At 39.3% G+C, this 288,358-nt stretch overlaps 9 protein-coding genes across 19 annotated transcripts; 4 read left to right on the top strand and 5 right to left on the bottom strand.

Annotated features, from left to right (window-relative positions):
• The first annotated feature begins 23,931 nt into the window (after nucleotides 1-23,931).
• pex11a (peroxisomal biogenesis factor 11 alpha) lies at nucleotides 23,932-31,363 on the top strand. The gene is made up of 3 exons (XM_037765986.1): nucleotides 23,932-24,285; nucleotides 24,448-24,563; nucleotides 29,028-31,363. The coding sequence occupies exons 1-3, from the start codon at nucleotides 24,230-24,232 to the stop codon at nucleotides 29,594-29,596; spliced, it is 741 nt and encodes a 246-aa protein (XP_037621914.1). The 5' UTR covers nucleotides 23,932-24,229; the 3' UTR covers nucleotides 29,597-31,363.
• A 142-nt stretch (nucleotides 31,364-31,505) lies between these two features.
• On the bottom strand, nucleotides 31,506-62,318 carry LOC119486112 (RNA polymerase II elongation factor ELL). Its single transcript, XM_037765983.1, has 12 exons — nucleotides 61,501-62,318; nucleotides 58,107-58,154; nucleotides 44,814-44,941; nucleotides 44,151-44,305; nucleotides 41,519-41,760; nucleotides 40,757-40,881; nucleotides 39,068-39,182; nucleotides 37,810-38,266; nucleotides 37,242-37,305; nucleotides 36,603-36,774; nucleotides 36,444-36,488; nucleotides 31,506-34,893 (listed from the first exon to the last, which is right to left on the bottom strand). The coding sequence occupies exons 1-12, from the start codon at nucleotides 61,636-61,638 to the stop codon at nucleotides 34,783-34,785; spliced, it is 1,800 nt and encodes a 599-aa protein (XP_037621911.1). The 5' UTR covers nucleotides 61,639-62,318; the 3' UTR covers nucleotides 31,506-34,782.
• A 3,519-nt stretch (nucleotides 62,319-65,837) lies between these two features.
• fkbp16 (FKBP prolyl isomerase 16) lies at nucleotides 65,838-97,543 on the top strand. The gene is made up of 8 exons (XM_037765985.1): nucleotides 65,838-66,697; nucleotides 66,965-67,134; nucleotides 68,198-68,286; nucleotides 90,577-90,794; nucleotides 93,364-93,545; nucleotides 93,781-93,858; nucleotides 96,603-96,740; nucleotides 96,829-97,543. The coding sequence occupies exons 1-8, from the start codon at nucleotides 66,256-66,258 to the stop codon at nucleotides 96,913-96,915; spliced, it is 1,404 nt and encodes a 467-aa protein (XP_037621913.1). The 5' UTR covers nucleotides 65,838-66,255; the 3' UTR covers nucleotides 96,916-97,543.
• A 206-nt stretch (nucleotides 97,544-97,749) lies between these two features.
• zgc:162879 (ras and EF-hand domain-containing protein) lies at nucleotides 97,750-114,256 on the bottom strand. Of its 6 annotated transcripts, none has more exons than XM_037765979.1 (18): nucleotides 114,118-114,256; nucleotides 113,704-114,000; nucleotides 108,714-108,866; nucleotides 106,983-107,073; nucleotides 106,541-106,636; nucleotides 102,463-102,540; nucleotides 102,257-102,372; nucleotides 102,083-102,151; nucleotides 100,568-100,649; nucleotides 100,360-100,430; nucleotides 100,076-100,259; nucleotides 99,875-99,976; nucleotides 99,202-99,346; nucleotides 99,028-99,109; nucleotides 98,455-98,569; nucleotides 98,237-98,350; nucleotides 98,050-98,126; nucleotides 97,750-97,970 (listed from the first exon to the last, which is right to left on the bottom strand). In XM_037765979.1, exons 2-18 carry the CDS (start codon nucleotides 113,895-113,897, stop codon nucleotides 97,868-97,870), a joined length of 1,872 nt encoding a protein of 623 aa, XP_037621907.1. In that variant the 5' UTR covers nucleotides 113,898-114,000; nucleotides 114,118-114,256; the 3' UTR covers nucleotides 97,750-97,867. The 6 variants fall into 6 exon arrangements, with proteins under 6 accessions (XP_037621907.1, XP_037621910.1, XP_037621906.1 ...); XM_037765982.1 differs by lacking the exon at nucleotides 114,118-114,256 and having other exon boundaries at nucleotides 113,704-113,819; nucleotides 113,960-113,981; XM_037765978.1 differs by lacking the exon at nucleotides 114,118-114,256 and having other exon boundaries at nucleotides 100,076-100,202; nucleotides 113,704-114,107.
• Nucleotides 114,257-115,735: 1,479 nt separating this feature from the next.
• Nucleotides 115,736-176,599, bottom strand: sema4ba (sema domain, immunoglobulin domain (Ig), transmembrane domain (TM) and short cytoplasmic domain, (semaphorin) 4Ba). 4 transcript variants are annotated; one of them, XM_037765973.1, is made up of 15 exons: nucleotides 176,458-176,599; nucleotides 142,889-143,322; nucleotides 128,631-128,791; nucleotides 128,385-128,447; nucleotides 127,568-127,666; nucleotides 126,916-127,027; nucleotides 125,658-125,774; nucleotides 125,222-125,379; nucleotides 122,282-122,463; nucleotides 121,832-121,982; nucleotides 120,315-120,525; nucleotides 120,093-120,208; nucleotides 119,487-119,644; nucleotides 119,293-119,384; nucleotides 115,736-119,074 (listed from the first exon to the last, which is right to left on the bottom strand). In XM_037765973.1, exons 2-15 carry the CDS (start codon nucleotides 143,004-143,006, stop codon nucleotides 118,302-118,304), a joined length of 2,511 nt encoding a protein of 836 aa, XP_037621901.1. In that variant the 5' UTR covers nucleotides 143,007-143,322; nucleotides 176,458-176,599; the 3' UTR covers nucleotides 115,736-118,301. The 4 variants fall into 4 exon arrangements, with proteins under 4 accessions (XP_037621901.1, XP_037621903.1, XP_037621900.1 ...); XM_037765975.1 differs by lacking the exon at nucleotides 176,458-176,599 and adding an exon at nucleotides 165,308-165,498; XM_037765972.1 differs by lacking the exon at nucleotides 176,458-176,599 and adding an exon at nucleotides 165,304-165,498.
• Nucleotides 176,600-225,332: 48,733 nt separating this feature from the next.
• Nucleotides 225,333-232,219, top strand: znf710a (zinc finger protein 710a). The gene is made up of 5 exons (XM_037766274.1): nucleotides 225,333-225,456; nucleotides 227,416-228,903; nucleotides 229,599-229,790; nucleotides 229,882-230,056; nucleotides 230,467-232,219. The coding sequence occupies exons 1-5, from the start codon at nucleotides 225,412-225,414 to the stop codon at nucleotides 230,634-230,636; spliced, it is 2,070 nt and encodes a 689-aa protein (XP_037622202.1). The 5' UTR covers nucleotides 225,333-225,411; the 3' UTR covers nucleotides 230,637-232,219.
• Nucleotides 232,220-232,265: 46 nt separating this feature from the next.
• idh2 (isocitrate dehydrogenase (NADP(+)) 2) lies at nucleotides 232,266-247,129 on the bottom strand. 2 transcript variants are annotated; one of them, XM_037766276.1, is made up of 11 exons: nucleotides 246,978-247,129; nucleotides 240,811-240,902; nucleotides 240,147-240,312; nucleotides 238,759-238,919; nucleotides 238,471-238,614; nucleotides 236,852-236,988; nucleotides 236,473-236,624; nucleotides 236,226-236,338; nucleotides 235,862-235,959; nucleotides 235,684-235,776; nucleotides 232,266-232,680 (listed from the first exon to the last, which is right to left on the bottom strand). In XM_037766276.1, exons 1-11 carry the CDS (start codon nucleotides 247,096-247,098, stop codon nucleotides 232,596-232,598), a joined length of 1,362 nt encoding a protein of 453 aa, XP_037622204.1. In that variant the 5' UTR covers nucleotides 247,099-247,129; the 3' UTR covers nucleotides 232,266-232,595. The 2 variants fall into 2 exon arrangements, with proteins under 2 accessions (XP_037622204.1, XP_037622205.1); XM_037766277.1 differs by lacking the exon at nucleotides 246,978-247,129 and adding an exon at nucleotides 246,629-246,647.
• Nucleotides 247,130-247,173: 44 nt separating this feature from the next.
• LOC119486274 (retinol dehydrogenase 13-like) lies at nucleotides 247,174-257,066 on the top strand. Of its 2 annotated transcripts, none has more exons than XM_037766279.1 (7): nucleotides 247,174-247,310; nucleotides 253,706-253,846; nucleotides 253,932-254,123; nucleotides 254,203-254,364; nucleotides 254,497-254,613; nucleotides 254,705-254,909; nucleotides 256,511-257,066. In XM_037766279.1, the coding sequence occupies exons 2-7, from the start codon at nucleotides 253,735-253,737 to the stop codon at nucleotides 256,605-256,607; spliced, it is 885 nt and encodes a 294-aa protein (XP_037622207.1). In that variant the 5' UTR covers nucleotides 247,174-247,310; nucleotides 253,706-253,734; the 3' UTR covers nucleotides 256,608-257,066. The 2 variants fall into 2 exon arrangements, with proteins under 2 accessions (XP_037622207.1, XP_037622206.1); XM_037766278.1 differs by lacking the exon at nucleotides 247,174-247,310 and adding an exon at nucleotides 252,347-252,618.
• A 338-nt stretch (nucleotides 257,067-257,404) lies between these two features.
• ankrd34c (ankyrin repeat domain 34C) lies at nucleotides 257,405-260,574 on the bottom strand. Its single transcript, XM_037766275.1, has 2 exons — nucleotides 260,298-260,574; nucleotides 257,405-259,390 (listed from the first exon to the last, which is right to left on the bottom strand). The coding sequence occupies exon 2, from the start codon at nucleotides 259,338-259,340 to the stop codon at nucleotides 257,751-257,753; it is 1,590 nt and encodes a 529-aa protein (XP_037622203.1). The 5' UTR covers nucleotides 259,341-259,390; nucleotides 260,298-260,574; the 3' UTR covers nucleotides 257,405-257,750.
• Nucleotides 260,575-288,358: the final 27,784 nt, after the last annotated feature.

Consider the following 288,358-nt stretch of genomic DNA (forward strand, 5'->3'; position numbering starts at 1 on the left):
GTTATACTTTACAATCAACACTGCTCCCAGTAGACCACACATACCAAAACTGACAGTTCACTCATCTGCAATATCAATATTTCCTATAGTGCAATAATGTGAATTCAACCCTTTGGTCCGTCTACTTATTATATTTTGCTTCTTTACTGTTCAGTTATTTATTATAGGCCTATCTTGCTTTTTTTAACTGATGTTATTGCAACTGTAACACTGAAATGTCCCTGCTGTGGGACTAATAAAGGACTCTTATCTTAAATGTGAACAACCTGGTGAAAAATATTACCTCATTGCCAAGGTTTGAACTGAAATATAAAAAAAAGGAATAGAGTCTACCAGTCACAAAAATATATTGAGATAATTGTTTGAGTTATGGAGACCGGTTAGGACCATATAGGTCAATTTTATTTATAGAGTCCAATATCACAAATTTGTCTCAAGGGCTTTACAATCTGTACAGCACACGGCACTCTCTGTCCCTACCCTCACAGCGGATAAGGAAAAACTTAACCAAGTTCGGTTATACTACTCCTTTTCGACATGTAAAATGCATAAACGCAACTTGCTATTTATCGGTTTAAGTGAGTGAAAATTCTGGCATCTTATGAAACTAGAAAAAACTAAGGAATCCATTGGTACCAACCATGTTGGCTGAATGACGCTACAAACTTACGTTAAATTTTGGCGAGGAAAAACTGTCATGGTTATTTTCAAAAAGGTCCCTTGACCTTTGACCTCAAGATGTGTGAATGAAAATGGGTTCTCTGGGTACCCACGAGTTACCCCTTTACAGACATGCCCGCTTTATGATAATCACATACAGTTTAGGGCAAGTCATAGTCAAGTCAGCGCACTGACACACTGACAGCTGTTGTTGCCTGTTGGGCTTGAGACATGTTATGATTTGAGCATATTTTTTTAATGCTAAATGCAGTACCTGTGAGGGTTTCTGGATAATATTTGCCATTGTTTTGTGTTGTTATCTGATTTCCAATAAATGTTAAAGTAGATAATGAGGAAGCATTGAAGCACCTTTCCTTAGCATTTAGAGAATTCGACCAGCTCTTATCATAGCTGCCACTTAGATACTTCCGGGTCGTTTCACTCAGTTAGAAACCTTCCTAAGCAAAATAGACTTTTCGACCGCAGCCTGTTTTGAGTTACAAACTACAACAAACATGCAACTAGATAAAAGAGAACAATAGAATCACTTAATACCAATAAAAAAGAAAACAGTAAAGACGCATGATCAATTATAGGATAAATGGGTTGAAGAGATCCTGAGCAGCACAATAAATTGACCCACATGTACTATTTAAAATCCAGGCTGACATCATCTGCCTCACTCAGATTATCGAGCTGTTCGTCCTCCTGAATCTGTTCATTATTGTTGTTGACAGAGATCTCTTGCTGTGTGCACGACAAAGTGACAGGACAGTGAACGGAAAAGCACGAGCCACTCAGAGTTCAACATTGCCCAAACTCATTAACCTACAGATTGACCCCTCTGATCCCAAATCCCCGCAGAGCGCTGAGCTTTGATTGGTGTTAGATTAATTGAGGATGAGGAAGTTTCAGCCGATACTGCTGTGTTTCTGGTTTTCTTTTCCATTTATTTCAGTCTTTTCATTTTCTTCCCTGCTGAGAAGGCTTGCTGTTTTATACATTTTGATTAAAAAAAAAAAAAAAAATAACTGGATTTTTCAGTTGAAACTGATTTTCAACCAACTTTTATATCCCCAAGCATACAAAAGTTGCGTTCCCTGTTGCAGAAAGATAACCGCACTGAAATAAACAAGGTCCTCTTATGACAAACTCAGAAAATGCTTCCAGTCATAGATAATAGATGTTTAAACTTCAGAGTGTTTTTGCATTGTCTTCATACATATACTGTATCTTCTTATGACCTCTTACAGTACACTTTGGTCCAAAAAGAGAAGTACATTGTCAGTCTGTCAGAGGTGATATCTCAGACCAGCCTTTTCTCATTCCCAGGGGATCAAATACCGATGCTTTGTCCTGACCGTCGGCATTTGATACCGCTGCACAAGGCACCCTTGCACTTTGCCTAGTCACATTTTCATTGTAAAATGTTACTAATTTTAAGCTCAACCATGTTGTTAGTCCTAAACCTAACTAAGTGGTTTGTTGCTTAATCGTAAAAAAGTGTTTATGTTCAATTCACAACATTAAGCACGTGTTTACAGCGACTGTAAAGTGACGCCAAGGGGTCTGACAAAAGCACCAGTATTTGACGAGCTGGGATGAGAATGTGTTGCTCAGACACGGCTCGCCTCATTTTCACTAAAAGTAGGAGAATAATATATCATTGCATGCTGTCATTTCCAAATTAGACTTGTCAACGCACGGGCAACTTTATACATTAATTTGTCAGTGTGTCACACACAATATCAGACACTACTGATTGGATTTTGATGAAACTTGGGGAAGTATTTCTGAGCACATCTCAGAACTGCATTTCAACATTTCCAGAATTACACTAACTGGCTCTACATGGGCCATTACACCAGGACGTCTTAATTATTTGTGCAGGGAGATGTAGTTATTATTACCATCATTTGAGGAGGAAATGAAAACACTGAAATAAAGTAATCAAAGAAAACCTAAAAGCAGTGAGAAACAAACAAGCAAAAACGCTGCTGTGCCAATATCGTCACCTAAAAGCCCAACGTGAGACTCATGTGATGATTATACAATTTGCAATTTATTCTTATTACTTGGTGTATTACCAGAGGAGATGAGTCCTTCAGAAACAGTTAGCCTTTCTATTCTGTTGTTCGCTTTCCCACTTTCACAATTTATGGACAATGACCACTGATGGTTGGGAATGGATTGAGAGATAAGCAGCACTGATTACATTGTTGCTGTCAGTGGATTCAAATAAATAAGGCCATTTAATAACAGCAACAGGTTCTAACAGCATATCGTTTCTTTATCCTCACAAATCACATCCTTTTTCCATTTTGAAAAGTAAGCAATCAAAAAGTATAAAGTGAAAATCCAGGGGCGTGAAGCAAGGCTGGATGTGAAATGAAACTTTGCGTCTACAGGGAAGTGAGTGTCATGAGACAAGCTGGTTTATAGCTGTAATATCAGCTCCAGAAAGAAAAAAATAGACAAAAATAGACGGAGAAGAATAAATTGTTTATATATTAAAAACTGAGACTTCCATCATGCCTTACCATTGTAACATTGCATTACTTTGTCTTCAAAATCCAATCTGTGGGGTCTGAAACATTAAGTGAGACAAACAGACAAATGAATTCATAAAGGAGACTGACCCAGTGGGAAGTTATAATGATTAGAGGGATAGATCTGTCTCTATGAGTTTGCATCAAAGCTCTACAAAGTTTACCTGACCCCGCCAGATGGTTTGTTACACCAGAAACATCTGAGAAGCCGTCATTGGAAACTGTTTGGAAAAGTGCGGGAACTTTCAAAAAAATACATGGCAGGTGATTGGATGAACCATCTGTCAATCAAACTCTCTGTTTGAGTCCTACAAAGTTGCTGTGCTCCAGAAGTTTAACACTCTTTAGTATCTTTAGCCAAAATCTTTCATGAGCTTCGTCCAACTTTAAAAAACTCCATATGTGTTAAGCAAATGTTTGTTTAAAGTTGCTGTAGCTAAAATAGCAGGCTATGCAGCAGGAATGAATTCCGTCACAAAAATTGCAGTGATGACTTATGGGTAAGCTGTAGGTAAACTCAGGAGTTATTGCCACTATGTCTTCCCATGACAGATTATGATTCATGACTGTTAGACCTCTCCTCCACCCTTACTGCACCGGCTCCCCACAAGGCTGTGTGTTGAGCCTCATCCACTACACCCTCTACACTCATTCCACCAATCATCAAGTTTGTGGACAACACGACTGTGGTTGGACTTATCTCAGGAGGAGACGAGACAGCCTACAGGGATGAAGTCCTAAGACTGACAGTGTGGTGTTCAGAGAGCAAACTCGTCATGAACGCCTCAAAAACAAAACAACTCATAATAGACTTTCGAAAGAACAGTGCAGACCCTGACCCGCTTTACATCAACAGGGACTGTGTGGACAGGGTCCCTGCTTTCAGGTTCCTGGGCACGCACATCGCTGATGATCTCTCCTGCTCTACCGCCACCACCACAGTAGTCAAAAAGACACCGCAGCGACTCCACTTCTCCTGAGGATCCTCAGGAAAACCCACCTGCACGAGAAGCTGCTGGTGTCCTTCCACCGCTGCTCCATCGAGAGTGTGCTGGCGTACTGTATCTCAGCGCGGTATATGCCAGCTGCTCAGCAACAGACACGAGAGCCCTTCAGAGGGTCATCAACGCGGCCTAGAAGATCTTCGGCTGCTCACTGCCCTCTCTGGAGGATTTATTCAGACCCTCAGTAGAGCAGCCAACATAATAAATGACCCATCCCAAACCTGGACACCATCTGTTTGATCCGCTGCACTCTGGTAGACGCTTCAGGTCCATCAAATCAAGGACAGACTCAAAAACAGCTTCTAACCCAGAGCTACACGAGACCAGTTAAACACTGACGCCGACTGTGCCCTCTTATCCATGTGCCAAATTACCATTAGCAGTTGCGTGGCCTGATTTTTTTCCCCACCTGCATTCCGCAAAGACCCCCCCTACTCTGCCTCTAATTGGCTGCTCGTTGCCTTTATTGCTGATGAACAAGATTGGTGGAAGGTCAGTAGGGTTAATGATTTCCACACCGTGTGAATGTTTTCATAAAGATGGCAGCCTGCTTGTACAGTGCTCTCATATATAATTATAATGTCCTGCTTATGGGAGAAAAATGTTTTTTATGCATGTTGCCTATATGGATGGAATACAATTAGGCTACAGATACGTTGGAGATTTAAATATTGATGTGGTGATATAATTATACTTAATGTTGATATGGCACACTGATTAACAAGAACATTTAAAAATAGCACTTCATATCAAAAAGGTTGCTGACCCCTGGTCACACTGACTATCAGCACTACAATAGTTAGTTACAGCTACATTACAACTGCATCACAACCTTTGTATGTATATATTGTACACTGCACAGATGTTTGCTGTCCAACTGCACCTTAATATATTCCTTTGTACATATGTATTCCCGTATTCATTACTTGTAGAGAGGGCTACATACAACTCAGCAAATATGCAATATCTCAATTATTTTGCAGTTTTTTTTCATAGGTCACAGCAATATTACTTTATATTGAAATATATATTTTTGGTTTCTTCTTTATTTTCATTACCGTTTGATATGTGTGAATGCACCGTCAGGATTGCTACTTAAAGGGGACATATCATGAAAAACTCACCTTTTCAGTGCTTGTTCACATACATTTGCCTACCAACACACAAACTGTGAAATAAGACAACCCAGTCAGTTTTTTGTGGGCTGCCTAGATCAGAAAAAATTTGATTTAACAAGCCATTCAGATTTGGCTCCCCTTCCTATGTCACATGCAGGATCATTAGAATATATCGCCCACAGCTTGAGAATGACCTTTGCAAAGGTGCACCATATTTTTCGGGAGGGATGGCTTAAAGAGACAGGCGCTATATTATGTAGCGTTTCAGACAAACAGTATGAGAAAAACAATGTGTTTTTTTTTTTTTACATTAAAGCATATAAACGTGTTCCAGTAGAAACCCAAAATACATGTATGAACCTGGAAATAAGCATGATATGTCCCCTTTAAATTCCATTGAACTTTGTGCAATGACAATATAAGACTTATATTATATTTACAATTAAATTCACAGTGAATTTTGGAGAAATAAAGAACAACAACAAAGTATGATATTAACACATCCACATAGAGTTATAAACCACACCATGATGAGTCTGTATACATCATCATACAAATGAGGCTAACCTGTTATAGTACAAGGAGAGAAGCTCTGTTAGGTTGAGGCTAAACAACCACAGATAGTACTTATATTCACAGCAGCATCGGGAATGTAGTGAGAGAATATGTGGCTCAAAACGCCACAAAATGTGTCGTCCTACAAGCTACTACTCACTGTACAATAACAATGATATATTAGGTTCATTGCTTGTCACACTGAGCCAGCTGAGTTGAGTGAAATCTTGGTCGCAATCTGTGCCAGACTGTACGATATCAGTGTTGAAGCATGTCAGACTTCTACAACAGACTGTGTGATGAATGTCTACTCTAATCCTATCTCATGTTTAGAAAATGAAGAAAAACGGGAGAGAAGCTTTGGCCAGCTTTGTATTCTGTGTCATTTCATGCCATATTGGTTTGTAGAAGCAGCAGTCACATCTCTGGCGCTGTCAGAATCTGATGCAGACAGTCTTTAGCATTGGTGGACATTGGTCTTATTATGTGTTTTGGGATCACCACGTTGGACTGAGGACCAAACCTTTCTCCATGTTTCTTTCATCATTGTGAGCTATCATCTGGTGGTCAGCTGTAAATAGTGCAGTGATGAACCCACCCTGATCACTCAGGACATGTTTTAAGGTTGTCTGTTGTGGTTCAGATTAAATGCAAATGTGTCACTGGCTGCATTAAAGGATTGGATGACAGCCCAGTAAATTCTTCAGTATCTATGTAACACGACACAGCCTTTCCTCAGCAATAGCCTCTATTATCTTCTCTCTGTCTGTCTCTCAGACCTTTCCCACCGCAAATTTTTGAGAAAGTCAGGAACTTAACCTGCATTTCCACTGGAGAAACCAGTGTCTAAATTTAGTTCCTGGCCTACAAACAGTGAACCTGACCCGACAGATGGTTTGCTACACAAAACCATCTGAGAAGTAATCACTGGAAACTGTTTGAAAAAAGGGAAGGCACTTTCAAAAAAAATACTTGGCAGGTGATTGGATGAACCATCTGTCAATCAAACTCTTGCCAAAGTCAGGGGAAGAACGAAAACATATTTTCCATCGAGAAAAGCTTTGTTCTCCTTTCAATGAAGTAATACTCTCCTGTTCTGATATAACTGATGTAGGGCTGACCCGAATGCTTCGAGGCTTCAAAGCTCCAACTGTCGCCATGGTAATCAATATTAGAATGCTTCATTTTTTGTTTGTTTTTTATATATAAGTATGTAATAATAATGTATAAATCCCCAAATAGCTCAAGAAATAAGGAATAATCCCACAACATTATTCATTATTCATATTGTTATGCCCAGCTCGTTCAAGAGCATAACAAAAAGGGAAGTCCACACAGTAACAGTTTAAATATGCAAGTAAGTTTATTAAAGATAATTTAACTGAAGGAAAATTAAGTAAATAATGGTGTAAAGTCGGTAATCAGTAGTGAGGTGATGGGTGCTGTGAAACTATAGTGCTAACCTTTAACATGAGGGATAACTAAATATAAGCAAAACCAAATAAACCAAACTGGGAGCCTGCAAAATCTGGTATTCAGGACAGCCCTAAATTGATGCTATTGCAGCATCTACGCTAACCTCTTCAGGATCCGACATTGTTGTTTGGAACCAACAGAACGCTTCTCTGTGTCGTCACACACACCTAAGCCACGCCCGTAGCTGCCAGTAGCTCCTCACCGGACGCTGATTGGCTTGCCAGACACAAACATTATTTGACAAGATGGATTTTCCTGGGACATTTGAAGGGCTGTCCCAATGCCATTTTTTGGGCTTCGAAGCTTCAATGAGAAATATTCTAAGATGTTCTAAGCTTTGTTGAGCAGCGCGGCGCCGCAGGCTGACATGTTCTTCTGTCTGTCTATCTCCAATCTCCCCCGTTTAAGTGTCCACGACAGTGCCACTGCCACACTACTGTACACACACGTACCTCTACTCACAACAAACAGCAATATCCATCTGAGAACAACTAATAATAATTCATGTTGAATATGAGTATTGAATAATGTTGTGGGATTAATCCTTATTTCATGGGATATTTGGGATTTCTACATTATTATTAGATACTTTTTTTTATTATAACATTGCGAGAATCCAGCAAGGCAATACAAAAAGTGTGTCTGTGTGGAATTTGCTGTTTCATTCAAAATGTAAGCAAGCACAGGTTGCCACTAGTATCAACATTAGGACTATCTGGTGAACATTTCTTGTAAACATTTTGAGATTAATAACAAAGTGATGTAATTTCCTTACTGATCTTATCTAAAAGAGAGTGTGAACAGGACAGAGGTAGTCAGGGAGTGACAGTGAGAAAAAGCAATTGCGTACCGAAGCAATTGATAAAGAAGTGATTTAAGAAATGATGAACCATGAAACCATGAAACACTCAGCTGATTGTCGCTGCATTGGAGACAGTAACCCTGATGTTTGCAGTCTACCAACTCTCAGTCTCTCTCCTACTTTGCATATCTGCTTTGCAACAGTCATTCAAATATCACACAACAGTAAACCACAAAGAATAACACAATGACTGTTTAGTGTTGTGTATGAAGAGCTGTGCTTTGTGAATCTGTTATAAGTCTAATATTCAAGCTTCTTTAAATGTGGTGGAAACACAAACAGGAATGCTCCTCAGTTACTGTGATTATTAAAAAAGGAGCTTCTCTCTCTCTCTCTCTCTTTCCCTCATTCTATGTGCCATGTTATTTGGTATGTAAATCACCTTTATGATATTCCTATCTGGCTGTATGACTGAGCACAAATTTGTATTTCAATTTATTTTTTAATCTATTGAGTTTTTTTTTTTTTTTTTTTGTTTATTTGGAAGAAGTCACACTTTCCCCATAGATAATATCAAATGCAATAACTAAGAAAAGTAAAATTTGACCTACAGTGGTGAGTCATTTGAGAGGCTCGCCGTTGAGTCACTGGTGAAGCGGTGAAGTGAAGACTGCAGTCGGTCTCAGCGGGAAGCACACACACAATCTGAATATATCAGGTGAAGATGGTCTGAGAGCACATCTTGTGCCCAGTGCACAAATAACTTTGAACTTTTTGAATAACCTTTTCAAAGAGTTCATTCCTGTTCAATCATTAACTTTGGAATGATAGACACTGGCAGTTTTTTTTCGCCATCTTTTCTGTGCCCATTGTGGACTTTTTTTTTTTTTACCTCAATTTCCATGTAGAAATGCATGCAATGACAAATACCAAGTTAAAGGTGCTAAACGCGAGATTGGGAGCTTCTCTATTGCCTCCACACGGTTCTCAACATGGCATCCGCTGAGCCAGCGGTTCGTCGCTACCGATGCTAACAGCGCTAACAGTGAAAACAACGGCAAAACTGCTGACGAGCCAACACTGTTTACCTGAGGGAGAACCGGAGGGTGTGTGTTATGCTTCCGCATGCCGTCGTGGGGTACAGTGCTATCTGCTGCAGTGCAGAGCAGCGGCCGTGAGCTAACCAGTGGGGCATGCTCACATGTAGGCTACTAACATGCACTAAAAGCATGCACGGCCGGCCCGGCTGTGTCAACAAAGCACAGAGAAGCTCGGATTACAACACACACAGAGGGAGACCGACTTCATTCTCTGTTCAGGTAGACATCACTCGTCTATATCTTTACGTAGCAAATAGTTGTTTGATGCTATATTGATGCTCTGAATATCATATAGAGCACCTTTAACTATGTCATTCTTTGTATTATTTCCCACAAAGTTCAACCTTACACCTCATGTTCTGGTCTTTTTCAAAGACTTTAAAGCAGTAAGACAAATACAGAATTCAAGGATGAAAGCAAACAAGAATAAAAAAAAATAGTGTGTGCTTTACTTCTTTCGCTATGTTTGTTTTTACAACATTTATAACTATTTGTATACGTTAATTCATATGCGAAGCACCTTATCACAATAGGTAGGTATATAGAGTCTGAAACCTGACAGCATCTTCCAGTAATATTATACATTTCTGTAAAACAAAATGCAGATTTAAAAGTTTTTTGTCATAGTGTTATACCTCAGATACTTCTAATAAATTCCCACCTGAATAAAGGCTCTGCACTCCCGATGTGCAATCAATACCAAATGCAGACATTTGCCTATACATGTATGCAAATTATGCTGCTAAGCGTGGATACAGCCACACACACTTCATGGCTTTCTAACCTTGAGTTACTTTCTCTGCGTGTGGATCGTCAACATATTTCAAATATTTGTGACGGCCCTGTCGATCCTGTGCTCATCAATACAGACGTATTCACCTGGGTCATGATTATATACATAGACTGCAACATGACAAGAAATATCTGTTGTTGCTGATAAATTAGACACAGTTCAAAAATGTATTAAAAGTGAGAAACCTATAAATGTGATGGTTCATTTGCTTCTGCTCTATTTGAAATGTCTGTATGTGGCATCCCTGAGCCTTGCCATTTTTGTCAGATAAAGCCTGAGGCTGAATCCCCCTGGTAGTCAGATCGTATGTACAGGGTGTGAGCAGGAAAAAGTGAAAATCAAAAAGTGTGGATGAGAAATATATCTGTCGAGTAAATTTTACTTGAAATTGTATTTAAGGCTTTGTCTTTAAAATTAATTTCCTGGCATATGCAGCACAAAGAAGGATGTTGAGAACAAGCATTTCGCAAACAGAAAATCTCCATCCAATTAAGAGATGAAATAAAAATAGATTCCTGAGAGGCAAAACGGTGAGTGAGTCATAGTCGCTTTTGTTTACAGGAAAAGTTCAAGAACCTTGGGTGACTATAACTGCATACAATAACTTTGAATTCACATAATGTGGTTTCAGATGAACATTTTAATACTTGTAATAATGCTGCACTGTGCATTCAATAGTTTGCTATTAAATATAGCCTTTTACTGTATTCAAAGCCAGTTAGTCATCAGTAAACGTCACAAACACTTGTCGTGAGAGGTGTATATCGGGAAACCTTCAATAAAAGTAAAAGAAAATGCTTTTAAAGGGGTTGGATGAAAATGTGTTGCTTGATGCTAAGTTTAGCTGTTTAATTAGCACCTGGACAGTCTTTTTTTTTTCCATTATGTTCTCCAGTCTGTTAATTGTTTTGCCAACTGTGCGTGCCATAGCAACAGCATGTGTCTTTATTCTCCTAACCCTTCTTTTACTGTTAAATGCGCTGCATTTTCAGGCAGTTACTCTGAGGAAAGCGTGGGATTAAAAAAGCTTTTCATAATAGTGTTTATCACCCCTTGCCTGAAAATAGCTATAGGTCTAAAAGTATGTGGACTTCAAGCAGTGCTCCTATAATATACAATGTGCTCAGTTTAGTACTCAAGAATAGAAATGTTTCCCATGTTAGTATCGCTGAGGAGCTCTGTTTTATCTCACTGAGAAAGAAAACCATTTTCTTAACCTGTTTCTGTCATTTTCATGTGATGATACTATTGGTTAATGATTATTCATTAAAGTCATATCATTAGAGTAAAAATAATAAAAAAACATCACTGAACACCATCACATCAAATTGGTCTTCATTGATGTGTTCATTTGGAAACACTGAAAAATTCACTTTCGTGCAATTTATCCAGAAGACATCAGCTGACTTTCATATATAGCTTGCAGAAATAATAGGCTACAATTATTGAGTTGCAACTGTCAAGAAAAAAATCATTCTCATTAGTCTTTGTTTTGATTGCCTCTCTGCTTTAAGACACACGTTCCTCCCGGCAACTGATGGATGTAATGGCCTAAAGATTGACAGCTCACATAATGGAGGTTCTTCTGGTGTGGCCATGTTTGTTATAACGGCAAAACAAAAAAAGGACTTAAGGTTTAAGAAAACACAGCAATGTGAAGATTAATTGAAGACCCAAAAGCCCTTTGTCTTTAGTCGATAAAGTCCTGCGGCAGCAGCCCTTTGTTGTTTTCCCCTCTGACTCAATAAAGAAATATTCACTGTGTTTGGAGGCTTACATGTTAGATATTTGAAAGGACATGCTGTATCAGAAGAGTCATCCCCAGCTGAAATATTTATAAGAAAAAGTGGATACATCTCAAAGTACAACCTCACGATTGTTCCTGAGATCAGAATTAAAAGGGACGGAGAGGCAGCCTTTCTTAAAGGTTAAAAATGCAGTTTGTAGGATCTGGCAGCGTCTAGTGATGAGGCTGCAAATTGCAACTAACTGAAACTTCTCCCGTGTGCCAAACGTGTGGGAGAACTACGGTGGCCGACTCAAAAATGTGAAAACGCAAATGGCCCCATCTACAGCCAGAGTTTGGTTTGTCCTTACTGGGCTACTGTAGAAACATGGTGGCCAACTCTGTGAAGAGGACCAAGGCCTATTGAAAGAGACTGGGTCACGCGTCATCAACGTGTCATATCTTTGGGGTATAACATAACATGCGCAGTAAAATCTGGTCTGCACTCGCCAAAATTGAGCCAATCGCAACACACGACCGCAGCTTCAGTTACACTGCGCATGTGTTGTACCTAGGGAATGAAATTAGCATCTGCCACCTGCCAAATACAGGATAAATGTTGGCTGTGGCAGGTAGAAATTTCAGGTCACCTGCCAATATGGCAGATAAGTATTCCTCATATTAAGAAATATTATTTATTAAATATTATTAACAAATAATAATATTAAAGGGATTGTTTGTAACTTTTTAAGCGTATAAATGTACTGGGTTGGGACACATGCGCTCACTCTACACTGTAGGAAAGTTAGTTTAGCTCTGAGAATATCTAGTGAATGTACAGTGGAAGTTTGTGCAGAAATAAATGCTGCAGCTCCTCCAGACCAACAGAGGTTTTCTGTGTCTTGTGAAGTGACAGGGCTCCGCAGCGAGAAACGTTATCACCTCCCTCCTGCGCCCGCAGGGAGACATCGGGTGCCGGTGTCACGGATCACGTTTCTCTCGGCGGAGCCCCGTCACTTCACAAGACACGGAAAACCTCTGTGCGCTGTGTCAGTAAAGGCAAGCAGGCAGCGGAGGAGAGGCTCCGATTGCCGGTGTCTCCCTGCGGGCGCAGGATGGTGAGGCAGGAAAAGCCAACACTAGGATCAGATGTAAATCATGTTCATGGAGAGACCTTCATCTGGTCAGCTAACATTACTGCCAAGCAGGTGAAATATAGAGTGATATTGTGGTTTTAGCTGACGTGTGTCGCCTCACTGTTTTGAGCGATGCTCGTTCATGTCCATTTAGAGCGAGTAAGCGCGAGCCCGACGCTGACTTTCGTTGACTTAACGGCCACAGGTGTCGCTGTTAAGCAGCAATTCTGAAAGTTACAAATAGTCCCTTTAAATATTATTATTAAATATTTTTTTATTATAAGTTAAAGGTCCAAAATGCGAAATTGAGAGCAAATCTATTGCCTCTCAGGCAGTGCACTGTGGCGGCCATACACCAAAAGGTATTTATGGAGTGCAATGAGTGGGATTTGAATGACTTTAAATGATGGGTAAGAGGATAGATTGATAGATTAAGTGCAGTACTCAGCTGAAAAGTGCCAAGGACGTGATTAACTGCATTCAGTCAAATATCTTTTTCATGCTGAAGTGTTCCCTCATTCCCCTCGACAACTTTAAAGCTTTCTTGTCTTTCTTGATCTCAGGTCTCTCTTGAAAAAAAAAAAAAATCTCTATCTCAACGAGACGACCTGATTAAATAAAAAATATCTAAATGCCACAGGTGCTTTTGTAAGCTTTTGTAAATGATCGCACCACTTTAAAAGTGTTTAGAAATAAAGGCATTGTTGACCTTGACGAAGACAGTTTGAATTCACTCTGTAATTCATAAATAACGATAAGCTTCCATTGATTCCCAGAGGGGGAATGCAGGTGATGCAGCAGCACAAGACAGAAATAAGTACAGATAAAAAGATAAAGTAGATAATAAATTATTTGAAGTATATCAAATAAAATAAGAATATATTAAAAATAGAAACTATAAAGGCCCAGACACACCAAGCCGACATCAAAGAACAAGTGGGGATGAAAGCTGACTGTTGCGTCATCTCACGTCACCTGTGTCTTGGCCAACAAGTTGCACTTGAACACATCGCAAAGACTACAGCTGATGGCCAGTTAGCACGTATGTTCTGCGCCTGCGTGAGATGAAATAACTCTCCACACCAGCAGGTGGCGGTAGTCTGTATTCTTCATTCAAAAAGGGAAACCGGAAGACCGAGGATTGCGGATGTACAAGCCGTTGTTTTGATACGTACATGAAAAAACTCTCACTCAGCACTTAGCTTTACTCCAGATGGCCATGTCGTTGTGAAAATAAACTAACTGTTGGAATGATTAGATGAGATGAAGATGAAAAATGAAAAGAGTCTTCTGTGTGTGCCCTCTTGACTTTACTCGTTAGCTTGCTTTCCTCACTTCCGTTTCTCTTCTCGTGTACTGATTTGCTGAAGCTGAGCAGCCAATCACAGTGATTTCTCTCACCGACGGCCTCCACCGCCGATTAGATATGCTGAATTGGCCAAAAAGCCTCCAATACAGGCAGACTAGAGCCGACGGAGTGGCACACACCGCAAAAACTAGACGCTCACCGACGGCCCAAACTGGCCGACAGCCGACCGTGAGCTAGGTCTCTCAGGGCCTTAAGAGCAATTGAGATTACAATGCATGAGTGGCATAGATATGTAATTAGTAGCAGCAAAGTCAGAAAGGCATAGAGTATGTTAAAGGTCCAGAGTATAAGATCTGTTGCAGATTACAACCTCTCCCGTGTGCCAAGCATGTAGAACAACTACGATGGCTGACGTGAAAACACAAATGGTCCTTTCTAGAGCCAGCCGATGTCAGTGTGATGTGAGTGTGTGTGTGTACGTGGGAAGTGAGCGGTGAAGCAAGAGAGAGAGGTTTCCCGTGTCTTGTTTCCCGGCGGCTGAGTAGAGTGACGGCGAGGGTTAACTCTGGAGCAAGTAACGTTATTGACTCCAGCCAAAGCACGAAAAGTTAACACAGGAGTTTGTCCATTCAGGGCTACTGTAGAAACATGGCGGCCGGCTCTGTGAAGAGAGGGCACGCTCCCTATGTAGATATAAACAGCTCATTCTAAGGTTACGAAAACACAATGATTTTTATTTTCAGGTGATTATACATTTAAGAAAACATACTTATTAATATTATATTCCATTCCATTTTCCAATAGATCCCCCTAGTGTTACACAATAGTCCTTTAACAGTGTAAACCAGAATGAAGTAATGATCTTTAGTGTTTGTCTGTGGTAATATATAAATGTAATATAGTATAGTACAGCAACAAAAGCATAGAATATAAGATATAGTATAGTATAGTATATAATGAATTCTAAATATAGCTAAACATTGCAGTGTATGGTAGCTTTTCTCAGTGAATATAGTTGCTCTGAACCTCGGTACCCCAGGTGTGGAGATGGACATCATTACCACATATGGCCTTACATCACATAAAATGAATCACAATGAACCTCTTTGACGTCAATGTCATTTTCCATGAAAGATGGCTTTTGTTCCAGCTGTAGCTTCAGCTTATTGAAAAAAAAAACAATGCATGTGAAATACATTTATATTGACGCATCACTTCAGCATACACAGCATGTATCCACATACATGCTGTGCAAAATGCATAACAACACTCACACAGTGGTATTAGTGCTTGCACAGCATCCACAATGCAAGTGGCTCCCATAAGAACCATTCAGAAAGAACTGGAGTCACTTAATCTCTCTCTGTGTGTCTCAAAAATTTAAAGATTATAACGTTGCACATTTTGGCAAAAACTTACAGAAAGCTGCTGTTAGGCTTTTTGGCCAACTACAGAGCATATCAGCTCAGTTCACGCTCGCTTTCACTGAATTCTTTGCTTGGTATCGACTTTAAGTTTCCGTTGCTTGTGTGGAAGGCTTTGAATGGGCTGTCTCCGTCTTACATTTCTGTGCTCCTACGCTCACACACGAACCCTCAGGTCCTTGAAAGAGACCTCTTTGCTGCTCTACGGTCGAGGCTGAAGCTTGTGGGAAATCAAGTGTTTGAGGTCATAGTCCCCAGATTATGGAACAGCCTCCCACACTCTATCACATCTGCACTTTTAAAAATGTTCTCGCATCCTTTTTTCCCCTTTGGCCCTTAAGACTGCATGACAGGCCTGTAAATGTATTGTGGTGTGTGTGTGTGTTTTGTTGTTGGTCTATCGATCTGCTCTATATCTGTCTACATCTACTCTTACTTTTGTTCTTACACATCAATCAACTTCTAGTGTTTTGAAACGTACCTCAGAAATAAACTTGGACTCACATATGAACATATGCTAATAGCTATGAGTCAATAGCTGTTTCTCATTTCCCGATTTTGTGCCCCCTCGTCTCCTCGTCTCCTCTTCTCCTTGTCTCCTCTCTCCTCGCTCCTTCGGTCTGTGACCCAGAAATCGATTTCAGCGCTCCATCTTGAAGGACATCCCAGTTCCTAAAATGCATCTCGTCGAGCGAGGAGGCTTGCCGGAGGAGCTATAAGCGAGGATACACTGGTGTATCCTTTGCGGAAGTGTTTTTCGGCACCCGCAACGTAAAAGAGGCGTGACGCACAGCTGGAATAATCTCAAACCATGGCAGGACTCTTTGAATGTTACAGTTTATTTTGTTTTTATTAGTTATTTAAAATGAGAAAACTTTCTGCCCTTCACCGTTTGTGTAGCGCCTCGTAAGACGCCGTTCTGACCGCATTCCTTAACGAGATTTCACCCTGATATTACATGTGTTTATTATTGAAAATCCGTTCATTCTTGTCACATTATGCCATGTTGAATCAAATTAGTAGAAGTAAATATAGCCTATAAGTTGTCATGAGCACTGTTTTGCTCTCTTCTCATCTGACAGAGATTGCCTCCTCTGCTCGCATCTCCCGTGGGAGGGAATAAGACGCGAGGTGAGGAGTCGAGGAAAGGAATCAAGGATGCACAAACATATGGCTACATCTAATGATGTGCTGAACTATAATTAGAAATTATATGTCAAGCAGCTAAAACGGTTGAAAAGATAATTGGTGTCACGGCAAGACTTTCACAGTCTGAACTCAAATGTTATTGTCACACTGGTCGCACTTGTATTCAGTTACTTTTGTTCATAAACCCATATATTAAACTCTTTTATATTGTCCTTAAACCTAAAAAACATCCCATATAATCAGGCATGAAAATTAAGTAGCCTAAACGTACAGTGATTTTTTTTTAAATTTGCTTTTCCATGTACTTTCATTAACATTTTTTGTGCTTTCTTAAGTCTGTAATTTTACTTCCACCCAAAATGGACTTTTAATGTACTCAAATGCTTTGGGAAAGATTAGAATTACAGATGTGCCAGCGGTTATGCTGTTATGGCCCAATCAGGAGGATATTCTATTCCAGTATTCTTCAAACGTCTTCTCCCTCGCAAGCCAATCTTGAGAAAGCTTTCTCATAAAGAAATGATGGTAACCTCTTTGGAGAATACTGAATTGAATAGGGATTGGTTGTTAGGATGTATTCAAGAAATACTCAAGGCCAAGTACCTTGGGGTCTTGTTCGCGAGTGAGGGCACAGTGGAACGGGAGATTGGCAGGAGAATCAGAGGAGCAGGGGCGGTATTGCATTCGCTTCACGGCACCCCTGATGGAGCTGTTGCTACCGCGACCCGACCCCGGATAAGCGGTTGAAGATGGATGGATGGACCCAAGGCCAGGCTGAATGCATATGTTGTTTAAAAAAAGTATATAATACACACACAAAGAACATTGTGACTGAAATGCATTGTTTTTGGGTGAATTGGGTGAAAATATAATGGTAGTCATTAAAGTGGCAGTAGGCAGTATACTTGTGGCATCATTGGACAAAAATTCCATAATAACCTTTCAGCATATTATAATTCAAGTGTTCTGAGAGATAACTAGACTTCTGCTCCTCCTCATGGCTCTGTTTTCAGGCTTTAAAACATCTAGCCCGTGACGGGAGACTTTGACCAATCACAGGTCATTTCAGAGAGAGCGTTCGTATTGGCTGTGCTCCGGTCATGTGACCGGTGCTTGGCGTTCCTTCAAGAGGTCTCAACATGGCTGGTGGGTCACAAACTAATAGAACAATGGCCAAGCGTGAGGAAGAAGAAAACACTGAATTTATCAAAGAAGAAGTCTATTAAGTATGAATGATTATGAAAAATAAAAGAATACATAATACAGACAGCGAATTGTATTAAAAGGTCTTAAAGAAAATAACAGGAAAACACATTTCTGCTGCAATATTCGCAGAAAATACTCTGCTCAAAATTCATCTGAATCGCTTGTTTTACACAAACTTCCTGCAGGTATTGAGTTTGCTATTTGGGTTTAATTTGACAGTTTATCAGTTGTTCTGTACTGTTATTGTTATGCATTGAATATAATATGAAATATCCATAAAATATGTCAAGAAAAGGGTCCCCGTTTTGTGGGAACCACTGATGTAATTAATGCCTGTAAAGCGGTGTGATACATAGTTAACGGTCCCTGTGCTGTTGTCGTCTATCAGCACTCATTGAATGCCTCTTGTCCAATCAAATTACTTGGTCTGAACAAACCGATGTATGATGAGTGTTAACCATCAAACTCTCAGTGAATGTGGTTTATTGATTCGATTTCAATTACATAGTGAATGTCTGAATTTTGCAGCACATTACATTAATTTCTCTGTTGTTGTACGGCAGATAATGTAAAAGCTTTTATCAACCAAGAGAAATGATTTGTTTTGTCCTTAAAAAAATTGATTATTTCTACAGCTGATGATTGAATGATTCATTTTATATTGCCGTGTGTTTAGATATTTCCTGTCTGATTTTCCTTTTCACCAAGTAACACTGTGCATCCAGGAAGATGCTTTTTGGGGACTGTCATATTTTTTAGCACACTTTTTTATCTCATCTCTACTTTTAATATCTGCAACGTCTCTTGAGAACATGTTGCTAAATGACTTTCCACTCGAGTGGAAGTACAGAGCACAGAAAAACACTTGGAAAGTCATCTCATCTTCTACTAAACTTTTCGACATTGGAAAGCACTTTCACCGACTAAAATACTGTACGCATTACTTTAAATATTTAAACGTAAACGGTGAGTTGCCCACTCCATCTGGAAACGAAGCAAATGTATTGATTGGCAGGCAGCCTTGAAATGTCATCCAAAGCCACACTCTGAAGTTTGCTTCAAATAGATTATACATTTATCCGTGAAATTAAAAATTAGAATTGAAGATATACTGTATATGTGAAAACGTTAATCAAAAGAGGCCAGGCATAATAAATGATTTCAAGGTCACTTGTTCTAGCCCAGACCACCACTACAATGGCTTTGCTTCTATGGAAATGAGTGGCGCTGATATGGCAATACAGAGTGGCCTTATCAAAGAGCCCCTTGGGATTTAGAAACACTACACTTGACCCTGACTTTTAAATACATCCATAGTACTGGAATAAATATGTGGATTTTTAGACAGATTATTGACACACTGGCTATGGACAAACCATCGAAAGTGGAGACTATACTTTAGCAGTCCACAATATTTCTCAAATATTGCATCACCAAGCTTTCACAAAGAAATTCACAGAAGCTTTCACACGTCCTCCCATTACTTAATGAAATAATAAGGCTAATATCACACATGGTAGTATGGGGGGAAAAGGATGGGAGTACACGTTTTTTAACACAACATCTTCCTTACCAGATAATATTCTATTTGTGTCTATATCTGTATGTCTTTTGTCACTTCAGTTCACTAATCCATCACTTATTTTGAAATAACAATCATCATTCAAGCTATGCATCATTTGTGATGGCAAAATGTGATTTGGTAAGAAATTATTATTTCACCGTCCAACAAAGTTAACGCTGGTATCTGGTAACAAAGCTTTTCTCACCATTGAAATAACGGAGGATGTCAGTGTTAAACCAATTCAGAGTTATATCCTCTAGTCTTTACTGCAGTTATTGAAGGTAAGCTCTCTCTCGAAGGCCAGCTGTTACTTACTATTAGTCCCTGCAATATGTGAAGCATGAAAATGTTCAGTGATGCTGGGACTGTCAATCGATTTAAATATTTAATAGCAATTAATCGCATGATTAATCGCTAATTAATCACACATTTGTTATCTGTTCAAAATGTACCGTAAAGGGAGATTTGTCAAGTATTTAATACTCTTATCAACATGGTAGTGGGCAAATATGCTAGTTTATGCAAATGTATGTATATGTTTATCATTGGAAATCAATTAACAACATAAAACAATAACAAATATTGTCCAGAAACCCTCACAGGTACTGCATTTAGCATAAAAATTATGCTCAAATCATAACATGGCAAACTCAAGCCCAACAGGCAACAACAGCTGTCGGTGTGTCAGTGTGCTGACTTGACTATGACTTGCCCCAAACTGCATGTGATTATCATAAAGTGGGCATGTCTGTAAAGGGGAGACTTGTGGGTACCCATAGAACCGATTTTCATTCACATATCTTGAGGTCAGAGGTCAAGGGACCACTTTGAAAATGGCCATGACAGTTTTTCCTCGCCAAAATGTAGCGTAAGTTTGGAGCGTTATTTAGCCTCCTTCGCGACAATGGATTCCTTATGTTCTAGTTTCATATGATACCAGTATCTTCTAGCTTTAAAACTGAGTCCACTACAACCTAGATATCGCAAGTTGTGTTAATGCGTTAAAGAAATAAGGTTATTAGGTTTAGGTTTTTAGGTTGCATTAATTACGTTAATGCATTATTATCACGTTAACTTTGACAGCCCTAATAAATATAGTAGAGCAATATATATAAAACTAAATAAAACTAAATCTAAAATCAAGCCTCCAAATCCTGAAAATGACCATATACATTTTCAGGATTTGGAGGCTTGATTTTGACTGGATTTCTTTAAAATCAGTTTTTAATGATGTCAATTCTACCCGGATGACTGTTCGAGGTATAGGCCTACAAAAATATGTATATCCCATATAACAAATAATTACATATATTTTACGTACACTCTAAGTTACATTTAACATCACTCATTTATGGCCATTACAATTTCCCCACCAGCTGTGTGAACTAACAGAGTAACTGTAATAAGAGATCCTGTGTTTGATTGACAGGTAATACTTGACCTTTATTACAATAAACAAGGAAGGACACTGGAGACATCACTGAGAATGACACATTAGACAGACGTCTTCCAACCTTTAGACATGCCAGCTGTGAGCTTCCAGTTAACAGTACCGGCCTAGTTTCAATATATTCAATTAATGTGAACTGTCACTAATCTCTGTTCAGATTTTAAGTTAAGCATAAAATATGAACATTTCATGCTTCTCCCCTGCTACTTATTAATATCACTTACAGAAATTAATTGATGCTTTTGGAATAAAAAAAGCAGGGGCCATGTGGCTGAATTCAATCTCAAAAAGTTGCAACTATCTTTATCTGTAAAAGGAATATTTTAATAACATATTTTATTAATAGATCATACAAATCCATCTGTCTGAAACTTGTGTTGTAATTTTTTATTCCCACTAAGTAACCAACAGCTAATTGCAATCGTCAATGTATCTTATAAGAATAATTAAAAACAACAAAATATTAATTATTTTTCAACTTTCAATAACATCTTCTATCCACTATTTTAGATGTGAAGACATATTTTTTGAATATTTAAATCAATATCCTCCTCACAAACACTAACCATACACTTCCATGCAACACACACACACACACTTGTCTTTTTTAAATATATTTACTGTATTGTTATTGTTGTTATTATATATATCTTGTCCTAATTGTTTGTTATCACTATTATGTAGTCATATTATATTATATTATATTATATTATATAGTTATAGTTATATTATTTCTTTATATTAATGGCTTCAGATAAACCCAGTGGGTTTTTTGCCTCTTCCTGCACTGTATATTATTCTTTTTTTTTTTTTGTAATGTTGTATAGTCTTAAATTGTGCAAAACAAATAAACAAAAAATAAATAGGCTATTAAGTCCAGTGCATCTATGACCTCCTTTATTTTGTATTATATCGTCTAAGCTGAAAACGTTGAATAAAAGCAAAAATGTGGATAATGCGTCACAGTTTTACTTTGTTTATTGCATTTGACCAACTGTTTAACAACTGCCACATTGCCCCCTGTTGTTTAAAACATGTACATACATAATATCTCTGTTTTTCTACACATGTAGAGAGATTTTTTAAAGGCTATTTGTTCGCACAATAAAACAAAGCAGCAGAAATAAAACAAATAAAAGAAAATGAGTCTTGCAGGTGAGATTAGAAAAAAACTCTTATAGAAGGAATCTTACCTCAATAAACAAATACAAAAACTCATATAATCAACAAAAGTAAACAAACAAGCAAACTTAAAATCCAAAAAGCAAACGTAGAGTACGCAACATAAGACACTCAATAAAGGTTAATTCCTCTCCAAGAAACCCAAGACTCACTGTCAAATTACTGTGATACATTTATGGGGACTTAATGCGTCTGTGGAAATCAATAGTTTAAAGTGACTGTTTTTGTTGCATATTCTATTGTCTTTTGCTTTTGCTTATTTTCATCTTGTAATATCTTAACAATTAAATGTATTAAATATGTTATTGAAAGTTGAAAAATAATTAATTTGTATGTTGTTTTTGATTATTCTTATAAGTTACATTGACGATTGCAATTACCTGTTGGTTACTTAGTGCGAATAACAAATTACAACACAAGTTTCAGACAGATGGATTTTTATAATCTATTACTAAAAAAAAATTATTAAAATATTCCTTTTACAGATAAAGATAGTTGCAACTTTTTGAGATTGAATTCAGCCACATGGCCCCTGTTTTTTTTTTTTATATTCCAAAGGCATCAATTAATTTCTGTATGTGACATTAATAAGTAGCAGGGGAGAAGCATGAAATGTTCATATTTTATACTTAATTTAAAATCTGAACATAGTTTATATTTTCTCTTACTTCAATGTGTTTAATAAGATAATTTATATTTTCTCTTACTTCAATGTGTTTAATAAGATAATTATATTTTCTCTTACTTCAATGTGTTTAATAAGATAATTTATATTTTCTCTTACTTCAATGTGTTTAATAAGATAATTTATATTTTCTCTTACTTTAATGTGTTTATTAAGATAATTTATATTTTCTCTTACTTCAATGTGTTTATTAAGATAATTATATTTTCTCTTACTTCAATGTGTTTATTAAGATAATTATATTTTCTCTTACTTCAATGTGTTTAATAAGATAATTTATATTTTCTCTTACTTTAATGTGTTTATTAAGATAATTTATATTTTCTCTTACTTCAATGTGTTTATTAAGATAATTATATTTTCTCTTACTTCAATGTGTTTATTAAGATAATTATATTTTCTCTTACTTCAATGTGTTTAATAAGATAATTTATATTTTCTCTTACTTCAATGTGTTTATTAAGATAATTTATATTTTCTCTTACTTCAATGTGTTTATTAAGATAATTATATTTTCTCTTACTTCAATGTGTTCAATAAGATAATTTATATTTTCTCTTACTTCAATGTGTTTATTAAGATAATTATATTTTCTCTTACTTCAATGTGTTTATTAAGATAATTTATATTTTCTCTTACTTCAATGTGTTTATTAAGATAATTATATTTTCTCTTACTTCAATGTGTTCAATAAGATAATTTATATTTTCTCTTACTTCAATGTGTTTATTAAGATAATTATATTTTCTCTTACTTCAATGTGTTTATTAAGATAATTATATTTTCTCTTACTTCAATGTGTTTATTAAGATAATTATATTTTCTCTTACTTCAATGTGTTCAATAAGATAATTTATATTTTCTCTTACTTCAATGTGTTTAATAAGATAATTATATTTTCTCTTACTTCAATATATTTATTTTGCCCTTAAAATGTACAGTTGCCATAGTGAACACAAGACAGTTACCATAGTGAACACAAGACAGTTACCATAGTAACCAATAATTACGCGCTGGTCCGTCAGCAAAACCGGTTCGGCTTTTAGTTCCGTTCGAAAAGCTGTCCGTAGTGAAACAAGCACGTTTTTTGGCTCAGCTGTCATGTGTCACCCAGAAACCGACCGGTAAATTAGCTCACTGTGAATCAGGTGTGAACGTGGAAGAAGTTTCTACAATTCAGACGGCAACGTCGGATGAAACCACCAATTAACAACGTGTGTTGAAAGTGAACACAAGTAACTGACTTTGTACTAAACGGTAGCAGAGAGAAATTGGTTCCGTTTTGTGAACGAGGGTTCAACATTATCCAACTAGAACAGTCTGTTCCTGACCGGGTTGAACATGGACACGGTGGTTAAATTCACAAGCCAGAGCCAAGGAAGGGACCGCATATTCAGGTGAGTCGTTTAGAAGTGTTTGTGGCTTTGTTTGTAAACTGTTCACGTTGTATTTTATCGATAGAAAGTTAAGTTACTACTAGATAGATAAGCAGTGGGACAAAGGCAGCGCGTCATCAACTTTCTACTTTCTGTCCGTCTTCTCTTCTTTATGTATTTCAGGGCGACCCAATATGCTTGTGCTCTGTCGATATATCTGCTTCGAAACAACTCAGAGAGAAAGGACCTTGTGGCCAAACTCAAAAGTCTGGAGACCAACATGAGCGCTGGACGAAAATGTGAGTATGCCTGTAACTGTGAAGTGAGGGAGGGGTCCCAGTAGCCATAGTTAAAAGTAGTTAAAGGTGGTCTCAGTAGCTAAAGTAGTAGTTAAAAGTAGTTAAAGGTGGTCTCAGTAGCTAAAGTAGTAGTTAAAAGTAGTTAAAGGTGGTCTCAGTAGCTAAAGTAGTAGTTAAAAGTAGTTAAAGGTGGTCCCAGTAGGTCCCAAACTAAATGAGGAGTAGGGTAACTGAATAAAAAACACAATAATTAAGATTTACCCCAATAGATATATACTAGTACAGCATGTCCTTGTGTACAGTATGTTCAATTCTAAAATTAAGTACAGAAACTTAAGTAGACTTCTCACGAGAGAATCAAGCAACCAGGTATATAGAAACGAGCCCAAAAGAAGCTACTCTCCCCCCAAAAGCCCAAAACAGGTGACCTTACCTACCTACCACAATATGAGAGAGAGAGGCGGTCACTTGATCTCTCTCTCTCTCTCTCTCTCTCTCTCTCTCTCTCTCTCTCTCTCTCTCTCTCTCTCTCTCTCTCTCTCTATATATATATATATATTGGATTGCATGCATTTCCATTCATTTTTGCATTGTGTTTTTGCATCCATTTTTAGCTTGTAACTTTAAATTTTTCTTGTCAACTAAACTTAAAATATAAAAACATTTTATTACATTTTTGTATTTAATTTTTGGCTTGTAACTTTACATTTTTCTTGATACAGATAGCTTTATTTATCCCCGTAGGGCAATTCAGTTTCTGCAGTCCACCGAGACATATACACATTCATACTGCACAATCATCAATGACAGAGGGAACACAGTAGGTGGCATATGGGGAGGTGCAAGATCAATATGCAAGGAAATGCGCACACTTTCCCAAAGTCCACATATTGGTCCTCCCTACTGTCACACACACACACACACACACACACACACACACACACACAAGAACAGATAAAACAGTGAAAACTGTAGCGGGTTGCACACAAAGAAGCACCCCGTGGCCCAACGACAGCTGACGGCTGTCAAATCCAGGAAGTAACAACCTTGTCGTCAACTATGCGTAAACAAGTTGAACATTTAATTAAATTTTTGCATTTCGTTGCATTTTTGTGAAGACCGTGGATCCTCATTAAAAAGAACAGTGCTGTTTCTGTTTCTTTTATGTTTTTCAATGCTAATATGTTGGACCGGATCGGCATGATGTGCTTTTATATCACACTTACACTTAACTGCCTGCGAATCGTTGGAGAGAGACTGGAGGAAGCCCAAATAAGCAAGCCCAAAAAAACGCAACCCGCGACTACCAATATTTTTAAGCGTCTTTTCAGGAAAAGAGCTCAATGTCGCTTATAATAAGCGGACTTGGCAACTCTGGCCCTACCCCTTTGCCCAATTATATAGCTGAGTAAACGCACTACCGTATATTGACAGTAACATTGCTGCCCTCCATTGTCCATTAAGCCATTATCGTCATAACTGCTCACTGTGGTTCTACAAATAACTTTTAACAAACTTTTATTTGGATTAAACCCATGATTTATTATTTTGATTAATTGTTTAGTCTAAAGCATGAAAAATGCCCCTTAAAATTTCCCTGAGCCCAACCTGATGCCTTCAAATACCTTGTTTTGTTTCATCAACAGTCCAAAAATAATTTACAATCATATAAAACAGTAAAACTGCAAGTTCTCACATTTGAGATTATTTAGCCAACCAGTTTTGCTTGGTAAATGCTTCAAACAATTAATCGATCATGAAAAATTTGTCGATCGACGAATCATTTCACCACTATCTGTTTTTTGCAACCTGCAATTATAACTTTGCTCTACTAGTTTACCTTGTTTTGTCTTCCCTGTATCTTCCTACATATTCACCATCAGTTTTATAGACTTGCAGCAAATTAAATCCTCCTTTTTCATTATTCCGATCCGTCATTGAATTTATATAATAGCACTCTGTGGTCTGCTGCATAATAATCTGAAATCAATGGTTTTTCACTCCATGGAAATTTCAGCCACTTTTTGTTTGTCCTCAAAACCCCTGTCTGTCTTGCTGCTGATTTTCTCTATAAACAAAATGATATTTCGTCAACAAGGTCAGGATGAGCTGTTGACTGCCCACAAGACAGGAGCTGAGTCACAGCAAATAACAGCTTTAGTTGTTTGACTTTCTCCAGCTTCCGTCAAGCCCAGTCTTATATTGTCAATAATTCAATAACCTCATCTGTTTCACGAAAACTTCTGGAACCACCATCTTTGTTCCAGGAAATAGTTTCTTAAATTACTAGGGTGGTGAAATGTAACTTGCATAGCCTTTCAACCTATTACTGCTACACCAGGGTTTACCTCAGGAAACTGTTTAGCATAGACAGTAAGCCGCCCAGGTTCTGCACATCTTGTCTTGTGATCAGTTGAACAGATGACAGCCTAAACGGTAGCCATACAAATATTTTATTTTGTTAAATTTTTTAAATTTTTTTAATAAAGTTAATGAAGGTCATCTGTAATTCAGGGGGGGTTCTTCACCTCTGCTATAAAATACTGCCGGAAAACCTGCACACATTATCCCACCATCAAATCCACATCAACAGTATTTTGTTTGCTTCTCTTTCAGTGATGACATCATCTTAACCAACGTTTTTTTTAAACTGCAACTGCCTACTTACTAGGGGTGGGAATCACCAGAGGCCCCACGATACGATATTATCCCGATACTTAAGTCAAATGCAAATTATGCAGTTTGTCAACATCTGTTTTATCTAATAAGATCCAGCTTTCACTTTGTTCATCTCAGAGTTTTCATTCACATATCTTGAGGTTAAAGGTCAAGAGACCCCTTTGAAAATGGCCATGCCAATTTTTCCTCGCCAAAATTTACTGTAAGTTTAGAGCGTTGTTTAGCGTTCTTCCCGACAAGCTAACATGACATGGTTGGTACCAATCGATTCCTTAGTGGTATCATATGAAACTAGAAACCTATCTTCACTCTACTCTAGCTTTAAGACTGAGCCCTACAACCTCTGAAATACAAAATAGTGTGGGATTGTTAAGAGGTTAATAGTTAATATAATAAAAGATTGATACTTGACATCTGTGTATCGATACGATATTGCCACGCAAAATATTGCAATACTATGCTGTATTGATTTTTTTCCCCACCCCTATTACATACTGTCTCTGAAAAATATATATATGCAACCATTTTACCAAGAAACATTGTGAAGTTGACGAGATCTGAACATTAAATGAAATTTCATGCATGCTTATCTTTTTTGCCGCTACAGCTATGCCTTTATTCTCTTCATCCAGCACATGAACAAAAGGTACACAAAACACATCTGAGGATGTACCAAAAAGTGTGTCAGGGTCACATTTGTTCGTGCTCTGTAAACGTGCAGTACAAATTACACTGAATGATTTACAAGTTGAGTACTATTTGTACTATTTCTCTTTGACATCTATATGCCCTAACCAGACTAATGGCTGTTTGTGACTGTGTTTGGGAGTCTGTAGCTTTTTCCTCTGTGAGCTGAGATAGACATTGTGTGTGTGTGTGTGTGTGTGTGGGTGACTGCACACTGTGTGCGGACACATGGACCCTGATGACCCTAGCCCTAGATAGATTTACTTTACAACCTGTACTGACACTTTTTGAACTTTGACTCAAAGTTTTATTGCTTTTCATTTTACAGGACACAAACAGACATTGTGTGTCTGTGAGGTTAGGTATACAACATTTTGATACAACTTGTTCTTTATACAGAGGCTTTAGTAGTGTCTTTGTGATGGCTTTTATACACAGTCCACTTTTGAATTCTCAGAATATGTGCAAGTCTTTTCATAAATCATATATCTCTTCGAAAACACTATGTGGTTTTAATATGGATTAAAATCTTAAGACTGACTTGACACAAGCTCCACATGGAAATGAAGGATAACGTTATGCCTCAGAGCAGGGTCTTGCAGGAAAGACCTTGCACCTCTCAGGGCCAAAGAGAACCTGCCAGGCTCTGTTCATGCACCACTTAATTAATCTCTTCTGTGCATCAGAGCTGCAGCCACAGGGCTCTCCTGCCTCTATGCCTGGTCTGTCTGGTTGAGGTAATAGTGGGTGAAGGAGACATGCAGGTGTCACCATTTAAAAACAGTTTATGAGAGGTGAATTTATTTGTAAGTGGCTGTGAATGATGCCAATAACATGCTTTCTGAAGGGCTCAGAAAACAATGAATGCTAGGAAGAGCCTGAGCTAGAATAGCTGCCATCACGGTGTGTAATCTCACTGAGTTAGTGACGACCATGACCTCTTGCCCTCAGAGGGACAAATGTGATAAGATGAAAGACACTGTAGTTTGGTTTAAATGCAGCTTAACTGCTCTCCATAGCGAAATGTTGACCTGGCATTTCATATTAAATTGATTGCTGCTCTAATATCCTTTTTTCTTCTTCTTCCTCCTTTGTCAGTGTTCAGGCTGGGGAACACAATAAATTCCATTGAGGCTGCTAAGCGAACCATGCAACTCTCTGACCGAGTGCTGTGCCTGTGCCTTACTGCAGCCAATGCCAACCGCGCCCTCTACTTTATCTGTGACAATGTACTTTGGGCCAGAAGCGTCGGTCTTATCCGCGATATCGACAAGGAACGCTGGAGCCTAAATTCCTCTCGCTGCTACTTCCTCTCGCTAGTTATGAGCCTGACCAGAGATCTTTACATAGTCGTCCAGTTGATGACACAGAGAGCAAGAGATGAACACTTTAGACAGAAAATGGAGATGCATCTCCGTGAGAGTCCTGAAGTAGCTGAAGCTGTCGTTCCTCAGCTGGATGCGATTCTTTTTCTGCTGTTTGACAGCCTAAAATCGCATCCTGCTGTTGCCTTGGACACGCTGAAAAATGTATGCGATCTCTTCATTCCCCTTGACAAGTTGGGTATATACCAGTCAAATGCCGGAGTGGTGGGATTTTGTGGTTTGATGTCCTCAGTGATTGGGATTATAACCCTCTTACAGCCCAAGTTAAGACTCAAACCATGATAATAATGGTGGAGATAAACCTTACTGACTAACTGCAGATAAAAGGGTTAATCATGACAGGTTTTTAAATGATTTAGTGTCATCTACCTGGAGGTATAATGGTGGACCGAAGTCAACCTGGTGCACAATGAGATTAGGCAACGTCACATTTTGTAACATTTATGTTAGAATAGCATTTATTACACCAAACTCAGGCCAGCAATAACTGAAGGGATGACTGGATTTGATTGTTTTTTTAACAGATTTGTGATTAAGTGATTGATTGAACTGATTACATCATGCTTTTGAGACCACGAAATGACTTGAATGGGGACCATTTCAAGGTTAAAACACTGCTTTAAAAGGGAGCAAATCAAGTTTACATAGAGGCCTTGTTTATTTTTCGTATTTCAAAAGAGCCAAGGCTAAACCTGTGTGCATTCCTGTCTTCTTCAACACCACATATTAACACCAGCACGTTGGTAACTACTGTACTTAAAGGTTCTCTATATGGAATTCAGAGCATTTCTATTGCCTTCACACGGCTCTCAACATGGAGACGGCGGCTTGATCAGTGCAAACAACAGCAAAAGTGCTGTTGGAGCTAACAGTGTTAACCTGGGGGAGACCGGAGTGTGAGTGTTACACTTCTGCGACAACGCTGTGGGTCTGGGCAGCGTTATCGACTGTAACCGCTGTATGAGCTCAGTGCAGAGCGACGGCCATGAGCTAGCCAGTGGGGGAACAACAGAGAGACTCACATGCACTAAAATACACACGCACACAGAGAGGGAGTGTGACTTCATTCTCTGCTCAGGTAGACATTACATCTCTATAACTTTACATAGCAAATAGCTGTTTGCTGCTTTATTAATGCTCTGAATCCCACATATAGAACCTTGAAAATAAGGGCTCCTTACTTATGAACGTTTTTGCATTTGCTTTTGCACCTATCTCTTAGAAAAAGTAAGATCTTAACCACAGTGGCATTGCCACTGTCTTTCTCTACTCTCTGTTGGTGATAAGATGCTGCTAAAAGTTTTACGTCTATGATCCATGTGATGAATAAGCTGCCCTCTCAGCCAAAAGTGCTACCAGAGGGGAAAAAGCAGCTGAGAGATTTCAGGGGATTTCTAAGCCTTTTTTTACAAGAGACATTTTGACTTGTCACAGTAGGAAAAGCACAGATAATGACACCAACAGTGGCTCTATTCTAGTCAAGTGTCCCATTGAGAGTGACAGTGAGCCAGGGGGCCCAATACCAGGAACCTGAAATCAAACAATTAAATCAAATTCAGTAGTCATTAATTTCATTATTTACACATGTGCTTTTCCTATTATGACAATTTAAAATATAAAATGTCATGATAATTTTCTTCCTGCCATTCAAGGCATGGCCAGGACTTTGACTCAACAGATTATTACTTTATCATTTAAAGAAAGTGTTAAGAAATGATTAAGTAAAAAAAAAAAACTATGCATATATTACTATTTGAATGAGCAAAGACACCCTCAATGATGTGATTACAATTAAATTCTTAATATATGAATTGTATGCTTGTGTATATATGTTTTTTTTAAATATTTGTGACACAGACAAAACAAGTGTACGAGGATACATTGGAAACCTCCAACTTCCTCTAGAAAATGCTATGAAAACTTCAGTGCTCAAAGCTGCGGGTGCACTTGTCATTTATTATCACATGTAGTAGTGTCATTCATTTCAGATGGCTTAATGTTTTCACTGTCACGCTTGATTGAAAGGTTAATAAAACACTGATAAAACTATTTCAAATTGTCCTTTTTAAAAACTACATGGTTAATATTTTAATGATTAATCTAACTGCCTGGGTGGTGATCAATGGAAAACAGTTGCGGTTCAGTTTAGAAATGCAGTAACACTGCCCTCTTGGGGAAACATGACGCCTTGTTGAATTCAAAAGAGCTTTTATTTTTCATTTATACTGAGACAACAATACACTTTTTTTCTGAAAGCTTTTCTCAAGGGGATGACATCGTGATAAAGCATCCACCATCAAAAATTGCAAAAATATATTCCATTTCCCTTTCACCATACTTTGAGTTTTGCTGTGAAAAGAATGAACAAACGATGCAAAGATGAATCCCATAAAAGGACAAACACATACAAAGCAATAAATAAAAGTAATTTGTTCTCCTAGGTAGATCAATCGCAGTGATTCATAATAGGCAACATGTTTGATTTCACATTTCCATTGAGGCATTGTTTTTCCAGTACCAACAAACCAAATTTAACGCACCAGTATTACATTTGTGGGAATAGTTAGATGGGCTGGAAAAAGAAAATCCAGGCCATTTTTATACATGTATGCAAATTGCTGACATTAGATACAGTATAATTGGTGTCTTGGAAAATCTTGCATTTTTAAAATGCCGAATTTTCATGTCTGGAAAAATGTCAGTGCTAATACACTAACATATACATTTGACAAGGCATCTGATATCAACTTAATCTAAAACAAATATGAACAAAGCACTTTGAACAGTGGCAACAGTGTGAAACTACAGATGTATAAATACTGCTGGCCCAAGTTTTTTTTTTTCCCAGAATACCAATGATGGATACATGCAGAGTGGCTCTGCTCTTTGAATGAAAAGGCACCATCAGTAGTTAGCTCTGCAACAGTAAAAAACATCACAGTTAGCACTTGAGAGGGTCTGGTTTACCCAAAACAGCATGTTAACCTGAATGGTACGATTATCTCCATTCTTAGACTGATATTTTGCCCATAATGCAATTAGTTTGATTACACAAGTATTGTACAATTGACCAATACTATTGAAGTGGTAAATGGGAAGCCCTTAACTTGAATTAGTTCTGTAATTATTACCTTTAAGGTCTAAATGGTGTTATGGACGTTTCCATCCCACCATCATTGAAACACTGTTTCAGTACCTTTCTGTTTTGAATTAGAAATTCAATGAAACACAAATTATATCTGAGCATGCATTGTGCTCTTCTTTTTTAATACAATTGGACCGTGCCTCGTTGATATCCAGATCCAGTACCAGAACAAAACCTTTCAGTCAGTTTGACTGATCAGACATTTTTCTCAAGCTGGGTGGAGCTATATGGCACATTTGCTGAGCTCATCAAAATGCATATTGACAAAAGAAACATAAAATAGTTTGAGGTCTGGTTCTGAGAAGAGATCCGAACAGCCGAAATAAAGAAAAATGTTTCTGTAGGTGTACCGGAGCTTTAAGAATCCAGCATTTTTAGCTTTGATGCTCAAAATCTGGGCTTACAATTCTCATTTTTCCAATAGTCAGTGCTAATAAATATTCCTTTCTTGGAAATGTTCATATGTGCCAAGACAGAGCAACTGTTGCTAGTCTCAAATCCTTCAAACATACCAGAAGTAACCTACCAAATGTAAAAACAAAAAAAAAACGTACATTTAACTTATGCAAAAGAGCTGCTAAATATGTAACAATAAACCCACTGAGTATTTCCATTGAGAAATCAAGAGAAGCAAAGCACATTATTTTGTATAGATTTCTGCAATGATTCTTTCTTTTGATAGTGGTGCTTGATAGGATTGGACAGTGAATTATATACCTTTACAGTTCATGATTATCTGACAGAAACAGAAAAAATGATTAAGACGTACATGAAAAAAACAACACGATAAGACAACAGCTATCCAGTAACAACTATCCAGTAACTGAAGTTCCTTCAATCTAAAAGACATTTACAGAAAAGAAAGTCTGAACTGTGCAGGTTAAACCGAGAACATTTTAGAACAGGGATGGAATAATGTTGGAAATGTCTGACATACATGTTAAGGCAAATATTAGCTTCATTCTCCCAGTTAAAGCCATCATTAAGACAAGAGTTGTGAGTACAGCTACATTGATGCAAACGTCCAGAGAACACTGAAATCTGAACTTCCTACTTCAGGCTACAGCTATTTATAAGGTGAAATAAAATTACAGTTTGTGGTTATTCAGATGTACCTATGTTGGGACAAATCATTCCAGAAAGTCTAAAATGAGTTTAAAAGACCTGCTAGCAGCCTCTAGAGGTCAATCTGCTCCTTACACCCAACTGAACCAAAGTGGTATGAACTGAGTGACCGCATGCTGCTGTACACGTGGGACTAAAAATGACATGGTCCAATTTGTTAAAGGCATCTCTATTGCGATCTATCTCAAGATTTCCACCAAAGCAAAATCATAGTTAATCAAAAAATGTGTGGACAAGCTTGATTACCCAGATTTCATAGAGCTTGTAGTCATTCATCTCCAGCGTAAATACATCACTGTGTGTGCTGTGTATCAGTAAACAAACCTGTAACCAGAAGACTTGAGAAAGTTGATAATGCAAAGGCAGATCGTGGTAGGCTACATGTGGGTGATGTTGACACTAGATGTGCACAAGCACCATCGTGAAACCAGCATTCAGGTACTGGGAGGAGTGGTTTTGTGGCATTCCAGCATTTCTTAGAAATGACACAGGACGTTGGCAGAAAGCTACATGATAAAATTCCATATGATCAAAGCATAAAGAATCTTGCATATAATGCTTTAAACTTCATTTTGTGTTCATTTTAGTGATACAACTTGTAGGTTTTGTATGGACGATAACGTTTTGTTTGCATTAGGTCTGACGGGAGATAAATTGTTAATGGTGTGACCTTATTATTGTCATAATGAGATCTTATAACTGTAATAATGAATAATTGATGTGATTGAATGTGTCGACTTTCTGTCAGCAAATAAACAGATTCTTCTGTATGTTAAATATAAAGACTTTTTAGTTGCATTTGTTTCCCCCTAAGATTGATTGTACCATCAATTTAATACTCTTTTTTTTTAGTTCTGACAAGATAAAGAATAGAATAAAAAATGCAATTAAGCAGGAAGGATCACATCTGCATTGCTATTCAGAAAAAAATGGATTTGGCTTTCACTTTTACAGCAGAACAGAATCCAGCCATTACAGCGATAATCATAGTTGAAAACCATAATGTTAAAGGGCAACATTTGATCACGAGTCGGTGGTCTCGGCCCACTTTTGAAAAAGAACCTCGCTCCTCGATTCCATTAACACTCGGAGGAGTAAAGTGAATAGTGTCTCAGCGACTCCAGGACCCGGCTGGGCAGTCTTTGGGTCCATTAGGAGTCTTTTGGTCCAGTCATATTACACCCTGCTGAGGGTAGAACTAGGAGAGTCCCTGTGCTCGGTCATAATCTGTGATCAGGCCTTTGATATGTGACAGTTTCTGATGGAGGTACTCGCATCGCTTCTTCTCTTCCCGATACCCAGGAAACTTCTGAAAAGAAGAAAAAGGGGCATGAGTGAGCTTTCAGTAACGCATATCAAACCTCCAACACGATGGGCCTCATGCAAGAGCATTTTGTATTCTTATCATAAAAATATCTTTGTCTTTTTCCCGGGAGATTTGCTTGAGTGTATTAGTAGCATAAGCAAAGCCCCTACATTGCTATATAAGGCACATTTTTCCGATCAATTTGTGGGCAGATTTCACTCTCAAAAATGTGACAAAAACGTAACAAAGTTAGTTGTCAGTAGGCTATTTATATTAGGGGATTATACAATATTATACAGCCATAGAGGGGTGCAGGAATCAGTCCTAAAACCCAGAACTGAGTTAGCATTTTAGCACTTTCAGTTCCCTCGTCTCAAAGTCTGTTTTTTTTTAATGGGTTTTTGGTTAGATGCCTGAAATAAGGTCTGTGGTTAACACAAGCTTAAAAGATTTTAACGTTTTGTTCTATGATATATAATGCATCAGTAAATATCCAACTCGTGAATTTTGAAGCTTTTACGTGTCTTAAAAAAAACGGTGGCTTAATGAGTCTACAAAACGTCATCACGCTGACTCTTCCGCCATTACAGCCTCGTGATCATGCAACCGTGGTGTAGTTCGTTTATAGCCTAACGTTAGCTTTTTCCTTCTGGCGATTCCATTTACTCTTCAAATATCATAAGTGCTAATTTGTGAAGATTATTTTGCTGAATAAAACGTGTAGGTATCATAAACGTTTGTTTGCCACAGAGCTAGAGAGCTATGTCAGAAATAAAGAAGGAATGAGTTGACATGAAGTTAGATGCCAAATGTCTTGCTAAAGTAAAACAGTCCATGACTGACATGTGAGGAGGTCCAGGGGACATGACATGTGATAATCAATTTGATTCAGGTGCTTTAATGGAACATTTTCCCCTAACCAGCAATCTGTATAAAAACCTTGACTGAGGCAGAATTTTCTAGAGCTGCAGCGATTAATCGATTCGTTTTCAACTATTTAATTAATCGCAAACTTTTTTGCTAATCGGTTTGAGTAATGTTATAAACACGAAAAAGTCAAAATTCTCTGATTCCAGCTTCATAAATGAATATTTTCTGGTTTCTTTACTCGTCTATGACAGTAAACTGAATATCTTTGAGTTGTGGACAAAACAAGACATTTGAGGATGTCATCTTGGGCTTTGGGAAACACTGATTGACATTTTTCACCATTTTCTCACATTTTACAGACCAAACGACAATCGATTAATTGAGAAAATAATCGACAGATTAATCGACAATGAAAATAATCGTTAGTTGCAGCTCTAGAATTTTTTTGAACTGTATAAATTGTTGTTCCAAAATGCTTCCGCCAATAAAATCTAAAAGGAAAAAATTATCTAACCTCTAAATGAATTGTCAGACCACGATGCACATCACAGAATATTGATATTAGTTCTCTTAAAATGCTTCTTAAGAATGAATATGCTCATAGGAGTGGTTCTTGCGTGAGGCCTTGTGTATAGTGCTACAAGTGTTACATGAAATAAGATAAAAATATAAACAATTCTTACTTTTTTATACTTTCGGTACTTTTGTAGTATTTGGTCCTCCATAAGCTGAAAAGATGACAAAAGATAAAGTGTTAGGCTGCTTCGTATGTGATTAGTTCATTGTTTGGTGTTTCATCAGACAGAAACGGAGTAGTTAAAGCCTTGTGGTCCAGATAGTACCTTGTACTCTTGTGTTCCCGGGGAGAGAGTGTTGATCTTTGAACCCAACTGAACAAACATCTCTGTGATAGCCCCGATCCGATCATGAAGAGCTCTGTATTCATCGTACTCTGCACAGAAGTCGTCCTTATACTCTTGGCGCTGCTCCAGTGCTGTTATCGTGCTGTATTTTCTAAAAAAAAAGAAAGAAAAGAAAAGAAAACATAAAGATGTTATTTCAAAATGATCTTTTGAAACAAAGTTGTTTCCAATTCCTTCCAGTAGATGGCAGCGCAGCACGCTGGAGTGAGAGTCCTGACACGTCACTGGTTTAACAGCATGATGTGTTGACCAGATGTATAAATGTAAGACATAAGATCATGTGCTTGCTTCAGTGAAGCTTTGTGACAGCTCATTTAGACATGTGTTTTACTTTCCTCTATTTATGTGAATGCTTTCAAGCTGATCCTAACCCCTTCTGGGACGAGTTGGTTTCTTTTCTCAACAACAGCGGGTTAGACTCTGAAACCTAGACCTCTCAGTGACAGATGATATCAACAACGATTTATGAAGACCCTCTGATGTTGTTGCAATTATTTGGATTAAGCATAAATCCCTTCTGAATCTGGGCTTATAGCAGAGTGTGTGTTTGAATCTTACATTAAATAGTCAGGCAGTTCCTCTGCTGAGGTTCGATTGACAGGTGTTTTCTCTCCGTCATGGCCTGTAGATAGGAAAAACACACAGACACATTGAGAAAAAGGTTAAAGCAATCTGCCAATGAAAATGCGATAATGTGCCCATCATATCAAGGCTGATGGAATCGTTTATCACGCTCTCCGATAAAAGATCTGATCCAAGGCGAGCAGTGACGTCTGCAGCCCCAGAGTAGGAGGCAGTGCTGCCTGCTGACTCGCTCGACCGTAGGTCACCCAGCTGTTTCACAGTCAATCATCAACAGACTAGAGCGGCGAGCGAGGTCTGCAGGGTGGAGAAAGTGCTGCAGTCCTAACAACTCTCACTGCTCTCTCAAATGAAAATACATGAATTGCTCCTTGTGAGCCTCCAGCAGCAACTATAACTCAACCCTTAGTTTCCTTTTTGCTAAAATGAAAGCTGATAATGTCATGGCCCAAACAAATACTATAAACAGACTCATAACAGCACAATACAATACATGAAGTGTGACTTACAGAGAAGACCTTTTTATGATTTTATGGCCATTTACCTTTGAGATTTTCTTGGTTCTGCTTCAAGTCTGGACTCGTCTCAATCCAGTCTGGTTTTAAGCGCTCTCGTTCTTTGTCTTTGTGCTTTTTGGACCTCTTCTTTTTGTGTTGGCCGTTGGTGAGCTGTTGGTCAGTGCAAATGGATGTGTTGGTGTGTGGGGGTTTAGGGCTGGTTACAGTAGGAGCCGGCTCCGTCCTCTCCAGTTTGGGAATAGTAGATGACCCGCTGAGTTTGTGTGGCGAGTACAGACCGTTTGGGCTCCCCTGGAGATGATTGTTGGTTTTGTCGAAGTCCAGTTTGATCTGTACTCTAGAGTTTCCGTGACCAGAAGAGCTACAGACCCCGTTGGTGCCGTAGTCTCCGTGAGCTGGCGACTGCAGAGGCAAACACTGGTCTAATAGTCTTTGTTTTTTGGGTGTCTGACAATTGGATGGGTCCGAAGGCAATGTGCGTTTCTAGAGAGAGAAAAAAGAGAATATAATGATTAATTTGCTTTAACTTTTTGATATTAAGAGTGCAAGTTACATGAGATGTACCAAAAGTGCCTGTATCATGTACATAAATAGATATTTATTTTAAAGGAATAGTTTGACATTTTGGGAAAAGCATTTATTTATTCGCTTTTTTGCTTGAGAATTAGATGAAAAGATTGATGCCACTCTCATATCTGAACGGTAAATATGAATGTATGTAATGTAAATGTAAAATACAGCCAACAGCCTGTTGGCTTATCTTAGCATAAAGACTGGAAACAGCTTGTCTTGCTCTGTCCACAGGTAACAAAACCTGTTAACACGCTTTATCTTGTTTGTATAATCCATGTGAAAACAGAAGTGTAAAAACAACAATTCGCCATTTTACGGGGGGAGGGGGGGGTTATTTGCCAGACAATTTCTTGGCCAGGACCAGTATCTTAATGGAGTTTCCGTTGGTTGCTGACAACTGATCCCTGCCAACAAATGGTGCAGCACATGACAAGTTAAGCTAACCGGTTCCAGCTACATATTTACCGTACAAGACACATGAGAGTGGCATCGATCTTCTCAACTCGCTCTTTAGAAGAATGCGAATAAGCATATTCCTTTAAGTCTATATTTAGTCTGAAGCTACTCAATATAACTACACAGAGATATACTGTAGCGGTTTATAATATCCCCAGTAATGTATCTGCAAAAGAGGAAAGACCCTATCTATTCTCAGTCTTATGAGAAGGAAGAAAAAAAGCAGAATAGAATTCATTCAAGGTGAATAATTACCACGGAGAGATTCTTGGCAGGACTGAGATGTGAAGGAGAGTCCCCGGGAGTTTTGTGGAATGAATGGTTGGACTGGGGACTCTTCAACTGGCTACTGTGCAGCGGCTGAAGTTTCCTGAAGAAAGATTGAGAACACAGCGCCTTCAGTCGGACAGTAACTGCGAGGTAAATGGCCTGTAAAGCTAAACAGGAAGAGGCAGTATGTAGGTCATAAAGCTTGCTTTGGCAGATTTATGAGCAAGTAAGCAATTATCATTTATTATGACGCGGCTTCCAGAGAGAAGATAGTCAGCAGCTTTTGCACAGTAGAAATAATCATTGGCATTACAAAACTGTCAATGTTTTTAAATTTTTATCAAAGCTTTATGCAAGTTTCTCTGGTGTGTTTTGTTTTGTGTCTCTGGTGATGCAATCTACAGGAGGCAAGCACAAAGACTGAACACTGTCCAGTGAGCAAAACAATAGCAGCAGATTTAACCTCTGTGGGACCAAACCCTCTTCTCTGGTAATCTGCTTCCTACAGCTCCTTCCTCAAACAGACGCTACAACAACTAGTCACACCCCCAAGTGGATTCTTGCAACCCTTTTAATCATATAGTCAGTGTGAGTGAAGTTTGGAACAATTAAACATTAACATCAATGAAATGACAGAAGTGAGAAAGCCTGAATAAGAAGAATCTACTCCAACGAATGAATAAACTAGAGCAAATAAATCTGGAGTTTACAGTATTTACAGGGTATCACACTTTTATCACGATTGGCAAACAATTTGATGACTACGATTGTAAAGTTTTTAAACTTAGCAGGGGTGGGGAACAGAGAGGGTTGTGCAATCAGCCAACAGGACTTGAGCTTTTTCCAAAACGCTCATGAAGCACATGGCCTGCATGTTTACTGGCAGGCAGGGGAAATGTACAAGGGGAGGAAGCTCACCCTGAAAAAGCTGAGCCTTGCTGCTCTGAACCTTCCATGCTAATGCCATTTGGCAACACGGTGCAGGGGAATATTTTCCTCTGCTTTGATGTGTCCATTAAGAGATTCATCAGTGCAGAGAAGTAGTCATTTAGAAGCTCTCCTTCCAGCATGATCACAGCAGACTTCTACATTAATTCAGTGGCCTTTCTGTATTAACGCCAGCACTGTCAAAACGCATCCATCCCTTAAAGTCGAAAAGAACTTTAAAGCAATAGTTTGACAATTTGGGAATAACACTGATTTCCTTTCTTGCTGAGAGTTAGCTGAAAAGATGCATATCACTCTAACGTGTGTAGGGTAAATATAGGGCTACAGCCATAGACTGTAAATAAGAAGTGAACGTAGTCACCGTGACGTCACCCATTGGTTTGTGGACTGCCGTTTTGAAGCCTCAAGTTCGGCATTTTGGCTGTACATAGAGCTGGATCAATATATTGATTCAATTATCAGCGATTCAATATCATTAATACATAGGGAAAACATCAATACATATCATCATCTTTAAGATGGAGGGGTTGTCACAAATTTAAAAAAAACTGATTGTGTTAAATGGGCATATTATATTGTCTCATATCGATCGCAGGCCCCTGAATTGAATTCAATCGAAATCATATCATGGCAGACTATCAGCAGATATCGTATTGTTGTCCAAAAAATATATATAATATTGTATCATGATGAAACTTGTGATCTACACCCCAACTCAAAACCCACCTGATCAGGAGCCTATGGATGAGTTGCTTCTCCTCCTCTAGATATCCAGGCCAGTCTTTCTGGACGTGTCTGTAGAGCTCATCCTTCAGAGAGTAGCTGTGGTCTTTAGGGTTCAGTTTACCAACCTGAAAAACAGACAGTTCCCAATGTAAATAAAGCAACAGAAAGAGGACAGAGTACAACAGGAAAAGAGGCCAGCTGAGGTCGTAAAAGCACCGACATGTGTTAACCTGTGGTAACTCCACCTTTATATATTTAAAATAAAAGACCTGTTTTTGCCTCGGTGGATCTGTATTGTTTCCACAGTAAACAGTTTAACCTTGCCCTTATACAACTTAATCCTGCTGATACAAACCAACCACTTTCAATTCTGAAAGTAGTCAGATCCCAGCTGGAGACACCCCACCTCTCTCCTGTCAAAACACAATCTTCTCCTCCAAAGATAATTAAAGCACAGCCCTAATTACAGCTACCAGCCGCGGCACAGTCTCCACTTGATGACTGCAGTGGGACACTCAAACATTGTGAACACTGGAAATGTGCCTGAAATAAACTTACTGACATCACCTTTTTTATAGCTGCAGTAGTCGGTTCATTAGCAAAATAGCAAGTTAGGGACTAATTTATGTTTTTAGTTTATATCCTTGACCTGATATCAACTGACGCTAAAAGCAACGTTTTAGTATTTCCTTTTACTTTACACCCGAGAATATTTCACCATTAGTCGACTGTGTTTACACAGCAATGTGCCAGATGTCTCACCTCATCCAGTACTGAGGTCAGGTCAGCCTTGTCCTTTGGACTGGCCCGCTCCCTCTCCAACCACAGTAGCAGCTCAGGTTTCCTGTAGGTCTTTAAGGCCAGGAGATGAATGATGCGATCCCTCAAGGGCCGGTGTGCCACAGGGCTGGGGACCAGGCTCCTCTTATTGCTGGGGGAGTGCTTGTTGCTGCTATCCGGGCCTGATACCAGACCCTGCTTCCTCTGGACCTTCCCATACTTACCTAAGATCAAAACAAAAGGACACACAGCTGAGTTTCAACACGAGATTTGTAGTGGAAGATAAGGGCAAGTTTTTGAGTCAAAAGGTTATCACGGCAGTAATCTAAAGCCGGTTTTGAACGGCCGTACTGCCGCTACCATACACAAAACTAGAGAAGACCACAGAGATTGTAACTGATCTGATAACAGGATTCACATACGTTGACGGTATCCAGCCAACATATCACTCCTAATCCAGTCCTCAGGCCAGTTATACAAATCACACCCTGATTTTGAAAGAGAGGCCTGCGCACAATACATTTTATCTTTATTATTGTCATGCAATCTGCTTTATGCACACGCAACAGATACAGTATGTGCAGCACTTATCTGAAAAAGCTATTTACATGCATAAATACCTTCAACACGGTACTGTGCTCATGCACTTTTTCTGTGTCACAGAGGTAGTGTTGTTGGGTGTGGAAAACAGTGAAACTGGTTGACAGTAGGGTTAGCCTACTGCTGAGTAAACAGAAGAGTATGGAAACTAAAGCAACTAACACAGAGAGGCCCTTTCTTCCAGTTGCAGGACTTATTTAGTTGAACCCGCGCAGGCAGTGCTTATAGATATCTGCAGACCGTAATCTCATTACAACTTTAAGCCATACTTTGGAGGTTGCTATAGTTCGAAGACTAACAGGACAGCGTGGTAGAAGTATCATACAGGGTGTTTTACAGTACAGTAATACTGTGTACTTTCTAAAAGTCATTTTAGATTTCAGTTTAAGCAACATACAAGGTTCCTTGTAAAATTCAGTCACTTTAAATCTACATTGCAAGATGCAACAGTCTTGCAGGAGCTTGTTTTTCGTCGTGACAGCAAATATCTTTCCTGCACTGAAACAACCGGTACTGCCACATTTCAAACAAACAACAACTAGAGCCATTGTTTGACGGTGATGAATTAAAGCAGCTTTGAGATGTTTAAAGACTCTCAAGGCGGCTTTTGTGGAATGATACTTCCCATGATGACAATGATGCCTCACCTAAAGTGACTGACACACTTTTGCGGGCGTGTTAATGACCGAGCACTAAAAATAGCACCTGTTTGCATAAGTGTATCAATATCGTAAAGGGAAATATTTAGAAATGCTTCCGTAGCAAATTAATGACTTCAAAATATATTTTATGTTGAAAAGTGTTTCCAACTTGTCGAACACCCGGTGTGCACACATTTCAACTGCCTATCTGTCAGTGCCTCCTTCACCCTGAATGCAACTGAACTTTAAATCATACAGTATTATCTAAATTGTGGACATTTTTCTTCTCTGCAAACCTGTAATTGTGACATTTTTTTCTGATGAGTGTAGCATTACTGTACCATAAAAAGACAGTCAGTCACCGCAAAACTACTGTGTGCTCTCCACTGCATATGACACATAACTGTGATCCATAACCAATTTATTTCTCTCTCTGTCGGTGAGAATAGAACATTTATGTACTTGAAAAGACATGATGGGATATCCTGTAACTGCACGTTTCTATAACCAGGATCTCTCATGTTTTTTCTATCATTTATTAGATGCATGCATGTGCCAGATTAAATTTATTTAGTATAAGCCTCTGAGAGACTATTTTGGCAGCAAAGCATGGCGTGTAATGTGTAGAAACCAGTTCCAACAGCTGGCTTCTACAGCAATTACCCTAAACATAATGTTGTAGCGTTGGTCTACACAGCGTGTTTGCATTCATAGAATATAATCTAAACAAGCATTTAAATTTGCACGGTACCTCTCAATGTCACGAAGCCTAATGGTTAGATCATTTATAAAGTTGCAGCATGGTCAGTTTAATCGACAATGACTCCAAAACCACGACTCAGGCAAGGAGAAGGCGGTTAATAACGAAAATTAATTGCAAGTGTAAGATCCCGCCTGTTAGGCCCAGATCATTCCAGGTTCAGCGTGGCCTCTTCTTTTGATGATGTTTAGAAGTATTTCATCAAATGAAAATGAATTAAATTCCAGTCAATGTAATTTAATTTTAGGCAAAACTTCATCAGCATGAGACTTGTTAGCGCATACTTCTGGCAAACTCAATCACATTAATGGTGCTGGCAGGCAAGCTGGCACAGCGCCTGAGCAATCTGGTCAAAATGAAAGGAAAATTGCAAGACAGAGAGGCATCCCTCTCGCATGAATAATTGCAACGCTGCGCTTTGATCAATTATGTGATAACTTCCACACCATATGGCAATTATCAGTAGGATGAAATGGCGAGAAGCGATGGTTTGGACGCTTTCTGGGAACCGGTTATCTGTCCTTGATCCCTACGTGCTTTTGAAGGCTGCTACGTAAAACGGACGCTGGAAGATACACCAGAATAGAGATACAGCTATTAGGCGAAAGCTTACTTGGCCCCGGCTTGATCTCAATTGCCGAGCGGCTCCAGATGTCCTTCTCCACCTGAGACATGCGCTCCCGGGTCGTCTGGTAGGAGTCGTCTGTGGCACAAACTGTGATCTTGTCCTGAATGCTGCCCTGGCCCTCCAGGTGATCCCTGCCCTCCCTGTGTTGAGGAGAAAGGAGGAGAGAGAAGAGAGTTCAGGCTTACAAATCTTCTGGCTCGGCTCAATTAACTGGCCATTTGTCAAACACGAGCATTAGAGATTCTTGCTGTCACGCAGTAATTTGTGATGTTATCTGACACACATGCCGGTAACTGGTTCTGTGACTTGTGCCTGCATGCAAATTCCAGTCCTGTGTTATAAATCAGTTATAAAGGCTAAAAGACTTCAGTACTAATCCAACCCTTTGACACTGCATAGCCACAAACACTACCTCTCTGTTCTCAATTATTACTAGTCACACCTTCGAGGTCAGCTGTGGCATGACGGCCTTTGGGTGTTATTGTAGTCTTGTTTGAATATAGCCTGACGGCGGTACTGTCTGTTGTCGTAGTACTGAAGAGAGAAGCCACTGTTTGGTAAGGCCCTGCGGTCTCAGTCCGACACCAAATTTACTACAAATTCCATTTGTGGTCGACTGTGGAAAGAGTTATGTGTGCTGCTGCTTACCCTGAGACATACTGGTGAATGCAGTCGAAGCTGGACTGAGGCTTGTCTTTGCTGTCGCTGGAAAGGTAGAAGGAGAAGACTCTGAATCCATTGGGAGATTCAGGAGTTGGCGCTGGGATCTTTACGTACTGTCAAGACAAATAAAGAAACTTATTAGTATGAAATTAATAGAAACCTTGTTAAGAAGAGTAAAATATCTTTATAAGGAAAAGTATAAATAGCCAAGTCATGGTAATTTTGCTTTCAGCTTTACAGTGTTTTCTAGCACACTCTCACATGCTTGAGTGTACTGCATCCACCACTGCTAATTTGAGTGGTGTGTTATGTAATAGGCATGTGTTATCTCTCCCAGATGTAGCCTGATCTGATTCAAGTTTAATCTCAAAGTGCGGAAAAACACTGGATAAAGTCAACAAAGCAGCTTCTTTTATTGAAACTTCAGTTTTATCTTTCTCCAAATGTGACCTAAATAATCTCCCACTTGAGCCAATCACACAGGCTACATTGTACCTCCCAGGTCAGGGATGATGACCTGTAGCCAGTCATGGGAGGAGCCTGTCTGAAAGGCAAAACATAACAATAGTATAGCGGACAGCTTTTTTCACTTGGGTGATAACCTCCTCTGTCACAGACTGTCCACGGCTCCCTAGCAACAAACAAACCAGCAGGGTGAAGTCTATCTCTGTCGGTTACATAAAATGACCCAAAAACCTACTTCCACTAAAAGGACAGTTCGACATAGAAAGTCATTAACCAACAGGTAACATGTCCTTTAAAAACACATTTGGCAGGGACTCTCTTCCGCACCGCCTGCAGCTGTGTTTCAGCCTCAAAATGGACAGTTTAGTACTTTTGTTGATGGTGTCCTAGATTCAACAGAAGCCCGATGATTATCACCCGTCCTTTACAAGCGTGAATACATGCTCGCTGATGAGTAGTACTTAAGGTGAGATAGCTGCAACAGCTCAAATTACATAGGTCTCAAGAAAAACAAATGTAAGTCAGATGGACTTGAAGCTGCCTCTTTAGAATCAGTCGTAAGTGATTGATTATAAGCCGACCGGCCGAGAGCACAGTGTCCCTGGCAGATGTGGCAGGCAGGACTATAGCTGTCACAAATGCCCAGTCATGCAGCAAAGCCATAAGCATTTTTTTTTTGCAGCACGGAGCCAATGAACGCCTCCTCTCCTCAACACCCCTCCTCCTCTTCTCAAACCCAACGCATGCCATTCACCCCACCCCCATCAGCCTCCAGCTTTCCTTCATGTGCACAAGCCCACCCATGTCAACAAAAAAAAACGCAAAGCAGCCCACAAGGCCGTGAACACTCGAGACACACAGCTGACCATTAATTCTGACCTATTTATGTCTGACCGTTCACATGAAGTGGTAAAGCGGAGTCCTGTGTGCGTCTGCTTTGGGTTTTACGCTAATTAAGGACGATCAACCAAAAAAGCATCAAAGTGAGCCGGGGGGACAAGAGGCGAGCCACGTCCCCAGGACCTATTGCTTTTAAGAGAGAAAAGTAGTAGGAGCCTCGACCACAATTAGAAGCAACAAGTCACTAAAATGGGGTTATTGATGTATAAAGGCACACAGAAGAACTGCATTCGAGTTTGCTTTTAAATGAGAGTCCTGCTAAACAAACGCTGGCTTGTGATGAGATGAGAGCGCACATTTACACATTTTGCATCGCAATAGAGCCACCACGTCCCCTCTTTCAGTCGATGGCAGCACTACGAGTCCCCTCCAGCCATGCATTAGATCTGCCTGTCACCCCCGTCCATGCCATCGTGCACACTTCACATTCTCATTCTAATCAATGTCACTCAGGTCAGACTGTTCAGAGGTCGCCCCCGTTTTATTCACAGCTTCCTTCTCAAGCTACATAACCATATGTCATTTAACCCATTAGTTTCCAGTTTCTGACTCCTAAAGGGGAGCCTGTTTGTCTAACGCCAGGTTCACAGCCAAAACCACATGAGACTCTAAACTGGAACCTTAATGGTATAGTTCGATATTTTTTAGAAATCTGCTTATTCGCTTTCTTGCTGAGAGTTAGTTTAGAGGATTGATACCACTCTCGTATATGTATGATAAATATCAGCCGGCAGCCAATTAGCTTAGCTGAGCACAAAGAAACGGCTAGCCTGGCTCTGTACGCAGGTAACGAAATCTGCCTATCAGCACATCTAAAACTCACTTATTACCATGTTATATCTTGTTTGTTTAACCTGTACAGAATAGGGATGTCATGATACCAGAAATGTATGAATCGGTACCAGTACCAGTGAAAATTTACGATTCTCGAAACCCAATTTGATACCACGGTAAAAAAAAAAATCAAAAATCCCATGTACTTCAACATACACTCCGTTATTACTCTTTGCATACTGTTTTTGCGAATTTATCAAATCCTGATGATTTGTCTCAAGTTTCTTGCCAAAAACTAAATTTTACAAGATTATGAAAATTTGAACACATCATTATAATGTTATAATTTACCTTTGCCCAATACTCATTTTTACTGAATAGAGCTTGTAACTCAATGCAACTCAATGTTAGCTCCGTTATTTAGCCAAGCAAGACTGTGCCGCCCACCGGCTGCCGACAGCTAACGTTACTAGCTCTTCTCCTGCTGACTTCAACACAGATTTGTTGTTCACAATATATCATTATCAGGGAAACCAAAGTGTCTAAAAATTATTATCTGTCTTTTAGTAGAAGATTTAACGTAAGCATCCCAAATGTGTGATTTGCTGTTTAAGCAATGCTGGGAAAGTTTTGCTGAACATCGGCCACTAAAACATAGTGTAACAGCGGTAAGAAGAGAAAAGTGAGTCAGTTATAGCGCTATCACGATATCAGATTTTCACTACACGATTGTCGTGGCCAAAAGATTTCACAATGATGATAATATCCCAATATCTACAGAAATGTTTAAAAGAAAAATAAGGCTATCACTCAAATTAATCTTTAACTTTGTTTATTGTGCATTTGTCTCTTTTTAGGCAAATGAATTACACTCAAAATGTAAGTGTATGGAAGTAGACACAGAGTTGTAAAAGCGTACAAAAACAACAATTACTCTAAAGGCAACCAGATGAACTGACAAAAGTGAGAATGGAAAGAAACAGAAATGATTCAACAGGGGCTGGATTATTTACACGATATTATCATATGTGTATTATCAACATATCAATAATTAATTTTTAAAATATCACGTCAATACCGATATATTGCGACTAGTTAATTACGTAGCAATATCTACCTAAAGTTTGCTAGCATGAGCTAACAGGAGCTAACAGGAGCTAAACCGATATTTTGGCTGATATAAACTAATTCCAGATGTTGGGTGTATATGTTGGCCAATAACAAAGTACAGAAATGTCAAAAATATGTTTTAAGTGATTTAGAAACAGTGTCTACGTTGAATATTATTAATATTATATTATTGCTTGTGTTCAAGTTTTCATTTGTAAGAGGAAGAACGTATTATTTCTTCTTTTAAAAGTTATATTGTTTCGCTTTAATGGTCTGAACTCAAAGGTGAAAACAGTTAAAGTTTAAATCCATAACGTTTTACTAATTAATATATCATCATTATGCTGTCTCCATCTGTATGGTGGTGGTGAAACACTACAAATGGTGTGTTTATCGTGGTTGGAGTAGGAGGTGTTCTCTCTACTCAACCACTGTGTCTACGGTTGATAATCTTTATCACTTCAGGAAATAACATATCCACGGTCATGTTACCTCGATGACATTTCCGCTGCGTACCAACAACATGAGGAACCAACTCAACAAGTCTGCTGCAGTCTGAACAACAAGAGATTTACAGATTACAGCGTTGAATAGTGACTGCAGAAAACACTTAACATCACAGACAAATCATGCAAAGTGGCCAATGTTGTCATCATCCCACCCAGCCTGATGAAATTAACTCCCGACTTTTCATGTGTTCAGTCAGTGACACCACTTGTGCCGACAGGTTTGTGATCCTGAAGCTGCTGTCAGCCAAGTAGTAGGTGTAGATTTACATAGAGACGCTGAGTCATAGACAGCTCCATATGGAGCTTTGGTCTGATCCCCTGAGGCTGTGTGTGTGTGTGTGTGCGTTGTCGTATTTTTTGGCTGAGGAAGCCGCACACTTCCCCAGGGCACATGCAGGGAGTGAGGTCAAATATCGAGCTGACAGTTTGGGCTCTGTGTCAACAGAGAGAAACTATAATCAGTCAAACTTTGTGGAATTACCATGTACACTCACCAGCGAACAAACAAGAATAGAAACACCAAACTTTACAATCCTCAATTTAAAATGAGTAAAAAGGTGAATGACGTACTGGAGGCTTTTAAAAAATCATCAAACTGGCTAACAGAGTTCAGAGTTATGACACAGCTAATAACAGCTCATTGAAAAAAACACAGCTCCAGTACTCTCGGGTCACGGACGGGTGAGTCATGTATACACATCCATGTAACAGAGGCATGACTCAAACCGCATGCAGCATTTCTATAAGCATTGTGACGGCAAATTGGTTTTAAAGTGCATTTTTGAACTGTTAGTTGTTATGCTTACATTCAATATTTACGTCCGCATCAATACTTTGTTAGTATGGCACACACATATACTGTAGAGGCTGATCATGTTTTGGTACTCTGGGGCACGAAATGAGACTAATCTTATGTTGAATAAACTGAATGTAGCTAATGACCCTTCACAAAGAGTCAAGTATATATTATTTATATATATAAAAAAAAACGCAAAACGCAAAACCCCATCAATTTTCAGAAGTTATTTTAATTTAGAAAAAAATGCCATTGTAATTATAAAAAATTGCATTTATTTATATTTATTTTTTCACTTATATATTTTTTCTCTGATGTATAATTTGAATATGCTATTCACTATGTAGGAGTTCTTAATAATTGGAGATGACTATTAAATCAGCATTATTTGTCAAGCTCGGGACCAGGGAAAGAATTCATTAAATTGCTTATGCTCCATAGTATTCTAATTATGATTGTGTGAGTCCTTTAATCTGATGATTAATTAATCGGAGAAAAGCTTAATGGGGTATTATTATGAGAGTGTACTATTAAAATGTGTCAGTTAAATAAAATTAAACAGCTTCATAAGAGGAACAGAGCAGTGAGAGCTGTGTGCTGTAACGCCGCCCATTATGATAAGTAAAGTTTAGCCGTTGGACAGTTACAGTTCGGGCAACCAAATGGCATCAGAACGGCAATCCTTAACACCTTGTCAGTGCAGCCCCCCCATGGGGCGAACGGGCTGATACAATAACTGCCTCTGTGGCCTCGGCCCAGCCACATCTGCTACTCCAGGGCCTGTGTGTTTGGAGATGTCAAATACTTTCAGGCTGTTGTAAGGTGTGAACTGGACTGGAACAGAAAATCTTGGCAGGGGGCTCAGCAGTTGAACAAGGACAAAGGACACCGTCGGTGATGCCCTTGTAAAACTTCATCTTTAACTCCCCGAGCTTGTTTAAACTGCTCATCTTTGATGAGGTTAAACAGAGTTCTTAACCCTGCTATTTGGTGAGGAAGGGAAAAAATAGCTTCAGTGAAGAGATCTACTGTTCGCGCCAGTCCAAACATCTGCAGGGAAAGATGAGAGGATAGTTTCTCTCTCTGTCTTTTCCCTTTCTTTGCTCTGCAGACGAAAGCAAGACGGCAAGGTTCCCAGCTCTGGTATTTGGCATGGCAACACTGAGATGGGAGCAGGCGCCTGGATATGTGATTTACTCTGAAGTCTTTGCCTCCTGCCCCTGTCTGTACTGACACTAGTTACCATTGTCTTCTCATCTGAGCCTACTCAGCCATAGCTGCTCTGTGAGCTGCCCGTCTTTTGTTCTAGCTTCTTCCCCCACAAAGCTGAGTGCAATGGCCTGTCGGCCCGCCTGGATTATTCATGAACAGCGGGGACGTGTGGCTGTGTGTTGTTGGAGGGTAAAGGGAGGGATTTGGGGTTTGGGTGTGTATGGAGGGAAGGGGAGGGAGGGTGGCAGTGGCTCCCAGTAGAGCCAGTGCATGAGGGATGGCCCTAAATAGTCTTCCTTTAGGAATGTGACGAACAACTCAGCAGAGGAGAGGGGGTTGGACCTGGCTGGAGCAAATGTACTTGTTCCTCTTTATTTAGGTTTATATGTTGGAGCAAAATTGAGATTATACATCATATTACGGACTCCACAAGTTGAGGCATTGACAGTAGAAAAGATTCAACTGTCAGCCTTGTGTCAGTGTCACATGCAGACAAGCAAGTGTCCCAGAGAAACGCATTCATTATTCTTATTCACTGTCCCCAAGCTTTGTACAGTATGATCAACAATTCCACTGTGACTCATTTGTTAAAAACAAAACGTGTGACATCACCCCTTTGCGCTCTAAACCCATTCATTCTTTCAGTGAGCCCGGATGGATGTGGATGTTCCTGTGCTTGAGGATCTGTTCATCGAGGGGGGTTGGTAGAGACAGGAAAGCAAAACGAAGGGGGGGTGGGGACTGACGGGAGTTAGTGTGGGGACATGGGGATGGGCAACTGTCGAGCATCCCCCAAGGTACTGCCTGTTATGCCAAGCAGAATCAGTCTTTTTCCAAGAGGCTGGGGCTAATCTGTCAACCTCAACAAACACTCTCCGTCTCCCCTCCCCTCCCCCGACACCCCACGCCTCCTTACTGTAGGTGCCTTCCTCTTTATACACAGAGGGATGGAGGTTTTAAGTGTTAGGCCACTGTTTCCTCTTCGCAATATGTAAACAAAAACTACATCACTCCGTGTTTGTCCGTAGATGGATTCCCCCATCTAGACCTTGCCTAATTTGCATCAGATGGTGCCAGTGTTTGAAAATTCCCCTTTACACGCTGGTTATTAGACCTCAGATGCACTGACATCAGTAATGTGTTTCCCCTTGTTGATACCTAGCCTGTTTCACCGCAACAATCCCACAAACCACTTGGAGCGTTGCGCTATATACTCCCATTACTGGACTTTTCTCTCCACGCAAGCAGGCAGTCTGTAATCCTTTAACAATTCACAGATTGTGCGTTGGAAAGTCTCTCCAAACCTGATTAACTTGCAGGGAAACTTGGAGAAAGAGGGGGATATCCAAAAAAACATGCACCGAGATGTGGTGTGTGTTAAAATCAGGTTGCATGGATTGAATTGGTGAGCCAAATAGTGCACTCAATGTACTGTCAAATAACACACAGGTGTAAGAAAAGATGTGTTTAGGGGGATTTAGCTTTGAGTTAAACATCCCCATTGCTGATGAAAAATATAAGTAGAATATATTAGAAGACTTCAAAATGTCCCTTTTGATATCTAGGCACACTACGCTTTATGTGGGGTCCTTGGCAATTATAACTCTAGTGATCACAATAAGACTCTTTCCTTTTTATGCATGCATCTTTCACCACAAAACTAATAAGGATTACATAAGCCTTTTAAAGTGTTTAGTAAAGTGTAAAGTTTAAAGTCTTTAAGTTTAACAATAGCTCTCTGGTGTTGGTTTTAAGCTCTTTGCGTTAAGCTTCCTCACTACCATACACAAAAACACTACTCATGCGTACTTGCAATGTTGGTAATGCTCACATCCTGTTGTGCAGCATTTTTAAACACATGAATAAAATGTTTGTGATAAGACTCCTCGGGGGCCAGCAGCAACACTGTATAAACTATTTCCTTATTGTGTCAACTCTGTTTTCTTTTTACAACACCAAATGACTTGTTGGATGGTTGATAATCGACAGGTTTGCACTGTAGGATTGTAACAATTATCAGAAGTCATTTAAATGGTAACTTCCTTGTAATCATCTAGATATTTAAAGATCTTAATGAATCCTGGTTTGAACCTATTTAGGTGGCGAAATGAGGCTCTTAAAGATGTTGTTGAAATTAATTATTTTGCTAAAAAAAAAGAAACATTGTGAAATATGTGAATATTATAACAAACAAGAAAACTGACTATGAAATGTTAACTGTCTAATTTGACACAAACCGCCAAGGGTCTCCACATAAACTAGACATTTTTACTAAATGAGAGCACCACACTGCCATCAATTACACACAGCATAATTAGCATTACACTTAAATGCGCACACATTACATCGTTAGTTGCGTTTCCTCAATCAAATTGAATCTTCCAAGGCTTTGCTTGCTGAGTTTTGGGATATCTAGCCTATTACTCAACAACCAATCAAACAGTATTTACATTTGCATATTCCCTCAGTCACTTTTTTTTAAAGCAGCCTGTGTTGTTGGTGTGAGTTTTTCTCGCTGCTGTTTCCCGTTTCCCAGGGTGACGGTTACATCTTTCGTCTTATTGGTTCAAGATTAGCTTGGAATGTAAACAAACAACACAAAGCCACAACAACAACTCTGTGTGTTTCAAAAAGTATATACTTGTATATTGCAACCTTTAGTCACACTGCCTGCCCAGCTTGTGCCATTGATTTCTGATCTTTAACAGCAAACTCTTGTAACCATAAAATACTGAAGCGAAAGAACACAATAATGACAGAGGAGCTAAGTAAAGAAAATTCCTCTTTAACTGCAGGATCTCATGAGGCCTGTTCCTAAAATATACTGTATGATCCAAAGCTCCTCAGGCCAACTAGCTCTGCATAAACACAGAGTGCCTCAGACGAGCGGAGAACACAGAGACTTTTGCCTCGCTTAACACATCTGGATGAATAGAGCGGCGTGTGCCCTTTCAGAAACACGTGGGACAACTCTCCCTCTCACTGCTATGCCACTGGGAGAGGACGGCTCTCAAACCGCATTCCTGTTATTGTTATTTTAATTAGCTTCCAGGAAAAAAAAAAAAAAAAGGAGAGAAAAAAATGCACACATACACACTCGCACACTGCAAAAAGCTTATTTGCAGTGCGAGCGGGAGGCGAAGCAAAGCGGCGTGGTGGCGGGGGGTAGAGTCAGAGCAGCCGTGTGTGAGATAGAGGCCCTGATGTCTCCCAAGGACTCAGCCAAGGCATGGGGTGAAATGGCAAAATAATCAAGAGGGCCGGCGGGAGGGAGCCCAGGGGAAGCTCAGCCTTCACACACAGTCGTCATGAGAATATCTTTAAGAGCTCCTCTGCATTCCCCTCATCCCGGCACCACTGCCTTTATGTGACAGCTGTGCACATAAATACAGACAGGGCCGTAAACAAAAACAATTACTCTGGCAACTGCAATTCAACATTTATGAACTGAGGAGGAAATGAAACCGATGTCACACCTGACACAGCACAAACACAGAGTATTCAAATGTAATGCCCGTTTTTACGACGACATTCATTGCGATTACGCTCGTAAAAGTTATGTTCAAAATAATACTGAGCCACTCAATAGTACGCCACGACTTTGCAATGTAATAGTCGAGATACAGTGCTCACTAACACATACAGAAGCGAGTGGAAACATCAAGAAAAAGAAGAATGTGCTTTTAAATAAAAAGCACTGTAGCAATAAAACACATTTCCTAATCAATATGCACCCTGCTGCGTGGATCTAAGAACTAGCACAAGTTTCATTTCTTACTAAATGGATATAGATCCTGCCAACAAGCAGGCGGCGTTGCCAGTACTAAAGGAAAATAAGCACTAGGATGTGAAATTCCTGGCCATGGGAACGCAGACAAGCTCTGAATATATTCCTTAATCCCTTGAGTATTTCAAAGTAATCCAGAAATCTAATTTCTTTTCAACTTCCAGTTTTTACGAAATGTGAAAAAATAGTGTCTCTTTACTTCTCTTATTTCTTTATAGTTGCATCACACTCTCATTTTTTTTTATTTTCTGTCACTGCTCCAGACGCTAGTTATTGATCAAACCCATTCAGTTGACTTTCCTCCAATATTATCCAGTTTTAAGTCTGTTTATACCTCATTTAGATGAGTTAAAAATAGCTAGGTTTCAAAAGCAGAATTTCTTTTATTGTAATTTGTAAGTTTCACAGCAGCCTTGAACACTAGTTTCAGAGGCATCTGGGAGCCGGTGTCTTTCATCGCATGATTACAAGCTTGGCAGACAATTTACAATAGTAGGGCTAAATGCCGCAGGGTCAGAGAGAAAGGCAGCCGAAAAACCTCAGCGTGCTATTTCTCGATAGCAGCCCTGGCCCCTGATGCCGCTGAGCCCTGGAGTGACGCCAGGACAGTGATTTGAAGAATTCCTCTGGTTTTTGCGGCTCTGGAAGTGCCCACTTTACAGAAAATGTGACATGAGCGAGGACAAAGATCAGAGAGAAGCAGTCGTGGCTTCTGTGATGGAGTTCTACAGCTGGCATGTGTCAGTTGGACACAAACCTCCTCACTCGCTACACATGACCTATTGAAGTTCATGCTGCTTTTCGGGGAACGGTTGAGCTCCAGCAAATACTTATTAAAAAGTAGCTGTGATGCTGTAAACATCCAACCTGGAGACACAGATACTGGGTATCCTCTCGGTCTGTTGTATGCCAGACTGCCATGTTCACCAACATCCTCCCCCCACTAACGGCTTAATCTGGCCTCCCCCCACCACCAATGGTTGCAGCTACCTCATTAATGCCCAATCGTCCAGCTCGGGGACTATTGTCAGAGGGGGAGGGAGCCCGTGCTCGAATTCCGCAAAGCAATTTGAATATGTAATGTGCCAACCAAGATATAATCACCAAATCCCATTCAGTGATTAAAGAACACTTAAATTGCACTCACTTAACATTTCTTCACAGAGAGACTCTCATAAGCAGGTTAATCTGCGGCTCGTTTTACAGATGTTTCATTACATGTTTACATTGTGTATTTGGACACATTTTGCATCCTGCCCAGCTAAAAATTCCACCGCTCATGTATCATTCCCGTATTTCTAATCTTTCATGTCTGAACGGAGACAACAGGCACAGAGACATGGGGGCTCCCTGGGGTTCGCCAACCCCCCCGCTACCTCCTCCCCCTCCCCGAACAAAGCTTCCCCAGTTGCAAGCCTGACCCAGTAACCTGGCTAGCAGCCTGGAGGTATAGCGTACCCTGTCTTAGGGGCTTCCAGGGTCCGTGTGAGCACACAGGGCAGGCATTTGTGTACAGCGCAAAGTCACTTTCGTCAATGCAATCGGCTCTTGCGGGGATTAGAACAGCTCCTTTTAGACGGGGCCGATTGTGTGGTAAATGTGTAGTAGCGGCCCGGCTAATCTGGCCGGACACAGGCATCTTTCTTTACAGACGCTTCAGAGGAATGCCCTCTTGCTTTCAGAGCCAAGTATTTTTGTAGATTATGTACTTCGTCTCTGTAGGGCTGGGATGATACACCTATCTCCCGATTCGATACTATCACGACACTTGGGTGCCGATTCGATACGTATTGCAATTTTTAAGTATTGCGATTCTACAAGAATTGTGATTCGATATTACAATTTATTGCGATTTTTGTAACAACTTTTTGAACACTAGATCATGGGAAAAAGTTAAATCATACACTTCTAGGGACTTAATATATCCAAAATATATACAGTAAAAAATGTTTGATTTTCAGCATGTATGTATGTCAGATGTCCTGAAGTCATTGTCAGGAATCATTTTTTTTCCAGCAACCCAAAAATCAAAGAATAAAGACATTTCCCTCACAAATTAGTGATATTTTCTTTTTAATTTATAAGGGACATGTAATGTTTTATACTTCTGGTGAATATAATCCAATCAATCTTATTTCCATATATGTATTTTGCATATACAGTTCCCTTTTTTTGAAAACCAGATATAGTCCCACGTGTATACTTCCGCTAACTTTGCCAAGTCCGTCGATAGCTTTCCCCGTTAGCTCCGTTCTCTTTATACATCCATGGTCAGCTCCATCAGGGCCATTTTAATGCATTTAACATAAATGTCAGTATATGGGTGCTCTACAGTTGTAGCGTCGGCTAATTTGACCACGGAGATGCGAGTGGCGGCTGGCTTGACCGCACGTTACCGCAATACGATAACGTTTATGACAGAGTTAGCATGCAGCTTTAGCCGTGATGTCTAGTTCTGCTTTTCCCGGCAATGTGTGAAACCCAAAGTGTTTCCATACTTTACTGTACGTGTAGTGTTTACCACTTTGGATTTAAAATGTGAGGGTGCAGGTCGTATCTAGATAGAACCTCCGCCGTTTTCTACTTTTTTGTTTCGGATCGCAGCGGCCGACTGCGGTTTGTTTTGGTTGACAGATACGGAATGGATATGACGTCATGTAACTCTGACTACAACAATAATAGCGGTAACTTCCTTCTACCTTTGCATAGACTCAAATGAAGCAAATATATTGATTCTGGCATTAAAAAATCAATTTCAAAATTGTAAAAAGAAAATTGAGACAAATAGGTGAATCGATTTTTTTTCCCCACCCCTAGTATATACACATACACTCACCGGCCACTTTATTAGGCACACCTGTTCAATTGCTTGTTAACACAAATAGCTAATCAGCCAATAACATGGCAGCATCTCAATGCATTTAGGCATCTAGAGGTGGTGAAGACGACTTGCTGAAGTTCAAACCGAGCATCAGAATGGGGAAGAAAGGGGATTTAAGTGACTTTGAACGTGGCATGGTTGTTGGTGCCAGACGGGCTGGTCTGAGTATTTAAAAAACTGCTGATATACTGGGATTTTCACACACAACCATCTCTAGGGTTTACAGAGAATGGTCCGAAAAAGAAAAAATATCCAGTGAGCGGCAGTTGTGTGGACGAAAATGCCTTGTTGTGATGTCAGAGGTCAGAGGAGAATGGGCGAGTGGTTCGAGATGATAGAAAGGCAACAGTAACTCAAATAACCACTCGTTACAACCAAGGTATGCAGAATACCATCTCTGAACGCACAACACGTCGAACCTTGAAGCAGATGGGCTACAGCAGCAGAAGACCACCCGGTACTAGCACCGGCCACTTTATTAGGTACATCTTGTACCTAATAAAGTGGCCAATGAATGTACAGTCCAGGCTATTTGACACAACATAGTATAACTGAGCCAATTAGTGACACCTTTCCCTCAGGCTCTGGTGCATTCAAAGCAGCCATATTCTCCACGTTAATCACTGGGTCTTTTCAGTTTTAAGAAACAAAACACTCCAAGGCAAAATCCTGAAGTCAGTGAATTTCTGTCCTCTTCATGGATGCATGTAAGCGCCTACTGAATGCTTAAGAATCACATAAGATGTGCAGAGGAACTGTCACAAGTGCGCTCCACACAGCAAATCAGAACTAATTAGAGCATTCAATTTCTGTGGCATTAGGGAGAGCATGCAAAACATCTTACCCCCTGGCTCCCCTTGAAGCAAATCGCTGGCTGATTTGATAGTGATGCCTGAGGAGAGAGAGAGAGAGAGAGAAAAAATAAGAAAGTGGTCACTGACTCAGGATTCATGTTTAATCTAATAGACAGCTTCATACATTATGAGTGAAAATATATCGCCATCATTCCGGCTCTGCTCAGTGGATTTCTCTAGATAACCGCAGTCTGGCTTGACGAGACGAGGCTTGGTAAACTTTCCTCATTAAATGCCAAAACGTTACCATAATTGCCATTTCCCATCAGGCCTTGCCCTGATGAATTGCTGCCATATTTCTATATCATTAAGTCTCCAGTTCAGGGGCTTCTGGCCCTAATCTTCAGAGGAATGTGTGTGATTAATCAATCTATAGCCTGCAGAAAACTTTGCTCGTGTCACTCAGTTTTCTGAATGTGTTTGTGTGTTTCAGCTGATTGTCCCTCGAAATGATTATATAAATAAAAGCTACAACAGATCCCAGAGGAAATACAAATTATATTTTTTTAAAATGCACTTTTCAAAAGCCCTCCATGCTGTGGTTTATAATTCCAAGACCACGGTGTTAAGCACCAGAACATCATATTGTTTCTTCCCCCCCGACCGATAAAGAAATATTGAAATCATAAAAAAACATCTGCCTTTGAGGCAACATGATACATAGTTAATAGATGGAGACAATTATCTGTGAAGTACAGCTGTGCCCGTGATTGACAGCGCTCTTAATTTATTATTAATGGTTTTGGGAAATGTCTTCCCTATTGAAGAGTATTGTTGTGATTTTCTTCATCATCTGTTAGCTTTTAATATTGAATGGAATAATAAATATTAAAGCACATGATGTTTGTGGAAACACAGCCATAGGGCTAAATCTGATGGTTTACCACAAGTGGAAAATAAAGCAGCTTATTTTTTGATATGATCATTTTAAATAGGACGATAATTTATTAATGTATGTATTAGCCATTAATACGAATTTAAATTTTGGGGTTGCCAGGTTGTGACAAATACCCTTTGCCTGGTTTATGCTCCTTCAGCTGGAGCATTTGGACAACAATTCATTTATTTATAACTGCAGACATGATAGCTTATTAGAGAGAGACCCACATGAGTTCTTAATAATGGATTACCAACATTTATAACTGCATTACTAAACAATAGAAATGATAAACACCAGCCAAAGGGATATTTTACAACCTGGCAACCCAAAAGTTGTTGTTAGTAAAGGAGCCATTAATTACAATAATGAACCCTTTATATAAAGGGTGCCTTTTTAGAACGTGGTACAGATTAATGAAATACAGGATCAATAGAAGAAGAAAAAATTAATCAGCAACTGTTTTGATTATTGATTCTTACTTTAAGTCATTTGTTAAGCAAAGTGCCCAAAATACCCCTTGACTTCTCAAATGTGAATATTTGTTGGTTTTGGAAATCTACAATGACAGTAAATTGAATATCTTTGGATTTTGGACTGTTATTTTGACAAAACAAGACGTTAGAAATAAGGATGCACCAATCTGACTTTTTCAGTCCAGATACCGATAGCGATACCTGGCCTTTGAGTATCGGCCAATACCGAGTACCAATCCGATATCAGTGTCTATAGATATAAATGTACTGAAATGTTATTTATTATTAAAATAATAAATCGTACACCAACAACTTGGCAAAAGAAATCTTCAAAATTATCAGGAATTAAAATTCAGGTGTAAATCTTTTTAATGCAACAACAAACCTTAAACAGGAATTCAAATTTCAGTATATACTGTATATAGTATACCGTATATTGAATTGAATAGATCGGCCCCATTGTCACCGATATCCAGCTATCTGAGTCAGTATCGGCCCGATATCCGATCCGATATCGGTGCATTTTAAGTGAAGAACTTCAGCTTTGTAAAATTGTGAAATGATTAGTCGATCAACAGGAAATTACCCTGCAACTATTTTGATAATTGATTGTTTACGTATTTGTTTTTTATTTAGCAAAATGGGCAAAGTCTAACTGATCCTGGCTTGTCAAAAATAAATATTTTCTAGTGTTCTAAGTCATAGGCCTATATGAGAATCAATTGAATACATTTGACAAAATTGTGGCATTTTTTCTGTATTTTCTTACATTTCATAGACCAAATAATTACTCAATTACAGAAGAAGCAGCACTAATCTGATATAAAAGTCTCAGGGACTGTCTATTTAAGGTTTAACAAGCCTGTCTCCTCACGCACACAACAGATGAAAATCATAAATAAATCATGTCTAATAACATAAACTCTTTCAGGTTGAGGTTCCTGTGTGAGTCCAGTGGTCAAAAACAGTATTTTCTAGGGTGGTCTTTGACTTGGGGAAAGTTTTTCTCAGTATAACCTCTCCTGGCTGCTGGCTGGCTGCTGTTGGCCTGGAGGAAGCTGTCAGGCTGTGTGAGCTCTGAGTTTACTCTGCTTCACAGACCAATGAGCTCTGGAGCTGGGCGGGCTTCCAAGCGTGTAAAGGGCAAAAAACAATAATACACAAGAGCACAGCGACAACTTGTCGAGCTCTGCCACCGACTAGAGCTCAGTCCCACATCCAGGTCTATTTATACTGTGATCCAGGCTCACACAAACACACAATCTGTTTTTAACCCAAAACGAAAAAGAGCCAGTCCTAAACTGTGTGACTCTTATCAAGCATATTGCTCCAGGAAAAGACCATTTGAATAGACTAAATTATCTCGGTCTAATCTAATGGACCATATAAAAGCAATAAAAACAGATTCAGAGCAGTCCAATAATTTGCTTGATAGCTTGTTCATTAATTTATTCCCGAGAGCAAAAAACAGACACTCCTACATTTAATGACTGACAATCATCTGTGTTCGCCCATAATAACCTGAATAATGAATTTCAGATGTAATGTCTGCATGGAAAAAAAGCAAAACAGAAAAAACAGCAGGCTTTTATAATAAAGCTCAGGGCATAATAATCACATACCTGTCATATGGGAACTTTAATAGCTTTTTTTCTGGGAGATTAGGCTTTTTGGTAAACAAGCAGACAATTGAACATAGCCTGAGCTTCTCCTTTTTTTTTTTTCGCACAAAACAAATTATACTCAGAGCTTAAAAGAGAGAATTTAATGAAATCCCTTCATTCATCAAAGCCTGCTATGATCACAATAAATCAGCCTTTCCACTGTATAATAAAATAAACCAACATTTATCAGCCACCTAGTCGATGAGATCTGAGCTGCTGAACTATTTAAACTTTTTCTTTTTCTACCATAAAGGATTTTCCCAAACAGAGGTTTTACAGTTCCCGGAGTTAGGAGGCGATTTAAAGAGAAAAAAAAAAATGAAAATATAGCTAAAAAACACACACATAAGCTGATGATTTGTCTTACCTTCAGGTTCTGGTAGGCTTCCAGGGTCCGGATGGCAGTGTCGGTGAGTTTGACGTGATACAGAGTTTGATTCGGGGTGTTTTTGTTGATTTGGCCACAGGAGAGCCCATACCGATGCTCCTGTCTCAGCGCTGCCATTTCTACAACTGAAGGCTATTGGCGACATACTGCCTGCTACGTCACGGAGGAGAGAGAGGCGGTGGGCGGGGCTAACACACAGACACACACACACACACACGCAGACACACGCGCACACACACGCACACTCCAATACACACAGACGCACACATTAACACACACACAGAAACTATTTTACTTTCGCTTTTCAGGTCACACTCCTTGTTGGCCATTTGTGCCCTCGGAGTTTCCAGCCTGTATTTATCTGGTCTGTTTTAATCTATTTTTTGTCCAATAAGTGTCACTCCTCCAAACTGGAATTTGGTAAATGCACTCTGTGTGTTTCTGCAGCACACACACACACACACACAAGGAAGTATAAACACACCTGCAGAAGGAGCATGTATGAGTGTGAATTGGATGGCATTTTCTAAACAATATTGTTATTTATTTGTGCTGTGCAGAGAAATAAAAAATTGTAATAAAAACAAAATGAAAAACTTTATTTATAAACAAATAGTCAGTGTTGGAAGTCTGGAGATCATTTAAATTCCCAATATACAGTGTATACTACAGGGAGATTGATTGGTTTGGCCGATTAATCGGCGCCGATAGGCATAGGTGCAGTTTGAACTTTAAGGTTGGGGGTTCACAAAAAATAAATCTAGAGGAACTGTGATGACAGAGGCTTCGTTTACGCAAAAATTAATAATAAGGCACCAGCACGTGCATTTTTTAAATCAAGACTAATATGCCCAGTGAGTGATAGAATAATGCGAAAATTACCATAGAAACCAAACTCACACAAATGCAAAACCCGACAGTAAACCAAAAATGAGCCTTGTAGGTTCGTTGATAGACCAACAGTGGTAAGTAAGGGATAATGTACAGCGAGGCGGTCATTGTTGTGAAAGAATCCCCGAAAGAATTCCCTCGCTGTACATTATCCCGCTTATTACACGGCTACTTACTTAATGAATCTATAATTTGACACATAAATGGTCCGCTAGAGTCTGACATCAGAACTGCGCCCATAGCAACGGTCTGCTATCCATAACAACGGTCTGCCATCCATAGCAACGGTCTGCCATCCATAGCAACGGTCTGCTACCCATAGCAACGGTCTGCTATCCATAGCAACGGTCTGCTATAAAGAAATAACAGACTGTAGAACGCCGTGATTAACCAATCAGAATCGAATACTCAACAACGCCGTATAATAATGACATGTAAACACAGAGAGGTCTAGTGTATTGGTTTGCTGTGTGTAGCCTACATATTACTCCTAACTGATTGTGATGCGAGCGAGCACCAGCGACAAAATCAGTTTGCTTTGTTTTCTACTGGAATGTCCTAACTGGCCGTGAGTGACGCAGCACTGTGTTTGGAGCTGAATTTTTGTCGGACGCTGTTTCTATTTATTCCTGTCGCTTGCTTTGAAAGCGCCGCAATGGATGAGGAACGTCTGAATCGTGAAGCTGAAATGAGTTATCTATAGGATAACTCCTCATTTCACTACAAAAACCTACCAGTCACGCGGGGATGTACAACACCGTTTTACACGGAGGCTCCATACACATAGTCAACTAGAGGGGGAGAAAAAAAGTTCTTGAATATACACTCACCGGCCACTTTATTAGGTACATCTTGTACCTAATAAAGTGGCCGGTGCTAGTACCGGGTGGTCTTCTGCTGCTGTAGCCCATCTGCTTCAGAGATGCTATTCTGCATACCTTGGTTGTAACGAGTGGTTATTTGAGTTACTGTTGCCTTTCTATCATCTCAAACCACTCTGCCCATTCTCCTCTGACCTCTGACATCAACAAGGCATTCCCGTCCACACAACTGCCGCTCACTGGATATTTTCTCTTTTTCGGACCATTCTCTGTAAACCCTAGAGATGGTTGTGCGTGAAAATCCCAGTAGATCAGCAATTTTTGAAATACTCAGACCAGCCCGTCTGGCACCAACAACCATGCCACGTTCAAAGTCACTTAAATCCCCTTTCTTCCCCATTCTGATGCTCAGTTTGAACTTCAGCAAGTCGTCTTCACCACGTCTAGATGCCTAAATGCATTGAGATGCTGCCATGTGATTGGCTGATTAGCTATTTGTGTTAACAAGCAATTGAACAGGTGTGCCTAATAAAGTGGCCGGTGAGTGTATAGCACAACACTATCAGCTCTTTGTCCACGATACAAGACAGGGAGGAAAATAAATCATTCAACGGTACTTAAACTTGCTATACCCCGGGAATATGCACAAACATTAATGGTTTGCAAGAGTGGTATTTAACAATGCAACAAGACGCGCAACAGAAGTAATACTGGCCAGTCATACTGTAAGCTACAGAACAGCGCATCTCCCACTGTAAATAAATAGAATATATTCCAACAATGTAATCCATGAAATGACACTTCTCTTAATAATGATTAAATTCGGAGTGACAAGAAACTGATTTATTAAAAAGTAGCTGACTAGACTGCTGCAGAGTTAAAGAAGATATCGGCCAATTAATCGTCTATCGGCTTTTTCCTGCTCCAATCTATTGTTATTATATTAGCCTTTAAAAATCCCCTATCGGTTGACCTCTGGTATAAACAACAATATATAAAAACTCCATTACACGTAAGAAAAAAATACTTGAGTAAAAGAGGTATTTACCAGAAAAATTGACTTTAAGTATTATGTTATATTATTATTCGGCTGCACTTAATAATGTCATCATTGATTAATGTGCAGATTATTTTCTCAATTTACTAATTACTTGATTTTGTCTGTAAAATGTCAAACATAACATATGTGTAAAATGTCTTGCTTTGTCCGACCAGCAGCCCAAAACCCAAATATATTCAGTTTATGATCAAATAAACAATGAGAAGCTGCAAATCTTCACATATCAGAAGCTGCAATTGAGATAATTTGTCATTTTTGCTTTGAAATGTGACTAAAATGATGAATTGATTATCAAAACTAGGTGTTAATTTAATGTGTAAGCAGCATTTTAATGTTGTCGTTTACTAGTATACATACTTTACATGTATGCCCTAATCACGCATCATATATTTTAAAAATTGTCATGTGTTTTAATTAACATATTAATCTGAAATGTACAGTAACTATAGCTGTCAAATAAAAGCAATGGAGTAAAAAGCAGCTGAAATTCCTCTCAAATATAGGGGAGTAGAAGTTAAAAGCAGTTTAATGCAATTACCCAAGTAAAGTGAAATTATCTCTAAATTGCTTGTGAAAGAACGAACTCCAAACACATGACCCCTTTACTCGCTGTGTGTGTATTATTTCTCTGTGTGTCAGAGAAATTAAAAGACACATATGGAGTTGGGATTAATTTAATCCCTGATGGACAACATGCTGAGTGGCTGTGGATTAAAGAGTAGCTTCACGGTCAGTAATGCAGTGTTTGTTTACAACTATTATCGGTATTACATTAGTCTAGTTCTGCTCGTGCAGTGACACGAGTGCCAAATACTTGGTATAATTTGTTATTTTTGTCATTTTCTTTGGTAAAACGTAGTGATGAATAACTTTGTTGCAGTGGTACAACAACGTAACAACTGGGTGACGTTTCCTGTGCCATTAATTTGCTGAAAATGAAAGATTCCCCACGTCTTGTGACCTTTTAATCAACGTTTCACTCCCGTTTCAAGCCCAGAAAACGTAATCTTTTAGATTAATGTATGACATTATGAGATAAAACTCATTAGAAGTTTAGAATATAAACCTCACTTTTCCCAAAACTGTCACTTCGACCGGGCTAGCTCAAAGTCCCAACATACCATACATGTTTGTACATCTAAATCGTAGTCTGCTGAACTTAAATATGCACGAATGAAAAGAACAAACTCTTCCTTTCAGTGAACATGACAAAAGCAAACATCATTTAATTACCTCCATGGGTTAAAAACATAGCAATGTTTTCAGTTGATGTGAAACGTTTACCCTCCAGCAGTTTTACACCATAAAAACAGTGCATTTAATCTGTAATCTAGTGTCAGTTTTACAGCCTCAGTGTTCACTTCTTAAAAAGTGAAAATAAAAATCTCCGGACGTAACGCAAAGCAAATTAAGTTAGAGCTCCTGAGATCTTATTGGTAGATTGTATTCATGGAAACTGTGTTGTGGGGCACGACGGTGAAGTCATTAAGAAGCTTACAGACGTTCTGGCAGATTAGGTTTTTCTCTTCTAATCCTGCAGATTACCACCGCACAAGCCTGCTGCCTGTGAGTGCTTCGTTGCGCTGCACAGTTTCTTTACATTGATCATTTTTTGTCGCTGGACTATGTAGACTAAGACGGACACAACCAGGAGTGAGACGAGGTCAAAGTGCAACAGAACTGCAGAAACTACGCAGCTGCAGGAGGGACGAAGCCTTTTTAAAAAAAAAACCTGTAGATGAAGCCAGGATTTAGGGCTTGCATTCTGAGTTGGATTTAATGAAACACAACATGGATTTTTGTAAATGTTGCGTCATAGATATTTTCTTTGTTTTGACAGTGTAGCTGGAAGAAGTTGGTTCACAACAGAACGACTAACCTGAACCTAAGTGGAACATTGGCTCGGACAAGGAGGATCATCTCTTTTGGAGGCTGGTGGTGTCCATCGCTCTCCGCAGTGAAATGGAGACGGAGCCATGTTGTGAAGATCACGAAGACCCCGCAGTGGAGCCTACAGAGCCTGTGGTAGGAGAGGCCGTTTCCAAGCTTGCTGACGGGGACAGTCGCACCGAGCAGCCCTGTGGGCCAGCAGAGGAAGGCGAGGAGCTGATGAGTGGGAAAGAGCAGGCTCAAACAGAGAGCCGTGCAGGGCAGAGTAAAAGCACCGAGATAAAACCCCCATCTGATCCTGAGAAAAGTGGAGGGACACAATACAAGGAACGGAGGAAGCTGAAAAAAACAAACAGCTGGAAGATGGTGCGGTTTCAAGACCCGTCAACAGAGAATGATGTGTCGGAGAGAGACAGCTCAGCCGAGGGTCTCTTTCCAGAATATGTGATGGTGGAATGGACTTCTTCCACCTTTGAGGAGCTGTTCAATGCAGACAATTGGGAGGACATCACAGGTGAGGAAACATCAGTGAACTGCTTAGAGACCCACTTTAGACTTGGTATTGGCAGGTATTCTTGCAAAAATATCCCTAACTTATCAGTAACTAGTGTTTCTCATTTACTTAACTCTTTATATTCAAGTTTGCATTGAAACCACAAAAGAAGAAAAGTGACCAAAGTGTACCTGAGTTCAAGCTTGGCGTTTCTGAGCATGTTTACCAACAACCAGCAGATTAACCCCGCTTCCTCCCACATGACCCTTCTCTTCTTTCCTCACGCAGAGGACCGGCTGTTGAGGAAGAAGGTGGTGGAGTCCAGGGCCTCGCACGACCCGGGGCCCACCTGGGGCCAGGAGGTCACTGTGAAGATGCAATGTGTCCTGGAGGACCGTACTGTGGTGGAGAAGGACTGCAAGCTTGTCTTTGTAATCGGAGAGGGAGATGTAAACCAGGTTAGAGCTTTTAACCCTTCATTTTCTTGGACAGGGTAGTTTATCATGTTTACATCACACTTCAATGGTGGCCATTTGAGACTATGAAAATAGGTAAACAGACATGCAAGCAGCTCTGTGAGGCTGTATTTATGTACCATGCTAGCATCACAATGACAATGCTGACATGCTGATGTTAAAGGAACAGTGTGTAACATTTTGGGGGATCTATTAGCAGAAATGGAATATAATATTCATATCATCATTAGTGTTTAATCACCTGAAACTAAGAATCGTTGTGTTTTTGTTAGCTTAGAATGAGCCCTTCATATCTACATAGGGAGCGGGTCCTCTTGACGGAGTCTGCCATGTTGCTCCGCCATGTTTCTACAGTAGCCCAGAATGGACAAACCAAACACTGGCTCTAGAGGAGAGCCTTTAGCCTTTTTACGTTACCTGAAGGCCACCGTAGTTCTCCGACACGCTTGTGAAACTGGGGTAACGTGAGCTGCAGGGTACAACATTGTGGTGCCGCCAGCCGCCGTCTGACTTCTGTTAAACTTCTGTTATTATTAGGGCTGTCAAAGTTAACGCTATGATGATGTATTAACGCAAATTTGTTTTAACGCCACTAATTTCTTTAACGCATTAACGCAACTTGCGATTTAGCCTGGCGGCTCTTCGATCTGTCGGAGATACTGGTATCATATGAAACTAGAAAAACCTAAGGAATCCATTGGTACCAACCACGTCATACTAGCTTGTCGTGAAGGAGGCTAAATAACGCTTTAAACTTGCGCTAAATTTTGTTTACGCAAATTTGTTTAACACCACTATTTCTTTAACGCATTAACGCTGATGGGAATGTCGTTAGTTTGATAGATTTTGGTGACCGACATTACCGTCCCTAGAGCTAGCATGGCTAAAAAGCTTGTCCACATGCTTGAAACTTGTAGTTCATCATCAGATGTTTTAAGGACATTGAAATGCACAACACAAAGTTATGCTTAAATGTACGTAGTGTAATTTATGTAAAAAGCTCAGTCAGTCCTCTAAACAACACGTTGTGTTTTGACACCTGTAGGCCCTGGAGGAGTGTGTCATGTCCATGCAGAAGGGCGAGATCGCATTACTGCTGGCAGATTCACTGTATGCCTATGGACTTCTGGGAAGGTAAGGATTTTCCTGTTATTGTTGTTTAATGGTAAACTATTGAATTAAGGCGCATGTTGAAGCAGAAACTAGACTTGTCCAGTTACTAATTTGTATCTGGCCCAGTCCTCTTGTACCTGTTGCTGTGGGGGCAGCCTGGTTATCCAGGGGTAGCGAGGTTAATGAACCATAAACAGGAGCAGATGGCTCCCTCCTAACACCATTCAGAGGCAGCCTATCAATGGTGTGCTTGTAACCTCACAACCTATGGGAGGACACCACTTATATTACAGCCAATGGCTCAGGTTTATGACCTTTACACCATTAAACAGCCAGTATCAACACAGAGGAGATTGGTGTGTCACTGACGAAAAACCCATTGTTTATAGTTTTAATGTTTACTTTAGATAACCGGGACACGTGACAACGAGACATTAATGTACCACAGTGATTTGATGAGATTGTATATACTGATATATCAATAAATGTTTTTTTGTGGGGGAAAAACGTGAAAGTAAATGCGTTTAATGTGATTTAAATTGTTCACTGGTTGATGATGTTGTAGCGAATATAACTGTATATTAAGCTCTTTCATAAACGGCAAAATTGTGGCCATTAATTTCATTCTGAAAGTGATTATATCAATGCTGCCAGTGTTTATGTAAGCCCACACCCATTAGATTAAATTAAACTTTATTAGATAGTTTCCACCTAGAAACATGTGTGCTCTGTGAGTGGACAGCAAACATGTTGTCAATATATAAAGCCGTAAAAAATAAATTATTTACTTGCATTTCGGAGGACATCAGCTGTGCAGTCATATCCATTCAGGTACATGTAGGACATGCTGTACCATTAACAGAGTAGCTGTACAGAGGAGAAATGCATAAAAACAAACCATTATCATGTGGCAGTAAAAGCCTTAAAAAGGTACAGACACTGAAAGTAAAACAGTCTGTCTGAACATTGTTGACAACATAATGTTCAAATGTGCTGAACATTGTGTTGTTAAAGCATTTTTTTCTCAGTGTGCGTACTATGCTGTTTCCTCTGTGTGTGAGGTCCTGTTTGTTTTATGGAGCTCTGTGAAGGGGTGGACGGGACGTGGGGTGTGCGAGGTGAGAGCGAGGAGTCTCAGAGGTGTTGTCTAGAGTCTCGCCCTCTGCTCTGTCGTGCGTGTAGAAGGAGACAACGGGAGGTTAGTTAATGATTGTTTTGATGCAGCTGATTAGGGTTGTGTGCTGTGGAGTCAAATTTAGCCCCTACCATAAGGTAGACAATCAGAGCTTCATGCCAGCTCCCTTAAAACATGATTCAGTTACCGAGGTTGCTGGTTGCTCTGAATGGGATTTTCTCCAGTCACTGAAGTTAAATGCATTGTTACAACATGACACAACTAAACTCAAAGCAAAAACAGGTCATCCAATAATGGAAAACCTTTGGGAAATATACTTATTTTCTTTGTGGCAGAGAGTTAAGTGAGCAAATCGATGCCACGTTCATGTCTGTATGGTAAATATGAATCTACCGCCAGCTAGCTTAGCTTAGCATAAAGACTGGAAACAGGAAGAAACACCCACACGCACATCTACTAATGTCGTATCTCGTTTGTTTAATCCGTAAAACTGAAGTGTATAAACAAGAATTTGCCGTTTTGCAATACATTATGTGCCAGACTATTTCTTGGCAGTTGCCTGATCGCCAGTGGAAACTCACGAGTCCAAAAGTCCAAAAGTATTTAAACAAGATAGATGTTATCATTTCTAAAATTCACAATATGTTTTTATCTAACACAAATATTAAGACATTTGGTCCCTAGTGGCTTGGTCCGAGCCGCATTTGTTTCCCATTCACAGAGCCAGGGCTGTGTACGGACACTGAAACCTTTGTACAATATAAGTTCATATTTAAGTTGTCTTGGCAACGTATCTTAAAACATTAGGCTATTTAATATGCTACTAAAAATGTATTTATTTGGCATATTTTCCAACGAACATTTTGGCCACGGACACATCTGCCTGGCAACGACACATGATACAAAAAAAGCTGGTAATTGCCGGCTGACGTAAACCCTAGTTACGGTGAAGAAAAAGGTCGGAGACATAACTCCCTGTATAACAGTTTTTACGCTCTGGTTTTTGTACAGATTTAACAGAGTTGCAAATAGGCAGACTTTTGTTACCTTAGGATAGAGCCAAGCTAGTTTCCAGTCCTTTGTGCTAAGCTAAGCTAACCGGCTACTGGCGGTAGCTTCATATAACACACAGACATGATAGTAGTGTTAATCTTTTCATCTAACTCGTGGAAAGAACGTGAATTTTTTTCATAAAATGTCTAACTTTTCCTTTAAGCAAGACATAAAAGATCCTACCTTACCATTCACGGCATGTTGCCATACCTGCCTGTTGAGGTCGATTAAAAAGTATTTAATAAAATAAATTATTTGAGCAGATAAACTGACACCAAGCAGCGACAGACACCATGTTTCAGAGTAGATTTGACAGCCACAGTGTGTCTGTGCTGTAAAATGACAGCGAGACAATGACGGAAAATCTCATTAGCCTCTGTCTGTTTTCTGGCAGATGCATTGATTGAACTCTGCCAGTCGCCTGTTGCAAACCGTGCTGCTAAGAGCACTTCACAGTTATTTATCAGAACAGTGTGCAAAGCCGGTCAGACAGTATGATTCAAGAAAAGCACAGTGGAGTGGTGTGTTAGCTCGGTGTGTGGGTGATGGGCTAGCTGCAGCGTCTGATGTGATCTGAGCTGCGACTCCTTAAAAAGGTGAATACAAGGATAATGAAACCTCTGGAGGATTTAGCTGATTGATTAGAAAAGACAAGCCGGTCGGGACTGTAAGAAACACTGACGTTTTTCCTGTGACATTAAAGCCTTTGAAAGTGGAGTTGTGACGAAAGACATCACGCTGGCCTATTGGAGGAACCGCAGCATGCGTCAAAGCTTTTCCCCACTGAGACATACTGCTTAGTCCGAGACACAGACCGCCTCCCCCTCAGTCAGTAAGTCATTATCGGAGGGCAGTGGACGCTTACATCTGTTGATCTCTGGACAACTTTAACACTCATCAACCCTCAAGGGGGTCTGCCTCATCAGTCCTTCACGACCCCAAAGTCAACAACATTAAGTGTCACTGGCAGCTGCTTTATTTTCTGAATAAAACTAAACTTGACAAACAAGAAACTTAATAGTTAAATGAGCTCCATTATAAACAGTGCATGCATTTGTTTCTAGCCGTATGTGAAACGCCACACAACACATTTATGGACTCGGTGAGGTTACATTGGCCGGCTGTCAACAAACATAAACAGAGGCTTAAATCACGGTGCTGGCAGCGTAGGTGTTGGTGTACTTTTACTAAGTTGGCACAGACCAGAACTACCTCAGTGCAACATGTTGAAGTGGAGTTAATTAGACCACTGGGATGTGTCATAGTTAAATTAATAGTTTAATCCAAGTCCAGATGGACAATGTCAGACAGTTAATCATTCTACATGTTGACTAACGTGTCACAAGGGGTTTGTGTGATATTTATGATTAGTACTGAAGTTTATTTATACGTTGATTTATAATCAAAACAGTTTGTACAAGTGCGTTATAGAAAAAGAAAACTTGTAACTTATACGCTCAGGACACAAAGATTATCATCAACAGCATGTGTTTTTGCTCTTGTGTTCAAAATGGAAAGCCAAGGCTTCCTTCAGTGTAAATCAACCCCAAATGACTTTGAAACCAACACAAACATGTTGAAAAGGTAAACTGGAGTAAAAAACACAATCTGTCACCATTGTACACTATAGGGAATAAAAAGAAGTGAATTAGTGGAGGTGGGAATCACCAGAGGCCCCACGATACCATATTATCACGATACTTAAGTCATAATCTTATTGTGATTTTAAACATTTTGCGATATGCTGAGTATTGGGATAAGATATATTGTGATTTATGACCTTTTTCAAATTATGCAGTTTGTCAACATCTGTTTTATCTAATAAGATACAGAGTTTTCATTCACATATTTTGAGGTCAGAGGTCAATGGACCCCTTTGAAAATGGCCATGCCTGTTTTTCTTTGCCAAACTTTTGCCTAACTTTGGATGTTTATCTTTCCTGACAAGCTAACATGACATAGTTGGTACCAATGGATTCCTCAGGTTTTCTTGTTTCATACGATACCAGTATATTTACTCTAGCTTTCAGACTGAACCCACTGCAACCTCTGCAAGACAGAATAGCGGTCGTCGGATTGTTAAGAGGTCAATAGTTTATATAATAAAAGATCGATACTTGACGTCTGTGTATCAAGACAATATTGCCACGCAAAATATCGCGATACTATGCTGTATTGATTTTTTCCCCCACCCCAAATTACCCCACAGTCAGTCTCCAGTATGTGCCAAAATGAAAAGACCCAACACTTTTAAGACTGGACTGTCACCTTGTTTATTTTGGCCTTTATGCCTTTAATGATATTAGACAGTGAAGAGATGGACAGGAAACGTGAGGAGAGAGAGAGAGAGAGGGGTGTGACACGCAACATGGGTTCCCCAGCTGAAATCAAACAGGGGACATTGCATTTATGCAGTATGCGCATTAACCATTAAGCTATCTGGCGCTCAAACAATGCAGAACTTAAAATACAAGTATTTTGAATTTGATTCAATAACAAATAGTGCAAGGAGGCGAGGCTCAGGTTAATATGATTTTTTTTTTTTACTTTTACATATTTTTTACATTCAGAATATAATGTTTTGCATTAGTTAAGTCTGGGGTAATGCATGAACAACTTTATTCCAGGTCAGATGAGGTGCGAAGAAGGGAAGTTCCTCAATTTGGTTGTAATTCTATGTTGGAAAACGCTATATTTAACAGCTGAATTTATTTGTCTGAGAACAACCGACTCTGAACTATCACAGTATTGTTGCATGTGATCCAGGTTCTCAGCTACTACATCACTGGAAAAGTGATGTCCAAATAATTAAACCGAAAAGTAGAAGAAAGTTGTGTCACTTAAAGTACAGTGTGTAGGAGTTAGCGGCATCTAGTGGTGTGTTTGCAGATTGCAACCAACTGAGTACCCCTCCGCTCACTCCTCCTTTTCCAAGACTGCAGTAACGTGAGCTGGCGAGTGCAAAACCTTGGTAACGCTGTTCACCTCGCTCAGAGGCCATCCTCACCATAATAACACTACTTTAGGAGCAACGGAAGTCAGGTGGCGGCTGGCGGTACCCCTGTTTAACACTCTGTGGCTCACGCTACCGCAGTTTCACAAGGGTGTCGGCGATCTACGCTGGCCTTCAGGTAACGTAAAAACACAAAAGGCTCTCTCTAAAGCCAGTGTTTTGTTTGTCCGTTCTGGGCTACTGGGCGCACTCCGTGAAGAGGAACTGCTCCTTATGTAGATATGAAGGGCTCATTCTAAGCTAAAGAAAACAAGATCTTTAGTTTCAGGTGATTATACACTAATGAAAACATAGTTATAAATATTATATTCCATCTCTGCTAATAGATCCCCAAAATGCTACACACTGTTCCTTTATTTCCTGATGAAATGATATCAGTGTGGTCAGCTCAGCTTAGTTTAGTGGGACATACATTTGAGTGTCACCTGTGAAGTAAGGAAAACAGATTTTTTTATGTTTATTTTTTTCTCCGTAGTAGCATTAACAGAAAGAACTGAACAGGACCCAGAATTGAACCCTGGTGTATCCCACATGGAATAACACAGATTAATAAATTACAGTAACTGTGAACTGAACAGATTACCTGCAGATACAGAGAACCACAACATGCAAGAAGTAGATAATCACCTACTAAACAAATACCCTTTAATGGAACAGCAGAGACACAGTGGAGACATACCAGATGGCTATCATTGTTAGTTTCTGAGGGGAGGAAAACAAACAAGTCCTAATGTGGGAGGAGGGAGAGGAATCTCCCTCTCTTTGACCCCGGGTGAGGTGAGCCTTATGGCTGTTGGAGCCTTGATTACACCAGGCTTACTGATCTGGCAGCACAGTGGCAGGTTGGAGCAAGTTAAGAGAAGCTTGTGTTCATGGGAAAGTACTGTAACGCTTAGCTCGATGATTGATGGTTATTGCATAATATGCATCATCTGTTAGCACGCTGTGCAGTTTAATGCAAGCTCGTGGTTTTTTTGTTTTGTCAGACTGCCAGGCTGTCATAGCGTGCAAGTAAACACAGTAGTGTCTGATATTTAGAATAGTGTAGGTGTGAATGCATCAAGGTTGATTTGATTTATTGACAATAAAATATATTTGGCACGTCGTCGTTGGCTTCATTTCTCAACACCGGATGTTGCCGCTTGGTCTGGACCAAAGAGATGGACAGACAGAGTCATGTCGCTAGCAACAATAACAATAAATAATTTTGTTCCAGCAAGCTGACAAGGTAAAAAAGTATTTCAATTATAGGGCTATTTAAAATCAGCATGGTGACACTGGTTGCTATTATGTCATCATTATGTCAGACAATGCTTTCATCGAGAGTGGAATGTCGTCAGGGCGAAACGTGGAATAAGGTCACAATTAATAGCTTCTATCTAATTGTTAAATATAACATTTGATTGGAATCTGTGTCATTTTTTTAAACAAAATATGAACTATTTACCCAGAATGAATAGACGTCATTGATCAGTGAAATGTCTTCTCGGGAGTGTGCTAGAGGGGAATCTTTGTTGACACTTTGTTGCCTCTCCCCGCGGCCTCCGAGACACACCCATATCCAGCGGGGAATGCAGCTGAAAAAGGTAACCGTGACATTTCACAGAGCAGAAAGGCACACCAACTGAGAGATTCACAGAGCAAAGTGGCAACAAGAGTAAGTGTCAAGCCAGAAATGGGATCAATGGGATCAAGTCTGATGATGAGTGAGGATACTTGTAGGCGTAGCCACCTTTTGAAAGATGTGAGAAATGTCAGTGATTCAGTTGACAGAAGGCTGGTCGTTTGGGATTATGGTGTTCTTCCTCTTCTTACAAACCATTCTCTCTCTTCTTATCACCCAATGTAACACGACACAGCCAAGAACCGGCAGTTCTGCTTTTCATTACGTGAAGCACTCACCAGTAGACAGGTACGGTGACTCACCCTGCCACAGAGTTGTACTGGTTGTCTGGCACTTTCATGAACACGAGCATGACTCCAGATACGTACGCATGTTGTCCACACATAAATGCTGTGAGAGTCCCTCTCTGTGCTGGAGGTAGTGTGACTCACTCTGCAGAGCCACCTGGGTCAAATGAATAATGTGACCTTTTGAGATCTGTGGAAAACACAATGATGAATCTAAACCTCCACATTGGTGTTTCCAGTGCAACAATTAGTTTTGGAGTAACTGTTTGTAATCAACGAAGGATTCCAGCAACAACCGGTTGCATGTTCATGTGATCAAAACAAGTTTGACTGTAGCTTTTGGCCTCTGTGTGTCTCTTTCCTGGCACAGACATAGGCTGACAAGAAACCACACCCAGACCTCACACTCCAGGAGCAGGTCGGTGAGCACCGACAGCTGTAGCACGCTCCAGATAAGATCAGGCTTAGCTCTCAATCAGCATGCGTTCTCCTGTTCGCCACATTAGTTTGAAGCATCATGTGTTGACCTAAAGTTAAACAGAAATGTATGAATTAAATCTGAACAGAGTAGACTCTTTGTTTTACCTCTGAAAACTAGATGGTGGGTTGTTTTGGCACTCAGACCGGTGTTTGAACTGTGCATGTCCCTCATCTAATCTCCCTGGATGTTTACCTTTTTCCTCTACCGCTAGCAGGCTTATCTCTCTCATCGACACAGCCTCGTAATATAGCTCTGCCCTCACTTATATCTACTTCTGCTTTCCGTGGTCAGGGGGTATTTAGTGAGACACTAAATCTCTTTAACTGAAATGTGCTTTTATTGGATTTTAGGTAGACGGTGTATTTTTAGAGCAGATAACACTTGGTGGAGTAAAGTTGGCTTTGTGTTATATGACCACCACGCGGATCAGAGCTTTGTTAATGTTGTTGTTTTAGATTGACTTTGCTTTGTTTTGCATTCATTTATTTTTGTCCCCTTTTTCTCCCACTTTGGAACGCCAAATTTGCAATTGCAGTCCCTGAGGGATGATGTGTGATTACAATAGAATTAAAACCCACAATATTCTCAATTTACTGCAGGTAAATGTAAACACGCGGCTACATAAGGCAACAGATGAGAGCAAACAGGACATTAGTCAACATAATACAAACTGCTTCCCATTGGGATTGACACGGCAACACAAACAAACAAATCTTATCTTAATGTCATATTGCTGTACCTCTGTTTTTTTAGTTATTTGACATTTTTTTGTTCAGGTAGCCTATTAATCCAGGTATTATATATATTAGAATATGTATATTTAAAACTATTTTCTCTTTTACAATCCGTGGAGACCGTCCAGCTCTGTCATGCCCCCTCAGTCCCCCCTGTACACAGACTCTGGCGTTAATGGCCATGTTCTCCAATTTTTCACCAGCCAGAGATGAGCTTTATCACAAGGGTCATGGGGAGGACTCTCGCTAGCTTCACATCTGCGAACCCAACAAATTATGCAGATCCTTTACTTTAGTTGTAAACCATAAGGTTACATTTACATTCAGTGTTTCTCACCCATGTGTGTCCTCGAGGCCAAGTGTTGTACGTCTTCGTCATAAAACCGTTGCAGAGCCAATTTTGGAAATATTGTAAATCATCTGCATTTTCATCTATGTTTACTAGCTAGCCCTCTTCCTCTTCGCTCTTCTCTTTGTGTGTTTGCGCGTTACCGCCACCAACTGTTGGTCACACAACCGTGTGTGTCTGATTTGAATATATAATGAATATATAACTTCTAAATTAGAATATAAGCACTCCATGAAAACCAACAATTAGATTATTTGAAAGTCTTCTCTAGCTCAAAGAGACTACTATGTCTAAGTACAGTTGCTAGCATGTCTGAAGACCCTGTTTTCTTTCACAACTACTTTCATCACTTTTCATATATGAGTGCAAAGATTGTGCCAAAAGTGCGCCGTTAGGCCAATTTGAACAATTATTGCGTCTCGCTCCTCTGTACGTCAACAACAGACCGACCTTGACTCTCTCTTGTATGACGTACCAATGGCTTTGTATTCATAGCTGCTTTCTATCTCCCTCGTCATTGCTCAAAAACAGAAGCTGTTTCTGGGAATCTTTGACTTCCAGGACCACCCAGTACCACTCGACATTTGTGGCTCAGAGAAGTCACTTCTTATTACGATTTTTACAATTTTCAGATACACATTTCAAACTATAGAAGATATTCTCTGTAACGTGAGCTCAGGCAGACCCATGAACCCACTTTATATATTTTGCCAGTAGAATTGAAGCAGATGGGAGAGTGGAGGGGGCAAGACTGTGACACACTCATACGGCTTGTGTGGCGACAACATCTGAGAAAATAAGCCTGTGTGTCTGTGCAGCAGTGCGGTGCTGCTGCTGTGGAGGGATGTGAGGTGGCGGGTGCTGCCTGAGAGCCCAGAGGAAGGAGATCTGTAGCAGAGAGACAAGTGGCACTGGTATGTGTGTGTTGCTGTGGTGTGTATGTGTTATGATGAGGGTACCGTCAGTGGGGACGTGGAGTGTGAGTCATCTCGCTGAGACGTCAGTGCTCCGTCATCAGTCGTCTGCAGCAGTCTAGCAGACACACACGCACACAATAGACTTTCAAAATATTCCTCTCAAAGTTAATGAGTGGCTCACTGACGTCCACACTGCGAAATCAAAATCAGATGTTCAGTTAAGCTGAAAGGATTAACTAAGTAGATCTCATTATGAATGAAACACTCAGTTGTTTGATAGCACTGATGGGATTAGTTCCACAGCAGTAATGTTACATATTGTCACTCCAGTCCAGATGGTGAAGGACAATACCAGTGAGCTCATGTATAGCAAAACACTGCATTATCTGTGCAAGAAAACAATATAATAAGAATAAGAACTCCTTGTAAATGGGCTGCTTGTGTTTGCTTTCCAAGCTCTCTGTGATGAGAGTGACCTATGCCATCGCCACTGGCTCTGGTCAAGTAAAGTCGAGCCCTTCCTCCTAAGAAATGTGGCTCTTCGACATGATTGATGCTCCAGGTCTCATTGCTGTGCACAGCCATCAGAGAGAGACTAAAGGATCGTGCTAATGGCCCTGCTACATTTGCTTTACCCAGCCGGCAGACGCCAGCTGCTCCTCCGTGACAACCTGACTAATAAGCCAGGAGTTCAGTGTGCTGCTATCGATTCACAGGCTGCACAAGGAGGTCGAGCCGGCTGCCGCTGCTGAAAGGAAGCTGGATCTTTATTGGTTAGATAACAGACACACTCACCGAGGCAGTATTTCTCGTGGACAGCGATATGACAGGAGGGCGACAGTGAATGATAATGATGATGTTTTCTTTTGATGTACACACAGTCAACATGTACACGTAATGTATGTGCTTGTAAATTACTCTTCAGATATGTCCAACATTAAAGAGCAGGTGAAGCTGTACAGGTGCACATGCTGCTTTAAAGTTACATCTCATTAGATCATCAGTCGCGAAGCGTGATGATAACTGCTGTCCGTTTGTTGTGCGCTCAATTTGCCAAACAATATTCGAGACAGGGTGACATTTTCCCGGTGGGAGTTATCTGGTTTCGGCACATGCACGCGTGACAGCTCGGACTATGAAGGGAAATTAGTTTCTGATCAGTATCTCTTTATGACATTTATTCCCCTTCCTGAATGTCACACATAAAGCAATGAGCGGGCTTGTGATCACAAATGTTAATGTCCACAACTCTGTAACCACAGAGGGAGGCATCCTTGTTGAATGATCATGAACGCATATTATTCTATGCCCGAATCACACGTTTGTGGAAGAAATAAATCTTTGATCTGAGTGCAAATTAAATTGCTCGTCTAAACAGAAAGGATATAAAATACCCTTGCAACATCCAGGGATTCGTGTGTCCACTGAAGAAGGCAGACGCTCATGTGAAGTATAACCGTAATGAAGGACTTTCATCTTTCAAAGAGCAGGATTTTTGGCTCCTCGCTCCGAATTTGTCGGAACTTAGAAAGCTTTGAAGTTCACAAGTGAAATCCAAAACTGGCAGATTTGGTTTATGTAATCAGTAGACATAACGTCTGTGCAAAGAAAGAACCGAGCTGTCATTGCTGTTAACTACAGCTTCACATTTACCTCGCTGAGAATCCACTGAAACTAAACCTCGCTCCCTGGGGCCGCATGAGAAATTGCCACTTGACCGCGTCGTGCACACCTCAGAGACGTCTGCTTGTTCGTATTGATTGATTATGGATTTAGAGTCAATCCTGGGATAAGATATCTTCCACTGATAACAGCAAGGTTGATATTCTAGATAATGACCTCAGGTGATGTATTTCTGTGTAAGACAGATTGCTCTCATCCACCCTAATGCAGACCAAAAGCTTTGAACTGTTTTTTTTTTAGGAATTATTCATCTAGATGTTGCCACACATCAGAGCCCAAACCTGTGAGAGATTTCAGATCATTGCATAAGGAAGAAAGGGAAACTTGTCCTGCTCACCTGTGAGTCAGAGGAAAGCTGTTGTTTTGTTTAAAAGCTTTGAACTTCCCTCATTCATCCATTCATTCACTCACTCACTTACTCACTACAGAGAGTCGGAGCTCACAGTCTAATTAAATTGATAAATTAGCTCTTAGATTTTTAATTTGATTTGACGTGAGACTTGAAAAATTTGATAAGAAATGAGTTTAGTGTGATGCATAAATATCTTTATCATCCATCTCACTCAAACAGCAGAGAGATGAAGTAAACGAATGGTTGGTGAAGAAAGTCGAACATTAAATAAGCTGGAGACCCTGATATATTTTTCTCAGGAGTTGGTGGAGACCAAACCTGAGCTAAAATCTGAGTTGGCCAATCAAATACATGCAAGCACGCCTTCCTGGTGGATTCTTTGTAACTTGATGATCAGTTGCCACTGTGGTAACTTCCCAGAGTTCTTGTCTCATAGTATCATAAACTGCTGTGTAGTGTTTCGGTGGCTGATAAGCCCTCTGATCTGTTACTCCAACTGGAACTCCTGACTCGTATTGCTTCGTCTCACAGTGTTGTTTTAACTCTGGGCTGCTTTTGGTCGCTTATAGGGCACTATGTATTGCACAACAACTTGATAAGTTGGTGGTATATCAAGGCTGTGTTTCTGTGTGAGTTTGTTTTTGGTATAATAGGTCGTCAAAAAGTACGCAAGGCACGCCATTCACTGTTTCTAGGCAACAACAGTTGCAGCTGTTATCTCATTGGTTGCGCTTTGAAAGGTCAGCGGCAACCAAAGTCAAAGTTGAAATAATTTAAACTTTGAGCACAGCACTTTGTGGCAATTTGGATCGGTGCGACACACCAAAGGTAGCGCTTCCGCCTAGTCCGGCGCCAGTGCCCTCATTATAGAAAAACAATGGCACAGCCAGTGCAGAGCGGTTTTAATGCTGATCATGTGTGGGCGGCTTTAGCTGTATTTGAGTTCTGCTTGCCTTCCTAAAGCGCCGCTCAAAGTCTCAAAAGTGACATTTGTAGGGTTTGATTACTCCTCTCATTACTTAATGCACCATAGCGTGTGGTATAGGTTTATTATATCAAGACAATTTTTAATGGCGGTTGTGCCTGAATAAAATCAAGCCTGTTTCGTCTTTATCAAAGCAATTGAAAAAATAAATCCTGACGTGTGGCGTTTTTAACCACTGGTGATGCTATATGGAGCCATGATTTGATAAGTACGTCCTCGTATTGACCACACGGGTCACGTGATGCTATTTTACTTAACAGTTGGGAGCAGTAATGCCAAGAAACTTAGCAATGCAGCAACAAACGTGGGAAAGAAGAAGACTGCTACCTAGCAAACATGCCTGTAAACAATATAGGTTAAACATTTTCAAAATCAGCGTTACCAATGTTTGGAAGGAAATGGCACTCATCAATTTATTTTATTTATGAGGATAAACACAATGAATTTTTTTTAGAAACCCTGAATGTTAACATAACTGTTTGAATGTACCTTTAATGATGTTTTTTTACATTTCTTCTGTACTCACACCTTCATGTTTTAAATAGTCCCATTTACACAAGGCATACAGCCTTCTACTGAAGATAACTACTGTACGTTTCTCACTTAAAGCTGGTTTAATAAAGTCATGTAACCAAAGAGTCTCTCTGAAATAGCCCAGCAGCTGCACATCCCTGCTATTTAAACAGCCACTATATGCCCCGCAGGTAGTCCAGAGCTGAGATTGGATTCATTTTAACAGGCTAAGGAAATCTGCTGCAGATTATATGGGGACTTTTGAGGAGCTCAGCAGCCAGGATGTAGGCAGTAGCTGCCCTTGATCCCTGCGAGCACAGTTTCATTGGCTCATGGCTGCAGGAGGAAATAAAAACAAAAAGGAGAGGAAAGCACATGCCACAGGGAGCAGCTGAAAGGCCTTACACTGTTAGTTTCTAGATCTCCAGCTGTACTAGGAGGCTGTTTTGCTGCAAATTAACTAGCAAGCTAGGAAAAAACAGCTGTGACGTCTCACCCATGCCAGGATTAAAGCTAAGCTCCTTTGCACGACTGTATTGGTGCCATGTGTCCATCCAAGAGTCAAAACAGACACAACGCTGAGCGTCAGCAGCAGCAGACCTGTTTTCACTGCTTTAAAAAAAGATAAACAACCTCATAAATCCTCTTGGATTTGGTATTATCACACAAGCTGCACACCACATTTATCACGGCATATTAGTGCACTATCTGCGGTTGTAACCATAGAAACCAGTTTGAGGTACATCACTGGCCTTTTCCATCATTTGAAACGGAGAACGTGACGTCAAAGTGACCACTGTTTTCCCTCTGTGGGAGTTTTTCCCTTTCATTCAGAGCGGCGAGGGGCATGCTTGACAGATAACAGGGTGAGTCAGCGGCACTATCGTACACCTTAATGAGGAAGTTTGCTAAGCCACAACACATGTATCAAATTCATCATATCTTCCCATGACACAGGAGGGAAACACTTCTTGTCCTTATCACCTCATTCAAACGAACACGAGAAGAGAGGAAACATTCCTCTTTTAATGGAGAAGTAAAACCACGTCACATGAACGTCAGACAATAAAAACACTGCTGGTTGAGAAACATTGTCTTCATAAAGTTAGATTACACATTTGTTTAATTTCTGTTGTGTCGTTTGTTATTGGAAGTGGTAGAAGGTCACAGTGAAATTTGTAAGATGATACCTCTAATGATTTTTTTAGTATATAGAATAATGTTACATTTTATTTTAGCAATGGCCCATGACAGGCTGTGGTTGTGATTATATCACAGCTAAGAAGCGATGCAAAGTCATCAAGTATAGCAATTTGAAAGTTATAGACACATTCCAATTTAGATTAAATAGATTTCATTTTATTAATAAATATAATGTTCACAATTAAATAGGTACATACCGAGGTGGTTGCTATGAAACAGTGGTTGCTATGGAGTGTTGCTAGCAGCTAGTATATTTCTTTTTTCATCACAGGCTAGCGTCCTAATGATTTAATTATTTTATTATTATTGACATTATTCTAGGTTGGCATTTATTGTGCAACCACTGAAAACCTGTCCAGCGTCAGTAGGATGACTTTGATAACTGTTTGTACTATGCTTTTATTTGTTAGGTGAAGGTGTGTTGCATGGCGTGGCGAGTGGCGAAGATGTTGCTCCACTTTCTCCCTTCCTCCCAAGACGCTGAGTGATACTGAAAGTGCAAAGGAATTAGACGTCATAGCAGTGTTGTTTGGTTATTTGGTGCCTTCAAACGGGGTCGTGTTTACCGTGTTCATGAGAAGAGTCCATATGAACGCCCCCCTCTTGTCATATTCACGACCTCGTAAGTGGAAAGTTTCTGAAAGCTCAGAGTTTACGAGTTGTGACGTGTTTGTTGACGTTGACGTCAGAAATGGCGGAGGCCATGGAAGTACATTTTTCGGTACATAATAAGTTCATATATTGTAATTTTGGTCGTATATTGTTTTTCTTCATAATTTTATAATATGTCTGAAGAAAATGTTGATATTCCCGACGGCCTCATCTTTTTCCTCTGTCCAATACATTTTGTTCACAATATATAACAACTAGTTTTGATACTTTTGCTTAAATATGTATCATTTTTAATAAGACACTTATGTATGTTGTTAGCCATGGTTTCCTCGCAACAAACATTATCATGAATGTGGGAGTCCAGCCCGCCACCTGAACCCATCTCTGTCTCCCGGTGCTGTCTGAGCTGCTGCGTCAGCAAATGTCTGATATCTTTAAGTCAGCTCAGTGCTGATCTCTTCAGCCCTCAGGCTCCGTCCTGCCGTTGAAGGCTGAGAGCCTCAAAAACCCTCTCTGTGTCTCTTCTCACTGACCTTTTCTGTAGTTTGGGTCAGGTCGGAGGCAACTATCAGGGTAATTTCTCTGCAAGATGTTTTGAAACTGAAGGAATACCCCAGTGCTTTCGTTTTCTCTCAACTTTCAACTAAACACTGTGACTGTGTGTTGATCGAAATTAAATTATTGCAGGGGTATTTGGGGTTTCTAAACATTTTTTTTGACCTATTTTTAGATCTCAGGATGTCAGTGTAGGTTGGTCTGTGCACCATTTTGGTCAACATTGCAAACTTGAAAAGACGAGCAATTTTGTGATCATTTGTGGTCCTCAGAGGATGAATCCTAATGACTCTGGTAAGCCCCTGACTTTTCATGTATCGCCACCAGCAGATTGACACTTTCGGTTCAAACTGACTATTGGATGGTGCAAACATCCATGTCACCCTCCGGATGAGTTGTAATAATTACTGTGATGTGAGAGTCCAATGCAACTGATCTATCCATCATCTCGTCTTGTTATCAATGTGGTTACTAGACAACGATTTAAACAATCGGCTCACTTATTAACTACGTGGCCTTTGCTGTGTGATGTGGACCACTGCTTGTTTTCACACTCTCATCAGCTTTAGCTGTACTTTATGGTGCCAATTAGCAAATCTTAGCATGCAATCAACGCTGAAACTAAGATGGTGAACATGGTAAACATTATACCTGCTAAACTTGAGTATGTTAGCTTTGCCATCGTGATCATATTTGCATGCTGATGTTAGCATTTAGCTCAAAGCACCGTTGTGCCCAGAGTGAGTTCACGTCATTTTATCCAGGCTGTACTTATAAGCTGCCGAGTCTGAAAAAACATTTACACCAGCAGCCTCCTAGTTGTAATCCCGAATTTCTGACAGCTACCATGCCTGCCGTTTGGTGAAAAGAACTACAAATGTGGCAATCCTCACTGGTAGCTAAATCTCAATAAAATATATAGAAAATGTTACACATCATATGTAGAGCTGCAACGATTTATTGATTAGTCGTCAAATGCTAAATTTATCACCAGCTATATTGATAATCAATTAATCGGTTTGATTCTTTATTTTAAAAAAGGATGTCAAATTCTCTGATTCTAGCTTCTTAAATGTGAATATTATCTGGTTTCTTTACTCCTCTATGACAGTAAACTGAATATATTTGAGTTGTGGACAAAACAAGACATCTGAGGACGTCATCTTTGACTTTGGGAAACACTGATCAACATTTTTCAACATTTTCTGACATTTTATAGACCACACAACTAATCGATTGTTTAATGCAGCCCTAATAATATGATTGATTCAAATTTGAAATGTAAAATATATTTAAAATGTGTCTCTTTGACTAAACTATTAACCAATCACTTGTAATAAAAACGCAACAAAAGTAGCTAATTTAGGCTATTTAATCGGCTAGCAGTAATTATCTTGAAATAATGCGTGAACGCAGCAGACATATTGGCATGTCATAGCGGGAAAATGTGTAATTAATAACATTAGAAATGGCTGCAGAGCTTGTTCCCGGGTCCTGATATTATGCATGCTGGCTCACTGGATTTGCACTTGTTTTACCTAAATCTCATTAGACCGTGGTGAAGCATTAACAGGAATATGAGTCTGGTATATTGGTATTTTCAAGCTCATGGAGGAAGATGAATAAAATATTTAAAACATATTTTTTTAAATTAAAAATATATGAAATTAAATCTCAATATGCCATCAGTGTATTCATGTTTGTGAAGATCTTATCTGTGTGATGAGTGATTGAGTCTCTTTAAGAGCAGCAGAGAGAGGCTGAGAGGAGCAGGGAGTCTGTGTTTTAGGACGTGGACTCAGGCTAAAGTTGCAGGTTCAGGTTTCACTGGGATCTGGCGGAGGGATCTCACCCCGCTGACCAGCCTCTGCTTCCTGTTTGCACTAATAAGGCCCCGGGGGCTCATTGGCTGAGCTCAGTGCAGCAGCACGCTGGTGCGGTGCTAATCACCAGTGACCCACATGACACCGTAAACCTTATAGATCTGTCAGCGCACTGCGTTCTCAGATTACACTCGACAGCTCGCCGGTCATGCCCATTTTGTTTAATGCTCACGATGGACGCTCAACTCTGAGTGATTCACGTTATTCCCCAGTGTTTTAGACATAAATCCTTCCTCTGTATATTGTCGTGTTTTTCTGCTTACTGCTTTTTCATTAGCTACTGAGCTTAATGACATAATGCTACAAAGGTCACCTGCTGAATCTTACATATAAAGAATTGATTTCTTTTGTCAGGCAGTGTGTGTGACTTGTGTTTCCTTTGTGGGATAACGCATCATTTGGAAGTTCTGATGTGGCACATTTAGTTTGTACAGTTGCAGCTGCGCCTGCATCGATTAAAAAGAAATGACTCATCACTTCTCATCTAATGTGTCCTGATCTGTGAGAGTCATGAGCAGCAAAGTGGGAGTGTTTCCTCTTTATGAAAAAAACAAATCAATATCTAATGATGATTATGAGTAAGGGGATTTGGTGCTGAGTTATTTACAGATTAGGAAGCAGTATTTGGGATATTATCTGTAAACTGAGATACTAGAGAGCTAGGTATCCTTTACCAAAAATAAGCTTATTAAAGTCAGCTATTAATATTATAATATAATATTAGTATACTTCTTTTAAACTTAAAATAAGAGAATATACTTTCAGTTTACTCTTTATGTACTTATCAGAGATATACTTAACAAAAGTATACATAAGGATACTTGGTGTTGTGTACAGAAAGTGTACAGAAAAGTCTAAGTATACTTTGCTTATACTTACAAGTATACAGAAAAGTCTAAGTATACTTGGCTCATACTGACAAGTATACAGAAAAGTCTAAGTATACTTGGCTCATACTGACAAGTATACAGAAAAGTCTAAGTATACTTTGCTTATACTGACAAGTATACAGAAAAGTCTAAGTATACTTGGCTTATACTGACAAGTATACAGAAAAGTCTAAGTATACTTGGCGTATATTGACAAGTATACAGAAAAGTCTAAGAATACTTGGCTTATACTGACAAGTATACAGAAAAATCTAAGTATACTTGGCTCATACTGACAAGTATACAGAAAAGTCTAAGTATACTTTGCTTATACTGACAAGTATACAGAAAAGTCTAAGTATACTTGGCTTATACTGACAAGTATACAGAAAAGTCTAAGTATACTTGGCGTATATTGACAAGTATACAGAAAAGTCTAAGAATACTTGGCTTATACTGACAAGTATACAGAAAAATCTAAGAATACTTGGCTCATACTGACAAGTATACAGAAAAGTCTAAGAATACTTGGCTCATACTGACAAGTATACAGAAAAGTTTAAGTATACTTGGCTCATACAGACAAGTATACAGAAAAGTCTAAGTATACTTGGCGTATATTGACAAGTATACAGAAAAGTCTAAGTATACTTGGCGTATATTGACAAGTATACAGAAAAGTCTAAGAATACTTGGCTTATACTGACAAGTATACAGAAAAGTCTAAGAATACTTGGCTCATACTGACAAGTATACAGAAAAGTCTAAGAATACTTGGCTCATACTGACAAGTATACAGAAAAGTTTAAGTATACTTGGCTCATACTGACAAGTATACAGAAAAGTCTAAGTATACTTGGCTCATACTGACAAGTATACAGAAAAGTCTAAGTATACTTGGCTTATAGGCCTACTTGTACTTAATCTTTTGAGTGAGATATACTTTGAAAAGTATAATTAAGTATTATTGCATTATAGGCCAACAGAAAAGAGTAGTTGTGCTTACTTTTTTATAGAGTAACCTATTAAAGTGTTTTCTGAGTCCACTGCATCTACTCTGATGAAGAAATCAAGTTCAGTACAAACTTGTTTAAAAGTACAGACTTTTAGTGTGCATTATTCAGTAACTTTAAAAACAAAAGTGGATTCAGAGGTGAATCCACAGAAGTCCATTTAATCTGCAGCCAGGCACTAGCCAGAACGCTGTGTGTGTTATTGTTACACGCGCCACACACCGTTACATAACACGCAGCCTTCAGCATATTGTGCAATATTTTCAGATAAGAGTAGAGAAAAGTATGTGAGGACAACAAATAGCTACAGTATGTCCATGTGCTGTACAAACTGCGCAGTGTATCATTTGGTGATGGTGTCACATTTTTAGTACGCCAGCAAAAACGCATGACATTAGCAGGGAAGAAGGATCCGTCTCTAGTGGTCAGATGTGCAGTATGCAGCCCGTTTTAGAAAGACTAACATTACCTTGCGCGACCCAGGGCTGTATGTGCTGTATGTCCTTCATAAATGAATCGACTGTCTTCTTCTCTGCTGCTCTTGCACGCCTGTTACACAACTCGTCTCTGATCCTCGGTAAACATGCATTGGTATGCAAAAACAAGTCGGCAAGACTAAACGCTGCCGTTAAAAATAGTTCAGACCGGTTTTCTAAAAGACCTGCATCTACTTATTAAACGATAGCGTCTCTGAACGCTGCTTCCTCCAGGTCCTGAGTGCAGGGATCCATCCAGCTCAGGTTTCTGAGGCCTCGGCTCAACTGCTGGTTTCACACTCCTGTGACAGTGGACGAGGTGAAAGGGTAATCTGATCCCACCTGCTGACACAGCGTCCCAGTAACTGGGGATACAACTAATTCTGTTGGACAGACATAAATTGTTTCATTGACACAACCAGTTTGAATAATTCATGACCTGACACAACTCCCAGTGCTATCACTTTGCAGCAAACAATCGCCGGGTGGGGTTTGCGGGAAGCTGAACTTCCTTCTTCCTGACTTTTGTTGGGTTCATTAAACTGACAGGATCCTCTTTCAAGTTCAAGGATTTTGCTTTTGTTGTATGAGGATTGTAATGTTTTATTATAGTGAGAAAAACAACTAATCTGTTTAAACATGAAACACAGCAGTATTTTTTGTAATTTTTTTCTCTTTGTAACAATCAATAACGTAGGCCACTTCAAAATGAGCTTTTCAGCAAGCTGTCATTGCATTCATTTCCTCTCTCTCTCTCTCTCTCTCTCTCTCTCTCTCTCTCTCACACACACACACACTGTTGGAACCAGAGCCTCCACAGAGTAACTGATAATGGACCATTGTGTGCCGTGTGGTCACAGGAGCCAGATGATTGAAAACCAAATTAACTTTCCTTCTGAGTGACTCTTGAGTAAGCTGAAGCCGTCGGCAGCTCACAGGTTCATACCAGTTTCAAATTCTTGTCTGCTTTAAATGAGCCGGAGTCGCTCAGTCGTATTGATTTTAAGGTGTTGGATACAGTGAAATGTCACCGAGACAGAGAGCAGCTAAGGACTCAAATATGTCATCAAAAGCACTTTATATCTTCAGTTTGCACTTTTGTATTCTCATATCACAATTATTTTTTGTATTTATGTTCAATTGTCTCTGATGACTCAATCAAGAAGAGGCCGTGACACAAAACCTCAAATATTCACTGCTTTGTCCTGATTAAAATTTAAATAGAAACATTCTTCTGCTAAACTGAGTCATCACTTCAAGGAATTTACCTCCTCAAGGCTTTCTTAGTTTTTCATAAAACCACAGAGATGCATCTATATGGCCAACACTAGGGGTGGGGGGTGGCGGGGGCGGGGGGAATGTGACTCATGTAGAATCATTATCTTCTACGATTCTTCCAAAAATTTCTTTTTTTTTTTCTTCTTTTTATTTATTTTTATTTTGTTCTGTACATACATGAACAACTTTACAAAATCAGACTTTAATACTATGTAATGTTCCATCTAATTAAAGTACAACATACATACAGTATGTACCGGATGACAGGAAGCAGCGTTTAGCTTTTAGTGTCAGAGATCGCTGTGATGTTTCCTGTTCTTTCACTAAATGTCTCACCTTTGTGTCGATATCGTTAAGCTGCCTGATAAAATAACCCTCTTTGATGAAAATTGATAAAAACCTCCATCTTCTGACATTTTGGGATTTGCGGACAGATCAGAGACTTTATCTTTAAATGCTTTGTATCATTTTTGTTTATTTTATTTTTAGGGGTATAAGAAAATATTTAAACAAATCAAATATCACAAAATTATGTATTGTGATACTGTATTCATTCTCAAAAACACTATTGATTTTTAATTAATAGTTTATATGCAAAGATGAACTCAGTCAATACTTTATTTCATTTGCAAAGAGATGCGCCCTCTCATTGTTTGTGTCCTCTCAAAGTTGAGCTGTGATGTTGATGTTACAGCAACAGTGATAAATGCAAATGATTGCATAAAAAAGTTAAAAAAATAACTCATATTTTATGCATATGGCGGTTTGTCCTTTATACTATGACAGTTTTCCTAAAATTAGATTTAAAAAATGTATCGCCTTGCTTACTGTATATCCCTTTTTTTTTATTTGTACTTTTCGTTGTGGCTTCTGATACCACTGATGTTACATGTATTGAAAGCAATAAGAAATGTCTCACAATATGAAACACTGTACTGTCATGTACCGAAGATAAAAGCAATACAAATTTGTATTATAAAAAAAAATTGCTAAAATTGTAAGAAATTTTAATTAAGAACCGATTTTGAGTCGAGAATCAAAATCGAATCAGTAGATACCAAAAGACTCAACTGTTCTGTTTTTTTAACACGACCATCAAATTTTATGCTCGAGTTAAAAAATCTTTGAGTTTGTTGTGCAGGATGTTGACCAGTTTGATTCTGCTTTTCTTGAAGCTGGAAGTTATCACTTGAAAACAGATTGATTTAAATAATCTTTGAGATGGAGGATGTTGGCTCTTTTACTCTTTTGCTCTGTGATGATATTGACTGTTTGTTTGTTTCTGTTTACCTGCAGGGAGCCTGATATTCCAGCCTGGGCTCCTTTACTCTACCAGCTCCAGCTGCTGGACGTCGGAGAGAAACCGGACCCGTTGACCCTGCCCATCGCTGACCGCATCCGCATCGGCAACCAGAAACGAGAGCGAGGAAACTTTCATTTCCAGAGGGAGGAGTACAGCATGGCTGCCAGAGCCTATTGTATGGCTCTGGATGTGCTAACCACACGCAGCATAGGTAACCCTTCATCAAAGCCTGAATTTATTCATAGAAAAGATTTCCATACTGTCGCCTGTACCAGAAATGTGTTGTAGTAGTCGACGTGAGCATTATCTTCAAAAAGAAATGGAAATAGAAAACATAAAAATGAACACGCACGCATCCGTTAGAAACATAAAACACAACATTTGACCTCAAACGCAACATTTCCACATCAATATCTCAGCCCACAATGACACAACAGATCAGTGCTCTCCTCCAGTCTGCCGTCGCACTAATCACAGCATCACCATGCAGAGACACATCCATCTGAGCCGAGTGTCACCATAAATGTTTTTGCTTAATTCTTTTGCATAATCAAAGCTAATCAACTTTCATATTATTTCCACCTCCTTAATCGCTCTAATCATTGACGAGGCAGGGTGGTACCCGAGAGGGAAATGTGACTGAACAATGACGAGAAAAACATGGACTGCTTCATAATGCTTCAATGATGGTGGAGCAGCGAGTGAACTCACTGTGGCACTGAAGAGACGAGTTTATCAGGGCATCCAGATCATGTAATTAGTGGATGAGAAGATGAGCAGAAAAATAATAATAATGAAGCAGAAACATCAACATCTTAACTCTTTTTGGGTTATTCTGGGCCCATCAGACTTATTTTACAAATATGATTCATGACACGTCGAGATTATAAATCACTCTAATTGATTAACCAGTAATCGTGTGCAACCAAACAGGCACTCGCATAAACATTACACTTGATCACACTCAATTCTCTGCAGATTTTTAACACAAATTTTACAGGTAACTGTCTGTAATGGAAGTAAATAAATGTGAGTAGGGGTTAAGTTTAAAAGCCCCCTCCCCCCGAACGCGAAATAAATAAAAATAAAAAATAGGAAAGAAATTTGAACTCAGTGTCCACTTGCTATTTTTTTTCAACATGAGCTGTTGAAAGTTTCTGAAATACTAAGTACGTAGAGTTTAAGTCAAGGTTTGCAAGGTCAGGAATGAACGTTCTTGCTCAATATTTAGGTTTAGCTTTCAACAAATTTAAAGGAACAGTGTGTCGTATTTTGGGAGATCTAATGGCAGAAATGGAATATCATATTAATAAGTATTTTTTCTTTAATGTATAATCACCTGAAAATAAGATACGTTGTGTTTTCGTTACCTTAGAAAGAGCCGTTTATATCTACATATGGAGCGGGTCCTCTTCACGGAGCTGTTCGCCATGTTTCTACAGTAGCCCAGAACGGACAAACCATTCATTGACTCTAAAGAGAGCCTTTCGCGTTTTTTTACATTTTCACGTTGGCCTGGTTCTACATGCTTGGCACACGGGAGAACTTTCAGTTGGTTGCAATCTGCAACCTCACTGCTAGATGCCTCCAAATCTTACACACCATACCTTCAAGAAACAAAAGTTATAAAAAACTCAAACTCTGATAGATCACATCTTTGATATTGAGCTAAAAAGCTAAATGTCCACCTAATAAAAACGACAGAAAATAACAGATTCAGTAAGAGATTCATAGACTTGGAACTTAAAGCTGCACTAATCAATATTTTTGATCGAGAGAATTAAATGTTGCTCCTAGTGATGAGTCCACAGAGAATTATCACCCAACTCTGCCGTCCCCCTCAGCTCAATTTACCTTTTTAAGCTGCTGTTTTGGATATCTGTCCTGCAACTTTACTGTTTTGGTTCACTCTCACTGCTCTCATCAACCTTGTTGACAGCTGTTTTCAGCAAAAAAGCCACTTTACACTTCCTGCTCAGCACCAAACAGCAGACAGACAGTTAGCCACTAGCTGGTGAACATAGTGGAGCATTTAGCAGCTAAAGAGACGGATATTTCCCTCAGGAGTTGGTAGAGACCAAAAATAGAGCCAAAAGGAAAGATAATATTGAACTTAAATGCATCAGGTGGCCAGAGACATGACTCCAAATTAATGATAATGTTGCTCTGTATCTGCTGGGTGGGTAAATAGGCAATTTGCTAACAAATTCGCCATATCAACTGATAATGCGTTAGTGTCGTTGCCTCTAAGTGGCCAAAAAAATCAGTTAATGTTGCTTTAAAGAATCTAACTCGGAGCTGCATCCCAAACGGAGTTGACTAATTTAAACTGTGAATTTATAGAGATATAAAGTGTAATAAAAAAGACTTGCATCCAAACAGATGTGGTCTTAAAGCTGCTGACGTTTATCACCCATCATACTCAGGGCCAAGTATTAAAATCCCTTTGCGCTGCTCATTACTCGGGTCACTACTGTATTCAGTTGGACACGTTTGGGTCTAATGGTGAAACCATGCAGGTGTTACAGCGGGGACAGCGATACAATATCCAGCTGAATAAAACGACAGAACAAGAACTGTCCTTGTAATGACACCCGATGGGAGTTTCTCTTTGAAAGTCCAGATTTTTTCTATATTCAGCGAGATTTTAGAATAAATTCTCTCCAAGATTTAATAACTAATCTCTGTCAAAGGGTTTTTGTGTCACCAATAAAGAGATTTACTGGAAATGTCCCCAGCAGAGCAGATGTCAGAGGTTGTGTGTCTCTGTCTCTGTACAGACGGTGGCGACGGCAGCGTGAAGACGGAGGCGGAAGAGGTGTGGGACTACCGGGTGAAGTGTTTGAACAACCTGGCCACCGCTCAGTTTAAACTGGAGCAGTACGGCGAGGCGCTGCATACCAGCCGGGACGTTCTGCTCCTCGAGCCAAACAACGTCAAGTCCCTTTTCAGAACGGGAAAGGTGAAGGCCCATCCTGTCGTTTTATTACTGAGACACAAACATCTGCATCTCATTTGGGCTTTATCAATTCATAAATGATTATTGCAGGGGGAGTTCCTGGAGGGAATTTGTTTAATATGGGTTTAGATTTAATTATCTTTGTGGAATAGTTGCTGGATTATTGCTGTCTGTTCTCTGCCTGTTTTGACGTATGGGTCCACAGAGTCACTCTGTACGGTTTTCTATTCTCCTTCAGCTCCTGTCAGATATGGGTGAATACAAAGAGGCGATGGAGCTGCTAAAAAGGGCCTTGAAACTGGAGCCAGCCACCAAGGTGAGATTATGTGGGTGAGCTGGACAATCCGCCCTCACCACCTTTCTTCTAAATCTGCCTGTGAATCCCATCCATCCATCGCACACAGAGGAAAGGTCATTCTAAAATTAGGCCGCCATTATGATTACTACAGCCACCGAATCTACCAGTCAATACAGTTGAATGGTGCCAGACTAAATGTGTGCCATTATTAAAAAAAAAACATCACAAATATGTTGTAGTAAAAGGCTAAAAGTAAATTCAGAATTTAATTTCAATGCTAAAAAAAACAAGTCTGGACTTGTATTTTGCGATGAATGAATGAATTAACATAATATTATTACCCTGTGTGGTCATTTATGTGACCCATGCAATTATTCAGACACATTATTCAACAACAAAGCAAAGATAACAACATGTAAACCAACCAGCATCTGACAATATAATGACTTCCATACAAATGTGTCCCAGGAGATATCAATCAATGGAATTTAAATGAATACACATAAACACCATGTATATGTAACAGAAACTTAGTTTGACAGCCACGCTAATGGCTCTCTAAATGTCAGCATGCTAACATGTTGATGTTTAGCAGATAGTTTACCATGTTCGTCTTCTTAGTTTAGCATGTTAGTGTTTCGCTAATTAACACTATACGAACAGTACAGCTGAGGCTGATGGGAATGTCACTAGGTTTCAAGGTATTTGGTCATAAACCAAATTATTGGACTACTTGAAATTTAAATTTTGACTGATGATGGCCAGGGTTATTATAGTAAACTAAAACGAAAATAAGCAGTGAAAAATGTGTTTAATAAACTGAAACAAAATAAAAACGAGATCCTTTAAGAAAAACTAAACTGAAACGATATTGCCTGGTTAAAAACGAATACAAATTAACTATAAATGAACTTTAATTCATTTTAATTTCAGTTTTTGTTTTTTAGTTATAATATATCACTACTGAAAAAAGGAGATGGCATAAATTTCCATCAAAACAGATGTATTAAAATGTCTTCTGAAACATTATAGCTGGCCCTAACAAAAAAAACTAAAACTAAATTGAACCTTTCTGCACACATGAAAACTAAATCTAAACTAAAATGAAATTGAAAAGTCAAAACTAAAATAAAATAAAATCTAATTGAAAATTAAAAACTATTATAACCTTGATGATGGCGCTAGATGAAAAGTTCAAGGATCCCCATAGTTCACCTTGAGGGGCACTTTAATGTCTAAACCAAATTTCAAGGCAATTTATCCAGCAGTTGTTGAGACATTTCACACAGAACCACAAATGTCAACCTCACAGTGGCACTAGAGGAAACGTCAGAGGATCCTCAAAGTCAATAGGATTCATCCTCTGGGAAACATGAATGTCTGTATTCAAATGCAATCCATCCAATAGCTGTTGAGATATTTCAGTCTGGACCAGCAGTGGACTGACAGTAACAAAAAAATATAAACACACACAACCTAAAATATTCCTTTATGCACCAATTTATGTCGGTAAACACATTGCATGTCTGATTCAGTTCATGAAGAAATTATATATGTATAGTCTGTAATTCATATAAATATATTCAGAGAATGCAAAAAAAACAATTCTTAAAAAATCTCAATCTGGAACTTGAAATTTGCAAATCATTAAACACATGGACAGACGAGAATACAATGAATTCATCACCTCATTAAGTTCACAATATTTCACAGAATTTCAAATTAAGTTGTTCACACCTTCGCCTGAAGAAAAGAGGATAAACTACTTCTGTCGAAGGCCTGTTCTGTCTTGTTTGTGTGGTTCGTTTAATCTGCCAAATCCTCCACAGAGGATCTGGCCAAACTGCACATCTGGCAGTCTACAGATGTGACCACACTGCTCAGAGTTGTCCGGCAAACTCGGTAAAAATAACACGTACTGTATGTGAGCTAAATATCGTCACTCTGAAGCCCTGTGCTCCAAAAGTAGTAAAGTGGAGGTAAGAACGAGCCCAGAGTCACGCTTGCAGCTACAATATAAAGACTCCAGACTATAATTACAGACAGCTACTCTGGTGTACAGTTAATCACAACAAGCATGAACAATAATCTCAGTTTATGAACATTATCTTAGTTCAATGCAGTCTGGGTTTGATTTGGAAGAGATAATGAAGTGAGAGAAGTGCATTTTCATCAGCTGTTTATAAAAAAGTGTTACAATGACCTGGCCTAAAGGGCGCACTGCCACCGTCACAAATATGTCTGGTCTTGTCTAGACAAAACGAAAATATCTGCTGCTTTGGTAATTACACCCTTGTCTCAATGCTGGATTAAATACTTTGGAGAAAAAAACGTATTTAGCTGCTCTGTTGTACTGCAGTCTGTTAGATGATCACGAAAAAGACGAAACACAAATGGTTATGAACCACAAACAAGAATGCATGTATTGGTTTCTTTTATTTTAATACATCTGTTTGACAAAAACAAATTACAACCTATAATGATGAATCTAAAGAAAGTATTTACAAAATATCATTTTTAAGTCATTTGCATGGAGATTTAGGATAAATATAATAGTGCTTTTTAAAAGCAACATTATGATTATTATGATTTGTTGGTCTACGTTGTAAGGACTTGTGTTTCAGACCTCTGCTCTCACCTGCTGGACATTTTCAAAACTACAATTTCACCTTTTTCTCAAGGTTTAATGTCTCCTTTCCAACAGTCGATCTAAAGAAAGCAGATTTTTCACAACACGTTAAGATGTTTTTTATTCCCTTTAGGCAATCCACGTTGAGTTATCTAAACTCGTCAAAAGGCAATCGGGAGGCAAAGATACTCAGGAATGGAAAGCAAAACCAGCGGAGGTGCTTGGAGAGAATATCGCACCTTTTCTGATTCCTTCAAAGAAGAAACAATCTGTAAGTCATCACATAAATATCCCCGATATGTTTTTATTCTGATAATCAATAGACTGGATTTTAACTGACTTTGTTGTTTGTGTTTTAGGGAATTTCCTGGAAGCTTATACTCGGAGCTCTGGTTGTGGCCTTTGGCAGCTTAGTGATGTCACTGATCCTGACCGCAAGAAACTGAAATCCTCTGCAGGAAGCACTTTGAAAATCCTCATCATCATCACCATCATGTGCAGAGTTTGGTCTCCAGTCCTCTTTAGCTCATTTGAAAAGAGTTTTCTACTGTGAAGACATGAGAAGGTATGCAACGCAGCAGCACCGCAGCCTGAAGTTCTATTTTATGGTAGAAAAAAGTTTCACTGAAGTGTGTGTGTGCAGTATTTATAAAAATGAGGATAGTTCAGCATCGAGTGAAAACCAGAAGAGATTTCTGCTGATCGATAAGACAGAAGTTTTCTAACAGTCTTCTTTCCAGTTACGTCTGTTTTATTTGGAAAAGGGATTACATTTCTGTTTGTAATAAAATAAAAAAAAAGGGTCCTGGAAAAAGATTTTAGTATCACAGATACTCAAAAAAAAGAGGCCCTGGAACTTTTGTAAAGACTATAATCAAACTGCAAAAAGTAAATTTAGTAAACGATTAACACTTCCAACATCACAATTCTGAGATTTATTTGATCAGTGCTCCAATAATTGAAGGCGTTGAAACTGTAATATTGCTTACACTGATGCTTGATTAAAATGTTTAAAAAAAATGCCCTTAGTCTTTTTCTTTTGATTTCTCAAAAAAACAAATTTGGTCTCAAAGGGAAAAAAACAGCTTTTAGCTGACAAAATTATTAATAATTTATTTAACTTGAATCTCAGTTGAGGCATCAATGTTCTTTATTTATTTACTTTTATAAAATTACTTCACTACCAAATAAATACAAAACCTAAGAACAAATATAAGCATGATTACATTACGTACATGTGCAAATTTCCAACAATAAAAATCTTCATTTTGATCAGTGAATTAACATTTATGAAAATATATTTAAGGGCTTAAATATTCCAAATGTTAGAATATTTGTTCTTCATAACAAAATAGAAATCACTTGGAGCCCTTCATCGTATCTACTGATATCAACCGTCTACCGTCCACAGCAGGCGTTGAGAGTCTTCTTTGGGTTGGATTGACTCAGTCTGACCTGAGAGTCTGACTGCCGCCTCAGTTTGACATTCTTCTTTACTTCTCTGTGGGAATGGAAAACAAGTCTAAGTGTTGCCACAGTTTGTGAAGGGAAAAACTCAAACTCTGTCTCTGGCCTCCTACCTCGCTAGATGAAGCACAGTCTCCACCACGTTAGTTCCCTCTTTGGCACTCGTTTCGCAGAACAAGGCGCCGTATGCCTGCAAGCAAAGCATTGACATACCTGACTGCAGTATGTTTATTTAGACACCTGGGAGGCCGGGTGTTTGCATAAACACCATTCCATCAGGTGGAATGAAAAGTTACACACCTTAGCCAACTTCTCTCCGTGCAAAGTGCTCACACAGCTCCCCTCTGGAAGCTCGTCTCGGAGGTCCACCTTGTTTCCAATAACACACATGGGAATTTTCTCATCCGTTGAATCCTTCATAGAAACAAAGGGTTTTGTAAAAAATATATTCCTGCTTTTAGGCGGGGTTGTTTTTTTTGGCATTCGTTCAACATTTGTCAATCAGCATCTCCAGTTACCTGAATCTGATCCACCCACGCTCTGACGTTAAGGAAGCTGCTTTCTGAAGTGACGTCGTAGAGGAGCAGGACGCCGTGAGCTTTACGGAAATAGGACCTGGCAATACTACGAAACCTACAGTCAAAAGAAATACAACACCGTTTTTAAGTCTAGTGTACTTTTCATTCTTGAGTCATAATTAAAAGAACATGTTGTTGACTGTTTTAAAGGGATAGTTTGGGTGTTTTGACTACTTCAGTTCTTAGAAAAGGCTATCTGACGGCAAAATAAAGCGGTGAAAATGATTAAAATGATTTTTTTAGTTGAGTCTTTCTTTTAAGTGGCTAAAATCCGTTTTGCTGCCGGCCCCGTCCACAGCAGTACATTGCTTTGTTTCTGTGCGGTAACTCCTGTTTGTTTCGACAAACTGCAGGCCTGCCGAACGTCATCTACTGTAAGTAATACACTGACTGTGGATAAGTACCTCACACAACCCCACTTTAAAACAAAACCGAATTATCCCTTTTAGTGATAACACCATGCGTTTCCTGTTGCTATTCCCTTGAGAAACTCTATGAGAGTCAGTGTAGTACCTCTCCTGCCCGGCCGTGTCCCATATCTGCAGGCTCGTCTTCTCTCCATCCACAAGCATCCTCTTGATTTGGAAATCGACTCCTGAGAATCAGAAAAGCAGATTTAAACGTCTGAACTCAAGAATGTGTCAACGATTGATTGATGAAATGTGATGTGTTTTCTGTGGCACCTACCCAGCGTTGTCTGAATGTCTCCCCTGAACTCGTTGAGCGTCAGTCTCAGCAGGAAGCTGGACTTTCCAGCTCCTGCGTCTCCGGCTAAAACCAGGCGGTACATCGGAGCAGGTTCCTCAGTTTCTACCATGTCTGCTTCTAAAGGCTTCGGAAATGCAACAAAAGATAACAAGCTTAGGGAGGGAATAGATGACTCTTTCGATTAAACTCGTCTCAACTGGTAGTCAGATGTAGTCGTGACAACAGGTCGCAAGTGCAAATTGCTATGATGTTGAATGTTACAGTGACTGTGATAAATGCAATTGCAGATCCCACTGTTGGCATAAAAAAGTAAACTTTTTTCTACTCAGATTTTATGCGTGTTTTTTAGTTTTCCTGAAATTATATATTTTTTTTAAATCGCAATATATCGCCTTGCTTACAGTATCGTAATAAATTGCAATATATTGAATCGTAACCCCGGTATCATGATACGTATCGTAATGCCAGTATCTTGGCAATACACAGCCCTAGTCACGACAATGCCACCCCTAGAGCCACACTGTCAATGTGGCTGAAAAACTTTACATTTTCAACCACATGTAGTCTAGTTCTAACCTAAAAGTCTTGACATTCAAATTGCTGAAATGAATGCTTACTGGGGGGGTTCTCATGCATTAAAAAGCCATCGTACCTTTGTGGAAAATGCCGACAAACGTCTTCGTAGGGACGATGCGATAGAGCTCGTCTTGCTAGGAGCCATCGACACTGCAGCTTCAGATTTCATTTCTGCTATCTGTAACAAACAAAGTAAAATACTAATTTAAATTTGTCACAGCTTATCAGCATATTGGCGTTACCAGACCTGCTATTTGAACCTGATGTGTGCTCTGACCTCAGAGGGGACACACGAGTAGCTGTGGTGCACAGTCTCCACCGAGCCCCTGCTGTCGTCGCTTTCGTAATCGCTCCCCGAGTTCTCTCTTGTGTCCATCGGCAGCGAGACTCCACTGTCCAGGTACCTATCAGCCCAGCTGGCCACATGAGAGTAGGTCGTTTTGCTGGGATCCGGCTCCGGGCTGCAAGCACCGACACACACGCTCGCTTTAGCTGTGACAATTTAATTCACCGCAATCAATCGGCAGATTCACAGAGGTGTGTAAAAAAAACTTGATATACCTGCCATGGTTGAGTGTGCTCTGTCGGAGGGGCTTCATCCTTCGGGCTGGGATTTCATTTTGGGGAGACAGCTGTTGAGCAGATTAGGAATGTCAGGGAGGAAACTTTTTTTTTTTACACTTGAACTACAACAATTTACTGTCAGCTTCTATCTGAAGTCGAGCCAGCAGCTATGAGGAAATATGTCCTCAGCAAACAAGGGACTCACCCTCCTTTTAGCTGCAACCGCTTCACTGGCCAACGCAGAGCGCAGCCCGTCGTTACTGTCATACAGCTTTTTATTCGTTTCCCTAATGATGTGTTCAAGGAAATAGAAGACAAGAGTCACATACCTGTACAAACATTTACTTTCATATGACTGTTGTTTGGTAAACAAGTCGTATTGGCAATTTAAGGAGTGCAGTTTGTATGTGGTTTAACTTGGATGGTATTTTCCAGACTAGACAACGCAGAGTAAGAAAACATTTACATAAAAAGAGCCCAAAAAAGTATTCACAAACCAAATGAGTATACCTTCATTGTTTTACTGTGTACCTCATGTAGTCTGCATTGTTCAGTAAACATACTAAACCCTGTTCTTCTGGTAATCCAAGTATGTTCATGGAGTTGTTCACACAAATGACTTAAAACAGAGATACTCCCAACGTGCAGAAAGGGCTATTTAGAACGGTTTATAACTCACTATAATGTAGTTGCACAGAGATATAAGGACGTTTAAGTGTTCATTAATGTATGTACAGTATTTGTTAATTATAATTTCTCCTATGAAGACATATTTTATATTATTACAACTGTGTTTTGCTAGTTGTTATTCATTATCTGTTTGCCACAAGAGTTATAGTTGTTGAAAAATACATTAATACATTTATATCTGTTTACAGCTACATTAGTCTGTTATAAACCATTTATTACATGTTATTAGATGCTAAATAAGGGGCAGTTAAAGAACCGTAACTGGGACGTTGTTTCTGAAAAGACACGTTACTGATGTACCTTTTAAATTTGATTTTAATGTCTATTTTTAACTTTAAATGAGCCCCAAAAACAAATTCAGCTCACACATAGATTGTAATTTGGTGGTAACAGAAATCTCAGAGACAGACAGGGGTGGAAAGTAACTAAGTACATTTACTCAAGTGCTGTATTTAAGCACAATTTTGAGGTACTTAAATAAATTTAAATATTGTAATAAGTTTTACTCCACTACATTTATCTAATAACTTAAGTTACAAGGTAATTTGCAGATTCAGATTAATAATACCAAATATAATCAACAAATATTATAACGAATATTACTATAGATAAAGATAAGACTTGATCCCAAGGCGGAAAATTCACAGCAAAGTTGTGAACACATTAATGCATCAATAATTATAATCCAATAATGTAATACATATTATTCTGAAATTGGCCATTCTGCATAATGAGTACTTTTACTTTTGGTACTTTAAGTATATTTTGATGCTGATACTTCTGTACTTTTACTTAAGTAAAATGTTGAATATAGGACTTTTACTTGTAGCTCAAGATTATTATCTTGATACCGCCAAAGGTAAATGGGATTGAGGATTTTTAATTTTAGTGAACCAAACCTTTAAAACAAAGGATAGTGGTTTTTAACTTTTCAGGAATAGTTGACACTTTTATTACCAAATCCTTATATTCTTGATTAAGACTAAATGTCCCCATTAGACAGCTTCATCAAGTGAAAAGACAGACTTACTGGAGAATCTGGATCTGATTAGAATAAGACTGGTATTCCATCACCATCCCCTTCAATTCATCTGTTTCTCTGTAAAGAAATACAAGCCACATATACTGGATGTTGCACCGGATGCTGGATCATATTTTGTGTCAACGGACATGAGCTGAGCCGAGTTTAGAGACACCGTCTCACCTTTCATGTTGAGCTTTCTGGTCTGCGTACATGTTTTTCAGCTTGTCCAGCTCAGAGTGCAGGATGGCGATGTTCGTCTGAGCTTGCTGCAGAGAGGCCCGCATGTCCTCGTTTTCCTGTGAGGAGATTTAGTTAATAACGGGATCAATTCTACACAACATACATGTGACTTGTTCAACTGAACAATCACTACCAACATGACGTACCTGTGAGAGATCCCTGGTCTGTCTCCTCAGTCTGACCACCTCCTCCTTTGACTGGTTGGATTCAGAGTCCTCTTGGTTCTTGAGAATAGACATTTACACGAGCATTTAGTTTTAGATGTCGATAAGCCAATGTGTTTTAATTTTTTTTAAAAGACAGGCATTTCCAGACCTGCAGTCGTGATGTTCTAATTATGTTCCCCACAGTTAGTGCGTTTACATTGTTTCATTTATTCTGTGATGTAGAGACAATGGGAAGGTTTGCTTCATCTCAGTGATGAATAGAAGACTACTGCCGTGCAATCAGTAGCTTAAGTAATTGTGTTTACACTCTTTAATGCATTGTGATATAAAACAGGTTTACTGTGGAAACGGCTTTCCAAGATGTGTGTTACTGAAAAGGAGAAGATTGCTGAGCCTTTTTTTTTAACCTGCTTGATGTTGGTCTTCATTATCAGCAATTACGTGTGAGACAATGATGTTCCATTTTTAACAATTATTAGCTATTTTAGCTGTAGTATTTAACATAAAACCTCAAACACACACACAAAACAGAAGCTATAACAAAGGGAAAAAAAACTATAGGTGCCTCTCACTCACACGCCATCCACATTGCCTTTAGGTGGTAACATCGACACATCTAGATCTGTGAGTTTAAAATGCTGCTGCTCTTACACAACTTCCCTTTTGCACTCTTTGACATGTTATCTAAAATTGTGAAAATTACCACTAATGGTGCCGTCCAGATTTTGCTAAGCGAGCAGGACAAGAAATAGCATGTAGCTGGATTGAGCTAACAACTGCATTCCACAAGTTGCATTCATACAGTATCTTATCGAACATGACCCTCTATGCTGGTCCTGGCACTAACTGAATCCCTAATTCCTTTATCTGACTCCTTCTCTCATACTGATTGGACATTAGATATTAGACCCCAGAGGTATATGTTTTGTCATATCTCACAGGTGCTTAATTCTGTCATTCTTTGACTTTGTCAATCACTTTGTTCCTAATGACTTCATATCATTGTTTTCTGTTTCAATCAGTGCTTTTCAAATAATCATTTTAAATACCAATGTATAGGGCTCCTAGGGGACCCCAGTCAAAAGCACCCAATTGCAGCCTATGCCGTTTTAATAGCTACAATCAGTGGCGGCCGGCCAATAGAGGGCCACGGGGCCTGGCCCCACCCACCTTGAGCCACCAAAAAAAAAAAAAAAAAAAAAAAAAAAAATTATAAAATTATTATTAATAAAAATTATAAAAAATATAAAAATTTGAAATATGTGTGTTTTTGACCTATGGAATATACCCGTAATATTTGTAAAATAGGATAACTGCGCCAAATATCTGCTTTCCTCCTTGAACTCTCTGCTAGTGCACCTCTCAGCTGCTCACATGCACTTTCTGGGGCCAAATGGATTTGGCCCAAGGAAGGCGGGTCTAATAAGCAGTACAGCCAATCACTGATTAAAGATATATGATTACAAGCATGAATGACATACAATTCATCCAATCAGCGCCGTAAAAAAGACTTCCGGGGGGGCCAAACTGATTTGGCCCATGGCGCACATTCACGTTCACGTTCACGTGTGTCTCTCTCTGTTCTCGTCAGGGCTCATGTCAGTTCTCGCGTGATCTTGACAATGGAACAGCCAAGCACTAGTAGCGCTACTCTTGCAAGACTCAACCCTAACTCGATCAAATCTCTCCTCCAAGACCCGTTTGAGAGAAGGACTTTGGCGGAGAAACTCCTGGTGAAACAACTGGGCCCAGATCAACCTCCTGGACTCAGCATAAAACAACAGACCGGCGTACAAGGCAAGCCACACATGCGGAGCTTCTGTAAAGACTGGTACGCGAGGAAGGCCTGGCTAGCTGGATGCAGTCAAGCTAATGCTGTATTTTGCTTCCCATGCGTGCTTTTTAAGTCGACAGGGTCAGATTCAGCATGGGCAGAGACGGGAGTAAGAGACATGAAACACTTGTCTGAAAAAATAAGAAAACACGAGAACACCAGGATGCACATAGATAACTCCGTGAAGCTAGCTATGCTAGGCAGAGTGAACATTGCAATGCAGCTGGACGAAGGACACAGGCTTGCGGTAAAGAAGCACAATGAGGAGGTGGATAAAAACCGGCACATTTTATCAAAAATAATTGATTGTGTCAAGTTTTGCGGGGCTTTTGAGTTAGCCCTGCGTGGGCATGACGAGACTGACTCCTCGGACAACCCCGGCGTGTTCAAGGGACTTGTGGACTTTGTAGCGTCCCTCGACAGTGTGCTGGAGGAGCACCTCGAGACAGCCAGCGTTTTCAAAGGCACGTCGAAGACGGTACAGAACGAGCTGCTGGACTGCATGCTGTCGGTTGTAAGGGATTACATTCTGGAGGAAGTCAAAAACGCGGATTTTATCGCCATTCAAGCGGACGAGACGACGGACATTTCCACCCACTGCCAGCTGGTGCTCGTGCTACGCTACATAGATGCTAGCGGTAATGTACAAGAGCGGTTCTTCGAGTACATCACCATCCAGAACGCGACCGCTGACACCATCGCTACAGCGCTTATGGAGAGGCTGAGCACCATACTCCCACCCGGACAAACAGACAAACTTATTGCCCAGGCGTACGACGGGGCTGCCGTCATGAGGGGAATTGAATTGTATGAATAAGATGTCCTTATGTCAGTGTTGGAATAAATGATAGAAATGTAACTGCAAAGTAGTAATGCGTTTTTGATACCTTTTTTTGCATTGAATCGTACTAGGATGTTTGTTGAAATTGATTGGCCCTACCCAAAAAAAAATCCACCAGCCGCCACTGGCTACAATATAATAGATATTTTGAAGGAGACAGACACAGATGCAGCAGACACAGATTTCCTCATGTGCTCTGTCTATTTTCTTATGCAAATTAGCTGCAACTTTCCTTCAATAATAATCATTTTTTTCTTTAGATGACATTAATAGGGCTGTCAATCGATTAAAATATTTAATCGCGATTAATCTCATGATTGTCCATAGTTAATCAAAATTAATTGCAAATTAATCACACCATTTTTAGCTGTTCAAAATCTACCTTAAAAGGGAGATTTTTCAAGTATTTATTTATCAACATGGGAGTGGGCAAATATGCTTGCTTTATGCAAATGTATGCATATATTTATTATTGGAAGTAAATTAACAACACAAAACAATGACAAATATTGTCTGTAGGTACTGCATTTAGCATTAAAGAAAATCTGCTAAAATTCAAAACGTGACAAACTGCAGCCCAACAGGCAACAACAGCTGTCAGTGTGTCAGTGTGCTGACTTGACTATGACTTCCCCTGCATGTGATTATCATAAAGTGAGCATGTCTGTAAAGGGGAGACTTGTGGGTACCCAGAGAACCCATTTTCATTCACATATCTTGAGGTCAGAGGTCAAGGGACCCCTTTGAAAATGGCCATGCCAGTTTTTCCTTGCCAAAATTTAGCGCAAGTTTGGAGCGTTATTTAACCTCCTCTCCGACAAGCTAGTATGACATGTTTGATACCAATGGATCCCTCGGGTTATCTAGTTTCATATAATGCCAGTATCTTCACTCTAGCTTTAAAACTCGCTATAACCTAAAAATCGCAAGTTGCGTTAATGTGTTAAAGAAATTAGAGGCGTTAAATCAAATTTGTATTAACGTGTTATTTTTGCGTTAAATTTGACAGTCCTATTAATTACATAACTAATAATGTCTTGAGAAGAAATAAGTTAACATTTTGCTATGACGTTTGTTTCTTACAGTAGTTTATTCTTGGGGTCCAGGGGGACCCCAGTCAGTAGTCCTTGTATGTTAAATGTGTTGGTAGGATGAGGGTTAAAGGTGCTCTTTGAAAGGTCATCTTAAAACATTTGAGAAATTTGGAAAACACTTCCTCTGTCTGTCGGGTGAAGCACAAATGAAACCAGAGCTGCATATGTAATAGCTTTTGTGTTGCCTTTCAGGCACAGTGGCTTTCCTCTCTCTCTTTCATGATGTAAGAAAACTGAACTATCTTCATTCAAGAACAAAGTAAATGCATGTTGTGTTGAAAAACCTACCTTTAACAGTCTGTCCACAGTTGCATGCAGGTCTGTGACCTCGTTCTTGTGCTTCCTCTGCATGGTCGTCATAACTCCTTCCATTTTCTTCCGCTCCTACAAACATGAAACCAAAGTAGTTAGAGGTGCAGACCAGCTCAGGCCTTGAAGAGGGGCTTTCATCTGCCTCAACAGAGGCTCTTTGTGAGGAGACATGTAACCTGCTGCTGTGTGCTGCACCACAAATATGCAGGTAGCTCAAAAGAACCAGTGAAGGGAAATTTCCACTTCGCTATAAAAAAAACAAACATTTTAGTCCATTTCTTGGTGTACTGTTTATTGATTAAATGCAGCTGTTTTTACGACAGCTAATTCATTTGGTTTGATTTACTTCACTTTACGAACATCAGAGTAAATCACAGGAGCAATCGTCCACTATAAACACTGCAGGTATCACACTTACCTCGTCTCTCACCCTCTCCTCTGTTCTGGCGAGCTGCTGCTGTATATCGTCCTCCAGTTCTGCCAGCTGACTGTTGTTCATCTCCTCAGCTCTGTTTGAACAGAAAAGTACGTTCAAGTTTGTCCTTGCAGCCTCACTGCTGCTGAATCAAAGCAGACTCTCCAACAGTAGTCCAAAAGATTAATAAGAATCCATTCACCCACTATCCATTTGTCAATTGTACCTGACTGATTTGACTTCAAACATGCTGCCGTTGAGACTGCTCTTGCTCTCGTCAGACGACACATGAACCAAACAGAGTCGAGGGAGGGACAGCCTCCACAGGTGCACTGAACATTGCATGTGAGATTTCTCAATAAGACCTCACATATGATTTATTTTAGTTTGGTATAAGTTTAATGTCAAGATTTCAAAACGTCTATTTATTTCAACATAGTGGAATGTGTAGTGGTCTTTCCGGTTTGTAAAAGGACTGAAAGAATAAGGAAGGGTAGCACATTTAAGTCTTCCTACTTCCTTGAATAAGGAATGTCACCTTTCTCATTTGGCGTAGTAACTGAACCACAGGAAGAGCTTAAACAAAAACAGCTTAGACACAGCGTTTATTCCCATGTGTAGGAGTGAAATTCGATAGTTGATTAAAAGTACTATGTGAGGGGTCACTTCAGAGATTTAAGGGAAATTATTAAAAGACTTTAAGCTTAAATCTCTCTCTCGATATAGATCTATCTATCTATATATATATATAAATATATATATAAAAATAAATATATATATATATATATATATATATATATATATATATATATATATAACCAACTTATTACTTAACAATAGTACCAGAGGTCTAATCTCTTTCCATTACTATGTCACTATAGTGGCAAGTGAGGCAGCTGACAGGTGGCGCATTAAATTACAACAACAGCAGAAGGGCCCAATAACTGTTGAACTTTAACATTGAATCAAATAAATCATAGGATTGTTGATAAAGCCAAATCACAGAGAATTATTAACTAATCATATTTTAACTGAACTCACCTCTATATTCAGCTGTTTAGCAAAGCTCTGATAAACCCACTGGACGTTAACTGTCCAGCACCAAATGGCAGACAGACAAAGGCTGAACCTCTTGTGACTGAAGACACATTGTTTTGCGTGTACATGGCTCTACATGAATGCTGCTGTTGTTCTGTGTCTGCTAGGAAATTGTTTATGAACATGTCAACAAATAACAATGTCAGTTGTGTAGTAATCTAGTTGGCTAAAATCAATTAATGCAGCTTTTATTAAGTCAAACAGTTAATCCCAGTTGATGCAGTGGACTCTGGGGAATCAAGGTCCAGGGTTTATCCACTGTCTCTCTGGTTTACAGCCACAAGAGGGTAGCAGTTCACCACTACTCTGTGGTCAAAACAAATCTACAGGCAGTCTGGTTGCAGTAAGGACAATTATGATTATTTAATAAATTCTACAAAACTAAAAGCTAACTGTGTAAATTTTAAACATCCACTTTCATATGCTAATACTGTACTGTAATACTAATGTCACTGCTCATACACACATTATAGCCACACAAGCTGAGTGTTCATCAGCATTAACACCTATGTGATGTGGCTTATTGTTTAAATAATGGGCCATTATTTCATAAACATCCTGTCTTTCTATTTCACAGGTCAGATGTTCTGAATTGTACTATCCCCACACAGTCAAAACGCTGACACTTATCCTCACCGCTTTATACTGGTCTCCAGCTGTTCACACTCTAGTCTGTTATCCAGGTTTAGATTGATCAGGGAGTGGATGATTTCCTCATACTGCTGCAGCAGAGTCGTGTTTGCAGAGGAGTGAATGGCCTGGTAAAGATCAGCAAGCTGCTCCCTGAGACTGTGGGAGGAGAACAAACAGTTACTGCCAGAAACAAACAGGTCAGTGCGATTTTCTCAGCTTCATACTCCACCCAAAATCTATCTTTATAGTGTCAAATACTCACTCCCTGTGGGCCTGAAAGGTAGCTGTTTAAGGTGTTAGTTTCAGTGTGGGTAAAAATGATCAAATTCTCACACCAATCATGCAACATGATTGACTGTCAATCTCTATGCTCAGTATGTTTGAAACTCTACTATACTATGAGTTTTGTATGACTTTTTTCAACATACTATAATATGACTTATTTTTTGACATACTGTACTATGATTTTTTTTCATCATATTATATTATACAGTATCTTTCCTTCGACATACTATACTATGGCTTTTTAAAAAAAAAGTTTTCAACATGCTATACCATGACTTTTATTTTTTTGACATACTGTACTATGATTTTTTTTTCGACATACTATACTTTGACTTTTTTTCATAAAAATCTTTCGACATACTATACTATTACTTTTTCATAAGATTTGTCGACATACTATACTATGACTTTTTCATAAAAATTTTCGACGAAACATACTGAATTTTTTCAACAAACTATATCATGACTTTTTTTCATAAAATGTTTTGACACACTATACTATGGCTTTTTCAATATTTTTTTTGACATACTATAGTATTACCTTTTTTGATGAAATTTTTCGACATACTATACTATGACTTTTTCGGGAATTTCTTTCGACATACCATACTATGACTTTTTTTCATGAAACTTGTCAACATACTATACTATGACTTTTTTTCAAAAAAACTATACTATGATTTTTTTCATGAATTTTTTCGACATACTATACTATGACTTTTTTTCATAACATTTTTCAACCTGCTAAACTCTGACCTTTTGTCATGAAATCTTTCGACATGCTTTGCTATGACTTTTTTTTCATACAATTTTTCAACATACTACACTGACTTTTTTCATGAATTTTTCGACGTACTATACTATGACTTTTTTTCATGAAACTTGTCGACATACTATACTATGACTTTTTTCAAAAAACTATACTATGATTTTTTTCATTAATCTTTTCGACATACTATACTATGACTTTTTTTTTTTTTTAAATGTCAACTAACTATAATATGACATACTATACTATGACTTTTTTTCATGAAACTTGTTGACATGCTATACTATGATTTTTCTTCAAAAAAACTATACTATGATTTTTTTCCAAAAAAACTGTATTATGACTTTTTTTCATGCAATTTTTCAACCTGCTACACTCTGACCTTTTGTCATGAAATTTTTCGACACATTATAGTATGACTTTTTTTCATGAAACTTGTCGACATACTAGACTATGACTTTTTTTCAAAAAACTATACTATGATTTCTTTCATTAATTTTTTTGACATACTATAGTATTACCTTTTTTGATGAAATTTTTCCACGTTATACTATGACTTTTTCATAACATTTTTCGACATACTATACTATGACTTTTTTCATAAAGTTTTTCGACATACTATACTATGGCTTTTTCATATTTTTTTGACATACTGTAGTATTACCTTTTTTGATGAAGTTTTTCGACATACTATACTATGAATTTTTTCATAAAATTTTTCGACATAGTATATGACTTTTTTTCTACAAACTATATTATGTATTTTTTTCATAAAATTTTTCGACATACTATACTGTGACATTTTATCATGACATTTTTCCACATACTATACTATGGCTTTTTTTAATAATTTTTTTTACATTCTATAGTATTACCATTTTTAATGACATTTTTCAACATACTATACTATGACATTTTTTCTACAAATTTTTCGACATACTAAACTATGACCTTTTTCATGAATTTTTCGATGTACTATAACTTTTTTTTTTTTTTTTTAAATGCCAACTTACTATAATATGACTTTTTTATGTGACATTTTTTGACATACTATACTATGACTTTTTTTCGTAACATTTTTCAACCTGCTATACTCTGACTTTTTTTCATGAAATTTTTTGACATACTATACCATGACTTTTTTTCTTTAAATTTGTGACATTCCATACTTTGATTTTTTTCACAATTTTTTTTTGACATACTATACTATGACTTTTTTTCAACAAACAATATGACTTTTTTTCATGACATTTTTGGACGTACTATACTATGACTTTTTTTCTTTAAATTTGGGACATTATATAATTTGATTTTTTTCACAATTTTTTTTGACATACTATACTATGACTTTTTTTCAACAAACATGACTTTTTCATGAAATTTTTTAAAATACTATACTATGACTTTTCTTTTCAAAATACTATACTATGATTTTTTCATGACATGTTTTGACATATTATACTATGACTTTTTTTCATGAAATTTTTTGGAAATACTATACTTTGACTTTTTTCATGAATTTTTCGACATACTATACTATGACCTTTTGTTATGAATTTTTTCAACATACTATACTATGACTTTTTTTTTTTTTTTTTAAATGTCAACATACTACACTATGACTTTTTTTTTTTTTTTTTAAATGTCAACATACTACACTATGACTTTTTTTTTTTTTTAAATGTCAACATACTATACTATGACTTTTTTTTTTTTTAAATGTCAACATACTACACTATGACTTTTTTTTTTTTTAAATGTCAACATACTACACTATGACTTTTTTTTTTTTTTTAAATGTCAACATACTACACTATGACTTTTTTTTTTTAAATGTCAACATACTATACTATGACTTTTTTTTTTTAAATGTCAACATACTACACTATGACTTTTTTTTTTTTTTAAATGTCAACATACTATACTATGACTTTTTTTTTTTTTTAAATGTCAACATACTACACTATGACTTTTTTTTTTTTTTTTAAATGTCAACATACTACACTATGACTTTTTTTTTTTTTAAATGTCAACATACTACACTATGACTTTTTTTTTTTTTTTTTAAATGTCAACATACTACACTATGACTTTTTTTTTTTTTTTAAATGTCAACATACTATACTATGACTTTTTTTTTTTTTAAATGTCAACATACTATACTATGACTTTTTTTTTTTTTAAATGTCAACATACTATACTATGACTTTTTTTTTTTAAATGTCAACATACTACACTATGACTTTTTTTTTTTTAAATGTCAACATACTATACTATGACTTTTTTTTTTTTAAATGTCAACATACTACACTATGACTTTTTTTTTTTTTTAAATGTCAACATACTATACTATGACTTTTTTTTTTTTTAAATGTCAACATACTATACTATGACTTTTTTTTTTTTTTTAAATGTCAACATACTACACTATGATTTTTTTTTTTTTTAAATGTCAACATACTACACTATGACTTTTTTTTTTTAAATGTCAACATACTATACTATGACTTTTTTTTTTTTTTTAAATGTCAACATACTACACTATGACTTTTTTTTTTTTTTAAATGTCAACATACTATACTATGACTTTTTTTTTTTTAAATGTCAACATACTATACTATGACTTTTTTTTTTTTTTAAATGTCAACATACTACACTATGACTTTTTTTTTTTTTTAAATGTCAACATACTACACTATGACTTTTTTTTTTTTTTTAAATGTCAACATACTACACTATGACTTTTTTTTTTTTTTAAATGTCAACATACTATACTATGACTTTTTTTTTTTTTTAAATGTCAACATACTACACTATGACTTTTTTTTTTTTTTTAAATGTCAACATACTATACTATGACTTTTTTTTTTTTTTTAAATGTCAACATACTACACTATGACTTTTTTTTTTTTTTAAATGTCAACATACTACACTATGACTTTTTTTTTTTTTTTTTTAAATGTCAACATACTATACTATGACTTTTTTTTTTTTTTTTAAATGTCAACATACTATACTATGACTTTTTTTTTTTTTTAAATGTCAACATACTATACTATGACTTTTTTTTTTTTTTAAATGTCAACATACTATACTATGACTTTTTTTTTTTTTTAAATGTCAACATACTATACTATGACTTTTTTTTTTTTTTAAATGTCAACATACTACACTATGACTTTTTTTTTTTTTTTTTTAAATGTCAACATACTATACTATGACTTTTTTTTTTTTTTTTAAATGTCAACATACTATACTATGACTTTTTTTTTTTTTTAAATGTCAACATACTACACTATGACTTTTTTTTTTTTTTTTTTAAATGTCAACATACTACACTATGACTTTTTTTTTTTTTTTTTTAAATGTCAACATACTACACTATGACTTTTTTCGAAATACTACATTATGTCTTTTTATGAATTTTTTCGATATACTATACTATGAATTTTAATGACTTTTGTTCACAACATACTATAGTATGACATATTTTTTAAATATCTCACTTATAACGTTCCACCTATAACCTAAAAGATACACGTCAAAGTTTTGATTTAATATTTAACGGCTTTAACGGTTCTGCTCCGCCGCACTGATTAGTCCCAACGTAACAGGTGTTTAACAGTAACAGCTTATATGAGTCACCAGGACTATCCGACATGCTTCACATGCATTGTTTTAGTCATATAGGTTTAACCTAGTTAATGATATAAGAGGAAAAGAGCAGGAACAGGTTCCAGAACAGCCGTTGACGTTAGCTAACTGACAGTAAACGTCTCAGAAGTAGCCGTTGACGTTAGCTAACTGACAGTAAACGTCTCAGAAGTAGCCGTTGACGTTAACTACTGTTAGCTAACTGACAGTAAACGTCTCAGAAGCAGCCGTTGGCTGTAACTATATTCTTGTTAAACATGGAAGCAGCCGGATGTTAAGCTTTACCTTTCAGAGAGGAGAGACTCCGCATCTATCTTGCCTACAAACTCTTCCCACGGAGTGCCCTGGTTCTGGGCCGACCCGGCACCGAAAGACGCCAAGTCCAGCGTCTCCGAGACCTCCTGAAACCGGGATGAGAACATGCTGTAGTCGATGAATCCGTCCTCGTCCGAGTCGAACTTGTTGAACAGAGTTTTCATCTCAGTTTCAGACACGTTGAGTTCCCGGCAAACTACGGTAAAGTCCTCATACTCTATCTTACCAGACTTGTTCACATCACAGGCAGAGAATAACCTCCGGAGGCTGGGTCGGTCCATGTTGGAAGTTAATAAAAAACAATAATGTAAAGTTAAAATTCAACTTGCTTGTCTCACGAATTAACAAGCGGCTGCGTGCCAGACATAAATTAAAGTGTCTCACAGGAGGAGAGTCGATCATTGGTCCAGATCTCAGTGTAGGCGGTGATATCACCAGAATCAATGGACCCAATGTGCCGCTTCCTGTCTGCTGGACTCTATCAGGTTACCTATGTTCATAATTATTAGGCTTCATCCCGAGATAGATGTCATCCCTGTGTGCTGTAGTACAATATAAACACAACACACATACGCAAGTGCTTACCTTTATTTACCTTTAAGGTGTGTGTTTGGTGGTGCATGAGTGTTTTATCACAGACACTCCTCTTTGTTGCTCTGAGTGTGCACAGTGTGTTTCTGCTGACTCCACCCTTAGAGATTAAATCAGCAAAAAAAAACTTCAAAATCTTAGAATTTATGCAGATTAATCTATCTGATTAATCTGCATAAATAATGAGAGGGAATGTTTTACTTAAAGGTCCCATATCTTGCTCATTTTCATGTTCATACTTGTATTTTGTGTTTCTAGTAGAACATGTTTACATGCTGTAATGGTCAAAAAATACTTTATTTTCCTCGTACGGTCTGTCTGAATATACCTGTATTTACCCTCTGTCTGAAACGCTCCGTTTAAGTGCATTTCAATGGAATTGCAATGGAATTGCAATGGAATTGCGTTGCTAGGCAACAGCTTGGGTCCATGTTTACTTCCTGTCAGCTGATGTTATTCACATACACTGCAACCAGGAAATAAACTGGGACACATTTAGAATGTTTACGTTGAAAACCGTGTAATGATCTAAATATTGTATATTTGTGACATCACAAATGGACAGAAATCCTAACGGCTTGTTCAAACGCACAATTTCTGAATACGGGTGTGTTTCTCCGTATATTGAGTGTTTTGATAGTTTAACAGTATTTATATAGCACTTAAACCTGCTTTATAATATAAAAGACCTGAAAATCTCACTTTTTACAATATGGGACCTTTAAAGCTGCAGTGGGTAGAAATGGAGCAAATGTGATTAAAAAAAGTTATTTTTATAAAACGGTCACTATATCCTGACAGTAGTGCATGAGACATGTCTCAATCTGAAAAAATTCATGTGCCTCTGTGTCCTCCGGTGCTCCTAACGGCATCTGCAAGATTTCACAGACCGGAGTAAAACAGCCAATCAGAGCTGATCAGGCGCCTGCCGTCTCTGAGCAGCTGTCAATCACTCACAAACTCCAATCAAACGGTCACACTAGGCAGCGCTGATCAAATATGAATCAATAGTCTGTTACTGTAATGGGTATTTCTCGCCTCAAATGTTTTCAGAAACATCTTGTAGTGTACTGTTTAGCTGTAAAATGAGAAAGTTTGTGACACGTCAGCCATGTTGAGATCAGTTGAGGAAATACCATGCACCGCCCACATGACCGGAGCACAGTCAATAGGAACGCTCAATACGAACGCTCTCTCTCTGAAATGACCTGTGATTGGCCAACATCTTCCATCACAGGATATATTTTTTAAAGCCTGAAAACAGAGTCATGAGGAGGTGCAGAACTGTAGTTTCCTCTCAGAACACTTGAATTACAATATGATGAAAGGTTATTATGGATTTTTTTGTCCAATGATGCCAAAAATATTCTGCCTACTGCAGGTTTAATATAATCATGAGCCATTCAAATAAAAAAGTATCCATTTGATCTTTATTTGAAAAATTAAAATAAAGTGCTTTTTATATACAATACAAAAAAGAAAAAAAAAACAGTAGTGATGTATGATACAAAAAAATACAATTCACAATATTTTTACATTGGCAGCTGAATTTACAAAAACAATTTTACATAAAAACTCTTTTTTACTTACATGTCGACAAGAGTCTGAGCGACTTGTACGGTCACAAATAGAAGGCCAGACTAATAGTGGTTCGTTAAGAGAGAGCAGACGACGATACTTTCACTGTGGCGTTAATAGTTTAGGCTTGTATTCAAATAAAAGCGTGTTCAGTGCCGGCATATATTTTACTAAAATCACTGCCACTTTATTTGTTCTGCAATTTAATATTGTTCTGATAACAGCCACTTCACCAAAAGCTGCCATTTGTTTGTTTTCAATAACAGTCAAAGCATGAATCTTTCATACTGCATGATTGATTATAGCCGACCACATCTTTGAAATTCACACAGTCCTTTTTGCAGTGCCATTTACAAGAAATGTAACGTAATACTAATGCTTATCTATAATTCAGTATCAGCCAGTGGTTATTCATGTGCTACAGTTTTAGAGTAAAATTTAGTCCCTGACTAAGGTTGAAGCCACCGTGACAATAAACAATAAAATAAAACACCTCATGAGCACATACTGTACAACGTTGACAGTATTAAATCACACGTAAACTCTCTTGTTTCTGAGCGTGGCCAGTCCTGTCACACTTACAGTGTTGCATTTGACTCTACAGCACTACTACCTGGTTAGTTTATCATCCCAAGAGGCACCTCCTCTTGATTTATTGTTTCAGAAGGCATTATCCGTGTCAGATTTGTTATCAAATCCATAACCTGCATTATACTAAGGCTTTTCAACATCATGTGCAAATCCTATGCATTCTGAGTCAAGCGGTATGCCTTCCTGCATTTTTGTGAAATTTTTTAATTTTGCTTGCCGCATTACAATACTAGAGCCAAATAAGACTTAAATAATATTGTATATAAAAATGCTTTCAAGTTACTCCAACTCCAACATCTGTCTCACAAATTTGGTGGATCCTATGGTTTATAATTCATCATTTTTGAAAAAAATGGCTGATCGAGATAATTAAAAATGCACAATTCTAATGTTTTATAACAGGATGAGAATGAAAATTATTGCCTTTATGGTTGCCTTTAAAACCACTTAAGCAAGCAGAGGGCATTTTTTCTTCCATTCATTAACACTCATCAGTTAGTATGTATATCAAAGTTGAGGCTATACAGGTGTGTGTTATTTAAATCAGATTATGAATAGGTGTATTTAAATATTTATTATTATTTCCCCTTTGAGAAGAGTGATAGATATCTGTAACATTAAAGAATGAAATGAAATGTCTCTCCGTAAAAGAAACATTTGGCCGATCTTCCACACTAAAATGGCTAAAATCTCTTGCATACTTAGAGTTAGTGTAATGAGAGCGAGTGCATGTGTGTGTGCGTGTGTTTGCAGTGCCACTGATCCTAAAGTAATTAACAGCGCCAACACCTTTGTGCTTACTCAGTCTCGAGGTGAGGTTCTCTCGGTGTTTACCTCGCTTCACATTATTTGCTTTGCATAGACTGCCTATCTCATGAAGAACAGCATGATAATACCTGGAATGACATTTTTCCCTTTATCACATGTGGTGAAAGAAAAACCGCTGCTGAAAGTCAGGCTTCCACAGAGGAATATTTGTATCCACCAATACTTAAAAAAAAGCATAATGTGTCCTCATGTACAGTATGTCTATATAATATTCATGTTTTGGTGTGTAGTGATTGAGGTGGTAAGAGTTTCTACATTTCCACTGAAGTGATTCCTTGTTAGCGTTTTCTTTCACTTTATAAATAATGTTGTTTTTTTTAATTAACCTTTTCAGTCTTTTAGCACAACTCTTTCTCTGTTGCTGTGTTATATTCAAGCCTAAACAATGAGTATACTTCTGTGAATGCACACTGGCTATCTAAAAAAGAATCTATGACAGGACTTTTCTTTCTTGCCTGCCACTGGATTGTTAGTGTATATTCTAGGTTGAGTGTTTACCTTGCTACAGTACAGTACATAGTGCATAGCCTCAGAGAAGGGTAGGCTCTTCTGACCAGATGAAACTAAAACAACACTGTAAGCCGTTAATGGGAACACGTTTGAATATCACTTTCAAAGCATCACCAGTAGATTAATATGGACGGACTGAGTGGCAAATGCTATGAAGTCGTGACACCACCTCTACGCTTGTTACATTCCTGTGAGCCGTACGTGAAAGCGTCAAAAGTCTGAAGGCAAACTGGAACTTCTTCAGCGTGCTTCGAATGCACTTGAATAAGGGGGGAGTGAGAGGAAAATAAAACGGACCACAGGGACAGAACAAAAAAAAAAAAAGTGCAAAATCTGTGTAATGAAATGCCTCTCCATGAAGAGTCTGATGATCCTCAGTTTCCCCTCTTATAGGGTTTTGTGTCTCTCAGCAAGTGCACTCTTTTCTTTTCAGTTTAAAATGAGTCGCTCCACGCAACGTGAAGCCGGCCTCACACTATAGAGTCTTTAATCTCAGAACCCAGTCTGACTCGTGGCCGTGGGCATGTGGGAGAAATCTCTACGTGGCTCTCTTTCAAGTTCAGAGGCCTCTTCTCCGACTCTGAGAAGCTCTTGCTGTTGTCGGGCGACGAGCACTCGTGCGGTGGAGTGCTGCAGATGTAGTTGTCGTTAAGGGTCTGGTAGCCCTTGTGATCTGACGCCGACGCCGTCACTGTGTTGCCATTCAGCGGCAAGTTCTCAGCCGGTTTCCCCACTATCCTGGGCTTCTTCTGCTGCATGTCGCGGCACTCTCCCTCCTTGAGCATGGACTTCATGTGGTCGCGGTTCCTGTAGACCACAAACAGAGAGAACACCACCAGGGAAAACGCCAGCAGGGCACACACCACTATCAGCTCGTTCCAGTAGGTCTTGGTGTTGATCTGCGGCGAGCGGGCCTCCCCTGGTAAGATGATAAACTCCTCCTGGGAGACCTGTGGCGTACGGGAGCGGCCAGTCAGGGTGGTGCTCTCGTGCTTGGCCTCGCCCCTCACACAGTAGTTTGCCAGCAGCTGTCTGAAGCCTTCCTCCACTGACCAGCACTCGTAGGTTTCCTGACTGTGCGCTTGAGCTACCACTACCAGCCCCCCCTCTGGGCTGGGGTAATGGAAGTGACCCGCGCTCTCACTGAACTCCCACCTCCTTTCAGCCAAATTAGAGCGCAGCTTGCAAGGGAGTACTTTGAACGTGTTGGCTGGGATAATGATCACCTGGCATGAAGACATTCCTGTGGAAAAGGCAAAGCAGAGAGACATAGATCGAGTCAGATATGGCGTGAAATAAGCTGTACCGCCTTATCTAGTGCAGAATTCAGAATAATAATGGTTTGACACAATGAACACATTTGTAATCAAGACTCAAATTGAAATGCAAAGCATGGGAAAAAAATCCAGTGCAGAGTGCTGCTCAGTAAATCTACGACAAAGAGAACAGGAGTTCACTTACGTGTAGGTGGAGGTTTAGCCAACCGTGGGCTCGGCGCTGTCTTGTTGCAAATAGCTGATGTGTCTGCTTCATCTACATCTTGCTGCCAGGCACTAGAACACACATATGCCTAATCAGAAACCATCTTATATATAGATATTATAGATTATTTTTGTCTAATAGCTGTAGCTGTAGTTGTGCAGAGGGTTGCATACTTGCTTGGTGGAGCCTGTCTGACATCCACACACTGCCTCCCGTTCCAGGCACAGTAAGGATCCCTGGAGAGGATGCACTCCCCGCAACTCTGATAATTAGTGCAGTTAGCTACTGGGACCTCCACCAGTTCAGAGAAAGAGGAAACATAAAGCTGACCCTGTGGAGGAGAGATGGCAAAGCAGGGGACAGGAAGTGAGTGCCCCAAATACTGGGTTACTAATTTCATCCAGAATCTTCCTTGTCTGACCCTGATCTACATTCTGTACACAGCACATTTAGCTTTTCTTAATACCAGCTTAATAGGAATTTTCTTTTCCCCCCAATGTAGAAATCAATGCAGAGTGTCAAAGTCAAGCCAGGAATTCAAGAAGTGTCACAATCCCAGCTGTTAAAACCCCAGCTGTTTGCAGATCCCCTGAGAGAAAGTTGCGTGTAATTAGCTCATTGAACATGAGGTCTACTTTAGGCTGCGACTCTTCATGGCTCATGGAATCTCTAAACTGCCAATAAATGCGTTTACTGAGCTCGTTATTAGTTCACACCATGAGAAAAGCTCTGTAAAACACGCTGAGCTTGTTTTCTCTCACAGCACTCTCCACTCTTACCTTTTCAGTGTCCAGCTCAATGTGTTGCACCGGTTGGGAATCACGGAAGAGCGCCATCTCCTCGATGATGTGCATCTTGTTGTTGACATTAATGGCTTTATGAAGTCTCCCATCATCTAGAAGATGAGACACGGTATAACGTGAGATTAAACATTATCGATAACACAGGATGCTACAAAAATGAGTGTGACTGTGTGACTGTGGGCGAGGAGTCCTTTATACCTGTGCCAATGAAGAGCACATTATACGCCTTTTTTGCTGCCAGGACTCGATGGACAGCGATCTGCGTGTAGCGAACATTACGCTTTAACAGGAGAGGCTGGCTGCGGATCACGCTGTCCATCAGGAAGTGGTCTTTGACAAAATTCAGCACCTTGTCCGGCATGTGCAGCGAGGAGGAGATGCCCTGTTCCCTGGCAGCATTTGTGATACACTGTGGAGGCAAAAAATATCGAGTCATTTACAAACACTGGATATTAACACACACTGCAGCTGTACAGCGCCTTAGTGTTTCTTTTGCTTCGATTTTTTTAGTGATTCAACTGTGATAAGCCTGCCAGGAAATGAGAGCGACAGTAATTTTGATGAAAATCATGTTTAGGAAGAGAGGTGGGGACTGACGCCAGCTCGATGGATATCTATTTGAGCCTTGATCCTCCAAGTCAAAATTTAAGGATGTGACTGATGAGCAGACGAGAACGTATGAAACTCATTACAGTTTTTCTCAATCGCTTTGGTGCATTTTTTGAAACAGTCTTAACTTTCTCTAAACTGTGAGTGCAATTGTCACAACTGTTCGATGGGACATCACAACTCTATTGCATGTTTGCAAAAGGTAGTAACTCACCCAAAACACTTCATTCATGCTTCAAAATCTAGTTATTGTGTCAGTAAATTGGCCACCAAAACAAAAAGTTGTTTTTTTTCATCGTGTGAGCCGTACTGGTCACAAATGTTTAGATGTTTTTTCACCATCGCAGTCAACCCTGGATATGTTTCTTATATACAAATCTGTTTTATTCTACTTTTTTGTTGACACTGACTGCTTACTGTACTATACCAGAGTGTCAGTTCTGTCTATCTGAATGCTGTTGTGTATCACACTGAGCTGTTTAGATTCCCATTTCAACAGTAGGTAAAAGTTTACTAGGAAAAGTCAATACTGTAGGCTACAATACTGTATACACAGAAACAGGATATGCACGTTTGTGTTAACAGTAAATGTAAGAAAATGGCGATAAATTATTTACATACAAAACCTGCAACAATGTAAAAACCCTGCTGTAGTTCAGTAAAAAAAACAACAAATTGTACCATTTTATGGAAAATACATGCATGTCTGACAGATTTTGATAACTGAATGGATCATTTTGTATATGAGGCTCAAACGATGAATGTTTAGAAGTTGTGAAGAGTGCGACAACTTCACAGAGAGTACACTTATCAGTTTTGATCAGCAAGACGTGCAAGTAGTTATTGAGCAAATTTTAGACTATTGTATTGACTTTTTTGCACACATGTGCCAAAACGTGTACAATTTGCTTGAATGAATGAGAAATTCAAATCTGTTGTGAACAACAAAACTAATTGTTCAGAGACTTGAGCTTATTTTCTTAAAAAAAAAGTCTCATTCAAGAACTGTAATGTAATGTAATGTCATGACATGACATGCTGCTGAGTACTGACATGTATAATGTGTCTACTGGTTCTCCAGCAGAGGGCAGCAGACATTTACTCACCACTCCAGGCCGAGGCTCTGGGACCGGATGATTGTACGTGTACCACTGTTGAGTCTCTCGGTTGACCTCACGGTATCGCCCACTGAACGCCTTTTCCACCTGGTCCATGGTGAAGGAACACACTGCAGAGCTTCCTGAAGCACCTTTATACCTTATAAGACATAAACAAGCATCTTCACAACACTGATTGATCATTTATCACATTCTGATCTTGTTTAATCTTTAAGAAAGCGTTCTGTGACATTATAGAGGGGATGTTTTACACTGAAAGCCTAAATAACTCTCTATAGACACTAACGGATTTTAGAAATACTGCGGTCATGTTTAACTGCCCAGGGAATGCAGATGGAAAGTAACCAGCAGCTAAATCTGATCAAAATCATCTACTCTCTTCTATTGCATTTGCACTTTGGTTTCGATCAGAAGATGGGAGTGAGAGTTGGTCCTCACCACTGAGACGTAAAGACTCCATAAAACACAGTGTTCTTCCAGTCCTCGGGGCTGGGCGTCAGCACAAACATGTCTTGGATTATGTTGAAGGGGAAGCCGTCATCAGGCAGCGAACACAAAAGTTGAGCCTTCAGGAAGGTCGTCCATTTCTTCTGCAGAACCCTCTCGCCTCCCATGTCGCCCTGCAACACACACATATTGTAGGTTTGGAGCTGTTTAACATGCGACCAGTAGAGGGTGCTAGAACATAAGATTGACACCTGTCTGAGGCGGCTGACAATGCCTCTGGAAAAAAAAGCGGATGTGTGATTTGATGGGATGTGACAGGCTTGTAAAAGGCATGAAATATTAATGTGCACCATATGGTACGTTGCCATGAAATACCTCACATACCATAACATACTGTATGTTATATTATGATTCTGTCATCTGTATCTACCTTCTTCATGACTAAAAACAGAAACAGAGAGAAAGCACTGTGTCCAAAGGTGAAGCCGTTTGAATTGACGTAATTGAAACCTCATATGGTAAAACCTTAATGAGCTAAATTGTTTGTTGCCGATAACACAGATTTACCCCGAGGCAGCAGACTTCTAGGTCATAAAAACAATATACATCATCACAACTGGCTTAGATAAAAAAAAAAAAAGAAAGACTTGGGGCTTTGAGGAGGGCAAATGCTTTTAAATGAAAAAGAAAACGAGGCTTTGCTCCCCGACAATCCTTCTTCCCTGACACTACCGCTGTGATTCAGCGCCTTTGGCACTAGCCTTCAAAGTGATGTGTGGCACGGGACCTTGTTGACATGCAGACTAATTTGGCTACACAGACTGTACGACAGGATATCTGTGCAAATTGGAGAGCGACTACATCCTTAAACCTCAACGTGAAAGTGATTTACAGTATGTGATGTGTGACTGTAAAACAGACTACATTCCACGGGGAGTTTTTAGGACAGATGTTTTACCTACACAAACCAAGAGCTTATTTTAGATTTGCAAAAAAGACCTGGCACATAAAGCCAGGATGATCTCCTGCACCGACCATACTGTCTGTTTACATTCAGTTCAGGGCAACAATTATTCCAGCTTTCTCACAGTCTTAGATCTTACAAGATGAAAGTTGGCTGCTGGAAGAAATACGTAGTTTTAAAAATGCGCAGAGGACCAAAGAGAAATACTAAATGATCTAAACTACATACAACCCTTTAAACATGAAGCTTCAATCGAGTCCACTTTAGTATTACATTAATCAGAGGAAATGGCAGCGCTGGACGGGAGGGGAAATGACACATGACCAATACTGAGCTTCTGAAGCAATTACTTATTGCAGTAACCCAGGCAGATAATGAGCAACATACAGTATATTCCTCTAGTCCTCCCAACTGAACCTAGCTTTATAATTTAATGCCACTCTGTGCTTAAACTGACTTCTGAATAATTGAAGCAAATGCATCCCATTCATTAATCCTTTGTAAAAGCATCCCTTGTTCAAAAGGCCGTTCATGGCAGGCAGTAATGGCTTCTTTCTGAGAAACGGAGCAATCCGGCAAATGAGAACATGCTTTGCTTTTGTTTGTTTCAAGCAAAACATTGTTTATCATTCCATAGTTAGCCTCTATGAAGTGGAACCTGTTTACTAAACACCTGAATAAACAACAAAGAGCGGGACTGCTGCCGGCATAACAAGTCAAACAAGGGACAAGGGAGATAGGGATAGGATTTAAAGTAACAATAAATTTGAACAGGAATCACTTTGCCGTATTACTTACAGGGACTTACACCGTCTATCTTCAGAGCATTTAAATTCATTTTAAAGCTTTGTAATGTTCTATGTTTGTTTGGGAAGAAGACTCCCCAAAAGTGACACTTTATTACTCATTTCCTCATATGTACTTTATGTTCAGCATATATTTTAAACATATGTGAGAAACCCTATCATCAACATGATACATGAGTCAATATTTATTTAACTCTTATGTATTTTAAATTGAATATATGGAAAAACTGAGTGGATAATTGCATTAAGATTAAAGAAATATAGCCCTGTGGGCAGTGTCTGACTGAAACAGGCCTGTGATTCACAGCCGGGCTTTCTATAAAAAAAATAGAGCTGTCAATCAATTAAAATATCGAATCACAAGTCACAAGTTGTCAAAATCACAAGTTGCGTTGATGCGTTAAAGAAATTAGAATCATTAAAAAGAATTTGCGTGAACGCGTTATTATCACGTTAACTTTGACAGCAAAAAAAACATGACACACAACAACACTCTCCATGTAGATTCCTAAAAAGTTGACAATAATGACAAATTACATAAGTGAAAGAACATTCCAGATGGCGTCACAGGACAAGTTTGAAATACTCGGGATCCTTGGACAGTGATAAACATGATTATTTTCACAGAGACGAGTCTGATCTGGAGAACTGGTTTTGTGGTATTAATGATGTTTACAGAACTGAGAAGAACCTAAAAGATATTAACAAATACTGTGTGCGGTCTGTGTTGGAGTTTAAAAGCCCTGGGTTTAAGTATTTCAGCAGGTGATAATCCATCTCTGTGTATGGATCTGAGACAATTTGACTTGGCTACCGAGTCCTGTCTGAACACAAATATTTGGTGAAACATGATAAGAATTGAGGGAGGAGAGCATCTGGAGAAAAAGAATCAAACAGAGGGAAACATGCAAGAGGAATGTTTTTCTGTAACAAGAGATCCAGCGCAGAAAGACTGTGAGCTGTGCTCATTATATTTAGGCTGTAAGAAGCTTTCAGAAGACTACATTGATGTATCTGTATAGGAGCATGAAAACACATGAAATGCTCAAACGCCCTTCGTCTGATAGACTCCTGCAGTGATGTGAGGGGGTGTTAGGATTTATTGCTAAAGGGGAAAAAAGGCCCCTTTAGATGGACTATCTGCCTCCAAGCATCACTCACCTTACACACGCGAGCAATGCGTGACACAACGGTGTTGTCAAAGAAATCAAACTCCTTCCCTGCTTCACTGAAGAAGAAGTAAATCTTATCGTCGTCGCCCACTAGGTTGCCCTTGGGCAGGCTCTCCTGTATGTAGGCAGAGCCAACAAAGGCCGGGTCTGAAAGAAAAACGACGTAAACAATAATGTCAACCTACGGTTTATGAAATTCAGGCATCCAGGGACAGACGTCCCTATTCCCTCTGACATCAACACACTAAATGGAAAATTCAATTGTCACAGGGCCTCTGATAGATTGCAGGTAAACACTTTTCATCTATATGATCTCTAATGGTGTCAAATTCTGCTCTCATACAGCATATACAAACAGTTTTAGAATGCAATTTATCTTATATAAGAATATGCAATATCAAATAATATATCAAATTGTACTGTACCTTGAAGCCAGTTGAGTGAGTTTTCCGTTTTCAGAGCTGTTCCTTGGCTTAGGCTCTTGTAAATGATGGGTTCATTACCTTGGAAATTACTGACTGTACCAGCATACAGCTCTCCATCTGCAACACAACGAAGAAGACCAGAATAATCACAGCGTTAACCACGAGGGAATGGGCTCCTGCGTCATACACAGTAATGAAATCCAGAGGTTGCACCCCAATTTGTCTCCATATCAACCACCTGTAAGTAGTTACTGATTCCCACAGTGGCTTCTATAAATGAAAACATTTAAAGGGTCTGTATGTAAGTTTTTACACGTGTTAACGTCTTTTAATAGTTTTTTATTGCCTAACTTAAAAGATTCAACCTTTCGCGACTTTCTGGAAGTCCTCTATCAACCTGTAGACTGCTTTTAATGTGAAGAATGCAGAACGTTTTTTTACAGGGAAAATCCAATGGATGTGACGACATGCGCGCTTGCGAGTGCCTTAACTCTCTTCAGCTCCGCTAACAGTGTGCAACCATAGCTAACATTCGGTTAGAAATTGAGTCCGCTAACGCCAACAAACGCCCAGCCCCCACCACCACTCAGACTCCAACACAAACTCCACGGAAGCACAAAAAACAAAAACAAAGTTACAGTCTATCTAGTGAAGCCTGTCTTGCAAAACAGGAATGTGACCGACATCTGAGGAAAACTAGTGTGTTGTGAGTGGTGAAGCAAGAGAGAGAGTGCGGCAGCGAGTGTGTGAGAAAACAAGCGAGCAGCGGAGCAGATGATAGTTACTTTAGCTTTGAGAATATCAAGTGAATGTACAATGGAAGTTGCAGTTCGTGCAGAAATAAATACTGCAGCTCCTCAAGACCAACAGAGGTTTTTCGGTGTCGTTTCCCTGGTGCTGAGTGGAGTGATGGGGGTTAACTCCGAAGCGAGAAACGTTATTGAGTCCGACCCAGGAGACTAAAACTATGTTGTCTTTCCTGTGTTCTCTGACTGCGGTCGGGAAGCTGAAGCAGGAAAAGTTAACACTAGGATCAACATCGGCCGGGCCTTCGATTCATGGAGGGACCTTTGTTTGGTAAGCTAACATTGCTACCTCGCTCGCGTCTACGTAGTGCGAGCACAAGCTCGAACAACAGGACGCTGACTGTCATTGACTTAACGGACACAGGTGTCACTGTTAACAAGCAATTTGTGATTCTTACAAAGAGTCTCTTTAAACAAAACTAGATTTTATCGACAGCCATTCGGGGACCTACCAGCCATGATGGCAGTGGACTTGTATTCAGGGTTAAACGGGCAGCGGCTTCGTCCATCTTCTGTAACAATCTCGCCGGTTTCACTCTTGGCAAGGGAGAAGTCTGCAGTGTTCTGGAGAGCAAACACACATCACATGTCACACTTAAAGTAGAGCTGTAACCTGCTCTGACAGCAGCCGCTGTCCGTCTGTCTCACAGTGAAAAGGTGGTCGGTCAGCCTTTGGGTGAAGTAGATGAAAAGGTCATCCCTGTATGTTTGTTTTAAAAGGCTTTATAATATTTGTAGAAAAGGATTGCAAACTGGGTCGATTCTTATACAATCTGATTACATGCATTAAATATCTTGATCCATTTCCCTTCGGCACAGGATATAATAAAATAATGTACATACAGTATATTGCGTCTAGCTGGGCACGGGCCTCAGCCAGACTGCTAAGTGAGCTGAGAGGCAGGAAGCAGCATGCATCAGATTTTAGATGCTCTTCCTCTAGAATCTAATAAACAAACAGCACACATAAAATCCTGCACCAGGGTAATCAATTTTTCTAAAAAAAAACAAAGAATGACACAGCTTTTTAGATCCTCAACACATGCACGGTTTGCACACAGCAGATCACTGCAACAGATGTGACTGGTTCATACAAACACTTACTATGTAAGCGCAGGTGGGGCTGAAGGCGTATGTTCCACACACGTACAGATGAGTGCTGTTCATACGTAGTAAAATCTTGATGTAGTTGAAGCAATCCGTCTGTATGAGAAACATAGAGAAGAACTTCATGAAAATGATTGGAATTTTCTTTAGAGCTGCTAACATACGTTAAAGGATATAGGTGACTAGGCTGTAATAAATACTGGACAAATCTCCCTTTAAGGTACATTTTGAACAGATACAAAATGTGAGATTAATTTACGATTAATAATGATAACTATGGACAATCATGCGATTAATATCGATTAAATATTTGAATCGTTTCACAGCCCTAGTTTGGATTTTATCAGTTTTCACCAACCAACAGTTCTTTGTTTCCTGTCTCAATACACTGAATCAGAAAATGAAGATACAAATGTAGAAAAACCCACAAATGATCGGATTAGATTTCTGTGGCATTTTTTTTCATCTGGCAATCCTGAGATTGTTTTTAATATCAAAAACATTCCTCCCGCTAATGTGCTCCCTCCTAACGAATGTGTAATGAGAAATTCAATAGGGTGCTGGGTCTGTATGTTTGCATATGAAAGTGGCAGTGGAGTACGCTGATAAAAGAAAAGAGTGTAATAGCGGAAAAGTTTGTTTGAAAGGAAGGGAAAAATCCATTGTTGTAGAATGGAAAGTTACAACTTGACAGGAACTTTCCAGGGTTTTGCCCTGGATCTGTTTCCAAAGAGCCCTGAAACAATAAACCTGCAGTCATGTAAGTACAGTTTGAGTTTAGCTACTTGAGCTTTTCCACCAACAGTTCACTTGCCTGCAGGTCTTTGCCTTTGAAACTGCACTCATCTCTCTTCTTCAATGGAGTTTTCCACGTGAGCTACAGGAGAGAAACACTGTCAGACTCACACAGGAGGTTTAATACAGTGAGGCGGGTTATATTCACATTGGACTTCTGGGACTTAATCATATTCTTATTGTAGCTCTGGGATCCTATAACTGCATTCACATTGATACAATAAACTGTATATGATACTGCAGTTTACAGACGCTTGGCTCTTACATTTCTTTGTAGCTTGACTGCGCTGATATCAGTGAGGTTGAGAGCGAAGAGGATCTCCCGAGCGCCAACGTACAGTGTGTTGTCTTCTTTACTGAGGAGGAGAGTGGTGTAGTTGACGACTACACCGACTGAGAAACTTCTGGTTGTCCTCTCCTTCGCATCTGGACAGAAATAGACAGAGGAGGCGACATGAGGTGTAATTCATGAATGAGCCCATTATAAGCAATAGAAGACAAAAGAATGCAAAAAGGCACTTGAATATGCAAATTAAAACATTTTGATGTTTTGAGTGTGGTCATAAAATGTTATGCACACCACAGACTTTATATATTCTGTTTTAATTAGACACACTAGTACAATGAGTCACCCCTGACAAGCCTCACTGAGCTGTCTGGTGTCTCATGACAACTACACAGCCCGGAAACATTTTGTGTGATTTAATGTCGATGAAATAGTTTGACTAGAGTTTCAATTTAATAAAAAAACGAAAATACATGAATTGTCTTCATGTCATCTACCCATCCAGAGACATTTTAAGCATTTTTTTCTAGCATTTCTACCTTTTATCAGACAGAGAGAGACAGGAAATGAGGAGAGCGACATGGATGACATGCAACAAAAGTCCCAGTCAGACTTGAATTGGGGATGTTGCAACTACATGGTCAGCATCTCAGACCTCTAGGCCACCACGATGCTCCAGACCAGAAACATAACTTTTATTGTATATAAACAATAGGGGTGGGGGTAAAAAAAATCAATACAGCATAGTATTCGTGATTTTTAGCGCAGCAATATTGTATCCATACGTGGATGTCAAGTATCGATCTTTTATTATAAGCTATTAACCTCTTAACAATCCGCCAGCCTGCCGGCTGTCTTTCAGAGGTTGTAGCGGGCTCAGTCTTAAAGCTAAAGTGAAGATACTGGTATCATATGAAAGTAGAAAACCTAAGGAATCGATTGTCAGGTAGATCGCTAAATAACGCTTAAAAGTTACGCTACATTTTGGCGAAGAAAAACTGGCATGGCCATTTTCAAAGGGGTCCCTTGACCTCAAGATATGTGAATGAAAACTCTGAGATGAGCAGAGTGAAAACTGTATCTTATTAGATAAAACAAATGTTGACAAACTGCATTATTTTGCAGTTGAAAAAAGGTAATAAATCATAATATATCTTAACGCAATACTCATATAGCATATTTAGCATTTCGCAAAATGTTTAAAATCGCAATAAGATCATATAATGACTTAAGTATGGTGATAATATCCTATCAGGGTGCCTCTGGTGATTCCCAGCCCTAATAAACGATGAGGTCATTTCAGCCTGTCCAACTACTCACTCTGTTACTGGACTTTGACTTTGTAGGGTAATATACCTACTACAGGAGATTTACAGCACAGCTAAGGATCTGGGCCCCATGCAGTATTCAATACACCCGAACAAAAAAAAGATACAACCGATGAAAAGAAATCAACGTGCCTGTCTCTGTGTGTGTGCAACTGCAACTTCTAAATCCTGTCAGCTACTCATCAGAGAGAGACAAAGAAGTAAAGATCAGGGAGAGAAAATTCCTCATATTCTCCTACAGTACAGCCAGTGACTGATTTGCTCCAACCACATTAACACCTCCCAACCGAAGCCAAGGGTTAAATCATCAACCCTCCTAATCACTGCTTTAAAGGCCCATGTGTATCTCAGATTTGCAGCAGCCTGGAGGCTTTCACTGCTGGCCCAGCTTGAACAACTCGCCTTAATTGCATGCCAGCATAAACAGAAGCAGGGAGCTGATGGAAACTTGAAGAGACTGAAGCTCTGATACAGGACCTTTTAAAAATATCAGACTAAAGAACTCCATTTATTGTATTGAGGAAGGTGCTCTAATATTAGTTTTTCACAATGTTGTAAATTCATGTTTGCAGAGGAATGTTGTTATCTGTGATTTACTGTATATATAAATTACTGCTCTAAGGGACTGTGCAAATAGACTAGGGAAGGGAGTGGGGCTGAACTTTTTGTTTCAAAAGCAAGGCCCTCCCAGAATTAATATTTGTCCTCCTCTTGGCTCAGAGAAAAAACAGCAACATCCTCCTCCCAAAAACTCAAAATAATGTGCTGAATTGGTTCAACTGATTTCATCATTAATAAGCAAAAGAGGCAAATCACAAAGAATTTAAATTGGTGTGCCCCAATTTAAATAATAATATCATAGTGGAGCTTTTAGAGCAGCGAAGAAGAACTGACTGCAGGTAATTTGTCACGTGACGATAGAAAACAACAACAGTGTGGTGCTAGTGGAGAGTGCAACGGTAACGGTAGTCAGATCCGTTCATGTTTTACAAAGGGTTTAACACATATCACATCCATAGTTCAGGTATCAGAATCGGTCAACATCATCATCTCTATACATAACTCTCTCCCCTTTTTTGATTCAATCTTCCCCCTAATAATTTTTATACATCCCCTTAGAAAAAAAAGTTATAGTTGCACTTCCAATCTGCAAGTCAAGAAAAACATAATGCACAATAATATTAAACCAAAGTCAGTTTTACTATCATGAGTAGTATTTTCACTTCCCAGACTTCTAAGAATCACAGGTGCGGCAGATTCATACTGGATTAAAACCACAGATGCTGGTGGTAATAATTACAATTATGGCACTTCCCGGCATCAAACTAATCCAGTCCAGATAGAGTAAGGTGTCATTAAGTTGTATAATAAGCACACTACGTGGTCTGTACCCTGGAGTACTTGTGAACTGGTGTAACCTCACCTCAGAGGGTACAGGTACAGGAGGTTGAGACTTCCTCTCCCTCAGGAAAACATCATGTTAATAGCAGTCCATCGCCGCGGCAACAGAGAGAGCCTTACTGTAGTTAAATCTGTCTGTGAAACCACAAGAGGCTCTGGTGCAGTGTACTGTACATGGACCCTCTGGGGCCGTTCTCTCTCCTTTTCACTATCACCACAGGATAAATGGAGTGCTGCTCCGTACTGGTACCGTCCCCCTCCCCCCTTTCTAGTTTCCCTTCCCACAGAGTCTTGAGAAGTTTAACAGTGATTTATAGAGAGAGAGACACAAAGACCAAAGCTTGAACCAAAACAAAAGCTTTGAGGGATTTTCACAGAGGTGGATATCTACACAATTATTCTCTGGAGTCAGATCACCACTGTCATACTTAGCAACCACAGCTGACGAAGAAAAACAAAAGGGCCCCTAATTGAGTATCATTAAAGAGATCCAAAAGGGTTTGCAACCACACAAAGCTTTCCATTTACAATTTCAGGAAAACATTGATCATCTTTCAATATAGACCTATTGGTTTACAAGGCTTTGTTCCTCTGGGGGGTAGGTAATTGTTAAATAGGATATTTCACATCATGTTTTGCCTGTGTTCTCCATCAATAAAAAGGAATGACTAGAGAATCGACATGAAATTACAGGTTCAAATTACGTTTAAAGTTGTTCTAATCAATATTTTATAGCCTAATTTTTAATGTCATGAAGGGAGATGCCATGAGTGGGCTCACCTACTCATGTTCGAGACAACATGGTTTATTACGGAAAGTTTCAAACATGCTAACTAACTCTCTTCTTCAATTTTAACAGTATTTACTTTAACCAGTAACTTAAAGTTTAAGGGTGGGTAATGTATATTTTTTGTTATATTTGTTGAAATTCTCATTACAACCTGACATCAATCAATTAATCAAATGCTCTGACAAAAAAAAAGAAAAAAATCTGTGGTTGTCGCAGGACTGTAAAAAGCCAGTCCGTTCATTATGATATGTTTACGTTCATAATGATCATTTTGGGGGGGTGTTTTTGAGGGGAGGCCTCAACGGATGGATCGTCAGTGTTGCCGACTTGGCGATTTTCTCTCTAGATTTAGCGACTTTTGGAGCTGGTGCTGCTAGCTACTTTCATTGGGAAAGAGTTGACAACACTGGGCTTGGTTTTTCTCTTGGATCATTTTTAAAATCTAGCACAATTTTGCTGGTTTCTCCAATGTCTACCCAAGCTTTAGCTGTGGTTTGAGGTCTTGATGACATTAACACAACATAGTGTGTTGTTGACTTGGAACATACCATAAAGAGAGATGATCAATTCATTGCTGAAATCAGTTATCAAGAGAATATGTCAAACACTCACCGGTTCCAGCTTCTCAAATGTGAGGATTTGCTCTTTTCTCAGTTTATATTATTGTGAACTGCATAGTTTGAGGTTTTTTTTTAAACCCCAAACCCAAACAAACAATTGGAGGACATTACCTTCAACTCAATCAAATTGTGACGGGCATTTTTTCCCTATATATGACATAATATTGTGTCACAAACTGGCTCAGGGAATGTGACAAGGAGGATTTTTGTTGCAGCCCTATGAACTGTGTATATGAACTGACTTATAGACATCCTGAACATGAGTGGCAATCAAAAAACAGAAACAGCAATCCTGAGACCACAAAACCCAGACAGAATAACTGCTAGAGGTCGAACGCCGTTCAGCCTGTTAACACTAAAACAACATTACAAGCTAAAGAGTGAACCTCTACTTGAACTTGTCCTACTCTCCCGTCCTCATACGACGCCACAGTCTCTCAAAGAATCCCCTCTTTTGTTGTTCGACTGTCTGAGGTTGATTCTTGAGGGGGCCATTTCATGACAATGCAGCCCCAGAAATGTTGTGGTGTATCAGAAAGAGGGGAAACAGACAGGACAGTTCAGAGGAAGCACTTAAGAGTGGAAGAGCAGCTCGTATCTGCTGCAGCCACAGAGACAGGGTGACAGAAAGGGCAGCCGAGTGACCTTTACGTCAACTCCTGAAGAGGTACAACGTACAGCAACGCTACACCGTAGTTCATCTTCACTTTGTAACACCTCTTGTCCATCTTGCTTTTTGTCTTGTAAGGGAACCTTTGAGAAAGGTTTGGTATAAAGAATATATGGTCACCACTTCAGGATGCCACATAAGCCTTTTCACACTGACCATACAAGTTCTGCACACATAACTTAGTTAATTGTCTCGACTGCTACTTATGAACTTCTACTTGAGTTATTCGTTATTTACAATATAAAAGATTACAAAAAGACATACGGACAAGTGACTAAATAAAGGAAAAAACACTCAGTGCCACAAGGCTGCAGGTTGCATGACGTAATATACAAGTGTATAACATTTCTTAGAGAGATAGAGAAAGAGCATAATAGGTGAGTAAGTACTCTCTGAAGTGGAAGTTCTTCAAGTGATTGTTGAAGTGATTTTATTCTGCTGACCGAATCGAGTTCAGTATTATGGTTCGATACAGGACTAAAGGGGTCACTGAATGCTTCGATGAGTATGAAAATGATGTGAAACCTATGCTCTGACCTCCACGGTCACCAGATCTCAACCCAACTGAACACCTACAGTGTCGGAGATTTTGGACCAAAGTTTTAAGACGGCGCTCTCCACCACCATCATCAAATCACAAAATTAAGGAACATCTTTTGGAAGAAAGGCATCCATCTCTCTTGTAGAGCTCCAGAGACATCTTACTAGACTTTGTGTTGGTTTTTCCTTTAATTGATCACCCATCTTTTCACCTCCCCTGACTGCTGAGTGAATTCTATTCTTTGGCGCATTTAAAAATTACAATTGAAAAACTCAACAGGAACAATGGTGCTTTACATTGGACAATCCACAGACCTCAACAATTTTCACTGGAACTACCTTCTACAAAAGAAAATATCCAGTGGATATTATGAAAATTAACTTTGGTCTTTGACGTCATTTGATAACCGCTAATAAATAAAACAATTTTTATAGGGGCAGAGTAAAAATTTACTTTGGACGAGAGGATTTCTGAAAAAAAAAACACATTAACGTTGAACCCTGCATTGTTTCTGGAAAGGCATATAAAGACATATCTGGAAAGGGTTTTTCAATTGTAATATCTCTTTTAAAGGAGAGTAACTAATGCTTCATTTAAGGGCTGCAACTGATGATTATTTTCTTTGATGATTTCTCACTTAATCAATAAGTTGTTTGTGTCTATAAAATGTTAGAAAGTTGTGAAAAATGATTGATCAGTGTATACCAAAGCCCAAGATGATGTCCTCAAATGTTTTGTCCACAACTCAAAGATATTCAGTTTACTGTCATAGAGGAGTAAAGAAACCAGAAAATATTCACATTCAAGAAGCTGTAATCAGAGAATTTTGACTTTTCTTTTCTTAAAAAAATACTCAAACCGATTAATTGATTATCAAAATAGATGGCGATTAATTTAATAGCAGACAACTAATCGTTGCAGCTCTGGTTCATTTTCACATTTTTCACATAATGTAACTGAAGTACAGACAAGAGAAAACTAATCTCCTCTCCACTTTGCTGTCTCTGCTTGACTGATGATGGAAACACAGAAGAGGTCAAAGGTTAAGCAGGTATATGACCCTCTGTTCACACTTCACAAAGAGGGAACCAGCAGGCAGAGCTGGAGGACTTTACACTTCACCGTATCACCGTTACTAGACCTCTGATCCAGAGAGAACAGCTTTGTCTGGTCCACAGCACTTCTGTGACCCTTTATAGAAGTGCACAAACAGCACACTCAGTGGTCCAACCTCTGCCAGCTGGAAGCAATATGAGATCATTGCCATTATTATGTAATTAAAAGTAATTTCTGCAAATGACACTGCTAAATGGATTGAAATACTCGCCTAGACTGGCTTGCTAATCTATTTAGGGGGGAAATTAATTATACTGGGCTTAAAGGAATCCTTCTACATTTTTACAGCTGATTTCCTGATGGGGTCTGTGTCCAAAAAAAGCAGAGGGATAATTAAAAGAGTGGAACATCCCCTCTAGAGGGGAACTGTGGAGTAATTTGTCCTTTAGTGACAGAGATCTAAATGCCTTCTTTTGTAGAGCAACTTTAACAGGCTGATTGAATCAGTGCCCTCCCTTATGAGGGGGCTGCCTTTATCGGCTCTTACAGCTGTATGTTCAGGAGATCAGACGACTGCATACCTCATTTAAAGCACCTGTTCTGGTTTACTTTCTGCAAAACTACAAGAAAACACTGTCGCAAACAAATATACTGTGTATGAGAGGCAAATTACTCTGCAACAAACGCTCCATACAACCGGATAAGAAATCTGTTCTTAAGTATACCTGTCCTTGCAAACAAGATAGACTCAGATGATTATTTTCAACATTAAAAATAGCAACACGCAAACAACTCCTGACTCGGAGCCAAGATGATGTCTAAGTAATATCATAAAGACTAATGCTGGTCGTAGTTCACCAGTAGATGACACGGAGTAAATGGCCGCCTCTCTTTATTGAGATCAAGAGCAACTCATGATGGGGCATCTTTAAGGGACGTCAATGTCCCATTTCCATTCTGACGTTAAATATGACCTACATTCTCATCTGTAAAGGAATAGAAGAAGAAAGCTGGCAAGCAAGAATATAAACTGATGCATAAACTGCACCAGATGTTGCAATTTCATTAAACCAATAAACCTACACGTAGGGAGATAGAGATGACACTATTTAATTAATCTAACTTTAATCCCAATATCACACCAGCAGTTTAATATAAAGGAATCATCTGCACACAGATTAAAATATAAATTTGCGAAGCAGACCAAAATATTTTCGAAATCTTGATCATTAATGTTCTGAAATCATCGACACAACGTGATAACACGACTCAAAAAAGAAATCCTTGTATTACAATAAAATATGTTTTTTTGAGTTTATTGATGACATATTTATAAACTAATATATTTTATCATTGTGGGCCACCATATTATGTCAAGATGGAGACATGTATTCAATGTCTGACATTAAGAAATTTATTAAATAAAAAACTTAAAATTAAATCAAATGAACATTCAATAAAACATTTTCAGAAAGCAGGTAAAAGTATTAGTAAAGTAAAAAGTATTATAGACACCTGCAACCCGGTAGGTAACCCACCAGAGGATAGCGCGTCAGTGTCACGTTATTTAAGGCTACAAAATCCCTTAGTTAGGTTTAGGAAAAACATCATGGTTGGCCTTAAAATAATTATGTAAACTAAGTACAATACATAAGGAAAACACATCACAAATGTAACTTACAAAAAAAAAATGTCTCGAACACAGGCCTCCTGATTGAAAGTCCTATGTTTGTTGGACCCATACAGCAGCAATTTTAAGATATCCACAGTCTATTAAGGAATACTATCTAGCAGCACTAGAAGTAGGATTTGATTCCTCCTTAATTAAAGGAACTAGTTTATTTCATTAAGTGGCACATCTTATAGCTAGAAAGTACCAAGCAACTACAACAGAGAAAGTCAGGCGACATGTATCCCTGACGTCAGAGGTGATATAATTTATTTAAATTGTTTGTTAAAAAGAACGAGGATTGATAGTTGAACTGGGATACCTCAACATTAGAATAAGATTGTGAAAATGACACAAGACATAAATGAGAAGTAAAGAAGAACCTGCTCAGGCAGATCAAAGAGACACTGGGGACGAATCTCTTTCCTTTGTCTTCATCTGCCTATACTGTTCTTGTTCAAGGACTTTTGCTCGGGGAAGAGCAGATGAACCCTTGTAAATCCAATTGCTTTGAGAAGAAGTGATTACGACCCTCTGCCGAGAGGGAAGCGATGACCGCTGCGTCAGGAAGCCGCGGTGCCAACACGAGTCCCACTGGGTCAGTGTAAGAGGAGCAACGCCAGAACTCCCACTACTGTTGCATTGTCTGGTGACATCAAGACAGAAAACAGGCCACATTGGAGCGCTAACTAAATTATCTCCGAGTAATTTTAAACTAGCTATTAAAGGCTGAATGGGTAATTGTGTGGGAGAGTTAGACCTGGGAAGCTGAAGGACAGAGACTGAAGCATCTGGAAGGCATTAAGACAACAGGCCAAGAGGGTCAATTCAGCAGGAGATTCATTAGGCAAGCTGTGAGCCTGCTGTTTGTATTGGTAACTTGTGGGACTGCATCTTGTTAGCAGGATATTGTCTCCCCTGCACCATGCTGATGCTGAGATTGGTGGCAATTTTGAACACAGCTTCAGGAAACAGAGTCTGGAAAGTCACATTGTAAATGCTGCACATACTGTAAATGCCTAAAGTGTGGAGATAAAGTATGTGCATTACGCATCCACACAGCAGGGATGAGCTAAACCAAGCTTTGGAGGTGCAATTTATTGGAGGGATAAAAACTAATTAACGCGTTAACATCTAAATAAAATCCTCCAAATCTATTAAACCTGTAGTTTGTAAAAGAGCAAGCACCTCAGCTCTGAAGGATCCTTTTCCCATGAAAAAGGTTGACAGGGCACTGTGTTGGTCAGGGAGCAACACAAGCTGACCTCGGATTAACCACAATAATGTAAACCAGCTGGTGGTTTATCAGGAACTCACCATGACCCCCCTCCTCTGAACAAGGATGGAGCATCAAGAACAAAGAGGCTGCACATGAGGTCATGACATGTTTCTAACTGTACAGCAGCACTCTGACCCAACTGGCCCGACTCCATGCTGCGTATTTACAATAGGTGCAGAAACACAGTTGGGTCGTCCTCGCTACACCTTGAAAATGAACGTGCGACGAGAGCGTTTTCACAGGGTCTGCTGAGTTTGATTTATATCCCGCTGCCTGGTGGATTAGGCAGGGTGGGCGTCATAAACATCTGTAATGTCAGGATCAATGATCTGTCATTTTATGATGGATTGGAAACAATCACTGAGATGGAGACGGGTCATTCACACATACAGTGCATTACTGAGTATTACAGCATCATAAAATCACCACCTGTTGTATTTACTGCTGCATGTTTAAATACAAATAAATCACCTAATATCACTCTGATACAGGTTTAATCTACAAAACAGGATAATAACCAAGAAAAATTAATACAGCTTTCTTGTTCATTTCAATGTAATCTACATAACAGTCTAGTACCAAAAAGATTGGTTGATTATTTGATTAGTAAACCGACCGAAAATGTATGTTTATCAGGGCTGCAACTACCAATATTTTCAATCAGCCAATTATTTTCTTAATTGATTATTTGTTTGGTCTACGAAATGTACAAAAATGGTGAAAAAAAAATAAGTCCCTCACAACTTCCCAGAGCCAAAGGTGATACCTTCAAATTGCTTGTTTTGTCTGATCTATAATCTAAAACCCAAATATATTTAATTTATTATCATATATAAAATAAAAAGAAGCAAACGTTAAAGCTGGATCCAGAGAATTCTTTTGGCATTTTTGCTTGAAAAATGATTTCAACTATTACTTGATTATCAAAATTGTTGCTGTTGTTATAACATCAGTTGTATTAAATTTTGACAAGCCCTGCTGCAACGAGATCTCATTCCTACTCGTCATATTTTGCCGCTTGCGTAGTATCTTGGTGCAGATGGTTCGCACGCGGTTCACGCAAATCTAATTGGTTAGGGTTAGAAAAAACATCATGGTTTGGCTTAATAAGTACGTTTTTAACATAATGAAAGCTACGAACGTAACGTCATGTGACGTGACATAACATTGTGAGTGAAAATCATTTAAGAACGCCAGTCCCCTGATTAAAAGTCCTGTGTTTCTTTGACTACTACGTCTGTTGCTCTGAGCGTCTAATAATGATGCAGATGGGTTTATATTGGCATTAGTTGGATGCCGGCTGCATCTCATACAGATGCAAAATTGTGCCTTGTACATCTGTATCAAGACGCCAAAGGCCACTGCCCATCCATCGGTATTTGACGCCCTGGGAGTGAGACCAGGCTAGCTGGCTCTATTTCCCCCCCCCCCATTTGCCATTACACTACAACATAATTCAGTTAATCAAAACAAAACTAATATGAACTACGTCATAACAAAAATAATCTTCACAACAGGCGATCTGGTAGAGTGTGTTAAAGCCTTCATTCCATCCATTAAGAACTGCTGCTCAGCTATGTGGCACCAACACAGTATTAAAACGCTGTTATCTCACTTGACACTGCTGTCATTTTGAATTATTTCTGAGTGGTTGATTCGATTGGTCTAGACACGACAGCTTTTGAATAATTAAACATGCTTTGCTCCCAGTGTGACTGTGGGCATGGCCCCTAAATAAAATTAAAGTACGACTGTCCACACGCATGATTTCTAACAGAGGGCTGAACAGATCAACAGGCAAAGACGGGGCAACATAAACGGCTTATAGGTGTGCCTTTAAATAGTGTTCCAACACACTAAGCCATTCAGCATGGTCTGCATTAAAGCCTGGAACAAAAGCAGAGAGAGAAAAGCAGATGCAGGCTCTACTCCCTGAACCCATGATCCGTCCTGATAGGCGCATAATGAGAACCAGACAAGTGTTCACACCATAACACATACAAATCCCCATTCATTATTCATGGCAGATTACCCTCTTCATTAAGGCAGAGGCGGGGACCGGGGGACAGAGAGAGCGAGAGAGAAGAGGAGGGGAAGTCGGTGTACGAAAGTGTTACGGGATGAGAAGCAGCCAAGCAGCTCTGGCCCGCCTACACTACCGAGGTTGAGGCATGCAAGCCGTCAAGCTAACTGGCATCCAGATAGGACAGAGGACCAGAAACCATGACGAGACCAGGCAGTTTCTGCTGTATAAAGTTCAGGTCCCTGTGGCCCGCAGCTCTGCATTCTGCTTTGATACTGTAAACACAATGTGACAAAGCCCTTCTGCGGGAGGCTGGAGAATGTCAGCGTACCAGAACCGACACTAAAGCGGCAAGACAACTTCTACCGCCAGGCCCAGCTAACCTCCAGCAGCAGGATGAAGCTGTTTTTTTGGTGTTACGTCACAATCTAAAACCTAAAAGTTGTTTTTTTTTAAACATAAAGCTAAAGTCTGTTTGGGAGTTCAGTCTATTTAGATATCCTTTGTCAGATTTACTGCACAAGCCATCTAGTAAATTTAAAGACAATGAGTCCTTAACCATGTCAAGATAGGTCAGAAGGACCTGATAAAATGAGTGGATCGTAACTACTTCTGTTGCTAAAGCTGTGTTAGTTCTTTAACCATTTGAGACCCACAATAGACACATTTTTTTTTGTCTTTTTTAGGGGGGTTCAGGGATCTTTAGGGGGAGATAGCAGGTCAACAGTAGATGTCACACAGAAGTGGTGTAAATCATCTGAAAGCTGGGAACCTGAAGATTAATTTGAGATGCAGCTCAGCACTATATGACAAGTTGTTCTAGGTTTTCTTTTCATATGATACCAGTATTTTCACTCTAGCTTTAAAACTGAGCCCGATACAACCTTTGAAAGACAGATTGGATCCATACTTGACGTCTGTGTATTGATACAATATTGCCAACGAAATATCGTGATACTATGCTGTATGGATTTTTTCCCCCACGCCTACCTCATACTGATTCCATCTATACAGTCTAGTCTCTAGGGCTTCTGACATGAGGGTTTTGCATGTTTAATGGCGGTGTTTAACATTGGCTGCACGCCCTAAAAACAAATCTTTCCATCAGAACAGGGAGAGAAGTGTGAACGTGAAGGCTCTTTTCAGTGAGTGATTGATGGTGTGTTGTTGTGAAACGCTCCGCCAGGGCCCGAGCTGTGGGCTTTGTCGAGGCTGGCAGGTGAGAGAGATTACCTGTTGGTATAGAGGTCCTACATGAGGGAAGGTACAGGCTCAGACAGGCGAGATGGATGACCTATTTGAAAGCTTGCTTGGCTCAAAAATTAGCCCCACACTGGAAATGTTATCCGTGTCTATAATAGATTAGTAAGAGAGATCTATCAACACGATCTTCCCTGACATTAAGACTCTAATGATGCCTGAACGTGAGTCACTAACTGCAGTTCAATCATTGAAAGCCTGCATTGATCTCGTAATCCATCATTTTGTTTAATTTTCTATGGAGATACTAAAGCACACTACACGTATAAAATCCAACTTCTCAAGTGCACTGGTACATCATTTGAATAATTACATCAGTGATGATAAAATCACTACTTGGGCATGCTGCAGCACAAAAGGCTAATTTAACAATATCCCAAATGTATTTTAAGGACGAAATATGACAAGCATATTTGTTATGCTTCTAAGCTGGCTGGATGGTATGACATTCTGCAAGCAAACCACAGCAATACGCATTATATAAGAGCAATAACTCTCAGTGCTTGTGAGACTACGTGAGACTGCCCTCGGTAAGTCACAGCACAATAGGCCTGTTCATTTTGTAATTATGTCTGACCTGTAGGTACTCGACAGAGCCACCCTGATGGAGCTGCCATTCACAGTGCGGATTTACATGGATTTTAAATCATTATGGTGTAGACAAACACCATTTCACCCATCTAAATCCTTTTAGCTCTTACAATGGACACATATGAAGTGTATTGATTCGTTTCACTGAGCACAGTTAATGAACAGGGACACCAGTGGGAATTACATAATCAGTCCTGTGGGCAGGATGTGACAGTAGAAAATGTAGGTATACAGGCTGTTTTCATACATTGTTCGTAACTATACCTACGAAAAGTTGCCATTCTGCCATTCGTACATATTCCTCGAAATAAATTTGTATATATAATCCACATAAATGTGAACCAGGAAGCATAAAGAGCGACAAACGCTGCATAGGGAGGAAGGCGGGGTGGACAGGTGGGTCAAAAACACCAGACTTGTGCCAAGCAGACCGGTGTTAGTAACCACGTGTCAAACCTATAACTAATTTGTTTTGTTGCCTAAACCTAACTAAGTTGTTTCCTGTGAAGACGGAAGTTTATTTTGAAAAGACTGGAGCGGAAAATTGACACATGCGTCACATGCTGCTAGAAGAATGAGGGATGGCTTTTCAATAAGATATCAAACCGTTTTATGTGGATACATTGTAAACTAGATCTACTGAATAGTAAATAGTTTAACGGAAAACAGCTGCTGTTTCTGTGGACTGTTTGAGATATACAAGTTCCCAGTTTCCCAGATGTGATTCGTAGAAGCTTTACTACACAGAGCAAGTTTGCCAAGTGCTGCTGTTCCTGCAAAAGGATCTCACAAAGCTCCAACTGGAGCCCCAGGCACCCCCAAAGCTCACATCATCCTTTCTTCAGTGATAAATAACAGCCCAATGAGTCTTCTGCCTTGCACCCAAGTGATTGAGTGATGTATACATGTGAAGCCAGAAAAACTTGGGACTAAACACTGATAGAAACAGTAGTAGTACGTTACTGCAATGTCTCGGTAATTGTATAGTCAAGAAGTTAATAAAACTTACTGTAGGAGAAGGTGAGGCGTGGAGTGACATCGCTCTCTGTGACAGCTGTATGAAAGCAACCAACAAGGAGGACAGTGTAGGCTGGGAGACAGAGCCAAGCCATACTCATTGTCCACATGCCTCCTCCGGACCGCCAGCCAACTTGCAGTATTTGCCTTTCAGGTTTTTGGGGAATTCATGAAGAGCGTCTTTTTAAAGCCGTGTTTATTTTCTCTCCCTCTCTCTCTCTCTCTCTCTCTATTCCTGCAGCTCCAGGCTCCTTGAATGGAAGTCTTATGCACTGTGGCGGTGGAGTCGGAGCACTCCTCTGGGCCTGCAGAAGAAGATGATACCGGTTGGGAATGACGATCTGATCTGTGACCTCAGAACAAGACAGAAAGTCTCCACCTATCAGCCTCCATGCGTACGCAGCACCGCCGGGTCTCAGCTGAGATCTGTGAAGATGAAGGAACAACATAGAGATTAGTGTTTGTATAAGCAAGCTTGTTTGTTTATCAGGAAGAATAAGTGGATTAACTGATCAGTCAAAAATGAATTGGAAACTATTTTGGTAATCGATTAATCGTTAAGACATTTTTTTTCATTTTGCTGCTTTTCTTTGTCATATACAACAGTAAATTATCTTTGAACTACAGCTGAAACAATCAATCGATTTATCGATTAGTTGTCAACTATTAAATTCATTTTGATAATCGATTCATTGGTTTGAGATTCCAGCTTCATAAATGTGAATATTTTCTGGTTTCTTTACTCCTCTATGACGGTAAACTGAATATCTTTGAGTTGTGGACAAAACAAGACATTTAACAACGTCATGTTGGGCTTTGGGAAACACTGAACGACATTTTTCACCATTTTCTGATATTTTATAGACAAAACAACTAATCAGTTAATCAAGAACCTACTTTGAACTAGCCAAAACAGACATTTGAGGATGTCACCTCGGACAAATTAGCAAACAATAATGCTTTTTCACTGATTTGTAACATTGCACAGACTAAACAATTTAGTAATTAATCAAAGAAATATTGGTGGATCGGTCATGAAAATTATTGTTAGTTGCAACTTTAGTTCCTTATAATTGGTGAAATTGAAGCATCATCCTGTTCAATAACAGCTGCAGTGCTAAAAGGGGCACTGTATTTCCATGTGACAGTGTGCTGAGAGTCTTTATATTAGAGTAACAAAACAAAAACTCTTACAGTCATGACATATACCATTTGACAGTTTGAGTGTTAAAGTGCCTCAGGACAAAATCAAAGTCGTACTTTCTCCCTCTGTGGGGCTCAAGATGACCTTTGACCACTCCGCACTACAGATCTGACATTATTGCTTTTAGTTTCTGTTCAGATGAATGAGCAACAGATATCACCGTAGCGATCATTAACAGAATACTACATGAATGAGCGTTGCTGCAGAACATGTTTGAGCACAATGCTCCAGGTCAGGTTCATTTGATAGTGTTGGCTACTGACAAAACAACCTTACACTCCCAAATCTCCATATCTGAGCCGCACGTACCTGCTCTATTATGCACCGCACAGGAGAGAAAAGAAACTAGAGATTTCTCGGAAATCTTTGTTAGAGCATAAAGACAATGAAAAGGTGTGACACCCCAATAACAGCTCATATTACAGGAATTACAAGAGTGTCTGTCCCACAGTTATCCTTGGTTGAACTTTAATTTAAATACTGAGTGTTGAGATGGTGTTTATACATTATTAACCACTGATACTGTTAAATGTTTTGATTCCCACAGGTCATAGAGGGCTTAAGTTCTGCCTGTTTGCAGTTGCAAAGAGGAATTTCTGGAGATAAAAGCCGAAGAAGTTGGTTAAATATTTGCACAGGCCTGCTGTTCCCTTTTCCTCAAATCAATATAGATGACTGCAGTTTAACTTTTAGGTTCTTTTGCCATGTAAGTTGACACTGGCGAACCTCCTTTATCCACAGCGTCTACAGCGAGTCTTAAGAAAACACCAGAACAAAGCCACAAGACAACTATTATACCAATAATGCAGATTAGCTGAACGTAGTGAGACGTGAAGGGGAATTCAATACAGACATCCCAGTTACAACTGCAAACGCTCCATACAGTTGCCACAGGGAGGTCCTCATTAAATGCAACCAACGCCAGCTTCAGTTTCATGTGAGGTACAGCAATCAATAGCAAAAAGGTAGCGAGTGAATCTATTCCTGGTTTCTGTCGAGGGGCTCCTGACTTTTAGTCAATAAGCAGTCTGACGCTTGTTGCAAACACAGACATCTCCAAATCTGGGCAGAGAAGATGACATTTGAGGAAGCAAGAAAGCCATGATAAAGACCAGAGAACAAGACAGAGAGAGGGATATTTCTACAGCAAAAGACGCACATTATACTTGAATATGAGAAACACAGGCAGACATACAATATTCTGTCAATTTAGTCTCCAAAAGGAGGAATAACACTTAGTGAGGCAAAGGGCACATTAAGTCTTCTTCCTCTGGGTTTAGTTGTTTGAAATACAAGTCTGAAAATTTAAAAATGATGTAAACGGGAGAGCCAATAGATCAAAATTCCTCTTACCACTGGTGCACAGTCCAGATTTGTAAAAGCTATTACAGGAAATATAATCAAGGATGTCTGAACATGAGAGAATTTCAACCTACAGCAGCGGGACTGTGAGTCTAAATGATCATGATGACAAAAGCAGATGAGGTTGTGAGCTTCTGCTTTTAAAACTCCAGGCTAGGTCACCGTCTGAAGTTTCGTGGACAATGCTCCTTACCAGTAGTCGACGTGATGTCAGTGGACCATAACATGTAATAGACAAGGAGGGCATCATTAGCGTCCTTTGTGTGGAACAATTCAAAAGAGAGACACCACTTGGGAAGCTAACATTAATTCTGGGTTGGTGTGACAGTCAGAAAAAGAGGCCCGCATGCATCGAGCTGAATCCAACTGAGGTACGTAGAGAGAGCTCGACTCAGCGTGAGTGAGAGAACAAGGGCCCCTCTGACAGCACAGAAATCTATATGCAACTCTGCACTTCACTGCTCTCTCCTGCATGATGCATAAACTGAATCATCCCTTTCACTCCCTACACAGATGTGATAGTGTGCTCTGGCTATGGATGATACTCTCCCATCTCTCGGTCTATGATCTCCTCTTAAAACTTCCCATGGTTTCTTTCTACATCCCCTCCAGCAACATGTCTGCCTTATCTGATCAGTTTGACACAATCATACGTCAAACTTTTAGCACAGATTATAAAACATCGGAGGTCTAATCAAAGGCATAGATTTGGTTTTATTAGTGGGAGGACACCATTAAGTCTCAGGTTCTTCAACCAGACTACGTGAATGTTATTTTTCTGTATACATTTGTATGCACATGGCAAATAACACATTATAATAAAAGCGTGTGCATTCCATGAGGTTAACAAAAGTATAGAGATGTGACCTAAATTACTTTAATCAATTATTACTCAACTTGAAAAGTATATGTAGTTTCATTAAAGGTATTGTGTGTGGGATTTGGCGACATCTAGTGATGTGGTTGGAGATTGCAACCACCTGAGAACCCCTCCGCTCACTCCTCCCTTTCCAAGACTAGAGTGCAAAACCATGGTAACACCGCTCGCCTCGCTAATAGGCCGTCCTTACCATAATAACACTACTTTAGGAGCAACGTAAGTCAGACGGTGGCTGGTGGAACCACGGTTTTGCACTCTGCGGCTCACCGCAGTGTCACAAGTGTGTCAAAGAACTACAGTGGCCTTCAGGTAACGTAAAAACGTGAAAGGCTCTCTCTAGAGCCAGTGTTTGGATTGTCAGTTAGCCATTATAGAAACATGGAGGGGTGACATAGCGGACTCCGTGAAGGGGACCGCTCCCTATATAGATATGAACGGCTCAGTAAGATAACGAAAATACAACGATTCTTAGTTTCCGGTGATTATACACTAATGAAAACATAATGATTAAGATTATATTATATTTCTGCAAATAGATCCCCCAAAATATTCCACACTGTTCCTTTAAGGGAGAACTGGTAAGGATTGAGATAATAATGTATTAACAACTCTAACCACAAACCACAATAAACAAACAAACACATTAATAAATACATAAAATAAAAGCACAAGACTTAAAGGTTGAAATACAGTTTTAGTCTTTTAAAATCAATTCTCGTCTCAGGAACACACTGCTTTAGCTTTGATAGATGTTCAATAGTGTCTTTCATTCGAATACATAACATCACACGTCACCTTCGAGTCAAAACAGATATGTCATACAGTATATTTTTTTTACCAAAACGATGCAGTGGAGGATGAGTAGTTTTTTGGAGTACTGAGTAATGTCCAGAGAGTTTCCTGTCAGACTGTGACCAACCCCAACAACCTCCATCAATCAGAGGATTTAAGCAGCATGCATGTGGCCGGAAAGAAGTTCAACAGGCACTCACCACTGCTCACAAAGCTTATGTTGCTATAAGTGCAGGGCAATAATTGAAGAATGTATCAACATTTTTTATCAACCCAGAGCTTCCCTCACCTGGATTATCATCATGCCCAGGTGTACATGGGGGTGACAAATTAGGAAGTAACATTTTACAATAGTGTACACACAAATGTGAGAAGTTACCAGGGAACTAATGAGGAACCTCACACCGAAGGACACAGGGGCACATGATTTTTTTTTTTCAGATTACCTGTATCATGCACTTCTGTCAGGATATAGTGAGCGTTTTATAAAAATGACTTTTTTTAGTTATATTTGCTCCATTTCTACCCACTGCAGCTTTAGTGATTCATTAACATAAGATCTCTGAGTCTGTTCTCTAGTAACTCATCATTATCTACTGTTGACCTCATTAGGAATTAATAGAGAAGTAGTTATCAATGATTCATCAGTTATAAATTTGTTCCTTATTTGTTCTTCACTCGTTCCTCAATTAACTTATCATTAGCTAATCATTAGCTACTCTATACAATTTGATTAGGAGTTACTCATATGTTTGTGTTCAGATTGTAAAGTGTAAAGGACTTTGAAATGATGTGAATGGGGACATTCCTGCTGGAAAATTAAGTTTGAAACTGAATTGTGAGCTTTCGGGTGGGAAATAAGTGGCACAAAAGTTGTCACTTTTTGAATGACGGGACATTGGCATTTGCTCTCTAGCCCATCATCCATACTGTATAAGTAATAGCAATTTTTTTAGCAGTTTTGGCAGTCCATGAAGTGAAAATAATTAGCTGAAGAAGGGAAGAGACCATTAAATGAAGCAATAAGAGGCTCTGCTGGGAACAGGGAGTGAGTTCCACACAACAAAAGAACTGAATCAATAACACATGTGGTTGTAATAAGAATAAAACTCCCACAAATAGGCAACTCTGTCAAAATGAAACTGAGAGCTTACACAATAAGTGCAATTGCAAAGTGAAATTTACTATTTAAACTGTCTCAAAAAGTTAAGAGCATTTCATATTAAAAGACATTTGACATTTTATTTCCTACACTGTAAAAAAAAATCTTCACTGTAAAGAATGTCAACAAAGAGGAAATAGGTTTTATATTTAACCGATGATGGAAATTCCCAGCACTCTTTACTAGTCACTTCCTGTAATACAGCTCCTGGTATACAGTAAAACCCCCTGAATGAATGGCAGACTGTCCAATGACAGCACTACTTATAAGACTCTGAGTATTATAAATAGCAACAGTGCGTATACTGCTGAAACAGGTGGCACCGACATTAGCATTTGCCATCCAAGTAGAGTAGGAGGGGTCAAGGCTATCTGGATTCTACACACACAGCCTGTTGACTGGAAACGTGTTGACTGATAAATACGACCTCTTGGCATGCCTGTCATCTCAGGAAGCCACCTGTACACACACACACACACACACACGGCTGGCCACCTACGTCACACCCCTCAGACAACCCTGGTCCACATGCTCCCAGATGTGGCCTTCAACCTGTTCACAGCACTTCCCCTCTTGCCCCCTCGACACCTCCACGCTGCTGAAGGGCTCTCGGATGTGCGAAGGAGCAGATGTGAGATGTGGAGGACATCATCTGTCAGGAGAGGCGTTAATGGAGGAGCACGCCTGCACATATGGACAGAGTGGCTGATTCACCGGGCGAGCGGTGTGGGAGTTCAGTGTTGACACAGTTCTGCACCGGTCCTACTGCCTCTCAGGTTATTTCGCAACTACTCATCCAGATCTAAAGATACCCATCTGTGAGTAAGACGTTACAACACTTCCGTCGCAGTATCGGGTCAAAGAGACAGTGTGACAAATCACAATCAAAGATATTAAAAGGTATTATCACATTACAATAATTAATTGTCATCCCTAAATTAAAAACACACACTAGTTCTTTTCTAGAGATGAGTTGTTACTCGGGCGATCATATGTCATACTAGCTTGCCGCGAAGGAGTCTAAATAACGCTCCGAACTTGCGCTTCATTTTGGCGAGGAAAAACTAGCATGGCCATTTTCAAAGGGGTCCCTTGACCTCTGACCTCCAGATATGTGAATGTAAATGGGTTCTATGGGTACCCACGAGTCTCCCCTTTACAGAAATGACCACTTTATGATAATCACATAACGTTTTGGGGCAAGTCATAGTCCAGTCAGCACTCTGACACACTGACAGCTGTCGTTGCCTGTTGGGCTGCAGTTTGCCATGTTACAATTTGAGCAAATTTTTCTATGCTAAATGCAGTACCTGTGAGGGTTTCTGGATAATATATGTCATTGTTTAGTGTTGTTAATTGATTTCATTAAATACTTGACAAATCTCCCTTTAAGCTACAATTTGAACAGATTAAAATTAATCATGGACAATCATGTGATTAATCACAATTCAATATTTTAATTGATTGACAGCCCTAGTTGTAACTAAATGTTACTAATTGTTTATCGGTAACTTCTAGGTGTAACCGCTACATAGCTAAATTGACTTACTGTCAAAGCTAACGTTAGCTTGCTAATTTATGATCTCTTTAGACTGAAGAGTAAAAGAGGTTATCTAAAATATTGTCAACACATGATAAAATTATGTTTAGTAATGTTGTAAACTGGGAAGATTTTAAATTCTATTTCACTAAAATAACACAGAATACTTCAAAAATGTCATGCTGATAACATTAGACTAAATGACCAAATCAACTAGTTAAACATAATCAAATATTTCCCACTCATCCTAAAACTGCATGAATATTACTAATTATGAAACCTAGATTTCTCCATGTATGCAAACCAAAATAAAACTAGAATTACCGCCTCACAATTGAATGCGTCCGCCAACCAGTCAAATAGCAGTTTACATCCATGTCTTAGCATGTGAATTCTTGAGTTATGGCCAAAAACGTGTTATGTAAAGTCGCAGTGATTTCTGACCACCAAATTATAATCAGTTCATCTTCAAGTCCAAGTGGACGTTTGTGCCAAATTTGAAGAAATTCCCTCCAGGCATTCCTGAGATATCGCGTTCACGAGAATGGCAATAAAGACGGACGGACAAAAAAAAAACTTGACTTCTGGTTTACATAGCTGATTGCTTTTGATTGGGCGTGTTATAAATGTTTCCTAGCAACCGATTTACACATTACATAGTCTTAACTAGCTATCACATTTCTTACATTTTAATGGTGCAACCTGAATTTCTATTATATTGCTTGCTAGTAGCTATGAACAACTCAGGATGGACTTTACGCACAAACTTAGTAATGGATTCACGAATAGCTGGTGCAACCCGACCCGGTTCCCCAGTTAATGGAAATTCAGAAGTCTGTATTTCTGATTAGGCGACTGTGAAGTCTGAAGAAATACCCTCTCTTTCCTGCTCGACCCATTTCTAAGTCCAATCCCCAGACCCAGCTAAGAGTAATTAATGGCTCATTCATCCCTGAGTGAACCATACAGCAGTAATTATGACCATATGCTATTCCAAAGACTTTTAATTGCCTAATTAAAATCTTATTAAACTATTGAACAGAGATAGGGGACATTTTGAACTTAACGGTTCAGGGGAGTTAAATTCATCAAGCTTGCTTCTCCTCTGGGGGCTTGTGACACGCGGTCAGAGGTTGTGAATTTTATCACAAACGCTGACTTCTTAAAACATCCCAAATTTGCAGCTATCAGGCACTAAGAATGTATTGATAGATTAGGGTAATATATGGCTGTGAAAGTGGATGTGAATATTTCATCACCTCTGTCTTTGAAACCTTTACAAGTGCCTAAATCAACCCGGTTTCAGAAGTGAAAATATTAGAAATGATATTCCATTTCATTCCATTTCCCCTCTGTGCAAATTTCCATAACAGATGTGGAGCCAGCAGAAGCAGCTTGCTGATGAAATGTAAAGTAGCAGCGGAGCGGGGTCTGTCGACGGGCCTGCTATCACTATCGAGGCCGAAGTGGGTGAAAGAAGAGCAGCTGGGGCTCTGCGACAGACAGAAAAGATCAGTAATACTCAGAGGGGGAAAGGATGACAGAGAAGCAAATGAAAGGGCAAAGGCACCTTTCTCCTTTCTAAAGGCGATATTAAGTATTTCTAGTCACTTCATCAAACTCAAAATGTATTTATTGGTACTTGTATGGAGATGGAAATTACCTGAGAGAAGCTAATCTCACCAGACAAATACTGAGATCGTTACTACTGTGTGAGAGTCATTTGCCTCTCTTGGCTTTGTGCCATTTTGTTCCTGGCACTCGAGCCAAATCTCCCTGTCAAAACACATCAGACAGGGCATAAACCTGGATTAAAACTATTCATGTGTTGTCATTAATGAACCCCTCAAACACAGTAAACAGCGAGGGATTGGGGGGAAACTGGCAGAAAATTTTACTTTTCTCTCTCTCTGCACTCTTTTCAGTTTTCAACAATCCAGTGTAAGCTGATCCACTTTTAGGAAGCAGCCTGCCCTGTTGATCTTGCTGAAATGGCCTATTTCTTTTCTACAGTGTTTTACTGTTGTCACACCCTTTGCTGAGGAAAAGCAACACCTATGAGAGTATCCAGGGTTTTAGCATTTGATACACCTTCCAGACACTAATACCGACTTGGCAACACATTTTAAAAGCCATTAATAAATTACTGGAATGATCCTCTTCTTCGTCTATATCTGCAGCATTTTTAACACTCAGTCCATTGACCCATTACATGACTCCTGAGCATAAGCAGTGTTTGATAAACTGTCCAGATATTCAGTGGTCAAAAGTTGAAAGTTTTTGACATTCAACAACAGCATCTGCAACTGATCTGCATCCCCCAAAGAAAGACTTTCTTCTTTACTGGGCTCGAAAAACATGGCCTGACATTTGCTGGAGCAGCAAAGCCAGAGCCATACTACAGGCCAGGGCACTGCTGCATGCATACACCACAATTGTTTATACTATTGTTTTTACTAAAGTAAATATTTGTATTGTAATAAATATTATATATAAAACAGTACACAGTGCTTTGTAAGCAGTGCCAGTGCTTGAATCTTTAAAGATGCTAAATGCAAGATTGGGAGCATTTCTATTGCCTCCACACGGCTCTCAACATGGCGACTCGAAGCTAGCGGTGTTAACAACGCTAACAGTGAAAACAGCGTTGACAGAGCTAACGGTGTTTATATGAGGGACAACTGGAGGGTGGGCTGCTACGTTTCTTCGACAGCGCCGTTGGTTGGGATGACGTTATCAGCTGTAACCACCGTATGAGCGCAGTGCGGAACTCGCCAGTGGGGCACGCTTACATAAAAACACGCACTGAGGGAGAGTGACTTCATTCTCTGCTCAGGTAGACATCACTCCACAATATATTTATATATCAAATAGTTGTTTGCTGCTATAATAATGCTCTGGATATCGTATAGAGAACCTTTAAATACTTTTGGATTTGTTCAAGTTAAATAAAACAATATTTCACTGATAACTAAGTTGAAGTTTTAAGATTGTGGCTTCATCTTCCAGTTGTTCCTCACAGTCCCGTACATAGCGTAGTTCAGGCATTAGTATATCTATTTATTTTGCTAATCCCCTTCCAAGTACATGTAAAAGACATTCTGAGCGTTACACCACGAGTTGATGAATCTTACATCACCTGCAAATTGATGGAGGTTAAACCTCTCACAATGAAATCACATTCAAATCCGTCTGCTCTCAACGCCGTAATCCTCATGAGCAAACTTAACAATTACCATCTCACGTGTGTTTATTATGCTGCAGTATTAGGGGTGACATTTTTGTGGGTTTTCCTATGTCAAAAGTCTTCTGCAGAAAAGTAATACTATTGTACATTTACAATGGGCGGTGATGAGATACACATATGAATCTCTTGCAATGAAATTACAGTATGTAACCGTTTTTCCATTTCTCTTTTCCATTACACATGTGGAGCAAATGCTTTCAGGGTGGCTAATAGGTTGCCGACTTCACACTGTCCTTTAAGGAGAAAACCACATTCAAAGTATAAAAAATATATTGTTTGGATAGTCTAATGTTGTTACTAGGACTGTCCTCGACCAAAGTAATTCTTAGTCGACTAACACTCATACAATTTTGTTGATTAATCCATTAATTGATTTGTAAAACTGAGTTTCTCCACAAAGAATCACACAAAAGCGTCACTTTAAATCTTGTGTTTACCAGAGATGTGCTCATACGTTTCTTTGGAATAAGTCATTCAGCATGATAAAAAGCAAAAAAAACAATTAATCGACTAAAGAAATCTTAAGTAGACTAAGACCACAATGAGCGATTAGTCGACTAATCAACTAAGAGGGGGCAGCCCTAGTTGTTAATCAATTATCAGGTGTCAAAAAGTAAATTTTATTAAAGAGTGTTTTACAAACTCTGGTAATGAACACTGAATTTAGTCTACTCCAGTCCAGACCCTAACCACTCTATAACTAGCATATTAAAGGCTACACATACTAGACTGTTTGTCCTGCTACTGTGAGCTATACCTGAAACAAAACAGAGGCGTTACAAACAGTAGCCACTTGATAGTAAGTTGTGTAGCAGTTTGGACCAGCCAAGGAAAGTGCAGTCCAGTGCAGTAAAATCTATTTTATGAGAGAAATAAAAATACAGAATATCATTGTATAATATCATGCATAAAAATACAGTACTATACTGTTCAGTGCACTGTTTAAGATATCGAGGAGGGCCTGTGTTTTTATGAGAGGTCCTGGCGTCTGCCAGACACAGGTGAGGAACTGTTTCAGCCCTGGCTGCTGTAAGTAGGTCAGGCCTGTTGAAACACTCACTCCCATCTTAAATGCCTCCACTTGTTTGCCATATAATTCTGTCTGCATTCACTGGAGTGAAATATTGACCCTGATAGAGCGAGTGCTGATAACACGCCATTGACCTGAGGGGCTTTATCTCGCTTGTTCTTGTTTACCTTCACTAACTTGATTTGTTAGAAAAGATAAGTCTGTGATACACGACTACAGTATGCAGAGGTTGTTTAAATACAACAACCTCTGCATACTATTTAACACATGAACTAGAAATTAATCCCCAGATAAATAAATACATCAAAATAAACAGGGATACGAATGAAAAGCTTTGAAAATGCTGGGCAAACCTTGACTTTAGAATATTTAATATCACAAATACTATGCAACTCTATCTTTTGTACAAGTCAACTGAAAAAATAACTTATGTGCGGTATTAATATGCTGCCCATGAACATTTATGGACCATTCAATCACCAACAATGCATTGAAATATTTATCCTCTTTGAAATTGATTAGGCTGGTGTGGCATCCATGAAAGGCTGTAAACAAAGTGGCGTGGCTGTTCTCCCTTGATGTCCACAGCAAGAAGCTGCACGCATTCCAGTAGCTTAGAGGCTTAGACAGCAGCTCAGGCTATAGGCCATTGGGCAAAGAGCTGCACACATCCATCACTGTGTGAGACCGATAAAAGGCTCAGAATGTCCTCTTCTCCACATGCCCATCAATGACGCAAAGCACTGACACGCCTTAAACACAACTCGAGAGTTTTTTTTAGTCTACGAAGCACATCGTAACCCTCAAGATCGAACCGGTAGGCGACTCGCTACTCCAGGTTTCACAAGTCTCACTGTGGATGTGTACAGTGGAGTTATGTAAACAAATAAAAGTTGTTTACATTCAGTGTTACTCACCAAAACGTATTACGTATATCCTTGAGATCTAAGAAATGTGATTTCCGTCCTCATAAAACACTTGCAAAGCCCATTTTAGGCATTAAAAGAGAGGTAGATCAGCCGAGTGGAACAGTGTGACACCATTAGCAGGAATATGCGTCACCCCCCAAGCAGGTGTAAGCGCATGTGCGAGGCAAATAAAATGGGGACCCACTCATGGAAAAATGGCTCCACTGTGCTACTAGAGGTCAAAATCTCCACAGGAAACCTACAGGAATGACGTGAATGAAATGAGTTGGCATTTTTGCACTTCCGTTTCCCTCGTCCGGAAGTCAATGTTTTTTTTGATGAGTTTTTAGTTAGATGCCTCAAATAAGGTCTGTGGTTAACATACGCTTAAGAGATTTTAACCTTTTGTTCTACAACATGAAATACATCAATAAATATCCCACTTGTGAATTTTGAAGCTTTTGTGTGTCTTAAAAAAGGCGGTTGCAAACAAGTGGCTAAATGACACTACTAAACGTCATCACGCCGACTAGTCTGTCTTTACAGCCTTGTTGTGTATACTCACACTTGTGCGACTATCATGTAGCTCGTCTATAGCCTAACTATTAGCTTTTTACTTCTGGCGATTGCATTCCCGTTTCAAAATCATAAAAGTTGTGTTCAGTTGTGAAGATTATCTTGCTGAACAAAATGTGTACGTATCATAAACTTATGTTTGTCACAGAGCTTTTTTTCTGCAATAATCCAAAACCCAATGGAAAAATCCCATTGGCTTTTTGTCAAGGGAACCAGGGCGATGCTAACCTCCCGGTTGGCCTACAAAACTACGTCATTCCTGGAGCACTCTATACACAGAGGAATGATGCAATTCTAAACTTGTAAACAATACCCTCGCAACAAGTAATCAACTAACTTTCTATCAAACGACTAATAGATTAACAAACTAATAGATTCATGAGCTCGTAAAGCCTCATTAAGCTGGGCAACTGAGAACTATGGGGAACTGTTTAGATGATGCACTTTACTACCTCTTGAAACCACTTCTGCCTTGTGAACAGCTATTCAAACAATGTGTAACATACAAATGAAACACATTGAAACACAATACTGTATAGTCAAAGACCAAGTGTGCCAAATGTGATGTTTGAAGAGCAGCTGTCATGTTTTTTTTACCCTTTTAAATATCACAAGCAAGGATCATTATATGACATCCCAGGGACTGGTGTGTTCATCCAAGCAGGTGTAATCTGGTCCATGCTCACTCTTCAATCATCTATTGTACAGCACATTTAAAATGACACCTGTGAGAACGGCTCAGTTGTGTGCAAAGTAATTTTCATTTACGATGCCCCGAGAGCTCGAGCAAATGCTGAGCACGCCGTGCCAGACTACAAGGAGCAAAGTGAAATTTGTAAGTAAAATATTGATGGATATGTCTCGAACCTGATTATTTGAATATTTCAGAAATTTAATTTATGTATTCACATCTCTTAAAATGCCATTAAACAAAGACTTTTCTTCCTTTATAGCCACATTACACTTGACATAAAAGACAACCTTTAAGGGATGCAGATGGCATGTATTGCTCTTTGAACACACGAGGGAAATGGAAAATCTGATGACAATGTAAAGCCTGGCTGTCTGATACTCTCTAAATCTAGTTCATAAGATAGAGTATACAAATGACGAACTGATTCTGAAGCAACAAATATAGTACAGACAATTAGCTTTCTTATGCCTGTGGTTCATCTCTGGCTATAATCCTCAATTTATCTCAAAAGTTGATATCAAGCACAAGTCAAATCTTTATTTGACCTCTTCACTTGGCAGATAGACCACATTAAAATAAATTAATATAAATGTGTGGGGGTAGTCCGTCCCCTTTATGTGGGGTCTGAGAGTGGGGCCGCTGCCCCCCACATGCAGTGACCTCACTTAGTAAAGATCAATAGTGAGCTGCACATTCCTCACTCCAACTCCTCAGGAGTCACTTAGGCCTTGGTATCCCAGTCATCCCAGCCATCTTGTGAATCCTTTAGCACACTGATATTTGGGGTAAATTCCAATCATTGACACCCAACATCCAAGACGACCAGATTTGACCTAGGGGGGCAGCGTATGTGGTAAAGCATACGGGCGGAGATGAGCTCTTGTCACTCAAGAGTACCACCCTTTAGACCCTGCTAATGCAGTCACTCAAGGGCAAATTTGTCATGCTAGCATTGCTCAGTTTAGATCTAATTTTACATGTTTGTAATTCACATTTTTTGCCTGTTCCCTTTTCCATTTTCCCTTTCAATCACACTGTACACGGCCTAGCGCACAGCAAAACTATGGGGCCCACATTGATCCCCCGGCTAGATGATTTAATGGCTGACTGACTGTTCTATTTAACCAGACAAGCATAATAAGGGGATTAGCAACCTATCAGATGACAGAGTTCAGTGTGCTTGGCTGCAGGTATACAGGCAGGCAGATATCCTATATCACATGATTTGTTAATCGCTGTGCAGATAGTTCATCCTAGGGAAGTAAAAATGTTTTGTAAAAAACAATAACAACTAAGTCTAAATTACACCACAGTGCATGACATTGTTAGTTAAGAGTTTGCTAAGATAGAGAGGTGTTTAGGGCTTCAAAAGGACCCCTTGAAGTTCATGTACCGCTTTGTTCGCACGCTAGTGTGCGTTTGAGATGCAATCAGAGTCCTGACACGTCCGTACAGTGTCGAGGCCCCCGCAGCTGGATGCGTGTAGGTGGGAGCTGATGTCATGGAAAGATGGAGGTGAAATGATCTGTTACTAGAAAGCTGAGCGTCTGATATCAGAGCACGAGAGATGTCCTCAGATATCTTCACCTACTTGTGCAACTTAGAGGTAAGGACCGGTCAATCATGTTGCAACTACACGGACAAAAAGTACAATTTTTTTTTAATTTCAGTTAATAATAAAACATTTTTGATGTAGTTTAGAAAAAAATACATTATCCAAAAGAGTTAGACATATTCTGTGTAAACAAAAGAAGGTCAAAATCCCATTTAGGTTTACTGACATCAGAATAAAAAAGTTTAAGAATACATGAAAACATACAAGTCGTGTTGGTAAACAACTTTCTCACGTCTTTCCAAAGTCAGTCTATTCCTAACAACCCCCAAAAGGCTGCTCTGTAGCTCATACTGTGCTCTGACGTTACTATGGGGCAAGTGATTCATGACATTATTTATAAACTATAAGATGTAAGGTCAGTGGTTTGACCCATGAGCAGGGACAGAATAAATAAGACTTGTTTTGCTTGTATCACAAACTAAACATTACGAAAAGCGGACAAATATAGAGGCCAGACTGTGAACACATTTCTCTGAACTGACAGCAAATACGTTGCTATTTCACAAAGTAAATTAAGAAACTGAAAGACGGTAAGATTATTATTTCATATACAGCACATATATTCCCTGTCAAAGTAGAGGCAGACAAGATAACATATATTCTGTGTTATTGGAAAGCATCCTCTCTCCGTCACCGAAACCAGTAAGACCCATTGACCACAGCAGAAGTCATATTGGGGGGGAATAAAGCATCAACAGCGCTAGTTCCTGTGAGCTTAAACTGCACCTGCATGCTGAACAGCCTCATCCCCTCCAGATGTCTGGAGGCCTCGCTAGACCAAGAGCCAGCACATCTATAACTGTCTCCTCGACTGCCCAGACTCTGGTGGATAACTGCCAGAAAGAAAGCAGAGATGCGCAGGGATCTGAGCCCTGCAGCCACTCACGCTGCACAAAAAGTGCTGAAAGGGGCCATAAGATGGCTTGTGTGCTGTGTCTTAATATATCACATCTTCACTCCCATCTGATGAATTATTCAGACGGTGCTATCTACTGTGCCTCTCACCTAAAACATCTGCCCTGCCAGCTTGTCTGCCAGGTCTGGCTTACGCTCTGTTCTGCCACAGGAAGCTTTTAGTCTGCTGCTGTCCTGTGGTCTCTGTTACAGTTAACCCCCTTCCTCTATCTCTATTTCCATCTCTTGGACTAGAGGCATAAAGCACTGAGGGAAAGAGATTATGTTACCGTGTCAAGGATCCATCTGTACAAGATTTTAAAAAGAAAACATTATCTTTTTGCTACTACTGTGCTAATCTGGGGGCTGTCAAGGCTGGGGAAATCTTGAGACAAAGTAGATTGTGCGAAGTGTCGTCCGATATTTTGATAAAGTATACTGACCCCTAAAGTGTCACATGAACACCAAACACTTGGATAACTATAGTCAGATTTTCCCTGCTTTACCATAAAAGTCCAATATTGTAAAGCTTTTGACTTTGGGGCGACAAAGTGTACAGCATTCTAAGAGCGCTTTCATAAGCCATAGTCTTATGTTTATACTTTTGGTTTGTTTTCTATTTAATCTGATTTGGTTTGACAGAGCACAAACTAAAGCGGACCAATAAAAAAAAAAATTCCTGAGGGGTGTGAACAAGGGAGCGAATTTATCTTTTTCATCATCTCAACAGCTGCCACTTCTATGCAGGAAATCGCAGACTGATATATTGCCGTCAGCACTTATCTACTGTGCACGTGAATACCTTCTCCTTCAGTTTATGACTTTATCAACGTCACTATTTTTGTGGACTTTATTTAGCATATTCTGTATGTTCTATTCGACCCAGATGTCAAGCAAACCTGCGTCCAGCTCAACAAATGCCCTCAAAGGCAACCTGTATTTTGGTACAAACGGTCCTATACCACCTCTCACAAGTGGTCCGCACCAGAGTACAACACACAACCGCTCAAACAAACCGCACCAGGGGTTGACGACACCAAAGTTCGATTAAAACGGACTAAATGCTGGCTTGTGAAAGCGCCCTAACTCTACATCAACGATGGAGGACAACAAGCAGAAAACACAAAGCAGAGCAGGTTGAATTACATACTTCCAGACCATTAAAGTGAGGAGTGTTCTTAAGGTGCACGCTCACCTCCCCCTGTACCGTTTATGGATCTTAGCAGAGCATGAAATGACTAAATACCAGCATCACTCCTCCTCCCTGTCATCTTCCTTTGCACATTTCTCATTCATAACATTCAGCAAGGATGTCTGACTGAAAAGCATGTGACCCACCCGGCACTATTTGTGTCCAAGGTTACAAGAAGAACAACTTTGTCTGTCAGTCAGAAGAGTGTATAACTCAACCAGTAATGTGCATCAAACATCTCACTGCAACCTACTCCTTAGTAAAGAACGGTGCTGTACATTAATATGAAAAGAAAGTACAGGTTGTTTACAGTGAGGCAATTAGACGTGTGTGATCAGAGTTACGGCAGGAATGTCTGAAAGGGTCAGCAGCACCATTAGCGGAGTAAAGGGCACAACCTGGAATGCTCAGAGATATCAAATCACAGCGGTGGGTGAGGGACGAGCCGCTAAACAAGGCTCGGTTGGCGGTTGATCCCATTAATCAGTCCTACTCTCGTACCCATGTCAGGAAGCGCACAAACATATCCGAGCGCTAACAACAACCTGATGCACGTCTGCTGTGAGTGGCACCTTATAGTCGTCCCTTAAGTCCAGTGGCAGGAGTGCAGACAAGGTTTAAAATAGAACTTTATTATTAAACATATAACATGAAGGGAGGAACAGGTGTGAGGTGAAGGGTGATGGAGACACCCCCCTGAAAAGACAATTTTGCGATTCTCACACCAGCACATAAGAAACGCTGACATACGTGTAAACATACTCCACATGGTTTCCCGAAGCTATCTCACTGGCTTGTGTACAGTTAAAATAAGACACTGCGAGAACAAGGCGAGGCCCGGGAGCGCTTCATACGCATGTGACGTGTTTTGGTGGCATGTTTCATACGGGTTACAAAGGCAGATCTGAGGGTCTGTGAGACACTGCAGCAAACACAGAGGTCTGGCTACGGTCCATGTCCAGTCATTTCCCACATCGTGGTACAGTGCTGGACTGGGAATAAACAGAGGAGCCCGCTGTGCTTCCAGAATGCATGTTTGCAGAGTTCCCATCAGTGAGTACACAGTAATAGGACTCCCTGAAGGCCTGTGTTTAACCTTTAGGTTACAAGTGGCTGGCCACTCCACAGCCCACTCCTCCTCTGCCTCAGCTATTAACCCTTTTCTCACTCATTTTAGTCAGACGTAAACAGAAACAAAGTCAGATAAAAATCACAAAATCTAAAGATCATGATATATGATTGAAAGGTCCAGAACTAAAAGGACTTTTTGGATTATTTTGTCAACTGCTCTTTCCAAAATCTCAACATTTAAACCAACCTGGAAGAAAAGTCCTTAAAGTGTTCGGAAAGAAATGGACATTTCAACATCTACAATCCCATGACATCTGGGCAAACCGCTGATGAAGATCATGTGGTACGATCAAAAGCTCCAAGACAAAACAGTAAATTGTGGTCAGTGTCATACTGACCATTCCCAAGTTTAAAAAGACACGACTCCAACTAACAAACAGGATGTGAAACATTCTCAGTGGAGCTTGGTAAATATAGCAGAAATGGCTTTAAAAGGTGCTAAATGCGAGATTGGGAGCATCTCTATTGCCTCCACACGGCTCTCAACATGGCGACAGCTGAGCCAACGGCTCGTAGCTAACAGCGTTAACAGTAAAAACAAAGGCAATACTGCTGACTGGGCTAATAGCGGTAACCGCCATATGAGCATCATACACTAAAAGCACACGCGCGGCCGGCCCGGCTATGTCAACAAAGCACGGACAAGCTCGGATTATAACACACACAGCTGGAGAGCGACTTCATTCTCTGCTCAGGTAGACATTACTCCACTTTATTACACAGCTTTGTGGAATACTCGATTCTGATTGGCCAATCATGGCGTTCTACGTCTGTTATTTTTTTATAACAGACCGTTACTATGGCCATAGTTCTGATGTCGGACTAATAAGCGGGATAATGTACAGCTAGCGGGTCAGTGTTGTGAAATAAACCGTCTGTCGGGGTGCCGCATCGCCCTAACAGGGTTTATTTCACAACACTGAGCGGCTCGCTGTACATTATCCCTGACATATCTTTGCATAGCAAATAGTTGTTTGCTGCTATATAAATGCTCTGGATATCATATAGAGAACCTTTAAGGAAACATGTTGTCCTTTTTTTAAGCAACATTTTTGAAAAGAGCTTTCTTTTCTACATATTATTGACTAATTTGATGGCAACTGAATATGGCGTGCAGCTTTATACAACACTGTGTACAGTATCTGTATCATTTTTCTGTGCCGCAGAGTAATTAGGGCAGACAACACTACACTATACTTTAGGACTGTTTTTATTTGGCCCATGTTGTGTGACTGCAGTAAGCATAGCTCTTGTCTTGGAAGGCAGCATGCAATATTTTGGCTGAAGTTTAAAAAACATGCCTTGAATTTCTTGAGAGAAATAACAGTATCAGATCCAATGCAGAGCTATGCACTTGTCACATAAATTCTAGCCTGTAATTGCACGCACGCTTTGTTTAAACTTGTGTTATTGGCGTGAAATCTAAACTAACATTTGCGACACCAAACCATATGAAGGGCAAAACAGCACATAAAAGAGAATCAAAAAAGGAAAAATTCTCTCACGCACACACACAATGACAGAGAGACAGTCAATCTGACTATATAAACAGATGAAGGAGAAGGATCAGAGTAGCCTAATGCTGAGAAAATGCCCTTGGGATATATGCTGACAAAATGGAAACATGTGCATATGGGGCCAGCATTGGGGATTCAGCTGTGATAAAACAGTGAGATGCAGCATGATTTATTTCTTCTTTGTCTTTTCTCCTCTGAACAGATTTAGTAATCTGCAACAGGTTGCTCACTGCTTTGAGCGGCTTTACAACACAGGAGCATCATTTTATCCTTTTGCTTGTGTACCTCTCAGCAGACTTGATGTAGAACAGCGCTGCATCAGATAAATGTTCACTCAGCAAAGGAATGCTTCAGCGTTCCAGTTAAACTCTGCAACGCTGATATACTCTCAGCTTCTCACTGCAAGTAACTATCACCACGGTATGAAATATATATTTTTGTGAAGTCTGGATTTGAGTTATTGACATTACAGGCACCATGCTTTACCAACGAGCCAAAGCTTTTCTGACAGCATCATACAGGCAGTTCATTGTCAAGGCCGCCGGTATCCAGAATGCAACTGCCAGCTGTTTTCTTTGTGGATCAAACCAAAAGAAAACAGCAGGCCAAGGTCAGCACAGACAGGCTTTTCTCCCGCAGCAGACGGATGAATCTCCATATACGAGGCCATAAAACAAAAACTCTCTCTGTCACAAATGAGATAGCTGACGGCTGATTATATTCCACCCTCTTGTGGAAAACTCAACCATTCTCAAAAATGCATGAAAGCTCCTATTTATTCCAGTTCTGTTGGATGTTTGTTGATCATTTGAGGATCTGTGTGTGTAGGTGTGTTTCCATCCTCCTGATTTATGCACATTTTCAATTTGTGCATTAAAAAAAACCAGTTAAAAAAACAAAAAGTTTAAAAAATCTTGCAAAAAAGTTTTTGTAAGTTGGTGTATTGATAACAGCAAGTGCAATAATACTAATACATTTTATTTGTAAGGCGCTTTTCTGGACCCAAAGCCAGACTTAGTGAATAAATCATGACGTACATGATGCATGTGACATGTGATTTTCCCGAAATTCAATTAAATGAACAGTAATTGCATATTCATAGTTTGTCAATGAGGGAGAAGGAGTAGATTTAATGCAAAAAATAATAACAATAATTAAATATCAGACAAATTATTATTCCAAGCAAAGTATTTTATACTGTATGTCTTAAAACATGACTGGGAGGGATCTTAAAATGTAAAATAAGCAAACAATAAAAAAACAAAGTAGGGCTGCAACTAATAATCTATTTATCTGTCGATTATTTTCTCGATTAATCGATTAGTTGTTTGGTCTATAAAATGTCAGAAAATGGTAAAAAATGTTGATCAGTGTTTCCCAAAGCCCAAGATGACGTCCTCAAATGTCTAGTTTGGTCCACAACTCAAAGATATTCAGTTTACTGTCATAGAGGAGTAAAGAAACCACAAAATATTCACATTTAAGAAGCTGGAATCAGAGAATTTGTACTTATTTTTCCTTACAAAAATTGACAATTAATCGATTGCAGCTCTAAACCAAACTCCAATGGTGGAAAACAACACATATTCTCTTGTTGCTTCTCAAAACAGTTGCTTTGTCAACTCAAAATACACCGGTGAAGGAGCTTGAGAGCTTTTCAAGTAAAAAGATACTTGGCAGTGCAGCACACTCAAAAGTAAAAAATCTTAAATTGACCTCATTGACTTCTGACAAACTTTTCCATTTATGGTTTCTATCCATTAACTACCACCCACACATCTAACAATTTGGCATTAGGCTGGATTGTGCTGCCAGCAGCAGCGTGTGGGTGAGAGATTTGAATTTCACACAATAACACCTGATGCTTCCGTCTTGTAGCTGCCAGCATCACATCATGATCCCCCTAAAAAAAAACTCAACAATTTTGACTGTGCTGGCTCTCAGCTATCACAACCAGACGCACCAGGACAATTAAGACTTTGTGTTGATATTTATGTTCTTGTTCTCGCCCATCAGCTTTTCCACACTCCTCTGGGTTCACACAAAGTTTCCAGGCTGGGAGAGTGTGTGTGCACTGGCTGCCACATTCACTAACTCCTATCTGTGGAAAAGGGGCCCCAATCCAAGTCCCAGCTCCTGATGCCTCAGCTTAAAGAGTCAGAGCCATCCTCTGTTTCTTTCTGCATTACTAGAGAGACTCACACACAATGCAGCAAGCCTTAAAATACGAACACACCCAGGTAAATAGCTGTTTTTCCAAAGAAAATAAGTCCAAGTCCAACATCTCTTAATGCAGGGGTAGCTCCTACACATACATAATCACCCACAAATACAACAGACACACATGCACTCAGACTGGGTCTTTAATGACCCCCTTGCCCTGCTATCACCTTGCGATAAAGACCTACTGGAGAAGGCGGAGGGCTGTTTCGTGTCTGCTCACACCCACTTTTCCCTTTAAAGAGAGAAACTAACAACAAACCCCACGCAGGCTTAGTCATAAAAGGGTTTTATATAATTCTCTAACAGGGAAATGACAGGTTATCCTGGCATCTTTTCAATAGGTAACCAGAACTGCAGCGCACTCCCATCAATGATTCATGAAGCCACGGCACCACACAGTTAATGAACACAGGGGTAGTCTCTATAACAGCAGTACTTACTTACTCTCCGTCCCACTCAGGCGAGAAAACAAAAAGTTCCTACAGATTTAAAAAAAGGTTTTCCTTTCGGTGACACAGACAGGATTGATTCCTCCTCCAGGAGGTGTCAGAAGAAAATCCACAGAGTTTAAAGCTCTAGCAGATGACAGCTCTGAGTCCGCAGGTCCACACTCTCCCTGACACTGTGTCGTACTACAGCCTGCCTCTGGCCACTCAACACACTGGAGCTCCTCCCATCACACACTGTCAGAGAGGGAGGGAGGGATGAGGGAGTAGAAGGGAGGTACACTTCCACAGAATGATCTTGACTCATTTTTCACTTCAACCACCAATGTGCAAGTTTAAATATTACTCATATTTTTTAGGAGCAGTGAAACTATTATTATATTTTAAGGAATATGTTATACAGTGTAATTAGGAAACTATTACAGAGGGCTCAGGGCAGAGGAGCAATAAAGACCAAGTGTCCTTATACGAGAAGAGCTCAAAAAGAATATGACTTTAATCTCTGTTTTAAAGTCTTGGTTTTTCTATAGTGTGAATGTGTTTAATATTATGGATATAAATAATAGTATGCTACAGGGATGATTTTTAGGCCAAACTTTAGCGATGTTAACTTCTAAAGGTTCCCTCGACAAGAAGCCAATGGGATTTTCCCATTGGGTTTTGGATTATTGCAGAAAATAAGCTCTGTGGCAAACAAACGTTTATGATACTTGCACGTTTTGGTCCGTAAGATAGTTTTCACAAATGACCACTTTTATGATTTTTGAAGTAATCGGCAGAAGTAAAAAGCTAACATTAGGTTATAAACAAACTACACCATGGTCACATGTCTTCACGTCACCACCACTAATTCAGAGGTGAACTAGAACTCGGATGCCTTAAATTATCCTGGTTTTAACGAGGATATAGACTTTACAAGCTTTCTGTAAATAAGTAAAATGTACATATTTTTTCTTCTCTCTGTATAGGCTCCTATGTTTGTTTTACAGCCCATGTTAAAAAGTATTTTTCATTGATGATGTACATAAATTACTTGTTTCTGTGTTATTTGATATTTTGTCATATTTTGTAGTATTATGGTGATCATGTGATTGCCTCCCATTGGTTGTCGATACCATATACGTAGGTGAGGCCACATTGCTTTGTCTGTTTGTTTAATGCCCTGACAAAGACTTACAGTGTTGGCTTTTTTAATGATTTAGCCACAACAATAAAGGCTTTTTAATATATGTCCTTCCTCGTTGCCACTTGTTTTAGTATTTTGGAGTGCCTGGATTGCCTTCCTGTTTAAAGGCGCACTAGTGTTTGACATGATGACATTAAGTAGTCTCATTTAGCCACTTGTTAGCAACCGTCTTTTTTAAGACACCTAAAATCTTAAAAATTCACAAGTGGGATATTTCCTGACGTATTTTATGTCATAAAACAAAACGTTAAAATCTCTCAAGTTTGTGTTGACCACAGACCTTTTTTTAACTTTTAACTAAAAAGCCATTAAAAAAAAACAAAAAACAGGAAGAAGCTAAAATGCTAACTCATTTTCAGGTTTCAGGACTCATTCCTGCAGCTCTCTATATAAGCTGTTTGGGACTTTTTTCTCTCCCTTCACACTAATTTCCAGTGTTACCTGGATATAATTTGCTTGATTTTAACCTGTGCAAATAAATAAAACAAAACAAAACAAAACAAAACAAAACAAAACAAAACAAAACAAAACTATCATTGTTTCCTGTGAATTTCTGGTCACAAGACTGCTGACCACTTTTGGGAAATCACTGCTACCTCATGCAAGAGCAACATTTTGAGGTTACACAAGAAAAACATTTATGCAACATACCATGACGTGGCTGGATTTATAATGTGCGCAGGAACTAAATGAGACTAATCACATTGAATGTTGCCTTGGAGCTCTTTTTCTTTTCTTTTTTCTTTTTTAGCTCTCCTGGGAGTTGGTTCCCTTGTTATGGACTGCAGATGTTTGCCTCTCAGCCAGCTGCTTGCATCCATATAAAGACTGATTTTAATGATTGTAATTACCAGTAACTTCAAGCTACCGGACAATAAACCAAATCTGTCTGTCCCAAATTACCGTCAACAATTACCCGCTTTCTGTGTATTTTATATCAGTGAGAAGTTAAATATCTTACACGTTAAATTCTTGACGCAAAATGTGTGTAATCACACCGTAAAACTTCAGATCTGCTATCAGAAACCATCCATAAACTATTCACTTCTTTAACAACATGTAGAAGTCACCAATGATCATGCTCAGAAATAAGGAGACCAGAACTGTAACTCCCTGAGCAGCCTTTCTCCTACCATTTGTGTCAGTACAATTATGTACTGTTATATTAAGCAATGTTTTAAAGTCACTGAGAATAATAAGCCTACTAAAATACCTACTGCATGTTGTAATGTTGCTACATCACTGTATATTTTATTACATTATGGTTGATCAAATGATACATCCATTATGTGCCTGTCAAGGAAAAATGTCTGAAAATTGTTCTTTTTCAGTACAAATAGTTTTATGTGTTCCTCCTGTGCCTTCAGTTTTGAGCCTGAAGGTTTACTTATTCACTTCTTCACAAGGATTATTCTTTTCATTTTCAAGTTAATCATATATCCCCAGTGTTGCAACACTGCCACCCTGCTGGCACTTAATACAACAAATGCTTTAATATTTTATCAATGACAAATCCAGCAGAGAGCTAATGTACTATAGGCTGCATGAAAGGAACATAAAGAAGACAATAAGAGTTGGTGCGTAAAGTTGGGCCACAAAGTAGACCCAAAATAATACTCACAACATTGGCAAGGACAAAAGTTTTCAGGCCGTGACACTGAAAGTACAACAGAAGTGATGCAACAGTTTCATGAACCACATACTGCTCTTTATGTTTTATAAAAAGAACCTGAATGTATTTGTTACTAGTACCTTTATATTAATAAATCTCAAGTTTGTAAAATGTAAAACATGTATTCTAATTATAGAGACAGAAGAAGGAGATGTGCATGCTTGATGATATTCCACTGAGTGTACACCATAGTGTTTAAAAACTCCTGTTAAAAATGAAGTGTTACCAAATAACTTCACATGCCTTCTCCAAAAATATTTCCAGGGTAAATAGAGAGAAGTGTAAGACAGCGGGGTGTTGAGACGGGGACGCCGGTTTCTAAAATAGCAGATGCTAATTATACACTTTAGGCAACTGCTAAGGAGGGAGACGCGATGCCAAGTTTGAGGCGTTGGGATTCTGAATGTCGGCTCAGTGTATCTGTGCAGAGTCAAGATTCCTCGTGGTCACCTGAGATGTACTTATGCCACAGAAAGGATACTCAGTGGACGTCTTATTTACAGCCTATGTCCGTCAGATATCCCCTTCCCTATTGAACTGCTAACACACCTCTTGTTGAGTTGGACCACCTGCCACCGCCATGCAGACGACCTTTTGTAAACAATCCATAGAACATAAAAGACCCCTCCGGCAGCCGTCTAAACACGTGGCTCAGACCAGTCAAACAGACTGGCCTCTTTCATTGCTTGTGACCTTGTTAATGGTGGCTGTTCTCAAAATGTCGCTTTTCATTGCCTCCGTTCTCCCTGACTTGTATACTGAGTGCACCGACCAGTTACAATTAGAAAACAGCAGAAATGGTTAAAGGTGCTCTATACGATATCCAGAGCATTAATATAGCAGCAAACAGCTATTTGCTATGTAAAGATGTAGAGGAGTAATGTCTACCTGAGCAGAGAATGAAGTCTCTCTACCTCAATGTGTGTTGTAATCCAGCTACTCCTCGCTTTTTGCCACAGTCATGCCTTTTAGTGCATGTAAGCGTAACCCACTGGCTAGCTCACGGCCGCCGTTTTGCACTGCGCTCATATGGCGGTTACAGCTGATAACGCCGCCCCAGCCCATGGCGTCATTGCGGAAGCGTAGCAACCACCCTCCGGTTCTCCCTCAGGTTTAGACTGTTATCTCTGTCAGCGCTGTTGCTGTTGTTTTCACTGCTAGCACCATTAGCTGCGCCATGTTGAGAGCCGTGTGGAGGCAATAGAAATGCTCTGAATTACGATCTTAGCAACTTTAACAATTTGACTTTGGGACAATGACAAATTTTGGATGTCAACCGTAGGCTATTTTTTTAATTATTAAGGGTTATCCACATACATATTAAATAAGGCTTTCAATTGATTAAAATAGTTAATCACGGTTAATCGCGAATTAATCACAAATTTTGTATCTGTTCAAAATGCACCTTAAAGGGAGATTTGTCAAGTATTTAATACTCTTATCAACATGGGAGTGGGCAAATATGCTTGCTTTATTCAAATGTATAAATATATTTATTATTGGAAATCAATTAACAACACAAAACAATGACAAATATTGTCCAGAAACCCTCACAGGTACTGCATTTAGCATAATCAAATCATAACATGGAAAACTAAAGCCCAACAGGTAACAACAGCTGTCAGTGTGTCAGTGTACTGACTTGACTATGACTTGCCCCAAACTGCATGTGATTATCATAAAGTGGAAGGTTGTTGGCTTGAGAATAATCTGAAAAGATGGTTCTAATATGCTTTATATTTATGGTAATTTGTATTTCTGTTATAAATATCAGTATCTTCTTATAGTAAAAACAGTATTTTGTAATTGTATTTTTTAAATTGATATGGTTGTTTATTTGCGTATTATCTATGGTGATCTATAAGTCAAATGATGATCAATGAACAGCATATAAAGAAACTGGAAAAGAACCCCAGACACCCCCCCTGATAAAGGCAACACCGTTTGAACCACATCGAAATGCAGGTTTGATCGTTCTCCTCAGGATATTTCACGTACAGCTGGCAGAAGTGCTGACAGGTCATTCTATATAAATGAATAACAGTCTAGGAATTACAGCTCTGCGATAAGCCCTCGTGTTTCACGTATTAGCTTAATGGAAACACACCAGATAGCAGCACTAGGCTACTTAGAGTCACTGAGGCTGACAGAAGCACTGAAGACAACTGAGCAACCCTGACACCTAACTCTCAGCTTCATGTTATCACTTCTGTGTTCAGCCGCTACACTGTTTGACTGTGCCATCGAGACGAATCTCGGTTTTACAGCAGTAATGTGTTTCGTAACACAGCGCTGTCCAATGTGTTGAAACACTGTAATTTTGTGATTCATGTGACAGGACAATGTGACCGATAAAAATCAACATAGTTCACATCCTTCTTTGCCTTTATTTTAGCAGTATATTATCAGAGTAATGTACAAGGAACTGTGCATTTAAAGATATCATACTCTGCCTTTCCATGTCGAGACTACTTATTGTCTACAAATAAACGCTTTCGTCTGGAATGCTGATGACCTTTTCTCATACTTTTTTCAGTACAAAAGAAGCACAATAACATGCTTTCAGCTCTAAAATCACTGTGAACAAGAAGTGAAAGATACTTCACCTTTGAGCAAAAAACACCGCTGTGCATCTTACAGGTTGTCATTAGTTGCATAGTAACAGCAGGGCCATGGTCGACACTTACTTCAAGCATCTGTTCGGCGCTACCGGCTAAAAGAAAAATCTCAGTAAACAAACTAACTCTGAGATCTAAAGCAAAACAGCAAGCAAAGTCACAACTACTCAGTCAAGGCCACACCTTGTCCTCACACCACACACATTTGCCCTTTGGCCTGCTTTTTCAGCCTCAGTCTCAATGTAAAGCCAAGACACTGTCAAACACTGACGCTAATGTGTCATTACTTGTACGTGGTTTGGATGTTTAACCCCTTCACATTCAGTTTTCCCTTTAAGTAGCTTAAAGGTTGTTAAATTCATCTTACTGCACACGGTGTTGCAACTCTTCATTAAACCAATAACATGTTCAGACAGAGAGAAATACTCCAACACAAGCTTTTATGGTTCTCCTTTGATAACTGATTTATATTTTTGCACCTGAGCACCCACTTTCTCTGCCTGGAACACACAAACTGTCTTTTTAGGACTCAAACCCAAGCCATCAAATCTCTACCTCATCATTTTATACAAACATTCAGCCTGACATGTTTGGTATATTTTAAAACTCTGGTATCTACACTAAAAGTAAAAATAAAGTTTTGTGTGTTTTAACAAGGTTTGGATGCACAGCATAAGTTTGTAATCATCGACCCAGCAGCGGGTCACTAAAAGACCTGTTACAAATATCTAACAATCAGGTGAATTTCACCTGAAACATGTTGGATTATCTTTAAACTACAGATGAAACTAGCTGATTAGTCGATCAGCGGAACAATATTTTAATAATTGGTTCATCTATTAAGTCAATTTTCCAACAAAAATACCAATCATTCCCTTATTGCAGCTTCTCAAATGTGAGGATTTGCTGATTTTCTGTGTCTTTTATGTGATAGCAAACTAAATACTGTTTAGGTTTGGGGTGTTGGTTGGGCAAAACAAGACTTTGGATGTAGTGCTGTCACTATATCAAATTTTCACTACACGATTATCGTGGCCAAAAGAATTCACAATAACGATATTATCACGATAGCTATAGAAAAAAATAAAAATAAAAATGTTATCAGTCAAATTCATCTTTAACTGTGTTTATTCTGCATTTTGTCTCTTGTTTCTGTAACCATAACTCTACAAAAGTGTGATGTAAGAGGCGCTGGATTGTTTACACAATATTATCATGTGTATTGTTAACATATCAAAATTTTTTTTTTTTAAGTATCACAGTTATCATCAATACCAATATATCTCGACACCCCTAGTTTGATGACAGCACCAGGAATTTTTCACAATTTTCTGAAACTTTCTAAACAAAGTTAAACTAATCAAGGAAACAATCAGGAGATTAATTAATAATGAAAGTAATAAAAGTTGCAGCCCTACTTTAAAAGTTTATTAAATAACGGTTTGTCTTATAATTCATATGATTTTAAACTAAATAGGATAGATTTCTAATCTTTCCTGTTTGTGGTGAATGAGCTGTCCGGAAAAGTACCAGCTGAGGTGGCTGTGTGACCCACATTGAGGTGAGTGACTCATTTTGGCATTGACTGGTTCAGCATGTTGGATGTGGTGTAATATACCTAGCATATGATCAATCACGCTCTTCTCAGATGGCCTGGTGTGTGTGTATGAGTGATGTTGAGGTTTTTCGTCCTGTGCTTTGTCTGTTTGGGAAAAAATGAAGCTGTGATGGCACGGCATGACACAGGCAAAGGCATTACTCCACCACTTCTGACATCGCAGCTCTCCAGCAGAGAGGGTTTGTGGGATGAGTGCCCTCTGGCAGGGAGGTGATGCCAGTGAACAATCCCTGGGGTGTGTGTGTGTGTGTGTGTGTGTGTGTGTGTGTGGGAGCTTTTCAGCCATCTACGTGACTCACCCCTGGTCCTTTCATTAAGCTGCTGCATACGTGCTCATTTTCTCTATGTCACCATACTATCTATTACTCACTAGTCTGAAACCGTTGCTGGAGTTGCCAATATCACCAGTCACACGTCTGCTACATCATCATACTGTGTGACTTATCACAGGTGCTTGTTCTGCATGTGGCTGTTTTTCACCTCAATCCTTTTGTAATCGGTGTTTATCTTCATAAAGAGAAATATGTCTGTAGTGGTTTTGACTGCCAAACTATTTATTGGATTAACAATTTGTCAAACCAGAGCCAATGGCACAGCTCCAAAGCAAGTAAGTCTGTTTGAAATTCAACAGACAAGAGCAAGAGGAACAGCTCGGATGCTCCTCAGGTGGCCCTTCATGTCCGTGGCAGCTGCTCAACTTTCCTGCATTTTCTACCTCAGGTCCCCCTCCCCCACAAACACACCCCCACTACCACATACAGCAACAACCATGTCCTCCTCTGTGCAACAGAGGGGGGAATTAATCAAGTAATTATTTGTCTTCTCGTGGCAAGAAATTGGATTCAGCAGTCCAACATGTTTTCTCAAAGCTCATGTCATAGAGTAACGGGATAAGCAATATTACCTCATATACTGTAATGTAATTAACAGATTTTTCTATTCTGTTTATATTGTTGCATATCTCCCTTTAATATAGCTGGTTGTATCAGAATTGCTGAATGACAGAATTGCTGCATCGATTTGATTAAGTATCTTGATTTGTAAGGTATTTAATTCACTAAATAATCCTCAAAAAATCAGATATTCCTGTCTAGTTATTAAATCTATCATTCTTATCTACCTTATCTATTTATCTATCTATCGTCAAAGTCCTATGAAAACCATGTATCTCCAAAATGTGAACTTTTCTTGAGCTAAGAAAGCAGCCCTCAGCTTTGTGACAATGCATTTTTCAGATAATCCAATAGGTTTTTAACATGGATGTATAAAGAGAACTGGATACAGCGTCGGAGGCGGGCTCCCGTTCATTCCTATGAGAGTTGCTCAGTGGCGCATGAAGCCAAAGTGGCTCGACTGCTGAGTGATCAAGTACCCGGATCTTCCGGTGATCTTCCGCAGTTATCGGATCCATAAAGCAGGTGCAGTAGCGTTTCCTATAACTCCACCTCCCAGCACGCGGTCCAGCCTCGGTCTGGGGCTCATTCACATGAACAGAGGAAGGCATATAACTCCAGATTCGGCTAGTAGTGCATTTTACAACTTTTAGGAGCTAATGATTTAAATAAGGACTATTCAAGTGTTCGTACTGGGAAGTTGATTTTCCTCAAAAAAAATTATCTGCTGAGTTACAGATGTCTCTTTCCCAACGTAAGTCTATGGGAAAAAGTCTTTCTGGTCCAATGGCATCACGTGACAGAAACAGAAGTTGTAATTCCACCATTAAGCCAATACAAATATTTGCTTCAAAGCACGGCGCTCTTCCTGGGGGCTTGGTTTTAAAATGGCTTTTAACAGAAGGAGTAGGAGAATTTTCAAAACCAATAAAAAATTCAAAAATTACCAAAAGTGTAGAAACATGGTTTTCATTGGACACGACGTATACAGTTTCTCTGGACTATCTGGGCTATCTGCATCTATCTGCACTACCTGCAACCACCTCCCCTAACCACTGTTGCATATTAAACTTTAAACTTACTTTACACTACATCCCATATACGATTTTATAGACTGTATATATTACATCTATTTATTGTACACTAAATTTTTTATTGACGGACGGTATACGCTATGTCCATTCAATATGTATATTCTGTATTTCTATTTATTGTTTTATAATCTTTTTGTACACCTGTACCTCTGTACCTGCGCTTTGCTGCTTTGACACCTGAATTCCCCCCCGGGGATTAATAAAGGTTCATCTTATTTTATCTGCTCAGCTAAAAAAAGAATATTTAAAAAAAATTAAATATATTAAAGCTGCAAGAATCAGTGGATTAATCTCTGGACAGAAAATCAATCAACTATTTTGATAATCGATTAATTGTAAAGTAAAGTGATTCAAGCTTTTTCTTGTCTTACATTAGAGTAAATTGAATATATTTGAGTTTTGGACTTTTGATCAAACCAAACGAGGCATTTTTGACGTTGCCTTGGGCTCTAAGAATTGCAATGGGCGTTTTATAGACAAAATGATTAAAAGAGAAATGGAAATAAAAAAAAAATGCAGCCTCATATATATGATACACAATTATACATATTCCACTACTATACAGAGGAATTTCTAGAGCCAATAGGACTTGAAGAGCTCCAAACTGATCAGAGAACAGATTCACCACTTTACACTTTACCCAGAAGAGAAGCCGGTTGGCAATTACTTTAGATCCCTCAGCACATTTAACACCATTTATTACCTACTGTAGGTGGTAAGAGCTTAAAGTTAAATGCAATCATACCCAATTGGCAGTTTCAGTAATAACACTCCACTGGTGTGGTGACGTTACACTGTCTTTTAGTTGATAATGACGAAGGTGAAAATGATGGTGGGATATTTGCTTTCTGTTGTGGCTAGATAGCTTATTTTTCAGCAGATGCAGAAGAATAATGGCCTCGATGATAATATGCTGCGTCCGCTGAGCCTCAAAGACCAATTACCTTCACTGTAAACATGACCCCTTCCCTATGGGGAAATCATAAAATGACCCTAAATGTACCACATGGTTTCTCTTGACTTAATCCAAGCTGGGACTCTTCTCCAGCATATATCCTGATCCCAAAGGGCTAATGAGAGAGTGATTTAGAGATGTGTTAGTTCATCAAGCTGATTACCACAAAAGAGAAACGTTATACTCCTAATGTACTGAGGGGCATGGCCTAATGAGATGAATGGATAGCATTAGACAAAAGGAAGCGGAAATGAGTGATGACTCAAACACAGGGAAAATCCTGAGGATGAATTAGTTATAAGGCCATCTACATGTGGGGCAGACGAGACATGAAATATTAAGTTAGCATCTGATATAGTGCAAGAGTTAAGGTTAAACAACTCCTGAAAAATCCCCTACTGTACATTTACAACCAACCCTCTGTGGTCCTGTGCCAGAACTACACATCCCGTTAAAAGACAATGACGAAGAAGGAAAAGTGTTTGGCTAAGCATCTACGTAACGCACCGTAAATCACCGTTTTAATTTCTGTAGCAGTCCAAAATCTGCATGCAGATAACACCCACCGCATCATTCATCTCGGCTACATGACTGTCATTGTACACGCCCAGTTTTTTTTTGGAGCAGACGAATCAAAGTGAGACATATGTTCCAAGGAAGTAAGAGAAATAATTATCTGATGCAAATCTATTCTTTTTTTGTAATCAAAAAGTACAACAGAGCAAAAAAAGCTTTACTGTAGTCTCTAATAAAACATGCACAGGAGATGAGAAATCACTCCACGCCAAAAAGGTAATTGTAGCTTTCCACGACACATGCTGAATTACCTCTGAGCCAGCACGGGATCCGTCTCATCTTTACCATGGAAACCAACATCATACTACAGTACATGCACACACACTGAGGGGAGCAATTGCCATGGCATCCAGCGCCGTGGCGACAAGAAGCTTTCTGCAACCAGACCAATTTACTCAGCAGCTAACTGGACACTCAGTCAACCTCCTGTCTATCACTCCCTATTCCACTCTCTCTCCTCCTCCTCCTCCTCTCTACTCCCCTTATTCCTCTCTTTTTTACAATGCATATCTTTTGTCATGACCCAGAAGAATTACCTTTTATCAGCAGAGGACAAGGTCTTGCGGTGCTCAGTAGGAGCGGCTCGCTGTCGAGTGGTGACAGAGGAAAAGAAGCTCTGCAGGGATCCCGAGAGATGCCCAGGGATGCAGCTGAACCGGCACCGCACGCACGCATCCACCGCCACTATCACCACCAGCGAGAGCAGCAGCAAATCAGAAAGGGGAGGGGAATGAAATATAAAAAAAAGGCAAGAGAGGGGGTTGCTCTATCAGCAGCAGGAACATTACATCATAGGCTGCCTCTGTGGAAGGGTGGGAGAGGAGTGGACGGAGAAAGGGAGGTGCTCCTTGTAGCTGCACTCTCTCTGTCACTGCTGAGCTCTTTTCTGTGCATGCACAAGTCCAAATTTAATATTTATGATCTGGTAACGGTAAAATGCCCTCAGTGGTTAGAGCCAGACCTATGAAATAATTAGATCAACTGCTTTTAATTGTGTATGATCACTGGGGTGTGTTGTCAGAATAGATATAATATGATGTCACTATAATGTGGCGTATTCCTTTGGGGCACAGACTGTGTGTGTGTGTGTGTGTCCAGTGCATGGGAGCCCACACAATGTCTATTCAGTGTAGTAATTTGATTGCGTGACAAGTGCTTGCTTGCCAGTGCTCAAAAAGCATGTTGATATTCAACCTCTGAAAAAGGTCATCTGAGATTTCCTGCAGCAGTCATCAGTGGATGGGTACAATTGTTAGGACGTTGATTAGATTCAAACTTGGCCGTCACAACAAATTTGTCAAAAACTGCTGGGTGAATATGCCGATGCTTTGAGCACATCTGGGAGGCAGAGTCCGACCATAATGGGACGGATGTCGCCTTTTCCCCAGTGGTCAGCTGTTGACCACCTACAGATTGACGCGGCACCACAGACCACCACCACGGACAACAATACTCACAACAATGGTCAGTCAGAGCCACATGATCTAAGTGCTTCCTTTACAAATACAAACACACAACCACAAGTATGTACATGCTGTCACAAGTACACACTTCACTGAACCAGGCTGAACTAAATTCATTCAAGCAGCAGAGAATAACAATGTTTTCTCAGCCAGTTGTTGTGAGCGCAATGCAAAGATCCCCGTCTCATTTGGACTTTCCCCGCTGAACTGTTACGGCATGACCATTGACATTTCCTTCAAATTCTTCTACATGGTCTTTTCGTAAACACAGGGCACTTAAACCTGCATATACTGTATTGTATTAACAGTAGGGCTGATTTGGATTCTGGATTAGGGCTGGGCGATATGGCCAAAATCTTCTATCACGATATAGGTCTTATCATATCTCGATAACGATATATATCATGATATACTGTAGCATATTTTCTGGTAATTCAATAAATAAATACTATTTCTGTATACTCTTGTGTGAATTCAATACTTGACAAATGAAAAGTATTTTTTCTCATTTTAAGAACTTCAGTGCAAAATAAAACAGTTTTAATGGAAATTAGAGAAAAAATAAATAAATATCGGCCTAGCCTATATCGCGATAGAAACAATTTAAAAAAATATATACAATTGACATTTTTATATAGATTTGACGATGTACTGTATATTGTCATGTTATTATAATGATTATTTTGTCAATAAATTGATTAACCGTTTGAATTTCCCATCTTGCAAATCACTTGTTTCGTCCAACAGTCCCAAACCCAAAAATATTTAGTATCATTCTATCATAGAAAACATAGAAAAGCAGATAATCTTAACATGTGGGAAGCTGAAAAATGACTTAAACAAATAAACAACTATGATTAAAAATGGTTGTCCGTTTTCTGTCGATCAACAAATCGCTTTATCGTTTCAGCTCTAATCAACACTGAATCAAATGACTGTGTAATCTGAAAGGGGTACCTCAGAGTGCCAAATTAATGGAGAATTATTACCCATCATCTCTGCAGCTTTGAGATTTCTAGCTCATTGTTTTGGTTTTACATTTTGTATTTACTGTATGTTTTAAACTGAGCCAATCTCATTAATCCCTGTCGTGGCCATTTCCAGCAAAACCTCTAATAAACCCAAAGTACGCTACCTGTAGCGCAATAGACATAAGGACAAACTTATCAAGAGGCTGGGCTGAAATAAGTTTTGTGGGGTTCAAACCCAAGCTTAAATATGATTACTGACATCCACTTGTTGTTATTACTATTACCACTAATAATGCTAATTATTCCATCTGCAATGTATAATGTATTCAGTGGCACAGCAGTCGATAGATAACGTAAACAGACTGTAATGCATTGTGTGAATTGACTGCAGCTGTGTTCTCTCATACAGTGTGACATCTGTCACAATCCAAACAATTTACACTAGCCATTAAATTAGAAAAATGGATTTACAAAAAGATGAGGATCTGTTGTTCATAGCAAGCGAGCAAAATGTTCAAGAAAACAACACAAGAAATAGTGAAGACAATCTAACTCATCTCAAGTTACTGTACTGTAACGCTGCCCGAGTATTAGTTCTACTGGTTCATGTTGAGAGTAACAACAGGTAAGCAGACACTGATGAAGACTAGATCTGGTGCATACACTTTAGTCATGTTTTTAATGATAAAGCCACTAATAAAGGCTTTAACATAATTTCCTCAGTTGGGCATGCTTTTAAAACTTTGAATGGCAATAACCAGCAACTTTCTAAAACAAATTATTGTTCAAAAAGCAGACTATGGACAAGTGATCACTGATAAATTCAAAATCAGGAACACCTTACACACCTGCTATATTGCTTATCATTCAACCGTGATGAACTTGCAGCTCGTTGGGGTTCTGGTGACCGTCCAGTCCAGACTCTACTGACTAAAGCTGACAGATCAAGAGGAAATACTGCAATTGTGGAAGCGAGTTAGCTAGTTACATCAGCATCTTTAAAATCTCCTCTTTTATTTATTTATCATTGACGTGCTCTGTAAATATAACAAGAAAACAAAGTGAAGGGTTAGCGTGAGTTTGAACAGTGACAGTTGTCACAGCATGTTCTGGCAGTCAAGCCCTGAATGGCAGCAATGACAGACCACAGAGAGCTTTAATTTAAGGCCTGATGGCCAGCTAAAGAATGAAGCCTGACCCTTGTGTCCATGGAAAAACTCATGTCCGCCATCTGCAATCTGTACTCCATGTTCATCATGTTTCCCACACAAAAGAAAAGTATGAAAAAGTTATTGTGAGTGACATCATGCAATGTGAATGAGCCTTGTGAATACTGAAAAATAAATAATTACGCCTAATAAAACACATGTTCTTCTTTGTCACGCAGAGCAGAAAACTCAGAGCAGAGATCCACCATTACAACTTGCAGATGTGGCCCTTCAGGAAAACAGTAACAATATCATCTCAGCCACAATACACCCAAACAGATTGAGCAAATAAAAGGAGCACTGTATGTAAGGCAAAGAGCTTAATAAGTGTGACAGTGAAAGCCGAAAAATCAATCCAACTGCTCTTTTGTCCGTCTCTCTCTCTCTCATTTTAAAGTGGAGCGTACTAAATTCCTCACATACCAAGTACTGTAGGTTGTAGGAATGCAGACCGTACTCGGACAATGCCGTGTGACACTATTCAGCGGATGATGCTTAGAGAAGGAGGGTACCCCAGAATGTAAACAGCACTCCAGAAGGATCTGACCTTTGCTAACACAAATTGGCTGAACCCCTTATGACCGCAGGCCTTGAAATATTATTGCTGCAGCACACAGACTATCATTCTACTTTCCCAACGAGCTGTTCTCTTTCACGGATTCAAGCACTTCACTGCAAATACAATGACAGTATTGAGAGACGAGGGAGTGACCTTGAGATGAGACCATCTTGAGGAACACAAAAAGTCACTTCTGCGGTTTTAAAATATAAATTATCGAAGATGTGCTGAATGAAAGTATTATAACACAATCGGATGTGACATTTGGACAAACCACATATGAGTATCAGATAAAAAAGCACAGATGTGGTAACAAAACACTTTTGATTGATGTTTCCATTACAGCATGTTCATTGTGTCTGAAAAAAAGTCCCCTTATCAGCTCCATGGAATATATTTAGGATGTATTTATAATTTATGCATTCAAAATGCAGCTTCTACTAGCAATGCAAGCACTGAGTGGAAATTTCAAATTAAAATCTCACAGGCCAAACTTCTCTTAACACTGCTACTATTCATAGCACAACTACTACTTTCATAATTAATAAATAATACAAATTGAGTTTAGAAAGAATACCAAAATTAACAATGTTTTTGTTTACCACTTATAGATATTAAAATATATATATCCTGTGCATATACATGTTCTCAAAAGCCACAGAAGCAATTTACTTTCATAATCCAATTTATGAAAATATCCCCTGAAGGGTTATGTGTCAATGAATTATTCAAATCTCACACATGTGGGAAGAGTTGGTCAACTGTGATACATGGTGTTGATTGATCACACCTCGCTGCAGCATCCTCACCCCCCTCCCCACCGGCGGGCCCTAGAGACTACTTCTGAAATTAAAAGGTCAAAGGTGACTGGCTGTTCTCCTCTGTGGCAACCGAACAGCAGCAGGGATAATCAACTATCATGACATACACTCTCACAGTGCCGTTGTGTCACATGCAGGATGGAGAAGTGACATTAGCATTAGTGTAGCAACATCAAGCCTCACCCAGCTATTACTTGTGCAGGAAAACACAATGGCAATAATGGTGAGATGGTTAATGCAATACACAAACAGATATACTCTGTTCATAAGATTAGTGAGCAAGACAGTTTTTATTCTTGTTGAGAGGGGTCTAGGAATTCCAAAATAAATATATCAATAAATGCTCTCACATAACATTGGTATCATTTTATATCCAAAATTTAAAGTAAAGACAAAAGAGAAATAAAAAATTGTTTGCTTCTTTTTGTCATTATTTTTGTTGTATCTTTAATACAATAATTATATTAGCTTAGCTTTCTTATTTTTTTGTGTCTTTTTTTATTATTGTTTGTTTTTCTCCTTATGTTGAGGGGAAGTTCGTTGTATAAGCCTGTGGCCTCTTGACCTCACACATTTCTTATTGTTTTATTTTTTGGATTTAATGCAGTCTTGTGTGTTCTAATAAAAATAATAATAAAATAAAATAACAATAAAAATAAAGACAAAAATACATTTCGTAAATTAGCCTCAGGCCCCAATGGACTAACCAATGGTGATAAATGTTAGCTGTCTTAACAGGTGATTTCAGTCATCATTCAACTCTGGCTTCTGTCAACTAAAAGCATAAACACATAACCTACTGTATGTCAAACCACATACACCAGCAGAAGATTGCTTAAACATTTGTTTTAAAAAAAGTGTGACTCCAGTGGCCTCTGTGAATAAACAAGCTTTTCTTGTGTAAACCTCTTGTCTGTCTTGTTAACTCCGACCACATCCATGTGCACAGCAATTCACTACACGTCCCAGTTTACCATTAACAATTACATTAATGTTGATTCTCAGTGGGAATCGGCAGAACGAGAAAGCCTTTTACATTATAGGGGATTATTTGATATCAAAAACATTACTTAATGGAAATCTATTTCTGACCTCTAACTTATTTATAAAAGGGTAGTGTGTGCAGATGCCACTGTCGTTAAAAAGATGAAAAACAGCAGTTGCATCTTATTACTTTGTCTTGGAATAGTGATCTTAATCCCCGGCATCTAGCGCTTACAGCTGAAAGATAACAGAGCCCCGCCCTTGGCACCCTTCTCGGGAGTCTCGGGGGGCTCTGGTACGGCTGCTCTGATAAAGCTCTGGCAATGTGGAACATTCATAAAATCCCATCGTGCCGCTCTTTGGTATTTGACCATGTGCTTGAATAAGGCTGACTGAAGACAGTAATCTATAAACATGAATATTTTTCTCTCCTTACCATAAGAGAGGGCTTTGAGTTAACGATAGATGTCACTGGTGTTTTCATTTCCTAATATGGCTTGCTTTGGTCAGCAGTTGAAACAGGTGTATTGTTTCTGAGGATGCAGTGCGGAGAAGGAGAGAAGGAAAGAGGCTCTTGACCTTGGGGGTAATTTGCAGACGGAAAAGAGTTTGTTAAAAAACATTCACATCAACGTCTGGAAAGTTCTTTTTTGTAAATGGCAATACAATGTGGAGTATTTCCTCCTCCAAATAGCCGAGATTAATTTCCACCCATATATGGATTAACGGAACTGAAAATAGCGATGACACTGTTCTGGAAACCCCTGATACTAGTGAAATGATACATGATTTTGAGATCTGTCCCATCTGCTGCTGATCTAAGAGGCTACAGGTAACGACTCTGGGCTCTTCTGTTACAGCGCTGCCTAACCAGTCACCTTGTTTACCGACTCTCACTGCAGTATCATGTTCTATGTTACCGCGGCAACACAGCGATTATGTTCGCCTCTCCATTCACGTCCCACTCTCGTCCCCCCAAGAAACACTCATCTTGTCACCACACTGAGTTGACAAAGCAGGCGTATTACAATAGGCATTGTTAGATGGATCTAAAGAAAGCTCGAGCCCTTCGGCAAGGTGACTCGGGCAACATCAAACAGATCACCGTGTCTATGGTTTTGGAAAATGATGCAGAAATTGAAACTGATTTTTTTTTTAAAGCCACGTGACTGAGTGGAGTTCAAGTTCCTTTAAACAACAAGTGTATATTTTAGTGGAAGTTTGCTTTTATAAATATATCCTAATGTGACCAGCCTGTATTGCAACAGATAGAAATATCAAAAATACCAAAACCGCCCTACTATAATGTACTACTATACAGTATACCATCTATATTCTATATACTGTACTCTTCTACTGAATTAAAACATAAGCTGTTGGTTCTATTGTATACAAATATATTGAATTATAATTTTGAAATTAGCGTGCAATTACTGGATATTCTGTCTTTAAAACTTCTGGGTGAAGACGACAGTAAAAACAAATGTGAACGATTGAAACCATTTTAATTACGACTAGGGATGCACCGATACCGGATTGGATATCGGGCCGATACTGACTCAAATAGCTGGATCGGATATCAGTGACAATGGGGCCCATCTATTAAATTCAATTATATGTTTATATACTTTATACATTATATACTGGAATTTGAATTAATGTTTAAGTTTTGACCAATTTGTTGCTGCATTAAAACAAATTTACTCTTAAATTGTAGTTCCTACTTTATATCTATGTGTTTATACGCTTCTGCGCCAACGCCATGGGTCAGGACGCCGTTATCAGCTGTAACCGCCGTATGAGAGCAGTGTGGAGCGGCAGCCGTGGGCTAGCCAGTAGGGCATGCTCACATGCACAAACATGGACTAAAAGCATGCACGGCTGGCCCGGCTTCGACAATAAAGCACAGAGAAGCTCTGATTACAACACACACAGAGGGAGAGTGACTTCATTCTCTGCTCAGGTAGACATTACTCCTCTATATCTTTACATACACATTGTTCTTAGGGATCTAACGAGGCCTCTTTCACACTTGCCCAATTAATTTTTTTGTCCAAACTCGGAGCCAATGACAGATGAGTGCATCTGATGAAATTAAATATTTTCAAGATTAAATAGTCCAACTAAATAGAGCCTCCCCTCCCCTGCACTTCTTAGTGATCGCTCCTTCACAAACTACACATTATTCTGTTTTTCTGTCTGTGTCTAAGGTGAGCCGTTTGAGCAATGGTAATTGGAGGGCTCTACTTAAAAAGCAGTTATGTCAGGAGCACAGTGAACTGTAAGCACATTGCAAGACTGTTTATTTGCTGCAAGCGCCTGTCTGCTGCACTGCTAACAACAGGGTGTAAATCCAATAAAAAAGCAAATCAGCCATCTCAATTGGAAGTTGAAGATCACAGGGGGCCCACTTCTGATCAACACCTAGGAGGTTTCCTATCTGATTACTGTCTTTTTGAAAAGTTACAGTATATTCATCATCATTTATTTGTACTATGATGCTGAAATGTGAGCTGCTCTGTACCTAAGATTCAAAAGCTGAGTTTTATTACAAACATCTGTACAAAGTACTCTGATATTACGGATTCACAGATGCTGGATCGGATATCAGGCCGATACTGACTCAGACAGCTGGATCGGATATCGATGACAATGGGGCCAATCTACCCAATTCAATTTTATGTTTATATACTATATACATTATATTTTTGTTTTAACCAATTTCTTGCTGCATTAAAAATGTTAACACTTGAATTGTAATCCCTGTTAATTTTGACGATTTTTCACCAAATTCAGGTGAATAACTGTCCTGTCCAACTTCTACATATAAATATTAAACCCCAGAGATCCATTTTAATAAAATGAGTTGAGTTGAACACTCAGGCTTCAGGAGGTACAATCAGTAGAGACAGCCTGATATAATAACACAGTAGGCTTAATGCAGCAGAGAGCTGTAGGACTGTGTAGAGGGCTTCAATAAGCCTTAGAGTAGCTTCGTCATCGGCCTACCCTGAGTCATTTCATGAAATATTTAGGATATGGTGCATGCTAACAGTGGAGCAGGCACAAGTACATACTTCAGTCACATTAGCTAGCTTAGGTGGGAACTGTGTTTGAAGAGAAATGAGGGTTGTCATTTCACATTACAAGATTCTGCTGAGTGGTGTGTTTTTGCTGAGAAGTTAAAATAAAACCTCTTTAAACCACAAGGTAAAAAATATAGTCTTATTTATAATAATAAGTAGTATAACAGAGAATAATAGATATAGATAACAGAATGCATTAAAAATAACAATTGAAAAGGTGTAGAAACAATCTGCCTTAGTCATGATATTCAAATTAATTTAAAACAATTGGCTCAATATTTTCTTAGTGTACAATAAATTCAATCACAGTTGAGTTGTATCATTGATTGAATATAGTATACATACCACAATGACTTTATGCTGATTATTTGCAGGCTGTGTATTGACACCAATTATAAAATCTGTTCAAATTAATTATGTAATTACAATAGAATGAGCTCAGAGGAAGAAAAATTGAATGGAAAAAAAAGCACCAAAGCAGATCTCTATTTAAAAAGCTGCACTAAGAAACACTAAGAATAACACAATGTGAGAGTTTTCTCAGCCTTAGCACTGCTGATAATCATTTGCCTTGTTGCATTAAAGCAACAGTTTTTGAGATTATACAAACAACCCACAATGCTTAAAAAGAAAATTTTATTGTCACTATTTCATTTCATTGTGCCTTGACATGTTTTGATTTGTAACAATATCATCAGCATAGTGTTCGACAATGACAAGATGCTGAAAGAATGGTCATATTTGCTTTATTTTGTGCATTCAAACCTGACTTACAGTAGGAGGACCCGGGCCCGGATCAGAGTGCACTTGACCTCAAAGTCCAGTTAATTTGATAAATGTAAACGCTCCATCAGTCCGTCAGTCCGTCAATCCATCAATCCATACTCAAAACCACCTTTTCAAGTGAACTCGGGTACGGTTCGCATCAGGTGTGAAAGCCAACTGTACCAAAACACAGAAGTGGACTGCTATCTAACGCAAGTAACGTTAGCAGTCAGCGAGCAGTTTTGAAAGGGCAGGCTTTTTGCAACTTCTTCGGTCTCCTCTGAAATCTGTAGGCTACATGCTCACAGCATGCAGCGATCTCATCCATGAACTGCGCGGCCGTGGGTGATGAAGCAGGAAGGCAGACGAGAGATTCCTTAAAATATAAACAATAGTATGCATGGGGTTGGGCGATGTTTGTTATTTTATTTAGCTAATTTAATGGTCTGCCTCCAAAGAACGACAGCCACACAGCCGCTCAGTCGGTAGAGAGAGAGGGAGACAGCGGTGGGGAAACAGAGTGTAGAGCCAGCATATTTTCACATCAAACTCGGTGAAATAAGGGTTTAATTCGACCAAACCAGAGTTGGTGATTGTTGGAAAGACTAACGACGATGGTTTTGTTGAGTTTTATTTTGTTTCTGATAAGTTTGTATGAAGTGTTTTATGAAGCTCCACCACTAGAACAGCTGATCTCAACATGAACAAATACACATGGATGATGACGCAAGTGTACTCGGGTACGGATTAACTTTTTCTAATGTGAAAGCTGAGCAGCGGGGAGTGGGGATGGGGGGTCGGAGAGGGGGTGCAATCTTACTCGGGCACGGTACGAATCAATCGTACCTAATATGAAAATGCCCACATAGTTTTCTGAGTTGGATATTTAGTCACTGACACCGCTGTTCCCCCCACGCTGGAGACAACAGGGACTAGAAAGATATGATTCTGATGCATCATGAGAACGACTGCTGAAATATTATCCTCCTATTACTGCATGGCAAAGACAGAAGTAAAGAAGTAAAAATAGCTCCATGTAGTACATGCCAGTCATTCTAGAGGATAACAGATTTAGAAAATATGCCCTATTCCCGTTCATTCATGAAATAAAACATAGCTCTAAAACTCTATTACCACACATAAGCTACTCAAGATAAAAGGTGTACATTAAATATATATAGATATTATTATGTGAACTTGTGAAATTGTCCAACAACTTCACAGATTCCATAACGTTTCATGAAGTTTGACACTGTTTACTTTTCGAAGGACACATACAAACCAACAGTAGCCCTAAAATTTACTGAGGTTAAGCCAGACACTAAGTTGAATTATGCAGTGTGTGCAAACTTTAGTCCCATGCCAGGCCTAATAATACACTGACTAGAGCATGCAGGGCATAGCCGATACGGCAGCAGCGGTTGAGGCCTCCATTTCTCTGCCTCGCCCAGAAATCCTCTCAGGTCACTCCTCTCTACAGGCCTCTAAACTTAGCTCAGCCCAGAAACCGACCACATCAGAGGTTGTCTGCATGCTGCTGGGTCGCGTGGCAATCCCTCAAAGGGTGCAAAGATATGTGACAACTGCTCACATCACACCACGGACAGCATGGAACCACAACAACAGTTTAAATCCCCCATGAGTATGAGCAGTAGCAAAGACCTCGAGATGATGGAAAACAAGGAGGACACACTCTGTCAGTGACTTAGAAAGGGTAAAGAATAACATAACAATTAAAGACAGTTGCTAAGGCACAGGATCTTGTAGACCTAGATTCAGATGAGTCAGTGAAGGTGAAACTCTTCATTTCTCTACTCCTGCGCACATCCAACTCGGTCATGGTCAAAAACAAAGAGGCTGTAGAACAAGATTCTTTGTAGTAATTTTACTCTTTCTTATTTAACTGTGATTTACCCTGGTATCAAAAAAACATTATGCGTGTTCCACACAGTGTTTCAATACTGATAAAATGTACTTCTTTGTGATGGTTTTGAATCCTAGCCCCAGAGCTATGGGGCGCTCTTAGTCAAGAAACAATTCCCCACTTCATTTTAGTGTTTCAGTATGGCAATCGCTGTAGAAAAAAACAACAACAGAAGCTCTAATGACACCGATCAAACCATGTCTGGACAGTTATTACCCCCTTCATATTACCACCGCGTTAACCAATGTCATCCTTGTCTGGTCCCATACTTAAGAAAACATCTTTGCTTGGTACAGATCCCCGCAAAAATCACACCATAATGTTTTTAATGTTTCAATGAAAATGAGAATAATGATGTAAAAATTATCATTCCCTCTAATATCACCGATCATATCACAATTGCAAGTCAAAATAATCGCAATTACAATTTTTTTTCAGAATCGTGCAACTCTACTAGGGATGTGATTGTAACACATTTTCCAGCAGATGAACAGGTTTTTGCATGCTCACTGACTGGTGCTTGACATTGATCCCGCCACTCTAATTAATAAAGAATCACGCGACCAGCTACAGGGAATGTGATTGGTTGGCGTGTGCTTAACAGAGTTCATGACTGCGATATTTGGGCACATGATACCGGAGGGCAAACCTGTGCACTGGATAAACAATGTGCTAGAATATCAAAATCAATGGAATTATCTGGTGTGATCTGGTTGTACCCAGCTCCAGGATAAATTACTATGCAGCCATGCAAATGTGATTTCAGTACTCTTGTAGTCAATGCGTCAGTTCAGCAGCAGGGAGATTTACAAGCTGATCTTTACTGATGTACAGTAAGCAATAAAAATGTACTCATACAGTAAATGCAGTGTACTGCGCATATTTTCTTTAAAGGATCACCACCAACCAACTGAGCAAGTTTTTTCAAAATGTTGCCGTTTCCATACAGCTTTTCTAATTTTCTAATGTGATACTTCAAAACAAGGCTAGTGTGTACATGATTTCCAAAGTCTTAGTTTTGCAATATCTATTCACTGAACATTCAATGATCTTGCCGACGGCATCAACACTACTATGACGACCAGCAGCGTGCAGGCTCAGACCTAAGACAGTCCAGGAGCCAGAGATTACGAGTTCAGACAATGAAAATGAATCATGCAATTAATTATAGTGACTTACTGCAGAAAACGAAGACACACCTGAATGGTGGATGGATTAAACAAAAACAATGTCAGATCTGTTCAGCTACTCTAACATACAGTTATACTGTATTCATTGAAGTGTGACTACAGAAGAACAGACTGTACCGTTTCCTTTACATTCATGCCGAGATGGAGCTGCAAAAAGCAGTGCATGACTCGGGTCTGACCTCTCAGTGGTTTTTAAAATAGATGCACTCACTCACAGACAAACAGGTTGTTCATACTCCTGGAACAGAGTTGAGAGGTGACGGAGAGGCTAAAAGCAAGCTTATTATAATCAAGTATAACAGAGATACATAATCATTAACAACAGTTTAGCCCGATGTTCAGGTCTGGAGTGATTTTATTTTTCATATCAACCTGACATATAAGAGTAAATACATAAAAAAAACATGTAAAAATAAATAAAACATCTTTAAATCTCCACTGGTCAGTACTTACCGCCTACAAACCTGATCAAATATTGAAAGCTTCATGCTCCAACGGACACAATTACTATATCATATACATATAACAAATATAATAGTAACAGATGTTTATGTCTGTTGTATTACATTTAAATATCACTTTACTCTTATAACAGTTTTTCATCTTCAGGCTTAATGGTGCAAGTCAATGTCTAAACACCACAGTTACGAGTATTTAGTTGACTGATTTTGATGAGCACAATTGGTATAAATTAAAACTCTACATCTGATTGTAGACGTGGGGGAAAAATATCGATACAGCATAGTAATATTAGGCAATATTGTATCGATACACAGACGTCAAGTATCGATCTTTTATTATGTAAACTATTAACCTCTTAACAATCCGCCCGGCCGTTATTCAGTCTTTCAGAAGTTGTAGCGGCTCAGTCTTAAAGCCAGAGTGAAGATACTGATATCACATGAAACTAGAAAACCTAGAGAATCAATTGGTACCAATCATATCACGTTAGCTTGTTGGGAACGCTAAATAACGTTCCAAAGTTGCGCTAAATTTTGGGGAGGAAAAACTGACATGGTAATTTTCAAAGGTGTCCCTTGACCTCTGACCTCAAGATGTGAATGAAAACTCTGAGATGAACAGATTGAAAACTGTATCTTATTAGATAAAACAGATGTTGACAAACTGCATAATTTGCAGTTGAAAAAAGGTCATAAATCGCAATACATCTTTTCCAATACTCAGGATATTGCAAAATGTTTAAAATCACAATAAGATCATATTGTGACTATATATATTTAGTCATTTGATCTATAAAATGTCAGAAAAGAGTGAAGACTAAACAGCCCATTTTCCTGAAGCCCAAGGTGACACCATCAAATTGCTTGTTTTGTCTGACCAAAAGTCAAAAACAAAAGATAATCCGTACAACCTTAGAGCTGGAACCATTGATTATTTGGCATTTTTGCTTGAAAATCAAAATAGTGGCAAGTTATTTTTCTGTTGATTGACTAATTATTTCAGTTCTAATGCACATAATAAATCAAGATGCTCTTATTTTAGTATCTGCAGTAATGTCATCACAATTGAGTCCTGTCGAGCCTGCTGGAGATCTTTGGTGCAAGCATGTAAAAATACAACAATGACATACTACGCTAGAAATAGCCCAGTGCTTTGGAGTTTGAAACGCCACATCAGATGAATGCTACAGTATTTGACACAGAGACAGTGGAGGCTCTGAGCAGGTGCATGCTGTGATCTAGCCTGGTCAATCTTGTTTCTGACCATCTGTCGTGGAAGGCCCTTGTGATATTAGCACCTCCTGTGTATATTACCTCCAGTGTTTACTAAAATCCCTCTGTGATGCATCCTTTGAAAAGATGTATTTTGACAACACAGCCTCAACCTGCAAGGATTACTTCTGACGACTGTCAGGAGGAGCCTGCAGAGATGATTTCAGAGGGCTCCTTTTTATAGTTTTAGCACCACACACTCATTCAGCCCTACAGGTCCAATGATGCTGCTGCAGTACAGCACAATTACAGATCCATGCAAGCACACTTATCCCTACATCCATAAGCCAATTCTTTCAGATGTGACTTGCAAGTAAAAGAAAGCCTATCAATGCCAGTATAAAATCTAGGGCTGTCAATCGATTTAATCGCATGATTGTCCTTAGTTAATCGCAAATTAATCACATTTCTTATCTATTACAAATGTACCTTAAACGGAGATTTGTCAAGTATTTAATACTCTTAACAACATGGGAGTGGGCAAATATGCATGCTTTATGCAAATGTATGTATATACTGTATGTATTATTGAAAATCAATTAACAACACAAAACAATGACAAATATTGTCCAGAAACCCTCACAGGTACTGCATTTAGCATAAAAAAATATGCTCAAATCATAACATGGCAAACTCAAACCCAACAGGCAACAACAGCTGTCAGTGTGTCAGTGTGCTGACTTGACTATGACTTGCCCAAAACTGAATGTGATTATCATAAAGTGGGCATGTCTGTAAAGGGGAGACTCGTGGGTAACCATAGAACACATTTTCAGGTCAAGGGACACCTTTGAAAATCGCCATGCCAGTTTTTCCTCACCAAAATTTTGCGTAAGTTTGGAGCTTTATTTGGCTTCCTTAGCGACAAGCTAGTAGGTGGCTACATGGTTGGTACCAATGGATTCTTAGGCTTTCTAGTTTCATATGATGCCAGTATCTTCACTCTAGCTTTAAAACTGAGCCCGCTACAACGTAAAAATCACAAGTAGCATTAATGCGTTAAATAAATAAATATATTAGTGGCATTAAAATAACTTTGCGGTAACTTTGATAGACCTAATAAAATTACAATAACAATGGTCCTAAATCACAGAATATTTGAGCTGTAGCACTACTGTATTTGTGTGTAGACTATTTTTTTATTTTTTTTTCCATCAGAGTTTTCTCTGTTTTATTCTGGTGCCAGCAGCTGCAACTGAAAGTGTGCATTAGGTTTTGGAGACAAGCTCACCCTGGTTAAGTTATTAATCATTCATAAAAGTTTGGCAGAGCACCAAAAAAGGCAAAACTAAGCACAATATCATATTTGACAATCTTTATGGGTCACCAAGTCAAGTCTTGTCAGTTTTTTTACTTCAAGTCTACAGCTCTGACAATAACTAGTGTAGAAATCTTTGATAGAGTCTATAACCAACAAAACTGATCAATATATGGCTTCTAGAAGATAGTATTGGTTTAATCCTTTAAATGATTCACCGTTAATTTTGAATATTGAAAAATGTATGCAAATCTGATTAAAAAAACAAACATTTGGTACATATAGTCTAATTACATACAGTATCTGATCTACTACCCAGTACTGGATGCTGTCTGTCAGGCTATCATTTCCCTAAAATGAGTGTAAAGTCACTGCAAAGACTCTAAGACTGGAACCAATTCCTCAACATATGGTATTTCTAGTATCATGTCATTAATGGGAAAACCACACAATTGTTGTACCTGTTGTATCTGACCAATTTGTTTTTTGTCACGGGTACAACTTGACAAGAAGTTATGAGGGAAGAGGGTAAAGTATGAGTTACTGGCAAAGCTTTGATAATACCACATCAATCACTGAAATGGCAGTCAAACTCCTTAATGTTGCTTCAACTGTGCATTAACTGTACAACAAAGGCCATGCACGGATCCAGCTGCATGATAAGATAGGGGTTAAAACGACAACTCTGTTGCCTTGACAAGAAAAGCTGAGACAGCCAAAAAAAACAACTCCACTCTGGGTATGGGCTCTTCTGCTTTAGTCCAGAAATAAAGAACAGGTGTCTAAACTGCTTTGTTCCCGTTTGAAATAGCGAAACAATAATAATAATAACCCTGTGATAAAAATCAAAGTAGCTACATAAGTAAGCGCTCTAAGTTATTTTACACACTAGGATTATCCACGACGCAAAAATAAGCTACAGCACGGCGTAGAAGAAACACACCAAAAGCTTGAAAAATGTCTAAGAATTTATCACCTTTGGCAAAACCGCTTGACGGATACAAATGGGAATACGATGTATATGAAATTAAATTATTTATGACTGAATTATATCATCCTCAGGGCAAGCTGCTATTACAATGACATTTAAAATAAGGTCTCATTTCTATGTATGTCTAAGTAAGAGACATACAGTCAGCTAGACATTATTCCTTTCCAGCTGACACGATGACGCAGGTTAAACCCCTGTTGGCAGCCACTGTGAATGAGTCAACGTGCATCATCCAAACAGGTTTCGCTTTAATTTGATGTTATAGATATTTAAAATACATTTTACTGCCAACCTGACTCATCTAAAATGAACAAAAAAAAAGAAAGATGTTGCACGAAATGGGCAAGCATGAGAGCGCAAGTAGTGCACAGGAAACGGAAATTTTACTTTATCTGCTTTGAAAACACAAAACATTAATGTAATTATTTACCAGTAGTGTGTAGGGAACTACAGCTGCAGACTCAATACTTTATAAACAGGGATTAACTTGGGTCAGCAGTCTCATATGAATGGGTCAATCAAAGGTGGAACACATGTTCAGTAGACCTGCGTCAAAACTCAAATATCAAAGTGCTGAACAGTGTGCATGTGTTCAATCTAATGGCCCTTTTATGCTTATGTCCTAGGGCTACTGCAGGAAGTTAAAAGACTGAAATAATATTTCACAGGTAAAGCTAAAATAACCAAAATGTCACCTTTGAATCTTAATTTTAAGACAGTTTATCCCCCATGACAAATGACCACAGTTACCTTGAAGAAGACTGTGGATGAAAACAATGACCATAAAGAAAAAAAGGGGATTTTACTATGAATCTACATGTCAAAAAACTGAAACTGATATATTCTGAAGTAACTGAATATCTTATCAAAGCCGAGAATTAGGCCTGCAGCACAACACCACACATGGCACAGAGGCCTATTGACTATCAGTAGCCTGAAGGGGCCTTGTGATGGAGTTTCAGTCAGAATCACAGTACAAAGTACAACCAAAGTACAAGACACTGGGAGATATTTGCCTTTAGTCTCTGGTTGTGGATTTTGGATATAGCACATATCCACTTACAGGGCTGTATTCAGATCAAACAAAATAGTTTCTGTTTGACCAGACTTCAGGCACACTCAAACTGGCCAAGGTAAAGGGAGAGGAAATTTATCCTGACCTTCTTAGCTTGTGCAAATTTGAAGGCCAAGAAAAAAAAATGAAACCACATCTTTTGTGCTCATAGACCTGCCTGTCTTTGTGTTTTCAGTGCCGGCCCAGCAAGTAGCATTATGTAACATAAACGGACAATGACTTGTAAATCCAAATGAGAACATTTAAAGGTGAAATGTAGTCTGAAATTAAAGTATACAACAAAGTCCAATTGTTCCCCCCCTTTTAATTTTCTTGTACTGCAGTTGTTATGGTCAACTACACTGATGGCCAGTTTTTACAATTTCCAACAGGCCTTTACACACCTGTGGCGTTTTTTTGTTTGATTAATTTGCATTCACAGAGAAGGCGATTATTACTCGGCAAAAAAGCAAACATTTTTTCAGAAACAAGGTTGATTTTCTGAGCTTTTGCACTGCGAATAAAGGCATCATCCAATCACGTTTTGCGGAACCGGTTGAGTTGCACCTATCTTAATGAAACAACAACACAGACATTACTATTTTTTTTTTTTTTTTTTACTTTATCCTTTCAACCTTGACATAGGTAGCGCAGACCAGATCCATTCCTTCCGTTCTTACCTTTCACAATAAAAGCCCTGGACATATAATATTCACAGGCAAGTATATTGCATTTTTGTGTAAATTTTTGGCTTAGGCATTACAACCAAAGTACTACTGCATGCAACGCACTAATCTTGTCGGTTAACGGTTAATAATTGGTTAACGAGGGTCAGTTATCGAAAACAGAAAATTTGCATCCCTACTTATAACTGCTGCAAACTCTTAATTAAGCATTAAACTGCTTTGCCATTTAACTTTTTTTTGTGTTTGTTCTATATTTAAACTATATGAATCTTCATACACTGTGAAAAGATACAAGATTTGTTTGATGCTTTCAGACAAACTCTTGATTTTAAGCCTCCAGTAGCTCTGTGATTTATTATTTATTCTTTTCAGGTCATGGTGTGACTAACAAACAGCTGGAACAGACTGGTGTAATCCAGTTTGAAATTATCCATATAGCTATTCTATACTACGCAAAATCAAATACTCGTGGCCACCCTCGGAGCACCGATTAGTGAGTGCATCAAAGTGATAGCATCAGATTTTAGATCAGAGTGTTAGACACACACACACACGTGCACACACACATACACACACACCCCTATATCAAAGAGCCCTTCTTGAGGCTTTGCATAGCAAACAGGTGCTAGATTAAATCAGAAGGGTAGAGACAAAAGCTCAGTGTCTGTTACTTGGCTTGTCACCATAGAAGTCAAGTCAAAGCCTGAAACGATAAACCTAGACTCGTGTTTAAAAGCAAGGGGAGAGAAAAGACTAATGTGAATGCCAAATAAAGACAAATAAATCAAATCTAAAGTAGCAAAGGTGATTTCCAGCACTTGATCAATGCATTGTTAATATCCACTTTAGCTCAGACTATGAACACACAACGCTATTATGGAATTAAACCAATCCCTCAGTGTGATTTAAAACAGTGATTGCGACATCACAGCCGATTAATTAACCAAAGCATGGCATATGACTGGTGTTATTCTGTATTTTATTATTGTCATGTCAACAAATCTCATGAAAAGACCAAAACCAACAATGTTTCAGTCCTTCTCTCAATACTTTTAATTGTCTGTGTCATTCAGCGCCAAGCCCATTTCTACTGAGAATATAAATCCTTTAAAATAGGCCACACATATTGTTTCATTTTGTTCATTGTACTCAAACAGGAGTGATTACTGCTTTTTATTATTTGGGGTACTTGCAAGTATTTGGGATTGATTCAAGATAAAACTCCACTGCCTGCCCAAGCTCATGGTAATGAAGGAACACGTCATCCAGTGAAACGATGTTGCTCATTGATGTGGTTTTAATAGTTTTTGGACAACGATGGAGGTCTAAGGCACAGATGAATAAACTATATATCAGGCTTTGGATTCACAGGCAATACTTGTTAGTGGAATCAATTCACTTTTGGTTTTGATCTTTTCATGGGATTTGTTGGCATTAAGAAAAATAGAGAATATCGCCAGCCTTATCCTTTAAAGGCCCTGAAAATGTATTTTTTCAATCAATGTCTTACTTTAAATGATGAGGTCCTACATGAACACACTATTTTCTGCCAGCGTTTGAACAATTTTGGTTATTGCACATGAGAGATTTCTGTATTTCTGTTATTTTTCTGTGCTAATCTCACTGGTTTGAAGCACGCAGGGCTCAATGGGAAAGATTGTGATGTTTCATGCACCAACCAGGATTTAGCATTTTAATCTGAATTTGATGACAATTGTGGGGTTTTTGCATTTGTTACCTGCACTATCTGTTGGGGGTGGCTGCAGCTCAGCGGTTAGAGCGGGTCGTCCTTTAACCACAAGGTTGGTGGTTTGATTCCTGGCTCCTACTGTCCGCATGACGAAGTGTCCTTGAGCGTGACAGAACCCCAAGTTGCTTCCAGGGCGCTTCAAGCAGCCCAATGCTCCTAAGAATGGGTTAAATGCAGAGGTCAGATTTCATATACTGTATGTACCTGTATGTATATGACGAATAATCGAATACAATGAATAATAAAGACTAATAAAGTTTAAGTCAAATCTCATCAAACCACAAACACACTGTTCTGAGTTTTCAAGTGTGAAATTCTTAATAAATAACAGGATGTGTCATTGTTTTGTCTAAAAACAATGTCAGAAAATAGTAAAAAAAACAATTCTAATTTTCCCAGAGTCGAGGGAAACATCAGAATATAGCTTAATTTATCCGGCCAACAGTCCAAAACCCAAATATATTCAGTTTATTATCTACAGTATATGACAGAGAAATGCATAAAATCTTCACATTTAAGAAGCTGGAACCAGCAAATGTTTTTGCTTGCAAAAACTATTTAACAAGTCTAAAGAACTATGATTATCGCTTGATTTTTGTTTTTTTATTATTTATGTTTATCTTCTCTTTATTTTTTGTTTATCTTTCTTGTCTTATGAAACCTCTATGCCATATCCCATGAGTGTATGTTCTTACTTTGTTAAGTTAGATTTGACAGTGTATTATGAATGAGTCTTCTTAATATTTGCGTAACCAATGGGCGTTTATGGGATGCATTGTTGTCAAGTACTTTGCTAAACTATGTCTCTGTTTATTAATAGGTTTTACTATGTCTAAATTTTTTGATAGATACATAGAAATTTTGTATATTACATTACTGTAATTATTTCATGTAATATGCTGCCACTTTTCAAGGCCCTGGAGGGTTTTTAGGTAATTCTCCTTCACATCCCCTTGCAAATTATATATTGTACCTTTTTAATTTTTTAAACGTGTAAATAAAAAAAATAAACAAATAATTGATTGACTGAAATGATGAATCAATCATCTCAAATATTATATAAAACATTTCAGCTCTAGTTATAAGTTATAACGCAGGTTTATACAACAAGCTTTGTACCATTATCCAGTTTCAGTGGTTAGTGTGGATATGGTATAACTCAGTAACTTATTGTTTTGCAGGTGGGTTCAGTAGCCTTATTACCCCAATGTGTGCAGTTGGAAGAAAATCCCTGACACCGGGATCGTAAATATTGCATTAAGGTTTAAGGCACTGGCTGTTCTGAGAACAAAAGGAGTAAATCAACAACAAAGTCATGGGCAGGACAGGTCTGCACCTGCACAGCTGGGAGCTGCAGGCCATGACATCATGCAGAGTAACACAATCCACAGACAGCCCTGCTGTGAGCAATATCAGCCCAGAGGTGCATGGTCCAAATCGGCAAAAGTGAATTAAATCGGCCTATTTTCTGACAGAAACAGCTCTGTAGCTTTTAAGTGTTTCATCTTTTTTTTTTAATAATACATTTTCAAGCAGTAGCACAAAATGTTGGCCGTTTCCTTGTGGCCGGTGCTTTTCTGTCAAGGTTATTGTCACACTTTCATGCAGAGCTGCATCTCGAGAGCAGCCAGACCAATGAATTGTCTACTTCTATCCTGCCTCATCTGTTCAATGTCAGTCTCAGCGGCGTCTCATGTATACCAAAGCCTCCCTAAACGCATCAATCATGAAAAGCACACAGAGGTTATCTATGGCTTCTCTGAATTTGTAGATTTCAGCCAAAGAAAATTTGAATTCTTCCCCCTTGGTTTTCTGGATAAAATGATTAAAGATGTTACAAGGATGAAGCCAAGCTATGGCTTTACCATGCTGTTATCCACAGAGTAACAGATTACCTGGAATAGGATTACAGGGCTGGGTGCTAAAACATAGTGACTGCAACCATCACAAAACACACTCACAACAAAACCAGTGGATGAATTACAACTGAGATAGGATTACTCTAAAACATGTCTGAGGCAGGACATTCACATTTTGAGAGTAAGATCCTACTTACAATGTCCTTTAAAATATTCAAAATAAAGAAGAGCAAAATCATTCACTCTAATGTACTCCAAACTGTTATATATTATCAATTTCAACATCCTCATCCTTGTGACTAACGAGTGACATTGATGTCACCTTCATGGGATGGACACAATAAAAGCAACAGCTGTGCAATGTCATAATCAAATATACTAGCTCCGAAATAAATATAAATATGCACATTTTTGTTCAAGTCTGTGTCAGTGAGGCACTGATTCAACTCTGTGGTTATTAACTGAAGCCATAGTTTGTGTTAGTTGGGATTACATTATATTATAGAGGTCGCTTTTATTGTGTCCACCCCTGCAAGATACAGTCTCACCGTCTTATACTGCACCCACATCTCAAAGCAGACTGCGGTGAATTATGCCATATGATGATGGATTGGGTTCCCCCTAGTGGCCTCCTGAACACACCTCTGTCAACATCCTGGATTTTCTTTTGGGGGGCGGGGGGGTGGACCAAATCCTGTCGTGATCTGCACCACAGCACAATAATGACAAAATGTATCAGATCAGTGTGTGCAGCCATGTTGGGTAGACCAGGAGGACAGCATTATGGCAATCTAGAAGGGAATGAAGTCTTTCCTGGCAGCAGAGAAATGTTGTCTTGTTTTATATCATAAGAAGTTTTTTTTGCCTAAACCTAACCCGGATGTGACGTTTAAATCCGAGATAATCAAGCAAAATGTTTCGCCTCCACAGAAAAAAAGGTGTCCAGAACTTGCTGCACTCAAATCAATTTAAACCAGTAATAAGAGCAATGTAAAATAACAGATTACACCTGATTTTTTTATGCACATTAGGGATGTCACGAGAACCGATACTTCGGTACCAAGTCGATGCCAAAATTTAAAAAAAGTGACTTACTCTTTTTCTACAGTACTGAAGGTACCGTACGATGCCTGTAATGGTCATTGGTAGTGATGTGACAGTGAGGACAATGTTCCCAACAGTTAATAAACTTGTGACAACACCAGTGTTACCGATTACACCGGACATTTTACAAGAAAAGATAACTGTCAACATGTGCAGAGCGCTGACTCTGATCTTTCACGTCGGGTGGCGGTGTATCTGGCCTCTCCGGTAGAGCTTTAGCTGTGGGGCTCCGCTGCGGGGGTCTACCTGGCGCCGCTGCTCCGTGCACACCGGCTGTGACAGCTCCATCCACCTCACGGCGATTACCTCATTAACGTTATGGTTCCCTTATAGCGTTGGGATTAAATGTGAAATACTGCCAAATAGGTGCGTTTGCTTTTCGCTTCGACAATAGATCCTCTGCCTTCGGCTCCTACTCCTGCTATTCTGAGCTGACGGACCAGATGCATTCATGGTCAGTATGTAGCATTCGTCGTCTGACTATCGATTGATAACACGCCGCTTATACGCCAAAATGAACAAAATGGGTCAATTATTTTTATTTATTACTTTAAGGCTACATGCCTCTGTTTTTTGTAATGTTCAAATGTTTTTAATAAAAGAGTACGTGTTGAATTACAGTACAGGGGATTTATTGTTGTTGTTGTTGTTGTTTTTACCGTGGTATCGAATTGGTATCGAGAATTGTGGACATTCACTGGTATTGGTATCGACTACTAATTTTCTGGTATCGTGACCTCCCTAATGCACAATTAACTACATTGTTTAGAATAAGTGTTTCTGAGCACATAAATTAAGTTTAAACCTAAATGCATTGCAACGCTGTGTTCTAATGTAAAGTGGACTATTACAAATTCATGTTGTCATTTTTCTGACCCACATTACCAACCACTTTGACAATGGACTAATCTTTCCGGCCACATATCCAGTACAAACCCCAAATATAACTGGTCCCAATTTCTCCGCTGAGAGGATTTGCTGGCTTTCTGTTTCATGTCACTGTAAATTGAATAGAGGATTTTAGGTCTCTGAACCATTGGTCAGAAAAACATAGGCACACTCAAGATATATTGTTCTGGGAACTGCATTTCCCATTACTGTTACAAAAATGTAATGGTTAATCACTGTACTCGAAAGAATAATCAAAAGATTAATCAATAATAATGAATGTCACTTTTTTTTATTTCATCTCATTATACAAATTATCAAATGTTGTGTAATTTAAAAGGTCTATGAAGCTCTTAAAGTTAATTACATACCATATCTGATGTATTAGTTTGTAATAATAAGACCAACTGACTGCTCCACTTACCATCATTTAATTAGCCTATTAAGATAAAAGTAAGGGGGCATGCAGCTGAACACCCTGGCTTACTCTCTCTCTCTCACACACACACGGACGGATTCAAGCTTACTGGGTGTATGAAATCCTGAAAGCTGTCAATACTGTATTGCAGTTTATAGAGCTGCACTGCCATATTACTAATTCCTCCCCAAAACATAGAAAGATGATTGAGGTGGGCAAGCCTTAACAGTACACCTGAAACAATTAATCAATTAATCAATAAGTCAGTCAAATCAGAAATTTATTTAGCAACTATTTTGATAATCAATCTTTTGAGTCACTTTTTTTTTAGCAAAATGTCAAACATTTGCAGGTACCAGCAACAGATTTGTCTTTTCTTTATTAAAACATCATTGCAAACCAAATGTATCTATGGCTTTTGGACTGTTGTCCAGCTTTGGCTGTGTTTATTGTCACTGCACTACTTGATTATAGTGCCTACAAGGAGCAGGTGTGGTCTGGGGGGACATCATAGAGTTATATGCCCCCCAGCTGACCTCCTCACTGGCACGTGAACAGTAGTCAGTGGTGTGTGTTAGGGCTGAGCAATATGGCCAAAATCTTCTATCACAATATAGGTCATTTCATATCTCAATAACGATATACATCACAATATTGCATGTTTTCTGGTAATTCAACAAATAAAACGTCTATATGAAATTACCACATAGTAAAGCCTATTTTTGTATACTCCTGTGTGAATTAAATACTTGACAAATTAAAAGTATTTTCTCATTTTAAGAACTTGAGTGCAAAATGAACAGTTTTTAGTGTAATTATAGAGAAAAAATAAATAAATATAGGCCTAGCCTATACTGTATACCGAGAGAAAGAATAAAGAAAAATATATACAATAGACATTTGTATATTGTTTTGGCGATATAAACTGGGAAATAAAAGTTCGGAAACTTGTGTTTGGTCGATTATTTCTCTGTTGTTACAATGCTAATTGTCATTGTATTTTACATTGCTGGAAAGCCTGTTTATTTACCTTCACAATGATGTCCAAGGGGATCATGCATTTGTGGGATGAGCAGCACAGCTGACTATGTGGATAGCACCCAAGAAAAATTTGCCAAAATGCTTTGCCAAATATTCTCATAATATGACTTTTATTCTCGTAAACCTATGACTTTATTCTCGTAATATTATGACTTTATTCTTGAAATCTCAAATTTATTTTCCTCAATGTGGCCCTAATACTCCGTCATACCATAGATCTACAACACTGATAATTAAAAATGAAAATGTAAACAAAAAACAGTTATTAATTTCCATTTTTCTAAATCCACAGGGAACCACTGGAGAGGAGCTAAAGAGCCTCATGTGGCTCCAGAGCCGCAGGTTGCTTAGAGACCCCTGGTCTAACATTACCGTTAAATAAACACTGGCCAAGTTCATGAACGTTAGCTATGCGGCTAAAGTTAGGCTAACTTTAAAAGCCCACAGATAGTACTTGAGTTAACATTTTAACCTCATAGCTAAGTTATGAGTCTGGGGTTATAACATATTATAACGTTACAAGCGTTATTAGTAAATTGGCTTCTCTCTAACAGCCTGCGCAATTGCTGTTTTAAATACTGTACAAGTCGAAATAAAAACCCAGAGATAGTTTGACACTCACCGCGGTTGAAGACATTTTCAGGATCCCAGTAAACTCTTCTGTCTCACTAGCAAAGAGCGTAGTTATATTGCCAAGCAACGAAAGTCAACTGTTGGTTCCATGACAACATCAGCGACCAACAGCAGAGCGACACTTCCGCCATTTTGGACTGAAAGTGATTACCGGAAGCCAGTAAAACGGCTGTTGTAAAAAAGAAGGACACAAAGATGGCAGCCGGAAGTGACATAAAGGAAACAAGAGCGTATAATATATATATATTTTTTTAATTTTGAATGGTGTATGCACATGCAGCGTATTGCTTTAATGTATTTTCTCTTTATTATATAGCTTATATTAACATATGCACTGGCTATATCCCTGGTGAAATCTGGGGTTTTGTTTGTAGCCCACATATTGTTTTCTGTTAATAAAGTTTTTAAAAATGATAATGCATTATATTTCTAAACCTTATTATCACAATATTATTACACTATGTCGCTCTTTATAATAGCAAACAGCTTTACAAGGTGGAAGACCACATTTTAGGAGGGGGGTGGGACATAAAGGATTTCTATCTATCTATTTTTTTTTTTATTTTATCTATTTATTTGCACATATATAAAACTGCACAAAATCCACTCAATGAAAAAAAAAATGTGTCAGGAGCGGTCAAGAAGCCACAGGCTTATATACAAAGGACCTCCCCCGGACCCCAGAAAAAAAAAATAATAACAAAAAAGGAAGAAGATCTAAACTAACATAATTTTAAAAATACAACAAAAGTTAAACAACAACAAGAAATACACAACATGTGCAGCAAAACCTAACAAAAACAATCCAATAAAAACAGTGAAATACATACAAAAAACAGTACAGAAAAAAACGAAAAATCTATCTGGCTAATCATCAAGAGGACATCTAAAATACATTATCTACTTTTACTATGGTTAATCTTCATCTAGTCCTGGGTTTAGAGGAAGTAGCTAGTTATTAATGCTGTAAATGCTGCAGCCTCTTGAAAACCCAGTCAGCCAAGTGCAGTTGTTTTATTTTTTATTGAACAGAGCACCAGTGCCATCTATTGGAATATATTTGAAAGTGCATGCTCACAAAGGCCCCTATACAGTATACTGGGACTCAAAACTGAGTTCAGGCTGCTTATTCAACAGTCATCAGAAAAGCTGTTTATTTTGCCCATTTTATTAACGGCCCAGCTCCATAATATTCTAACTTGTCCCACCAATGAAGTAAAGATTGAAATTTAATAACATGTATTTTAGGTGCTATTTAAAGATATATCACTGATAAATGATGTAGGTGGTGCCTCCTTCAGCATGTGCTGCAAAATAATTGCCCACTGTGTATAAATCTATGTAATCTTTTTTATGGTTAGACTTTGCCAAAATTAAATTGGAATGCAGTCGCTTTTTTTTGTCAGGGTTAAAATCTCACAAAAAGTCACTTCATACTAAAAGATGAAAACCTAGTAAGGCTGACAACATAAACAAGAACATTGACATGCACCTGTTTAAAATAAATGATAGATAGATAGATAGATAGATAGATAGATAGATAGATAGATAGATTGTGCACAGGAACAGTAAATCTAAACATATCAACACTAGAGATAAATATCTATACAATACACAATATAAAGAATATATTAGAATACATATACCAGACTACTAGAACTAACAGAAAATATAAAATATAAACAGAATAACATACTATATACATTAGCAAAGTGTGCAATTTTTATTTTTAAATAAAAAATTAAATGAGATTTCATTTAAATGCAAATTCAACATGTGCAAGGTTATCGCAGGGTTAGGTACATATTTGTGTTACTACACATGAAACCAGTACAAAGTAGTATCTGTTAGGTAATCTATTAAGATATTACAATATGGCTTTTGGTTAAAAATGATACTAATTGTTGCTTGATATGGGTATTTTATATTCTTAGATGCAGGCTCCTTTGATGCATAGCCTGAGCACAAGACCAGGGAAGATACGATTACTAATTCAAAAAAAGGCCGATTGAGCAGAGAGGTGTGTTGAATTCAAACAAGCTGTACGGGATTCAAGATATACAGGATGAGCATCCATATCCTTGTAAAATCAAATCAAATAACTCACTAGATGAAGGTATTTTGGAGCTCTTAAAATCTCTTTCAGACCTAACACAGCTGCAGACCCATGCAACAAATAATCATTTTAGAGCCTGTCTGTTTTATCTTGAGGGGGAAGCATGTCTCCAGCCCTTCAAAGAACTAATCTCTCCCACCCCCCTTCATCGTTACTTTACAGGGAATGACAACACCTACTAAGAAAATGCACTAAAGATTCACATGACCCTCCTGGAAACAGGAATAATGCACACTGTGCCTTGCTTTGAAGAGGTGTGTGTTTCCATCTTATTTCATTGGCTTACAGATGCATATGTTTTTATACAAAATAATGTTTCCCTGTACCTTTTGTTTGGATCACCAATTAAATATCAAACCATTTCAGTGGTTTTCAGCGTTAAATTATTTATAAAGAAAAATGCATCCAAAATAAGTAAGTAATTATTTTTTATATTTGCTTGCTGATAGGCAAGAGGACAAGCAGCTTAACAGGACACGACTAAGGGATGTGTTTTCATTCATTGGGAATATCGTTATATATTCTTTTCAAATAAAATGCTGCAGTCCCCTATATTTTGCGATTCTCTGCATGTACACGAAGCAAAGAGCATGAGTGGGGGATCTAAGCCATTTTGGTGTATCTCACACTCAGTGGGTGAGAGTTGGCAGCCCTGTCATGTTCAACCAATAGTGGAAAAGTTTTTTCTTCCTCTTTCTTTGTGTGAATCCTGAGGGAACAGCACCTCTCTGAGGAAGCACTGGTTAAGCAGAGCAGCACTTGAGGACATCCGCAAACCACGATGCACGGTCAGCGCTAAATGACCAATGAAAAGTAAATCAAAGAGAAGTCAGTGCTGGTGATTCAGTTTCTCTGTTCAGGAGGTTTTACTGCACTTAAACAGGGCTTGCATAAAGACTACCTTTTAGCGGAATTTATCTCGATATTTAACTAAAATGATGTGTAAATATTGCTGCGCCGCTGCAAAATATTGTAAGCTCATAGCACCGGGGCCCTGATCTTCATACAAGAACAAATTAATTCTGTTGTAATGACTTGGCAAGCCTGGATTTCAGTTTTCCAAAGCTGGCTCAAAATGTATCTGGAGCTGTTGTCAGAGCAACAAGTCTTTAAGAAAACCCGCAAAAGGCGTAATTCACAGTTTCAAAGATCATGACCAAGACTCTCAAGCATTACCTTGTTTGTTAAGATGCAACAGACTTCGTTCCTTAGAGGCATAGATGGAAAAATGTAGATATGAATATGATTTTAGATATAAGTCATTGAGAAGATTTGTTTCTGTAATATAGCAAAAACTTTATTTTAACAACAAGGACTTACCTATACATGTTAGGCTGTACAATAAAATAAAATCAGATGCCTACACCTAAAAACAAAACCAATGGATAGAATTTGTTTTGGGAACTATATGAGCAAAGGACATAAATTCAACTAAAGGTTTCTGACTGTCAACAGACCAGAGGAACCAGAAAACATGGCATCTGATTGACACTTTGAATGTAAAATATACACTAAAATGTAGTCAATGCACTTGCATCGAAATTGTGTATATTGAAACGCTCAATTAATTTTAGTTAATTTTCAGTAAGATTTATAGATCAAGCCAATAGGTGTATAAAACAAGCAAGATTGATGAACAGTTTGCCATATAATTTAACATCTGGTTTTACAGTGCCTTTATGATCTCTTTATGAGAGATCTTGGCAGTGTCCTTCTGTAACTCATAAACATAGAATATGTTCAAGGTGGTCCTTAAATTTGAAATTGCTAAAAAAATGCTGTTTCTACAGTAACCATAGTGCCATGCCAGCCAATCATATAGCATGAGTGTTGATTATGGTTTTGTCTCTGTGCTCATGTTACATTTTTTCTGTTCAAAATAAGAACCCACTGTTTTTCTAATATCAACAGCTCAATCCCCAAACTGCATTTAAAGAAATACATTAGTTGATGAAAATGAACAGTATCGCTTTAGCTGGCCTACATCATGAATTAGTTAAGCCACGTTTGAAGAATGGAGCCCAGCTTGTCAAATTGTCATCTGCTCCTACAACTGATCCTTTAGTGTTTTTCACCTTAACATGAATTGTATTATGGATGAATCTTGTGGAGAGGCCTGGCTAGTTAGTAAAGGAGACGTTGTTTATATAATACAGATATAACGACATGAGATCCTTTACTGTCCAATAAAGCATTTGCAAAGCCTTAATATTTTGAAACGCACATTTACTGTACATGGACTTACAGCCTTCTTCTTTTTCTTCACCAATTTTTTCTTTATTGCTACTTATTACAGTAAGTAAATCAACTGTTGTCACTCACTGCAGTCTAAAAGTGTATCACATCATGTGCTCATTGTGTGCAGGTAGATACAAATAATACACAAACCTGATCATCAAAACATTGCACAAACTAGTGGTCAAAAATCCTCAGAGGTTGCCTTTAACCTTAAATTGGAAAAACAAGCAAAAAAAACCCCAAAAAAACAAAAATGTATATTATACTGTATGTAGTGTACTTTTACCTGTGATTGTTTTTCCTATTTAAATGTAATTTTATCATGAACATACTAACAGTTTCCACCCTGTTATAATTCACACATTTTCGATAGCGTGGTGAAATGTGTAGAATATGCTTTTCCTCCTCATGTGTAATGAGAAGTAGCTATAGTCTCCTGCAGTAAAGTTGAGACAACAGAGTGTGAGGATGGTTGTCTGTTTGTTTTTTACCTTAAAGATGAATTGCATGGACAAGGATTACAGGATTACATTATCTAGACTTGTCTTCAGTTGTATTACTTGATCTTTTTTTAAGGCAATTTGTGCCGAACACCACCGGACTAATGAAAGAATGTCTGTAAAGTCACATTAGGCACAGTATAGTGATAAATCATTTGAGGATGGAGTTGAATTACAAATAATACAAAATAAATAAATAAAATTAATAATCTAGTCACTCAAGCAAAATTATACTTACAATTGCATATGTCAGCAAAGTGCAGTCTGTAATTACAGCCTCAAAACCTGTATCCTAACATTGTATATAGTGCGAGATAGTTTATGATGCTATCTGGACATGAGGAAAACACATTTTTAGAGCTGAATAGATTTGACGAAAAAGGCTCTGTACCAGCAGCCAGTGATTAAAACTTGATTGATGTGATAATGATTTAATGACTATGACACAGTAATTTTGGGTAGAGTCAAAATTCTCCTAAAAAAGTTTCTCATAGAAATACGGTGGATAAGAGTCTACTGGTGGTTCATGCATAACCCAAGTACTTTTGGCAGCCTTGGGGAAGGCTGTAAGGCCCTTACAAATAATTTCAGAGGTCACTGTATGCTTAGAGTAAAAAAAACTCAAAAGACATCAGAACATGCTTCGTTGGCTTAAAAAGATATGAGCTTAAGTATTTTAATTTTTTTAACCCGACTGGGCATTTATTTGCAGTATTTTATTTATTCAGACAGTGCAGTTGGGAGGAATATGGAGAAAGAGGAGAGGATGCGCTGCTCGAGACAGTTCTAATAAGATTCAATTCTCTGCCAGCAAGGGGCTGTCATACCAAAAGCTGCCCCATCTTCATCACTTTCCTCTTCTGCTTGTAGTTCATCAGATTAATTTCTGTCTTGTGCATACTAAACTCTCACACATTGCCAAAAAAAAAACAGATATCTCAATCTGCAGTGTGCAACTCCACCAGACAATGTAAGCTCTACAGTCAGAGTTTCCCTCTATAGTTACTTCGTCTCCTGCTCCTTGGCTCCCCCTTCTGTCTCCTCTCGGTGGCGGGCGTCATTGACACCCTTAATTCCTGAACACTGTTCTGGTGGTTCAGGTGCGCACTGTCCATTCCTTCTTATCAAACGGTTGAAAGAAGACAGATGACAGGAAATGAAACAAGAGACAGATTGGAAATGACATTTAAGAAAGGTCCTCAGCTGGACATGAACTGGGGTTGTTGCTGTCCATGGTCAGTGCCATAAAGGGGAACTGTTGCTCTTGGGGAGCACTACTGCATATGTGATAAAAAAAACAAAAGTTGGCTAAAGCTTTTTGTGGCACCGGAGAAAATCTGATGATGTCACTTGAGGCAATTCATCAGATGTATGTCGGTTGGGGCTGAAGACTGCAAGTCTGGAAAATTAAAACATCTTACCAGATCTCTGTAGTCCGCTTCTCATCTCTGCTTGAGGCTAGTGGCTCAAGGCTTGCCGCTACTAGCATAACCATAGACTATATATAAGAAGTGGACGTAGTCACCGTGTTGTCACCCATTGGTTTGTGGACTACCGTTTTGAAGCCTCGAGTTCCCCATCTTGTTTTTTGGCCGTCACCATTTGTTTTTTTGCAACCAGAAGTGAATAAGACATGTTTAGGTGACCAAAAAGGTTATACAGTGGAAACCGCTTATGGTGATCACGGTTACAGTGATCAACTGCTTATATGGATCAAAAAGCTTGAGACAGAATCATTCCTATACAAATGCTGTTTAAATAATTTACTTATAGTAATGAAGTAGTCTGCTTACGGTGTTCATTTTGGGTCTTTTCATACATGAAAACATTTTAAAACTATGTCAGACTTGACAGTTGAATTGTTGTTTTGTTTTTTACTTTACTCCCTTGACACTTTGCCTCGTGGACCGTCTGCTTTCCGACTGGATACCTGCGCTGCGTGCACATTATCATGACGGCAAAAAGAAAGTCATTTTCTCTGAATAAAAAACAAACAAAGACAGGGAAAGCACCTGTGGTTGAAGCTGTTCCCTCAAGTGGGTTAATAATGCCTGGTCACTTAATGCTCCCAAAGTGAAACTTTGCCGATATTCAATTGGCTCTGCGGCACACATGCAGACCGGTGCCAGTCTCCCTTCATGCCGCTACCAGGTGAGAGAACGGAGCCTCTGCAAAGGGGCGCCGTTCTGCATGCACGCTCGCGCTGCAGAGCCGGCCAAAAACAGCAATGCCTCAGGCAGAAGAGTTGGCAGCATCCAGTAAGTAGCGAAGCGGTCCATTTCATTCTAAATATACAAATGTCAATTAGATGGTAATCTGCATTAGAAATGAGGCACAACAACAAAAATTCAGTTATAATAATCATCCGCTTATAGTGATAAATTTGACCCGGACAGACATGATCACTATAAGTGGTTTCCACTGTATTTAACTTTCATGAACTGAAAACACACTGTGAAAGGGTTAAAGTTGTAAGAAGAAAACACGGACAACTCCAAGACTCGACAATGCCCTGGTAGCGACCTGTCAAGGTAGCCACGCCCTAAAGCATACCCTGCTTTATGGTCTATTTTACGACTTGAAACTAGCGATTGAGATCATAAACTCATGTTTACAATGTTTACAATGTTTACTGAGGTAATAAATCAAGTGAGAAGTAGGGTCATTTTTTCATAGACTTCAATACAATCAGACTTCTTATTCCAACCAGAGGAGTCGCCCCCATGCTGGCTGTTAGAAAGAATGCAAGTTTAAGGCACTTCAGCATTGGCTTCACTTTTCAGACCTGGAAGTTGCCCCCTGCATGTTACACACAAAACTCTAATCGAACTGCCGGCATTTGAGTTGCATTGTGGGTACTGTAGGCAGCAGGTTTTGACAAGGAAGAAAAAGGCGTGCAATAAAAAAGGATTATATTACTCTGTTTCCACAACATCCATTTTGATCCTTTTTTAAACTGTCCATTGTGAGTCTGACAATGTCATGGAAGTGCAATGCTAAATTGGTGGAGTACTCTTTAACCCCTCGTCCATTCCTCACAAATGCTTGCTGATTTTTGAACTTCAACTTTTTTCTCTCTCTTCAGAGAGGTCTCAAGTAGCATACAGTACTTCATCTCCCTGCTAAACTGAAGAGCCTGGGTTTCAGCCAAGTGGGAGAAGTAATCAAAGCCTCTGGACTGCTAACCACCCGAGGGAGCGTAAGAGGGAGAAACGTCTAACTTCTTCATCAACCCATCATAGCGACAGTATATCCTGCACAGTTGTGAGAGCTACACCAGACACAGCAAAGCCCATTTGTCTGCAGAAGAGTGAGAACATTGATAAAAGAGTGTCTGTATTGTGGCATTTTATGTTCACCTGTCTGGTAAAAGGACAGCCTGTTTGACCAGTCTCTCTCAGTTTCAGTCTTCAGTGATTTTGGTGGTGATGAAAGTATTTGTATCGATTGCATTCGAGCTTGGCCTCTTGTCTGAGTTGCAGAACAAAAATCCTTGGAGGCCAGCACCTTGGATTGTTGCCTTCTCAGCTATGAAACCCACAAGACTTCACAGCTCTGCTTGGTTATGTCAGGTAACCACCACTAGATTACAATTCTGTTGAAGTCACAATAGTCAGTTTGGTCTGGTTGCAGAAATACAACCCCTCATGTTCCTCATGTTCTTTCTGCTTCCTGTTTATAAGACTCACCTTCCTCTGAGTTCCTCTCTCTGAGGTTCTTCCTGAGTATATGGAAGAAAAAGAAGTGTTCAACAAATTCCAAGCAACAGTGACCATTGCCCAACTCCTGGGCACATCCACTCCTCAGGAACGAGGCTCCAATCTATGTGCCATCTATGGAGAAGAAGCATCTCAAGTACACTGGCCTTCTTGAACCATTGCTACTTCTGGAAGCTGACACCCAAAAATAAGTGGCCACTTGCCAAGTCTGCAGGTCTGTTTATTCCACATTGGGTGTCTGCATAGACACATGTTCCAACGTGCAGCCAATGGGTACATACATTGTGGGCTGCACATGGATTTCTGCACAGACCCTTGCAGACATGTGCAGATGAGAATTTGAGTCATGTGGACCCTGTGTCCCATGATCTTAATTAACTCAACAGACTTAACACCACCACTTGTCTGCAAGCTGATGATGCTTGGGTACCTGGAACAAAGATGACATAGTAAGATTTCATCAATCTGAAATGACAAACTGTTTTAGACTTTTTCTTGGTTTGGTCATTATCAGTTTATTGAGATCTGAAACATTCAAATATTGTATGTCGTTTGGTTTGCCTGGTATTTGAAATGTGTGACACAACTTGATAAAGGTAGCTACATCCTTTTGAGACAAGACCAAAATGTCTCAGGATGCAATCATATGTCTTTCTGATCCCTAGTTCGCCATGTACGGGACCTCATTTCTAAACTTGTTTAGCACCACAGCTTGCACAGTGGGAACACCTACAAACTGTATATACCTGAGGCAACACTGTGCACTTGATTAAGAAGAAGATAGTCTAAAGGAAAAGAAAATACGCTTATTCACTTTCTGGCTGAAACAAGGGGAATCAGGTATCCTGGTTATGTCCAACTGCCAATTGGATTTGAGCAATTGCCAGACAACCAGCAGAGAGTGCAGGAAGTTACTGCTTCCAGCAAAGAAATAGTGTCCCGTTCACCTTTCCGGAAATTGGGGAGTGGCGGGGTGCTTTTTACCTTGCATGGCAGCTACATTTTTGCAATGTCACAAGATCATGAGAGAATCGGGGGATCACATATTGCACGGAAATCAATCTTGTTAGGCTTCAAGTAATGCGTTTGTATCTGGTAAGCCAGAGCACGGACCAATCAGACTCCTGTGAGGTGCTACTGGCTTCGGCAAGAGTTTGATGGTTCATCCAATCACCTGCCACATATTTTTGAAAGTGCCTGCCCTTTTCCAAACAGTTTCCAATGACGGCTTCTCAGATGGTTCTGTAAAACAAACCAGCTGACGGGTCAGATTAGGGTGCTGGTGGCTTCCTACATTTTCCAACAATTAACCTTCCAAAACTGACAATCCACAAAGCACGCCCACTTCATACAGCAACTGGCCAGGTGTGAAGAGGTGATCTAGGCAGGGTTTGAACTTCTCTCACAAGCTCTCCTTTTTCATTCTTCACACAAGTAGTCCTGTTTCTTTTTCTGTGTACAACAGAGTTCAACACCAAGAATGCCTTAAGGGACAGACTTCCGAAAGTGTGTAGTGCACCCTTATTTCCTTTGGCACAAATTCATAGTGTTGAGACTAGAAAGACCCACAAAAGACACAGAGCACATGGAGAGAGATCAGCGAGGCAGTGTGATACAACCAGGAGGAGTCTATGATGGCAGGCTTTTTCCAGTATCTCAGTATTTCCAGTGTTGCTAATTGGAACAGATATAAATACTTTTGACACTAGACGTGGTCGGACAACACATTCTACAAACTAGTTTGTTTCAAGCATATCGAACGTCTTTAGGGTTAGTAGTCAGCCACTTACCCATCAAGTGAACTTGATCCTGCTGAGAAAGAAAACATTAGATTGAGCTTTACATATAACAAGTCTCTGCACACACACTTCACACTTCAGCATGCAATGACATTTAATTCGCAAGGCATTTAGCGTGCAATAAGAACGTTGTTCTTGTTTTTGGCGTGTCCATAGTCTGTACTGAGTCCAATGTAAACGCATCTGCGTAAATATGCTACGCTCAGAGCTAGTGATGTAGAATAAAAAGCGAGAAAGACTACTTATGGTGGGCAGGAGGGTAGGTGGATGGGTCCAACAAACGCAGGACTTTCAACCAGGACACTGGTGTTCGAGACTGGTGTTCTGTTTTGCAAGTGACGTTAGTGACGTGTTTTCCGTGCTAATGTTACGTTGTGTCTGTACGTATTGTACTTAGTTTCTGTACTTATTTTTAAGCCCAACCATGACATTTTTTCCTAAACCTAACTAAGTGGTTTTGTTGCCTAAACCTTACTGCAGACGTTACCGTAGTTTTGTTGCGTGGCTTACAAATGACACGCGAAAAGCCTAAATTGCGTCCACATGACGTGGAATGTCTTGGTAATGTCGTTTCATTCAATACGCCTTCCTATGAGATTGGGTCCATACGAGTGCTGCACTGTACCCTTGCTTTTGAGTGAATAACAGCGACTGATATGAAGCCATGTGAATCAGAAGAAGCACATGGCAACCATCATTTAAACTGATCTACTGTCAGCAGTTACATAAGTTTTGGCTAATTAAGTGATTTGTAAAGGCAGGACTATTTTACTATAATTTTGAACAATTGCCAGAGTTGTAAGAGTGGATTTTTATCTTTTACTTTGCAAATTGAAAGTCATTCTCAGAGTACCAGTTAGGTACGCTGGTACAATATAATTGCAATCCAATAGAATTTATTTTAATAATTTCAATAATATTCATAATATTCTGTCGCAGTCATGTATTGGTTGCAAAACAATTTTAGAAAGCCTTTCAACATAATGCAGTCCAATACATTCATCGCTGACTAAAATTAAAATTACAATTAAACTTTCCACATTTGTATGGACGTAATTGCTGCCTGGATTATGTTCTATGGCAATGTTTTTCTGAGTGAAATAAGTGTTATGTTTTTGTACTGCAAGCAAGTAGTAGTAATGATCAGGGGTGATGGAGGGCAGACAAAGTGAGGGGTTTGAATTATGCTGCTGGTGAACATTTTGCAGATACATTCTCTATGAACATTTTGCAATTATGTTCATTAAAACATTTCCTCATTGTGTTGATAAGAAACGAAACTCAGGTGGCATCATATTTCTTTCTTTAGTAGCATATAAATGTAATTTCTAAGAGACAGTGTTGAGTCAAGATACTAAATTGCACAATTTTTTAGAGATAACTTAAAATTTTGCAATACCCAGACAATGTCCATACAGTCCTATGAGCAAACATATGTAATTAAAGTGGGCAGAGGAGAATTAATTACAGGAAAGTTACAACTAAATCTTTACAAGTCTCTTTTTCAAAGTTTGACTGTAATTCGTTCAAATTAATTAGAACGCAACATAATTTTGCCATCTACAGAAGAGAATCCAAAATACTTCCATTTACTGCTGCTTTATCCACTGGTGTCCTCCTTCTTTTTTAAGTATTAGCTTGGTTTACTGACAGGTCGATAGGACATGCAACAGGTCAAGCTGACAAATGATTTAAAATGTTCTGGTGCGCTTAGACTAGAATTTTTTTATTCAAGCTGGTCAAGAACAGTTCAAATATATATAAAAAATTCCAACATTTGAATGAATGTTTGAATTTCAAATAAAAAGTGACAGCCCTAACAACTTATTATGCATTAGTCATAGTTTTAGCCTGGAAGCAGATGATGTAAAGCAGCAGAGAACAATGTTAAGCTCCAGTCCAGTCAGCAATGAAGCATCACGGTGAGGCCACAATGGGTGCATAATCACCAAAATCAGATAACCAGACAGTAGAAGAACCTGAACAACGTGCATACACATTAGGTACATTTACATGCACTCTTTTAATTCCTCTGTAACCAGATTATACACTGTCTATTGCAGCGGAGATGCAACAACCTTAACTAGGTTATTTGATTTAAGGTCAAGAAACAGAGCTTACTTGTCAATCTTTCAAATTATTTTTGGCATGTCTATCCCTTAATCTGGTTTCTTTGTGTGTTTTGATTCAGCGCCACAAAGGTAACAGCGTGTGTATTTGAAACGAGAGCACCGTAGCTCGCACTGGTACGGAAACAATGAGCTTTTAGGGACGACAGCGAAGCAGCATTCATGTTGCAACCAACGCCTCAATCACACTTGCATTGCAAATCAGTCAGTAGGCTACAAATACAAATAAACAAATACATGACAAAATGCCTGTTAAGTGCCTGTAATTTACCATTATATTCATATTTCCTGTAGGCTAACACACATCTACCACTCTGGTTACTGAGGAAGTCAGCTTTCTGTGAATCATCAAACTATTACCTTAGTCTGCATATGTGAACACAGTGACTGCTGTTTCCCTGGTTTATCTCTTATTGTCACAGTTTACTGCTTTTCATATGGATGTTTCTACTAGAATAATGTAAAAAAGCATATATCTCAAAATATTTCAAAGAGCATGACAATCAGCCCTTTTGGGATGAGGTCATATGCTGGAAGTAATGTTGCTCACTGTACTATTACTTTACCCAGGCTACCTTGATGCAGTGCAGTAATAATATGAGACTGTCAGTCTTTTAAGATATGTGATTCTGTTTTGTAATGACTTGACTTTAAATTTTGGTCTACATATTTTTGCAATAGCCCCAAAAATTGTACATTTTCAATTAAAAAAAATGCATGGAGCTCAAAGATGTGCTACTAATATGAATAAAGTCATGCATGTAGGATGGACTAAAATGTAGATTATACCTGCAGTGTCTAGACAGCTCGTAGCTCATTACATGATCATTCATATTGGCCAACACAATTATTATTGTTTGTCACGTGCATCTTTGCAGAGTAGAGCTGGAAGGTCAGTGTTTTCAATTACAGATTGTATTGCTGATACTGAGTATCGGATTCTTGATCATGACATCACTGGTGCCGGTGGACAGAGTTAACCTCCTGCAGGCCACATATACTGAGAACTATAAGCACTGTTATTACCTCAGTCACACAGAGGGGATGCAATCATAAGAAAAGTCAATTAGGGAGTAAAAGAGATGTATAACAATTTTTCAATAGCTTCAATTTTGTTATTTTTTTTCCTTTAGGCGGAGTGTTTTAGAAATAGCCCATCTACTTGCTGTGAGAGAATAAAGGAAAATAATATACATCCTGTTGTTGTTTCAGCCCAGGAATAATGCTTTGTATAAAATGGTTACGGTATTTCATGGAAAACAAAACCATTTTTTAATGTAAATGTATGTGTTGATAAGAGGAGGGCTTTACATTTTGAATTGAAGGAAGAGTTTGTCGTTGTTGTTTCTTTATTGTTTTCTCTCATGCTGTTTTCATATTGTTCTCTCTCTCTATTCTCTCCAATTTGGCACATGGGCAAGTATGTTTTCATTATTAAGTGGAATAAGGGGAACTATTATGATGATGATTATGATGATACTCTATAACCCTTCCTTCAAGTAGTGTCTCACAATCAGCTTTAATCTACCTTTTCATTTGTTAGTATTTATTGTATTGTAATACAATGCATTTCCTTTTTTAATGATTATTATTATTTTTTTAATGACTTTCAATTTCTCTTCCACTCACTTACTTACTTACTTACCATTATTATTATCATTAATAATAATATTTTTCCGTTTGTCCTTGCTTTTATTTCATTTATTTATTTCCTCTTGCTTTTCTTCCTCTTATGTTTTATTTTTTTTTTCCCTCACATAAAAATATTGCCTTTTGATTTATAACTCTGTTATGGCATGTTCTCTGGCTTGTTCACTGATATTGCATGATGAAACAATTATGTATCTTGGAGAACAGAGTACATGTATGATCTAAGTGAGTCAATAATTATAATTTTTTCTAAAAAAAGGAAATGTTTGACAATTTGGTGAACCACACTTATATGCAGTCTTGCCCCGAGAGCTGGATGGATGATCCACTCTTGTGTCTGTACAGTAAATATGAAGCTACTGCCAGCAGCTGCTTAGCTTAGCACAAAGACTGACACCTCGCCCGACTCTGTACAAAATGTCAAAATTATTTCTCTAAATCTTGAAGTGAACTCTGACCAGTTGTGGATTGTCTTTGATGCAGCGTGCATTTTGAGAGATGTAAAAGAAATTATTAATATTACTGCCTATGTGTCATGAATACTAGTTAATAGATAATTTTGCTCATTAAACATTGTGATGTAACAAAGATTCAAGAAAATATCAGTGCAATCTATATATCTATTTTACATGTGATTATGGAGTATAAATTATACGATGTGGTCTAAACTGTACAGATAACAACATTATGGAAATCATGAAATGTTATTTGGTTATGATCAGTAAATGACTGATTTTAAAATGTAGTTACAACTAGGGCTAGAGTGAAGATACTGGTATCATATGAAACTAGAAAATCTAAAGAATCATACTAGCTTGTTGCGAAGAAGGCTAAATAACGTTCCAAACTTGCGCTAAATTTGTCATGAGAAAACTGTCTTGGTAATTTTCAAAGGGTGTCGCTTGACCTCTGACCTCAAGATATGTGAATGAAAATGGGTTGTATGGTTACCCACGAGTTTCCTCTTTACAGACATGCCCACTTTATGATAATCACATGCAGTTTTGGGCACGTCACAGTCAAGTCAGCACACTGACACATCACGATTGACAGTCCTAGTTACAACACATTCAAACATTAAAAGATTTAATTTTAACTCTGCAAGATACTGTAGCCTACATACCATATGTACTCCTTTCTGGTGTAAACACGCCTCGCATCAATAATGATGATAATAATAATAATAACAACAGTGTTCTGGCAGACACACAGATGATGAGTAATGCAAAGTAAAACGCAGGGAGGTCAAATTATGAAGTAAATTTAAAAGGTCAAATCTGTTTGGTTCTCTGTTTGACATAATATGAACAGCGTCTCATAGTTAAAGCATGTGTATACTGTATATGGTTCTGTCTGCTCTTTGTCTTTCATTATTATCATTGAAAACAATGGGTTTTAGTGTGAATGTTCATTTACCACAAAACTAAAAAGCTTAATCTTTAGTATTTGCACACATCTCTTCTGTAATTAGTGATTTTTCAAACTCATTTCGAGCTATTCCACATAAAACCGTTTTCCTTTCCAATATATTGCTCCCCTCATTTTCTTCTTAGAATTTATTTCCACTGAAATGTTCCTGCCTTTCAGAGCTTTCAGTGTTTTTTTTTTTTCACTATGCTTTTCTCTTCCTGCTTTATGCTCCTTTTGCTCTGTATCTTTTTCTGTCTCTCCCCTCCCTCTCTCTGTCCTTCTTTCTCTCCTTCCTTTTTTCTTTGGCTGCTTTTCATTCTGTTTTCTTTCATTGTTTTTCTTTTCTTTCTCGCCTAGGGACCCCATTTTTTTCCCTCTTCCTCTATTCAGGTTTTCTTTATTCTCTTTTCTGAATAGTTGTGGTACTTTAAGGGGAAGGGGAAGGCGAGGGAGAGGGGAGGGAGGTTAGTTTCAGTCAAAGCTGCAGAACAAAACTTCCTCCCACACCACATGCAGTGTCTCTTGGAATGAGTTTGTCACTGACTTGAAGACACACTCCCCCTCCTATGTATACCGCCATGGATGACAACCCTACAGTGAATTGGTATTAGGCCAACACACACACACACACACACACACACACACATGTCCTATAGTGATGATTGTCCTCTTAAATATCAATGGGGCATGTTGTGAGGAGCCTCTGTGTTTGCGGTTAAGCGGTGTTAGTTCAGCGTGCAGTATCACATGGTGACACATGATGTGGTGGTGCGTTAAACCAACCACAGCTGTGTGTGAATACGATTATCTCCCAACTGAGGTGCGTAGAGGGAGGCATTTGTGCTTCACAAGAACATCTTCATCACTGCGGAGAAATGACAGGCTACCTTACAGGAGGCAGCCCCATGTCGAGGAGCACTACCTCCTCGGCGGCTTCGGTCTCAGTGGGACTCCACTCAGATAAGCACGAGCGTAGTCCACTAGTAAATAATAAAATCGCCCGTTTATAAATTTGTTGACGCACGGTAGCTGTTGATATGGAAATGGCAGAATAACGTGTGGGGGAAAAAGAAAAAAAAAATCCATTACTGCACTCCTGAAAGACAAAACCACAGCAGCCAGTTAATCTCCAGATATCATGACAGAAATCATTCCTCTTTCTTTATGATAGTAAAAAGACTCCTGCACCTTTCCATCTCGCACACACACACACACAATCTGCCCAAGACAATTTAATGCATGACTCAATGGCATTGAAAGTGGGTTGGATAAATTGGAAATGATTAAAAATGCAGAGTTGACAGGGAAACCGATAAAACTTTCTCTCTATAAGTAAGAACCAAAAAACCAGCATGATGGAATGGCAGGCTTGAAGGGGAGAGAAAGGTGAAAGACAGATGAAAGTGAAGAGAGATAAAAGCCGGAGTGAGGAGGGTGTGGGATAAAGCAGGAGGAAGGGAGGCAGAGATGAAAGCAAAATGAGAAAGATAAGAACAGAGTGAGAGAGACAGAGAGGGAAACGGAGGAAGAGATAGATAGTGTACAGAGCAGAGAGAGAGGTAACCATGGAAACAGGAGGAAGGTACAAAAGAAGAGATAGACAAAGGGTTTGATTTAAAAGAATGAAACTTGGACGAAAGAAAAGTAATTCCGACTGAAATTTGTTACCGGGAGGTGGAGGAATAATACAAAAGGAGTGACGGCCATAGAGGGACAGTGGCTGTGTCCCCTCTGTCTGTTGTAGCCAGCTTGAATGTGGTCGCCTCTAACCAGCATATAAGGCACTCCAGAGACCTCTAGTGTTAATAAGCTTCTGAGGTTCATTGTGGGCCTCACCTTGAGTAAATCTGGGGCCATTTCGCTATGTAGGACACTTGCATGATCGTCCAAATCGCGCGTTTTCCTTTATGTCGCACATAGATTTCAGCTCAGACACTATAGCGACGGCTGTACAGTATATCTTATAAGCATACTTTTCCATGAATCACATAGCAGGAAGAGACTTCAGAGCGACTAAAATAGGATAAAGCACCTTGGTGAAATTCCTCTCCCACCTTACTGCAATGAAAAACTGCATTCCTGATAAGAAGATATGAGTTCTCCGTGGTCCTACATTGTGTTTGCTGACTTATTGAATGAACTTGAGGTGCACGTTTGAATGCTGCACTGTTGACTATCCTTTTTCCCGTTGAATAAATGCAACGTGCCCGTATATTAGTATTCATATTTGTATATCTATATAGAGTTACAGACAGACAGAGGGTTTTTTATTCTGTGGTTTTTGAGTCTCTTGTGGCTATCCCTCTTTCTCCCTTCCCCCTCTCTGTTTTTCTCTCCTCTCTGTCTTTCTCTTTCGTCCTCTGTCTCTGTTTCTCTCACTCGCTCCCCCTCCCTCCCTCCCTCTTTCTCTTGATCTCTCTCTCCTCCTCTCTCTCTTGCTCTCCCATGCCCCCCTCTTTTTCTCGCTCTCTCTTATATGCTCTCTCTCTTTCTCTTTTTCCTTCCATAGCTCTCTGTCTCACTCCCTCGCCCCCCTCTCTGTTCCTTTTATATCCTCCTTGCTGAATGCTCTTCTCCTCTCCTCCCTCAACTCTGTCTTTTCTCCTTTATATTCAGTCCTTTTTTTTTTTCAAGCTCTCCCCACACTCCTTTCTCCAATGTTGTCTCCAAGCAGAGCTATTTCATTGCTAATATTCTGTCTTTCCATTTAGTACCCCCACTACAAAATGGGCAGAGTAATCTTTTATTTAGGGTCTTTTTTTTTTTGCTTTGGCCATCTCTGCATCCTGTCTTGTGGTTTGCGTTAGAATGATTTGTTGAGTGAATTTAAGATTTTTTTTTTTTTTTTTAAATATACAGGGGAAAAACAAGCAAACATGGAAAGCATCAATCATAGAACAAATGCAGAATATGCTTCAGATTTGCTTGAAGTTGTGATTCACCTATAGTCTACCTTGCCTAATCATGTAAAGTTGCTCTCCTTGGCAGCTGACAGACTGAAGCTTTGTTTTTCAGTTTGTCTGTGTGTCCAGTCTGTTCTTACTGACCTTAATGGAAGAAGCTGGAGGCGTGCAACTATGGGTGTGGCTGCTTTTATACACTTTTGCTATTATTCCATCTGCATTGCTTAAATTCAAGCTGTGTGATTGTCTGTTCTGTGCTTATGAAAAAGCCTGCTGTGCTTCTTTTTTTTTTTTTTTTAGTGAAAGCTTAATTACAGCAGCTAATCATGCTTGAGACTTACTATTATATCAGCATGCCGTGCAGAGGTGAGACTGATCCAGCACTGGAAATAACAGAAGGTGTGTGGGCTCGCTGCCTTTTAGACACGCGGGTCTGAGAGGAATGGCCGGCTATAACATCGACATCAGACCAATAACTCAAAAGTTCAAAACACAGAGCAAAACCGATTCCTCTCTTTTCTTTTTTTCTGATCAGAAGAAAATCCTCACCTGAACGCTGTAGCTATAACAACCCTATGCACAAACCTACACGGCTCCCAGTTTGCCTGACAGTGAGAGGATGTTGAATTATAGCCATCACCTAGCACAGCATCTCACACACAGTCAGGGCAAACTCGGGCTGCATGCAGCCTGTCACTGGGGCTGGATGAAGAAACAACACTGACAATGTGAGCTAACGTACAGCAAGAGGAGTGTATATATATTGCAATGGAGAGAGAGAGTAGAGGTGTAAGAAAATATCGATACATATGAGTATTGTGATATTATGTTGTGCGATACTGTATAGATTCTCCAAAACACTATATATTTTCAAATCAACCTCTTAAAAATCCGTCGGCCTGTTGTCTTTCCCGGACGCTATTAGATCTTTCGGAGGTTGTAGCGTGCTCAGTTTTAAAGCAAGAAACTAGAAAACCTAAGGAATCTATTGGTACCAACCATATCGTAATAACTTGTCGAGTTACGCAAAACTTTGGCCAGGAAACTGTCTAAACTGTATAGATAACAACATTATGGAAATCATGAAATGTTACATGATTATAATCAATAATTGACTGTTTTAAAAATGTACTTACAACTAAGGCTGGCAAAGTTAACGCCATAATGTGTTAACGCAAATCCATTTTAACGCCACTAATTTCTTTAACGCATAAACGCAACTTGTGATTTTTAGGGTTTTAGCGGACTCCGTTTTAAAGCTAGAGGAGTAAAAATATGCATCATATGAAACTAGTAAACCTAAGGAGGCCATTGGTACCAACCATGTCGTACTAGCTTGTCGCAAAGGAGGATTAATAACGCTCCAAAGTCACGCTAAATTTTGGCAAGGAAAAACTGGTATGGCGATTTTCACAGGGGTCCCTTGACCTCTGACCTCAAGATATGTGAATGAAAATGGGTTCTCTGGGTACCACTTTATGATAATCACATGCAGTTTTTTGCATACAGTATAAATGTGTTATTTTTGCCTATTCTAAAATGGTGCACTTCTGATGTCTCTTCATACTATGACAGTTTTCCTAAAATTTAATTAAAGAAAATTGCAATAAATCACCTTACTTACAGTATCGTAATATATCGCAATATATTGAATCGTCACCCCAGTATCATGATACGTATTGTATCACCAGATTCTTGCCAATCCACAGCCCTAATATACAGAGAGGCTAACCTACGCATCATACAGTTCCTCCAGTTTGTTGTCATTTGCATTTCTCAGGGTGTGTACTCACATTTGTTTTAACCAGAAAAAAAGAAGGGAGTTGTCATCAATGAGTCCTCTGCAGCTTTATGATTCACTGAGCTTTTCTCAGGGGTAAGACAGACAGCTGATGGCTGAATCCGTCCTCTCTTTCTTCCTCTCTCTTCCTCTTGCTGGAAAAAAGAAGTTATAACTTTGACCTATATCACAGAGAGGATGTGACACCGCGCTGCATGGTTGTCCTCCTATAGATAAACAACGCAGCGAGAACCAGGCCGGGGTTTAGAAAAACGGACAAGAAGTCGCTGGTTGGAAATACAGTAAGTCATACGGACACCCGTGTCAGAAGTGTGTTGTTTCAGGGCTGTGGGGAACTGAAGGCGTGTTGGTTTCAGTAGTATGTGTGTGCTTGTCCCTGATCTCAGACATCAGACAAACACACATTTGAAATCCCAGTTGAGGGTTAGTACGCTTGAGAGCAGGGCAATGGTTTACTTCCCTTACTCTTCTCTTTCTCATAATGCTCATAGGAACCTGTATATTTTACGCTTATTATCCACCGTAACCTTTCCCGCTATTAGTTTTCCATACAGCCCCCCCACACAAAGTAAATGGACGAGCAGGTTTTTTCTGTTATGAAGATTCAGGCCTGGAAAGGAGCCAGTGTATTTCTTCCCCAAACTTTTGTTGTCTGTGTCTTTTTCATTTTCCCCATAGGCTAGTTCTGTGTTGTTTTATGTACGTGTCCCTTGTTGTTTCTTCCATGTGGTTTCTTTGTCTTTCAGCCTCTTATCTCTTTGTTTCTTCCCTTGCTCTCCTTCTATTTTCTCTCCCATTCTCTCCCTCGACTTCCTGCTATCTCTCCCCCTCACTCACACCCTCACTCAATCTTTCTCTTTCTCCCTCCCCTCCCCTCCCTCGCGCTCACTCTCATTCCCTATCTCTCCCTCCTCCTCCTCCTCCCTCCTCACCCCCCCTCCGCTCCCCTTTCTCTCTATCTTTCTCATTCTCGCAGCACTCCCAGCCGCTGATGATTGATCAAGGTTTTCAAGGTTTGCCCTTTCCTGTTATTTAGTAGGAAATGTTTATGCACAGTCCTCAGCCTTATACAGTCACAATTGGCATGTGTCCACACAGTGTTTGTTGCGCTCGCCTGCACCTATACATACATTTTAATTTTTTTCTACTAGTTTAAAAAAAGGTTTAAGGTAAGCTCTGGTATAATAGAATACCTGTCTAATTATCAGGATCATCTTCAGTGCCGACTACTTCAGCACACAACCTGTACTTAGCCCGCAGGTACTCTGCCGCACTGTTTCTCAACACAGCCTGAAAGAAATCTGGAAGTTCAATAGTTAATGTCTTCCCTTGCTGTTTTTCCTTTTCCTCACTCTCTCCGTCTCTCTATCTCCTTTCCTCTCTCCATTCCCTTTGCTCTCACCCCCCCCCCCCTTCCTCCCTCCTCCACCTCCTCCTCTTCTTCATTCTGCACCCCCCCCATCCTCCTCCTCCCCTTTCTCTTTTCTCTTGCTGATGGACTCTTCTTTTTTATTTTCACACTCCACCATCCCCCTTTTTTTCTTCTCTCTTTTTCTCCTTCTTTCCTTTCACTGCATTTTCTTTCAACCCTCCGTCTATCTCTCTTCCCATCCCCACCCCACCACTCCACCCACCCCCATCTCCACCACTCCTCCTCTTTCTTTTCTCTCTCTTTTATTCTTTCTCTTTCTTTTGCCACATCCTTTCTTATGCCTCCACCCCCCCCCCTCCCCTCCTCCTCCTCCTCCTCCTCCCCCGTCTCTCCTTTTTCCTTCTTCCTCCTTTTTTGCTGCATTCTCTTCTTCCCTCCCCCACCCCGGCTCTCTTTCCTCTCTCCCTTTTTCTTTCTGTCTCTCTCACCCCCCCTCCCTCCTCCTCCCTCCTCCTCTTCCTCCACTCAGCTTCACTCCCCCTCCCTCTGCTTCTTCTTTCTTCCTTATTCTTTCTCCCCCACGTCTGTCTCCCTCCCTCCCTCTCTCCTAACTGCTTTTCTCTCCTTTCTTTCTCCTTCTTTTTTCTTTTGTCACTCATTCTTCTGAATTTCTCAGACAGTATACTTCAGGCTGTCTCAATAGTTAATTAGTTTGAATCTAAGAAATAATGGCAGCAAACTACACGGTCTGTGGAAAGTTAAAATTTTAGCATTTCTCAGACATTATCTGTCTGACTGTTTTGCTGCTGACAGACGCACCTCCACCCATAGTCTCTCTCTCTCTCTCTCTGAGTGTTTGTGCGTGTTGTGAAAGTGTGTACGTGCCTCTGTGTGCGCCTGCATACATACATATATATAAACATGTTTGTGCGTGTCATATATACATCTGTGGAGAAACTGCTGATTAGATTTCGTAACTGTTTGTTGCGTTTGCTCGTAATAAAAAAGAAAAAAAAGAAAAAAAGGAAATGCAAAGTATAAAGTGTGATCAAGAAAAGATAGAGCTTGTGTGCCTTCAAGAGAAATGTGTGTTGAAGGGTCATGCTGAATTGTATGTAGTGAGAACGGGAGATAAGATGTGTGTGTGTGTGTGTGTGTGTGTGTGTGTGTGTGTGTGTGTGTTTGTAAGAGAAAAGAGGAGAGAAAGAGAAGTGAGATGGGAAGGAGAGGGTGGGAGGAAGAGAAAGAAATGGGGTGATGCTGTGTGTGTCTGTGTGTGTGTGTGTGTGTGTGTGTGTGTGTGTGTGTGTGTGTGGGGTGGAGGGCTGGTGGAGGGGGGGGGGAGGCAGGCACAGTCAGTTCTGATAACAGCAACAGTAGGAGGAGGATGAGCCGTGGGACCGCCCCACTCTCCCACAGATATAAATAGGAGGTGGATTTTTTTACTCCACTCATTTCTCCTGAAGGATGAGATCCCTGAAACACCTCAAACATCACTCCAGGAACAATGTGGTGAGTTTGTAAGCTAGAGATGGAGGAAGATGTGTTGCTGTTAAAGGTTAGGGTGGGGGGTTGGGGGGGGGGTTACTTGTTTGGCAGTTTATTAGTGAGCTATTTACACTCTTGTGTAAGTGTGAAGGGGAAGCGAGATTACTTTTCACATTCATATGACTACCGCAGTCTTTTTTTTTTTTTTTTTTAAAGATAAGAGTTTCTATATGTGCCGCTTGTTTTCTCTGCTGCCGCCTCTTAATTGTTTGTCCTTAGGTGTCTCTCGGATGCAACTTTAAATGTGAAAGTACGGACTCTTGCAATTACTACCCTACCTTCTCTGTCTCCTTGTCATTTGTCTTTTTCTCTTTCATTTTGTCAGCCTTTCATTTTGCTGTGCTTTTTCTTCTCTCTCCGGCTCCCCCCCTCCTTCCCTTCCCCTCTTTCTCTCTCTCTCACTCACTCACTCTGTCTTTCTGTCTCTCTCCGCCCCCCCCCTCTACCACCACCACCACCACCCCCCCCCTGCACACCCCCTCCCTCTCCTTTTCCTTTCTCTCTTCCCTCCTCTCACATGCTCACTCAATCTCTCCTTCCCCTTCCCTCCCCTCCCTCTCCTCCCCTCTTTCTTTATCTTTCAGCCCCTCCATCTCATTTCTCTCTCTGTCTCCCTCCCTCCACTCCTCCCCCGCCCACAGCTCTTTCTCCTTCTCTCCATATACCTCCCTCCCTCTCTTTTCTCTCTCTCTCTCACACACACACACACAGACACACACACACACGCTTTCAAACACACACCCAGTCTCTTTCCTTTTCTTTCTCACAAACACACAGTCTGTCTGACTACTTTAAAAGCAGTAATTATAAATGACGTGGTTATCAGGGCATCCAGGTCTACTCCCCTCTCCCAACACACACTCACATGCACACACACACCTTTATTCCTGCTCTATCTCCTCTTCTTTTCTCCATCCATTCTTTTCTTTTCTCTCAGTATTGTGTCAGGAAAGGAAGCAGCTCTTGCTGGTGCGTATGGCACACAGAGTGTCTGAAAAGAAAGTAGGGGTCAGAGAGCTTCTCTCTATACATTTTCCTTTCCACTCAGATCCATGCTGAGAAATAACCTGAAACCGGTGGCCTGCAATGCTCGCTTCTCCTTTACCACAGACAGCCAGTTTGGTTCGTACCACAATTTCTTCCTCATAGTTCCGCTTTTACAGGCGGCGGGGTAAACATGTGCGTGTGGGTCTGAAACACTCGCGAACCATACAATTATGTTAGCGAGTCGTATATGCATCGGTCTGGAATACAGAATGAGCTCGAAGCTCAATCGAATGTCTGTTATGGATATGAGACTGCCTGCTGGCATATATCATCTTGTTAAGGAAGCCCAGTGTGGCAGGCATTATGAAGTCGGCTACGGCGGGTGTGGAGCTGAGACGCTCTGCTCCTCATGCATGGAACAGACAGCACCGGCGATGAGCTGACTTTGGTCAGCCAGGCTGCCCCGGGACCCCACAGGAAGTGCCGAGGACAGTCCGCGGAAGTCAACTTCCTGGCTGGACCTGCATCCCTCGTTGTGTTCTTTATTATTCTAAAGCCTGTCAAGGAAGGAAACGGGGTGCTAACACAGATCTGCCTTATCTCCTCAATCGAATGTTATTCAGAGCAAAGACACAAGGCGTAGTATGAATGTGGCGTTCACAGAGTAACCCTGAAAGTCTTAATATTCTCCCGGAGTCCAGGGAGAAGAAGATTGTGTAGCTTCTGGTGTCAGTTTGGATTCTTACTAAACTAAAAACATATGATAATTTCAATATTCTGGCAGCACAAAGCCTTTTGTTTGTATTAATAGGAAGGTTACCAATATCATGAGGCTACAATGGGGAAATGAGGTTATATGAGGAAACATTGTGTAAGGAGGGGTTTGAAACAAGTTCCTTTTCTTAAAACTCGCCTGTTCAATGTGTTTTCTTCCAGGAGGAGGAGAGTAGCCGCCTGGTGCGGACGTACCCTAAGATGACTGAGGGCCACGTGGACGTGGGCACGCAGACGGAGCCCGTGGTGGTGCTATCTCTGGCTCAGGCTGCCGTTCTCGGCCTCATCTCCCAGAATGAAATCTTTGGGGCTACCATCGCTCCGAATGGCTTCTACACGGGAGAGCCCAGAGAGTGTCCCCCTCCTCCACCTGAGGCGATGGAGTACGAGTACGCAGATCAGCTAATAGGGGCCAACGGTGACTACCTGGCGGAGCCCGCTGGGGAGCCGGAGCCCCAGCCCCACTGCAGTGAGAGAAGAAGACCCGGGCCTCGCGGGAGAACCAAAAGGCCCAAGAGCGAGGAGGGTCAACCGCACAAAGTAGCAAGTCCACATCAGGCTCAGGTGAAAGGTGAACGGCTTGAGTCTGACACCCCTCCCTCCTGCATTCACATGAACAGCAGGCGAAGTCCTGGCAAGTCAGAGGATTCAGTCACCAAACAAGGCTCTCTGAAAGAGGAGCAGGCCTGCGGAGACTGTCCCTCATGTGTCAGAGATACGCCCAGGCCGCAAACAGACGCACAGCCAGAACAGGAAGAAGAAGAAAACACTGGCAGAGAAAGAGAGAGGAAGGAAGAAGATTTGGTGGTAGAGGAAGAAGAAGAAGAGGAGGCGCTAAACCTCAAGACCAGTGGCGACACTGGCAGTCCTCTGGGGAGCCGCTATTACGAGTCCAACGAGGTGGCCTACGAGTCAGCGGACATGGCCCTGCCAGGGGAGTACGAGGAGAACGGCCAGGCCATGCTGTGGTCAGACCCAGAGGGCCTTGCCAGGCGAATGCAGATCGACCGGCTGGACATCAACGTACAGATCGATGAGTCGTACTGCGTAGATGTGGGAGAGGGTCTGAAACGCTGGAAGTGTCGCATGTGTGAGAAGTCATACACATCCAAATACAACCTTGTCACTCATATTCTGGGACATAACGGAATTAAGCCCCATGAATGTCTACACTGTGGAAAGCTCTTCAAGCAGCCGAGCCACCTCCAGACTCACCTGCTCACCCACCAAGGAACCAGACCTCACAAGTGCACCGTGTGTGAGAAAGCCTTCACGCAGACCAGCCACCTGAAGAGGCACATGCTGCAGCATTCGGACGTCAAGCCCTACAGCTGCCGCTTCTGCGGCCGCGGCTTCGCCTACCCCAGCGAGCTGAGGACCCACGAGAACAAGCACGAAAACGGCCAGTGCCACGTCTGCACCCAGTGCGGCCTCGAGTTCCCGACGTACGCGCACCTGAAGCGTCACCTGGCCAGTCACCAGGGCCCGACCACGTACCAGTGTACAGAGTGCCACAAGTCCTTCGCTTACCGCAGCCAGCTGCAGAACCACTTGATGAAGCACCAGAACGTGCGGCCCTACGTTTGCCCCGAGTGCGGCATGGAGTTCGTCCAGATCCACCACCTCCGACAACACGCTCTCACTCACAAGGTACTGGCAGCGCACACCCTCACACTTACTGAAACCCAAAATGATGCGTCTTTGTCTACCAGTTTGTGTTCAAAACAAAACCCAGAATAGGCCGGCCTCATGCAACCGCACATACTAAACCTATATTTAAAATGTCATTATCAGGATATAAACATATAAGGGATTACGGGAAGATGGGAAGTATTTGAGCTTCACTCAATCAGAGTAATCCTCTGTATGAATCCTCATAGGAAAATGGGAGGGTATATTGTACACTTGCACCACAGCCTTTCCTCCAAAACCAGTTGCTTTGTAAACATAGCCTTCAAAGGCCTTGAGTTTTTTTTTTGTTTGGCTCAACCCCCCACTTGCATGTGTTTTGTGTTGTGTGTCATTTGCAGAGCTACTTCCCTTTGTGTCTGATGAATCACCCTGGTCTTTCTCTCCATTTCATTATTTAGTTTATTCCATAGGGGGGGGGGGGGATCTTTTCATGGCATTTGCTTTTGTTAAATATAAAACAAATTAAAGTTAAATTTAAGTTTAAAAAAAAGTTTATTCTTTCCATTGTTGGACTTTTTCCACTCCGTCTTTCAACACTTGGAGGGGCTAATGCAATCTACATGTGTTTTCTCTACCGGTGACTCATTATTTATTTCCCCTCTAAAAACATATACTTAGCCAAATTAATTAAAAGCACTATTTTGTTTTTGCAGGGCATGAAAGAATTCAAGTGTGACGTCTGTGCCAGAGAGTTCACCTTGTCTGCCAACCTGAAGAGACACATGTTGATCCACGCCAGCGTGAGGCCCTTCCAGTGCCACGTCTGCTTCAAGACCTTTGTCCAAAAGCAGACCCTTAAAACGCACATGATTGTCCACCTGCCCGTCAAGCCTTTCAAATGCAAGGTGAGTGAAGCAAGTGGAGTTTTACTTCAAGGAAAAAAAAAGTTGATGAAGCGGGTAGAGGTTAACTGACTACTGCGCTCTTGTCTCTCAGGTGTGCGGAAAGTCTTTTAACAGAATGTACAACCTCCTCGGCCACATGCACCTCCACGCCGGCAGCAAGCCCTTCAAGTGCCCTTACTGCAGCAGCAAGTTCAACCTGAAGGGCAACCTCAGCCGACACATGAAGGTCAAACACGGCATCATGGACACCTCAATAGACGGGCATGGTGAATACCTCCATTGATTAATTACGCTCTCTGCTTTGAAATAGATGAAACTCCTTGATGACATTTGAATTTGTTGATGGGTTATGCGTGGCGAATTTCCCAGTGGGACTCTTCATGTCGCATTATTGTCACTCAGTCTGCCCCTAATGCACTTTGACTCAGCATGTACTGTAATCGAGTGGCCAAGTGTTTTGATGTTTCTCTGTCACTCCCTCCCTGTGTGTTTAGTAAATATAGCAGTGCCTGGATTAGACATGCCTGTCTCTATCAGTAGAGAGTGATACTGAGGGAGTGGAGGGAGGAGAAGGGGGCAATCTACTGGCTCAATGAGGCTGTGTGTCTTTAGGAAGAGCTCTGTATGTGTGTGTTGTTCGGTGTGATCATATTTGTGTATTTGCTTTCTTCCTCAGAACCCCCCCCAGACCCAGAAGGCCAGGAGGACTACGAAGAGGAGAGCTTTGAATTCAGCGAGCGAGAAAACCGAGCCAACAACAACAACACGCCAGACATTGCTAAACTATCTCAAATGGAGTATTACAGCACCTATGGGAAGGGCGCAGGGCGCTTCAGCACTGCATGAATTATTGAAATGACCCCAAATTGAATATAAGTGTGAACTTATGAAAACGGGATTTTTTTTGTTTTTCTTTTTAAAAGGCTCGGGTTGTTCTTCAAGGGTGTGAAGAAACCCGGCCAACTGCACATTCATATGCACTGGAATCACTCGCTACAAAATTTGGAAATGTATACTTTTTACCTTATTGCATATTTTTCATCTCTAAAAAAAGCAAACAGCAAAATCTACTGAATAAATATATTATATTTGAAGAAAAGTGGAGTGTCAAAAATGGGAGCATTTAGGTAAAATAAAAAAAAAATCTATATGAAAAACAGGAACGTCATCTGAGCTGAATTTAAAAAACACATTTTTAGCCACAAGCATATGGTGATGATATACTGCACTTACTCATTCAGACAATCCCGGTGTCTCTCAGTCTGCTGGGGTAAACTAATGTGAAGGGTTAAAGAAGAGAACGCTTCATTTCACTTGCCAAAGCTTATCAAGTTGCAGAGGGTTAATGATTCACTTTGATTTATACTGTGATAAATTAAATTTGAGGTCTGCAAAATGGGTTCCATTGGATTTGCAATCCGTGTTTTGTTGTATAATACTGTACAGAATGTATCAGTCCACTTGTACGGTGGCTGGTACTGTAATCAGTGCGTTGCACTGAGGACCACTGTGTCTACTTTTTAGGTTTTGCATTAACAAGCATCACCCTGTATTGATCTCTAGTCTTTGAATGTAATTGTTTCTGTGGAATGTTTTCAGACGCTAATCAAAAAACCCTTAATAATGGTAGGACCCCTTTACCAAAGAATTGGATCAAATCTTGCAGCTACACAGGGACTGTGAGTCTCTATTCCTTGCTGTTGTGTTGAGCTGGGACATCGGATTTCTTTGGGTCCAATCGCAGACCTCATGAAATTACATTCAGGTTCCCCTCCCACCCATCTGTAGATCTCCTCAAAAGATTACCACAGAGAACAGACGGTGGTACAGCTTCTCTTTCAACAAGCCTCACCATTCCCCCCCCCCCCATCCAGGCCTTCACGAGACAAGACTGCAGCATTTCTCAAAAGCAATGCAAACCCTGCATTCATATTGCAGTTTTTTTTATGGATGAATCTCAACAAGAAGTGTCCCCAAAAAAAAAAAAAAACTGAAGACACAAATATTAAGTGCCCCAGTGTGTCTGCAAGAGCATGCCATCCATCATGCTGTACACTGGTCTCAAGTGATGAACGACAACCTCCCAACATGTGACAGGGCCACGGACCTTGTGGAAAATGATTTGGGAAATGCTCAATATATTCAGTTTCCCCAGTGCTTAGCTTTTCAAACTTGTAACCTGCAAAAGCAAGGTATCCATTTGCGATGTTGATATAGCGCATATAAAATAAAAAAATTGCTCAATTTTGTGAGTTTTTCCAGCTTCTGTGTTCATTCCATCACAGTTTTAGTGATGATACAAAAAGGGGAAGATGTTCAGCTTAAATGGCTTTCTGTATTAGACATTAGTGTGGAGATAATGTGGATAGAAATGTATGTACAATGTTGTGTACCAGACTGTAAAATAATAAATTTATTTACCTTTAAAATGGCTCACCTTTGTTTGCTTTGAAACAACAACAAAACATACCGATAGTGGGTCAAACATGGGATTTATTGGCAAATATGTTTGACAGACTTCAGTCCTCCTACCAAAGGCATTACACAGTATTAATACAGTACTTCACATTACAAAAATAAAACCTTGCAAATAGTGGGACAGATAGTTAGGGAGGCATCAGGTGGAAGCACAGTTCTCAACTATTTAATAACCTATTAGAATACTACATAATCCTATTACAGTACTTTTTCTTCCTTCAGATGAAATGCAAGTAGATTTGTTGACCTTTTTAAATTAAAAATGAGGTACAAAAACAGATGAGTGACATTGCCATCTCCAGGCTAACTATATTCTTTACAAGTCCTTTACTTGCCGAGGGCTTTATCCAGATTTGTCTTGATGGCATCGAGGAAGTCTGTGGTATTGACGTAGTGCTCGTTCAGCTTGACACTGAGAAGGCAAGACAAGAAAGAATATTCAGTACTTTAAGGGAAAAAAAAACAATATTGTAGCAATACAATCAGCAATTATTAGGGTTGTTGGTTAATAACAGCATTAGAATTATCAATATCATCATTATTATGTTAACATTAGAATGGGCTTGATGCTTGATATAAGCAACTTTTAACTACACTATGCTATGACTTGATACTACATGACAGCTGTATTATTAAAAAAAAAAAAAAAAGAGTTTGCTGAGAATAGTGTCTTTAACAACAAAAATAACAAGCAATCGGTGTGAGCTGCAATGGATAAAAAATGCTTGAAAGAAAAAGTCGAGATGTGTTGAAGCTAGCAGGTGAGCCGAAGCAACTAACAGTTAATGTAGTGCATATACCATGTATGTATACATATTAGGGCTGTGAACGTTAACGCGATAATAACGCGCTGACGAAAATTTGTTTTAACGTCACTAATATCTTTAACGCATCTTGCAATTTTTAGGTTGTAGCAGGCTCAGTTTTAAAGCTAGAGGGAAGATACTGGCATCATATGACTAACTAGAAAACCTGAAGAACCCATTGTCTCCCAAGTTATGCTAAATTAAGGAAAAACTGGCATGGCCACTTTCAAAGGGGTCATTTGACCTCTGACCTCAAGATATGTGAATGAAAATGAGTTCTATGGGTACCCACGAGTCTCCCCTTTACAGACATGCCCACTTTATGATAATCACATGCAGTTTGGGGCTATATATATATATATATATATATATATATATATATATACACACATACACACATTTGCAATTAATTGCAATTAATCACAATTAACTATAGACAATAATGCAATTAATCATGATTAGATATTTTAATTGATTGACAGCCCTATTACATATATCATGGGCAGAAACAAGTTGGTAAACAAGATGGCACATACCTCCACCACGGCTACACAACCATAGATATAAAATATCTATGTACACAACCCTCAAATAAGGGTTAAATAAAATGTTCCGAAAATCGTTCATCTGTACCTCGATCTAGATGGACAGTCATGCAATACATGTGGAGTTTGTTCTTCATCATTCAAAAATGCACCCTCAATTACCATTTCATGATGTCAAGAATCCTTTAAAATCTCTTGGATATAGGAATGAAAAAACTACTTTGAGAGGTGAAAACCTTACATCCTATTGTCTATAGAAGATGATACTGGCTTCAACTCCTGCCAGCTGAAAACAAGCTGAGGGCATGTTTGGGACGAGGTTTCGAGTTCCCAACCCGTATCACATGCTGGCAGGTCAGAATCAGGACTAATAACACCACGTCTTATGTCAGTGTTTCAGACTGATGGTGGTGGTTTAATCAAAGGGAATATTTGCATTCAAAGTTAAAAGAAGGAAATCTGCCAGTGAGGCACTAAACATTCATTTTTGGATGCCATTATACTGTAGGTGTAAAGTTCCAAAGCTCTCTGGAGATGCTCCATTGATTAAATGGATACAGACTTAAAATTAGGGCTGCAACCGATTCGTTTTTGATTAATCTGCAGATAATTTTTCTCAAATTGTTGGTGGATAAAAGATCAGAAAAGTGTGAAAAATGGCCATTACAATTTCCTACAACTCAAGGTGAAATCCCAAACCCAAAAGGTTTTCAAATTAAAATGTTATAGAACAGAGAAAAGCTGCAAATCCTCAAAATTGAGATGCTGGAACTATTTGCGTTTCCCTTTAAAAAAAAAATTACTTAAATGACTAACTGATGATCTAAATAATTGCAGACATTTTCCTGTCAATCAACTAATTGATTCTTTTTTCCTTTTATTCCCTGATGAAGACTTGGTGAGTCGAAACACGTTAGTCATCCATGTATCAATAAAGGATTTTTAACTCACAGAGTGTCTCAGACGTTTTTCAGACTGCCAACTAATACCGAGGAAAGTAAGCTGGACAGTCATTGTCCTATCCTTAAAGAGCACCTGATTTTTTACTTCATTATCACCAAAACCAAGTTTCTTGACTCAGTGCAGCACTCCCTATTCTTTCTTCATTAACTGATACTTAGCTCTACTTTAAATCTTATTCCACCCTCATGGATTACATAAAATATTGGATTTACAAACCCTACCATATCTTTTTTTTCCAGAACATTTTTTTCTTATTTCTTAAATTTACATGCATGTCCTTTGCAAAAAGGAATAATAATTGGGGCTGTCCTCGACCAAAGAAATTCTAAGTGCGACTAGCACTCGATACGATTTTGTCGACTAACCTATTAGTTGATTTAATCGACAGATTTGTAAAACTGAGTTTCTCCACAAAGAATCACACAAAAGCACCACTTTAAATCTTGTGTTTACCAGAGATGTGCTCATAAGTTTCTTAGAAATAAGTCATTCAGCATAAAAAATTACTAATCGACTAAAGAAATCTTAGTCAACCAAGACCACAACGACCAATTAGTCGACTAATTGACCAACAGGGGGCAGCCTTAGTAATAATAGTTGCACTCATGCCTTTTATTCTACATATTTTAGGCGTGAAGTGAAGTCCAATATATATCAAGAGCTTTCCATTCCTTATTTTTAGTTGTCTCTGGGGCCGAAACCTTCCTTACACCTTCAGAAGCCTTGCAGGTAAAAACATTGTTTATGTAACCATGCAGTACCTCCAAGACATTTAGGTTTGTTATAGTCCAGACATAAATATTTGAATCACTGATTCTCGTTCTCTCATTCAAACTGAACATGTTAAGGGTATGCTGTCATGGATGTGCTGTGTGACACTCTGTGTGGAAAGACATCCCTTTTGCATATTTCCAGCCCTTTGTTGAATGACTCAAAGAAGAACTCTGGCTGATCTGGAGATAGGTACTGTATATTTAATAAAATGGATTATCAAGTGTACATCATCAAACTCTTCGTAAGAAATACGTTTTCTGATGTAGTTGTTGATTTAGCTCTGACCGCTTTCTATAACATAAGTATTAAGACACAAAATAAACTTACTTTGGCAGGCCGTGGATGCAACCTGCGAGGTCCTTGGTCATCGTACCGCTCTCAACAGTCTCGACACACACCCTCTCCAGAGTCTGGGAGAATCTGCACATGAACAAAGACATTTAGAAAAAGGCATGTTTCATCCCAGGGTCAGCATGTTTCCTACAAAGACGACAACATCTCGTACTTGATAAGGTCGGGGTTGCCGTCAAGTTTGCCACGATGCTCCAGGCCTCTCGTCCAGGCGAAAATGCTGGCGATGGGGTTGGTGCTGGTCGGCCTTCCCTGAAAGTAGAGTTGAGGGTAATGTTAGCGTTTTAACTACTACACAAAGCTAGAATGTTTTTAATTATCATTAATGTAAAGCATAATTAATTTATTTGTTTTTGACATCTAAGCACACTTCTCATTCTCAATTTTCACCACATGATGGCAGTATAACCCCACAGATAACACAGTCTGCTAGCAAGGCCATAATTTGGCCTCACACATTCCGTTTCATTGCCCAGTTTCAATACAGAGACATAAGTTTGATATAGGTAGTTAGTAACCTTCTGGTGCTCGCGATAATGCCTGGTCACGGTGCCGTGGGCGGCCTCAGACTCGATAGTCTTGCCGTCGGGGCACACGAGAACTGATGTCATCAATCCCAGAGAGCCAAAACCTAAAACAGGAAACACAAATTCTTTGTTAACGCAACCCACATCTGCTCAAAACACTGACAGGCATCTCAAAAGCTTCAGTATTTCGTAACAACAAAATTTCCCAGAAAGTGGTGTTGCTTTCTAAATATCTCACCCTGTGCAATGATATCGGACTGAACATCTCCGTCGTAGTTCTTGCAAGCCCACACAAATGCTCCAGAAGACTTCAGCACTTGAGCGACCATATCATCAATAAGCCTGTGCTCATACCAGATCTTCAGCTTGTCAAACTCTGGCTTGTAGTTTCTGGAGGAAGCACAGACAACATATTCAACAACATTCAAGTGAAAATGGTTTAATGTTTTTACAATATTGTACCAAATACTTAGTACTGTAATCATTTTGTATACAATAATAAATGAAATACATTTCTTTTAGTTTAGATAATTTACTGTGTTCTATTTTAGCATTGACATAGAGCAAAAAGGTAGTTTATTTCTGCATAAAAAAACAGAAAGATAAAACACACTCACTTCACAAAGACATCCTCGAAGATGTCTTTAAATCTGCCATCGTATGCTTTAAGAATGGTGTTCTTTGTGCTCATGTACAGGGGCCACTTCTTGGCAATAGCAACCTGGAAGCAGCTGTGCGCAAAGCCTGTGATAGACTGTTGGAGGAAAAATACAAACGGCTCAGGACTGCGGTAGCATTTTATCAGTAGTACAGGGGTTAACAACCTTCCCCTTGACAAGTTGAAAGTCATCTACCATGACCTCTCATGTTGTTAAATCAAACAAACCCCTGCTGATGAAGGCAAACAAAACAGTAGCGAAGCAGGTTGAAAAGAGGTTAGACTACTGCAACGACTGCTGTGTCAATTCTTTAACCAGCTTAAGGCAGAATGTAACAGCAGTTTTCTTTAAGCAGGAAAAAGTCATACAATTCAATGTTTAGAAAAAAGACACAAGTACTAACAATCCCTAAATGGGTAGAGATTGTGGTATGAATTGGAACTACAGAATTAAGCAAGTTTATATTATTTTAAAGCAACAAATACAAAGAAAAGGTCCCACACATATTCTGAAGCTTTCACCTACAACATTTCATTAGCAAACAGACATTTCAATCTGACAATCTGACATCTGAAACAATCGTCCCTCATGACTTTTGTAAAGCACAGAAGCAAATCTTGTGTGTTACAGGAACAGCGTGTAACATTTCTGTGGATCCATTAGCAGAAATGTAATATAATATGCATAACTATGTTTTCATCAGTGTATAATCACCTGAAACTAAGAATTGTTGTGTTTTCGTTAGCTTAGATTGAGACCTTCATATATACGTGGGGAGTGGGTCCTCTTCACGTAGTCCGCCATGTTACTCTGAAATGTCTCTACAGTAGCCCAGAACAGACAAACCAAATACTAAACTAGAGAGAGCCTTTTGCATTTTTACATTGCCAGAAGACCACTGTAGTTCTCCAACACGCTTGTGAAACTGTGGTAACGTGAGCCGCAGAGTGCAAAACCGTTTTGCACTCGGCGGCTCATATTACCGCAGTCTTGGAAATGGAGGAGTGAGCGGAGGGGTACTCAGTTAGTTGCAATCTGCAACCACACCACTAGATGCCACTAAATCCTACACACTGTACCTTTAAAATGAGAAAAACATAAAGCTAAGTAAGTTCTTACTGTGGACAAATCCCATTAAAAAAACTAAGATTAACTGATGCCACTAACAAGTATTTCTGCGCACCGTTACACCGGGTGATCATGTTCCTTAATTATCATGAACATAGAAACTGTAGTTTATTTTGAGTTGATCGTATATCCACCGTTCTGCTGCTGCCATAAATATTCACTAGCACACTAAATCTGTAGCAGAAAGTACACCATTGCCTCCTGTTTGAGTAACATCTGCTAAAAAACCACAGCGCCCAGCTGTTTTAGGGATATCAGTGTTTATTCATGACCCGTTTTTAAGATTTACGGCTTCAGCAGGAACTAATTGGCTTGTGGCTGAGTGCCAAAGACGCAGTGGGGTAGTCTAAAGTATTGAGAGAGGGACTAACACATCGTTGCTGCTTGTTCTTTTATGGGATTTGTTGACATTAAGGCAGTCTTATATTCAAACAGAAGCACACACTCACCTCGTCTGTGTTGTACATGCCCATCCCACAGCCACCAGCAGGAAAGTCATAGACCTCCCACTCCTTGCCTGCACTACCATCAGCTGGTGAGAAGACCATCTTGAATTTGCCGGGCTGGTCCACAACAAAGTCTGTTGCTCTGTACTGTAGAAGAAACACATTTCATACATTTTTACATAATCAATTCTGAAATCACCTGGTTTGTTGCTACTTTGGGCTCCAGATGTGAAATAAATATGACTGTAAACTGAATTGCTACATTCTCTTCAGCATTCAGAGGAGACTCACCTGATCACCGAAGGCGTGTCTGCCGATGGTGATGGGCTGCGTCCAGCCTGGAACAAGCCTGGGAATGTTCTTGCAGGTGATTGGCTCACGGAAGACGGTGCCGCCCAGGATGTTCCTGATGGTACCGTTGGGGCTCTTCCACATCTTCTTCAGGCTGAACTCTAAAAAGAAAAACACAGAAATTAGAAACATGCTACAGAGAACCACAACAAAGACAATCATCACTTGCAATCGTCTTTTTAGCCCGACTGATACAGGATCTTTTAGGACGATACTGGTATTTGACAGTTTTTAAAAAAAATCGAATGAGTTATCTGCCAACATATATATATATATATATATATTTTTTTTTTTACACAACCCAGAACAGAATAGAATAGAGTGGTGACATTTATTCAAAACATATCTTTGGCATTTCTGTGTTTCAATTTCTTGTTGTTTATCAGCAGATATAATCTGCCAAGCCGACATATCGTTTGGACTCCAATAGTCATTTCACTGACAGTAAATGCTTTTGATAATATAATATTTTAACTTTTTTGATCACAAATGCAGCCCGCTCATTGTAAATACAGCTGTTGTCGGTTTGCACACAGGCCTAAAACATCTGTGCATTAATAGATCATTTAATCGGACTTCGTTCCTCCCGATTGTTATTGAATTGTAAATGCTGACACATTAAAAAGCAAATAGGTATACAGAAAATGAAATGGGAGATTTTTTACTTCTTATTTTGTGATGGTCTGTTTGTAAAGAAGTCTGTTTCTAAACCAAGCTAGGCTTTTAGCTACCATCACGCCTTAATAAATCTTTTAAAAGCTGAAAAATCTGTGTTGCATCCCAAAGTTTTTATTTCTGCTGCAGTCAGCACTGTGTAGCAACCAACAGACCCTTTTGACTGGACATTTGATATTGCTTTCACTCTGTCTGCTAAGCCCTTTTCCAATCAATTAAGAGTTCTTCCCACTTTCCAAAGACCTTTTTTAATTGTGTACATTGAGTTGTAAATATCTTGTGTTTTCTCTGCTGTGAACATTATCCTCCTTTCAACCTTGACAAGGACGGCACAGACCAGATCCACTCCTTCACTTCTTGCCTTTCAAAATAAAAGCCCTAGACATACAATATTCACAAGTATTTCGCATTTTCGTGTCGTTTATTCATCACGCCTCTGCTGTTTAAAGGCCTTATGTGCGTAAAAACAGCACCTACTATAACCACAAACATATTTGTGTTCTTCCCTACATCACTTTCAAAATAATAAATAATTATGACATCTATTTAAATAGCACTTGTAAAACTCAGCAATTACAAGTACGACTACACATTTACGCTAAACTGCTCTGAAACTAGAAAAGTATGTAGGCTATCAAATGCTTGTTACAGACCTTCCACTCTTTGTTCGTCGGGTGTGATGGTGGCACATTTAACCGCCACATTGTACTTCAGAGTGGCCAGGGCAGAGTCGATGGTGACCTGGTCATCGGTCTGGTCACGATACGGCAGACCAAGGTCATAATACTTCAGCTCAACATCAACATTGTTCAGGATGAGCTAAAAGACAACAAAAAACACAAATCAGCATCCACAATTCAGCGTCTACATTGTTTTTCCTTCTAGAAAACTTTATTTAGTTCAGTTTCTTAGAGACTAAATCAAATAACCGTAAACTGAAGTGGCTCTAAATGTATAAGAAATGTGCAAAATGTATTGTAAAAAGTATTTATGTGTGAGATTTAAAGTATTTGCATGACAATATGTTTTATGAATTACACATCCACTGTTGAAACATGCTTCTCCACGTTTTATTCCTAAGCCAACGCAACCATCTGCTCTCTCCGGAGGCAGCCAGCCAGTAACTGAATGAAACATCACTGAAGCCCCTCCCCCCATATCATACATACATAATCTCCCACATAAACTTCCCCTCACATCCACGTGTCAGTCTGCCTAAAAATAGGCGAGTCAGACAGCAGGGGCATGTCGTCCTCTGAGGCTCACACCAGTGTTTGCGTGTTTAACCCCTCCCACCCCTGGACGCCACTTTATCACCTTCTCTTTGATGAACTCCCAGATGATCCTGGTCATTTCATCTCCGTCCATCTCCACCACCGGCTGGGACACTTTGATGCGTTTGTCGGCATCTGTCAATCACACATAAGGAAGGGTTCAAATAGATGCAGCTTTTCATTCACACAACAACAAAAGACTTATTTATATATTTAAGGTCAAAGACTGCTGAGCAACAGTCATAAACACAGGAAAACTACAGTAATTGTAAAAGAGAGAAAGATCCTGTTTTGAAGTCCTGCAGAGGACAGGCACTTGTTATTTCTGCATCCTGTTTCCTTGACACGTCAGATAATATCGGTGCCTCAGGAATAGCGCTGCAACTACCGATGGATTTTTTAAATAGTTGCCGATATTTCTTCTGTTAATCAACTAATTGTTTCAGCTCTATTCAGAAACCTCTTGCTGTTACTGTATATCATGTCTTCTTACCTATATTACCTGACAATCGCATGATTAGACAACGGACAAAAAAATACATCAAACATTTGCTTCTCAAATTGCTTTTACAGACTAAATTATTAATCTATGAATTGAAAAATACTTATGACTAGGTATATATATCGAGGTACAATACATTTATATTGTTTGCATTCTCCGTTTCTTACCAAAATGCACCATTTGTGGCTAACAAACATTCTGAATGCATTTCTTTCCACAAAAGATTTGCAAAGGCAATTTTTATTTGAGTAAAAAAAATAAGTATTTTTAAACTTGCATTGTTCACATTCATGTTTCATAGCTAGCAGTCTTCTTCCCTGCATTTTGTTGGCACCTTGCTATGTTTCTTGATGCATTACTGGCACTGCACAGTCGATCAGTGGAATAGCGTAAATCTGTCAGTGTTACATTGCCAAATGATTGTGCATGTGATACAAACAAATCAGGACCCGCTTACTAAAACAAAGCTCCATAGTGCTACTAGTCGTAGTCGCCAAAAACTCCACAGGGCACCTCTAATCTGTAGTTGCAAACTATCCAAAAATACCAATTCATGGTCTACAGTGCTAAAAAGATTTAACTCTTAATATGCAGTAGAGATGTTGCGATACCACTTTTTCCTTCCTGATACCGATCCGATACCAGCGTGATAAAAAATATATATAGTTATTATTATTATTATTTAACAGCTGTTTGCTACTGACCATGGACAGTAGTTGCCAGTGGCAGCCATGATACATCCAGGGCGACGACACAGTGAAGACTACGGTTTTGGAGCGGCAAGACAAGCTGATATTTTCTGTGTTTCTGTGGTATCTGATCAGTGCATAGACTGGTGTACTTGTCGATACCCAATCCCAAATTTTGGGCAGTATCGGAAGCATTTCCGGTACTGGTATCTACTGGTATTGGAACAACTAATATGCTGTCCACAGTTTCTTTACAAACCATCAAATTAATTAAAGGAAAACAACACTTTAGATCCTGAATGTCATTATCTCAAAACTTTTTAAATTATCAAGTTGAATTAGTGTTTTTAAACACTCAAGTGTGCTTTTATTTATACACAAACAAAGACTTTTGAGAGAGTGGTCTCTTAACTTCTTTGCTTTCCAGTTGGATCAACCTAGATTAGTATCTCTAATCATATCTGTTCTCATTCAGCTCAGTGTGTGAGAGTCCTGCCAGCAGGACCATCTCAGTGAATAGAAAGTACAGGGGGAGGTGCAGAGGATCAAGTGTCTCTCAGACTTCCCAGCCAAGTTAATGCTCCCCCACTGCTAAGCAAAGCCCTCCCAGAATAATGCAAGAAAACATAAGAAGCCTAGAGGAATAGTTACACAACTAACATGTCCTTATATTAAAAGAATTTAATAAAATATCAAACATCCACTTTTGGTTTTGTGAAGACATTTAACCTAGCTGAGATTATGGAGCCTTGGTAACACCTGTCAAAACAGCCTGTGCTCTGTTCCCATGCTCCAAACATGATACATGATCCCTGCTGACTACTGACACATGGTGACCATGAAGAACTGAAAATAACCTCATTGAAAAGACCGTTGTGACCTCTATGTTACACTTCTACGTTCTTCATACCTGCTAAGCAGGAAGCAGCAGACGGAAAGAAATAATGAAAGCAAAAGTGTTAGCTCAGTATTATGGTTTCGGTGAGTTGTTCCCTCCGTGTCCCTAATTTCATCTAATAACTTCTATGTATAGAGAGTCATTAGAGCTGAAACGGCTTGTTAATTAATCAATCGACAGAACTATTTTTTATGATTTTTTGCCAAATATCCCATTGTTTTATATTATCAAATATAAAGATGTGCTTCTTTTCTTTGTGAAATGTGATAAACTAAATATTTTGGGGGTTTTGCAAGCAATCTGAAGATGCAACTTTGGGCTTTAATAAATGTTGATGAGCATTTCTCACCATTTTAGAAACCAAATGATGAATCGAGAGAGTGATTGGCAGTTTAATCAATAGTGAAATAATCATTAGCTGCTGCCCTAGTTGTCATCAACATGTATTGAACACGGAAAACTAGAAATCAGCTTTTCCAAACCGCTATCACTCATACAGTTGTGTTACGATCAGGAAGAAATAAACACCTCAAGAGCGGAGAAGGTGAACTGGATTTCGGTAATTTAATAATAGACTTTGTAATTCTCCACCTGCTTTTGGAACCGAACAGTCTGTCGCAGTGCATCCTGGGCAATTCACTAACAGCCACTGTTACCGGCATCATTTCTGATTCGTCTAACCTAAATCTGCTAAAGCAGGCCTCTACTATCACAGAGCAGGGGGAGGGTAGCGCAGCAACGAGCTGAGTAGGTTATGTAACTTCTGAATGCATCACAAACTGGACGCTGCAGGGTGGGCGGAATAAAAGTCATGTGGGCCTGCCTGCCACATCATTTGCACTTGCATCGAGGATAAGCCTATAAGATTATTTTTTCCCCACTGGTAGCTTTAGACAGAGCCAGCCAGTTGCAGAAATATACAACCAATCAAGTATCAAATGGTAGAATTGCACAAGAAATCATACTTCAATCCATAGCTATGCATGTCTATTTAAAACAAAATACTAAACAAGAGCAAACTCAGAATTTAGAAACAAGTCAACAGCTACTTGCAGCCGAGACATAACTTTGACATAGATTAAGTGCCATTTAAAATGTGTTGATACTGGTACCAATGCAATGCCTTGATTTCAGAACTGACATCAAAAAACAATATACTTAAATTTCAGTATTATATTCACATTAATGTACTTCTCCAAAGCCTCTGTATTGAATGTTGTTTTAACTCAACCAGCTGTAAAAGTATTTGCCTAAATGCAGTGTGAAATTCAATTACAAATAACACTACAAATATCTGATGAAAGCATAAGTGAACAAGACTAACAATCTGACCAAGCATCCAGTGCCAACTTTGAGTATTTAGCAGTTTTAAATACCCTGTACTAGCACACGGTACTCACAACTAATGTGAGAACTTAACTGTGAGGTTGGATGAGGACATCTTTACTATGTGCTCAACGCTAGTTAAATAGGGGCAAGCAGCCGAAGACGGTCTAAAACCACGTGTGCCTTGACAAGATGACCGCAACAACCTTCGTCGTATGTGGCCTCTCTGGTTAACTTTTAACAGAGGGAGGCGAGCATTAAACCCGTTCGGTTTTAATCCTATACCAAGAAAAGGCATTCAGCAGGTAAACAAAATGATTAAAACCAAGCTGCAGGCATGACGTTTGTGAGAAGGTCAGTTAATAAACTGTTCAACTGTACTGACAAAAAAAAGAAGAAGCTCAAATGCAAAGGTTTCAAAGTTTACAACTAAAAAGTTAGAGACTAACCGCGGCATTACACCTTCCCTTTGTAAAAATCCACAGCCAAGAAGAAACAGCATGTTGGCCAATTTTATAAGCACTGTGAAATTTGAAGGGCATGTAATTATAGCAAACAGCTGTCAGCTAAGACAATACAACTTGTGACTGCGATAAAAAGAAAAAAAGCAGTATCACCATCATCATACTTTTGGCACAATGATTTATGTGATGATTTCTGAATTAAACACCTAACCTGTTTTATCTACCTGTGACATTCCTGGTGGTGTAAACTGGGCTACTATCATTCATCACTGATAGTTGACACACTACAAAGCTCAAATGACACCTTGATTCAATCACACTCCTGCAGAGCCAAATTGCCCTTCACCTGACCCTGCTTTGTAAACACTAACTTGGTGGTGCTAGTTTGAGTTGCATGGAGACATATATACTGTATCCACAACACAAGAGCTCAACTATATAGTCTAGATATAGTATAGAGCTCTTTATCCTTAGAACATTTTAAAAGGAAATTATCATCACATTTAATTAATGATGTCTAATTATCTTTTGATATGTTTAGATATATTTTCTTTTCTTCTGTACTGTTTTTTTGTATGTATTTCAATGTTTTTATTAGATTGTTTTCCACTGTTTGGTTAGGGTTTTCTGCACATTTTGTGTATTTCTTGTTGTTGTTTAACTTTTGTTGTATTTTTTAAATTATGTTAGTTTTCTTCCTTTTTTGTTATTGTTTTTTTTTCACCTAGGCTTGGGAGGAGGTCTCTTGTATAAGCCTATGGTTTCTCTGTGACCTCTCCTGACACATTTTTATTTTTTTTATTTTATTAATTTAATTAAGCCAAGATGAATTTAAAACATTAATGAAAGACCTAGAAGCAGAATCAATCGGGAGCTGATATTTTCACTTTAAAGTTGGCTTCAAACACTTTGATTTTAATGGATTTTGTATGATATTATGCTATGTATTTATTTTGCATTTGTTTTATGTTGTGGCGTCTGGAACTTTAATGTATGTTTAAATGCTCCTGTCTTGGCCAGGTCTCCGTTGCAAAAGAGATTCTTAATCTCAATGAGTACTACCTGGTTAAATAAAGGTTAAATAAAAAAAAAAAATAATTGACTGGATTTTGTGCAGTTTTATATATATATGTATGTGCAAATAAATAAATACAATTAAAAAAAATACATAGTCACAAATCCCTGCTGTATGAGATTTGGGATGACTGCATTGCCCACGTGATAAATCTGGATCCCTGCTCCAAAATAACAGACTAAAAAAAGCAACTGATTTTGGGAGCTCTGGGTTTGCTCTCCTGCTACTGATGTGAATCAAAAGTCAAACATGAAAGTAACACAGGGTTTGACAGTCATAATGTAAAAGGTGAGATGAGGTAAACATGTGCAGCTCTCAGCTGCTGTGAATAAACACCCAGATGGGAAAAAGACAGTATGTAGGACAGACAGAGGAGCACCGGGCTGCGGCAGCCATTACTCTCTACAGCAGAGCCTCGTATGCGGGCTGCTGACCTTGGCAAAAGTTTTCCAAGACAGTGTCGCACGTATATCATGATGGCTGACACTGTAGCCCATAAGTTTACATTTTGACATCCGATTATGAGTGAAAAATGACTATTTTATCACCAACCCCCTCACCGACCACAGCGACGAGCAATAAAATGTCCGCTAACAACGAACGGTTCATTTTATTTGCTGCCAAACAGTTAGTTAAAGCGTTAATGCACCGCAAATTCATGTATTTCGTATTTTTTTTTCGAGGAAGAAGCCAAACTTTAACATTAACTTGTCACATCTTGTTTTGTTCGTGTTATAGTAGCCTTTTTTATACTCTTTCATTCATTTATATGACAACAACGGTCATTAACGGTTCATCAACGGCATTGATTTATGTGACATCAACGGTCAACAACGGTCATTAACGGTCAACAACGGTTCATCAACGGATCAACGGTCAACAATGGTTCATCAACGGTTCCTCTTAACTTTGGATGGGGAGGACAAAGACGATGTCTCCGGATGCTCGGTTCTTCGCTTTCTCGGCCCTCATCTCTCTCTCTCAACGTTTAATTGACAGCCTCTGGATCATGTAAACAACCGGCACTCGACCACCGGCATTAAAACACCGGGTTTAAAGCATCGTTGTCTCTCTAAGGCTAAGAAAACCGTTAAACTAACACCAGTTAGCCACCATAGCTATGTAGCTCCAACCGGCGTCTGCTTCTAACCTAAAGCCTAGCAACGCCAACATTCCATTAGCTTCATAGCTAACGTTAGCTCCCGTTAAAAGGCACCACAGAAGAGATGCTGAGGATGACCCCGGTTATCACTCACAGTTTCTTTGTTGTTGCAAAGTCTGGCATTGTGCAGCCGGCGCCAGCACCACCGCGGGGTTTCTGGAGAAGGAGGCAGCAGACCTCGACAGAGAGCTGAGGACTTTCAGATATCCAGCCATAGTCTCTAGTCTCCCCGGTGCCGGTTCACTTTTTTTGGAGGTTGACGCGACTCGACGGAACTCAGAAGGAGAGAGAGGGCAAACCGCTCTGAGGCTCTCTGCAATATAGTGAGCGAGCAGCGGCAGCACCGCCCTCCTTCGTCTTCTTCTCCACCCTCGCCACGCTGGTTGCTACGTCACAGAGCCGCACAGACACAGAGGAGGGACCGGGAGTAAGTAGCGGCTTCTCTTCTCTCCGTTAACAGCTCCTCCTCTCCGTCTAGACAACAGTACAACTCTGCTTCTCATGACCCCGAGGAGCGAAGGTCACCATCAGCCATCACTGATCATTACATTACATGTAGGTTATTGACTTTTAGTCTCAGGTGTGGATCAAGCCTCAAATAACCCTGATGACGTCATCAGGGTTATTTTTGGGGGGATTTTGGAAACACTCCATAGCCATAGAAGACATAGTCTGAAATGACATACTATGCACTACATACTCAGGTGTACTATCGTTCAACATACTTTTGTGTGAATAAACAGTAGTATTTATCTTTTCGGATGCACTGATCAGTAATTTACATCTTCACTTTCCTGAGAGCCTCCTTGCCGGTTGGACCAAAACGACGATTTGTGAGAATCAAAGTCTGACTTAGTTTAAAATATGTATTGATTGATGAATTATAATAGCCCTGCAAACACACAACTGAGTGCAACAGACATTCAACAAGTCACATGGGACATGTGTTGGCAGGGTGCCCTGTTAAAGGGACACTTGTCTTCTATGGCTATGGTTCTCTGTTAGAGCCCCACAGCTGTGGAACTCCCTTCCAGAGAAATTCAGGCTAGTAAACTCTGTTTCTTCTTTTAAATCACGCCTCAAAACCTACCTTTACAGGAAGGCCTTTTTATGGCAATTCCTTGTTTTAAATTTCATTATTGTTGACTTTTTGTACAAAAGTCTTATGTTTAACATTTTATTTTGGCCTACGTTTTTATTTTATTATTATTGTTTTCGGACACAGCCTTATACTTACACATAAATTTAAGCGTTATTGAAGTTATAGAGCTGTCCGTCAAAGTCCGTTATGAACGTTGTCCTCACTACCGCATTGGATTGTGGGATATTTAGGCCACCGTAGTATCCAGCATTGCATACGGTAATATTTCACAGGAAATAGTATGCAATTTGCATACTATTGGTTTCATACTAAGGTTTCGGACATACTAAAAAATGTCACATACTGTTTTAGTGTACTAAATAGCATGTTAGTATGACATTTTGGACGCAACCATTGTTTAACTGTATTCACAGGCTGAGTGGTACTCTGTGAACTTGATATGTAAAACTAGTTAAGTGTCCCTTTAACAGGGCTCCCTGCCAACACATGTCCCATGTGACTTGTTGAATGCCTGTTGCACTCAGTTGTGTGTTTGCAGGGCTATTATAATTCATCAATCAATTTAGATTTCCCATAAAATGTACATTATGTATTTGACTGCCTGTTAGTGTTGCCACAATACTGTAATTTCTAATTAAATTGAGACAACATTGAGGGCATAACATTTTAGATTTTTTATTAAAAGATAAATAACAGCCCTTAAGATGTGAGTTAGTAGAAGAAATAATCCTTTAAGGAAAAACACACCATTTAGTGTTTTCTGAATAATTCTTCCAGTTGTTTGATTATTTGCTTTAAGACGACTTTACTGACTTTTGATGCCATTTTGCATACTATTAATGCATCATACTTGTTAGAAAAACATTATGTAATATTAGCTAGACGAGAACCCACTGAAATGCACAATCATACACTTATGACATAGCAAAGAAAAATAGCATAAGTCAACATATTAAAAACACAGCAATAGGAACTTAGAAGACTATGACTGTGTGTAAAATGTGCACGACCACAATACAGCGGGTCTAAATAATGAATATATACTGTTTAAGTTTATTAGAATGCAAAAACATGTATATATAAAAACATCAATGTAAAAGGGTTGACAGTAGATATAGGGAAAGGCAGCCGAAATTGAGACTTACACATAAGGTCATGGAAGGTAAGGGGCCAAGGTATTTTAAGAATTAATTTATGCTAATTAGGGACTCTCATAGATATTTAACTAGAGGCCGGGACGCAGGGAAAAGGATAAGAGTCTGAGGAATGGATCTATCATATGTTACTTTTCTCCTCCTAAACCATGCTTTAGAAAGATATTCAGAAAATACAAAAACATTATCAAAAAGATATTCAATTAAGGCTCTAGTCTCCATAACTATCAAATCTAACATGCACTTTTTGAAATGATATTTGTTGTAAATCATGATATAAAGGACAAAATACAATGAAATGAATTCGTTCTCAACCTCATTTAGTTCACAATATTGACACAGTCTTTCGCTTTCAATTACACTTCTGTATCTTCCTGTTTCAATAAGTAATGGTAATATACCACATCCTATCTGTGCACAAAGTGACCTCTGACTTTTAGACAAATTATATTTAACATATTTTTCACATTTGTTATCTTTCATAAATAAACTTAGTTCTTAATTTGGGCTTTGTCTCAATGAATATGTATTTGTATATGATCTGTAATATAATTATTTTTGATATGTCAAATAAATCAAAATATGCACTACTAAACTGATCAACTACATTACGCTACATTTGCAAAAGTGGATAACAGATGCAGTAGCTGTTTACCTTGTTAAAAATCCAGAAAAAAAGTTCAGACAGATAATGTGTATTTTTTATTTAACTGTGATGAAAATGTTAGCAAAGAAACAAATAAAAAAAACAAAAAACAGTGCATTCAGATCAGAAACTGCAAACCGATAAAGATACTTGCCCATGCAGAGCAGTATCTTTTTGTGCAAAACCTCACAGGGTTTGTTTTACTATAGAGAAAAGCTCAGATACGTCTTATGGTGGAGCAGGAGTAAACTCCAGTAAACATTAAAAACGGACAAGTAATTTATAGAGATCCCCTATCATCTGCAGGATGGGTACAGGGTAGTCACATTCCAAAAAGCCTCAGCAGAGGGCCCTCTAATTTTAGCAGAGGAAGGTTACCATACTTGGGAGAAGGATTGGGAAGTGTGCAGCACAGTCACATGACGGGCCTGGTGGTGAGTCAGAAAAAGAGACAGCCAGGTCACCTCTGAAGTATACTCGTTCATTTGAGAATAGGGGGCCTGCATTGACAAAGGTCAGACATGCAAAAGGCCAAATAAAAATGTCTATAAACATGCAGTGTCTTGAGTTGTATGAAAAATATATAACATTCCTCAATTTGTGTTTGAGAAGGTCAGCTGTTTTTGTACCTGACAGTTTTGTCCTGCACATGTAATACGAGACTGTAAAGCAGGTTATTGCGGTCAGACAGGGGCTAGTAGCAATTACATAATCTTCTGACTTTCTACAGCTACCTTTAACCCTTGGCTACGTAAACAGTGTCCACATGCTGCCTCCTTCATAGACACTCTCAGATGTCACCCTGTAAACCTCAAGGTCAAACTCTGTATTTACAGAATGGTAGACTACTCCATTGTGCTTTAAAGTGAAGACTTATTTATCGGACACATTAAAACTTTACCCTCGTCAATAAAGAAAGGAACTAAATGTTTTATTTCAAGAGTCAGCTGCTCAGCTGCAGCTCTGATCTGACTTTAATTCACATCTGAGGCTGTAATGCTATTATTACTGTCAACTTGGTGCTGCTTCCTCTTTTGTCTGCTCGTACAACAGCAGAGACACATCTTAATTTGCTCGTAGGAGTTTAGGTTATAATTTGATGCTATATAAAGTACTTCCCCAGTGTTCTTAGACTTGATTGGTAACTGGATATAAAAAAATAAAACATAGTCTTGAGCCTATAATATGATGAATGTGCTCCATCTGCTGGACTCCTTTAGAAGGCACTGAGACTGTGTTAGTGAGCCTACAACGACCTCTGCTGGAGGATGTGTAGATAGTTGATTTCAGAAGATGGATTTGTTCATCTACTAGCAACATGTAATGATATATATATAAAAGATTTCAACTGCAGCTTCATTTTTAACTTTATCGTCCTCAGAGGGAATGTTGTCTTGAAGCAGGGGGAAACAGAACAAACACAGACTCAAACATTATCAACTCAAAACATAATTAAATACACAAAACATATAATGATGCTTAAACCCCAACACAAGCTAACAATGTGCAATACAATATGTGTATTGTGACAGTATAACATGAAACCTGGAGCTCAGCCATCATCATCCAATGCAGACATCAACTGTTAAAACATCATCACCATCACAGGCTTCCAGTGAGTTTTAGGATAATAATAATAATAATAATATTAATAAATTGGACTTATATAGAACCTTTCAAGAAACCCAAGGATGCTTTACAAAGAGGTCACTCAAATTCATACTACTAATAAAATAGAGGAAATTGAACTGTAGCTAAGTCATTAAAGAGTGATGGGTAGATAGAGTAGATAAACTTTAAGATTATAGTATATGCCTGAATGCGTTGCCCCTAACTTTTTATTTTACATGGTACAAAGATATGTCCCTGGCACCAAAGTACCAAAAAAGAGTTCTGTAGTTCTGGGTCCAACATGTGGAAAACAACATCAATTGATGCTTTAAAGATGTTAAAACTCAACTTTTTATCTTTTACTTCTTTAACAAAATTATGTTCACTTCTGAGACATTTTAATTATTAAAATGATAATGATCGCAGTGGTTATGGTAACCATATTTATTATATTATATTATATTATATTTCTTTTTAATTTTATTGTATTTTATTTAAATTTTGTTTATTATTTTACTTCCCTTTTTAATTTATTTTAATTTGTAACTGTTCTTTTTCATTTGTATTATTTATATTAATTAATTATTATTATTATTATTATTATTATTATTATTATTATTATTATTATTATTATTATTATTATTATTATTTCTTCTTTGTGTAACTAATTACTGTTATATTTCTATTTCATTTTATTGTATTTTATTTTAATTTTGTTTATTATTTTACTTCCCTTTTTAATTTATTTAAATTTGTAACTGTTGTTTTTCATTTGTATTATTTATATTCATTTTTATTATTATTATTTCTTTTTTTTGGTGTCTGAGTCACAGAGCAAAAAGACTAAAGCTTTAGTGAAAATATAAGTTAGAAGATAATTAATAATAAGAACCAATAGGATTCTTTCATAGGATGCCGGTAGGCGGGACTTCCTGCAGGAAGGCTGTGTGTTATGTAGCTGTTTCTGTTACGACATGTGAACTGTTTTCAGGGCATTTCTTCTTGTTGGTTTGCGGTCATTTTTGTAGCTCAAAGCGAAAGAAAGGGACCGTGTTAAACAGAAATACATTGGGGAGGCACTGATCTGACTTTAAACAGGAAAAGGTTTAATTCACTAGTATATAAACAGTCTGGAGGATTGTCAGGACAATGCAGACCTTCACAGCCATAAGATCATTTGTTTTCCACTATCCTAAAACTATTGCTGTGGTCACAGTAACAGGTAATTATTTTCTGGAAGAAATAACAACTTGCTTTTAGAGTCTAGTGCTAACAAGTGTAACAAGCTCATATTGTCAAAATATTCTTCATTTAAAATTCAAACCAGGTGTTTTTAGACATAATGTGACATGTACCTATTTTGCTTTGCTCTTCTGTAATTACTGCATTAGAGCACATGAGTACATATTTACTAGCCCACAGTTTAAATACACAATGTGGGCTTTCATTATAGTTATACAAATGACTGATATGATTATAGCCTTGATTGTTGTCTATATGGTCACATGATGTAAAGTATGATTTTCATAGAGGGATGGTTGGATAGACAGAGATTTGACAACAATCAAGGTACATACAAGTGTATCAGTGAATAATAATAATAAAATAATAACATCAGTGCGATTGTTTTACGTTTTGTTAATGCATCTTTGGGAATTTTCAAATTTAACAAATCTAAAAATCAATAAATACATGTTTAAAAAAAAATACACGACTGCAGTCCTGACATACAATTAAATAGTCAAGGACAAAAACACAATAAAGCGAACATTTTCCTTGTGGTCCTCTTAAGAAATTGATCTTCAAGACAAACAAAACACATGCAAAACAAACAGCCAAAACTGAATTATACTAACAGGCAAAACTAAGTTATTAGAGCGCACAAAACAGACGCTCTTCAGAGTTTTTGTAAAAATAGTATACAAAGATGTGCTTCAAGAATGAAAGAAATTGATTCTTTAATCTATGAAATGTCAAAAAATATTGAAAAGATTTCCCGGAGAGATTTCCCAATTGGCGTCTTGAAATAGCTTGTTTTTATAAACCCTTTTTACAGTGTTCAAAAGCAGCAAATTAATTTGTTTGAAAGGCTGGAACCAACTTTTTTTTTTTTTTTCAGGCTAATATTTGTCATTTTTGCTTGAAAAATGACAAATGATAACAAAATAGTTGCTGGTAGTTTGGATGTAAAACCTTTTGACATTTGAGGATATTTTGGTGCTACATTTAAAGGCTGCAGTTCTGTGAACAGGTTTCTCAGTTATCTATGAAAGGCAGAGAGGTATTTAACTTTGTGGACTTTGTTACAGGAGTGGGACTTCTTGGTGTGAAGAAATGGATGGCAGGTGGTGTGTGTCGCAGCAGAGCCTCGTTGGATGGAAAGACCGTCCTGATCACCGGAGGCAACACTGGGATTGGCAAAGAGACCGCTGTTGACCTGGCTGGAAGGGGTTAGTGATGTATCCTGGTTTCATATTTTGGTCTTTAACTATCTAATTTCATTTGAAACGTACAAGATTTGCTGCTGTGTTTCAGGCGCGAGAGTCATTCTGGCCTGCAGAGACATGGACAGAGCCAATAAAGCTGCAGAAGAGGTGAGGAGGAGGACCGGAAATGACAACGTTATTGTCAAGAAATTGGACTTGGCGTCTCTAAAGTCGGTGCGAGAACTAGCCAAAGACGTCCTGGCGAGCGAAGAGAGGCTGGATGTTCTCATCAATAATGCAGGTAAATGTACAGATCACCTCTGACCCCTGATTGCTGTGATATATCCAACAGCTTTGAGACTTTTGATTATTATTTTTAGGTATTATGAGCTGTCCAAAATGGCAGACTGAAGATGGCTTTGAAATGCAGTTCGGTGTGAACCACCTGGGCCACTTCCTTTTGACAAACTGTCTGACAGATCTCCTGAAGAAATCGTCTCCGAGCCGCGTCGTCAACGTCTCCAGTTTAGCTCATGAAAGAGGTGCAGTTAATTTATCTTTTTCTGTTTCACTTCAAGAGATGTAGATTTTTATTCTCTCTAAGGAATGTCATCTTTTTAGTGTGTCATTTAATATTTAATACCACGTCTGTGAATACTGCTTTCACTCAACAGGTCAAATCTATTTTGATGACATACATCAGGAGAAAGATTACCGCCCTAGGAAAAGCTATTCACAAAGTAAACTAGCTAATGTCCTGTTTACAAAGGAGCTGGCTAACAGGCTGCAAGGTATTTCAACCTTTTATAGCTCACACCTATGCAGCGTTTAATAAACTGAATAAAGTGGATACATGATGTCCTATGTCTTGTTATTTTGCAGGTAGCGGAGTAACGACATACAGCCTTCACCCTGGAATAATCCGGACGGAGCTCGGCCGTCACTTCTGGCCCACAATTCCCCTGTGGAAGAGAGTTGTATTCACACCACTCAGTTTCCTCATCAAGTCTCCTACAGAAGGGGCTCAGACCACCATCTACTGCGCTGTGGAGGAAAGCCTGCAGGATAAGAGTGGACTCTACTACAGGTCAGTCATTGTAACGCTGTAGACCGTAGCTTCATTATTAGAGGTGAGACAGCCACTATCAAAATATCTTAGTATATCGAGATTTTTGGGAGCCCCAGAGCAAAAATTAGTGAACTGTTAACCTCCATTGCTGACAGTGTGATAGCAAACAATTGTCTATTCGTCCAGCAGACTCGGAGTAACATTTGTATTCATTTTGGTTTCATATTCATGGGCACCTGATGAATGAATTTTTTTCTCTCCACTGACTCCTGACGGAAATATCTGGCTTTTAAGCTGCTAAATGCGCTACAATGTTCATCAGCTCGTCGCTGACTTGTCATTTGGTGCTGGCCAGGTAGCATACAGCGTGCTTATCAGAGCTTTTTTTGCAGAAGACAGCTGCCTGCTGCAGGTGGAAACTAAGTTGATGAAAGCATAGCTGCAGGCAAGAAAACCAAAAAGATTTATCTAAAATAAATTAATAGGCTTCCTAGAGCTCAGAGGGACTGCAGAGACACCTACAAGTGACCCCTTTCACATTATACATACAGCACAGTGGTCATTTGATATTCATATTGTTGTATAAAAAAATATGATCGGCACAACTTTAAAACTCGATTTTTAGCACAGGGATCTTTGTCGAGACTGGGTGTCAAAATCAGGTTATAAAACAGGGCTCAACCATAGACCATAGTTTTTTGCCATCGCCATCTTAGTTATTTGCAACCAGAAGTGACACAAGAGGGTGGAGCTAAGTACAATTGAATGCTGAATAAGACATTTTTAGGCGACCAAAATGTTACAATTAACTTTCATGAACTGAAAACACACTGTGAAAGGGTTAAAGTTCTACGACGAAAACACGGACAACTCCCAGACCGCCGTGGTAGCAAACTGTCAATTACAAGGTAGCCTCGCCCTAAAACACACCCTGCTTTATCATCTATTTGACTCTAAATGGGACCATAATTTACTAAATGAACATCATGCTGTATTGAAGAAGACTTGAAACTAGCGATTGAGACCATAAACTCATGTTTACAATGTTTACTGAGGTAATAAATCAAGTGAGAAGTAGGCTCATTTTCTCATAGACTTCTATACAAGCAGACTTCTTTTTTGCAACCAGAGGAGTTGCAAGAATGCAATTTTAAGGCCCTTCTGCATTAGCTTCACTTTTCAGATCCGGAGTTGGACTCAACTAAAGGCCCTTATCAAGTCAGTGGATATTGTGCTTTAGCAGTACATATTCCCAAACAAAATATCAATTAATTAAATTACCACAAATCAATGGCCATTCAGTGAATCTGGAGCTTTTGAGGCCAATAAAAACAAAATATTAATTGATTCCTATTGTGTGGATTATCACTTTGCTTGCAGTCAATGCAGTGGTATATTTTCCTCCTACTAGACAGGAAGATATGTAAATATGTTGCTTATCACAGAATCATCTGATATGTCATCAGTATCTTGGATTAAATATTCAGTACCCTTGTATTGTAAGTTACTTTGTGATTCACATTCTTATCCTGAATCTGAACTTGTTCTCTGGACTAAATGAGCACCATAGTAACGTATCGAGTCACATGTTTAAGACTAAATTCTTGCACTGATTGCAGCGACTGCGCCCCTAAAACGGCGGCCCCTCAGGGTCTGGATGACGAAGCTGCCAAGAAGCTGTGGGATCTGAGTGCCTCTCTGGTCGGTCTGACATAATCACAGTGACATGGATGCCGATCATCATCACCCTCGTAGCACCAAACGGACTGCCAGGTGGCCTGAGGAAGGACTGGTGCTCTTTCTAATGAGCATCTGTGTAGCTACTATCAGCTGTGCTCCTACTTAATGTGACAAATGAGTAAACAGAGTGATAGACATTTATTCAGAATATACAACAAACTACTTGCAAAAATACTATGGATTTCTTAAACAGAAGCAATGCTTCACAGGTAAGTTACATGGAAGCCGTATGATCTTTAGTTTTGATTGCCATTAGCGTGAAATGACATTTTAACTGACAAGTTTCACCAATGTCTGTGTTGACTAAGGGCTAGAATGTCATTCTATGTTACTTGATTTCATCACATAAGAATAACGTGTGCTTTGAAGGTTTTTGTAACACTGTTAATAGCAAGTTTTTTTCCTCCTGGGCAATAAAGTGCTGTTAACATAGCCCATCGTTTACCTGTTTTTTTTTTAAGGCATATTTTTCATTCATTCACATCACGTGTATTCTTCATTTTGTTCCATGTGAGACCAACAATATTGAAATATAACACATTTTGGTTACATCATCATGAATTAAAAATGCTCCTAATACATTAAATGTATCTGTCCACTCTTTTTTTTTTTTTTTTTTTTTTTTTTTTTTTTTAGGTTTCTTTATCTTGAAGGCACTTTGTACAAATTTGCTACAAACAGTCAAATTTCATCTTACTCAAAGCTACATCTCAGACAAGTGCATCACATTTTTTTCTTTTCAAAAGAAAGCCCATTAATGGTTCTAATTACATATGCACAATGTGCACCCGAGTGGCCTGCTGGCTACAAATGGACCCTGTATGTTCCCTACGAGTTACATTATCATGTAAGAGAGCTAGATCAGAGGAAAAGTACCGTGTCTTGGCATTTACATTCAAAACTGTAATACATATACAGCAGATGTTGTGATGTCAAAATATAATAATCCTTAAGGTTGGGTGTAACACAGGGAGGAAGTCTATCTATATTGCTCAGTTTCAATATATATATATTTTTATAAATTATACATTATTCAACATCTAGATGGCTGCGAGTCTACACAGCTGAACCTATGGATGTACTTCCTGACAATATGTGCTGCATAAACACCATCACTAACTAATGAGCCAGCTCTTCAAAATCAGAAAGCTGTTTCATCTGCTCCACTTGCATAGAGTGCCTTCTCACAAGTTTCTTCTTGGACTTGAGGCCGCCTCTCTTTGGTGTGTTTGGTGCTACCGGAGCTATGGATCTAATACCTGTGGCCAGAGGTGAGGAGGGCTTGCTACTGGCCCCGATGTCGGGGATGGGAGGGTTGGGGTTGATGTTGAGAGCGGGCAGGTGGCCGGGCCTGGTGTGGGAGATGTGGTCCAGCAGCAGGGTACCCGAGCCTCTCCTCTCCAGGAGGCCAGGTGCACGCCTGCGTGCTGCGCTGGGAGAGGACGGGCAGGCGTTGCCGTCTAGAGATTCTCTGGAGCTGGTCAGCATCGCTAATGGAGACGTGTTCAGTTTCCTTCGCTCCACAGGGACCTTAGGAGAGTCTAACATGGCAGAGCCTGAGTAGAGCTGCGAGTCTGAGTCATAGTGATCGTTCCCCAGATGTCTCCTATGCATTGTGTCTCTCAGACTGGCGATTCCACTGCTGCAGCTGCTGTTCTCCTGCTCTGTGGGCACCGTACTGCGCCGTGCCAACGGCTGGTGCTGGCCCAGAGATCTCTCATATGACGCTTTGGATGTTGGAGGAACTGATAGCGAGGTTGTCATTTTGCAGGGTTGTTCGCCCACCAGTGGGAATAAGCTGTCCTTCCCGTCCACGCTGCTCTGTCGAGATAACGCTGACCTCTTACTCAGAGAGAGTCCGTTCACCCCTGCGACGACATCCTCGGCAGAGCTGGCTTTCTTACTCTCCTCATGGGCGGCGGCTGCGGCCAGGACCGAAGGAGCGATCAGCCCCCAAGGCTCCGACTGCAGCCTCTTCAGCTGGGGCAAGCGTGCACGTTTGGGGTTTGCAGGCCGCCGTGTCGGAGACGTGGGCCCGTTGGCGAGCTTTGCAGCTGAACTGGAGGTTTTCAGCTTGGTCTGGAAACTGAAGACTGTGTTTTGTTGCTCTTGCTCAGGCGTGGGAGATGCAGTGACGTTGATATCAGACGGAGAGGTGCAGTACGCTTGGGAGGACACCTCGTTCAGCTCTGGTGACGGCGGCACATTTAAGTACTGTTTGGTGGTTTTAGTGCCAGACGGTGACTTGTCTGTGGTGATTATAATGACCTCCTTTCCTTTAGCTTTGCATGCATCCAAGAGCAGCTTCAGCGTCTCCTTATCGTCTGCGTTGATGGCGTAGACAAGGGCCGAGGCCCCACTCCTGTCCTCCAGACTGGGATCGGCTCCGTTGCTCAGCAGGTGATCCACCACCTCGTGGCCGGCCTTGTGGATGCAGGCGTGCATGAGAGCCGTCCTACCGGCTTTGTCTTGTATGTTGGGGTCCGCCTGGTTGTCCAGCAAGTATTTCACCAGCTTGGACTTGCTCACACTCTGCTGGTCGGTGTGCATGGACATGCAGGCCACCATGAGAGGCGTCTCTCCACGCTCATTGCTCTCGTTGATGTATGCACCTCCATCCAACAGGAGCCTGGTGAGTCTCAAGCGTTTGAGCCATACCGCCTTCAGGAGCGAGTTCCCATCAGTCCGCAGCTCCAGGATATCCGCCATCTCCCAGCCAATCACAGATCTTCTCGGTGTTGAACTTACAGCTAGCAGCCCTTTGAACAAAATCATTAGAAGTTAGTTCAGCTCACATTGCAAAATCTTTACAATTTAACACATTGTTTTCGGTTTTTTTACTAAATCACCACCAGCAGGTGGCAGTCTGTCACAACTTAAAGGTTATAAATATAACTTACTGTTACAGATTTCTGATATAGGAAATATATTATTTATATAATAATTCAGATGAAGATAATGTGTTAAAAAAATGTAGTTTTCCAAAGTGGAAATGGATCTAAAATCATGTCCATGCAGGAGACACCATGGCACCTGTTAGATTCATAAACAAATACTGATGGATGATCATGATATATTGAAATGTAAAGTTGATCTCGTTGTATCTGTCAAGACAGCAGCTTGCTTGTGCCTCTTTATCCATCACATGTATGGAAGCAACGACGAACAACGACGAATAAAAGCGTCCATCAACATATAAGTGCGCAAAAACACCAGCCTTGTTCATCTTTAAAAAAAAAACTAAAAAAATGTCTTAAAAGATTCTACATAAACGATTTTTAATATCTAAAATCAAAATAGTGACAACACTATGTGCTTAGACAGTCGACATATATAAATATGGGCACCCCCGTGATGCGTAAGAGTCGCTGTCCATGGTTCTCATCTTGGAGAACTTGGCGACAGAAACGCGCTCTATTACAACAAATGACTGGGTTGGTCTGTTTTCTCCATTAAAACCTGCATTTGACATTGTCTTTATTATGTAATATTAATACACATTATATATATAACATTATACATATATGTAAAGCATAATCCATTTTTTACCAGCCTCATCTAAGATGGATAAAGACATAAAGTTGAATTAATTAACCTTCGTTTTTTGATCATTTTGTTTAGTTTAATAATTTCGCAGAGCAACTTAATGTCTGCTATTTCTCTTACCTGGTCAGAGGAGAGGTTTTCCATTGCTCAAAGTATAACCCGGTGCTTTGTCATGCAATAGGGAAGAAATTTGGGTATAAAATGAATGATTCAAAAGAGGAAAGTTTGTTGCAGTTCTTCGCAATATCTCCTATTTTATTCTCAGCCTCGACTGTTTCCCATCGACGCGTCCTAGTTTAGGTGACAGGGATACCTCTCTGGCACCATCGCACATGAGCTGTGTGGCTTTTTGTTATGGAGGCTCACTACATCAGTCCAATGGGGAGTATTCCTTTCACTGCGCACTCAAGGATCACAACCTGGAGATGCTTGCTGGGGTTATAAATAACTTACTTTTCTTGCTTGTTGAATGAAACGTGTTTTCTCTTGACGTCAGAGTAGTCGACCAAAATAAATTGCGTCTGATGAAAAAAAAAAAAAACCTCTGTCCTGATCTTCATGTCTGCAGCACACACACACAAACCAGCTCCCAAGCAAGCACATGTAAAATGTTCTGTTTTTTATTTGGATCATTTCAAAAAAGGATAAATGAACACACATAGGATGGAAATGAGGGGAATAACAATTTAGCTGTCTTTAATCCCCTTTATAAAAATGTGTGAATCCATGCCTTGGTATAAGTAAGCCTGTGCTATAAATAAGATTTAATCTGTCTGCGGTGTGTGGAGCATCAGTGCCAGTTGTTAGAATAAAAGACCGTCTTCCTATCTGCCATGTAATAAAGGGGCACAGAAAAAGACAATTCAGCTGTTAAAATATGACAAAGGAATCTGCTCTGGATCACCATCACCATCACACTGCTTCTTCTTCTTCTTCTGCAGGAAATGCCAACATGGGCTTCCTTAGACATTCAAATCAGGAGATCCTATTTTATAAGCAGTGATTCATCCATAACATAGCATAACATAATTAATAACTCGAGGTTATTTATGCAAATATCCAACCAAGTGCGTCTCTGATTGGCTTTTTTTGCTGCTCAATACATGAAGAGATAGAGCAAAAGATATTTCACACCTATATATAAATATATATATATATATATATATATTTACTGCACAATTAAAGAGGCCAAAACTTGTAGCAGCCATCACAGCTATACAGCCTAATAGGGACATTTCTATTTTTAGGTTGCTATGAGACAGCACAGAAGCAGTTTCTAATGAGAACAGTGATGTTCTCAGCCCTGCAAGGAAGGAACAGGTAAATCAGACACATAACATTCCACCGAGGACCGCCAAGCTTCTGTGGCATTTACTCACATACTTTTCTGATGGTGGTGGTGGTGGTGTTTTTTTTTCACTTGCACAAGGATGCAGCCACCACCACCACCACGTTCAATCATAGTCCTCTGACCCCTGCTCTTTCCCTCTGAGACCGGGACTAATCACTTTATGATCCATCCAAACACTTGACGTCTCAGGACTCCAGTCGTCAATGCCGGCAGTGATTTCTCACCTGTGATTGCCTTCTCGGGCCCCCGGGGACATGTTGTTTACGAGGCACATGGAGAAGGTGGTCTTATAAAAACAGCACATACAGTTGTCAAAAGAATGTGTCCATCCCATTCAAGAGACATTGTAATGTGCAAAAATCTGGTTTTGATTTGGTCAAATATCTTTTTTTATATAAAAGACTTCTCTGACATATTGTTTTTTATATCTTGAAGAGAGCAGATTGTATATTTAAGTATCAAACATCCTGAAGGAACCTGTGACATGTGCTTAAAAATTCATAGTTTTTATTCTAAGAACTGGTTGTCTCAATGCTTTTGGCCTAAAGTGCAACTGCTATTTAAACCTGCGGTAGGCAGAATGTTTTTGGCATCATTGGACAAAAAAATCCATAATAACCTTTCAGCATATTGTAAGTCAAGTGTTCTGAGAGAAAACTAGACTTCATCACCTCCTCATGGCTCTGTTTTCAGGCTTTAAAAAAAATCTAGTCTGTGACAGGAGACTTGGGCCAATCACAGGTCATTTCAGAGAGAGAGCGAGCGTTTCTATTGGCTGTGCTCTGGCTGGTGGGCGGTGCTTGGTATTTCCTTAACTGATCTCAACATGGCTACCGGGTCACAAAGTTTTTCATTTTACAGCTAAATAGTACACTACAAGATGTTTCTGTAAACATTTGAGGAGAGAAATAGGCATTACAGTGACAGAATATTGATTCATATTTGATCAGCGCTGCCTAGTTTCACCATTTGATCGGAGTTCATTAGTGATTGACAGCTGCTCAGAGACGGCAAGGCTCAAGCTCGGCTCTGATTGGTTGTTTTCCTCCGGTCTGTGAAATCTTGCAGATGCCATTAGGAGCACCGGAGGAAACCAGAGGACACAAAGGCATATGATTGTTTTTCAGATAACCTGTCTCATGCACTATACTGTCAGTATATATTGTCCGTTTTTAAAAAAATTGCTTTCTTAAATCATATTTGCTCCATTTCTACCCACTGTGGCTTTAAATAATGTATAATGTAGATTTGTTTTGTGCTATGTGACCTGTATCATGGACAGACTTACTGTCCACAGGGATATGACAGACCAGGGACCACACCAAGGCCAAAGCTCACTGGTTTCGTTCATTAGCACTGGGAGCAACAGGAACGTCAGCAGTCCTCATACAGCGTGATCTTTGCACCCAACGATGCTGTCGTCGGCGGTCTATTAAAGGGAAAATAAATAATTAAAGTGGAGAGAATAAGCGCCGTCACCCCTGGGAGCAGTTTCCATTTTCAGATATCTTACATCGCAGCTGCTGCTCTTCCTCCCCTCCTTTCTAAATATAACCTTTCCTTCAGTCTGCATTGTGAAATTTTTACTCAACAGACTACAGTAGCTCGGAGACTATTTATAGATCCTGCAAAGTACATGTAAAAGTTATCAACAGTTATCAAATTTAGAGACGGATCACAATGTCTCCCAAAGTAGTCAGCAACAGAATATCTGGTCTTAATCCCCAACCAATGTCAGTGTTTCAAGAAAAACTAAAGGAAATGGATTTAAGGAAAATAGAAATAATATATCTATATCTATAATATATCTATCTGAATTGGGCACTATGTCTATTTTTAAAATAGTGTGTTGATTAAATGTCCGGCTTCACTGATGTCAGTAAATCTTTGAGGATTTTTTTACCGATATGTCACACTGTATTTTTTTACCCGTACATTCCCTTGCCACTTGCATATAGCTGACTCTCAAAGTCTTGTATTGGCTTAAAATATGGATGTATTGCAGATTCTCTTTTTCAGGAACAAAGGGTCAAGGGTCAAAGCCGAGAATTTGAACAGTTTAGAAAAGCATCATAACACAAAAATGATCACAGGCCGTTTGAAGAATGGGACACAACCAGACTTTGATGAGTGCACTTGGACTGCCATAACAGTCGGCTAACTAAGCTAAGCATAACATGTGAAACAGGGGGAAACAGCTTGGCTCTTTCTAAAGGTAACAACATCTGCCTGCACTTTGTTTTTTGTAGCTGTTTCAGGTCTTTCTGCAAAGCTAAGTTAGCCGGCTGCTGGCAGTAGCTTTATATTTAGCGTATAGACATGGGTTGCTTCTGAAATTTCATACTAACATACTAGTATGCTAAAACAGTATGTGAGAGTTTTTTTGTATATCCGAAACCTTAGTATGAGACCAATAGTACGCAAATTGCATACTATTTCTGGTGAAATATTACAGTATGCAACACCGGAAATGGTGGCATACTTATCCCACAATGCAATGCAGTAGTCAGCAGAGTAACATTATTGTGATTGGCCCCGGTGCAAATTTTTTTCTTGGGCCCTCGCCCCAAACTCAAGCGCATGCTTGTGCGCACACACGCACGCACACACACAACCATTCCAGCCTTAGATCAGCACCACGGACAGCAGCCAGAGCTCCAAATTTATCAACGCTAACTTAACGGCATGCCCTGGACTCAGCAGCCAAATATTATCACAGACACAGATTTCAGTAGTTGCACATTTTCCGACATATGAGACGTAACAATTACAGTGCTATAGATTTAAATCCTTCATCCCACTCCATAATAACAAAAATAAACCAGTACTCACTCATTAGAAGTTCATCCTACAGCTCTTGTGCTAAGCAAAGTCATTTACAACGCTGCTTAAGAACCATGTCCTGTTTTATTGGAATGTCCTGGCCGTGAGCGACGCAGAATTTTTGTCAGACGCCCAGCTGTTTTTTTATTTATTCCTGTCACTCAACATGAAATCACCTCAATGGACCGGGAACGACTGATTGGTGAAGTTGAAATGAGAAATTATCTATACGATACCTCCTCATTTCACTACGAAATAAGGTGGCAGCTGGCTGGAGGGAGATCGCCAGGAGATCACCTGAACGTTTCCTACTCATGTTGGCTATATTGTTAGTCATTTCCAGTTAATATAACAATATTAAATGTGTGTTTTCTGTTTAAAAAGAACAAACGAAGGAAGATAAGTGGTTACGCCTCCAGTCTGATCTAGAGCGCACAGCTGATCAGTAGCCTGGTTGCGTGGTAGCGTAGTTTGTTTACATGACGTAACAAAAGTGCATATGACGGATTCAGTATGGACACGTTGTAGGAAGCTGATTTTTGGGCCCTTGACAGCTTCTGGACACCGGTTGCACCGTCAATATTTACGTCACTGGCGTTAGTGACAACAACGTTCATAATGGACGTTGATGGACAGCTCTGTAATATCAATAACACTTCACTTTAAGTGTGAGTATAAGATTTCACTTTGCTGGGCGTAATGTATATTTTGAGTTAAATCAGACTTTAATTCTCACAAACCGTCGTTTTGGTCACATGAGGTTGGCACGGGTTACCATGGTTACACGTCTCCAACTGGCAAGTACGCTCTCAGGAAGTGACGACGTAAATTACTGCTCAGTGCTCTTGAAGAGATACTGTTTATTTACACAAAAATATTTTGAACGGTAGTCCACATATTGAGTATGTATTGCATAGTATGTGATTTCAGATGCAGCAATGGTATCAATCTTCTCATCTAACTCTTTGCAAGAAAGAAAATACGTGTATTTCCCAAAATGTCAAACTTTTCCTTTAAAGGATTGAATAATGAACTACAGAATACAATTGTCTATGACTGTTTAAGATTAGAAAAACTGTGTATTGAGCGCAGACACATCCTCACTGTCCTGCAGAGCAGATCTGAATCTCTTGTCAGGAGAAATCTGCTGCTGTCATACAGAAGGATGTTTGATATTGTGAATACAGAAAAATCCACACAAGTTCTTTTGATACAATTAACTCATGAGGGAGATGTTTTTTTTTTACGCTGCCCATCTTTTCCATCTTGACAACCGCATTTACATTTCTACATAGAAGTTCCAGAGCGTATATATCCTCTGTTGTTGTTTGTCTCTTTAAAAGACTGAGTTTGACATTCTCATGGCATTTGGTGTCTCTGCGATTGTATCAAGCGAATGTGTGGGCTGCGACAGCAATGAACTGGCACGAACCCTGCTGCAGCTTTGCACCGGACTGCTCCATGCCTCCCTCCTACCTCGGCAGATTTAAGGAAAAAATGCCTCCAGTGCAGCTTAAAAACCTGCCACCCCTCACATATGCTGCAAGTTATTTTTTTTTTACTCATCCACTCATGATTATGTCCCGTGAAGTATAACACATTTTCAGACACTTTGATCTTTTCATATTGAGAAGTGCTACTTGAAATCTTGAAAATGGTTCCACTCCTCCTCTGCCTCCTTCTCCTTCATCACTCCTTCTGTTCTTTCACATCTTGCGGTGCAAACCAACACCTGCCCTGCTGGCAAGCGGTAATTGAGTAGAGCATTATTCAAAAGCATTATTCAAGGGCATTATACAGGCAACAATTTTGCTGGGTGATCATTGTGTATGTCGGCTGTATCCTAGGAGATTGGTGCATATCTAATAAGGAGTTTGTTACTCATTTTGCAGAGTGGGCACTTTGATGTCCTCCGTGTTGAATTTTGTGTTTTAGCTCAACATCCTCCTAATGAAGCAGAGGGCCTGAAGCTTCAGAATTGGTTGCTTATCAACTCTGCACGCCACTTATTAGGAGTTGTTGTGGAGCCTTTAATTGGATATTGGAATAGGAGGCGCCTTAATGGCTTGTCAGTAATCAAGTGGTCAAGATATATCCACAGATGACAGTATTGTTAACATCATTAAGAATTTCACCGTCAATATCCAAGCAGAACACTTTCTTCTTCATGTTTCATGATCGCGTTTCCTCCTGTCCTCTAAACCGACAAGTGTTTCCACAGTTTATCTTGTGTAGTTTGAGGTTCTGTACAGCCGCCTCACAAACTGCAGAAGTAATTAGTGGCAAAATTGATGTTTTGGTAGGATCTGTCACACCTCTGTTCACACCACCAAATCAAAAGCTTACCAATGTGTCTGCCCCCCATCGAGCGGACGGCAGAAACTCTCCCTGCTATCGAATAAGGTATCTAATGGAACACTACAGAGAGAATACACAGCCTTCAATAAACGTCCAGGGATACCTATCCGTGTATCAAGATTACTGGGCCTTCGGCACCTTTTCGTTTAAAGATTTCATTCATCTAAATCTGTGTAGTGTTTTATATCTGTATTAGTTACAGATTTGTAGAATAGGGTAGAAATATGTTGCTTTTAATACGTTTCAGTGCGAACAGTGTTTTGCGCTGTGAATTCGTCACAGACTGTCTCAGCGCTGCATCTGTCAGAAGTTTGGGTCTGTCGGAGTATGTGAGTACATCAGTGTGGATGAGTGGATGTTCTGACAGCGAGTTAGAGAACTTCACTCTGCTCGCGGTTCACACCCCTGAGACTGTGACGTCTTTGACACCATGAGGCACTCTGACCAAAATACACCTCCTCTGCAGCACAAGGTGGGGAAAGAGCTTTTTCTGTGCCTGTTGTTGTCGGTGACGTCAAATCATTCCAGCCCGTCCTCGAAGGATGTCAGGGCTCATCTGCAGAATCAGACATGACAGGACCGAACAGGATCAGCCAGGCCTCTGCAAAATGAGTCCTCTCTAGGTGACAGAACTAACAATAGATCTGAAGCTTCATAAACATGGCTGTAAGGCAGGATACCTGCCTCCTATTAATTTAAGACTTAATCATGCTCCACTGAGTACATACATAATTAGTTACTGAGCAACTGAATGAACCGTATCAACCTACAGTATAGTAGGCTGATCTTTACAGCTCTTTATATATATCTTCTCTAATAAATGTATTCCTGCTCCAATAAGAAAAAGGCTAGTGAATGGAGCTTTTGTTCAGAGAGCTGATTGTTCTTCAGGTTCCCGATAAGAAAATGTGGCAAGAAGACGGGACAAGCGTGTTGCAGCTGGGTCTGATCAGCTGTGTTGGGAGGTGGGAAGAGCTGGCAGGTACCAAAGGAAAAACACAAGTCAGTAATTATTGCTGGGTGCTAAAAGAAAGGAGCTGTGAGACAATGAAAGCTGTCACACTGAATGCATTCCAGCTCCTCAGAGATGAACTGTTCTTACACAGCATCCAGTTTGAGACTGAAAATGCTATATGTTCTTACAGGCTGTACTTCGTCACAGCAGTGCTTTGAGTTAAATGCTGAGTTATATGCTAGAATGTTAACATGCTGATGTTTAGCAGGTATAATGTTTACCATGTTCACCATATAGCATGTTAACATTTGCCCTTTCCAAGACTGCATTAACATGAGCTGCAGAGTGCAAAACTGCGGTAAAGCTGTTCGCCTCGCTCATCCTTACCATAATAACACTACTTTAGGAGCAACGAAAGTCACGACAGGGGCTGGCATCCATGACAAGCACGTCAGAGAACTACGGTGGCCTTCAGGTAACGTAAAAACATGAAAGGCTCTCTCTAAAGCCAGTGTTTGGTTTGTCCGTTCTGGGCTACTGTTGAAACATGGCGGCAACATGACGGACTCTGTGAAGAGGATCCGCTCATGTTCGCTCACGGTTCATTCTAAGCTAACAAAAACACAATGATTCTTAGTTTCAGGTGATTATACACTAATGAAAACTTAGTTATTATAAGTATTATATTCCATTTCTGCTAATAGATCCCCCGAAATTTAAAACAAGGAAGGAAGCGCTGCTTGGATCTGATGGCTCACACGACAGGTGCTCTTTAGGGAGGCAGGTAAAAGTACATGAAACAGAATCCAGGGAGTCTTGCTGAATAAATCATCCTCAAGTGGTGCAGACAACCATGGAAAAAAAACTAAGCCACTCCGTCTTGAGGTGAAAAAATATATCGTGATTTTATTTTCTGAGCATAGGCAATAAAACAAACCAACGTGTATCGACTCTAGGTCTTCATCAGGGTCTGTTAGTTAGTTAGTTAGTTGTTTTCCATGGTTGCACCACTTGATGATTTATCCAGCAAGACTTCCTGAATTCTGTTTCAGATCCCCCAAAATGTTACACCTTTCCTTTAAGGAACTTACAGTTCATCAACACAAATGCCTGTACCAAATTTCATCCAATAGGTGTTGAGACATTTATGGTTTTGAATAGAGGAAACATCAGAAGATCACCAAAGTCAGTAGGATTCATGCTCTGGGAACAATGAATGCTTGCACACAACTTGGTGCCAATCCATCAAGTATTGAAAGAGAAAAATTTGACCTGTTGGTGGCGCTGGATGAAACCAGTAGTCAGTAGGAATTATCCGGTGAGCCATTCATTTCTGTATGAAATTTCAAGCCAATCCATCCAAAAGTTGTTGAGATATTTCAGTCAGGAGCAAAGTGGTAGACCAACCAACCAACCAACATTGCTGTCCCTAGATCCACGCCACTAGCATGGGTTAAAATGTCCAGATTGATGTCCTGACATCCTTGTCCAGTCAATTATAGTCATGTCAATAAGTAGTCAATGATCTGAATTGACCTAAAGGAAGGTGACCTCGTCTTTAAGATGTTTTTCTTAATGTCAAATGACTGCATGTACTAGCAAACAAGAAGCCTTAAAGAGCAATAAATCAGCATCCTGGTGTTGAAAGCATAGTATTACTGTGTATCTCTCACATACTCTCTTACTCTCTAAATCTGAGCGGTTCAGCTGACACTATTGGCTGAGCTGCCTGTGTTTGTATCCTGCTGTTTGCGCACACAGACCAGGCAGGACTCGTATCAGAGTTTCCAACAGGAGGTAGAGCGAGCGAGGGCTCTCTCTGCTTGAATCACAACTCTCCTGCTTTTTAATCCTTCTTCCTGTCTGATTTCAGTTCAAAACAGGCATGACAATAACACACCGCCACGGCGATCTGGCTGCTAGCCTGTTGGCAAAAATACTTTGTGCGAGGAAGATAATAGACATAATTAAAACACACAGCGCTGAGTTAAAGGGAAGGAAAATTCATCTCCATCCTGATTCCCAGTGCGCTCGCGAGGCCCAAAGCGCTGAGATACCTGCTTGTGTTCCCCTGGGCCAGGAGCTCTCATACCTGACTGAGCAGATCGAGATAAGAACCAGTTATATTTGCCTCACAGCACTTCACATCCCAGAGGGAGATCACCTCTCTTAGTAGACACAGCAGCCTGGGATTCAATCAAACCAGAATAATACCATTTACTCCGTGTCTCTCTAACTTCCAACTACAGTCACTTTAAAAGCACTGACATGTCATTAATTGTTAGAAGCGTGTTTTGGATAAGCCTGCTTTGAGAGCTTAAATCCCAAATGACCTGTAGGTAAGATGAAGTGTATTAAAATAGATGCAGCTTACTGTTATTATTTTAGCTATAGGCACTTTCGAGTCCTTATTCAACAGGTCAGAAGGTGCACTGTAATCATGAAGCAGTTAAGTGTGCCGCAAGAGGGTTGTGGAAGGAGGTAGACTTGATGTAAAGACAAATATATTGAAATCTCTTGAGCTCAATCAGACCAATGCTTGATTGGTGTCGTCTACAGTGCAACAGATATTGAGCTGCTCGTTCACACTATACGCTTTTATACATCAAACTCCCATTATTAAAGCTCCCAATGTCTTGGATTCACATTTTAAGTATTTAGAATTAAGTATTCAAGACTAAATAACCAAAAGTTGATATTTTTAAGACAAGTAAACAACCTTGATTCAAATATTGCTAAACTCTGATTGGTGCACTGAAATATGTGACATCACCTTTTTCCAACTTAGCCCCGCCCATTTCAAATCAATGAGAAAAACAACATATGCTCATAAAAAGGTTTGTATGATATCTTGGGAAAAGTTAGTTCAAAATAAACTTCCGTTTAGGCAACAAAACTACTTAGTTAGGTTTAGGAAAAGATCGTGATTTGGGTTAAAATAACTCCAGAGGTGGCGTAACTTAAGTACAGAAGTCACATGACAAGTAAATCAACATTTACTTATGGTTTCACACGGGGTACAAACAGCGGTCTCTTGGGCAAAAGTCTAGTGTTTTTTGACCCAACAATCCACCATGGATGTATAAAGAGAACTGGATACAGCGGGGCCCCGTTCATTCCTACGAAAGTTGATTCACCTCAAAAAAGATTATCCGCTGAGTTACAGACTTCTGTTTCCCAATGTAAGTCTATGGGGAAAAGTATTTTTGGGCCCAATGGCATCACGAGATGGACACGGAAGTTGCAGTACCACCGTTTGGCCACTATGAAAATTGGCATCAATGATCGGCGCTCTTCCTGGGGGCTTGCCATCCACCCTCCTCTTTACGCAGCGTTTGTTGCTCTTTATACTTCCTGGTTCACAATTACTTGGACTGCATACTAATTGATTTCGTGGGATAAATACGAATTACAGTGCATTACTTTTCATAGGTATGGCTACGAACGGTGTATGAGAGCAGCCTGAGAAAAGCAAGGACAAAACACAAACTACATAAATGGTTCATGTAAAATAACCAAAACTGTTCAAACTGTAACTGAAAGTCTTGTGTTCATATAGGATACCATTGCTCATAGAAGGAGGCTAGTTGAGAAAATGGGTTTTCAGGTACTTTAAGCTTGATGTATAAACGGATTCTTGAATACAGTGATGTGATATTCAACTTTGGAAATGTGTTAATTTGACAGAATTCATCTAAATGACCCCATCGCTTATAAAAACTGCTGTACAGAGAAGTCAAAAGTACGATCAAATTAAAAATATATACACAGAATATTTGAATCATTTGGACACTACAACCTTCATGCAGACAGAGATGGGCATGAGCAGTCTGATGCCAAACTAATCATATGTGAAGTACTGCACTGAAATCTATCATCAATACTTCAGCCATAATTCACTGTTAAAGCTACATTCATTGATTTTTTTGGGGTCCACTTGGGGAATGAAAACACAAGATTGACATATAATCACCTTATACGGTTGCTGTTGAACATTTTAGCAAAACGGTTGCTTATTTACACATCCAGCAAACACGGAGCAACATTAGGCTATCATTCATTTGGATGTTTCTGGACAATATTCAGTCTCTTTTCAGCTGTTTTTGGTCTCCGCCAACTCCAGAAATCAAAGATCCAAAATAGGGAAAATGACTACAGAGTTATGTGCTAATTCTTTCACATTACACATAGTCATATGATCCATTGTTATATAAAAAAAGAATATTGATTTGAAGTTTTGTTTTACTGACTCAGTCTTTGAGCAGACGGAGGATGAACTGGTGTAGGCCCTTTTCATTACACTGGGCTCTCCCAGCATTTGTGTGAAGAGGAGTCAGTTTAGTTTGGCTCTAAACTCAGCGTGACTGAGCTCCAGTTGGCACATTCTGAGAGCAATGTCTTGTGTGGTCGGATGACGGCATTGTGTCTTGGTTTGAAAGGTTTTCAAAGGTATACCACTCTGTCCAGATAAAGACTTCCTATCATCTCAGTATGGAGCTAAACCAGGGCACTACCTCATTCTGCAGGGTCACACTAGGAAAGTGTTTGACCTCAAAACTGGCTTCAAGGGAATTGTTTTCTTGAAATGATATTCCTCTTCCGGGGCTTACTGATATTATCAATATCTCAGTTTTATTTATTTTACATTCCTGATGATTCATTAAATTCTAATTTTAAACTTTATCACTATTGTCAGGGTCTTATTTCTCATCCTCTTTTCCTTTTAAGCCGCATTTCTGGTGGCACACATCCCGTGTAGTTGGAGACACCCAGAGTGCTGCTGGGATGTTTTCCATGGCACGATTGTGTCAGTATCACAATGTGGTGACTCATGTTTATCAGCTTCTCTCCTGTTGTGCCTCCTCCTAATATGAGGTTTGACGAAAGTGGCAGAACTTGTGTGTCAACGTCTATATTAGTGTCTGTGTTTATGTTAAGAACTCGGTATCTCGGTGTAAAATCTTCTATGAATACGGTTAAAATACGTAATTTATGAAAAGTGATCTTTGTATTGCCTATTATATATTTGTCTCCTCTGGCAACACATTATCAGTGTGTTGCCCTCAGACTCAACCTGCATGCTGCTCTCTATTCAGCAGGACGCGCTGAATGCTGAATGGAGTGGGAACCTGATTTCGTTAGCGCTGATCAAAGGGTTCAGCGAGCTCTTCATTGTCCGAGTGTGCCTCGACAAAATGGTCACAAAGCATAATCTGCAGCGGCCTTGCAACGAATCTGATCCACACAAGAGGACAACAAGTTGTGTTTCCTAGGATAAAAAGCAGCAGTTAAGGTGTTATTGAGCTTCATGAAGATCTTGTCTTTGCACGGTTATGAACGATCAGCTCTCTAGGCTTAGAAGTATTCACTCATCTTGTGCTCACAGCCAGCTGTGGTTGTCTTTGCACCCAAATTGGTAAGTAGATATCGGGGAGGAAGATTTTGGGTCATCACTGTGAAATCAATTACACGCTCTGCAGTTGCACTGCGACAACACAGCTCCAAACCTGCGATTTATCAAAAGCTACTTGCTCTACATCGGTGCTGCTGCAGAACTTGTATCTCTTGTAAGTCAGCTGCTGTGATATTGACTATTATACTTTATGCATCAGAATATTGGCAACATTTGGCAAATGTTATTTCAAGTTGAGCCAGCTAAAAAACTGTTGTATCACAAGTGTTGCACCTTCACAGTCATGAGAAGATGTGGCTGTTTTACAGTGTCACTGGTGATACAGGCACAGATGGAGGGGATGTGCCCTAAATAAATATGTAAGTAGCCATGCTGAGTTCCTGGTCCTCCTGCTGCTCGCACTGATGCTATTGATCTAATTGCTCTTTTAAAGCCCAAATGCCTCAACTGAAATGTTCCTGGTGTAAACTAGTCAACAAACGGGGCTTCAGGGTTCCTGATTGTGAGCTGATCAATCTGTGATCATCCACTTTCATATTCACAACTCTGCTCTCCTGCACACACGATGACTTTCTTGACAACCGCTTTCTCAACAAATGATGCTATAGATGATGGTAATCTTTCTTAATGCATTTATGAAGCTGTTAGGGCTGCAACTAACGATTATTTTCGTTGTATATTAATCTTTTGATTATTTTCTCGATTAATCGATTAGTTGTTTGGTCTATAAAATGTCAGAAAGCCCCGGATTAATCGCTTAGTCGAGCGACAGAAAATTCATCAGCATCTATTTTGATAATCCATTAATCGTTTGTCATATTTCAGACAAAAAAAAACATTTGCTCAATTGTGATTGACCAAAAATAATAATATAAATGATCAAATTAATTAGGGCTGCAACTAACGATTATTTTCATCGTAGATTAATCTGTCGATTATTTTCTTGATTAAATGATTAGTTGGTCTATAAAATGTCAGAAAATGGGGAAAAGTATCGATCAGTGTTTCCCAAAGACCAAGATGACGTCCTCAAATGTCTTGTTTTGTCCACAACTCAAAGATATTCAGTTTACTGTCATAGAGGAGTAAAGAAACCAGAAAAAATATTCACATATAAGAAACTGGAATCAGAGAATTTTGACTCTTTTTTTCTTAAAAAAATTACTCAAACCGATTAATTGACTATCAAAATATTTTTTTTTATTTACTAGTTTATAACCAATCCATTAATCGATGAATTGTTGCAGCTCTAGAAGCTGTATGTCAGCAACAACACCATTGCCAGACATCTATGTCACAAATATTATATATTATTACACAGTATGTTTTATTGCAAGGCTAAAGAATTTGCATATGATTGTCCATATTGGCAAAGCAGACAATAAGACAAAAAGAGGGAATGAAATTTTAAGGAGTAAAGTTGAGAGAGGCAAACCAATAGCTAAGTTCATTATTCCTACAAATATATTATCCGATTTATCCGTCCATTTCATGGGTGTATTCATAATGCCATGTCCATTATGTAAACCTCGATTAAACACTCTTCATCAAACTTGTTTCTCCTGCAAATGTTCAAGAGTGTCATGTAATCCACAATATCACAAATAGAGGATTTGTGCCTTTGCCCACCGACCCCTAAAATGCCGGATTACCTCACAAGTAGACAATAAGATTCCCTGTAACAGCTACTGAACACAGAACAGCAAATACAGAACTTTTCCCACCAACGGGACGAACACCAACAAGAGTAATGTCTTTGTGTATTTTTAGAGATGATTAATGTGATTCCCAATCCAGAGGACAGCAGACCAGAGAACACAATCCATGAGGGACTGTGGATGAACTGAATGAGGTCATTCGTAAGAAAAAAACAAAAAAAAGAACAACAATCAGTGAATGTGCAGATACAGTAGAGCGCTTTTCTCTGCTTCTTTATACTTTGTTTTAAATAGAATTAGAGATACATGTTTTGTTGTATTTACCATTTTTTCTGTTCACATGATGTAAATTTCCTTACTGTACACCTTGGATGGTTCCCTGTTTCCCCCTCCAGAGGTGCTGGACGGTTTTCCAGAAGCACCTTGGTGCTGACCGAAAGTCCCTCTCCATGGCTGCTGGATCTCTGTTGATGTTTATGTTTTGATGTTACTGACACTGAGCTCACCAACCATGCTGTACCGAAAGCAATAGCAACCTTGATCTTGTGGTCATTAACAAATGATTGATTGATTGATTGATTGATTGATTATAACACTGTTGTTTTTCTGTATACTAAACTCTAGGTGGAATTTCTTTTTTTCCCAGTCTGGGATATGTAAATGATTAGCAACAACACTGATTTTGATGCAATACACTGGCAGTGCTCCATAATACAACAGCCATACCCCTAGTGGAAACCAGGGGCCATGGGGCAAACATGAGAAAATGGCTCAATCTGGTAGAAAAAAACTACAATTTTGAAGCCAGGGCTCCAGATTGAAAGCCTGATGTAATATAATGCATGATTTTATGCTGTAATGGCTGTGGGATCCAAATTTTGATTTTAATGGGTTTCAATGGGAACATTTTGGTCCTTAAGGGTCTGAGTGAACTTCCAAAATAAAGAAAAAAAGAAAATAAATAAAAAACTCACAAATATGCCAAAATTTATGCCATATGCATAACGCAGTAAATTAAAATACCCGAAATGTCCCTAGTGATGCATACGGGTTAAATACTAAGAATATTTGATGCTTTCTAATGATGAAACGACTGATGCTGTCGCTTAGGAGTCTGTCTCAAAAATGCGAGACCCTCCCACTGTTATTAATATTTTCTTTGGACCCTTCTCTTGACTTTATATCAAACACAAAAAAAAATTTAAATTGCATCCACTTTCTCTCTCTCTCTCTGTTGGCTGGTGAAAAATGAAACACTCTCTGGAGAGATAGCGTTCAATCACAACTATAAACATAAAAGACTATAAAAGAGACAGCACTGTTGTCCATATGACCAAACGCAAACACCTTTATGACCCAGTTTGAATTATTACACCTTAAATTACTTTTTTACAATAAATGTCACGAGGTAAAAATACAATCTGGAATGAGAAAACGTTTATAGGCCCTCCCCTGCTCTCCCAAACAATTTAGTCAAACCTTCAGCAAAAGAAAAAAATACATACTGCAAATTTCCATACAAAAATAAATGAATACCTGACATTGTGTTTAAGCAACGCATCCTCATACAACGGCTCGCAACATATGTACATTTTCTCGTTACATGCATAGTCTTTTCAAAATAAACTTCCTTCATTACAGGAAACACAACAAAACTACTTAGTTAGGTTTAGGAAAAGATCATGATTTGGGTTAAAATAACTCTGGAAGTGGTGTAACTTAAGTATGGAAGTAACATATCAAATAAATCAACGTTGACGTCTGGTTTCACACGGGTTATGAACACCAGTCTCACCCATCCACCCCAACCTCCTCCCTTTGTTGCTACTTCCTGGTTCACAATTACGTGGATTACATCCAAATTGATTTTGTGGTATACTGTATATACGAATTACAGTGCATTACTTTTCATAGGTATAGCTACGAACTCTGTATGAGAGCAGTCTGGTTTAAATAATGCTGTGTCCTTGTAAGTTACATGTCAGGTTTTTGCTGAGAAATAGTAATCGAGATTTTTGTTCTGATAATGTCACATGCACAATAAAGGACTTCACAACTGTCTAAACATATCCTACTATCCTTTATCTCAACGTTGGCGCATTGTGCCACTGACATTTAATGACAGAGATATGATTGACATTTGGTGTGAGGACATTTAAAAAAAGAAGATAAGACATTGGATTTGAGGTGTTCAAGGCACGCATGCTGTTGTTGTTGAGCACACATTGTTAGTAGAGGTTTGGCTCGATCAATGTGATCAGCCATGCACAGCCAGGTGTGTGGAGAAGCTCAGCGAGGCACAGGGACAGGGTTTATAAATAAACCAAATAAAGGACGGTGCCGTCAGTGACCCTTGAGATGTGGCTTTGGAAGGGGTGGAAAGGCAGACGTTTATCCTGAAGAAACTAATAAAGCACTGTCTGTCAGCTGGGAGGTGAGTCAGCCCAGAATAGCATCATTAGAGAGAAGCAGCGCTCTGATCATGTCTCTGAGGGGAGATGACCACCACGCTGCACCACACATCCAGCCGAGACCACCAAGAAACACGCAGAGCGAACACGCTCACGATACAATCTGTTCCTGCAAACAGCAGCTCTGCAGCACGTGCTGGCTCTTAAATAGCAAAACACTTATGGTGTTACAGTCAACTGTCGTGGTGATAATCTACAAATAGAAAGAAAAAAAAATCATTCATCTTATCAAGCATCTTTTGTTGGATAATGGTGTGTTAGCTTGCCAAAGCTGTCATTACACCTCTCTCAGACAAATAGTCATCCAAAGACCTTTTACACGAGGATATTCTTCAACTTCTCAAATGTGACAGCTGGAAAATAACCAGAAGATTGCTGTGCATCATTATTATTGTTTCCTAGATTAGAAAATACAACATATCATTAACCATCATTGATCTAGTCCATGCATGATGCTACCATGTATACCATCACGCAACATATCCTCAAACAACAATCTACGAAAAGTTATTCCTCATTTTTCGTGCATTCTCCTTCGAATGTCCAGTAACATGTGTCAGTTTCTGCTCGTTACATGCATCCGGTCTTTTCAAAATAAACTACTGTCTTCACAGGAAGGTTAGGTTTAGGCAACAAAACTACCTAATTAGGTTAAAGAAAAGATTGTGGTTTTGGTTAACATAACTACAGAAGTGACGTTACTTAAATATGGAAGTTACATGACAAATAAATATCAACAATGACTTCTGGTTTCACACCGGTTTCACACCGGTTTCACACCGGTCTCCTGGGCAAAAGTCTGGTGTTTGTTGACCTACCCATCCACCCCGACCTCCTCCCTACGTGGCGTTTGTCACTCTTTATACTTCCTGGTTCATAATTCCATGGATTACATATAAATTGATTTTGTGTGATATATCCGAATTACAGTGCATTACTTTTCATAGGTAGGCTAAAGCTACGAACAGCCTGCATCACATGGATTCCAGGTTTCTTGTTGGTGATGATGTCCAAATTGGATTAAATTTAAAGTTTTTTAATCATTATAAACGTGAACTCAATATTTGTGCTTGACAATGTTTTTCTTAAAGGATATAGTTCAAAGTTTGGGGAAATTAGATTAGATTAGAAGATTGATACCACTCATGTTTGTAAGGTAAACATGAAGCTACAGCCAGCTTCCATTTAACTTATTAACCCACCTGCACATTTAAAACTCACCAAATAACACGTTATATCTTGTTTGTTTAATCCATACAAACATATTTTTTTTACCTTCGGAGAGAGCCAGGCTAGCTGTTTCCCCTTGCTTCCAGTCTTTATGCTAAGCTAAACTAACTACACAGCTTTAATGATGGTGACATTTCTCAGACATAGACTATGAACATGGCTTCACACTGGCAAGTCTCCATATGCTCACTGGTTGGCTGTGCCAGGCTGCAGTTTCTTCCAAATACCAGCCGTTCTTCCAGCAGTCTTCAAGTGCTGATACATTTTTTTCAGAGCTGATGAGAGTCAGAAAAACTGCATGCTACTGCAGATATTTAGGTACAAAGAAGAAACAGGAGCATTGAGGACGTGCAGATCTACTTTAGGCTCATCCACATTGCTGAGCTGTTCCTGAATGTGACAATGAATAGATGTGAAAGGATGAGGTGGGGTCAAGCAGGATAGTAGATTTAGAAGTAAAACTGAACATGTCACATTGTTGATGTGCTGCATCAGACAAAGTCTTTTAGACATGATTGAAGATGCTGGGATTTGCACAGATTTTATTTATAGGCTGGTTAATGTTTAAAAAGGAGGGAGGAGGTGATCCATTCTTGTGCCAACACTCTTCCCACAGAGCTACTTCACACCCAAATATGACATCAAATGATGAGACTCTTGTTGTTGGAGGTACAGCTGGCATCATTCTGATTAGCTTGTTTTGATGAAATTTCAGCACGCAGGTGAATCGCATATGATGCCTTTCATGCAACTTATTTTTTTATATATTTGAGATGCTTTTGATGTACTTTTGTTTGTTATATAGGCTATATTATTTTTGAAATGTTTATCACCTTGGGAGAGTCGAATGGTTGAGCACACCTGTCATCATAGAGCCTATCAGCTTAGTGGTATATACCCTCAGCTGCCAGTTTATTAGGTACAACTATCTAAAACTAGTGCAGTCAAATACAACAGTCCTGTAATAAATCCTTCCTTCATGAAGGTTATAATGTTCAGTTTTTGATGTAGATGTTTTCGAAAGGTGTTGATACAACTGTATGTTCATTTTGGAGGATGCAGTTTGTGGCGCTCTTGAATTGTAGTGCATAAGGTGTTTCTATTATTTTGTCCATGCCATTTATATCAATGAGAGAATAGGATAAATAACATAGACTTTATAGAAGAAGTTCACGTAGTCACTGTGACGTCACCCATTGGTTTGTGGAATATGGTTTTGAAGCCTCGAGTTCGGCATTTTGGTTGTCGTCATTTCAGTTTTTGGCCGTTGCAATCTCGTTTTTTGCAACCAGATGTGACACAAGAGGGCAGAGCTAAGTACAACTTAATGCTGAATAAGAAATGTATAGGTGACCAAAATGTTACAATTAACTTTCATGAACTGAAAACACGCTGTGAAAGAGTTAAGGTTGTAATACAAAAACACGGACAATTCCCAGACCGGACAACGCCGTGGTAGCGCCCTGTCGATCACAAGGTAGCCACGCCCTATAGCATACCCTGCTTTATGGTCTATTTGACTCTAAATGGGATCATAATTTATTAAATGAACATCATGCTGTATTGAAGAAGACTTGAAACTAGCGATTGAGACCATAAACTCATGTTTACAATGTTTACTGAGGTAATAAATCAAGTGAGAAGTAGGCTCATTTTCTCATAGACGTCTATGCAATCTGACTGAGGAGTCGCCCCCTGCTGGCTGTTAGAAAGAATGCAAGTTTAAGGCACTTCAGCATTGGCTTCACTTTTCAGATACCCACAGGTAAATACCCTCAAAATGTATTATTACAGTTAATTAAAGTGAGATTATGCATATTTTAAAATAAGAACACAATCTTCCTCTTACAAATGAATAGTTACATTTATTAATAATAAAACACACTGAGGGGGTTTACAGCTACAGTCCCACTTGGTCTGGTAGGTTAACGTGACTAACGTTAGATAATTTAGCAAACATACATAGTGCTCTGTAACAGACGATATACTGGCCCTGTTCACTGACTTCACTACTCTTCTGTCTTTTTGCTACTGTAACATTATGTTTCAGCGTTTACCATTACCCCATAATTGTCACTTGTTGCCGCGGTGGCAGCTGTTCAGCAAGAACACTTACTCCCTACGTTGCTCCTAGCTACCTTTGTAACTCTGCTGAAATAATAAATAATGTTATGTGACACTTTTGTCACGTTTCTAGGTTGAAACGGTCTGTGTCGCAGCTTGAAAAGGCGTTTAAGCAAAGTCTCTCTCACTATATTTTGATGGGTATGCAATTTGTTCACCTGTCCAGTCTGTGTCATATGCAGTTGAAAAGCTCAATAGATTCCTGCTTTAGATTTGTGAAAGGTCAATAAGGTGAATGGCAAAGACCATACATCCTGGAGGGGAGGCTCTTTGGTCTCTGACCCTTACTTAAACTGTCCAATAAAAGACAAAGGAGAGCAGGGTTTAAAAAAAACAAACAAATCCAGATAACCAATGGGAGTAAAAGCTGAAATAGTTTCATTCCTTCCTCTGCTTGTGTTGTGTTGGCTCATCTTTGGGTGTGAACGTGTCCTCCTTGCCTTGTTATAGTTTACTGGTTGGTGGCGTATGAAATAAGAACATTTGGCAAAAATATGCTCACGTACGGCAGCACATCTCTTATTAGCACTTTGCCAGACTTCCTGTCAAAGCTGACGCGTAAGAGGCATGAAGATGTCACTGGCAGACTGCTCACGAGCCACCTTCACAGGTCTTGTCAGCATCCTTTGGCATGTGAAGGAGGGAAAAAAATGCAAACCATGTGTCACAGAGCAGCTGGGGATCACTTGGGACCTCCAAAACTCAATTTATTAGAGGGGAATCACTTTAACGAGGTACAGATTTAATTTGGAGTTTCCCAATGTAGATTCAACTGAATGAATAATGTGTTGATTCCTGGTTTTGTGCGCATCCTTCTCATTATTTGAGTTGTACGCAAAGGAAAGGCATTCTGGATCGACCCTAAATTGCTGTCGTAGAGTCCCCCCAGCCCTGCAGCCTTATCGTCGGTGTCATAGATTCCTCCTGTGAGTAAGACTCTGACGTAAGAGCTCGCAGCAATTAGTGCCAGCACTTGCTTTGCCGCGTGTCAAGCCATAGTAACCGCTGAGCTCCATACCAAGCAGATGGATACAAACCAGTCCCAATAGGCACAGTGCTGCTCCCCAAAAATTAATTGCTGGGCTCTTTCTACGGGTGTCCTGAACCCACCCCGGGATTGTTTCAATGAGATCTGTCATTCAGCCTGTTCCCTGGTGTTCGGATGATGCAGGTCTGAAAGGGCTGGTTGTGTGGCACTGTGGCATTTGAGACGGTGGATGCCTTGGTAAACACTTAGCACATGGCAACAGATGGTGGCGGGGAGCTCCAAGCATCAGTGGGAGGTCTGGTGTTATAGCTGGAGATGATGGGGATGTGCTACCCACTCAATTTAAAGGTGTGCTTCATCCCTCCCCCTCTTTTTCCTCCTTAAAAAAATTATGAGCAGGGCCATTTTTCATCTCTCCAACATCCTGGACATAATCATATCTCATTAACTGTTCTATATTTTGACCAGCGTGGAGCTGCCATCCATCCAAAAAGGACATCACGTGTCACGGCGTGGTCGCGGCTGATTTGAGGACCGTGTCAAAATAAATTAGCAGCAGATATTAATAGGACGCGGAGATCATATCACAAAATTAGAGCCAAATGTATGGTGATATCCAGTGCCCTTTCTGCTTCCAGAGATGCACACCAACCCGTCTTCCTTCGCCTCTGTCTTTTTTATTGTGTCGTCATGGTGATGGGTTTTCGTCTTTGTGTCTAATTAGAGAGCTCTAGATGTATTGACTATCTCAGATCACAGAACACCTCTCCCCCAATACCTTTGCTCGTGTCGTCATCAAACGGTCAATCTTTAATTAGAAACACGCACGTGCAGCCACAAAGATCATACAGAACACATGTGGATAGAGACCAGTAGTGTCAGAAACAGAGATAGCTGTTGCACTGTTATTTAGTGAAACTGTTATTATCATTGATTTACTCGCAGCTCCTTCCTTCTGTGATGAACACTTTCACAAATAAACTCTGTGTGACCTTTGCTCACAGACACTGGTGTCGGTAAACAAGTTTGTTTTTAGAAACATACATCTCCGCAAGTGCGAAAATCACAAATTTATCCCAGAGCGTGTCAGCAATCAAAAATCAAGTTCTTAATTAAAATACATAGTTTCCATAGTTACCAGGAGAATAGGAAAAGGATGAGCAGAAAGCTTTCCAGTTTCAACGCGGCTTTTGACGTCATGTTTTCCACGGCTGCTATTAGAGGGAACATCATGTGACACTCGACCGGCGGTGACGTTTACAGACGGCATCACCTTTTTTGAAGTTTGGCCCACTCCTTCATGTGGTTTAAATACTTCAGGCATTTTATTTACTGGAGATCTTTGGTCAAAATGTGGGGTAATTGAAACAGTCAGAGATGCCATAGGAGAGGAAGCTGAGAGGAATACACCAGTTATTGTTATGCAAATATAAACACAGTTATGAACACAGTCATAATTGCCTCTAAACTACAATAAATAATGGCAGCATGATGGCAGCGGAGTCGAAAAGAAGCAGCATCATTGTTTTGTGTCACTGCATTATCATTAAATAAAGTGAGGCATCTTTGTTTGTCCTATTAGAAGCATCTTTTTACGCTACATACTCACAAACAGTAATCTTAAAAATAATTCTCCAGGAGTGTTTTTTTCCCCCCAAGCTGCACATAATATCCCACTGGCATTATTGTCAATATAACTATAAGAGCTATTCTTAGAAAATTCAAAAGCTATGTTTTGCCCATCAAGGCGTAACAGTAACAGTGTTCCATCAAAGATTTTGCAAACAAATCAGGCAGGAGGGTCCTTCACTTGGCAGGCGAGGATGCTTAAAGCTGCAGGTTAATGATCCCTGAGTATAAAGTCTGCGCTGTTCCACGGATCAACTTCAGGTGACATTGGCTGACCTTGCATGTTTGACATGATTAATGGCCATTGTATTATATTTTACTAATCCAAGTTGATTGCATTCGCTCTTCTCAGGGATGACATTACAGGAGCTTTGGGGTGTATCGTTGGTGTGTTCAACATCCACTCCACCTGTTTCTTACAAACCAGCGAGCTGCTCTACAAAAGTAGTAGAACAATACCCTCTTGTGTCGACTGATGCAGCTGCAGGCTCTACAATCCAGAGCTCAGCACGGGAGTATTTTCTACATAGTATGTTTATCTATAATTCCTCGGGGTCTAAATCACAAGTTTCATCACAAAATAATAATATATTATTATATTATGTTGATTCTTTGGACAACAATATGATATATTAAGTGCCACGATTTCAATTCGATTCAATTCAGAGGCCTGCAATCGATATGAGACGATATCATATGCCCATTTAACGCAATAAGCTAGATTTATATCAACTCAAAAAACAACTCAAATATGATTGGACCATTTTATTACTGGGCTCATCCAGACATTTAAATGAAAAACAACCTATTCTTTTTAGTAAAAAGTATAAAAATAGATCTCCTGTTTTCTATAAAAGTGACACATTTCTCATGTTTAAGTGCAAATGTTTTTTGTTTTTTTATCAGTTAAGAATTTCAAAATAAGGGTGTATCTTAAAGATGATAACATGTACCACTTTGCATCGATATATTTATTGGATAGTTGATCATTAAAAGCGATATATCAATCTAGATCGATGTCATTACACCCTTAATAATTCCTATAATATTTGTATTGTTGCATTTCTTCAAGCACATAATATGAAACGCATGGTGCACAAATATGTTAGACATTGGGTTCGATTTATGATACATTTAGATTTTATTGCCAAAGCATATTGAATCACATTACTCATGTTTAGAGAAACGTTCGGGCAGTTAAAGCTATGGTCTTCTGAAAAAGTACAAAAAAAAAAAATACGAAAATGTTGCAGCCACAATTTGGCTTTGTGAAGTCTGAGAATAGAAGCAGAAAGTTTCACCAACTTTTTTTCAGAGAAGCCATGTGAACTGGACTAAATTAGGATTTCGATTTGGTGAAATCTAGTCTCATTTTTTTTTAATAAAAGGCGCAGTGCAGCATCATTAAACCATTTGCAAACCAGCATTTTGCAGCATTTTCCAAAAAAGGAACTGGAAAGAGGATGTGCATTTTGTGATGTAGATTTTATATTTCCTCTTTAGAGCTGCAACGATTAATTGATTAGTTGTCAACTATTAAATTAATCACCAACTATTTTGATGATCGATTAATCAGTTTGAGTAAAAATCCTCTGATTCCAGCTTCTTAAATGTGAATATTTTCTGGTTTCTTTCATCCTCTATGACAGTAAACAGAATATCTTTGAGTTGTGGACAAAACAAGACATTTGAGGACGTCATCTTGGGCTTTGGGAAACACTGATCAACAATTTCAGACATTTTATACACCAACCAATAATCGATAATTCTAAAATAATTAGAAAATAATCAACAGATTAATAGACAATGAAAGTAATTGTTAGTTGCAGCCCAATTCTTCTTTATACTTGGCAGGGCTCCCAGGGTCCTATTACAGGACACATATCGGAGGCAGGATAGCCCACGGACAGCTCGGCAATCTATCACATTTTCATGTTTACCTGAAAACAAGTTTAGTTGATTCATCTTTAATCATGGCTGTACCTGCACCATTGTTGTGTGAGAGTAGGCACTGACATGTGAGTGTCACATGCCTACATTGTTCATGTAAATTAAAGAACCCTGATGAGCAAACAGTTAAACTTTGCATGCTGAAATGAAAACTGTGGTGACCAATGTGCTGCGACTTAAATATGTTGATTGAAATTCTTTATTGGATTATGTATATTGGCAAATTTTCTCTCGACGCCAAAATTACTCACATCAAACAAAGATAAAAAATGATGAAACCACCAGCTGATCAAAAATAAATTAATAAATTAAAAATGATAAATTACTTTTTAAACAAAGCAAGGGTCTGCTACATACAGTAAATACCGATGCTGTATAGAATTTAATAAAATATGCATAAGCAAATAGCTTCTGTCAGGTGAACCCTTGTGTCTTCAAAATAGGAAAAACAATAAAAACAGTCTTGTAAACAAAGTCTTCAATCAGACTCTCACTGGTTTCGAGGTGGTTTGATATCCATAAATATGGTAGAATTCTTCCTAAAACATAGAGGATAATAAAATGTTTGAATAAAAATGTTATCAAGAATTTCATCAAATATTAGAATTATTAAGTTTTTGTATAACAGCAATGATACGGTAAAATTATATGACAGATAAGGAGTAAAAGACAGACAGAAAGGAGGCCAAATGAATTCAATCATTGATACAATATTCTTTAACATACAAAGTTAAACTTGAGAAGGTTACGACCTGGTTGTCGACTGGAGCTCTGCAGTGAGCGAGCTATTTATTTGTTTATTCTACAACCTGGTTGTCCTAATGACCCAGTTACTGGTTCATATATTTTCAGCATATTGTGTTCAGTTATCAGTGATGGAAAGTGTCAGACACATACCCTTATCAGTTCTCCGTCCAACAAACATTTGATAGATAGCTGGGCTGGAAAAGTGATAAGGAGATGTGCTCGACAACAAATAACCTGGACAGCATTTTGTAATAAAGTAATAATGAAAAAACATAACCTGACCTTAGCAAAAGGTCATAGAAGAAAATAAAAACACGTCTTAAAAAGTCTCACTCAGTCTTCATATTATTACCACAAAAAGGTCGTCCAAATGAAAGTTTCTTTTTTGGTCCACAATTTAACGCTGTTGAACACAAATGTCCTCAGAGGAAGCAGAACGCTGCATTACTTCATCATCAGAACCAAAACGCCATCCAGCTGCAGTCTCCGTCCTCTCATATTAACACAGCTCAGAGTCCGTTTAGCATTCATCTGCATCCAACAGGCCGAGTAACTTTGAGGACACGTCCCATGAGCAGTTTTATGTCACTCTGGCTCCACCTCATCCCTGCTGCTGTCCTGTCTCTTACTGGTCGAAAATGAGTACCGAGATTATCTTTTCGCTCTCTGATCTGTGCTTTGTCAGGTCATTGTGGTGCAAAGGGACTGACTCTGTCCCAGGAAAGGATGATAATTGTAATAATAGACATGCACTATTACCATGATTGTCTGATGTATTTATATTGATGTATCTGTCTGCAGATAATAATATACTATATCGGAAACAAATTCCAGCGACCTTGTTCGTGTGGCTGATAAACAATCTAATCTAATCTAATCTAACTTCAGTAGACTTTTCAAAAACAGTGTTACAACGTGCTTTGCAGTAAAACACAGATGAAACAGTAAAAAAAGGATAAAGCAGTTAAAGTAACAAATTATTAAGAATAATTAAAAGTCAAATAAAGTCCAAATCGTAAAAAAATGTTCAATTTCATTTTAGTTTCAGACTGTGTTTACTAGTTTTAGTTTAGTTTCAGTGTTTCAGAAAGGTTTAGTTTTTGTTTTTTATATTTAGTTTTAGTTTGTTTTTGTTACGGCCAGGAATAACGTCTCATACCGCTACATTTACATACAAAATACATAGTTTGAGAACTGTGTAGGAATGGATATAATGTATGATTTTTAATCTTCGCGCTTCTTTAATTAAGCAATTTCGGCACAGCGCCATATCCTGCAAGGTCAAGTTCGTTCAGTTTCACGAGAGTTGACGGAAATTTATGCTGTCTCCTTTTTTCGGTAGTGATAAAATAGCTAAAAAAAACTAAAACTGAAATCAATTTATGTTCATTTTTATTTTATTTTCATTATTTCTTTACCCAGGCAATATTGTTTCAGTTTAGTTTTATTTTTTTCTTAAAAGGATATCGTTTTTATTTAGTTTCAGTTTACTAAAAATATTTTTCACTGCTTATTTTTCGTCTAAGTTTCAGTTTTAGTTTTCTACGATAACCCTGATCATTGTGACTATCATATTCTTAGGAATCGTTAAAGTTTGGTGGTCACCTTTCATTGCAACAGTCTTTTAAATGAGAATCAAACAGAGATGGCTTCACATCAATGACACCCTCTGACCCCTCTGCCTGTTATCTATAGTCACTCCTGGCCATGCATTTGGCAGAGGAAGGACAGCAGACGTCTCTGTGTGCTTTGGTGCCGGTTATCTCTGCCTAGGTCCTCCCCTCGGTGTGAAAAGTCCCGTGCAAATTAAACACGGCTGGCTCGCTTTCTGATCCAGTTCCGGATTTCTTCTCCACACCAGCCGCCAACAGCAGTCACACGGATGAGGGGAGATCTGCCAAGCATCTCCTCTGCAGTGCTCTGCTCTCCTCTGGGATTAGCTGCACTGCATTCCCACCATCAGCAGCACCGGGGCCATCACACACACACACACACACACACACGCACGCACGCACACACGCACACACGCACACACACACACACACACACACACACACACACACACACACACACACACACACACACACACACACACACACCCACACGCACACGCACACGCACACACAATTCAGTGTAGGCAGGAGCGGGGTCGTCTATACAAACACACATAAATTCCTTTTCTTTCTCTTCTCTGTCTTTCTGTCTCCCACAGACTCACATCAGTCTGGTTTTACCTTTTCTCCATCTCACTACACATACAGACACACACACACACACACACACAATACTGAATCAGAGTGATGCCGTAGGTTGACAAAAGTTTTTAAACGTTGAGGTTTTGTTGCGTCCTCCCTCGCCACACTGACAGGACAGAGACCCTCTCCCCTCCTCTCCACCGCCCGGGGGACAATGAATCAGATTGTATGAACAAGAGGTCAGCGCAGACATCATCACATATCGCTGGAAGGCTGCAGCATTGCGATG

This window comes from Sebastes umbrosus, chromosome 4 (genome assembly GCF_015220745.1).
Source record: "Sebastes umbrosus isolate fSebUmb1 chromosome 4, fSebUmb1.pri, whole genome shotgun sequence".
NCBI lineage: Eukaryota > Metazoa > Chordata > Actinopteri > Perciformes > Sebastidae > Sebastes > Sebastes umbrosus.

What these genes read in the sequence shown, in the direction of transcription:
- LOC119486112 (XM_037765983.1), bottom strand. Translation starts at nt 61,638, where the DNA reads ATGGCAGCGCTGAGACAGGAGCATCGGTATGGGCTCTCCTGTGGCCAA. An exon ending in GAACCAAGAAAATCTCAAAG is followed by an intron (nt 37,306 to 37,809) that starts GTAAATGGCCAT and finishes TCCTATCTACAG; the next exon opens with GCCATGACGGAGAGAAAACA. An exon ending in GAACTGCCTGACTATTTAAT is followed by an intron (nt 36,775 to 37,241) that starts GTAAGATTCAAA and finishes CTTTTTTTTTAG; the next exon opens with AAAATACAGCACGATAACAG.
- zgc:162879 (XM_037765977.1), bottom strand. Translation starts at nt 114,014, where the DNA reads ATGGACCGACCCAGCCTCCGGAGGTTATTCTCTGCCTGTGATGTGAAC. An exon ending in CAGAAAGCTCAACATGAAAG is followed by an intron (nt 102,152 to 102,256) that starts GTGAGACGGTGT and finishes ATTTCTTTACAG; the next exon opens with AGAAACAGATGAATTGAAGG. An exon ending in ACTCGTGTGTCCCCTCTGAG is followed by an intron (nt 99,977 to 100,075) that starts GTCAGAGCACAC and finishes TGTTTGTTACAG; the next exon opens with ATAGCAGAAATGAAATCTGA.
- pex11a (XM_037765986.1), top strand. Translation starts at nt 24,230, where the DNA reads ATGGACACGGTGGTTAAATTCACAAGCCAGAGCCAAGGAAGGGACCGC. An exon ending in GGAAGGGACCGCATATTCAG is followed by an intron (nt 24,286 to 24,447) that starts GTGAGTCGTTTA and finishes TATGTATTTCAG; the next exon opens with GGCGACCCAATATGCTTGTG. An exon ending in CATGAGCGCTGGACGAAAAT is followed by an intron (nt 24,564 to 29,027) that starts GTGAGTATGCCT and finishes CTCCTTTGTCAG; the next exon opens with TGTTCAGGCTGGGGAACACA.
- sema4ba (XM_037765973.1), bottom strand. Translation starts at nt 143,006, where the DNA reads ATGTGGACAATGAGTATGGCTTGGCTCTGTCTCCCAGCCTACACTGTC. An exon ending in TTGAGCTGGACACTGAAAAG is followed by an intron (nt 119,645 to 120,092) that starts GTAAGAGTGGAG and finishes TCTCCTCCACAG; the next exon opens with GGTCAGCTTTATGTTTCCTC. An exon ending in AGACAGGCTCCACCAAGCAA is followed by an intron (nt 119,385 to 119,486) that starts GTATGCAACCCT and finishes TGTGTGTTCTAG; the next exon opens with TGCCTGGCAGCAAGATGTAG.
- fkbp16 (XM_037765985.1), top strand. Translation starts at nt 66,256, where the DNA reads ATGGAGACGGAGCCATGTTGTGAAGATCACGAAGACCCCGCAGTGGAG. An exon ending in CAATTGGGAGGACATCACAG is followed by an intron (nt 66,698 to 66,964) that starts GTGAGGAAACAT and finishes TTCCTCACGCAG; the next exon opens with AGGACCGGCTGTTGAGGAAG. An exon ending in AACTGGAGCCAGCCACCAAG is followed by an intron (nt 93,859 to 96,602) that starts GTGAGATTATGT and finishes TATTCCCTTTAG; the next exon opens with GCAATCCACGTTGAGTTATC.
- znf710a (XM_037766274.1), top strand. Translation starts at nt 225,412, where the DNA reads ATGAGATCCCTGAAACACCTCAAACATCACTCCAGGAACAATGTG. An exon ending in AACACGCTCTCACTCACAAG is followed by an intron (nt 228,904 to 229,598) that starts GTACTGGCAGCG and finishes TTGTTTTTGCAG; the next exon opens with GGCATGAAAGAATTCAAGTG. An exon ending in CACCTCAATAGACGGGCATG is followed by an intron (nt 230,057 to 230,466) that starts GTGAATACCTCC and finishes TTTCTTCCTCAG; the next exon opens with AACCCCCCCCAGACCCAGAA.
- ankrd34c (XM_037766275.1), bottom strand. Translation starts at nt 259,340, where the DNA reads ATGGCGGATATCCTGGAGCTGCGGACTGATGGGAACTCGCTCCTGAAG.
- LOC119486274 (XM_037766278.1), top strand. Translation starts at nt 252,546, where the DNA reads ATGCAGACCTTCACAGCCATAAGATCATTTGTTTTCCACTATCCTAAA. An exon ending in TGTTGACCTGGCTGGAAGGG is followed by an intron (nt 253,847 to 253,931) that starts GTTAGTGATGTA and finishes GCTGTGTTTCAG; the next exon opens with GCGCGAGAGTCATTCTGGCC. An exon ending in AAGAGTGGACTCTACTACAG is followed by an intron (nt 254,910 to 256,510) that starts GTCAGTCATTGT and finishes CACTGATTGCAG; the next exon opens with CGACTGCGCCCCTAAAACGG.
- idh2 (XM_037766276.1), bottom strand. Translation starts at nt 247,098, where the DNA reads ATGGCTGGATATCTGAAAGTCCTCAGCTCTCTGTCGAGGTCTGCTGCC. An exon ending in GGGAGTTCATCAAAGAGAAG is followed by an intron (nt 240,313 to 240,810) that starts GTGATAAAGTGG and finishes GTTGTCTTTTAG; the next exon opens with CTCATCCTGAACAATGTTGA. An exon ending in GGCAACCCCGACCTTATCAA is followed by an intron (nt 235,777 to 235,861) that starts GTACGAGATGTT and finishes GTTCATGTGCAG; the next exon opens with ATTCTCCCAGACTCTGGAGA.